General features: G+C 40.2%; 1 protein-coding gene and 1 long non-coding RNA gene across 4 annotated transcripts; one reads left to right on the forward strand and one right to left on the reverse strand.

Moving 5' to 3' along the window:
- Positions 1-17,257: 17,257 nt before the first annotated feature.
- On the forward strand, positions 17,258-27,781 carry LOC140116638 (tetraspanin-18-like). Its single transcript, XM_072133109.1, has 7 exons — positions 17,258-17,314; positions 19,862-20,056; positions 23,684-23,758; positions 23,888-23,986; positions 24,402-24,581; positions 26,159-26,242; positions 27,660-27,781. The coding sequence occupies exons 1-7, from the start codon at positions 17,258-17,260 to the stop codon at positions 27,705-27,707; spliced, it is 738 nt and encodes a 245-aa protein (XP_071989210.1). The 3' UTR covers positions 27,708-27,781.
- Positions 27,644-210,293, reverse strand: LOC140116639 (uncharacterized). Of its 3 annotated transcripts, XR_011852875.1 has the most exons (5): positions 163,850-163,931; positions 125,455-125,615; positions 92,913-93,051; positions 30,984-31,025; positions 27,644-27,712 (listed from the first exon to the last, which is right to left on the reverse strand). It is a non-coding gene; the product is annotated as an uncharacterized lncRNA (long non-coding RNA). The 3 variants fall into 3 exon arrangements; XR_011852876.1 differs by lacking the exons at positions 27,644-27,712; positions 163,850-163,931 and adding an exon at positions 210,170-210,293 and having other exon boundaries at positions 30,934-31,025; XR_011852874.1 differs by lacking the exon at positions 27,644-27,712 and having other exon boundaries at positions 30,934-31,025.
- Positions 210,294-288,358: the final 78,065 nt, after the last annotated feature.

Consider the following 288,358-nt stretch of genomic DNA (forward strand, 5'->3'; position numbering starts at 1 on the left):
AGGATGATGAGGTGACAGACCCAAGCTGGGTTGAGAGGCCGGGTGAACACAGTGCTTCTGAGACGGAGGAGAGTCCTCGACCAGAACAGGTTGGAAGAGGCAGTGGTGGGGCCAGACGGAGAGGCAGGGCCAGAGCTGGTGCATCAGCGCCAAATGTGTCAACTAGTGAAGCTCCCGTGGCGAGGGCTCCTGCGGCGAGGGCTAGATCTTCAGAAGTCTGGAGGTTCTTTAAGGAAACACCGGATGACCGACGGACTGTGGTGTGCAACATTTGCCAAACCAGGCTCAGCAGGGGTTCCACCACTACTAGCTTAACTACCACCAGTATGCGCAGGCATATGAATGCTAAACACCCCACTCAGTGGCAACAAGCCCGTTCACCTCCGGCCGTGCACACCACTGCTCCTTCCCCTGTGTCAGCTGCTAGTCAGCCCCCTGCCCAGGACCCTGCCACAAAAACCCCATCGTCGCCTCCACGATCCTCCACAGCATCCACCAGCGTTCAGCTCTCCATACCCCAGACGCTGGAGCGGAAACGCAAATATAGTGCAACCCACCCGCACGCCCAAGCCCTTAATGTGCACATCTCCAGATTGCTTAGCCTGGAGATGCTGCCCTATAGGCTAGTAGAGACCGAGGCCTTTCGCAACCTCATGGCGGCGGCCGCCCCTCGGTATTCGGTCCCCAGCCGCCACTACTTTTCCCGATGTGCCGTCCCAGCCCTGCACCAGCACGTGTCAGACAACATCATCCGTGCCCTGACCAACGCCGTTTCTGACAAGGTCCACCTGACCACGGACACGTGGACGAGTGCTGCCGGGCAGGGCCACTATATATCGCTGACGGCACATTGGGTTAACTTGGTGGAGGCTGGGACCGAGTCTGACACTGGGGCTGCTCATATACTGCCGACGCCGAGGATTGCGGGGCCTACCTCGGTCCAGGTGTTTCAGGCCTACTATGCCTCCTCCTCCTCCCACCCCTCCTCCACCTCCTCCTCCGAACTACCATCCGTGGGCACGGCGCCATCAGTCGGTAGCTCTAGGCACAGCAGCAGTGCCGTCGCTAAGCGACAGCAGGCGGTGCTCAAACTGCTGAGCCTAGGCGACAAAAGGCACACCGCCCAAGAGCTATTACAGGGCATCACGGCGCAGACTGATCTGTGGCTGGCACCGCTGAACCTCAAGCCGGGAATGGTTGTGTGTGACAACGGCCGTAACCTGGTGGCGGCTCTGCAACTCGGCAGACTGACACATGTGCCATGCCTGGCCCATGTGTTAAATCTGATAGTTCAGCGTTTCCTCAAGACATACCCCAATCTGTCTGATTTGCTCACGAAGGTGCGCCGCATCTGTGCGCATTTCAGGAAGTCCAGCCCAGATGCTGCCACTCTCAGGGCAGCGCAGCGCCGCCTCCAACTGCCCGCTCACCGACTGTTGTGCGACGTGCCCACGAGGTGGAATTCAACACTGACCATGTTATCCAGAGTTTACCAGCAGCGCAGAGCGATTGTAGACTGCCAGATGTCAACTTCCACCAGAACTGGTAGTCAGGTCAGTCAGCTTCCTCAAGTCTACAATGAGGAGTGGACGTGGATGTCTGATATCTGTCAGGTGCTGAGTAACTTTGAGGAGTCAACACAGATGGTCAGTGGCGATGCCGCCATCATCAGCCTCACCATCCCGCTGCTTGGCCTGTTGAAAAACTCTCTGGTCAGCATGAAGTCGGAAGCTTTGCGCTCGTCACAAGAGACAGGGGAAGAATATTCCCTTGTTGATAGCCAAAGCACCCTCAGGTCTGTTTCTCAGCGCATATCGGAGGAGGTGGAGGTGGAGGAGGATGAGGAGGAAGAGGAGGAGAATGTTGGTGAGACACAAGAGGGGACCATTGTTGAGTCCTTTACTGTTCAGCGTGTATGGGCAGAAGAAGAGGAGTTGGAGGAGTTGGAGGAGGAGGAAATGGACAGTCAGGCCAGTGAGGGGAGTGAATTCTTACGCGTTGGTACTCTGGCGCATATGGCAGATTTCATGCTAGGCTGCCTATCCCGTGACCCTCGCGTTCAAAGAATTTATTCCAGCACCGATTACTGGGTGTTCACTCTCCTGGACCCACGGTACAAGCAAAATCTTTCCACTCTCATCCCTGCAGAGGAAAGGAGTGTGAGAATGCATGAATACCAGCAGGCCCTGGTGCACAAGCTGAAACAGTATTTCCCTTCTGACAGCGCTAGCGGCAGAGTGCGTAGTTCTGCGGGACAAGTAGCGAGGGAGAGTAGGCGAGCAGGCAGCTTGTCCAGCACTGGCAAGGGTACGCTTTACAAGGCTTTTGCCAGCTTTATGTCACCCCAGCAAGACACTGTCACCTGTCCCCAGTCTCGGCAGAGTAGGGCTGATCTTTACAGAAAGATGGTGAGGGAGTACGTAGCTGACCATACCATCGTCCTAAATGATCACACAGCTCCCTACAACTACTGGGTTTCAAAGCTGGACATGTGGCACGAACTGGCGCTGTACGCCTTGGAGGTTCTTGCCTGCCCTGCCGCTAGCGTCTTGTCCGAGCGGGTTTTCAGTGCAGCTGGTGGCATCATCACCGATAAGCGTACACGCCTGTCGACTGACAGCGCTGACAGGCTGACGCTTATTAAAATGAATAAAGGCTGGATTTCTCAGAATTTCCAATCTCCACCAGGTGAAGGAAGCTCAACCTGAATAATTGATCCACTCCTCCTCCTCCTCATTTTCCTCCTTCTCCTCCTCTTTGTACAGTAAAGCAGAGGAAAATGGCTATTTTTTGACAGGGCCCACTGGCTCTTGCTATAGTACTTCATGCATTTAATTTTTCTGGAGGGCCACCTACCCGGTCCTCTGTTTGAAACAATTTTTGTGAGTGCCACATACAGGCACTCAATCTATTCCATTTTACTGCAGGGCCACCTACCTGCTCCTCTGGTTTGAAACATTTTTGGGACTGCCACATACAGGCACTCAATCTATTCCATTTTACTGGAGGGCCACCTACCTGCTCCTCTGGTTTGAAAAATTTTTGGGACTGCCACATACAGGCACTCAATCTATTCCATTTTACTGCAGGGCCACCTACCTGCTCCTCTGGTTTGAAACATTTTTGGGACTGCCACATACAGGCACTCAATCTATTCCATTTTACTGGAGGGCCACCTACCTGCTCCTCTGGTTTGAAAAATGTTTGGGACTGCCACATACAGGCACTATCCAAATTAAATTGTCTCCATAGCAGCCTCCACACGTTGTCTCCATTGCTACCTCCAAAAGTCGTCCATATAGCTGCCTCCATACATCGTCCCTTTATCAAACGAGGTGTGTCAGGCAGAAATTTGGGTTGTTTTCATGGATTCCACATCAAAGTTGTTAACTTTGTCGCCACCCTGCTGTGTTATCCACAAAATATACTGGCAAACTTTTACCATTTAGGGATATTATTTCAGCGCTTCTTGCGCATCTGTTTACATTCCCCTCACCCGGCATATCCTAAACTTATAAGAACGCTACTACACTTGATCTTATACAAAAGGTTCTTAGAAGTGCTGTTTGGGGAGTAGCCTAGAGACAGGGGCTTGAATTGGCGAAAGCTCGCCTGGCAGCGGAGCGCCAGCTCCATGCGCATCATGCGCTTCTTGCGCATCTGTTTACATTCCCCTCACCCGGCATATCCTAAACTTATAAGAACGCTACTACACTTGATCTTATACAAAAGGTTCTTAGAAGTGCTGTTTGGGGAGTAGCCTAGAGACAGGGGCTTGAATTGGCGAAAGCTCGCCTGGCAGCGGAGCGCCAGCTCCATGCGCATCATGCGCTTCTTGCGCATCTGTTTACATTCCCCTCACCCGGCATATCCTAAACTTATAAGAACGCTACTACACTTGATCTTATACAAAAGGTTCTTAGAAGTGCTGTTTGGGGAGTAGCCTAGAGACAGGGGCTTGAATTGGCGAAAGCTCGCCTGGCAGCGGAGCGCCAGCTCCATGCGCATCATGCGCTTCTTGCGCATCTGTTTACATTCCCCTCACCCGCCATATCCCAAACTTATAAGAACGCTACTACACTTAACTTGGTGCAGGCTGGGACCGAGTCTGACCCTGGGGCTGGTCATATACTGCCGACGCAGAGAATTGCGGGGCCTACCTCGGTCCAGGTCTCAAAGGCCTACTATACCTCCTCCCACCCCTCCTCCACCTCCTCCTCCTCCGAATTACCATCCGTGGGCATGGCGCCATCAGTCGGTAGCTCTAGGCACAGCAGCAGTGCCGTCGCTAAGCGACAGCAGGCGGTGCTGAAACTGCTGAGCCTAGGCGATAAAAGGCACACCGCCCAAGAGCTATTACAGGGCATTCCACATCAAAGTTGTTAACTTTGTCGCCACCCTGCTGTGTAATCCACAAAATATACTTGCAAACTTTTACCATTTAGGGATATTATTTCAGCGCTTCTTGCGCATCTGTTTACATTCCCCTCACCCGCCATATCCTAAACTTATAAGAACGCTACTACACTTGATCTTATACAAAAGGTTCTTAGAAGTGCTGTTTGGGGAGTAGCCTAGAGACAGGGGCTTGGATTGGCAAAAGCTCGCCTGGCTGCAGAGCGCCAGCTCCATCCCAAGATCCAACTAACATAGTTGCAGCACCTTTAATCTACTACTAGTTCACTGCCTCCATAATAATAATAATAATAATCTTTATTTATATAGCGTCATCATATTCTGTAGCGCTTTACAAATCATAGGAAACAAATACAAATGTAATGTAACAGAGCACAACATTTGTATGGAACAACAGGAGTGAGGTCCCTGCTCGCCAGAGCTTACGGTTTATGAAGATGATGGGGTAACACGAGGTAAAAGAATATTTAATGGTCAAGCCATTCTTCTTAGGGAATAGAAAAAAATATAATAAATGGAATTGCTGTCGCTTGAACCACTCAGCCGTCATCTTATATACCAGGTCCAGGGTGAATGGGACTGCAGAGAAGTCTGGTGCCTGTTGGTTGCTGGATAACAGATGGGAGGACGACACAGGACGGGTTAGTAGAAGAGTTAAAACTTCATGCAGTTAATGAGTGTTATAGGCTTGCCTAAAGAAATGGGTTTTAAGAGCACGTTTGAAACTTTGGAGGTTAGGTATTAGTCTGATAGTCCAGGGCAGAGCATTCCATAGAATTGGTGCAGCTCTAGAGAAGTCTTGGAGACGCGAGTGGGAGGTCCGCACTAGGGTAGAGGTTAATCTAAGATCACTGGCGGATCTAAGAGCACGGGTTGGGCGATAGACTGAGATAAGAGAGGAGAGGTAGGGGGGTGCAGCATTATACAGAGCTTTATGGATGAGGGTTATTATTATTTTAAACTGTATTCGAAAGGAGACTGGCAGCCAGTGCAGCGACTGGCATGAACTGTAAGCATACATGGTCCCCTTATCAAACGAGCTGTGTCAGGCAGAATTTTGGGTTGTTTTCATGGCTTCCATGTTAACTTTGTCGCCACCCTGCTGTGTAATCCACAAAATATACTGGCAAACTTTTATCATGTACCGATATTATTTGAGCGCTTCTTGCTCACCTCCTTTGGTTCCTCTCTGACACCCATTGGTTTGAAGCCTGAGTCCAATTAGGGTATGTCGCCATGCCACTCTCTAGCCTGCTGCCGCTGCCTCTGCCTCTGCATGCCGTCCCCTATAGTGTCAGGGTCAATTATTGGATGTTTTACATGCTATCTAGCTTCATTCTGTCACTCTGTCATGGCCATGCTGTTGCCCATAATTTCGGCATAATGGTGCGATTAAGCAGCCTCAGAGGCATCCATGCATGCTGCCCCTGCTGTTTCCTGTCCATTTCCGTGGTGTTTCCATCCTTTTCTGAGGTTCCCAGGTGTTTGGCCAAGCTTCCCTGTGCAGAGCCTTGGTCCCCTTGAAAAATGCTCGAGTCTCCCATTGACTTCAATGGGGTTCGTTATTCGAGACGAGCACTCGAGCATCGGGAAAAGTTCGTCTCGAATAACGAGTACCCGAGCATTTTAGTGTTCGCTCATCTCTATTTACAATCCTTTATCCTGGTAGATGTCCTTTAACTCTTGTTTAAGCTCTTATTCACTTAACACAGTGTAATACAATTGTATTACACTGTGTTATTAAATACACTGAGCAGGCCATGCATGGTCAGTGTGTTACAGCCTGGTCCTGCCTGGAGGCAGGACCCAGCTCCTGGTGACAAAACGCAGCCTCAGGGAAGTGGACAGACCCTGGGCTGCCTGGTAAACGGTGTGGGAAGGTCCATATCACAATCCGCTTACATGCCCTGCAATCGAAAGGAATCTCCAATCGCGAGGGTTAGAGGTGGTGGGTGTCAGCTGTAATATACAGCTGACACCCGCAACTTCTGGTACTGGCTCCATTCTGCCAACCCTGACGTACTACTTCATCCAAACCTGTTGCCATGTTGTCAGAATTCTCAAATATTACAAATAAGGGTGTGCCTAGTTGGGTAATAATTTAATTAGGGGCATTTGGGGCATTTGCCACATTTTCAGTTGTAAAATAATTTTGGATTTAATTTGGATATAATTTGGCAATAATTTCCACAGTTTTTTTAAATTTCCCATTTATTTTTTGTACTTTTATTTTTGAGGACATTGTTCCACATTATATGTTTGTAATCTTCTTTTCTGCTGAAAACCCTTATGCCACAATACTTGCAGTATTGGCCACAATCTGAGTTTGGCTGTCCAAAAGACTAGGATATGGAGCGAAATGGTGCAGTAGGAGAAGTCTGACAGTTGCTGCTTCATGTCTTGCTGAATGGTTTATAGTACAGGCGGCCCCCTACTTAAAGGACACCTGTCATCATTTCTGTGTCACTTGTCCTGTCACCTCTACCTGTTGTAGCAGCTCACAAGGATCCCACCCCAGCCTTTATCTATTTATTTCATACATTAATCATTGTAAAATCATCTATTCTTTATTATGTAAATGAGGCTGGTCACATGGTCAGAGGCAGTGATGTCACCCCTGTCCCCCCTCCCCTCTCCTCCCCCTGCTCATGTCTGTGTGTAATGTATAGTAAAGCATGGCCAGTGTGTGTGCTGCATCTGCTGACATGCTGCATCCTCCTAATATACAGGTGGGAGACACAGACATCAGCTACACATGAATCTGACATGTTCTGCTGTAACATGGCTGCAGCCTGGAGCTGCTGTATCTCTCCTAAACACACACACACATGCACACACAGGCTGCAGGGGGTGTGGCCTCCAGCACCAGGAAGCACATCATTATACAGCCTCACATCATTATACAGGCTGTCAGTCATGCACTGGGGGTGTGGCTGTGCCTCCCACTCATGAATAGAGTGGACAGCTTGAATATGCTAATGCTTCATTGGACATTTCACAGGTCATTTGCATACAGCTTTGGACCTCAATGCTTAGGTTTACAGGCATGTAGAGGGACAATGAAGGGATAGAGGCAATGCTCTCTAATGGCAGTTTATGAAAATATATTTAGTTTAGGGGGGTTATTTTGCATGACGGGTTCTCTTTAAGAACACTCGACTTACATACGACCCCTAGTTACAAACGGACCTCTGGATATTGGTAATTTATTGTACTTTAGTCCTAGACTACAATAATCAGCTGAAACAGTTATGAAATGTAATGAAGCTTTAGTGTTAATATTGATTCTTATGACAACCCAACAATTTTAAAATCCAATTGTCACAGAGACCGAAAAAGTTCTGGCTGGGATTACAATGATAAAGTATACAGTTCCAACTTACATACAAATTCAACTTAAGAACAAACCTACAGACCCTATCTTGCATGTAACCCGGGCACTGCCTGTACTAGTCTTCTTATATGGGAAAGTAACACCTTATGGACCCCTTAGCCTCTTGGATGAAACTGTACCCTCTGTACCCTTTCAAGTTACGCCTCTGCTGACGGACACTTCCTTCACTCACATTACTCCCTTGCTTTTCTGTCTTGCCTGGATTTCCGAGTTCTGCTACAATCACTCCTTGGGGCTGTGACTCTGACATCACATTAGAGGGTGGGGAACTTAAAAAAATATCATGATAATCTGACTGGAAAAGAAAGTGTAACTTTAGACATATTGAAAAGCCATAAGGATATAGTGATCCATTCAGCTGACAAGGGGGGTCTGTAGTTATTATGGATGCCCTGGTGTATAGTAAACTTAACAATGAAATTTTAAGTGACACAACTTCATAAGCTACAATCCAACTGTGGAATGTCAGAATTTTCTAACAAAAATTTTGTAAGAATGTCTCAGCCTTGGTGTGCTAAGTGAAAAAATAAAAGATTTTCTATATGTGGAGTTTCCCACAGTACCGTTTTTCATTCAACCCAAAGGTACACAAGAAAGAATCCCCCCATGCGCCCTATCATGGCAGGAATAGGGAGTCTGGGTGAATGTTTAGGGGAATGGCTTAACTCCTTTCTCCAAGCATCATCACACCTAGCTATTTAAGGGATACAAAGCTAGCATCTTCTTTCTAGGGAGACATTTAGATATGTACAGTACTTATAGCACAACCCTTAAAGAATACATACTTTCAGATAACAGGAAATACAGAGGTGGGTATGATACTTTTTAAATGAAGTGTAAAGCTATTAGTATTAGTTCAAAACTAAAGCCTTTAATGGCTGAACACCAGCATGGGCTTCATAATTGGGATTTGTCTGTTTTACAGGTCATTTCTATAAAACGGGTTCCCCTGCCCACGGAGGGGCAGAGACTGGCTAGGAGTCTACGTATGCGTGAAGCATAGAGGATTCTAATGCTAGGTACATGCTTTCCCTGCAGTATGAATTTTAAAAGTGACCTGCTGTATTTATATTAACAATTTAAATCAATAGTGCAGATGACAGTAAATTTTGGAACATCCTTCAATATACTCTTTTTTCCTCCCTTTTAACCAGCTTTTAGCAGGTTCATGTGACAAAGATACTTTTTTCCTCAATAAAGTATACTGCAAAGTTGAAACAACCCCTGCACTATTAATTTTTCAAATAAAAAATAAACAGTTTAGGGGTTAGTTACACTTTTAGGGTACATCCATATAGCCGTGCAGCCAGGCAGGCATACCGCTGTGCGCTGGAGAGGAGGAGGTCACCCCTCCATTGAGAACAGAGGCGCACGGCCGCACATGTGGAAAGATAGAGCATGGTCTATTTATCAAGCTGCCTAAGAGTAAGACTTTGCTTAGTTGCCCATGGCAACCAATTAGAGCTCAGCTAACCAGTGATCATGAATATTTTAAAGGAGAGCTGGTATTGGTTAGTGAGAAAGGGGCTGAAATCCAGCTCACCTGTCAGCAACTGAGCGTGCTCAAGTTCACCTCTCTGCCAAGGCTTAGTAGACATAGAAGTAAGTTTCCGATCCAGCCGCGTCAGGACCAACTTTATTCTTTATTCAGGCAAATTATTATAATCCATGGTGTGAATCTGGCCAACGCGTTTGGAATGGCTTAAGTAGATATCCATGTTACAAACATTTATACAAAGTTTTAAAAGTAGACACTCCCAATTGTGACATAATTGGAACACGGATTTCTCGGAGTTCCCCGTGGGGAGGGGAAAACAGCGGAAATCGTCTCCATAATTAACAAACATTCATATAGTATCCATCTCTACTATTAATGTACATTGTTCAATCGAGCTGTAATTGGTTGCCTTGGGCAACTAAGCACATTCTTACTCTTGGACAGCTTGATAAATCTACCACTCAGAGTGCTTGAATACCCCTTGCTTGAATACCTTAAGGCTGTACTCTGCTGACCTCAAGAAGTGTCCAACCATTAGATGATACTGTTCATGAGCATGTGCAGTATGGACCAACTGGCTTGAACTAATAAGACTGAAGCTTATAGAGATGCATGTGTGACTTGGCATGTATTGCCATAAAACCATAAAATGTATGGGCCTAGTTCTGTAAATAAGCAGTCAGACACCAGTCTCATGGGAATTTGGTTGAGTGCCAGAACCACTTGTCTGGTTCTCATTTGTTCTACTGCTACAATGTAACCTACTTGCAACAATTGGCTTGATTATATCATGGCAGTCAATCAGTTTGTTACAGATGTACATCAGTAATTGAAACACCATGTTCTAGAACCTAAGAATGTGAATAAGCTTCTTGACATGAGTGATATACCCATTGTCTTCTTCAAAAGGTCTTTTCCTGGCCGCGTATGAAATAAATAATCAAACGTGGGGTCACCTGACAAAAAAAACTTGGTTGCAGAAAGAAAAGTCAGGGAAATGCATTATAAAAGTTGAAGTTCATAGGTGAAGGTTAGGCCATTGGAAGGATGCTTGAGTGAGTGCATGACCAGGAAATTGACTACACCACTAGGCTTCAAGTATTTTTTCAGAGTTACAGGGCAGTGTAAATAAAAGTGAAATTACTTTGCTTCTTGTGCAAAATTCCAATGTTTTAATATTGTTTAGTTCAGCTGGGAGTGCTGGCTGATGAAACAAACTGCCAATCAGTGGCTTCAACAGGCATCAGTAATGTAGAAATAGTGACAATGATTCCAAGAAAAATCATTTGATTGTCAAAATATTTAATTACATTGTATGAGAAAGTTATTAGTTAGTAAGCCGTCATTTGCACAGCTCTGGGCTTTACTGTACACCCTCTATAATGGAATGAACTACAAGATAGCAGATGATGTCAGCCTCAGGCGTGATAATTACAACATAGAACTGAGCTTGAAGTAGTTCATCTTTCTCTTTGTAGTGGTTTGCCACAGGAACTGCAGCTTGGAACCAATGAACTTCTTTGTCATCAGAGGTTATGTTCATTGAATTTGAAGAATGTTCTATGGCTGCTTAATTATTATAACCCCAAACTATATCAATACTACTTCGTCCAAGTTTTTTCTTTTATCCAAACTTACTGTACCGCACTTGGAACCATTTTGATGGCAATTCAATCTTATACAGCATTATTCCTTTACCTATCCTTCATTGGTATGGATTTAAGTATTCTTCTGAATGTATATGGTAAGTGAGTTAATGATTTCTAATTTTGGAACTTCATTGTAATTTTGTCATCAACAAATTGTAAGTATCAATATTTAAACAGAAGGCCATTGAATATTGATTAGAGCGTCATTGTTACACTGGGGACACCTGTTATGTTGAAGTCAAGCTGTGAAGGACTGTACAATTAATTAAAATACAACCTGTAACAATGAGGTCAGATTCTACTTCTGTTCAAGTATTTTATTATTTAATGACGTCTTGCATTGTGAACCTCTAGCCAGACCAGACTTCCAGCTGTTTTCCAGAAGCCTATTAATATCTGTAAAAGCAAGATCTTGTTCCTGAATAATTAGGTGGTTGTTATTCATGAGATCACTAACATCTTCCAGTCTTTGAGGATGGTCACCTTGACATCATGTCTTAGATGTACACAAGAGAAACTGAGCATAAACTAGTATTTGGCTGTCCTAAAGAAGTTCTATCAACCATACAAAGTCAGGTGTACCTCATACATTTCCTGTAGTATTGACAGCAGTTGTGGACTTCTACCTCGGATGAGCCAGGTGAGTAAGGATAATGTAATGTCATGTGCCATAAGAAAAATTGAGTAATATCTTACAGTAAATGCTTCTATCTAAAAATTGTTATTAGCAGGTTCATAATTGTAGTTTTAAGACTTCATAGAATTCAAACCTTGCAAGTTACAGAATGGTAGCTTTGATTGACTACATTTGAATCAATGGAGGTCTATGGGATGGTGCCCCATGTTATTGGTATAAAAGGTTCCATGCAAATTTTCTGTACATTATAACTATTTAGCCAAAATATTTTTACATGTGTCAGTGAGATGCCATAAACTCTAAGGATATCTGCACACTTGAAAATCCCCATCCATTAAGCACGGCTTTTGTGTGCGTTTTTTATGCATATTTGTATATTTGGTGTTATGTTTTTTGTCTGTTTTTTAATGCAGATTTTCCCAAGCCCTTTCTCTTTTTTTATATTCCCTTAAGGCTGGGGGAATTCTGCATGAGAACCACTCGTTGATGCAGATTTTTACTCTCCCATAGACTGCATTGTAAGAAAACACATGCAAAAATCTGGGAGAACACACAAAAAAATGAACATGAACATTATTTTATTTTCTGCACTAAGCAACAATTTCTGCGTGGAACAGCTTTGTCTACATTACTTTTTCCAAATCATATTCACCTTAATGCTATAGTATTACACTGAAAATTTTCCACACCAAAATCCACATGGAATTTGTAAAGTGTGCAAATAGCCTAAAGGGAAGCATTCACTGCCTTTATTTATGCATTCATTTATTGTTTGCTATTTTGGGAAGTATTGATTGAGCTATTGCACCAGTGGGAGGGGGGGGGGGTGGCGATTGGTTGCCATGACAGCCTCGGTCTTCGTCAGACCCGAGGCTGAATGGTTTCTGCAGATTCGTTACAATGAGCCAGTGGCATTGTAATGAATCCTATGCAGTAGTATTGCAGTATATGGTAGAACGATCTGACCATCTAGGGTTAATGTACCCTAAAGGGTCTAAGAAATAGTGAAAAAAAAAAGAAAAAAAAAAAGTTTAAAAATTAATAAAATATAAAAATTTCAAATCACCCCCCTTTCCCTAGAACTGATTTAAAACATAATAAACAGTAAAAATCACAAACACATTAGGTATTGCCGCGTCCAAAATGCCTGATCTATCAAAATATAAAAACGGTTATTGCCGGCTGTGGCCTCCATAACGGGAAATGGCGCCCAAATGTCCAAAATGCGACTTTTACACCATTTTACATCACATAGAAAATGGAATAAAAAGTGATCAAAATGTCGCACAGACCTTAAAATGGTAGCAATGAAAATGTTGTCTCATTTCGCAAAAAATGACATGCCACACAGCTCTGTACCCTAAAGTATGAAAAAGTAATTAGCGTCAGAAAATGGAAAAAAAATTTTTTTCTTTTTTGTACACATTCGTTTAATTTTTGAAAATGTGTTAAAACGCAATAAAACCTGTATAAAATTGGTATCACAGTGATCATACCAAACCAAAGAATAAAGCAGAGGTGTTATTTGGAGCGCACAGTCAAAGCCGTAAAAACTGAACCCACAAGAACGTGACGCACATGCGGTTTTTTTTTTCAATTTTTCCACATTTGGAATTTTTTCCAGCTTCCCAGTACACAGCATGTTAAAATAAATAACATTACAAGAAAGTAAAATTTGTTACGCACAAAATCAGATTTTGGTCCATCGGCGATGGTTCGCGACAGAAATCGGGGGCGTGGCCGTCGGACAACCCGACGGATTCGGACAAACTGCAGAATTTAAAAAAGGTTTTGTGTCGCAAGATCAAGCACTCACATGCACCAAGAAGAAGAAGGTGAACTTCGGCGGACCTCAGCAAAGCAGCGACACAGGAAGGAACTCGGACACGCAATCTTAGTGAATCACGCCAGACCAAATCCTCGTCGGACAACGCACTGCGGGATCATGACGGGACCGGGTAAGTAAATCTGCCCCATTGTCATGGTCACAGCTGCATCACAATGTAAACGCAACATGAAAGTTTAGAGAAGTTCACATAGTTTTTATCCCTACATGCTGCAGGACATCAACAAGTTTTCTGATATTTGCATTATGGCTTTTTATTTTTTGTTTTTCAGGTTTTTTTTATGGTGCAAAGTTCTGATGCCTTTTGTAGCAATGATGCCGTTAGTTTTCTGATATATTTTGAGGAAAGGGTAAGGTTTGTTACGATACAAGTCATGTTATTATTTTCTCTCTATTTCAATGCTCAATTCTGTGGAAGTCAAATTGTGAGGCAATGGCATAGTGAACCAACTGTTTATAGATATTCAGTACAACATTCCATAGGAGATAAATTCTATATGTTATCTACATGTTTAATTGGTGTGTATTTACCACCGGTAGCCTGCACCGTTAAATTTGGATATTTTCTGCTATGTGTTCATGTTTTTGTAAACTCCTTTTACATGAATTGCAATCTCCATGAAACTGAATGAATTACATGTGCATTCGCTGTAGACTTTCATTCAGAAACTGTTAGTAACTTTGTAATCTCATTGATTACTATGATACTGCAATATGCAGGAAGGCATTGTTTGCATTGCATTCTGTTGTAATGTGTTGGGCCTTTAAAGGAGTTGGCCACTTTTCAATAAATCTGCTCTATAAGAACAGATATATAAGAGGCGGTTCAATAAGTACCTGTGTTAGAAGTGAAGACACCATTTTTTCAAAATTTTTCAACATAGTCCCCTTTTAGAAAGATACACTTCTCCCAATGTTCCTGCCATTTTTTAACTCCAAAAAATAGTATTTGATGAACTCTCCAAAATACACCTTTGTCTCGTTTCAAAAGGAAGAAAAAGAAAAATTTGGCACTCACCACGTAGTAAAATACATCTTCTTTATTTCTTACATCGTAGACGGGTAACACATTAACAGGGAGAGGAACGTGATAGCGCGGGAGCGCTTGTTAACGGACGACTCGTTTCGCGCATCAGCGCTTCATCTTGCCTACCTTTGTCTCAGTAGTGACTTCCTCGTTTGAGCTAAAAATAATTTCCCACAAGCCATTTCTTCATCTTAGGGAACAAGAAAAAGTCGCAGGGAGCCTGATAGGGTGAATACGGGGGGTGCGGCAGCAATTCATAACACAATCCATGCAGTTTGGCGGCGACAACTACGGATAAATGTGCTGGTGCGTTATCGTGTTGAAACAGCACCTTCTTTTTCGCCGAATGCGGCCGTGTCTCCTTAATTTTTTTGTTGAAGCAGTCCAATAACTCACTTTAGTATTGTCCAGTGATCGTTCTTCCTTTTTCTAAAAAATCCATAAGGATGCACCCCCTGTCGGCCATGACCTTTTCGGCTGATGGGACTATCTTCGCCTTCTTTGGAGCAGATTCATTGGGTGAAATCCATTGTTTTGATTGTTGCTCAGTTTCTGGTGTGTAGTGATGAATTCAGGTTTCATCGACGTTGACAACTTGACGCAAAAACTCCTTCGGATCTTGTTTATATTGGTCCAAACACTGCTTCGAAGTTAACAGCCGCAGCCGCTTGTTGTCCACTGTGAGCAATCACGGCATCCATCAGGATGATAATTTTTTCATTGCCAACTTGTCATGTAAAATATTGCCGTTCCACACCTATGGCCTCTGCTATTTTGCGCACTTTCGTTTGTTGATCAGCGAGTATCGTGTTGTGGACTTTTTGAATGATTTCCTCGGTAACCAAGTTTGCTGGGTGTCCTGGTCGCTCCTCATCAAAAACGGATGTTTGCCCACGTTTGAAATTCTTTGAACCAATATCTAACTGTGGCCATAGATGGCGAAGTGTCCCCATAAACAGCATCCAACTTTACTTTTATCTCCTCACATTTTTTCCCATCCAAAAACAAAAAGCGAATTACCAACCATACTTCTCTTTTTCCATCTTAGCGAAAATCACGAAAAATGTCTTACTCAAATGGCTGCTAAATCCAAACTAACCTATCAATAAGTCTGCAATTTGTTTTGCCGCCGCTTGATAGATGGCAGCATAGGATGATAACACCAACTTCCCTCAGGAACCCCTCTGTCGTCAAACATGGGTACTTATTGAACCGCCCTCATATGTACATATATATGCATATACATACCTGAAACCTCCTTTGAGAGCTTCAGCCTTTCCCTGTTCTCACCATCCTGCCTTCTGAATATATACAGAACTCTTTCTCTCTCTATCTCGCAGTCCATCTTCACTGACCGACACAGTAAGGAGGGGGGAGGGAGTTATAACTGTAAACAAAGAATCATAGATATTCTGCAGACAACACTAAAGTAAGCAGCAGAATTGATGAACATATAGCTCATGTCACATTCATGCTTGGTCCGTGGAAAATGGACACGTCTGCTGGTTGGATCCCTTGAAACAAGCACAGTGCTGAGGGTCGGAATCTTTGTAACATAAAGAAATATGATGCATCCCTGATGGCTGAACAGCCACACTGTATATGTATCTGTTTTGATTTTCAAATGTTTTTTGACCACAATATGAAAATTAATGTTTTCACCAAATCTGAAAATGAAAAATATGTCTCCATCAATTTTTGTTTTGACATTAGTCTATTTCAAATGTACCAGTCTTAAGAGGGTAGTCTTAAGAGGTAGTCCAACTAATTTAAAATCTTGCTAAAGGCTGGAGACATACAAGCAGTTGATATTGCCTCATTTTTGCTGTAGAATTTGCTAGTCTTTTGAGCTAGTATGCCCACCCCAATGGGCATTTTGAGGGCTAATTTAGAATAGCCCTTGCAATTGGAGTAGATACTGCATAATAAAGAGAACATGTAATTTATGCAAACATGGTAAAATATAACATAAATATAAATTTGGAAAAATAAAAAAGTTTGGGCTGTTACAGCTGAACAAGTAAAGTAAACAAGTGTCTTGAAGGCAAAAACTGGCCTAAAAGATTTAAAGCAAGGTTTTATGCTGCCCCTTTCACTCAATTATTCGTCTCAAAATCTTCATCCATAAAAGAAATAAAAATGCCACAACAAAGAAAAAACTTACCTTTGTATTTCAATTCCATACATGAGGAGATCCCATGCTGAGTGTTTTCCCTTAAACATGTTTACATGTTGACAGGTTCCAACAGCCTTTGGCATGTGGATTTCAAATATGCATGGCATTGTTATGCATCTAAATAGTTCCATTTATATTTAATTTTTAATTGTTTCTTTAACATTTCCTGGCTCCTTGTAATATGTGGTGAGTCTCGGGGTGGTGAGTATTGGGGAGTTGGATGGGAAGTTCATATGGCACAGGTCTTATTCTACTCAATTTCTACTCTCTTTCTCCTCACTCATTGCCCTCCCCCTCTCTCAACCTCTCCACTATTACCCCTCTGCCCACTTATGTCAAATCCATACAACAAGCAATTCTCATTTGAACTGCCTGCCCTCCCCAGGACTCGTGTTGTAACGTTGTTACTGACGTTTTGTTTAATGTACATTATTTGTAGGATTATTAGATAAAATGTTGTACTAAAAAATTAATAACACCAAATTGAAATAGGAACATATAATTATTTTGTTTTTGTAAAATATGTGTGTCATTTGTCATGTATATATATTCTAATTGAATCAAAGCAGGCCCATATCACATCTCTTTTTATAGATTAATCCTGAAAAATCAAAATGGGCATTTTAATGTTCATGAAGTATATGATGTTTCTCTTCAATGTACTCATATTTGTAAGTACTTCATTTCTCACTGACATGATTTTTAAACTGTATATTTAGTAAATAGAATGTGTACAAATTAAAGGAACTAAAATATAGTTACATATGTATTTCAAAATATCTACAATATTTGTATCTTCCTTCAAATGTTTTTATCGTAAGGTGATTTTTGTTATCACATAGTGGAAATATAACTATATACAGTAATGTACTTTTCTTTATATTATCATGTGCGTTAACAATATTATTAACTCGGTAATGCCTGCAGACCCTTTCTTTTGTGTGTAATTCTTTAGTGGTGGAATCGACACCTCCAAATTACAAGTCCTCTATAATATTTGGGTCAGTTCAATACTGAAAGTACTATAATTCAATTTGTTATTAAATTATTTCATTTGTTCTTTGTTATGTATTTTAATAACTTTGGTATTTATAGATCTTTGGAGAAACATCTGTATCTGTAACTTTTTGGACTTGGAAGGGAATAGAGGAGTTGTAAAATGAGCTACAGTTTTTATTGATACTGACCCTAATAGTAATTGACTTAAAAGCATGCTAATAGGATTTCATGGAAATTGTCCATTACGGTGTTATGAAGGATAATGGAATTCAATTAGCCATAACTGTAATGAAGTTATCTTCCATATTAGGATTTTTTAAGAAGGTGGCATTTTCTTTTTGCTGATGACATGTTTGTCCCTTGAACCTCTTTATCTCATATGCTCTCATATGGGCTCAACAGGACCTGTTGGACATCTGTGGTGGTGGGCATCCTTTAAGATGTCAAAAAGTTCAGAATCTTTAGTTTGCATGTCATTTCTGCCATACATAGGTCTTCAGAATTGGCACTGAAGATCTGTGCTATGTGCAGAAAGTGCGTTAAGTCTTGCATCTCTTCAGCACAGTGTAGGAAACTGGTTTTGCTAAGTGAGAGGATGGAGATTAGATCATGGAAGTAAGAAGACCCCTTATGGAGATTTTGCTATTAAAGGCTGCTTCTGCAGTTTTGTGAAGACTTAGTCACAGACACTTTGCAATGCTCCACTGGAGGATTCTGGAAAAAAAATTTAAATATATTTTCCAGGATAGGATAAGTAAAGCATTGCCTCTTAGCATCCCTCTTAATATCAAGCACTTTTTCAGAAAGCCTGAGACGGAGAGCTCCCCTTTATTGGATCGATATAATTATGCAGATACCAAATTAATATACCTTTTGGATGTTTTAATACTTTAAAAAAAATTGAAACCTTTAGAAATTTTTTTTTTTGATGAATCACCATATTCTGAGGCCAAAACTTTGGTGTATAGAGCTGTATAAGGTGTCTTATGTTTTCAAAATGAGCGGATAACTTGGGCCCCTTTCACACTTGCATTGCAGATCACATCACAGTCTGATCAGGGTGCGATCAAGGTTTGGTCAGTGAAAAACTGACATTTTTTCATAGAGTTCAATCAGTTTTCAGTCTCAGCTTTAATGTTTTTTTTTCATTCGCAGATAAAGCGCATGAAAAGGACTCAGGACTGAGCTGTATCTTTTCTATGGCAATTAATCAGTACAAAATGCACTTGCATTGCACTTGCATGTGTCTCAGAGTGCAATGCGTTTTTGATGCATCTCCATAGACTTGTATGGTGCGTTTTTCCCGCGAGTGATTTGCAAAAGTAGGGCATGCTGAAGTTTAAAAACGCGTTACAAAAAACGTGCGTGTGTGAAAAATAAATTCTGAAAAAACCCATTGACTAGAATGGATCAGAGTGCAATGCAAGTTCTGCACAACAAAAGCATGCTCAGAAAAAGGCTTGTGAAAACGCAAGTGTGAAAGGGCCTTAATTACTCCCATTTTATGGACTGTGCAACCTTTTGATAACTTTTTATAAACATTTTTTATGTGTGGCAAAATTACAAAAAAGTGCCAATTTAGAAACTGGGACTTTTTGGGGGTTCACTGCAAGGTATAATTTAAGTGCCATGAGCAAATGAATGGGGGCATTGAGGACTTGCTCTTTATTGCTTTTACACCTCCCGAGCCCATGTATAAAAAATGTTTAAATTAGAGCAACCCCTTTGATTAGTGCTGAACCAATTGCGGGAGTTCGAGGTGGTTGCTTGTAGCATAATGCAGCAAACATCTGCCCTGTATAGAAAACTTAATTCAGGTCCCAAAATGGCATCAATCAAATAGTCAATTGGTCCCACTAAAAGCACACTATACAAATAAAAAAACGCAAAAGAAAAACTATTGGAAATGACACTACTGTTTTTTTATCAATTGTATTACACTTGGAATTTTTTTCAGCTTCACAGTAAATTGAATGAAATATAAATGCCACTAGAAAGTACTTTTTATCCTTCAGATAACAAGCATTTATAAATGGAAAAATAAAAAAGTATTGGCTTTTGGAATGTGAATAGTAAAATAAGGGTTTCTTTAACACTGTCAAACTAATATATTCATTTTTATAAATAATTGACAAATATTGTGTGTAAGAAAATAATGCCACTGCTTTGTTGCTATTTTTTTTTGTCATTCCCTGATATAATATTGCACTTTTTTGCAGTTAGGAGGCGTTTGCCTATTAGCAATAGGTATATGGATTGTGGCCGATCCTGATGGATTTCAGAGTCTTATAACTTCTAACCCATTATTAAACACTGGTGGCTACATTCTGCTTATTGTTGGGCTGGCACTTGTACTACTTGGTTTCCTGGGATGTTTTGGGGCAATTCGAGAGAATAAGCCACTGCTTTTAGTGGTGAGTATATTCTTAAACTTTATCAAGGTGTGGTACCTTTGTTTAGAAACCGCTTTGGACAAAAATGTTAATTACATCACTATGGTTGTTGACTCCTTGTGATAGGCTGACTATTTAAACCAAGAAAATGTTTTCCTCTGATTTTAATCATATTTGTAGATATCGTATCGCAGAATTATCTAGAGGGCAGCAAAAGAGAAGCTAGTGCCTAGGAGCTACATCAAGCACAAAAACACACCCATAATGCATAGCTAATTATAATTGTATTGATACAATCTGGAATCTGCCTGACCAACAGCTTCTTGATATTCATACTATCTTATTATTTTGGGGACAAATGTTTGCCAAATAATTGTCAAGATGGTTGACATTTATCATTTGTAAACCATTGGTAAACTACAGGCAGATAAGTTATCCGGGAGGAGGGGAGGCAGGCACATATCTTTGAGAACAGATATGTAGCAGAGCTGGCAGTGTAAAAGTCTGTCATGCATCTCATCATCTCTCATCTCTCTATGTGTCAATATGTTAGTACAATGTCAGAAGCCAGATGAAAGTATATATACACCTGTACTCAGATAAACCTTGCGCTGACTATCACTAAGTGATAGGAGCTAAACCTGCAAATAAAACTGAGTAAAATTGTAAAGTAAAGGGTTAAAAATTATCTTTATTGTGTAAACATCACTAGAGAATTGAGATTTGAGAATTTTTTTCCCTGTAAACCCCTTTAACTGTAGACCTCCTACATAGTTCAAGAGACTTTTTTTGTGACTTTTTTAAAAAGTCACAAAAAGCATGGCATAGCAGAAGAACACTGCTAAAGGACCAAAAACACTTTAATGAATCTTATATGCAGCGAATCTCTGAAGACAACCTCTTAATAAATATACACAATGTATTTAAAAAAATGGCAACAGCTGTTTAAAATGTTAAAATGCTGTTAAAATTACTCAATGTTTACTTCTTTATGATCTGGGGTTATCCTTGAAATACAATTATAGTAAGAAAGACAAATAGACACTTCAGGCCAGTGGAAAACTGATTAGTTAAGCCAGTAATATAGAAGTTCCACTTTTTGGAGTAATAATAAACCTATCCTTAATGTAAAACTGTAGGGAGATTAAACAATGTGGGAGATTTATTAAGCTGCCTAAGAATGCTTACAATGTCTAAGCTGCCTAAGAATGAGCTTAGTTGTCCATGGCAACCAATTACAGCTCAGTTTTCATTTTGCCAGTGCTCATGAATATTTTAAAGGGGAGCTGTAGTTGGTTGCTATGGGCAACTAAGCTCATTCTTGCTCTTAGGTAGCTTGACAAATGTTTTTAATTCCATCCATGTTGTTTTTTAACCCCTTAACGCTCTGCGCCGTAGCTCTACGGCGCAGAGGTATAAGGGATGTATGAAGAGGGCTCACGGGCTGAGTCCTCTTCATACAGAGGTGGGGGTTTTTGCATTTTGCACAAAACCCCCACCGCTAATAACCGCGGTCGGTGCTTGCACCGATCGCGGCTATTAACCCTCTAAACGCCGCCCGCAAAGTCGCGGGCGGCGTTTAAAAGACGGCGGCGCGCGGGCGCCGCCATCTTTTTTCCGATCGCCACGCCCCCGAACGTCATCGGGGGGCGGCGATCGGTTACCATGGTAGCCTCGGGTCTTCTCTTGACACGAGGCTACATGGTTTATGCAGGTTCGTTACAATGAGCCAGTGGCTCATTGTAATGTAAGACCTGCAAAAACGCCATATATTGCAATACTGTAGTATTGCAGTATATGGTAGGAGCAATCTGATCATCTAGGGTTAATGTACCCTAGATGGTCTAAAAAATAGTGAAAAAAAAAGAAAAAAAAAAGTTTAAAAAATAAAAAAAATCAATAAAATATTAAAAGTTCAAATCACCCCCCTTTCCCTAGAACGGATATAAAACATAACAAACAGTAAAAATCACAGACATATTAGGTATCGCCGCGTCCCAAAATGCCCGATCTATCAAAATATAAAAACGGTTATGGCCGGCGGTGACCTCCGAGGCGGGAAATGGCGCCCAAATGTCCGAAATGCGACTTTTACACCTTTTTACATAACATAAAAAATAAAATAAAAAATGATCAAAATGTCGCACAGACCTCAAAATGGTAGCAATGAAAACGTCGCCTCATTTCGCAAAAAATGACCCCTCACACATCTCCGTGCGCCAAAGTATGAAAAAGTTATTAGCGTCAGAAGATGGCAAAAAAATTTTTTTCTTTTTTGTACACATTCGTTTAATTTTTGAAAATGTATTAAAACACAATAAAACCTATATAAATTTGGTATCACCGCGATCGCACCGAACCAAAGAATAAAGTAGGCGTGTTATTTGGAGCGAAGAGTGAAAGTCGTAAAAACTGAGCCCACAAGAACGTGACGCACGTGCGTTTTTTTTTCAATTTTTCCACATTTGGAATTTTTTTTCAGCTTCGCAGTACACGGCATGTTAAAATAAATAACATTACGGGAAAGTAAAATTTGTTACGCACAAAATAAGCCCTCACACAGGTCTGTACACGTAAAAATGAAAAAGTTATGGATTTTTGAAGTTGGAGAGCGAGAAATTAGCCGAAAAACCCTCCGTCCTTAAGGGGTTAAAGCGTAACTGTAAAGCTATAGTGATTTTACCAAATTATTATATGTGATTCCCTATTTGAAAAGAAAAGGACGAGCAGCACAAAGTAGGCATCGTTCTGTTTTTTTTTTTAAAGTTATGGCATTTTCTGTTCTGAAAGATCTCTCTCAGGGGGTGAAGTGGACGGAGACTAATATCTGTCAGTTTATGCCCTCAGGCTGAGGCAAGCTAGCTTGCCCACAGATCCCATGATGCCTTGTGTTCTCTTTCAAAGTAATTTAGTATTAAATCCATTTTGTTTCCCACAAGTAAATCCACTGAACACTGTACAGTGCACATACAGTATGTATATGGTGACAGCCTGGCAGCTTCCATCACATGGAGGAGTAGGGAACATGTAATAAGTGATAGAAATCATAAGTAAACCAGTGTATAGTCTGTGTGAGCACTAAGGGTTAATAGCTTATCTGGATAGAGCTGATACTGCTGATGACAAGGTGGGGAAGTGAGCAGCAATAAGTAGAGACAGACAAATAAAGTTCTGTAGAATCACAGACTGGGATGGAGCGACTTAGGGAGATCTTGTACCTCACTATTCTGTGTAGGAGACATCTGCATTCATGGTTCTGCACACTTCCAGCTCTCCTACATTCACTGAGACATGACCTCCTCCTCTGTGAGCTGGGAACAGCAGCTCCACCCCTCCCATGAAACCGTCTGAGAAACATAGTGTAAACAAGATACGGTCTCATACGGCTTATCAGCACATGGAGAGGAGACAGCCATTGCAGCAATCTTAGATGGATAACAAAGAACCTACTGAATATAGGTATCAAAGATAATAGGCAAAGTTGTTTTACATCCCAAGAGCTATTGATTTGTAAAAAATAAAAAACCTTTACATTGACACTTTTAATTATTGGTCAATTAACTATATTGCTTTTTACCATAAAACAGTGGTTTACAATTTAATTTCTTCTCTTACTGATTAATTTTATTCTTTTATTCTCTTAAACAGTTCTTTATACTTATTTTACTCTTCTTTACTGTGGAACTTGTGGGTGTCATTCTCTCGTTGACCTATCAGAAACTGGTAAGTGTTCAACAAAGGTTTTAGAGGTCTGCAATAGAATTCAAAGTGTTTTCTGTTTGTCACATATTATAAATATGTACAATACAATTCCTGAATACACAACTATAATTCTGGTTACTTCCTTTTCAGATTAAGGAAGAACATTTCCTGCTTGAGTTGCAAAAATATTACAAAGGAGATAATTCGTCTGAAGTTTTCAGTCAGTCCTGGAACTCCATTATGATTGCTGTAAGATTTAGTGGGCCTATTTTTGAAAATAAGTACCTACAAAAAAGGACCAAATTCACTTATATAAGTCACTTACCATAATAAGAAAACTTTTACAAATGTCCAACATTGTGGAAAACCGATAGTTTGATGATAGTAATTGTTATTTGGTAGTTTATAGTCATGACCACCTTTGGGTGATAAGTACAAGATATAAAAAGCAGCACAGTTTTGCAAGAGGTATAATTTGCCATACATAAAGCATCAAATGTGTAATAGAAGATTACATAGAAATCTAACTAAGCAAAATGGTTATTCAGATACAGAAATTATGCAAAAAAGTTATTTTATGAAAAAGTTGTTGATTCAACAAAATTATAATTGTATTTGTTAATGTTTTGTGTTTATGATGTCTTCTGTATTTTACCTGGTTTAGCTGTCCTGTTGCGGCATATCTGGATTAAACGACTTTGATAACAGATCCCATTTTCACGACCTGTATCCTTCTGCACCATGGCCAGAAGCATGCTGCAAGCGTGATAACCCTCTATTATCTGGAGCCATAAAGGACAAACAGAAGTGCATGGAGAACACTCCAGACTACACAAATAATCAGGTAATATACATATCTACTGAGTGAAAAAGTCAACCGTCAATGTATGTGTTTTCCAACTTGAGATGAGTGGGTTTGTTGAAATTAGGGTTTGATGGGTTTGTTTGAATTTCGCGCCAAAATTTAGTTTGGAACCCAGACTTCAGTCCGAACTTTAACCTGAACATGGCACAAATTTTACCACCCAAAAATGGCTGGGAAATGGGGCTAATAAGGGCTAGAGGGCTTAAAAAAGGTGAATCCCTGTCCACAAAGAGCTATGGAAAGTACTTACAATAATAACATAACATAAAAAAACTAAACAAAGAGGAAATCATTAAAAAAATTAATTGAAAAAAAAAGCGCTGTCCTAGCATGTCCTCTGCTGACCATATGGGTTGCATATTGGAAGCAGTGCAGCACCAAACATATGTCCCTTATCAAGGCCCAGTCATTGGTGAAGTGCTGATGCTCACTACTTTGACTCACCTGGGCATTCTGGAGCTAGAATTCTACAATTGCCCGCTACAGCTTTTACACCCTTCACAAAATTTGTACATGTCCAGCCCAGCCAATCAGAGGCATGCCTAAAGAGGACATGCCTGTGGTTTGTAAATATCTGCAATCAAGCAGCTTGATGTTTCAGCAGTCAATTACGCAGCTTGATTCTTTTTCTTGAAAATGGACCCGCATCCCCAACATTTTTGTTTTTCTGGGTCTGTGGGTGCCGAACACTTGAAATTTGTTATGGATCCGGTATGAGCACTATTTGTAACTTATACATACAGCATATTAATACATGTTATTCTGAAAAGGGTGTCATGAAAATTCACTCACCAAAATTTTCATTTCCTGGCGTCCACATGTAACACATATGCATATAAATAGAGAAAGATTGATTAGCAATGTATCAATTAAATAATCATTCATAGCAACCAATTATGTTATAATCAACTGACTTTGAAAAAGCAGCACTGGAAAGCCCTCTCTGCAGTATCACACTTGCATGGTATGTTAGGTAGCCTTGGGCACAGGCAGCCAACCAATGTTGTAATTTGCTATTATGGGTAGTTTAACCAATAGCAATGAAAGCCTGCCCATCAGAGCTTTCTATAAATGAAATAAAAAAAGGAAATAGATTTTAACTTCATTCAGTAATCTTAAATGGTCACTAAGTTATCAACAATTTTTGTATAAATCCACAGTGTAAGTGAACATATGAAAACATAGTCAAATATTCTTTCTTTCCTAACCTGCTTTTCACTCTGAGATATACTACCATTAGACTAGCAAGGTGGACATAAATTCACTGAGCTATCAGGGTACAAGAAGCTCAAGGCAGCGGGGGAGAAGAGTCTCTGGGGAGAGTTGTCCCAGTAGCTCTGAGATGCAAACAAATTCACTCATAGACACTGCAGATATAATAAAAAAAATACCAGAAAATGAAGGTGACACGTAACATAAAGACCAGAAACAGTGTTTTTCCTTATGTACACCCAATTGACTGCTGATTCCTGCAAAGTTTGGTAAAAGGTAAAATACACTCAATTTAATGTTTTACTTTAACAATATGCCACACTTTTTCCCTTTTAATGCACTAGGGCTGTTTCATTACCATTGCTAAAAGTTTGAAGAAATATATTTCCTTATCGGGGGCAATAGGCCTAGGAGTACTTGGAATAGAGGTGAGATATATAATTTTTTTTTATCAACATCAAATCCTTATCTAATGCATCATGTTACAGACAATGATTTAGTTTTATATATACAAATGTCATATTTCATTTCTATTGTTTTTTTGTAGTGAAAATAAACACCAGATAAATAAATATTAAATAAGCATGATGAAAATCATACCAAAGAACTTTGACCTAGTTAAGGAAATCAACCACTAGCAGAATACTGTTTTAAGCTTACATACTATAGTCTTCATTCTGAAATCTTCTTTTATCATCAAATATAGCCATTGCAAAAACAAAAATGTTTAAAAAATATTAAAATTAGGTTCTGGCGCTCCCGGCTGGCTGTGTTTGGACATTGTGTGCATAATGCCGCACCCATAATGTAGATAGCCGGCTCTCAGCTAGGAAAAATGAGAGAGGAGTGTATAATTATGTGCGGAAGCACCGGCGATGTGCGGATTAACACCCGCGATCGGTGCTGGCACTGATCATGGGTGTTACAGTTAAGTCTTTGCTGTGATATGCAGCAAAGACTTACTGGCTATGGAGATGGCTCAGCCAGTGAGCCCTCTCCATTCACCCGCAGCCAAGCCGTGACGTGCTATTACATCACGGGTTGTGAAAGGGTTAAAGTCAAAAGTTCAAAGCATTGTTATTATGTTGATTTTCAGTGTAGTTCAATTTTTTCATTCAGATTACAAGCCCTCATATGGCTTTGTAAATGGAAAAATACTAAAAAGTACAACAGTAAAAGGGGTAAGTGCTAAAATGCACTATTTTATAAAGTATGCCTAATGTAGTAGGTACAGAGCATTTACTATTGGGTAAGGAGCCTGTAGTAGTAAGTACAGTACATTTTAACATGTTTTATAGTCTGAATAGCTACAAAGGTTGCATATATAAAACATGTATTGTAGTACTAAGAGTTATGAAAGCTACACATATTAAACATATACTGTAGTATTAAGAGCGCTTAAGTAGTATGTGCAATAAAATGTTCTGTAAAATAGGGAGTAAATAAAGTAATATGTACAAAAGAACATCTGCTGTAGTATGAGGGGTGCCAAAAGTTGCAATGAATATGTATTAGAGTTTGCAGTGACATTTGAAAAATGTAACCAACTAAAAGGGTTGGTAACAAAATTAGAAAAACATACTCTAAATAAGTAACTGTGGACTATGTCTGTTATTTTACCACAAGTGCATTTTACTCAGTGGTCCTCAGATGCAGTACCACACACATAACCCGTGGGGATGTTGTTATTGGAAAAGAGGATATACAGTATGTTTCTCTTATCTTGGTACAGAAACATATTAGAATGTAAAAATATCATAAGACATATTTAAATGGAGAAACTAGTAATGTTTTTATCGGAAACTTGTGAAATATTTGAATCTATGTACCATCTTTTCTCCACAGATGTTCGCCATGTTCTTTTCTCTTTGCCTCTATTATAACTTTGACTAGAAGATCTGAAAAGATTAAGAATTGTGGACATTCACTGAAATAATTTTTGTATGGAGAACAAGAGATGAAAAAAGAAAATACATACATTTTTTAAAATAACTGAAACATTTTAATAGAATTTTTTTCCCAATGGGAATAGTATAGATTATAGCATATGTGCAGTTCCCTGACTGTCATCCTCTCAGCTTTAAAAAAAACCAAACTTAAATATGTATGTTTGCTGTCAATTGAAATATTTGTTGTTTATATCCAGAGGGAAAATTAAGTATCCTGATCATGCCCAATGAGCACAACAGTTGCAAGAGGAGACTTTGCACCTATACATCTTTTTTGCATGTACCTATGTCAATATGATATGCTCTTGGTTAACTGTAAAAAAAACTATATCCCATTCTCTAAATCAGGTAGGAATCTTAATAATTTAGAGAAAATAAAATACATGGCATACACATAAATTTAAATGCATAACATTTGTTATACATTGAATAAGTTGGATTCACTTTTAATCGAAACACATGGAAAATGTATGTTTCATATAATTTTTTAATACTGTTTGATGGCCCCATGGAAGTGAAAAAACAGACCACACACGCAAGCTGATTTTCAACCATAAACCATGATCAATTGTATGTAGCTTAAATGAACAATTAGGTATTACTGATACAGTTCAGAGTAAACTGATTAAAGTCAAAAGCTGTCATAATTTGTATCTATTGACAAAATCTGGCTGTGAACTATAGCCCCAAAAAGGTATGGCAATGTGCGTTATACAGATACCCTACAACTGACACCCAGTGAAAGGTCCACAAATTAATACAGCAGCTGCATAAAGAAATCGCTACTGCAGATGCATTAAAAGTCAAGTATATTTGTTCCTATTCGATTTTGTCACTAAATAGAACTGCTATTTGGGGTATACAGATCTCCCACAACTGACAGTGTAATATCTGTGAAAATCACTGTATAAAGTACGTGGATTTGACGAGTAAATCTGGCTGTAAACTATAGCCCAAAAAGGTATGGCAATGTGCGTTATACAGATACCCCACAACTGACAGTATAATTTCAGCGAAAATCACTGTATAAATTACGTGGATTTGACACGTAAATATGGCTGTAAACTATAGGCCCAAAAAGGTATAGCAATGTTATACAGATACCCCACAACTGACACCCAGTGAGAGGTCCACAAATCACTACAGCATCTGCATAAAGAAATCGCTACTGCAGATGAATGAAAGTCAAGCAGATTTGTTCCTATTCGATTTTGTCACTAAGTAGAACTGCTATTTTGGGTATACAGATCCCCCTAAAAGAGCAACCAGGGATTGGTCTGTCAATAGCTACTGCAGTGCATGAAAGTCAAACAGATTTCTTCCTATTCGATTTTGTCACTAAATAGAACTGCTATTTGTGGTATACAGATACCCCTTAAAGAAGTAAGTAGCAGCAACTAGACACTACAGGCAGCACATGAAGTGTGAAGTGCAAGATGTAAAATGGCTGGTTTTATAGGGCTGTGTGACATCACATAAGCCTGCCGGTCGCTGATTGGCTTACAGGTCTACAGATGTCATTGGGGGTGTTCCTTTCTCCTTCCCAGAGTTCTCTGCCCCATGTAACACGTTGTTCTTGCGCCCCTTTAGCTGAAAAAAGAGGGGGAAAAACAACTTTGTTCCCATGAATCAGCATAAACTTCGGCTTTGTGACGAATCTAATTTTTCCTGAAATTCTAACCGAAGTTAGAATCTTTAGAATCGATTCGCCCATCTCTAATGGATAATGGAGCTTCACTGGGAATCTCCGTCTTCAGTGTCCATTTTCAATGGAAATTAAATTTATTAACCAATGGAGGCGTGGATTTTGAGTCACCCACAAAATTAAAGAAAAACACACCACAGGCTGCTCCAATCGTGTGTGTCCTCCCCGTGCCTGTATAACTTCTCTACAATACCTTGGCATGTTCCTGATTAGGATGTGGATGGTCTCCTGTGGGATTTCCACTCATATATGGACTAAAGCATCCACCAACTCCTTTACAGTCTGTGAAGCAATGTGACATTTTGGATAGAGTGAGACGTGATGTTCCAGATGTGCACAATCAGATTCTGGTCTGGGGAATGAGCGGGTCACTCCATAGCTTCAATGCCTTCATCTTGCAGGAACTGCTGACACACGAAAGCTACATTAGGTCTACCATTGTCCTGCATTAGGAAGAACCCAGGCCCAACCGTATCAGTATATGGTCTCACGAAGGGTCTGAAGATTTCATCTTGGTACCTAATGACAGTCAGGCTACTTCTGGTGAGCACATGGAGTGTTGTACGGCCCTCCAAATAAATGCCACCCCACCACACCATTACTGACATACTGCCAAACTGGTCATGTTGAAGGATGTTGCAGGCAGCAGATCGCTCTCCACAGCGTCTCCGGACTCTTTAACTCTTTAACGTCATATGTGCTCAACGTGAACCTGCTTTTATCTGTGAAGAGCAAAGGGTGCAGTGGTGAATTTGCCAATCATTTCTCTGACAAATACCAAGCGTCCTGCACAGTATTGGGCTGTGAGCACAACCCTCATCTGTGGATGTTGGGCCCTCATACCATACTCCTGGAGTTGGCTTCTAACCTTTTGTGCAGACACATGCACCTTTGTGGCCTGTTGGAGATCATTTTCCAGGGCTCTGGCAGTGCTCCTCCTGTTCTTGTAGTGGCCTGTCTCCTAGTTGCGCCTCCAGCCTCTGGACACTACCAAACAGACACAGCAGACCTACTTGCCATAGCACTCACTGATGTTCCATCCTGAATGAGCTGCACTGGGTTGTAGAGTCTGTCTCACGCTACCACAAGTCTGAAAGCACCACCAACATTCAAAATTGACCAAAACATCAGCCATAAAGCATTGGTACTGAGAAGTGGCCTGTGGTCCCCACCTACACAACCACTCCTTTGTGTCATGCTAACTGCCAGTGAAATTGATTGTTAATCAGTGTTGCTTCCTAAGTGGACAGTTTAATTTAACAGAAGTGCAGTGTATATAAACAGTACATATCAAAATATATAGTGAGGAGCTGCTTGGTAGCGGCAGCAAAATAAAAAACAAATCTGAAATGAAGTCTGAGACACTGACACAGTGTTAATAAACAGTGGTTAATAAACAGTGCTTTGTCTGTTTTTTATTGCAGGAAACATAAAAAATAAAACAAAGACTTATAATTCAGGCAAAACACAAAATAAAACCTTCTCGGCTGAGCACTAACTTTACAGAGGTTTTACCTGACAACTGAGGCTGCTTACAATCTTGCTTACTACTTCCACCTGAAACAAATGAAAAACAAATGATAGTTGTGGGTTTTACATGTCGTAACATGGTTGTTTTGGCAATAAAGACTCCTTCTAAGCCTACAAGCATAAGCATATGGGTGGTACTCCTATAGTGCCAGTTTTCCAGTGGAAGGCCACATAGTGAATGTGGATACAGTGATCTGACCCCACTATTATATTCAACAGTTAAAAATGTGCATGAACCATACATTTCTCAGTGTGCTGGGACAGTACATACAATTTAAGACTGTGTTACTGCATCTGGAATTGTTCGTGAATGGTAGACAGCCTACGTTCAGGCTGACAGAAATGCAATTTGTGTTTAGTACAGTAGGTGTATATCGGGCATGATGTAGGTGTCCTAAAATATAAACAACCTTAAGACACATTCTTTATCCTTTGGAGCATTTGGACACAAATACATTAGTAAATATCAATTTGATTTGCCACATTGTAAATTGTCAGCTGTGCCATAAGGTTACCACTAGATGGCACCATTGATACATCGTTCTGTATGCACAGTGTAATTTGACAAAATTGTGCTTGTATTCATCATTTTGAAAATGAAATGAAGCAAATTCATCAACCACCTATCCTCTTGCATTTAGTACAGTCCCTAGCATTGTGCAATCCCAGTGAATTGCATGAAATTGCTATTTGATGAATCCCAAGCACTACATATTAGTCATAAAAGCCAAAGAGGTTGCTAATTATGTTTTTTCAATTCAATAAAATGTAGTTATAACCATAAAAGTTGTGTATCTTTAAATAACAGTTTTTACAATAATACCCATATCTTTGAGAACCCCTATACATTGTAAAGTTTTTAATGAATTGGTATAGTTTTCCTGACGCCATGAGTTTATTTTCTTTCTGCTCAGCACCATGTATGTTGTAAATAAATAATATTAAGTACCAAAAAAATATTGTGTTAACTCCTTAGTACCACAGTGCTGTTTTGTTTCTGCACTTCTGTTTTTTCCCTGCCACAATTTCAAAAACCATGCCATTTTGTTCCACAGTTTGCAGGGCCGTAAGATGGCTTGTTATCTGCAGGTCAAATTGTACTGCCCAGTGTCACTATTTATATTCTGTGCAATGTACTTGGAAGTCACTGAGAAAAATTACAAATGCCGTAGAATTGGCAAAAAAAAAAATAGCAATTGTGTCTTTTTGTAGTGGACTTTGTTTTTATGGCTTCCACCAATGAGACCAAAAAGACACATATAATCTTATGTAATCTTATTTATAGTCTGGTAGGATTGACGGTAATAAACAGCAGACAAGACTTTTTGTTAGGAGTTGGAGGGCATATATTTTATAGCTCTTTGCTGATGAGGAAACAGAACACCATGGACCACATTTATCAGAACTAGTGCAGTCTGTACTATGTGCAGTTTGTCTGTGAAGTGTGCAGGGTGCTTCAGATTAAAACTGTGTGCACTTTTGGTGCACTTTGTTGATGCTGCAGAATTGTGAAGCAGACAGAATTGTGGCACATGTCAGTATTAAACGTGACCAAGTACTAATATACTCCTTTTGGTGCACATTGTTTCTGCCTTGTCAGACACAGGGCAGCCGCAATACAAAACTGGTGCACACACTTTATACACATAAATACATGTGTAAGCAGTTTACACATTCTTTTCAGTGCAATGTCAGGCAGAAATCTGGCACAAACACTTCAATAAATGTGTCCCCTTATGTTAAAATTTCCATCCAAATATTTTCCATTTAACACCTTGGAAAACTTATTTGCAATCCAAATATACCGGATACATGCTGTTTCAATGGCTAACACCCGTCCTCATTACTTTCTATTAGCTTATGCCATGGTCTGTACATGCACTGGGCTATGGGTGAGCCGAATGCTTATGCCACAAATTATACAGCAGTTCCTATTCCTTTTCAGCCTGGACAGCCATTCCCTATTGTCACATGCCAACAAGGGACCACATAGGAATCAAAATTATGTTTACTCAAATGTGTTATTTATAATAATAATAATCTTTATTTATATAGCGCCATCAAATTCCGTAGCGCTTTACAAATCATTTGATTATTTATGTATTGGTTGTCATTAATACTGTATGGGCAAATGTTTAACCCTATTAATTGTTCTTCCTGTGTTCCTGCAGATGCCTAAATTCCTATATTCGGTAGATAGAGGGGGGTATTTGTTACGGTTGGCGCACACAGGTAATTCACATAGCTGATAAATATATTGTGAAAGAATGTTTTACTCGGTATTATTGGAACACAACGCGTTTCGGAGTCTAATATGACTCATTTATCAATTGGAAAGAGACTGCAGTGCGGGTGAGGGGTTAATTACTTGGAGCAAAACTTAACTCCTGCAAAACCTCCTCATACACACCTCAGCTGCAGCAAAACCTCATAATGCAAAACTTAGCTGCTGCAGAACCTCATTATTCACACCGAAACTGCCACAGAATCTTACAATATACTCTACAACTGGTGTAGAACCTCATAATATGCGCTGCATATCCCCTGCTTGCACAAAAGGGCACTGTTCATATTTCTATAGTCCTGGCAATGCTTGGTGGAAGATTTTCTCCCTCACCCATAAGGATCCTACCACCCAGCAATGAAGCTCCTCCTCGTCTCCTCAGGTTATTGATATTTCTGATAATAAAGCAGGATTTGGAGCAAGGAGGATTATAGGGGTCCCCTCCTCCCTGCATTTAAGTATATAGTTCTGTCTTTTGTACTAATATGTTATTGTCTCAATGTAATATATGTGAACCCCTGATAGAATGTACAGCACCATGGAATTAATGGTGCTCTACAAACAATAATGATTAAAATAATAAGGTTCAGGTATTTGCATTTTAAGCTAAATCTAGGTAGAGAGAGAAAAATGTTGAGAAGTAGCTTTTGTTTCTTAATTATTTACTCCACTTACTGTATGATCCACTTGGTTATGGTTATGTAGAATTCTCATTATAAATAAAACAGATAAATATATGAACATTGTGATATCTTTCATTACCAAGGAAAGTGCCTCATTCTCCTGTTATTGGTCCTTTAAATAAAATGGCCCAGGCATATTAATGTGCCTAAGCCAGTTTTGTCTAAGTTTTCATTAAAAAAAGCTTGCATATGTATTAATAAAGAGTTTGCTCCACTTTTTATCTCAATTGCATTTTGTCCAACACTGTACACCTAAAGGGATGTGGTAGTGCTTAGTCGGAGTTCGCACCACATTTACTAAAGTGCTTTGTTGTTGCAACAACAAGAAGCAAAGTGCATCAAGAAAAAAAAGTGCAAGTGTGTGCACATCCTGCAAACTGAGCAGATTAACTAAAAGTGTTCTTCACTATTGGATTATATGGCACAAACCTCACATTAGTGAGGCAAATTGCACTAAGGCAATTTGTACCAGTTTTCAAATATCTGGGCCAATATGTTTGTAGTCAAGAAGGACCATATTATGTCTTGGAATAAGCAGATTGTTTCTTAAATTCTACAATAGTAAAACATGAGTTCATATTTGCCTTATATTATCTGTAAGGGGGAGATTTATCATTGGTTTTGCTGGGCTTTTTTGATGTAAAAAAGTTGCATAGATGTTTTTTTCGACTTTTCATTGATTAAAAGTTGCACAGGTCTATTCCTGCCACTTCACTATACTGGTGTAAACATAGAACTACAGCGAGTGCAACGCTGTGCAAAGCCAAAATCATGATCTTCTGCTGCAACTTTTGGTACATTTTGTGCCTTTTTTATTGACTTTTTGAAAGAAAAATCCGAAACACAAGTAGAACATTTAGAACATTTATTAAAGGGCCAAAGCCACCTTAATGACGGGCAGCTGAGCTCCAAAGCCAGACATAGAACTGTCCCAAGGAGCCGGTCTAATGAGAAATCTCCTCCTAAGACTTTATTATTAGAAACTTAAAAAAACAAAGACAACAGTTTCAACTATTGTTGCATTATATTAATCAAACGTTTGTACCATTGGTGACGCACGCTATTATAAAACATACTAGAAATAGCTTCATTCACTTATGGTCAGACAACAGGCACAATGTGCAATACATTTGCTTCCACAGTAAATTTGAGGGAGGTTTTATTGCTTTGACAATGAGCCTAGATCAGAATTACTACCAATGTCAGAAATCAGACTTTTTACAAGCTATTGTGGAAAATTTAATGAACAGCTGCTGCTTACAATGTATCTGGGCACACTACTATTTTAGATCTTATTGAATTGTTTCAAGGAGATACAGGTTGTCAAATTGTAAATCATAAAACCTTTACCCTGATAAAACTTCCATCAGTTAACAGAAGCTAAATAGGTGACAGCACCTACAATTTTAATCTGAAAGATGACCAGCCTTTTAGACATTTATCTTAATCTAATTTACATACATGATTATTTGGAAAGAATACCAGTTATCTCTCCTAATATATATGAAATAAAAGATTCATTATCCAAAAGATAAGAAATCTGTATATTTTTTATGACTCTTGTCTGTACCATTCTTGTCAGAGGGAAGGGTTCAGCATTGGACTGGCTCTCCAAAGAAAATGAACTTAGGAACCCACCCTCAACCCCTATTAGCCTTCAAACTGAGCAACTTTGGGGGCTTATTATTGCATTAAATCCTGGGGCTCTGGTGGGCCAGTCTACCCATGGGTGTGTTCATACACATTTTGACACTATCGGCAATGAATGGTCAATGTTAGACAGTGACTAACTATACTACATTGATAGCCCCGGTGGGTGATGTATCCAAGATATTCCAGATAAAATAAAAAATAATAGCACAATACTAAAAAAAAGAAGATTTTTGAACTAGGCATACATGTAGGGTAGCCTATCCAGAGGATAAAGTATTGGTTTAAGAGAAAACTGTATTCTACTCTTGGTCTCTTCATTGCACATCATGTGAGTGCTGTAACGGGTGCCCATTAAATTAGAGCAATATTCAACCTACTATCCAGACTTCACACAATTTTCCTTTTGGCCTTTCTATATTTTTTAGGTTTATTTTATTGTTTGTGTTTATTTTAATGTCTTTAATATTATTATTATTGTTATTATGTTATATTTTTATCCCTCGTTAATACATATACATGAGATCATTTTATTCTTATTATTTTTGTCTTTATTTGTCTATATAATATGTTTTTCAGCAATAAAATTATTATTTTCTTTTACATACGATGATATAACATTTGCAAAAGCCATTATCTAAAATTATTTTTGCTCTTTATTGTTACATGTGTTCACCTGATACACAATTTAAAGTATATCTATGTGAAATAGAAAGAAATAGATGCATATCTGTTCTATGCTATGTGTGGCACAGTGTATGTGAGATAATTTCTCCTAGAAATAATTCTGCTGCATGAAGCACAACATAAACTTGACACAATTGAAAGAAGTCCAATTGAAACAAATTCTTTATATCTATGCTTTTATATAGTTTGAAAACAGAGCAATAGGACGGTCATTTGTATGCAGCTTTGAAATTTATAATAGCTTTTAGTATTCACTTTCTAGTTGGGATTTGGCAGATAGACATTACTTCTCTTCGAATATTCAGGTCCCATAATATAGGCAGGGAAGTAAAGCTTTTATGAAAAGTTTGTCCAGGATTAAGATTATTTTGTCATTAGCTAATAGGCGCTGATACAAAATAAGATAAGTTTTACATACCTGTCTCTTCCACTTTAGCCAAGCACAGCACATCCTGTCGCGATTGTTTTATTTTAGGGTGCAGTCACATGTCCCGTTTAACGCATGCGTTTAAAAATGCATTGCAACACCTGAAGAGAGATTTGCCTAATTAAACAGTTGTTAACTAGAGATGAGCGAGCACTAAAATGCTCGGGTACTCGTTATTCGAGACGAACTTTTCCCGATGCTCGAGTGCTCGTTTCGAGTAACGAGCCCCATTGAAGTCAATGGGAGACTCGAGCATTTTTCAAGGGGACCAAGGCTCTGCACAGGGAAGCTTGGCCAAACACCTGGGAACCTCAGAAAAGGATGGAAACACCACGGAAATGGACAGGAAACAGCAGGGGCAGCATGCATGGATGCCTCTGAGGCTGCTTAATCGCACCATTATGCCAAAATTATGGGCAACAGCATGGCCATGACAGAGTGACAGAATGAAGCTAGATAGCATGTAAAACATCCAATAATTGACCCTGACACTATAGGGGACGGCATGCAGAGGCAGCGGCAGCAGCGGCAGGCTAGAGAGTGGCATGGCGACATACCCTAAATGGACTCAGGCTTCAAACCAATGGGTGGCAGAGAGGAACCAAAGGAGGTGAGCAAGAAGCGCTCAAATAATATCGGTACATGATAAAAGTTTGCCAGTATATTTTGTGGATTACACAGCAGGGTGGCGACAAAGTTAACATGGAAGCCATGAAAACAACCCAAAATTCTGCCTGACACAGCTCGTTTGATAAGGGGACGATGTATGGAGGCAGTGAACTAGTAGTAGATTAAAGGTGCTGCAGTTAAAACTATGTTAGTTGGATCTTGGCATGGAGCTGGCGCTCCGCTGCCAGGCGAGCTTTCGCCAATCCAAGCCCCTGTCTCTAGGCTACTCCCCAAACAGCACTTCTAAGAACCTTTTGTATAAGATCAAGTGTAGTAGCGTTCTTATAAGTTTGGGATATGGCGGGTGAGGGGAATGTAAACATCTGCGCAAGAAGCGCTGAAATAATATCCGTAAATGAAAAAAGTTTGCCAATATATTTTGTGGCTTACACAGCATGGTGGCGACAAAGTTAACAAGTTTGATGTGAAATGCCCTGTAATAGCTCTTGGGCGGTGTGCCTTTTATCACCTAGGCTCAGCAGTTTGAGCACCGCCTGCTGTCGCTTAGCGACGGCACTGCTGCTGTGCCTAGAGCTACCGACTGATGGCGCCATACCCACGGATGGTAATTCGGAGGAGGAGGAGGTGGAGGAGGGGTGGGAGGAGGAGGAGGCATAGTAGGCCTGAAACACCTGGACCGAGGTAGGCCCCGCAATCCTCTGCGTCGGCAGTATATGACCAGCCCCAGGGTCAGACTCGGTCCCAGCCTGCACCAAGTTAAGTGTAGTAGCGTTCTTATAAGTTTGAAATATGGCAGGTGAGGGGAATGTAAACAGATGCGCAAGAAGCGCTGAAATAATATCCGTAAATGGTAAAAGTTTGCCAGTATATTTTGAGGATTACACAGCAGGGTGGCGACAAAGTTAACAAGTTTGTTGTGGAAGCCATGAAAAAAACCCAAAATTCTGCCTGACACAGCACGTTTGATAAGGCGGCCATGTATGGAGGCAGTGAACTAGTAGTAGATTAAAGGTGCTGCAGTTAAAACTATGTTAGTTGGTTCTTGGCATGGAGCTGGCGCTCCGCTGCCAGGCGAGCTTTCGCCAATCCAAGCCCCTGTCTCTAGGCTACTCCCCAAACAGCACTTCTAAGAACCTTTTGTATAAGATCAAGTGTAGTAGCGTTCTTATAAGTTTAGGATATGGCGGGTGAGGGGAATGTAAACAGATGCGCAAGAAGCGCTGAAATAATATCCGTAAATGGTAAAAGTTTGCCAGTGTATTTTGTGGATAACACAGCAGGGTGGCGACAAAGTTAACAACTTTGATGTGGAATCCATGAAAACAACCCAAATTTCGGCCTGACACACCTCGTTTGATAAAGGGACGATGTATGGAGGCAGCTATATGGACGACTTTTGGAGGTAGCAATGGAGACAACGTGTGGAGGCTGCTATGGAGACAATTCAATTTGGATAGTGCCTGTATGTGGCAGTCCAAAAAAGTTTTCAAACCAGAGGAGCAGGTAGGTGGCCCTCCAGAAAAATGGAATAGATTGAGTGCCTGTATGTGGCAGTCCAAAAAAGTTTTCAAACCAGAGGAGCAGGTAGGTGGCCCTCCAGAAAAATGGAATAGATTGAGTGCCTGTATGTGGCAGTCCAAAAAAGTTTTCAAACCAGAGGAGCAGGTAGGTGGCCCTCCAGAAAAATGGAATAGATTGAGTGCCTGTATGTGGCACTCCCAAAAATTGTTTAAAACAGAGGACCGGGTCGGTGGCCCTCCAGAAAAATTAAATGCATAAAGTACTATAGCTAGAGCCAGTGGGCCCTGTCAAAAAATAGCCAGTTTCCTCTGCTTTACTGTACAAAGAGGAGGAGAAGGAGGAACATGAGGAGGAGGAGGAGTGGATAAATTATTCAGGTTGAGCTTCCTTCACCTGGTGGAGATTGGAAATTAGGAGAAATCCAGGCTTTATTCATCTTGATAAGCGTCAGCCTGTCAGCGCTGTCAGTCGACAGGCGTGTACGCTTATCGGTGATGATGCCACCAGCTGCACTGAAAACCCGCTCGGACAAGACGCTAGCGGCAGGGCAGGCAAGATCCTCCAAGGCGTAAAGCGCCAGTTCGTGCCACATGTCCAGCTTTGAAACCCAGTAGTTGTAGGGAGCTGTGTGATCATTTAGGACGATGGTATGGTCAGCTACGTACTCCCTCACCATCTTTCTGTAAAGATCAGCCCTACTCTGCCGAGACTGGGGACAGGTGACAGTGTCTTGCTGGGGTGACATAAAGCTGGCAAAAGCCTTGTAAAGCGTACCCTTGCCAGTGCTGGACAAGCTGCCTGCTCGCCTACTCTCCCTCGCTACTTGTCCCGCAGAACTACGCACTCTGCCGCTAGCGCTGTCAGAAGGGAAATACTGTTTCAGCTTGTGCACCAGGGCCTGCTGGTATTCATGCATTCTCACACTCCTTTCCTCTCCAGGGATGAGAGTGGAAAGATTTTGCTTGTACCGTGGGTCCAGGAGAGTGAACACCCAGTAATCGGTGCTGGAATAAATTCTTTGAACGCGAGGGTCACGGGATAGGCAGCCTAGCATGAAATCTGCCATATGCGCCAGAGTACCAACGCGTAAGAATTCACTCCCCTCACTGGCCTGACTGTCCATTTCCTCCTCCTCCAACTCCTCTTCTTCTGCCCATACACGCTCAACAGTGAAGGACTCAACAATGGTCCCCTCTTGTGTCTCGCCAACATTCTCCTCCTCTTCCTCCTCATCCTCCTCCACCTCCTCCGATATGCGCTGAGAAACAGACCTAAGGGTGCTTTGGCTATCAACAAGGGAATCTTCTTCCCCCGTCTCTTGTGAGGAGCGCAAAGCTTCCGACTTCATGCTGACCAGAGAGTTTTTCAACAGGCCAAGCAGCGGGATGGTGAGGCTGATGATGGCGGCATCGCCACTGACCATCTGTGTTGACTCCTCAAAGTTACTCAGCACCTGACAGATATCAGACATCCACGTCCACTCCTCATTGTAGACTTGAGGAAGCTGACTGACCTGACTACCAGTTCTGGTGGAAGTTGACATCTGGCAGTCTACAATCGCTCGGGGCTGCTGGTAAACTCTGGATAACATGGTCAGTGTTGAATTCCACCTCGTGGGCACGTCGCACAACAGTCGGTGAGCGGGCAGTTGGAGGCGGCGCTGCGCTGCCCTGAGAGTGGCAGCATCTGTGCTGGACTTCCTGAAATGCGCACAGATGGAGGAGGGGTGGGAGGAGGAGGAGGCATAGTAGGCCTGAAACACCTGGACCGAGGTAGGCCCCGCAATCCTCGGCGTCGGCAGTATATGACCAGCCGCAGGGTCAGACTCGGTCCCAGCCTCCACCAAGTTAACCCAATGTGCCGTCAGCGATATATAGTGGCCCTGCCCGGCAGCACTCGTCCACGTGTCCGTGGTCAGGTGGACCTTGTCAGAAACGGCGTTGGTCAGGGCACGGATTATGTTGTCTGACACGTGCTGGTGCAGGGCTGGGACGGCACATCGGGAAAAGTACCGAGGGGCGGCCGCCGCCATGAGGCTGCGAAAGGCCTCGGTCTCTACTAGCCTATAGGGCAGCATCTCCAGGCTTAGCAATCTGGAGATGTGCACATTAAGGGCTTGGGCGTGCGGGTGGGTTGCACTATATTTGCGTTTCCGCTCCAGCGTCTGGGGTATGGAGAGCTGAACGCTGGTGGATGCTGTGGAGGATCGTGGAGGCGACGATGGGTTTTTGTGGCAGGGTCCTGGGCAGGGGGCTGACTATCAGCTGACACAGGGGAAGGAGCAGTGGTGTGCACGGCCGGAGGTGAACGCGCTTGTTGCCACTGAGTGGGGTGTTTAGCATTCATATGCCTGCGCATACTGGTGGTAGTTAAGCTATTAGTGGTGGAACCCCTGCTGATCCTGGTTTGGCAAATGTTGCACACCACAGTCCGTCGGTCATCCGGTGTTTCCTTAAAGAACCTCCAGACTTCTGAAAATCTAGCCCTCGCCGCAGGAGCCCTCGCCACGGGAGCTTCACTAGTTGACACATTTGGCGCTGATGCACCAGTTCTGGCCCTGCCTCTCCGTCTGGCCCCACCACTGCCTCTTCCAACCTGTTCTGGTCGAGGACTCTCCTCCGTCTCAGAAGCACTGTGTTCACCCGGCCTCTCAACCCAGCTTGGGTCTGTCACCTCATCATCCTCCGATCCCTCAGTCTGCTCCCCCCTCGGACTTCCTGCCCTGACAACAACTTCACCACTGTCTGACAACCGTGTCTCCTCATCGTCGGACACCTCTTTACACACTTCTTCCAGTACGTCAACAAGGTCATCATCACCCACAGACTGCGACTGGTGGAAAACCTGGGCATCGGAAAATTGCTCATCAGCAACCGGACAAGTGGTTTGTGACTGTGGGAACGGTCCAGAAAACAGTTCCTCAGAGTATGCCGGTTCAAATGGCAAATTTTGCTGGGAGGGGGCAGACTGGGGGGGGAGGAGGCTGAGGTGCAGGAGCTGGAGGAGTGCCGATTTCGGTGACATGGGTGGACTGCGTGGAAGACTGACTGGTGGACAAATTGCTCGAAGCATTGTCGGCAATCCACGACATCACCTGTTCGCACTGTTCTGGCCTCAACAGTGCTCTACCACGAGTCCCAGTAACTTCAGACATGAACCTAGGGAGTGTAGCTCTGCGGCGTTCCCCTGCTCCCTCATAAGCAGGTGGTGTCTCACCCCACCCAGGACCACGGCCTCTGACCCCTGCAGTAGTTGGACGCCCACGTCCCCGCCCTCGTCCTCTACCCCTAGCCCTCGGGTTAAACATTTTGAAAATGAGAGTTATAACTTTAATTTTTTTTAAACTTTTTTTTGTGTTTTTTTTTTTTTTTTGTGTGTTTTTTAGTTTTTAAAACCAAACGATGCTATCCTATTGCTATGGCTATTTTCTAGCCAAGTATTAAAGCACACTACTATGCCAGATGAGATGACGCTGAGTTATGAAAAAAATAAACGTAAAATAAAAAAGGAAATGGCAGACTGTGCCTAATTGAAATCCAACCCCGGGCCCTAATAAATTTTCCCACTTCGGTCTTTGCGATGGATATGTGCGTCACTAAGCGCAAAACACAGTGGTCGCAAGTCTCACTCCAAATTGCTGACAATTTGCTAGTAGATGCACTGCAGCAACTACAGCCACCAGCAGATCAACCAGAAATCAAATATATATAACGCTACTGTAGGCGTAAGTAAGCCGTTTGGATTCTCCTATGGCTATTTTCTTGCCAAGTATTAAAGCACACTACTATGCCAGATGAGATGAAGCTGAGTTATGAAAAAAATAAACGTAAAATAAAAAAGGAAATGGCAGACTGTGCCTAATTGAAATCCAACCCCGGGCCCTAATAAATTTTCCCACTTCGGTCTTTGCGATGGATATGTGCGTCACTAAGCGCAAAACACAGTGGTCGCAAGTCTCACTCCAAATTGCTGACAATTTGCTAGTAGATGCACTGCAGCAACTACAGCCACCAGCAGATCAACCAGAAATCAAGTATATATAACGCTACTGTAGGCGTAAGTAAGCCGTTTGGATTCTCCTATGGCTATTTTCTAGCCAAGTATTAAAGCACACTACTATGCAAGATGAGATGACACTGAGTTATTAAAAAAATAAACGTAAAATAAAAAGAAACTTGCAGACTGTGCCTAATTGAAATCAAACCCCTAATAAATTTTCCCACTTTGGTGTTTGAGGTGGATATGCGTGTCACTAAGAGCTAAACACAACGGTAGCAAGTCCCCCTGCTAATTCCTCACAATATGGTACTAGCTGCACTACTAGTGCCAGCAAGCCCAGCCACAAGCAAATAAAAAAAAAAAATATAACGTTATTGTAGCCCTAAGAAGGGCTGTTGGGTTGTTGTAGAATCACTCCTGCCTAACAGTAAGCTAATAGAACACCCTAACGCTTTCCCTGACCAGCAGCAGCTCTCTCCCTAGCGGCATCCAGACAGAGAATGATCCGAGCAGCGCGGGCAGCGGCTAGTCTATCCCAGGGTCACCTGATCTGGCCAGCCAACCACTGCTATCGACGTGTAAGGGTACCACGTCATGCTGGGTGGAGTGCAGAGTCTCCTGGCTTGTGATTGGCTCTGTTTCTGGCCGCCAAAAAGCAAAACGGCGGGAGCTGCCATTTTCTCGAGCGGGCGAAATACTCGTCCGAGCAACGAGCAGTTACGAGTACGCTAATGCTCGATCGAGCATCAAGCTCGGACGAGTATGTTCGCTCATCTCTATTGTTAACACTTGTGTTTATAAGATGCATGTGTTATGGCAAGTGTTAACATTTGCGTTTTGTAAAAGCAAGTGTTAACAGCTGTTTAATTAGGCAAATCTCTCTTCAGCTGTTGCAATGCCTTAGTAAAACGTGGCTACAGAGGGGATATCACATTGATAAAGCACACCTGCTGCAACCAAATATTGGCCTCAGCAAAACATTAATGAGGCAAGCGATACATTGCAGTGGCCATGTGGCATCTGTTTGACGTCACCACTGCAGCCTCTGTTTTCCAAAATAAATGAGCTGTAATAGAAGGCACTGAACCTGAATCAAGTAGAGAGGTAAGCATTACTTTATTTCAGCCCCTACCAATAGTAAAAAGAACAGAAATTAAAGCCATTGACACAGCCTATTCATTCCAAACTGCATCTTCTAGTAGTCTGTCCTACATAAAAAGCTATTTTGCGCTCATTATGTTTTTCCAAATAATTAATCTAATGTATAATTAATAAACTGCAGGAGTGAAACCGCCTTAGAAATTCTGTAGCTAGCCTTAATAAATATCATAAAAATCAGCCATAGATTCCATGTCGGCCATAGTTCAAGGTCAAATGCAGCAAGCAAAGGACACATTAAAAAGTCTACGTCATGAATTACGAAAAGACTGTTTTGGGGCATAGCTGTCAGCACATGGATAAGTTACTGGTCAGGAATTCAATCAAAAAGAATGCCTAGCAAAAGACTTATTCAGCAAAAAATTCTATTATGAATGTTCTGAAATCATTGCTCTACTGCACACGGACATACATGCTCCAACTTGCATTCACATATTTGCAGTAAGCGTTAAAAAACAGGTATTATTTTTATATTCATGAACTCATTGATTCAAAAACATGAGCACCAGCCACCTGCACACAGTAAGCATGAATGCTCTAACAGACCAACAGACAGATTACATACAGAACAAGACTACAACACTTTTAAATCAATTCAGAAATTAATATGCCATATGGCCGGAATGAGTTATCTTCCATGGCACAAACCGAAGAATGTATACTGTTAATTTCTTCATAAGATCAAGAGAGTAGCGTATGACACGTTACAAGATGTAATAGATTCAAATAAATGTTTACATAGACTTCTAACAACTGTTCTGCTCTATTTCAACAATGACTGTTTATAGGGGGAACAGTTCAGATTTAGACCACATTTGGTACAGATTTATCATGATTTTTTTAGTGCAATATTGCAAAAAAACACTAAAAAATGAATATTTTTTTTTGTCACACAATGTTGTAAAATTGTGTTCAGTTTAACAATACCAGCAAAGCTTTAATCGGGCATTAGCTTTAAATTTATTTTAAATTTGAAGATATAATTATATAAACATGGATTGGTCATAATGGAGCCAAAAACGGTGGTTCAGTGTTCTGTATAATGGCACCTGCAGATACTTCTCCCATGTACTTCAATGGAAACTATAAGCTGATCATATACTGTAATTTTTCAGTATGAACCTGAGCTGAACCTATGGCTCTTTTATGGTGGTCCAGCTGAATATAGCATTTATGTTCAAAGCAGCTACTATAATGGATGACTAGAGATAAGAAGGTTTGTTGAAAATACGGGTTTGACAGGTTGGTACGAATTTTTCAACAGTTCAGGACCCAGACTTTGGACAGAACTTTGACCTGAACACAAACCCCTTTAAAGTCAATGGGGATCCGGATTTTAACACCCAGAGATGGCTATGAAATGCGGCTAGTAAGGGCTAGAGGGCTGAAAATGCCGGGGGTAACAGGGCAGTTCTTGAAATAATAACATGACATTAAAATAAATAAAATAATAGAAAAATATAATTAATAAAAATCATATAAATCATGTCACAACAGTTAAAGGCACCCTAACTGTTCAGACCCAGTTAGTCATTTTCATAGTGGTACAAGAAGCAATGGGAAAACCACACACACTTTCTCTCACTGTGGTTAAAGGCGCTCTGGGTATCCAAACTCAGTTATTTGTATGTGGAATTGAAACATTTCTGAATTTGAAATTCCATTAATGCGGAATTGAAAAATTTTAAAGTTGATGTACCGGGAACGCGGAACTTATTCAAACACTCGCAAAACAAAGTTACTAAGATTCATTCTTTCATAATGAAGAGAGACGGATCCTCTTGTCGGTGATGATTCCATCGACAGTGCTGAACACATCCTCTTACAACATACTAGCCGCTGGACAGGCAAGCACCTGCAAGGCATAGAGGGCAAGCTCTGGCCACATTTCGACTTTTCCCACCCAGAAATTGAATAGGAAGGACCTATCCCTAGTATCAGGAGATGTGTGGATAAATAAACCTCCGCCTTCTGAGTCACATTATATCTCCTGGTACTATGTGCCTCATCTGAGGGTGAGGGTGATGGAGATTGAGGAAAAGTGAACATGGCATTTCACATTGTGGCCATGCTCACTTTGCTAGTGTTCCAGCTGCGACTTCCTCCTCCTTGTGTTGCCACTCAACTCTCAATGTCGTATTGGAACTATGCCAGTAGTGCCTGAACCAAAGTGTATCATTTAGTATTGTAATGAAGGATCCTATTCTATACTTGTAGCATGGATCCAGCAGGCCGGTCATTCATTATATGCCACTACTGAGTATCTGGACAAGTCGTGTGTTAGTGAGCAGGCATTAAAGTATATTGAGACTTATGTGGCCCAGGCTGCCCCGATGCAAGGACAATTTTTTGTGGAAGGTGTTTTCTCCTCTGCATCTCTCTAGCCACACTTCAGTGACGCTTGTTCTGGATGTCACTCAAGTCCTCCTTCTCATTTTCCTGCTCTAAAACGGTAACCTGACTGGTGTAAACAAACACTGGGTAAAGTGGTTGATGGAAGATATCTCCCACTATGGCATCTGGTTTCAGTTATGTAGGTTCCATGTTCCTTTTAAGTGGAATCCTAGAGTTCTGTCCCTCCCAGGCTCCACTCCACATTATTTTACCTGAGCGTGAGAGAGAGACTAATGAGAAGCACATGACTAGCAGGTAGTTTGTGTGCTTGCACTGGTCTGAGAATAGCTCCTATTGCTTCTGTTATTGGACTTTCTTTAAATAAACCCTGGACAAATCTGAGTTTTACCACTGCCTGCATTTGACTGTTTGCTGGACTAAAAGTCTACTGAAGGGTCACATGGGACAGAGCAGTAGCAGACCACTAGACTGAGGACTGGCCTGGTACCTGTTCCTTCTTTTCTTCCTTGTCTGCCACCATAACATCCTCCTTCATGGCGTGAAGAGTTTTTTTCTAGCAGGCAAAAGATAGGGATGGCAGAGTTGGCCTTTTGTCGCACTGACAATATTTGTGGCATATTGGAAGTAGTGCAGCACTGAACAAATGTTCATCATGAAGGCCTAGTCATTGGTGGTAAGGTGGTGTCTTGGGAGGCCAAAGTTCCCCTGCTGTGCAGATAGGCAAGCAGCAGCAGGGTGTGAATGCCAAAAATGCAAACAAACGGCACGCAATTCAAGCAGCAGCTCTGATCTGTATAGTTGGCCAGGAACAATTGTACCACTAAGTTGGGTGGTGTTTGGTCTTTTGTCCAGACAGATGAGTTTTATCATGGCCATCTGTTGTTTCCTAATGGCTTTGCTAAAAGTGCTTCTGTGTGTGCTGTGCTGACTGGATGAGGAAAGAAAGAAATGAATTATAAAACGGCAATTGAAGGCAAGAAGTGATGTCCAGCAACCCTGGGTGGGGGTAGATTGTGAACCATAGCTGCTCCTACCTGGGGACCAACCGCCACTACATTAACCCAGTGCGTAATTAAGGAGATGTAATGTCCCTGCCTGTGCTTACTGGTCCATGTATCAGTTGTGAAGTACACCTTGGAACTAATAACATTGTGCATATCTTTAATGCTACCTGTCTCCACCAGCCTCAATGAGAGAATTTCAAAGCCAGCTCTTTGGAAATGCACCTATTCTGGACCATATCTTGTGTGTGATGGGCTAAACTTTCACCTTCTCTCTATGATTTGGGGGATGGACAGCTGAACAAATGTGGAAAGGCTAGGTGATTGTCGTACTGCAGGTGGTGGTGGCAGCTTCACATCCTCCCTTAGTGAGGAGGCAGTGGAATGCTACTTTTTAGATGCACATAATAGTGTGTGCTATTCCGTGACAACACTACTTTTCTGATGCATGTATTCATGTCTGCTATTCTGTGACCACACTACTTTTCTTATGTATCTATTTGTGTGCACTATTCAATGCTTCCCTACTACTTTTCTGAGGCGCATCATAGTGTGCAGTATTCCCAGACAGCACTACTTTTCTGATGGAAGGGGGGGGGGGATGTTCTGTAACAGCCTGTGAATCTGCAGCATGGAAGGGCTCTGAGAACTAATCCGTAGCCATTCAGGAGTCATTAGCATAATGTTAAAAGTTTATTTTAGAAGGAAGGAGGCCATGGATAACAAATACAAGATTACCACAGTCATAGTGTTTGGATCTATGAGTATATGTATTTAATGTATTTGCATAGTCCGTGTACAATCATTGTTTACTTTTTTCCTTGTGTCTCCAATGCAGAGGAAAGTCTAATAGATTGTGTTTCTAAATTTAAGATGGACGAATGCATTGGCACAGATATATTGTTTAAACACCTGCAACAAACAAGGATTCCTTGATGGCATGTGTTTCTGTCTTCTGTAATTGCATGTGTTGCAAAAAGCATGCGCAATGAATGCATGCAGCAAACCCATGCATCTGAGACTCAACCAAACTATGTGAACATGCCCAAAGGGCGCTGTCCCACCAGGGCGGGCGGGCGGGCGGCCCGATCACATCGGCTTTCTATGGAAATGCCTGCGATCGGAAACAAGCCGCTGGTGTTTTGCGTTACTAAAAAGAAAGAAAGAATTGATAAGTAAAACATTATGAAGGGAGGTAAATAAGTAGCTGAAAAGTTGGTGTAGGAAGAAGGGTTTTGGATTCATGGAGAACGGGGATGACTATGCTGTCGGCTACAGGCTTTACAGTAGGGATGGGCGGGATCTCAAAGGGAAGGGTGCACCTGTTTTGTGGGGAATAATGGCTCGAAGGTGTTTAAACTGGAGACCTGGGGGAAGGGCAAAAACACTTCTACAGGGTAAGAAAACTGGGAAACTGGAAAGAGTCATAGTCCATGATGGAGGAAGGGACTGGGAGAAGATCAGGGAATAAGAACCAAAGGAATATGGATAGGAAAAACCATATAAAGTGTATGTTCACTAATGTCTGAAGCCTCACAAACATATTGCTAGGGTTAAAAATCTTCCTAAAAGCAGTTTTATGTAGTTTGAGGGGAGTACTTTTAAAATGGGGTGTTCATAAGGGGATTCTTACAAATTTTTAAAACTCATTTAAAAAAAATAAAGAACGAAAAAATTTCAGTTTAGAAATTATGGGAAAGAAATGAAAATCTCTGTTCAATTTGTAAGCTCTCTACTGTCATATATGAATAAAAGGACTTTTAAAAATGATGAAAACATGAAGTTGTGATATGGGAAATGCTAGTGACTAATTTATATGGTAAAACCATCAGTATCAAAAGCAGATAATTTTAAATTTTAAAAAAGTTACATTTCTCAAAAAATTGGCAAATTTTAGTTTTTTTTAATAAATAAATGCCAAACATATGAACCACAATTTAGCACAAACATGAAGTACAATTTGTCACAAAGAACACTCAAAATCATTTTGGTAAGTTGAAGTGTCCAAAAGTTATAACTGCTGTATATAAAGTGACACATGCCAGATTACAAAAAAAGGCTGAGCCTTAATGGGAGTTATTCATATATTTGAAAAGGTCACATGTTTCCCAAGGGTGGGGGGGAACTGCTCCTTTCCAGCCCCTCCCTTTTGGCAACTGCCTAGTCACACAACAGATGCTAATGAAAGGGACAATATAACATATCTTTTTTTCTGTAAAACCTATTTTTTTATACAAAAACACTTTGGCAGTGTATGTACTATGCTCTGTGGGGACTGGGGGAGTGCTAAAAATTGCTCTCCTGGTGACAGGCTCCCTTTAAAGGGAACCCTTTACCAGAAGGACATATTTCAGTGGGGACAGATTCCCATAGACCCTCTAACATGGACAGAAGACATGCTTGTATCATACCTAAGTGGTCTATAGTTGTTGTAATATTCACACATAAAGTTTAACAGGCACCCTGACAGCAGGTCCTTAAGAAGTCCTGCAGGAAGGTGCATTTCAAAAGCTAACATGCACTTCCTAATTAGCATATCTCTCTGCATCCCATCCACTCATGATGTCTGGCGGCTCATTGCTCTATCCCTTCGTTCACTGCGCATGCATCCCATCCCTACTTGGCAGAGCGAAGGTAGGCAAACTGCGTAGTTACACTGTAAAATATGACTAGCACTAGTCCTTATTGGTTTGTTGTGTGCAGGTAGCCTTAGGCCTCTTTCACACTTGCATTACAGATCACATCATAGTGCAATTACGTGCGGGAGACACATTCATGTAGACTGCATCTTGGTCTTCATGAAAGTGGCACACGCTGCAAGCGCCCGAAGTTTATGGACCGTGTGCTCCAGATTTTTGCTTGACTTGCTGACATAAATGTGGTGGCTGGTTTGTAAACATAGCAGAATGCCCCTTTCTGTGCATGGCATTGTTTCGCGGCCCAGTTTGCATATATATTTATATGCAATCTACGATAGCTTAATAAACCTGGGCCAATGTGTGTGCATAGCCTAACATCCCATTCACATAGTGTTTATGCAAACGCAGTGTAAACATAATGTTCAAATTGTGTGTACGTAAACACTGTGTAATTATTGCCTTGATGTAAACTCAGGCTGACATTGTAAACATGTTCAATTTGCATTTACATAAACACAGTTTACATTAATGTGATGTTACTACATGGTAAACGTAATGTAAAAGTGTGTGAATGCAGGCTAATATTGCGTCCACATAGCCCCTAAGTAAATGTGTTATAAACATTGTGTTCACTTTATTTAAATCAATACAAAGCTAATGCAATGTAAACATGATGTGTAAACACAAACTAACATCAAATTCACATTGCTTTTATGTAAACACGCTTTAAACATCTTGTTTACATGACCAGGGGAAGTGCCTGACAGGTTTGAAGATGGAAAGGGGTGAGTTCTCCTCACCCTCCCACCTTCATAATAAGGCATGACTTCAAGGCTTGGTCATGGTGTAGTAAAACATTGGGGCTTATTTACTAAGGGTCGCGCATGCACTTTTGTCAAACTGTGCACCATTTTCAGGGCTAAAACGGCTTGCACAGGTATTTAATATGTGTGTGCGCAGGGATTGTGGCGCACGCAACCCTTTTTAGTGGCGCAGCTGTGCTTGCTTCCATGCGACATAAATTAGCGGACGGACCGACTGATTCGGGCTGAGAGCAGGATTTAACTTTCAAGATTGCAAGCCCAAGAACTTAGATGCACCACTAAGTAACACATTTATGACTTTGGCGCATGATCTTAGTGAATCGCGGCACGGTGCATTATAGTCAGAACAATGCATTTTCTGTGAACTCCGGTGACCCTGTAAGTAAATGTGCCCCATTGTGTCCTCAACGAACTTAAGCCGTGCATTATGCTAGTCAATGGAGGCCGTGAGCAGTTTGTGTGGCCACTTCACTGCCACCCAAAACGGTCGTATGCATGAGTTAAGAAAACCAGTGAAGTGAAAACATTATGCCCTGGATACATTGGCCCACATTTATTAAAACTTTGCAGTCTGTACTATGTCCAGTTTGCCAGTGGAGTATGCAGAGTGTGCCTGATTAGTCAAAACTGGTGCACGGTCTTCTTTATTCTGGTGCACCCTGCTCTGCTCGGAAAGTACGGACCATTTTTTTTTGGTGCACTTTATTCATGCTGCAGAATTGTGGCGCACGTCAGTAATAAATGTGCCACAAACTCCGACTTAGCACTAACACGCCACTTTAGGTGCACATTTTTTCTGTCTTGTTGGGACACAGTGCAGCTGCGACACAAAACTGGTACTTTATAAATACATGCGCAAGCAGTTTGCATGTTATTGACGTGGCCTGAAAAGGCTCTAGTGCATTTTTAGCAAATTTTTGTAAGTGCTGGTTTAAGGGCCATAACTTTGTTTTTGTGGTGTTTTTTTCGGAACACATAGAGCTAGTTAAAAAGGTAATAAAAGTTTCAACATTTTTTTCATCTTGTAATTTTTATTTGGGGTTAAAAGATGAAAAAAAGTCTTTTTGTCATTTATAGTACTTAAAAAAAAATTCAAATTAACTCAAAATGAACATTATAAATGAATTCCCTATTTTGTTTCTGTCGTTTTGATATATATGTTTAGCCTCATGCAAATGGGGCGACTATGGCAATGCTTTTTGTAGTGTAGCAGGGGATTTTTTTTATTTTATGGGGAATTGTATTTTTATGAATATTTAATAATTTTTTTTGCGTGTGTTTTTACTTTATACCTTCCCCATGAGGTCATTAGAGATCCCTGGGGGACATTTTCACTTTTTTCTTTTTAATTACATTTTTTCTTTTGCAAGTTTTCCTCTGTAACTGAGGCATCTATAAGAGCCTTAGCTACAGGGAGAAACCACCACCTGTGACTGGTGGTGTTGATCAGAGCTGTACTGGGTCTAATTAGATGTTAACTATACACTCACAGGCCACTTTATTAGGTACACCATGCTAGTAACGGGTTGGACCCCCTTTTGCCTTCAGAACTGCCTCAAATCTTCATGGCATAGCTTCAACAAGGTGCATTCCTCAGAGATTTTGGTCCATATTGACATGATGGCATCATAGAGTTGCCGCAGATTTGTCGGCTGCACATCCATGATGCGAAACTCCCGTTCCACCACATCCCAAAGATGCACTATTGGATTGAGATCTGGTGACTGTGGAGGCCATTTGAGTACAGTGAACTCATTGTCATGTTCAAGAAACCAGTCTGAGATGATTCCAGCTATATGACATGGCGCATTATCCTGCTGAAAGTAGCCATCAGATGTTGGGTACATTGTGGTTATAAAGGGATGGACATTGTCCGCAACAATACTCAGGTAGGCTGTGACGTTGCAACGATGCTCAATTGGTACCAAGGGGCCCAAAGAGTGCCAAGAAAATATTCCCCACACCATGACACCACCACCACCAGCCTGAACCGTTGATACAAGGCAGGATGGATCCATGCTTTCATGTTGTTGACGCCAAATTTTGACCCTACCATCCGAATGTCGCAGCAGAAATCGACTCAGGCAACGTTTTTCCAATCTTCTACTGTCCAATTTCTATGAGCTTGTGCAAACTTTAGCCTCAGTTTCCTGTTCTTAGCTGAAAAGAGTGGCACCCGGTGTGGTCTTCTGCTGCTGTAGCCCATCTGCCTCAAAGTTCGACGTACTGTGCGTTCAGAGATGCTCTTCTGCCTACCTTGGTTGTAATGGGTGGCGATTTGAGTCACTGTTGCCTTTCTATCAGCTCGAACCAGTCTGCCCATTCTCCTCTGACGTCTGGTATCAACAAGGCATTTCCGCCCACAGAACTGCCGCTCACTGGATGTTTTTTCCTTTTTGGACCATTCTCTGTAAACCCTAGAGATGGTTGTGCGTGAAAATCCCAGTAGATCAGCAGTTTCTGAAATACTCAGACCAGCCCTTCTGGCACCAACAACCATGCCACGTTCAAAGGCACTCAAATCACCTTTCTTCCCCATACTGATGCTCGGTTTGAACTGTAGGAGATTGTCTTGACCATATCTGCATGCCTAAATGCACTGAGTTGCCGCCATGTGATTGGCTGATTAGAAATTAAGTGTTAACGAGCAGTTGGACAGGTGTACCTAATAAAGTGGCCGGTGAGTGTATATCCAGTTTTTTCTTTGCTATACCCCTCAGATTATCTAAGTGCTGCAGTGGCTGCTTCCTCTCCCTGTGTTCCCTAAGCCCTGGAGTCCGTGGTATAAACAAACGTTACAAACTCTATGGACTGCTTCTCCTCACAGAGGAGGAGGTCATGTGACAGTGCTCTTTCTGTGTATGTAGCAAAGCAGGATTTTACAGAACTTTCTCCGTCTCTCTCTGCACCTCATGCTTCTCCCTTTCCTACACCTTGCAGTCTGCACTCTGTGCACTGTGCAGATAAGCTATTAACCCTTATTGCTCACAGAGCACAGGCTAAAGACTTCATGTCACTGGTTTACTTATGATTTATTTCGCTTATTACATGTTCCATGCTTCTGAATGTGATTGAAGCTGCCAGGCTAGTCACCATATACATTCTGTTGGTGCACTGTGCAGTGTTCAGTGGATTTACTTGTGAAAACTAAATGGATTTAATGCTTAATTACTTTGAGAGAGAACACAAGGCAACATGGGATCTGGGGGCAAGCTAACTGAACTCAGCTTGAGCCTGACAGACAATAGTCTCCGCCCACTTCAACTCTGGTAAGAAAGATTTTTGTCAAATACTTTCACAACAGAAAATGCTATAAGTTTGGAAAGAAAACGGTGAGCAGCACAAAATAGGCAATGTTCTGTTTGTGAAGTTATGAAGATTTTACCAAATTATTATATGTGATTCTTCTTTTAAAAACAGTTACGTTTTAAACTTCTATGTAACATTCACCAATATTTTTGTATTTATTGTGGTTAGTTCTGAATTATCTTTTCATTTATGTTGTAAAAAGCATACAAACTGAAGGTCCTGTATGATGTTTAGTCCCTATCAGTACACCAGGGTCACTAAATTTAAACTCAAACAAATACAAATAGCAGTATGTGCATAAAACTAAAATATAACTTTTAATAGTAACCACTTAAAATCACAGAAACTGTCCAGCAAACCAATACAAATTTTTTTCCTTAAAAAGATACTTAAATATCCAAACCCCTTGCCTCAGGGTCAACAATCAGTATTTCGTTTACAGATAACTGTACAATGAAATAAAATAATATAGAGAGGCTTAGATCTCACCGGTCTTCTTTTTGTTAAGTATTCACAAAGGATGCCGGATCCTATTATGACAGTGACTCCTGTTCTTATTGTCATACAAGTCCGCTTCACTGACTCCTTTGCTCATCACCTTTCTTTGATGATGTCACCCACCCCGCCCCTGTCACATCCTGCCTCATCTCCTGGATCCATGAGCAAAATGTCCCAGTGTCTTGCAAGGATCTTCTTAGCATCCTCTGCAACGTTATCATCAGTCGTAATGAGTCTTACATTTTTTTTGTCTGTACTGACCAATTTCGTCTTGTTACGTATTTCAGTCTGAGTAGTCTGAAGGACATCCATGATATCCTTTATATCTTAAAAATTTATACCATAATTATTTAGCCTGTCTAATGAAGGTGCTCTCGTAAGAACAGTTTCTTCTAAGGCGTAGGTACGGTCCTTTCAGTATGCCACATTTCAGGGGTAGGGAATGCCAACCCGGCCCCTAAAAATGTGGACATGAAGGAATGGTAAGCTTTCATAAGAGGTTTCAGATGTGATGCTAAAGCCTATGTAATTGATATTTAACTCCTGTACAAATTTAGTGAAGGCTCTATGTGTGTCAATGCAGATGACAAACACATCATCTATAAATCTGTGCCAGGCTTCAATGCTACAAGTATTTGTCACAGAACCTTATTGTTTCCTACCACCAGCCCAGGAGCAAGTTGGCGTAGGTTGGCGCACAGGGCCAGCCAATTGCCGTGCCCCTGAGCTGGTGGTAGAATCTGCCATCAAACACAAAAAAGTTTCTCGTCAGGCAGAATTTTAAAGATTTGAGAATGCACAGATTATGTTTCTCATATTGTCTCCCTCTAGATTTCAGGAAATAGACCACTGCCTGTAATCCTTTCTTGTGGGGTATTGAAGAATAGAGAGCTTTAATATCTATACTCATCTAATAGATGATTTTTCTCCAAGCTAATGCCCTCTAGTTTAGATAGTAGATCCACGGTGTCCCTGGTGTATGACGGGAGTGCCAATACAAATTCTCTAAGGACCTTATCTAGGTATTTATCTAAGTTCTGTGTTAATTTATCTATCCCGAAGAATATGGGATGTTCCCTCAGGGGGTTTGGTCCCTTATACACTTTTGGTAAATACTAAAATGTTGCAGTCACTGGATTTATTGTTAAAAGAAACTTGTATTCAGAATCAATCAGGTCATCATCTTTTGCTTGCCTTAGTATCATGCAATTCATCCAGGTGTACCTTATTGGGATTCTCTGTGAGCATTTTGTATGCACTCCTATCCCTCAACAGATCCAAACACATATTTTAGTACTGCTGTATATCAATTACCACCACATCCCTACCCCTTGTCCGATGGTTTTATTATGTGTTCATTGTCTTTGAGGGATTTAAGAGCCTTTAACTCGTCTATACTGTAATTAAAGGGCTTATATGTATTGGTCAGACATCTCTTATCCTGTGTAACCCTATTTAAAAACACATCTATTGGCAATATGTCCATGCTAGGGGAAAGCCATGTACTTTTCAATTTACAGTCTGTATGAGGTCCTTTACCACTTAGAGGGGGATTATTTTAATTTAATAGACTAGTAAAGAGTCTGATATCTGGAAGGATGTCCTCTGCAACACCCAGATCAGAGCTTATTTTTTTTTAAATCTTGTTTAACAAAGTGTTTATGCCATTTCAGTTTTCGAGCGAAGAGGTTTAAATCCTTTACCATGCCAAATAGGTCAAAATCTGAGCTTAGTACAAATGAAAGTCCTATTTTTAAAATAAGTTCCAATACGGTTAACTTGTGCAAGAACAAATTCATCATGTATGTAGAGCTGGAAAAGATTTGTGGAAATAAGTCATCCAGGGTGGAATAAGGTGAACCTACCCTGGAAATGCATATATCTTTCCCAAAATCCCTAGCAGACTGGCCTTTTAGTCTCTGTATGTCTGTTAAAGCGTCCTGCAAAAGCAAAATCTCCCTTGCCTCCATTAATGGCCTCTCACCAAGCCAGCACTGTCCACAGTTGTACACTTGAAATAAGTACTTGTTTAGCAATTATCTCGCATTATATCATGAGGCTTCCTGAAAGTCATACATTGGCTTATTTAAGGTAGCACTGAGCCATAGTTTCCTTATCCTACCATGGGAATTTTATTTGCATGTGTCCATCCCAGAATTCTTGCCAAACTATGCATGTTTTTAAGTCTCTATATACCTATCTCCCTGCATAGTTTAATTTCTTTCTGTAGCTTCTGTAACACTTCGCAAATCACAATATTGGACAAACACTTTAAAAAATTGGGATGTTCATAGTTTGAATTGTTTGTTTGATGGGTTTGAAGGATTTTACTTCATAATAGTAAAAGGAGAGTAAGGTTTATATATTTAAATAAAATCAATGTTCATTTAAGGTTTTAGTTGGTTTGTCAACAAAACACACAAAAAATATATTTAATAGACTAGCCAGATTGTAGACTAATCTTTTGCATAAAAGATTAAACAGCGGAAATGTATTTCAGTTGGAGATGACAGGCATGTATTTTAGAGCTGGGTAAAATGTCTTGACAAAATTGTTTATTGTTAACAGATATTGATATTTTGTATATGGAATTTCATTGAGATTTCAGAAAGTAGGAAGATAAGAAGAAGGATGGCTGGTCCGGTGTTCAGTAAGATCAGTAAAATTTACTTGGGTATTGTTGCTGAAATATAAAGCTTACCTAAAACACATGTGACACATATTGTGATAATTTACTATTACTGTCTATTTGATTGCATTTGAGGAATTGTGCTAATGATTTCCAATGCTTATCAAAATTACTAATGATTTGCAGTTGGAATTTAACTATTATTATTTGCTCAAAAGAGCAAGCAACCCAACCCAGGGTTTCATGGACTTCGGCTTCTTCAAGGGGATGAAACCACACTGCAATACAAAATAGAACTGTAGAAGAGAACCAAAAATCAACAAGTAATCGCCATTTTCTTCACATATTTATGTACAACACAGAATAAAAAGCTTTTTATGTCAGTCCTACTACATCTACCTTTAAAACTCTATTAAATGTACCTATTAATTGCAAGAAGAAAACATTTTCAAGTATTTATTTGTTCCAGGTATTCATGTTCTTTTTTACATAGATCATAGATCAGTGATGAGCTTTCAACTCTTGTCCCTAGGACCTTAGAGCCGTGCTCTAGTCTCTATGGTAACGCATGTGTGTCGGGTCCTGACACAGATGTATTTTTACTGACCTTCCAGGACCTGTGACAGTTCTCCAAAGGTTCCTTTTGGTAAGCACAGAGAGCACAAAGAAGTATGTATTTCTATAGAACATATTCCAGCCCATTATTTTTAATTTGTGACGTTCAGAGAGATCAAGATAATCCTGATCCGTATGTGTTTCATGTGAGTTTCTGTGTTTTCTTCTTCGTAATTCTTTTCCTCCTTTGGACATAGCACATCACTACTACACCTATTTTACATTAGGCTATTGCACAGTACTACTACCCCTATCCTGCATTTATGGGCAAGGCACAGTACTACTGCTCCTATCTTGTGTGTATATGGGCACATCACAGTACTACTGCTCATATCCTATATGTAGAGCCGGTTTGAGACAAGTGGGGGTCAAAACTAAAAGTGAGGCCCCAAAATAAAACTATTTCATGAGCCAGCACAATCAGGAAACCTGTCACAAGGACTGCTTTTTATCCTCCTTCATGTCTCCATAGGGACTTGAATGCACATTCCTTAACAGGTTTATAAATACTGTGGCTTTTTTAGTTATAGTGATAACAACATACACTCACCGGCCATTTTATTAGGTACACCATGCTAGTAACGGGTTGGACCCCCTTTTGCCTTCAGAACTGCCTCAATTCTTCGTGGCATAGATTCAACAAAGTGCATTCCTCAGAGATTTTGGTCCATATTGACATGATGGCATCACACAGTTGCCGCAGATTTGTCAGCTGCACATCCATGATGCGAATCTCCCGTTCCACCACATCCCAAAGATGCTCTATTGGATTGAGATCTGGTGACTGTGGAGGCCATTTGAGTACAGTGAACTCATTGTCATGTTCAAGAAACCAGTCTGAGATGATTCCAGCTTTATGACATGGCGCATTATCCTGCTGAAAGTAGCCATCAGATGTTGGGAACATTGTGGTCATAAAGGGATGGACATGGTCAGCAACAATACTCAGGTAGGCTGTGGCATTGCAACGATGCTCAATTGGTACCAAGGGGCCCAAAGAGTGCCAAGAAAATATTCCCCACACCATGACACCACCACCACCAGTCTGAACCGTTGATACAAGGCAGGATGGATCCATGCTTTCATGTTGTTGACGCCAAATTCCGCAGCAGAAATCGAGACTCATCAGACCAGGCAACGTTTTTCCAATCTTCTACTGTCCAATGAGCTTGTGCAAACTGTAGCCTCAGTTTCCTGTTCTTAGCTGAAAGCAGTGGCACCCAGTGTGGTCTTCTGCTGCGGTAGCCCATCTGCCTCAAAGTTCGACGTACTGTGCGTTCAGAGATGCTCTTCTGCCTACCTTGGTTGCAATGGGTGGCGATTTGAGTCACTGTTGCTTTTCTATCAGCTCGAACCAGTCTGCCCATTCTCCTCTGACCTCTGGCATCAACAAGGCATTTCCGCCCACAGAACTGCCGCTCACTGGATGTTTTTCTTTTTCGGACCATTCTCTGTAAACCCTAGAGATGGTTGTGCGTGAAAATCCTAGTAGATCAACAGTTTCTGAAATACTCAGACCAGCCCTTATGGCACCAACAACCATGCCGCGTTCAAAGGCACTCAAATCACCTTTCTTCCCCATACTGATGCTCGGTTTGAACTGCAGGAGATTGTCTTGACCATGTCTACATGCCTAAATGCACTGAGTTGCCGCCATGTGATTGGCTGATTAGAAATTAAGTGTTAACGAGCAGTTGGACAGGTGTACCTACTAAAGTGGCCGGTGAGTGTATATCAAAGAATACCTGTGTCTCTTTGGTTTGTGTACTGAGGAGCCGGGGGTGATTGTAGCCTCTTTGCTGCCTGAGGTGAAACTTAAAAATGTTCCCCCCGCCCCTTCACGTGCTCAATGATGCAAACTTACACACTAGTAGTCAGTCATTAGACAAAGACATTAGTGACATTTTGTACCTTACAGGTGATAACTTCTTTACGATTTCTCCTGGCCATGGATTATCTCTGCTAAATTAACAATCAAATGTCTTAAGCTCCATGCAGCATTGTGCCCTTAAAATATCAGTCACTTACATTATAACTGAGCATGTTTCGAATATATATTATCCTCACAACATGACTGAAAAAACTAATCCCTAGTCACAAGTCACCAAAATTATAGTATGCACAGCACCTACAATTCTTTAGGTGTCCTAAAATAACCTCCCCCAACAACAATAGACTCTCCTTCCTCCCAGTAATGAACAGGCTCTTACAACCATATTTACACAGCCTCTCCTTCCCCGCTGTACACACAGCCTCTCCTTCCCCTTCTGTACAAACAGCCTCTCCTTCCCCCCTGTACACACAGCCTCTCTTTTCCCCCATATACACAACCTTTCCAACACACCCTGTATACAGCCTCTCCTCCCCCTTGTTTATACAGCCTCTCCAACCCCCCAGTATACACAGCTTCTCCTACCCCCCTCTTCTCCCTCCACTATACACAGCCTCTCCAACCCCCCTGTACATATAGCTTTTCCAATCCCCCCTGTATACACAGCCTCTCCAACCCCCCCAGTATACACAGCCTCTCCAACCCCCCTGTATACACATTCTCTCCAACCCCCCTGTATATACAGCTTTTCCAATCTCCCCCGTATACAGAGCCTCTCCAACCACCCCCTCTATGCACAGCCTCTCCATCCCCCCTCTATTCACAGCCTCTCCGTCCCCCAGTATACACAGCCTCTCCTTAACCCCCCCGTATACATAGCCTCTCCAACCCCCAAAGTAAACACAGCTTCTCCAACCCCCCTGTATACACAGCCTATCCCCCCCCCTCTATACACAACTTCTCCTGTCCCCCAATATACACAGCCTCTCTCCCCCTGTATACAGAGCCTCTCCAACCCTCTCTGTAAATACAGCTTTTCCAATCCCCCTGTATACACAGCCTCTCCAACCCCCCACCAAATACACAGCCTCTCCAACTTCCCCCTTGTATATGAAGCCTGTCCAACCCCCCCCCCACCCAGTACACACAGCCTCTCCAACCCCCCTGTATACACAGCCTCTCCTCCCCCTGTATACACAGCCTCTCCCTCCCCCTGTATACACAGCCTCTCCAACCCCCCAAGATTCACAGCCTCTCCTCCTTCACCCCTGTTTACATAGCCTCTCCAACCCCCCCCAGTATACACAGCTTCTCCAACCCCCCTCTTCTTCCTCCACCATACACAGCCTCTTCAAGCCCCCTGTATACACAGCCTTTCCACCCCCCCTGTATACACAGCCTCTCCAACCCCCCCAGTATACACAGCCTCTCAACCCCCCCTGTATACAAAGCCTCTCCAACCCCCCTGTATACACAGCTTTTCCAATCCCCCCGTATACAGAGCCTCTCCAACCACCCCCTCTATTCACAGCCTCTCCATCCCCCCTCTATTCACAGCCACTCCATCCCCCTTCTATACACAGCCTCTCCGTCCCCCAGTATACACAGCCTCGCCTTCACCCCCCCTATACACAGTCTCTCCAACCCCCAAAGTATACACGGCTTCTCCAACCCCCCTGCATAAACAGCCTCTTCTCCCCCCTCTATACACAACTTCTCCTGTCCCCCAATATACACAGCCTCTCTCCCCCTGTATACAGAGCCTCTCCAACCCTCCCTGTATATACAGCTTTTCCAATCCCCCTGTATGCACAGCCTCTCCAACTTCCCCCCTTGTATATGAAGCCTCTCAAGCCCCCCCACCCAGTACACACAGACTCTCCAACCCCCCTTTATACACAGCCTCTCCTACCCCCTGTATACACAGCCTCTCCTTCACCCCCTGTATACACAGCCTCTCCAACCCTGCCTGTATATACAGCTTTTCCAATCCCCCCTCTATACACAGCCTCTCCCTCTCCAACCCCCAGTATACAAAGCCTCTCTGTCCACCAGTATACACAGCCTCTCCTCCCCCCTGTATACACAGCCTCTCTAACAACCCCCACTCTATACACAGCCTCTCCTTCCCCCCAGTATACATAGCCTCTCTACCCCTTTAGTATAAACACCCTTTCCACCCCTATACACAGCCTCCCCAACCCCCCTTTATACACAGCCTCTCCAACCCCCCAGTATACAAAGCCTCTCTGTCCGCTAGTATACACAGCCTCTCTTTACCCCTGTATACACAGCCTCTCCTTACCCCCGTATACACAGCCTCTCCTTCACCCCCTGCATACACAGCCTCTCCTTCCCCCCAGTATACATAGCCTCTTTACCCCTTTAGTATAAACACCCTTTCCACCCCTTCTGTATACACAGCCTCTCCGACCCCTCCTGTATATACAGCCTCTCCTCGCCCCTGTATATACAGTCTCTCCTTGCCCCTGTATACACAGCCTCTCCTTGCCCCTGCATACACAGCCTCTCCAACCCCTTCTGTATACACAGCCTCTCCAACCCCTCCTGCATACACAGCCTTCCTTTCCCCCTATGTACACAGCCTCTCCTTCCCCCCTTGTATACACAGCTTTTCCAAGCCCCCATGTGTACAAAGCCTCTCCTCCCCCTGTATAGACAGCCTCCCTACCCCCCCCCACTAAATACATAGCCTCTCCAACCCCTCCCGTATACACAGCTTCCCTTGCCCCTGTATACACAGCCTTTCCATCTCCCCCCTGCACACACAGCCTCTCCAAACCACCCCCGTCTGTGTACACAGCTTTTCCAACTCCCCCCAGTCTCTTCTTCCCCCCAGTATATGTAGCTTCCCCTTCCCCCCGTATACACAGCTTCCCCCGCCCCCGTATACACAGCCTTTCCATCCCTCCCACTCCTGTATACACAGCCTTTCCAACCCCCCCCCCCGTATACACAGCCTCTCCAGCACCCCCCCCACCCGTATACACAGCTTTTCCAACTCCCCTGGATACACAGCCTCTCCAACCCCCCTGGATACACAGCCTCTCCAACCCCCCCTGGATACACAGCCTCTCCAACCCCCCCTGGATACACAGCCTCTCCAACCCCCCCCTGGATACACAGCCGCTCCTTCACTCCTGTATACACAGCTTATCCTCCCCCGGTGTACACAGGTTTTCCAACCCACCTGTATACACAGCAACTCCACCCCTCCTTTATACACAGCTTCTTCAACACCCCCCTGAATATACACAGCCTCCCCCACTTCCCTCTTCCCCGTATACACAGCCTCTCTAACCTCCCTCCCGTATACATAGCCTCTCCAACCTACCTCCCCCCTGCATACACAGCCTCTTCAACCTCCCCACTGCATACACAGCCTCTTCAACCTTCCCCCCCCTGCATACACAGCTTCCCTTCCTCCTGTATATACTGCCTATCCAACCCCCCAGTATACAGTGTCTCCAACCCCACCCCGCCTGTATACACAGCCTCTCCAGCCCCACCCCTCCTGTATTCACAGCCTCTCCAACCCCACACCTCCTGTATTCACAGCCTCTCCAACCCCTCCCCTCCTGTATACACAGCTTCTCCAACCGCACCCCTTCTGTATATACAGCCTCTCCAACCCCTCCCCCTGCATACACAGCCTTTCCAACCTACCCCCCACTGCATACACAGCCTCTCCAACCTACCTCCCCCCTGAATACACAGCCTCTCCAACCTCCTCCCTGCATACACAGCCTCTCCAACCTCCACCCCTGCTGCATACACAGCTTCTTCAATCTCCCCCCCCGTAAACACAGCCTCTCCACCCCCCCCCCAGTATACACAGTCTCTTGACCTACCACAGCTCCTTCATCTTCTTCAGCCACGATGTTGGTAAAGACACACAGGTCGGCACGCATGATTGCGTCATCATGAATGCCGGCCTGTGTCCCACAGAGCGGTTCCCGCAGGAGAGTTGTGCTGCAAAAGGCACCCCTTAAATGCGCCAATGTAATTTATTTTTCAGGTAGCATGGAGGGGGGGACTTCTCCCCGCCTCATGGCAGATGCAGCCCTGTGAGGAGCGGTCTCACCCCCACCCCCTTAGAACTATTCCATTTACCCCACGATATTTCTAGATAGACAGACAGATTTGAGATACATTATAGACATCATCATACATGCCGCCTGCTCTCCACAGGTATACTAAGCTGCTTGAAGCAGGAGACATCAATGTGTCTAATGGTCTCTGTGGTAGAGCACAGAGCTCCATGCTCTATTACAAGAGAAGCCCTGGACATCAGGGCAGGGGACATTGACTACTTCGGCTTAACCCATGCATTACAATGTGATCAAAAGGTCGCATAGTCCTAAAAATTATAACATTGTAAACGTCATGAAATATCCACAAAAAATGACACCACCCACAGCTCCATACACCAAAGTATAAAAAAGTTATTAGCGCCAGAAGATGGCAAAATCCCCCCCAAAAATTTTTGTACAGGAAGTTTTAATTTTTTTGTTTTTTAATGTATGAGAACATTATAAAACCTAAACAAATTTGGTATCCTCGTAATCGTACCGACCCAAAGAATAAAGTAGACATGTCATTTGGGGCGCACAGTGAAAGCTGTAAAATCCAAGCCCACAAGAATACGGCACAAATGCATTTTTTTTTACCAATTTCACTGCATTTAGAATTTTTTTCCCAGTACATGGCATGGAATATTAAATACCACCATTTTGAAGTATAATTCGTTACGCAGAAAATAAGCCATCACACAGCTCTCTATATATATAAAAAAAAAAAAGTTATAGATTTTTGAAGGTGGGGAGTGAAAAATTAAAACGCAAAAACAAAAAAGGGCTGCGGTGTTAAGGGTTTAAGGAAAGTGCTATTGCTAAACATGAGAGATTGGGGTTAATGATTCCAATAAAAATGGAGAAGTAAATCTGAATTCTTGTTCATGGAAAAATAAGACATCCCCGGAAAATAAGGACTAGTGCCTCTGTAGGAGCAAAACTTAATTAAGACTTATTTTCGGGGAAAAATGGTATTAATATGATCCATTGAGCTCTTAGTAGAACCAGTATCTACCACTGTGTAATTAATTTATAGTGCTAATAATAGCTAATAATATACCTGAGTTGGGGGACCACTTGGTGGGTTTTGCCCCCCCCCTCCATGCTGAACCCTTAGCTACTGAGTTCAAGTTATACATGGTTTAATACCAAAACTGTGAGAGATATCCATATACAAAACACAGAGATTATTTTATGGCTTTCATATGACTTTTCAAAATGAACTCAGTAGCATATCCAAAAATGGGTAAAAATACTATCTGAGTCAAGTTAGGTGAAAATCAATTACATTTAATTAGATTATTTTTCTATACCAGGGGAATCTCTATATAAAATCACAATATGAAAAGACCAAGATTAGACTGTAGAAAACATGCGTCTGATTAAGAGACTGTGGCCAGTAAACCATGACAGTTCCATCACTGCTGTCAGGATGCAGAGTAAAAAAAATTGCAAGCAGAGCAGAAGGTTTTACTGCTGTTCCTCCTCAATGAAAAATAGTCTAGACAGCAAAACATTGTGGCTGCAAACCAACAATCACAGTGAGTAGTGTGAAATTATTTTGCCTTATGCTTACAGAATACTGTGTTCCTAATGTCACCATTTTACATAACAATCTCTACTATGCTGCATAGCCAGGGAAAACGAATGCGAGCAGAGTATTATGTAGCACTTTAATGTGTTATTTACTAAGGCTTTTAAAATGCATGTGAGAAATGAATGTAATTTTCATCACATCTATACATTCCTAGAATTTCAGGGAAGTAATTAACTTTAGGGCATATTCTAAATGGGTTTGATCTACTCTCACTGCTACTGAAATTTCCTAAATGACAATACAAATTATAATATTTGTTTTTATATTTTATCTGTCACAGTTTTTTGTATGTAAACTGTTTTTTATTGATTATCATTAAAATATTATATTGTTTAGACTATATCTAACATTGTAAACATTTGATCTTTTACATTCAATAAATTAAATGTAAAGGGAAAAAAAACTTTTCTCACTTATTCAGCCATTGACTTTATTGGCTTCAAGGTCACATGGGTTTAGTATATTTTTCAGCAAGTTTGACCCTTTGACCTTGAAAGTGAACTTATAATATAGACATCTGTACACATGACTTGCTAAAATTAATTGCAAGCTTAATTATGAACACCCTTTTTCCTTTTAGCTTTAGGCAGGAGCGGTTCATTGGGCACCTACCCCCTTCTAACAAGCAGTTATTGAACATGCTAACAACAATCAGACTTAATTATATAATGAGCTATTGAGGGAAGACAATATTCATCAAAAATGCAAGAGAGGGATGGATCTTTTGTTTTCTATAATTAGTTGACAGACACCTCCAGGCAATGTTTGGCAATTGAACTTAGGGCTGTGTGTTTATTCTTCTGTACATGAACAAGAGAGTAACTGTTTTCAATTGTTTTTACTATTAACTATTCTATATATAATACAAAGGTCATCATTAATGTGCCAATAAATGTGCAATATTGTTACAAAAGACATCAAAGGGATAAAACAAATAATACATTGGTTTCAATTGTGTAGTACATTTTTCCACCATTCTTATCTCAAACACTTTAAATATTTCCGCAGGCAGCCCCCAGCAAAGCCAGGGGTAAAACTTGAATTTAGCTCTGATAATCCGCGATTTACTTGGACTGTATACTATTTATGTTATATGTTTTATTCTCTATTCAACTATTAATTGTATAGCACTTAAATTTCATATGTTAATAAAGATAATATGCATTCTATAGAAGACTGTCTTTGAAGTTTTTGTGTTAGGTGTCACAAATGTTGAGAATCAATATTTTAAAAGCTATGAATAGCTATCAAACAGTCATACAGGTTAGAGGGGAGTTAAAACTGTAATCATCTACACTAAGATCCTTCTAGCCAATCTTTTATAACTGTTTGATATGGCTGTTCTATGGCAAGAAGTTCATTTGGAACAAGTTACCTAAGATACAAAATAATATGCCTGGACTTTCTCAGTCTATATTTGAAAAAGGTTGAACTTAACAGAGTTAAATAAGTGAATGACCTGTCCAATCCATTGTGGGTTATCAGCGTTCCTTAAATGGGTATTCCCAAAAAGGAGTAAATATACTCAGGAAAACTAAATAACAATTCAATGTTATTAACAATAACAATAGAGCATTCCAACAGGTCTCTATCAGTCCTGATAATTTGGTTGTCCCTGGATACGACCATAAACTTCTGACTATGGTCGACAGGTTCCTCTGGCATGAATAGCTTATCTTGTACTGCAGGGGAAGGGGCAGGAGGCTGATAGTACTACAGACAGAGGCACTTCGTGTCCAGCAACACCTCTACACACAAACAATGCTCTTGATCTGAGGGAGGGGGCATGCAGTGCTGACTGTCTGTTTCATTGATTAGGTGAGGTAGAAGAGCTGAGTGTGTCATTGTGTCTTATATCGATCTCATGACTCTGTCTGATCTTTCTCTCATCTCTTTTTCTATGTCTTAGATATTAGTAGAATCTTCAGAAAGTGAAGCCTAAACCTGAACCCTGATAATCTAAGCACATTGTCAGTAGCCAGCATCTCATAGCACAGATGGATTATGAAGTGGCTGCTCAGCTAGTGCCCGTCCACACTATGTAATCTTACACTGATTAAAATTGCAAAGATAAGGGGTTAAAATTTTCTTTATTGAGTAAACATCACTAGGGGATTAAAATTGGAGAACTTTCTTTTATGAGCAAACCGTCACAGCAGAAGTCGCTTGCTATATTACTGGCATTATATTTTTAAAAATGTTTTCCAGTTCCTGGGTACCATTATGTGCACCATTTTCTGTTATGGAAACTTGCAGTTGATGGAATTTAACCATTTAATTTCCTAGATTTTAATGACAGCAATCTGCATAAAAGTACCATATTAATCAGTGTTACTGTGTTACTAATATTAAACATTATCAAAGTAACATACATTTAAATCTCTAACTAGTTTTTAACAAGCTTTAAATAAACCAAAAATTACAAGTAAATGCGAGTCATTTTTAAATATATCTTGCTGGAGAGTCTCTGCTAGGACTCTCTGAATGGGTTCTGGTTACAGGCTTCTAAACTTGCGAGCCACACCATGTTTACTCAGGGCTGGTACTTCTGTCTGTTTGTATTTTGCCGGGCGTGAAACCCTGTACCTGTACCTGAGCCTGGATCCTGCCTGATCCAGAACCCTATATCCCAGCGTGATCAAGAACCCCGCACCTAAACCTGGGTCCTGCCTGATCTGGAAGCCTTTATCCTGCCTGATCTGTAGCCTTGTACCTGCACCTTTTATCCTGCCTGATCATGAACCCTGAACTTTGTTTTCTGCCTTATCTGGAACCCAGAACCCACACCTGATCCAGAATCCCAAACCTGTATTTGAACTTGTTCCCTGTACCATGTTCTAAACCCTGTCTGATTCCCATTCTTGAGCTTGTACCCCAATCTCTTGCGGCATATTTATCTGTGATTCTTCACATATGTCTTCACCTTTCTGATGCAATTATTTTCTCTTTAAAATTTCTGATGAATTCTTTTTTTGCTAGTAAGATGGTCCGAAGTGTGGGGGAAGAAGTAAGGGCAGCTGTGTTTCTACCCTGCTGCTCAGGCAGTACAATTATACAGAGCTTGGAGAGCGTAGACTGCTCACAATCTGTAATTATTTTCTAATCCTTTTTAAGGGTGTATTCCCATCTTAAGTATCTATGACATGTCCAACAAATAAGTCATAAAAACATTTATCATTTTATTGGAATTTGTACTACCAAGCTTTCATTGAAAAAACAGTGATTATAAAGGACAGCACATGGACTTAATACTGACACATTAACTGAATTGACTGAATGCAGCCTAAGAAATTGAAGTAGAATTGAACAAAATTAAGCCACATACAGGAAATAACATATTGAACTGTTACTTTTTTTTATTTTAGTACAGAAAAACTGCATTTGTAATCTTTTCAGTTTAGAAATAGTAATTTTAATACTGTGATTATTTTGTTAATGAAATCATGCTCATAACAGCATGCACGTTGCTTTCTTTGATGCAAAATTTATATATACAGTAAAGAAATGACAATAAAAGGAAATTAATTCAAAATCTCAAATGATACAAGGAAAATGCTCATTGTGTTGTATAATCCACTTTGAAAGCTTTTGTGGTTGCCATGGTATTGTTCTGCTTCCATTTCTGAAATCCACCCCTCCATCGGGCCTACCCTGATTGACCTTTCCAAATTACCAAGCTGAAAGTGTTCAGAATGTGACCTGTGTGTTTCTATTCAGCAATAAGTGAGCTTTGCAAGCACATTTTGTCATATAATTATGAAAATCCCATGATAATTTCCACAGAAATAGCTGGAGACTGATAATTGCATCAGCATTTATCAATGTTTTTATTTATAAGTACATAAGTTTCTCTTCATACAGAAGGACACATGTATAAAACATTATAAATATAAGTCTGCAAAAATTGCATAAAATTCAGCAGACAATAGAAAATAATGTGCACACAAGTATGAGAATATGGTACAGATATTATGGTGCTATATGTAAGCATGAACTCCAATAAAGTGTACATGTACTCATCCATGGGCACCTCTGGAAAAAAAAAACGGAAGCACAGTGAACCTTTAGTTAACAACTGCAGGACATGTTGCGTCTTTAAACTAGGCCTCGGAAGGCTCCCATTATAATATTGCCAAAGACTGTGATTCACACCAACAACATAAAAAGGATAACAATGTTTTGATAACAATGTTTTGAAGATTTAAGGCATTGTATCTCACCATCCACTATAGCCTTGAATGTGAGACTACATTAATTTTATACAAAATGATCTTAGCTATTTCATACAAAAATTTGACTTTAGCAACTATTTAGCATATCCTTAATAATGCAGATTCTTGTCATGTAATTTCTTGTATTCCTCCTTGTGGTGGTCACTATTTTTCTTCTTGAATATTACATGTAACAACTGTAGAACTGCATCACGTGATTGTCATGACAGTTGAAATACAAAATTATGTGAGTCCATACATTCCAAAGCCAAAATACTGGAGTTGGATCACAGCAAGGTCTATCAGTTCTGACACTACAAACACTGCAGTGGAGGTGGCTTGTATACTTTGTAATAGTGAGATATGAGATGTTCATGGATCACTGAGGGATAAATCTAGAAAGGTGACTGAAAAAAATTAAGAAGCCTTAACTTAAATATTGTCCTAGGAAGTATTGACTCCATGAAACAGTGTTGCACCAGGACAATGACCCAAAGCATGCATCCAGACTGGTGAAGAAATGGTTCACTGACCTTGAACTAGAGTTGCTGGATTTGCCCCCACAGTCATCAAACCTCAACTCAATGAAACACATGTGGGTAGAGTTGAAGTGAAAACTGTGTTTGACCAGTGAACACCAACATTAGGAATGTTAGACATTTAAAATATGAAGAGACCTAGCATCAGATTTCAGTCAGGTCCTACTTAAGAAGGCCAAAACATTGTTACCTTGTTGCTTGGCAGTGTAGTTGTATTGCAGTCCAGGGTATAAGCAATCTGACAACTGCAAATTCACCCCTTTCCCCCTGAGAAGGTACGATTGGGAGTTAAAAAACAAAAGCAAATAGAAAGTTTCTGAAGATGCACCCCTGAGGATGTCACACTCGGTGGGGGCTACATTAGGTTTTATCATCAAGAGAGAACCTGTCCATATAGTAAGCTTGCACACCTTCCTCACCCTTTTATTAGCAGCAGGGAAGGTATTAAGAACCAGACAGGCCAAACTACTAGTGAACAATACTTTTCATGGGAAAATGAAAGTTACCTTTTATCATTTAGTTAATTGTTCCAGAGGGCACTTTGGTAGGACATTTGTTTATACAAATTGTTATATTTAATAAATACATTGTAATCAGTGCACACCCTCAGTGATAAAAGGCACTCTCTTCCATTGGGAGATGCCTGATCATTATGGTTACTAATGTCTTGAGCAAACCCATGAGTAGCTGCTACTGTTTGCTTTCCCATGTTTCTGAATCGGCTTGTACAACAACGCATCACACAGAACCACCTGGGTCAGGTGTCACCTACACCAACTGACTGTGGCCTTGTGGCCTTGTCATATTCAAGTCCAGATCCCTGTATAGGGGTCAAAGTTTCAAAACTGGAAGGGACACTTGGATAATGCCCTTTGGAGTAGCGTAAAGAGGTCCGCTTTCATTCTGGCACTCAATTTTTATATTCTTGAAAAAGATTCACCCCCCCCCCCATCCCCTTTGCGGCCTTCAGGTTTCCCTTCTCTTCCTGGGCCTAGAACACCTGAATAAGGAAGATAATCTGCTGACTTTTCACATTTTGGGTGCACATAACCAAAAAGTAGAAATATAGCTCCCTTCCATCGTTCCTGGATATTGTGCAAGGGTTACATTTTAATGCAGTTATGGAAAAACTCATTGCTTCACTGTCAACCCACCTTAGAAGTTTAGACCACCTTATGCTTATACTATTACAACTATGATTCACTAGAGAAGGTGCTCTTCATACAATTTTTAAGCAGCTATATGTCCGCTTAAAACCAACAATCAGTCTGCTTAACTGTTCTAATGGTGGGCGCACTCACGCAGGATGTGTTACGGTTATTGTTGTTATGTTATTGTTACTGCATTTTGATGCCCCTCGGGTATTTACATCTCCCTTATTTTCCCTCTACTTACCCTACTTAACTTCCATACCTTCCCCCATCCCTCCAACACCTTTCCCTCCCAGTAATATTAAAGATGGGTCTGTTGATCATTATCTCCCTTCTACTCTGGCCTGTAAAATATGTCTGCTGCCTGCCTTCAGAAGTCCTCTACTTGTCTCAATATGCAACCATGGATATTTTGGAGTCGTCTTCTGACGAATCTTAGGCTTAAATTATACTGCTCTTCAGTTTTGGGTTTATGGTGTTCATGGCAGGGGAAGTGATGGCTGTACAATAAATAATGTATAAAGGATATTTTTGCAGATGTACAATAAAGTAAATCCTATGTATCAGAATAATGGTTCAGATACAGGATTTAGAATGTATGACATAGTTATGACATTTTAGAATGTACAGGACATGGTACTCCATCTAATTCTTAAATGTAAATGTGTTTATATCATAAAGCACTAAAACCTGTGTGCTGGTTTGTGAAGTATTAAATTACTGTAGTACAAAATGTATTTGTACTATGCAATAAACAAGCAGGAATCTTTTTTCATGATTGTGCTTGTGGCGAAAAGCTTGAGAAGACCAATAGATGGCAGTATGAACTTTCTGACAAGTCATTGGGATTCCAAGCAGTTTTCAATTATTCTCCTCTCCTTCCAAACCTAATAAATAGAAATGGCACTGCAGCTAGATATGATCCTTGCTCTGCTATCAGCGAGAGACTGAACTTCAGCACCACATTTCCTTCTACCTTTGTTGTCATTTTTGATGAGATGAATTGCAATGTAACAATAGCATAATAAATAGACAGCAGCAATAATATAACTAATGACAACACCACCACCACAGTAGTTACATTAATCAGGGTGACATTGTATCATGTCATGTAAAACAACCCTTACACTATATGTTTTTCTACACACTTATTTTTAATTACTATCAATTTTTTTTATCACTGTCTAAATAATATGTTCACACATCAAATGTAAATTACATGTCCGAATTCCCAATCTTAAGGTACAGTTTCCTATGGTCTTTATTTTAACATTCACTTTGTTACTCTAAAACAGGATTGATCACGATCATAATATAATGTCATAACCTTATCTATAAGGCAGAATCAATACAATACAAGGTTCTTTTTACTTTGTGTCCCTGCTGCTTCTGGCAGATGCCCTATTGAAAAACTAATTTAATTCTGATCTTTAATTCTGAACCACATCAAATTTTGAATCCTCTTTTTAGGATTATTTCTAGTAAAGAAAGGAGCGCATAGGGTGCCAGATTCAGGATTTCTGGCGCACGTTCTTCATGAATCTGGTGCCCTCTGCACAGTTCTGACAAAGGCGCAGCAAAAAAAAAAATGGTGCGCTCTAACATGGGCCGTGCGGCACATTTCTGTTGGACTTTGCATGTTAAATCTGGTGCACAGACCGACTGAGAACCGGAACGCCCCCTGCAGTGCAGAAATTTGTTTCGCATGATGACCTGTAAATCCTCATCCTACATAGTGTATACTGATAAACATTCCAGTTACTTTTGCCACTATTTGTAAATATAAGAAAAATATTTCTATCATCATATAAACAATCTATCATCGTATAACCCTTTTTAATGTACAGTAAGGCTGTTTTCAGACAAGCATTTGTTTTTGCTATAAAGGCGCTGTTAAAAAGGCTAGAAAGGTTATATAATAATAAAGTATAAATAACTTTTTTTCAGATGCTTTCTATAGATTTCACTGCCCGAAACAATCAGTGTTCTTAAAAAATAACAAGTTGAAAAAGGTCCAAAAAGCTCCACAAAAGATGTTAAACAAGAAAAAAAGTGTTGTGAGGAAAGCCAAAGGCAGTTTCCTGTAGGTAGGATATAATACACTATTTTCTAGAAACCTCTCCATGACACCACACCTTTGATTGTTTGTATACCTGAGTGTTACAAGTTAAAGATGTCTGTATACTAAAATCAGAGAGTCAGAGTGGTTCAATAAGCTTTCAAAAGTAGGGCTAAATCTAAAGCATTTAAAGGTGCACTTATTCGTTCTTTAGTTGGAGATTCCATTCAACCTCCAATTGGCTGCTGTACCTTCAGATATGGGGACACATTAATAAGGGCTTGTGCACTAGGATTCTGGTTTACAAGCCCTGAAATAAGCACACTTTCTGGCATATGGCCAGGAATTGTACCCATTTCACCCCTTATTCCAGCTCCACGCCAAATGGGTGTGGAGGGGCATGAAGAAGGTGCGGTAAGTGCTGTGCCATTTCAGGTGCAGGCTAGAACGAAATGCTATAGCGGGTCACACCTGGCATAGAAGTGCCCTGCAGCTGCAGCACATTGCAGCTGCCGCAACATTTATCAGGAGGCCACAGTTGGGGGCACTTAAGGTCAGCAAATAAATATTAACCATGGACTTTAGCTCAGGAGTACCAAACTTAATAGTGGAGATGGCTCATGGACCTCAGTTCTTATAATTGCATGCTAGGGGATAACATGCTGATCGATGGGCTCCTGACCACGGGAACCCCAATGATTCACTGACTATGAGACTGTACTTGATTTTCTTTGGCATAAAAAGTGATTTGAAAGGCTTTTTTTTAAAGAATTGTCTTATTTATCTTATCCCTAAGCTTTTGGACTGTAATAATGACAGCAGTAGCTAGGGGGATTTGAAAACATTCTTTTGAGGCAAAGCTGAAAAGATTTGCATTTGCTACAGTACCTGAAAAATCTACAAACTATGAAATAGATATATGATTGGGGTCTCAGTGGACAGATGAGCATCAGCACCATCAAAATCAAGCATGATCAACCAGGGGCACTTACTCATGGATCCAGGCACCGTAACTGTGGTAACCTTGGGCTCCTTCCTTCTAAAATCAACCTGTAAAAGTATGCTAATGAGATTGAAAGGCTCTGAGGGGTGTTACCAGAGCCCCTTTGTGCACTGGCTTCACAGGCTGTTTCACTGTCTTTCTCTCCTCCTCTACTCCCTCAGCATTTCCCGCTCGCTCTGACTGATGTAATCTCACTGTAGCAGAGGAGGTTTCAACACACAGTGGGAGGAGGAAAGTGCTCCTTTAACAGCTGGTGTAGCTACAGCACAGAGGCTATTTGGTATCTAGTAGCATCAAACTTAACCCCTTGACACCTATGGACTTTTTCAATTTTATGTTTGTTTTTCGTTCCCCGCCTTCAAACATCCATAACTCTTGACATTTCATTTATTCTTTGGAGTAGTATGATCATAAGGATACCACATTTATATAGGTTTTAATAAATTCTAAAAAATTAACACCTTTTGTGTGAACTTTTAATTTTTTAAAATCTATTAAAACCTAATAATACCTATATTGAATTTGATATCACTATGATTGTAGTGACCCGAGGAATAAAGAGAAAGTATCATTTGAAGCACAGAATAAAACCCGTAAAAACAGAGCCCACAAAAACACGTGTTTTTTTTTGGTCAATTTTCCTGCACTTCGAATTTTTTCCAGCTTTCCAGTACATTGCATGTAATATTAAATGGCACCACTAAAAATTATCATCTGTCCCGCAGATAACAAGCCCTAACACATCTCTGTAAACATAAAAATAAAAAGGTTATTGCTTTTGGAATGAGGGGAGTAAAAAGCAGAAATGCAAAAACAAAAAAGGGCTGAGTCCTGTAAGGGTTAACTGTTAGCAACAGCTAAAAGGAGACACATGCGTTCCTGAATCAACATGTTTTGTTTTACGGTAGAATGTGTCACCAAAAAGACACATTTTTAACTATGCTTTAATTATTTCTTGTTGATTTATATAATGAAAATCCATGTCACCATCCATATTTATTAAAAAGTATAATATTTATCAATATTCATTCGGGCCACTGGGCTTAATAATAAATTCTTTCTATGCTTTCTATGCAGCAGTCATCTCGCTTACCTTAGAGGCAGGATTCCAGTACAGACAGGCCCTGTGTTACGTACAAGATAGGTTCTGTAGGTTTGTTCTTAAGTTGAATTTGTATGTGAGTCAAAACTGTATATTTTATAATTGTAACCCCAGCCAAAATTTTTTGGTCTCTTTGACATTTGTATTTTAAAAATGTTGGATTGTCATTAAGAACCAGGATTAACAATAAATCTTAATTGCAGACAGCTTTGATAACTGTTATAGCTGTTTATTGTAGCCTAATGATAAAGAACAGTAAATTACCAATTACCAGAGGTCCGTTTGTAATAAGGAGTAGTCTGTAAGTCGGGTGTTCTTAAGTAGGGGATCGCCTGTATATGATAATAACTCTGCAGAAAACATCATCATTGCACCCACCACTGATAATAGAATGCTATCACAGCTTATCTACAGCCCTTATCTGCACAGAGAATGTCTAGAAAAATCTCAGTAGACCTCCGCCTGTCCAATAAATCGCTAATCTCTGTCACTAGACCTCAGGCAAGAAAGACAGCAAAATAAAATAAAAAAAATGGTAATGTTTACTTATAACTAATAATGAGTCATTATTACAGAAAAATATACTGTAGAGAAGGCGATAGATCAATGTCCACATTGTGGTCAGGGTTAAGTGAAACTAAAGAATGGAAATGGGAACAAACCGGGGTAAACAAAATGAACAGATGAGACCTCTGTTGAAGTGATGATTTGAGATGAGTGTTTTATCAGGTGGTATTTTACACAGGATGATTCAGGTTATGTCCTTGAAGTAGGAGTTTCCAAGCCAGACATGGAGTTCTGGAGGGCCAGAAAATGTTTAGTAAAAAGGGAAAAAAAAGAAGCCTGCAAACACTCAAAACAGAATGCCAAAAAAGAGGAGGAAAAGGGAAGAGAAATGCTGGCAGCTCAGTAAACAACATAGAAAGGGAGAAGTAAGATGGAGGCATAAGGGAGTGCAGTGCAAAGCTATCAGGGAATTTCAAACCTTTTCAATATAAGCTTTTTAGTTGACAAATGTACCATTGCTTTTGGAATAGTTTGAAATGAAGTATTTTCTGCTTTAGTGGCAATTTTTTAATGCAGTTTTTTAATCACAACAAAAAGTTCATTAAAAATAGAAAATACAAAGTAATGACTTCTTTTTTACTGCAGTTAAGAAAATTCTGCAGTAGTGTGTGAAAACTTTTGTGAGAAACACTGTATACAATATGCAATATACAATATTTACTATTTAAAAACATATATAGTTTGCAACAGAGTATGATTACCATATATACCCGAGTATAAGCTGATCCGGGGCCCCTAATTTCACCACAAAAAAAGGGAAAACCTATTGACTCAGATATAAGCCGAGGGTGGGAAATGTATTAGTAGTATCTAGCCACCCAGCCCCTGCCCCTCAGTATATAGCCAGCCAGCCCCTACCCCAGTACATAGCCATCCAGCCCCTGCCGCAATAAATAGCCGGCCAGCCCCCTGTAGTATATAGCCAGCCTTCCCCCATTAGTATATAGCCAGTACATAGCCAGCCAGCCCCTGCCCCAGTATATAGCCTGCCAGCCCCTGCTCCAGTATATAGCCAGCAGCCCCTGTGCCCAAGGATACAGGCAACCCTCTCTACCCCATTATGTAGGCAGCCCCCCACCCCATTATGCAGGCAGCCCCCCACCCCATTATGCAGGCAGCCCCCACCCCATTTATGGGGCAGGCCCCTGCCCTGTTATGCAGACAGTTGATTAAAAAAAAAAATCAAAACTCACCGTGCTGGGGCCCCCGCAGGTCCTTGCGGTGCACAACTGACGTCAGCCACAGCCGTGATGTTTCACAGACCTGCTGCTGACCGATGGATCCCACAGAAGACCTTAGGGGGTGTAGGAAAGGTGAGTTATTGTTTTTTTTTTAAACTCGAGCATAAGCCCAGTTTGTGTTATTTAGCACATTTTTTGTGCTGAAAAACTCCATTTATACTCGAGTATATATGGTATTTATTTAGAAGTACTTTTAAAAGAATTATACATTTTTTCTAAACTATAATTTTATAGCAGTATTTTAGTTGTAATAAAATAAGATGTCAACCTCAGTCCTATTCCTTATGGACTAGAGGACTAAGGGTTTATTTCTTCTGCAGATATGTATTTTGATGAAGTTACCAAATAAAAACACAGACCCAAGCTTATCTTTTTACTAAACACTACTCTATTTTGTGTCTGAAATAAAATATGAACTTTTTAATCTAATTATCAAATTATTAATACTCAAAGTAGCATGTCTACGCATCATCAGCTGCCACGATAAGAGTTTGTGCGCCACACTCGACCCTCCTGTGGAGAGCTTGTGTAGTATACCACTTGCTAATGTATCATCCAGAATGCCTGGTGCCTGAGTTGGGACCCCCAGGAGACAAAAGGCAATCACCACATGGTCACAATGAGATCACATGACCCAAGGAAATAGCAGATGCATTATATATCGGGGGGTGAATATTATAATAAAAATTATAATAATTATTATATTATATAATATAATTTTTAAAAATAACTTTAATAAGTAAAAAAGTTCAGTTGGCATGAATTATCCATGAAGGTGAAACCAGTTAAAGGATTCTATCATGAATCCCTTTTTATTATTGTTTTTTTTCTCTAATCCTTGCTTCTTCTATTATTATTGGCATATTCAAGCTCAAGGAACTTAAAATCATCCAGATCCCTAATATAAACTGTGTATAATAATATGCGAAATACAATGACCTATGTCAAATTACAGTATATGACCTATGTTTTGTGGCACACCATCTAAGCCAGGGTTGTTCCATCCCCCGCAGCTCTGATCATTGTGGGGATAGTGGGCATGTGGCTTGTGTGCTGCTGCAGTTTACTGTAGCCTGTGCAATGGCAGAGCAGGGAGTAATACACTTCTGGTGCTGCCACTATTCACAGCAGGGTACATAGGTGGCAGCACAATGATGTCACTACATCGCCAGCAGTGGGATCTGTATAGCAGGTAAGAAGACAGCTGCCACTAGAGACACAAGGAGATGGGGAGACCTTTTTTATGTTCTTAAATCCTGCACTGCCATAAAAAGTGAAGGATACAATGCGGGGCAAAAAATTGAGGGCATACAGTAAGGGGGCATTATAAAAAGTGGCATAAGGATAGAGGGCATGAAGAAGGGGGATATAAAGAGAGGGGGCATTAGGTATTGGGTAGAAATGAGTTAAGTATATTAGTCTGTCCCTCTAAAACCATTCCAATGTTTGGTGTGGCCCCATTGTAAAATGAATTACCCATTCCTGATCTAAGTCTTTGGCTAGCATTTGTACTTTCATAGTAGATAAGCTTAGTAGAATAGGATGCAGGTCCATCAAGTCCAACCTTTAAAGTCATGTAATGATCAGGAAGAAGGCAAATAGTCAATTTCTTAAAAAATGATAGTGACTAAATTATTATACAATATAACAAGTGTTGCTCTCTTTTCTTGTTTACCTGCTTGTGCTAAAACAGAATGTTGTAGTTCTGATTAAACTGTGTTTGAATCCATTGGCCTATTAATGTATTAAAGCCACTGCATCATTTTTTTGTCTGACTTGACACATTCATTTTAGTGAAAACTGCTTGCACATGTATTTATAATACACAAGGCTCTATACCTAAATCAACACAAAATTCAGCCATAAAAGGGGCGTTCCGGTACACAGTCGGACTGGTCACAACATGTATCATGCAGTGTCCGACAGAATTGTGCACACCCTATGTTTAAGGTGCACCAAAAAAAGTTGATGCACTCTGATTCAGGAAGTATGCGTGCCACATTTCATGAATCTGACGCACCCCAAACACTCCACAGGCAAACTGCACCTACTTTTTGATAAAAAAAAAAAAAAAAAAGCTCACTTGTTGATTTGGTGATTTGTTGTTTTCTGCAATTATTTACACTATTATTCATATAGCCTTCCACATCTTACTGATACTTCTTTTTCTTTGTCAGCATGATAATTGCTTCTATTTTTGACAGATTACTTTAACTTTTCTTTGCATGTTTTCAAAGTCCATCAGCTTCTTTGTGATGTTTGCATATTTTGCATCTTTGTTTTTATTCACATTATTTCCTTCCTTCATAAACCATGATTAATTCCATCAGTTCTGTAGTGCAATTAGAAAGTTGTTCCACTGTATTGAGAAACTGTTGAATATATCATGGTGAGAATCTTTTTGATCCTTAAGCCTTGGGGGTCATTTCCCATTAAAAAAACATTTTAACTAAAAGTTTTGTGATCCTACCAAAACAGAATCAGACTGTCTCTAGTTCATTAACCACTTAACACCTAAAAAAATAAGCCTGATGCCTGCCCCCAAAGCCAAACAGTTAATGTGCTAAACAATAAAGCTTGCAGCAGAATACAGGAGGAATTTTAACTCATTAATTGCCTCTGATATAATCCAAATGTGGTTTTCTGATATGTCCTCTAATATCATTACCATATTTTTTCCTTCCTAACATAATGAGGATTGAACCAATCACTTCTGTATACAAATACATGTATAATACAGTATATCATAAATTAAAATAAGAAATCATTTGGGTTGCAAGAGTATTCATACCCCTAGAATTTTTCTCAATTCTACACAGTGGCTTGCATATTAATTCATCCCCCAGTAACCTAACACCTCTAAATATAATACAGTTTAACCAATATGGTAGTCAACTGATTAAGTAGAATACATTGGTGGCAACAGTTTGTAAGGTGTATGACACAACCGACTAAACCAAATACCCAGACAAAGAGAACACTAATTAGTGACTCTGGGACAGAAGTCCCAATAAAAAGAGGTTTGAAAAGAAAAGAAAGAGGGTCTGCTCTGGTAAGGTGAGACCAAAATGGGAATTTCTGACCTAAATCACCTGTAACACTCCATACACACCATTACTAGCAGAGAAGATTGGGAGATTGGGTTAATGGAGCTAAATACAGGGCAATACTGGAGGTCAACCTGTTAGAGGCTGCAAAAGACTTGAGACTGGGTTCTCCTTCTGGCCATAAGCATTCAGCCAATGGTACAAATAAATAGTTTAATTTAAATCATATTCATGTCTCCAGACTTAAACTTCTCTATAGCACTACCATAGAGATATAATATAGCTGTGAGTGTGAAGAAAGTGATAAGAACTCCCTGGTGCAAAAATTATCCTTGGGTGTAGAATAGATTAACAACAGGTAATTGCTTACCTTTTGGAGTTGTGCTGTAGACAGATCTCTATTTTTAGCATATAAAGTTTGCTTCTGTCCTATCTATAGGAGGATTCCCTAGGGCAGTGATGGTGAACCTATGGCACTGGTGCCAGAGGTGGCACTCAGAGCCCTCTCTATGGGCACCCTCGACATCACCCCAGCACAGAGTTCGCCAGACAGGACTAAAGGCCTCTTGTAGTCCCAGACAGCCCAGAACCCTAGAAGGCAGGTATAATTATTATCTAAACTTCTTCTTATTTCTATTTATTATTTCTTATTTATATTTATTCTTATTTCTATTTATTGGTGTCCTCAGGTGCCTATACAATTTAAACCTGTGACAGAGCAGGGAGACATAAGTAACTGCTTAAGTTGTCGCATCGGCACTTTGCTAAAAATATGTGAGTTTTGGTTGTACTTTGGGCACTCAGTGTCTAAAAGGTTTGCCTTCACTGCCCTAGGGTTTTATTGTGATAACGATAACATGGTCATCCAGCAGACAAAAAAATCTTCTTTTATTGTATAAAAGTCAGTTTAAAAATAAAAAGTATAAAATAACAGACAAGGGAGATCTAGAATTTTCTCCCTTTGTCTCTCTTATTTTTGCAACTTCTTTTGACACATTTGATATATTTGCTCTTAAAGAGAGCCCATCAATCAAATTAACCATCTAAACTAAATATGTTTTCATAAACTGTCATTAGAAAGCATTGCCTCTATCCCTTCATTGTCCCTCTACATGCCTGTAAACTTAAGCAATAAGGTCCTAAAGCTGTATGCAAATGACCCGAGGAGGTCCAATGAGTCATTATCATATTCAGCTGTCCAGCTTATTCATAAGTGGGAAGTACAGCTACACCCCCCAGTGCTTGACTGACAGCCGGTACAATGGTGTAAGGGCTCCTCCATGTGCTTCCTGGTGCTGGCGGCCACGCCCCCTGCAGCCTGTGTGTATGTGTGTGTGTATATATAGGAGATATGCAACAGCTCCAGGCAACCATGTTATAGCAGAACATGTCAGGTACTTGTGTAGCTGATGTTTGTGTCATAGATGTGTATTAGGAGGGAGAGCATTTCAACAGATAAAGCACAGACACTAGCAATGCTTTACTATACATTACACACAGACATGATCAGGGGGAGGAGAAACGGGTGACATCACTGCCTCTGACCATGTGACCAACCTCATTTACATAATAAAGAAAAGATGATTTTACAATGATTAATGTATGAATTGACTAGATAAAGGCTGGGATGGATCCTTGTGAGCTGCTCCAACAGGTAGTGGTGACAGGACTAGTGACAGAGACCTGATGACAGTGGTGTCTTTACATTTGTGACTTTTCCACAAATTAGCCACGCAAGAATTTTTCAATGTTGCGCCTCATACATCCTTAAAATCCAGATGCGAATGTATGAAAAAGTCGCAATTTGGCCAAATCATGGTTAAAAAGTCAAAATTAAACTTCTGTCCTGAACAGAGGTAAGAAAAACTTTAGAAGAAGCTGCAGAAGGGTTTAGGACTTTTCTGAGACATTTTAAAAAAACCCCCATAGTCTCAGATTACAGATATATCAACCTCTAAGATACATCAAAAAGCCCATAAAAACAAAAAAAAAGAAAAAAACACACACAAATGTCCCAACTAAAGATAAATGGCCTCCGAGTTGTTTTACATCTCAAATGAGATTCTTCCTCAGATCAATCTGAGTGCCCAAAAATAATTCTTTTTTTTCTATTGGACCTCATCTAGTGTTCTGTGTTGATAGAGACAGCAAGCTGATCCCCATCCAAAATTGGCCACTTAATGCCAAAAAACAAAAAGCATTTTCTCTTTATATTCTATTTTGCTATTTACATGACTCCGGAAATTAATTACAATAAAAATACTTTATGTTGTAACTTACCATATATACTCGAGTATAAGCCGACCCGAGTATAAGTTGAGGCACCTAATTTTAGCATCAAAACTAGGAAAACCTATTTATCAAATATAAGCCGAGGGTGGGAAATGCATTGGTCACAGCCTCTCAGTATATAGCCAGCAAGCCCCCTGTAGTATTTAGCTAGACCCCTGTAGTATACAGCCAGCCCCGTGTAGTATATAATGAGCCCTCTGTAGTATATAGACATCAAGCCCCCTTTAGTATATAGCCTGCCAGTCCTCTTTAGTATATAGTCTGCTGTGAAGTATGTAGCTAGCCCTGTGTAGTATATAGCTAGCCAGCCCCCAGTTTGCGCAGCACTAAAAAAAACTAATAAACTATATGAGTATATTAGTTTATAACATCTTTATTTAATCTCCCAATAACATAATAACCTTACCTTAACCTTAAATGCAAATAATCAAATCCTCCTCTTTGTCCGTATTACTTTAAATTAAATCTACAGTGCTGTGCAAAATAATTGGGACAAAGTAAAATCTTAAATTGGTTACCAATCAGTGATTCAAACTAGCTTTGAACAGGTGTGAGTGTACAACCTTGAGTAACAAAATGTGGTTTGACTGGTGTTAGTCAGAAAATAACAGCCGCTGCCCCCTCAGCTTCAATTGAGAGCTTGTTTCTGTGAGGAGTGGTTAAGTGTACTTGCTTTCAGTGTGATTCGTTCCTGTAAAAGTGGATGTTACTCCACGGAAGAGGTCTAGAATTATTACTCTTAATGAACATACAAGTCTGAATGTAAGAGAAGTCACTTCAACCATTAGTATTGGAAAATCTACTGTTTCAAGAATAATTCACACACAATGAAACTGGATAATTTTTTCCAAAATGAAAAGAGAAATGTGGAAGAAAAGGGAAAACGACACCAAGAACTGATAAAACACTTATCAGAAATAGTAAAATTAATGCACGAAAAGCAAGTAAAGACTTCCAAAGCGACTTGTTTGCTGAAGGTATTGATAATAGCAATTCAACCGTACAGCACAAGCTTCTGGACATTGGTCTGAGGGCAACAAAGCCAGTAAAGAAACAACTTCTGACATCTTCAATTAAGGCAAAACGACTTGCATGGGCAAAAAAAAAATATAAATCTTGGACAAAAAAAGGTCATTTTCAGTGATGAAGCCATCTTTTTGTTCAAGGGCACAGAGCAAGTGTTAGAAGAAGCAAATATGAACCATTGTGATCTGATCATATTCAACTAACTTTAAAACATCCTCCAAAACAGATGTTTTGGGGCATTTTTACAGCTGATGATACTTATTTCCTGGTGATGGTCCAAATACATAGACATTTTTTTATTGTGCCATTCATGCGTAAATTTGAAGGGACATTCCAACAAGATTTGGCTCCATGCCACAATTCCAAGTATGTGAAGAAATTCCTGCAAAAGTGGAGGACTGGCCTGGCACTTCACCAGACTTACATACTACAGTATATTGTGGAGCACTGTGAAGAAATCTCTTGGCAAAATGGACTGTACAACCAAAGAAAACATGATAAATGTTGCCATACAAGTGTGGTTCCATGATGAAGATTTGGAGAATTTATGCAAAAACTTGGTAGAATCAATGTTAAAATGCATTGAAAATCTCATATCTTCTAAAGGAGGACATATTTGTGTTTTTTTTTATTTGTCCCACAGCACTGTACCATCAAAATCAAGTATGGTAAACCCAAGACACTTACTTTTAGATCCAGTCACAGTGACTCAGTGATCTTCATATATTTTAAATGCATGGCCTCATTCCTCCTAAAATGAAATTTTGAAATTATGCTAAAGAATCTTAAGGGCTCCTGGGGGTGTCACCCAAGCCCCTCCATGCTGCAGATTCACAGGCTGTTACAGTGTGCATTGAGCACTTCATCCCTCCCACTGTGTGCTGAAACTTCCTCTGCTGCTGTCAGATCACGAAGGGAAGATGATAGGTTCTGAGGGAGCAAAGAAGGTGATACAGTGTAACTGCCTGAGACTCCAGAGCACGGAGCAGCTCTGGTAAAACCCCTAGAAGCCCTTCTGGCTATTTAGAATTATTTTAAAGTTGATAAAAGAAGGAATGAGGCCAGGGATAACAATTATAAGAAGACCAAAGTCATTTGGCCTGGATCTATGAGTAAGCTTTATCATGCTTGATTTTGATGGCAGTACATAATAAATGCTTTTGATTATGTAGCCCTTTTACCTAGGGTTCCTACTTAAAATATAAAAGGAACATAGTGCTACGGTCTACATAGCAAGATTTTTTAATTACAAAAATGTTAAAAAAGCAAAACTTTAAGTATGTTTAAGTATGTTTCACATATTTTTTTTCTATACAGGCGGTCCCCTACTTAAGAACACATGACTTACATACAACCCCTAGTTACAAACGGACCTCTGGATTTTGGTAATTTACGGTACTTTAGTTCTAGGCTACAATAAACAGCTATAACAGTTATCACAGGTGTCTGTAATGAAGCTTTATTGTTAATCCTGGTTCTTATGACAATCCAAAATTTTTTAAATCCAATTGTCACAGAGGCCAAAAAAATTTTAGCTGGGGTTACAATAATAAAGTATACAGTTCAGACTTACATACAAACTCAACTTAAGAACAAACCTACAGAACCTATCTTGTATGTAACCCGGGGACTGCCTGTACTTAAGTTTCAAGACATTTATATCCTTATTGGCATCTTATGTGATTTATGATATGAAGAAATAGAACAAAATACCCACAATAATGCAAATGGAAAATATCATATATAAGGTAAGAAAATTAACAGTAAACCAATTTTATTTTGCAACCTTTACTGAATGTCTGTAAAAATGATCATTTATAATATTGATTTAAAATCCTTTGTATGAATCCAAAAAGAAATAAAACAATATATTTACATTGTGTCTTACGTCTTTAAAGTTTAGCTGCTTGCTTCATTTATCATAGTAGGTATTTAAACAAAACATTGCTGGTTAGTCTATGTATTTTTAAAATGGTGGTAAACATTTTCTGTGGGCATTCAACTGAAATCAGCCATTTTACATGCTTTATTTTTATTTCCCTTGTGTTTCCAGTGCAGCTTTTGGGAGAGTCCCCAGCTAAAACTCAAATTTGCATTTAAATTGAGATTTTTGTTTTAATGAGCAAGACTCATGGGGGACTAAGACTATTATGTATCCTTATGAGAGAGCCTAGTATTGTATCACCTTTTAGTGTTTGAATCAGACCTTAAACATGAAAAAAAAAATTAATCCCTTCGGTTTCTCTACGCTTTTTATGCATTGCAAAACTAAAGCACCATAGGAAGCAATATCAATGAAGGGTTTAAGACACAAATAATAACTTATACATGTGGTTGTCCTATCAGCAGAACTAATATTCATTTCTGTGAACTGTGATAAAGGTGTGTAACCTCAACCATCCATGCTTTTGGTAATGTTTTTCAAATCTATTATTTCTTATGGGAGAAAAAGCAGACTCTTCTAATCCTGAGCAACCTATTTTATGGCACATGTTTCACAATGCTACTGGTCAGGGTACACAGACACAAAAATAGTATATTAAAGAATCATAATATCTTAAATTGTTTCAAAATGCACATTTATTTATTTTTTTAAAGCATCAGAAAGTAAAATATTTTGTAGGAACATGTCAATAGTCAGTACTGGTAATAATAACTGTACCATGTGCCGTTCAAAATACAGACTTCCTTCAAAGAATTCTATTTTCCTTTTTTTTTAACTTGAAAATGTTTATTTTATTTTCATTCAACACAAAGTATACATACAATGAAACCTTGCCATTCCAATAGAGTTTGACTTCGCAGAGTCAGTGTCACATATATCGATACATAAGTGCATTTTTGAGCATTTCACTATGAAGCATAACTTCTTGAGTGGTTTCAATGACGCCCCTACTCCATTGATACCCCACCAGCCAAGAAATATAAGCTTATATGGCAATGATTGTATTGGCACATTTACCTTACAACCACAATAATAACAATTTACCCCCCCCCCCCTCCGCTGATCTATTTTACTTTTTAATGCAACAGTATTTCAAGAAACAGTTTACCCTTGTGTTTGCAAATATATATATATACACAAAACATTAAATAAACATATCAAAAATATACAAATGCCAATAATGGTGCAATTTAATTCATTTTTGTGCTTTTTTAAGGTACATTTCCTTTCAGACTATATCTTTTAGACTTCCTTTAAGAACCATAGAACCATGATATTATCGTAAAAGGGACGGGACTTCACAGGAAAGGGCATGGCCCTTTAGCTAACTAATAAGTGGTATAAAGATGCACCAGATTTTTCACCCAGCATGAGCCATTGAGATAATGCTGGTATTGTTTTTGTGTAAGTGTCAGAACAGTCATTAAAGCTGTCTGGTTTTACTTTTAGCAAGCCCTCTCACTGACCCTGAATCAGCCGATAAGCCAAGGTGCTGGATGTTATACCTACAATGATCTCATATTGATTACCTATCAATATAAATAGGTTATCAATATGTTAAGGCTAAAAAAAAACCCTGTAAGTCCTTTGACTTACTTTGCTAATTAATGTATTAATAAATGGCTTATTTTAGGTGTGGTCATAAATTCTTAATTAGATAAGTTTTGGACTCTAGGTTCCATGCCATGTACTGGGAAGCAGGAAAAAAAATCCAAATGCAGTGAAATTGGTTAAAAAAACGCATTTGTGGCATCTTCTTTATGGATTTTATGGCTTTCACTGTGCACCACAAATGACATGTCTACTTTATACTTTGGGTTTGCGGGGATACCAAATTTGTATAGGTTTTATAATGTTTTCATACATTAACAAAAATTAAAACATCCTGTATAAAAAAAAATTATTTTGCCATCTTCTGGCGCTAATAACTTTTTTATACTTCGGTGTACGGATCTGTGGGTGGTGTCACTTTTTGTGACTTTTATTGATGTTTTCATTGCTATCATTTTTAGGACTGTACAACCTTTTGATCACTTTTTATTGATTTTTTTTATATTTCTCAACATGTCAAAAAAGTGCAATTTTGGGCGCTATTCTCCATCACGGAATTAAACGCAGTGAAAGACCGTTGTATTTTTGATTGGGCATTTTCAGACGTGGCGATACCTAATTTGTTTATTGTTTTCACTGTTTATTTATATTTATATAAGTTCTAGGGAAAGGGCATTGATTGGAATTTTTAGGTTTTTTTAATATAATTTTTTTAAACAGTTTTTTATTTTTACTATTTGTACGACAACTTAGAGTACTTTAACCCTAGGTTGTCTGATAGATCCTACCATATACTGCCATACTACAGTATGGCAGTATATGGGGATTTTCCTCCTTATTCATTACAATGTACTAATCACACATTGTAATTAACGGGTTAAAACAAGACAGCCTTGGGTTTTTGGAAGACCCGAGGCTGTCATGTCAACCGATCTCCACCCTATGATGACGTCACGGGGAGCAGTGATCCTCGCCAAGATGGCGGCGCCCATATGCAGCCATTTTTAGCTAGCTAGCACCAATCGCGGGTGTTACCAGTAAGTGTTGTTGTAACTGCATATGCAGCAAAGACTTACCGGCTGTGGAGAGGGCTCAGCCCGTGAGCTCTCTCCATACGCCCCCGCACCCGTCATGTAACGTACTATTACGCCACATGTCGGGAAGGGGTTAAGTGTTCATGTAGCTTGGAAGGTTCCAAAAGATAATTACAGGGATGTCAAGTGCTCCAACAAAAAAAAGCCAAGGAGCGTAATGAGTAGGATCAAGGAACTCCTTTATTTAGGCATTGTGTTGCATAACGCCTGTAATTGTCTTCTGGAACCTTGCAAACTATTTGTATCATCCTATACACTCTGCAGTGTAGGCTGGATCAAAAGGAGAATACCGGATGCCATTTTAACTACTTGAGCAATAAATAAGCATTCGAAGGTGAGAGCAATAACCACCTTGCTATTCAACATTTTTGGAGTTTTAAACTAACTGCACAAGGGTCTTTCACAACTCTGTGACCCAAAGGTCTGTTTCTGCTCAGAATCAGTACTGTAGCTTTTTCCCAAGTCTTCCTCTCATATTTAAGTGTTCATTACAATTTTACAAATTGTAGCCAAGAACTCATTGTCATTTTTTTGAACATTGGCTTTTTCTAGATTAATTGCACACACAAAAATAAAGGTTGAAACAACTGGTATATTTGTAATTTAAAAAAAAATACAATAATAGGTTTCTTGGTTACACCCCTAACAAAATCTAGATCAAGGTTGAGATTTTAGTGGACAGCCTTCTTTTCACAGAATTACAGCATATTTTTGCTCTTTTAGCATTTAACTGATGTAAATTTCGATTATGAAATTTGGGAAAATCATTTTATCTTTATAGATGAAAAGTAACTGGCTGTTGGTAATGATTTATGTACAATGATGATATATGGTAGATGCAAACTGTACTGTTGATCTCTTTGTAATATTTTTCTACTTCATGACCATGACGTGGTTTCCACTGCCTCCAATTCCTTCATTACAGTCTTTTCAGCTGTTATTAATGTGTGAGCAGACTTCACATGCCACGGACACCTGGGCAGACAACAAATATATTCATTGTGTGACATGAACCTGTTGGTGAGCAAGGAGCCTAAGGATGCGGACACAGAGAGAAATTGAGGCGGGTTTGTTCCTGCTGACTCCTCAGTGGCTAACCCAAAGTGATTCACATGAGGTTCATACATTGCTCATCCACATGCTGCAAAACCCCCACATTGCAGGTTTTGGATCTTCAGCAGGTCAATTAGTGCTATGGATTTGTGGGTAAAGAATTTAAACCTTGTGATGCAAACATTGAGGTCTGCCCCCTGTATCTGGCAAATTACATATGAAGGCTCCATCAGAAAACATTTTCTGCTACCATCAGAAACATTGTAAAATGCCTAAAAAGACTGCCAGTTTTGTCCCCAGCCTTTTATGGCCTACTGAAGAAATGATATCTTCCTCACTATACTGCAGCCTGTAGCTACTTTATTGGTAGGCCTTAGATGGCAGGAGTAGTTTATGGGCCACTTGGGCCCTCTTATGTTAAAATACCATCCTTATGTCTTTGTAACAATCTATAAGTTCAGCTAGCTATAAAATGTGTCAGCTCAGTCATTCCTGTCAAATTTAATTGACAGTAGAAAGCAGCTTTAGGGTGACAACAGGCCCACTAACCTACTTGCCCCAAGTTTGCACATTTGTACAATATGTTGCACATTTGTACAATATGTTCACCAATGGGCTATCCTTACTGTTCATGCTGTTACATTTTTATTATAGTGAACCACCAGATTTTCCATTACTTAAATCCATGTGCCTTTTAAATAAATGTAAACCTTTACCAAAATTTCATAAATCAATAGAGCAGTTTAATTAATTGTAGTATTATATTCTAATATAAAATTGTAATATAAAAGTCAAGGCAAGATAAATACATCAGCCTTTTGTGCCTGTACTCCATTAACAGAGATAAAGGAACCTGATAATGTTTTCAACAACTTAACTCTTTACAGACACTTAAAAGCGCTGAATCTTGAAGTGAAATTTTCTCTAGGTATGGAAAGAGATAGTCATTAGCCTCCTGTCTTTACCAACTCTCCAGCTCACTGCAGGAGAAAGAAGAGCAGGAAAAAGATACAGAGAAGCGGTTTCTCTTCATGAAATACATTACAAAGTTTACTGTTATCACCTAATCTATTCCCTGCTGAAATCAAAGAACGCTTCAAAGGTAATTTATTATTTTACCATTAATGTTGTTTTTCTTTATTGTGGCTTATTAATATGAAAGTTACAATTATTCTATCCATGCTGCATCAACTACCTGTTAAGCCAGTAAAACACCTCTTAATACACAGCCACCAATCTGAAGATGCAAAACTGCAAAATAAAGAGAGATTGCAGCAGCCTGAATGAGTAAGAAGGTGTGTTTCAGACTACTATAGACTATGTTTAGGTACTTTAGCTAAATTGTAGTTACAACTCATGGTCTATCCTAATAGAGTGCAGATAAAAATATGTACACATTAAAATAAATAGAAGCAATTATCCTCTGTGCTAAATGTACTGACTGATGAGTTTGAATACAACTATTGGCAACATCTGCATGGGGTTTGCTTCTTGTCCATGTGTTTAGTTTGTACCAATCTCTAGGGATCTACTTAGAATTTAGATTGCTATCCAATCCTGGGGACTGTACATAACGACAAGATCTGTAAAGTGGCAAATAGAAAAAAATTGCATAATATATTCTGCAGAAATATCACAATAAAAAACATGATTGTACATTTTTAAAATAGCTTTAAATGACTTCCTGAAATCCTATATTTCAGGATTTATTCTCTTAAAGACATTAAAATATAAAATAAAGTACAACTATATTATACCATTTAAAAAATAAATAGTAAAAATATGCTATAATATTCCTGGGCTGAGAATGAATTAGAAGAATAATAGTAGAGCATATTCATGAATGCAAAATCGAAATACACACATATAGGAGAGAGAAATCATTAAAAAGGGCCAGAAAATGCCTTTCTGAGTTGCCTGCTCAACAGTGGGATAATAGAGATGCCGTCAAAAAGATCCCTGTGGTAAAAACTATTAGAGGCGGTGAATTATAAAACTATTAACCCAAATGTACTGTAACTCACAATTAAAATATGATTTAAAAGTGGAATCAGATGTATGAATTTTGATTAAATAGAGTGCTATTAAGAGCCCTGGGAAAATAACTTATTCTGGCCCTTCTAAAAGTTAAAAGGCAGTTTAACATAGAAAATATATGAATTAAGGTTAATAACTATACAATATGCTTGTTAGAAGTAACACAATGTGAACTTTTTCCCATTAAATAGTATAGAGTCTTTACTTGCATACATAGAAAATCAAACTAGAAAATATATTTATAATTGCTATAATTCAATTTAACAGAATCCAGATAGAATTCAGACAGAATTCTAAAAAGTTGCAAATCTTTTATTTTTATTTTAGAATTACTGTTTGACTAAAAATTAAAGTTAAAGTACAGAAAAGATGGGATTCTACCATAAATCTACATACCTCTAATTTATTGTATTTTATTCTTTGGGGGGGACTTTTTTTCTATCTAGTTAAAATGTTTGAAGGTTTTTATAGATTGAACATAAAGTGTAGCTGCCTAAAGGTAGTACTATTAAGAGTCTGGGAAGTGTCCACAGTGTCACTGCCTTTGTGTAAATGGGTGATGATTCAATTAAGGGCCTCCTCATTGATGGAGATGCAGACTAATTATTTTAATGTCAATATAGCTTGTCATATACTTTGATTAGAATCCACTGAATTCCAGAAATGGATTCCTGACTGTAGACAGCACTGTTTCAACGTGGTTGCGTATAGCGTAGAGTAGTGGTTTGGATTTGTGAGAGGCTATTGACTAGTGTCAGGAAGTAAGAGTTCTGCTTATGGAGACTTTGCCAATTAACACAAAATGTAAGCATGTGGAGACTTATTTCCCATTTTGGGAAATATACAAATAAGTTTTCCAGGAAGGTACAAGAAAAACAACTCCTCTTTTGCTATCTTGTAAGGCAACATCCTTACCATTAAGCATAACTTTCGGGAAGCCTAATGACATGATGTGGAATTAAAGCCAAACCAGTATATCTATGCCTGAAGGAATTGTCCTTTAGCCTTTTAAAGAAATAAGCTTTTCAAAATCTTCTACTATTGATCGATCCAATCAAAATTGGGACTCCATAACTAACTCAATATTTGGGGCTCTATGGTTCTTGTGTCTCAATAGTTACAAAATTACTTTGTAAGTTAGAATTTTATTCCTATAAAAGGTATGGCAGCTGCATTTTTCTATTATATATCATGTACACGGTCTCATTTTTTTAATTTATTTTTTCAGCAACTATATGTAATACTAGAAAAAGTGTTTTTCCTACTAGTTAAAATTTAGTTTAATTTATTCTTTCTTGTTAGTTTCCATACCTCATCTTGATTTTCTAAATGTGAAACAGTAAAACTCAGAGTTTGCATTTGCATTTAAAACATGTAGCAATAGAAAAGCATCAAAGGCTCAGGGAGAGAATGAATCAGTTGGATCCAGTGGATATGTAAGCCATAGCAATATAGAAAAGTCATCTTATGCATAGTAGTCCACTAGAGCAAATGTATATGAGACACTCATTGCTATTAAAAAATGTCCAGGCTCCACCCTTGGATCTTGCTCACTGATCACTTACTTATTGACTTGAATTGTTGGTATAATATTACACGCATTTATACCATGTTCTATTATATACTGTACTTTCGTTCTGGCTGCATGCTAGCAGGTACACAAAAAATGTAAATGATTATATAAGGCTTCTTGGATAGCAGGCACTGAAATGTAATGGAAAAAACATGAATATATGATATTATGGATATATGAATTATGAATATGCAAATATGAATTAAAATGCAACATTTTCTTTGTAAAGTATCTTATTGTTTTAATGTTTTAATTCTATTCTTCACTTTGCAGATGTGCGCACGTATCTCCGAAGAGAGAAGACACGCGTGCACACCTGCAATATGAAGAATAGAATTAAAACATTAAAAACATTAAATACAGGACCATTTAAGTGCAGAACACATTGAAAGAACAATATTCTTCACATTCCAGATGTTCGTGCGCATCTCCTAACTTAGCGGGAGACACGCGCAAACACCTGCAAAGTGAAGAATAGTGTTATTTCAATGTGTTCTTACAAGGAAAACATCTGGAATAATTTTTTTTTGCACTGTTCTTTTAATGTTCTGTTTTATTAAAAAAATGCTCGGGTCTCCCATTGACTTCAATGGGGCTCGTTATTCGAGACGAGCACTCGAGCATTTTAGTGCTCGCTCATCTCTATTAGCTACCAATCACCACTCTTATAAATTTGCACACTAATATTTTTTGTGCTTGTGCTGTAGATTTTGGGCATTTTATATGTTATTGTTATCTCTCACAATGATCTCGAAAGCATCAATTTGACTCTTTCTCCAACATGAAGTTTATTTTTATTTGTATCATCACCAGTAAAAAGTAAATTAGATATAAGACTTAACCGAAGACAATAGCAAAATCAGGATCTAATTTCCTAGTAAAGATTTGTATTACAATCATTTTGCTCACGTCACACACAAGACAAAACAAATACGGCTACATGTCACAGTCCATTTGTCAACATAATCACTAATTGTCAATTGTGAATCTCTACTAAATGATCTGTCACACTCAGGTGGCTATATGGAACCATAGTGGTACTTACAGCATCAGAATCTTCAATCTTGTCAGTCCATTTAAGCATACCATGGTAAAATAAGGATCTATTGTTATCTCTTTTTTTAAGATGAAGATTTGATTGATATCAACAGGTCAAGGCAGATGCTAATGTAACTATGTTGTATAAAGTTAAATGAAGAAAAAAATCTAAATATTATAATAGATTTGATATTTAGGAACGCTACTAACTTAAGGAACAGTGGCAACTATTTAAAGTTTGGCTAGCTATAACTGAAGCTATAATGTTTAACTACTTCACACGCTATGTAAAATAAATCATAGGGAGACACAAGGCTATTGCAAAGTGTAATTCTTCTACCGCTGAAAGAAAAAAGGTCCAGTCACAGAGTTACATGATCTAAATTCTAATCAAACATAATTTAAAGCATGTTTTATTTTGGCCTCTGGAGAAATTGTTCCCCCCTACACTTCACCATGGCAACCAGTGTCTCATTTCAGAGATGTCATGCCACATTATCATCAGGCCAGCTCACACACTCTCGCCTGACAAGTTCTCTTTTTCCCTTGCGACAACCTTTCCAGGCTTATGCTGTTTATTTTCAGTGTCAGATCGAGCACAGCAGATTGAAAGGAAAGCTCGACTGCTGAATAAGAAGCATCACAACCCATTTGGTAATAAGAGATAATTTGAGAAGATATTTGCTTACATGTGTATCATCATTTTTCTCTAGGATACATCCCCTGCATGTCATAGTAGGGAAAAGTCTAGATACAGCCTATCAGTAAATTTGACATTGCATGCTATTATTTTTTTATATAATAAAATAAATGGCTGGAGAGTACAGATTTGTGGAAATGCAATTCAGACACTATTTTGCAGCGTAAATAAAATTCAGTATAAATACAGCTTTTTTTTAAAAAAAGTAAAAAAGCATTTTGTATGTGAAATTTGCAATAATTAATACAGATAAGCAGAGTTTGGAATATTATGTTTTCTGTTTTATACAGCATTGCACAATGTACAGTATAAACCTCCCCTGAGCCAATGACTGTGCCATAGATGTACATTTATGGCTTCCCACCATCTTACTGATACTAATGTATGGTGGGTGTTATGCAAAAGTTATTAATTCGTGATATAAGTCTTCATTTATTGTAGGTAGGCAGCCAGTATAGGTTATATGCTTGGTGTTTTGAATTTCTATGAGTGAATAGAATCTAATAAGAAATTGGTATCTGTATTGCTATATGTTTTCTAATGTTTCCACTTATAGGCTGCTATAGAGCAGGGTCAGTCTTAGTACCATTTGCATTTACAGCATCATTTGGCAATAACTTACAGGACCAGTCTTGGTACTATTTACATTTACAGCATCCTACAATAATACCATAAAGGACCAGTCTTAGTAATATATGCATCAACAGCATTGGACAGTAATATGATAAAGGACAGGTCTTTATACTAATTGCATTTACAGCATCATACAGTGTTTTTTTACATGCCAATCATACAGTGTTCCATTACACTACCAGTTTTAGTACTATTTGCATTTACAGCTTCATACAACAATCTGTTACAGTACCAGTCTTATTTCTATTTGCATCATACAGTGTTCTGTTACAGTACCAGTCTTCGTACTAGGTTAATTAACAACATAATGCAGTAATACCTTACCGTGTTAGTCCTAGTACTATTTGCAGTACTAGTTTCCTTTACATTGCCAGTCTTAGTACTATTTGCATCGTAATGTGTTTTGGTACGGGACCAGTCTTGTTATTTGCATTTGCATTATCTGCAAATCATTTGCATTTGAATATCATACTGTAATACCTTACAGTACCAGTCATAGTATTATTTGCATTTACAGCATCATATCATGTTTTGTTATAATAATAGTTTTCATACTATTGTTTTGTTACAGTATCGGTCTTAGTGCTATTTGCTTTAACAGCATCATACAGTAATGCCTTACATTACCAGTCTTGGTAATATTTACAGCATCATACAGTGTTCAATTACAGTACTAGTTTTTGTACTATTTGTAGTATACAATGTTCTGTTACAGTACCAGTCTTAGTACTATTTGCATCCACAGAATCATACAGTGTTCTGATGTGCAGATGGAGAAGGAGGGCAGCAGTGAGAGCTCAGTGGTAGTAGATGTGAGGAGTGCATGATGACATCCTAGACCCAACATGGATAGAAGGCAATGATCAGCAAAGAGGTGCCAGTTAGGAAGCCCCAGTTAGCCAGCAAAAAATGCAAGAGGATGGCAAGGTGCAGCAGTCAGCCCATAACCATGACTTTGCCTTCTACTGCCAAGCACACCCAGTAACTCAGCACACAAAAGCCTGTCCACAGGGTATTTTTGGCATGGCATTTTTTCACCCAGAGTGCAGAAGACAGAATATGTGTGATTTGCATGTTTTACCACCTTTCTATAAAGCTCTGCCAAAGTCTCTGAGCATCTTGTGTATGATCAGGTACCTGCAAAGTAAACATGAGCTGCAGTGGATAAGACCCTGGAAACACATGAGGCTCCCTCTGCTGCTTCTGTAGTCTCAACCTGTGACACTGCTTCACAAGTGTCAAGGCCACCTGCCTCCCTGCAAAGGAGGATGTGACTCCACCACCATCCTTACTGGTTAAAGGAAGGTACTGTGATGGAAGGGGTATTGGAGAGGTTTGCAAAGACTGCTGAAAAAATAATTATTTCAAAGCTTAGCATAATTTTACGGGTTGTAAAACACTGTCTAATACAGTAACAGCTGGATTTTAACCACAGCAAGGGTTTGTAGTTTTCCTATTGCTTCTTTTAATGCTATGAGAATAACTGTGTCTGAATACCTAGAGAGCCTTTAAGCACAGTGAGTGGAATAGTTTATGGTTTTCCCATTGCCTTTCTTACCTTTATGAGAATAACTGGATCCAATCACCCAGAATGCCTTTAACCTCATTGACATTTACATTTTTATAAATTTATTTTATTATATCCTTGTTTATTTTTTATGTTTTAATTTGAGTGCTTTTCTTAGTCCATTTTGGTCAGAAAAACTGCCTGTTATTATCAAGCCTTGTTGGTCCTCTACCCCTTACAGACACAGAATGTTAAAATTTGATTCCCCATTGACTTCAGTGGGGATATTATTTGGGGTCAACTTCATGGTCCGTTTCCCTCTCCCTCTCTCTGCAGATAAAGGCTGCTGTATAGTCACCCCCAAACAAACTGACTTCTATAGAGAATCTTTGAAACTACTGTCAGACTCTCAGACCTATAAAGTACTTAAAACTTATCCAACTGCCAAATACAAAAAGGATTTAAGTGAATGGGAGCGCTTCTGGCAGTTTTGTGACGCTCTCACCGCATGTTCTGCTCCCCGACCTATTTATTAGCTGGTGGCGTCAGAAAATATTACTTTTTCTGCCTGCCCCAACTCTTTTCTCGAAAGTACCTTTTATATGTTTTTTCTGGTATAGATTATCTAGCCTCTTTTTGCTGGAAGACAGCAGCTGCAACACACCAGTGAGGGCACCAAAAAGGTCACAACACAGTCACAACCTCTGCCCCAGTCAACGCATTGTGCATTGTCTAACAATATCTTTGCATGTTGCTTAGGTAAAGTTGTGATTACATGTTAGTATTTTTGAAAAAATGCATAACTTTTTTTTTATAAATGTATAGTTATTTTTTAACTTTAGGCTCTCTATTGTGTTTGAAAACAATATTCTGCAATAGCTTTGTATTCAAGTATATTGTGAATATACAGCAATCCTATTCCTTTTCCTACATGACATGGCCCACCTAAATGAATTATAATATATAACTGACCCCAATGCCTCCTTACATTAAATTATATTATATATTGTGTGCCCACCTGAATGAGCTAAGTTGTATAAGTCTCCTTTTTTACTTTAATGTTTATGGGAAAGATTAAAGTTTAACATTTATGAAATACTTGTTAGAAAATAGATACAGGCAGACGAATGTGACTACCATACTATTGTAACTTGCGGTGGTCATGGTGTCTTTCCTGTTGCATATAGCTCTGTCCTGTAGCTGTTTGACTTTACTCTAGGCATTACCTTGTTTGAGCAAAGTTAGGACTTTTGCTCCTATGTTTTTGTTCATCGTGTCCTCTCCAGTAGTAGGCGTCTATAGCAACAGCATTGCATTCAAATATGTTAGCGGAGGTCACACTTTGAAAGCCTGAGTCAAGTTTAAACTGAACGGCTATTTTTAAGCCCATTTTTAACATTTGATATAAATAAAGATTTGTTATTTCAAACGTTCTAATCAGGCAGAGATTTCTAGAAAATGGTGTCTTTACAACATCACAAACTCATTCAAGAACCACAAGAAGGCTGATCGCCCCCTAGAAAGACAAATGCAAGAGATAGCAGGACAATACAGTCAGTCAATCTTCATGGTTAATGGGTAACATGGCAGCAAGAATTGCTTGTCAGTTCAACATTGAACAGGCGAGGGTTTGTCTTGTCATACAGTCTCATAATGATTAAGAGCATTAGGCTGAAAGCCCACTCTACAGTGGCCAAACTCATTATCAGAAATATTCAGAAGGCTAAACTTACCTTTGCTGCAGAGCATGTTGTTTGGACAGAGTTTTAGAGTAAGTTTCATTTATTTAGGTCTGATTGGAAACATTATATTTGTTGACAAAACGGGGAAAGACTCAACCCAAAGCGTGTAAAGTAGTCAGTAAAAGGGGGTGAATGAAGAATCATGGTTTGTAGAATGTTTTCTGCAGCAGGAGTTGGACCTCTAATAATAAGGTGTTGAGGGCTGCAAATGGGTCTAACAGTGCAATTGCTCTGCCAAAAATAGGGTAGGGAAAGTACTTAAAATAATAATATAAAAGAAAAAGAAATAATAAAAGAAAATAAATAACTAAAAAATATATTAAAACCAAATAAAATGATGTCATAAATAAAAAAAATAAAATAAACCAAATGTCACTGTGCTCTAAGGAAGAACTGTATGTGTATTCCCTTACTGTCTTATAGTGCAGTGAGAAGACCTGTGAGGGTGGTAGTGCTGCTGGTGGTGGTGATGGAACTGGTTCTACAGGGAAAGGACATGTCACACCTGTGCCTGCTGCAACTTCCCCTGGTGCATCCAGGTGCCAGTGTTTTCAGCGTATACCTGTAGGCCACAATAGCGCTGTCAGAATGGTGAGGAGAAACATAGTAGAGGCATTGGTAGATTACATCGCAAACAAGGCCTCAAGTTTCATCAGTTCCATCTTGAACCAGCTCCACTTCTGCTGAATGTGCAGAGCCTTCCGCATCACCCTGTTTCAAAATAGGAAGCCCATCTCAGAAACAAATCATGCAGCATACAGTGATGCCATATGTTATTTAGCTCAAGGTCAGTTAACTACTTATTTCAAAGACACCGTAGTTAGAATTATCCAAAAACCCCTATGTTATGGCAATCACTTACCCACAAACCTGAAATGATGGAAAACCCTTTTTTACTAGCTGTGGTGAAACAGGGCTCTTACAGCATTTAACCTGACACCATCTTTTGTTAGATATTAGCTTGGTCCAGTATATAATCAAGGACACGGACATGCAGAAGGGGTGCCCAATCGGCATATTGGTATATTGATGCACCATTAATATATAGGTAGCCCCCACATATGCCCAGCAGTATATAGGTAGCCGTGGCAGTTGCCTGCGCTCCCTGCAGCCAGCTCCTCCATGCTTCTGAGACCTTCTGCTCCAGGCACTGACATCATTGCTTAGGTGACGGTGCCTGGGTCGGACAATGGGCGCAGGCAGCTGTAGTATTGCTGTCTGTGTCCAGTAATCAGCGATATGTGCTTTTAAAGACACGCGCATCACTGATCACTATTTAGGGCTTGGACAGCCAGAGTGGAAGGCGGGGGTGGCATCCTAGACAATCTCAATCTGAGCCTTCCTGTGTAACTTATAGCGTCTAGTGGTGGTATCTAGTGTTATTTTTAGTATACTGAAATTCCTGTACTGTATCATTACTGAGGAGATTGTACTGTCACATTACTGTTCTCATTATTATTATATAACATATATATTATATACACTGCTCAAAAAAATAAAGGGAAGAATCAAATAACACATCCTAGATCTTAGCAAATGAAATATTCTCATTGAATACTTTGTTCTGTACAAAGTTGAATGTGCTGACCCCAAAATCACAAAAATTAATCAATGGAAATCAAATATATTAACCAATGGAGGCCCGGAGGAAAAACACACTACAGGCTTATGCAACTTTGATGAAATGTCCAAAGCAAATCCTAAATAATATCCAAATCCTAATTAGTGACCACCCATATGGGTTTCTACGCAAGGCACTAAGGTTTCTCCATAGACCTAACCCAAGTTCTGCATGGGGGAAGAGCAGTGTCAGGCCCCTGCTTAACCCCTTAGATCCCATGGTCAATGCTGTGACCGGGGGATCTCCGTACCTGCAGAGGGAGGGGGCTACCTCCCTCTCCTTCCGGCACCCCACCATGCGATTATGGGGTGCCATGTTCATTACCAGACACCCGAGGACTTAAAGGGGTATTCTCGTCTGGGCATTCACATTCAGTTTCATTAATCTGCCATATATAAACATTTCTTCAATTAGATGTTATTAAAAAAAATGTTCCTGTGTGAAGATAATTTCTCATAAATGTAGTCATTTTGTCCCTTAGAAACAAGATAGCTTCCGTGGATATGGCCACCTCTGCCTGAGAGATTGCACAAATAAACAAAAAGGTTTTGTATATGAAATGTCCAGGAGTTACTGCAAGTCCCACAGCCGTCCTGTGGTAATGATTGCTTAATCCAGGAGGTCAGGCAGGACTCTATAGCGCAAGTCTGGCCACCGCTGCCAGAGTGTGACGTGGTCGTATCCGAGGAAGCCATCTCGTTTCTAAGGGACAAAATGACTACATTTATGAGAAATTATCTTCACACAGGAACATTTTTTTTAATAACATCTAATTGAAGAAATGTTTATACATGGAAGATTAGTGAAACTGAATGTGAGTGCCCAGACGAGAATACCCCTTTAATGAAGGTGCCAGAGTCTGTCTGAGGCAGAGCCTGCTCGATCTAGCCTCTGGCTGGACAGAGTAGTCTGCCTTTTAGCCTGTGCAAGTTCATAGATAAACACTTCTAATAAACTTCAATACATGGTGATCACATGATCACTAGTTCATATGCTAGTAATGTAAAGGAAAAAATAAATAAAAATTAAAAATACAATTTATTAAAATGTCCCAAAATCCATATAAAACAATATATAGTTGAACAATATAGTGGAAAAAAGTGGAAAAAAGTAAGAAAAAGGCATCATAGTATCATATCATCATAGTATGTAAGGCTGGAAGGAGACACAAGTCCATCAAGTCCAACTTTTAAGAATTAAATAAATGTTTTATCCCCATAGCCCATGATATTTTTTCTCTCCAGAAAGTCATCCAGGCCTCTCTTGAACATGTACATAGAGTCCGCCATAACAACCTCCTGCGGCAGAGAGTTCCACAGTCTCACTGCTCTTACAGTAAAGAACCTTTGTCTATGTTGATGGTAAAATCGCCTCTCCTCTAGGCGCAGAGGATGCCCCCTTGTCCTGGTCACAGGCCTAGGTATAAAAAGATCTTTCGAGAGATCCTTGTACTGTCCGTTCAGGTATTTGTACATTGTAATGAGGTCTCCCCTCAGTCGTCTTTTTTCTAAACTGAATAATCCCAATTTTTTTAATCTGTCAGTGTATTCTAATCCACCCATTCCCCTAATAATCCTGGTTGCTCTCCTCTGCACCCGTTCCAGCTCTACTATATCCTTTTTATACACTGGTGCCCAAAACTGTACACAATATTCCATGTGTGGTCTGACCAGGGATTTGTCTAAGGGCAAAACTATGTCTTTATCATGAGAATCTATTCCTCTCTTGATACATCCCATTATTTTATTTGCTTTAGCAGCAGCCGCCTGGCTCTGGTCACTAAAATTAAGTTTACCATCCACCAATACCCCCAAGTCCTTTTCAGCTTCAGTTTTACTAAGTAATTGACCGTTTAGAACATAATTATACTTTTTGTTTCCATGGCCCAAGTGCATAACTTTACATTTATCTACATTAAACCTCATCAACCATTTCTCTGCCCATCCCTCAAGCTTCCACAAATCCCTCTGTAATGCTAAACTATCGACCTCAGTATTTATTACTTTACACAGCTTAGTATCATCTGCAAATATTGAAACTTGACTGTGTAAACCCACTACAAGGTCATTAATAAAAATATTAAAAAGAAGTGGCCCCAATACTGACCCCTGTGGCACTCCACTGGTAACATCAACCCAATCTGAGAATGTGCCATTAATGACCACCCTCTGTTTTCTATCACTAAGCCAATTACTTACCCAAATACACAGATTTTCTCCTATTCCCAGCAGTCTCATTTTATATACCAACCTTTTATGTGGCACGGTGTCAAATGCCTTTGAGAAGTCCAGATATACAACATCCACAGCGTCCCCCAGATCCAGTCTTGAACTTACCTCCTCGTAGAAACCAATCAGATTAGTCTGACAGGACCGATCTCTCATAAACCCATGCTGACGCTGGGTTATAAGGTTGTGCACAGTGAGATACTCCAGGATAGCATCTCTAATAAACCCCTCAAATATTTTCCCCACCACAGCAGTTAGACTCACGGGTCTGTAGTTTCCAGGATCGCTATTTGATCCTTTTTTGTATATTGGTACCACATTTGCGCCACATATGCGCCATTCCTGTGGAACATAACCAGTCCTCAGTGAATCTTCAAATATTAAAAATAACGGTCTGTCTATCACCATACATAATTCATGCAGAACCCAGGGGTGTATGCCATCTGGCCCCGGTGATTTATCTATCTTAGTGGTTGCGAGGCGGCGCCGTACCTCTTCCTGGGTTAAACTGTTGACATTATAAAAAGAATTAACATTATTCCTCATTGTGTCTTCCACCAGGGGATTTTCCTGGGTAAAGACAGTTGAGAAGGCGACATTCAGTAGATTGGCCCTTTCCTCATCTCCTTCCACCATGACCCCCATGTTATTTCTCAGGGGACCCACACTCTCTGTTTTTAGTTTCTTATCATTTATATACTTGAAAAATAATTTGGGATTATTTTTGCTCTCCCTGGTGATATTTCTCTCAGTCTCTATTTTTGCGGCCTTTATCTGCTTTTTACAGGATTTATTTTTCTCTCTATAATCCAGTAATGCCTCATCACTACCTTCACGTTTTAGCACCTTAAACGCTTTATCTTTCTCGCTTATTGCTTTCCTTACAAGACTAGTTAGCCAAATAGGGTTTTTCTTGTTCCTTTTATGCATATAAGACACATATAAAACATATATATATATAAACTTTAAAATAGTGGGAAAAAAACACAACATGTAAGGTCTCACCATGTACCAGAAAAATGCACCACAATTATCAACACTTTTCTTCAATTTTGCCACACATAAAAAATGTTATAAAAAGTGATCAAAAGTTCGCACAGTCCCCAAAATGGTAACAATGAAAATGTCAGCCCTTCATGGAAAAAAAAAATCACACTTTAGCCAACTCTGTACTTTTAAGTATGAAAAAATTACACCTAATAAAACCTAGATAAATTAGGTATCCCTGTGATCGTACCAAACCAAAGAATATAGTAGAGATGTCATTTGGAGTACAAAGTGAAAGACATAAAAACAGAGCCCATTTTGAATTTTATTTCCACTTACCAGTACACGGCATGGAATATAAAATACCATCATTGGGAAGTACAATTTGTTATGCAGAAAATAAGACCTCACACAGCTCTGTACAATGAAAAATAAAAAAGTTATTTTTGTGGGGAGTGATAAACACAAAGTAAAATGGAAAAAGACCATCAGTGGCAAGGGGTTAAAATGCCCCCTATACCACATGATAAAAATTTTACAGATTCTCTGGAATTCTCTGGGCATTTTGAAAGCAATCCAAAGGCTCCACTCATGATCACATGTTTTGACTAAGTGTGTTTCCAACACGTTAACTAAATGTGACGGAAATACAATCTTTCCTCAACATGGAATCGCAGGTGGAGCCTTTGGATTGGGGTTCAAAACGCAACCAAAATGCCACTTGTAAACGCGGCTTCAGGGGTCTCTGCAAAAACGTCATGGTACCTGAAACTATTCTATTAAAATCTGCCCTAAAAAAGCTCAATGGATCCTTCCCTTCCATGCCCCGCAATGTGCCCAGACAGTAGGTTACATCCATATATGGGGTGTCCTCTTACTTGGAAGAAACTGCACAATATATTCCTTTCCTACTTTTATTCAGTTTATGTGGGTAAATTTAAGGGCTAAATGAATGTATTAATGATAAATATTAGAGAATTCCAAATTAAATGTTCATTGCTTGAAATTCGGTAAAATACTTAAAGGGTTAACAAACTTCCTATGTGCTGTTTTGAATAGTTTGATGGGTGATATTAATAGTACGGGGTGATAGGTGGGGGGATTTCTATTAAAAACAGAACTTCCAAAACCGCTATAGAAATAAAATGGTCCCTAAAATAATTGATTCTAAAATTTGCTTGAAAATTTCAGAGAATGCTGTTCGAATTGTGATGTTTCTAGCGTCTTAATAAATAAAAAGGATGCTTCTAAAATGACGCCAATATAAAGCTGAGATATGGTAAATGTTAGTTAGTAATTAATTTGGGTATTAAGACTATCAGTTTGAAAAACAGAACATTTTGAAGTTTGAAAATAGCTAATTTTTCAAAATGTTTTCCAAATTCACCTTTTTTCATAAATAAATATATCAACTAAAATTTCCAACTAACTTGATGTACAAAATTTCATGAAAAAACAGGTTTGGGTAAGTTAAAGTGTTCTGAAGAGATTACCCAGTAAAGTGACATATGCTGGTTATAAAAAATAGGCTTTGGTCATCAAGGCACAAATAAGCTTGGTCACTAAAGGGTTAAAACAAGTCAAAACGAGGCTCAATATTGTGTGTGGCATCCACATGCCTGTATGACCTCCCTCCAATGCCACGGCATGCTCTTGATGAGGTTGTGGATAGTTTCCTCCCAGACCGGGACTAAAGCATCCACCAACTCCTGGACAGTCTGTGGTGGATGGAGCAAGACATGATGTCCAAGATGTGCTCAATCGGGGCCAGTCGATTGAGCACATCTTGGACATCATGTCTTGCTCCACCACTACAGACTGTCCAGGAGTTGGGCCAATCTGTCCAGGAGGTCGGGCCAGTCCATAACTACCAGCATATGGTTTCACAAGGAGATGTCAACTCAGTGCCTAATGGCAGTCAGGATTCCTCTGGCGAGCACATGGAGGGCTGTGCGGCCCTCCAAATCAATGTCACCCCACACCATTAGTGATCCACTGTCAAACTGATCATGCTGAAGGATTTTGCAGGCAGTAGATCGCTCTACACAGGGTCTGCAGACTGTGTCACATCTTCTCAATGTGAACCTGCTCTTATCTGTAAAGAGCAAAGGGCACCAGTGGCGAATTAGCCAATCCTGATATTCTCTGGCAAATACCAAGCTTCCTGTATGGTGTTGGGCTGTGAGCACAACCCCCATATGTGGACGTCGGGCCCTCATGAAGTCAGTTTCTAACCGTTTGTGCAGACACATGCATATTTGTGGCCTTCTGGAGGTCATTTTGCAGAGCTCTGGCAGTGCTTCTCCTGTTCTACCTTGCACAAAGGCAGAGGTAGCAGTCCTGCTGCTAGGTTGTTGCTCTCCTACGGACACAGCAAACCTTCTTGCCACAACTCTCATTGATGTGCCATCCTAGATTAACTGTACTACCTTAGTTGTAGAGTAGTGGGTAGTGGGTTGTAGAGTCCATCTCATGCTACCATGAGTGTAAAAGCACCACCAATATTCACAATTGATCAAAACATCAACACTGAGACGTGGTCTGTGGTCCCCACTGGCAGAACAACTCCTTTTATTGTGTGTGTCTTGCTAATTGCCAATAATTTCCACCTGTTGTCTATTCCATTTGCACAACAGCATGTGAAATTGATTGTTAATCAGTGTTGCTTCCTAAGTGGACAGTTTGAGTTCACAGAACTCACTGCCTTTTCACTTACAGACAACATGCATAAAACACGCATGAAAATGACTCATGACTGGGGTCTATATTTTCTATTGCAATTTATTAGTGAAAAAGAACTTACGCATGAGTGAAAAAATCTAGGGTGAAAAGGGCCTCATAAATACAATTTTTCAAGGATATTTGGTCAAAATATTTAAAATCATAGCTAGTTTTTTTGTCATGAACAATTGGACTCACTCAGGTTCATATTGTCAACTGTATCTTATTGTCAAGAGTATCTTTTAAAAAGAGTACTATTCTTTCAAGGGGGAAAATAAAGATTTGCATGAATATTTCATTTGACATTCCATTTATTTTAACATCTATCTATCTTTTAGATGCTTTGATAAATAATAATCCACTCTTTGAATACTATTTGTTAAGACAGCATACATGAGCCTTTAATATAAAAATTATCTTCCACTAGATTAATTGCAGTTATTTTTCATGTATAAGTGGAATTGTTTGCTACAAATTGTCTAGTGTAGTTCACTGTAACACACCTATTATATTTTTCCATGAAAGACCAGGGGTTTATCGAGCTAATAAAATTGATGAAAATTCTATGTTTTGTTAGAAGAATTTGAAAAAATACACTGTGACTTTCATCACCTAGCAGAGACCAAATTTTCACTTGCCTGCGTGTCGGTTCTCCTGGCATGCTAAGACCTGTTACCATTCCGGCTCTCACCAGGACAGTGTGACTTTGATTTTTGACTGCTGGGCAATCTTTTTCACTAGATAGAGTGGATCCAAAGGTGGGAATTAGGTGTCCTTACATCTTCCCCTCTTTTAGCAATAAGAAATACATTGCTTTGGGGATTTGTATTGAATGCTTATTACTAATGGCATTCTTATGATCAATTATGTATATTAATTAAACTAAGAACTTTATTACAGCATAAATATTTACTAAGCCACTACAATGATAGATGAATTGCTAAACTGTATATGAATTTAGTGCAATAGCAGACTTGTTTGTATTGTATGTTGTTTCTGTGATGAAACATGTAAAGAAACAAAACCCTGTCTTAGTTTTATCATTTAAATCAAGGAGGATATAGCTCTAAATGTTGTCATTTTGCATCAATTTACATTTTACCATTTTGAGTACTTTGTGATGCATTATAATGTATATGATCTTTATTTCAATGTTTAAATTCAGTATTCAATTAAATTACCCAAACATGATAACATTCGGCCCTGTTGATGTTCGCTGATGTCACAGTATTATTTGCGGTCCTGAGAATAAGACCTAGAAGCTCCGTTTATGTCCCTTTAAATTTATTGCCTGATATGGCTCATTAATCAAAAATCAATAGGATCATCAATTACTATACCTGAAATGATGAGCAAAAGATCATATGCCATATTGGAAGGTGGAAATAAATCTGACCTTGATGCACTGAGGGTTTTCTTTTGATTTGGTAACCCAAATTAAATGCTAAATGTGCAATTTGAGCTCAGAGCTGCAAGACAAAAGATGAGTATGTCTGTACACAGATCATACAGGAGAATCTGCCACTGGATCTAGCTGAATTCTCATATAAACCACTCAGTTTAAAGGAACATGTTACCACAGTGGTATTATTATTAAGACAAAGTACTGCATACGCCAAATATGTTTTTAAAGAAATTCTGTGTTATTAGTTGTTTGAAATAAAGTATGTGAAACTTTACCTGGCTCCTAGCCTCTTCGTCCTAGAGAGGAAAATTTCAAATGATAACTTCTGTCTGCTGTATAATATATTCACCGCTCTCCTGGTCACTCCTGGTTCCTGCCCCTTCTCTCCCTGATGACGTGTCAGCTTACTGTAGGCAATCTCTCCCTCCATGAAAGGAGAGGATTAGAGATCAGCGAACACACTCGTCCGAGCTTGATGCTCGTTCGAGCATTAGCGTACTCGTAACTGCTCGTTGCTCGGACGAATACTTCGCCAGCTCGAGAAAATGGCATCTCCTGCGAGAAACAGAGCCAATCACAAGCCAGGAGCCTCTGCACTCCACCCAGCATGACGTGGTACCCTTACACGTCGATAGCAGTGGTTGGCTGGCCTGATCAGGTGACCCTGGAATAGACAAGCCCCTGCCCGCGCTGCTCGCATCATTCCCTGTCTGGATGCCGTTAGGGAGAGATCTGCTGCTGCTGCTGCAGGGATAGCGTTAGGGTGTTATATTAGCTTAGTGTTAGGCAGGAGTGAGTCTACAAGAACCCAACAGCCCTTCTTAGGGCTAGAATAGCGTTATATTTTATTTTTTTTTATTTGCTTGTGGCTGGGCTTGCTGGCACTAGTAGTGCAGCTAGTACCATATCGTGAGGAATTTGCAGGGAGACTTGGGAACATTCTATTTAGCTCTTAGTGACACCCATATCCATCTCAAACACCTAAGTGGGACAATTTATTAGTTGTTTGATTGAATTAGGCACAGTCTACTGCTTTTTTTGTTTGACTTTAATTTTTTTTTCAAAACTAAAAGTCATCACAGGCAAAGCACAAAATCCAGTTGTGTGCTGTCAGTGTAGGTTACAAACTAGCCTTAGCAATCATCATCATCTTCTGTGGTTGCTGTGGGATTTCTTCTGATCGTTTTGTTAAAAAAATAAAAATACAAAAACATTAAAAACTACTACTGCAGGGGTCAGAGGCCATGGTCCTTGGCGGGGTGAGACACCACCTGATGATGAGGGAGCAGGGGAACGCCGCAGAGCTACACTCCCTAGGTTCATGTCTCAAGTTACTGGGACTCGTGGTAGAGCACTGTTGAGGCCAGAGCAGTGCGAAGAGGTGATGTCGTGGATTGCGGACAATGCTTCTAGCCATTTGTCCACCAGTCAGTCTTCCATGCACTCCACCCATGTCACCGAAATCAGCACTCCTCCAGCTCCTCCACCTCAGCCTCTTTCCCCCCCAGTCTGCCCCCTCCCAGGAAAATTTGGCATTTGAACCGGCATACTCTGAGGAACTGCTTTCTGGACCCTTCCCAGAGTCACAAACCACTTGTCCGGTTGCTGCTGAGCTCTTTTCCGATGCCCAGGTTTTTCACCGGTCGCAGTCTGTGGGTGATGATGACATTGTTGACGTAGTGGAAGAACACCACTGCTCCTTCCCCTGTGTCATCTGCTGCCTCTGCTATATGGCCCCCGGCCCAAACACCTCCCGAGCAAAAACCACACCTTTGCCTCCACTATCCTCCACAGCATCCACCAACGTCTCCATGGGCAGCGTTCAGCTCTCCTTACCCCAGACGCTGGAGTGCAAGAGGAAGTACAGTGCAACCCACCCACACGCCCAAGCCCTCAACGTCCACATCTCCAAATTACTTAGCCTGGAGATGCTGCCCTATAGGCTGGTAGAGACCGAGGCCTTTCGCAACCTCATGGTGGCGGCCGCCCCTCGGTATTCGGTCCCCAGCCGCCACTACTTTTCCCGATGTGCCTTCCCAGCCCTGCACCAGCACGTGTCAGACAACATCATCCGTGCCCTGACCAACGCCGTTTCTGACAAGGTCCACCTGACCACGGACATGTGGACGAGTGCTGCCGGGCAGGGCCACTATATATCGCTGACGGCACATTGGGTTAACTTGGTGGAGGCTGGGACCGAGTCTGACCCTGGGGCTGGTCATATACTGCTGACGCCGAGGATTGTGGGGCCTACCTCGGTCCAGGTCTCTCAGGCCTACTATGCATCCTCCTCCTCCGAATTACCATCCGTGGGCATGGCGCCATCAGTCGGTAGCTCTAGGCACAGCAGCAGTGCCATCGCTAAGCGACAGCAGGCGGTGCTCAAACTGCTGAGCCTAGGCGATAAAAGGCACACCAATCAAGAGCTATTAGAGGGCATCACGGCGCAGACTGATCTGTGGCTGGCACCGCTGACCCTGTGGTAATGATTTCTGAATCCTGGTGGTCCGGCAGGACTCTTTAGCGCAAGTCTGGCCACCGCTGCCAGAGTGTGATGTGGTGGTATCCGAGGAAGCTATCTGGTTTCTAAGGGACAACATGGCTACATTTATGAGAAATTATCTTCACACAGGAACATTTTTTTATTAATATCCAATTGAAGAAATGTTTACGTATGGCAAATAAATTTAATTAAATGTAAATGCCCAGATGGGAAAACCCCTTTAACTCAAGCATCAGAAAATGCTTAACATATGCAAGGGGCAACTTTGTTCTTCTCAAAGTGACATTATCACTTTTGATTGACTAGTTGCTTGAAAAGGGCCTTAACGTTCTTGTCCCCTTTGCTTTTTCATTTGGGTGCCTCATAAGCTCTTGCAATATTTGATGAGCTTGCAAAACTAATAAGCTGAGAATGTGATCAAAAAATATTTTCCCCCATATCAATTTGAATATACTGGTTCTGGAGCCAATAAAGAAGGCAACAAAAGTGATGTTTGCTTTCTCCATGGGAAGACAGCCTTAAAACACTTTTCGTAGGCAGTGCCACACTCAACATATGTTATTTAGCCTTTGCTTCTGTTTTATGTCATAGATATTTTAGACCTGTAAACTACAAACCAAAACCCTGATTGCTATAATAGCACATTGATGATTTGAAACCCCAATGAATGCAAATAATAAACTCACTGGCACAATTCCCTTATAGGAAGCATGTTTGCATCAGAAGGGGAAGGGGGAAGAGGCGGGGCATAGAAAAAGTTGTGAGTGTGTGAAAGAATAAAATATAGCTTTTAATTCATTTTTTTAAAAAAAACCATGTGTGTGATTTTATGATAATTAATAATTTTATTAGTATGACATTTTTTATTGTCACACTTAATCCAGGCCAAGTCAGATGTGTAATAACATCCGGGGAAGTATTAATGGGTAGGGGTCCCCTATTTTTGTAACAATTGCCCCCCTGTTATTTTTAGAAAAGATTCCACCATTCATTCTGGTAGGAACAAACAGTGGGACATGCTGTGCGTCACTAGAGTCCTCACTCTGATCCGCACTCGCATTTCTCGAATGGTTTTCCCTATATAAAGTAATTTGCACGGGCATTGTAGGACATAAACCACCCCTGATGAGGATCAGAGAACATCTAACCTCAATCAAGAATTATGATAAAATGCAAGCAGAGGCTCTGAAGCGTAACAAACCCTTCCAGCCCACACCGATTGCAGAACATTTCTAAAAACATCACAATTGCAATCCGAGAGGCCTCAAGGGTTGGGCCATCACTCAAGTAACATTGGGGATTAGAGGTGGAGATCTGGATACACTACTCCTCCAAACAGAGAGTCGTTGGATTTACAGAATAGGGAGCTTGAAACCAAGAGGCCTAAAGGACAATTTTGGCTTTGGTTGCTTTCTGTAAACCTATTCTCTACCCCATAACCAAAAATTGTTCATAATAAATCGCCACTTTAAATCTATTCTACACCTGAACATCAGATATTTAGACGTTTTGATGTCAAGTATATTTGATAAAATTAAGCTACATATAGACCTCTCAAAGATCACTCTAATCTCCGCTCTCCGCTCTCCAAGTTCAGTAGTAATATACAAAAAGAGTGATAATCTACAAATACAACTGCCGATTCTTATTTTGCCAATGCACATATGGATAATAATCACTGATATAATTATAGGATGACTTCAAATAAAAATAGGAACAACCAGGTTTTTTGCCTGGTTGGAAATAGAATTCAATTAAGTAAAAAGAGAATTATAAACATCCACAACTTGTAAAACGTCATCTGATTGATATTTATACAGAACAAAAGAGTGTTGTTACATTTGCCAGCCATTTAAAACTGTGACTAAAAAACTGGAGCAGTAACTCGCTCCATTTTACACAAAAAATATAACATACCATATAAACATACCACTTGTGTAAATACTTAATGAGTATATCAATAATAATTCACAACAAATAAACTCTCGCTATTTTGTTTCATATATGGAATTAACATTCAAACCTAACTGGTCAATAAAGCTGTCAATCACGGACTTCAATATAAAAGGCGCCCGAACCCGGCCGCCCCCGCCCCTAGAAGAAGCCGGGTAATCCCGGTGAAACACGTGTTGGGACATACGTTTAGCATCCATGGCCATAGCATAGGGATATAACATCAGAGGGACAGCTGGGTTCAGAGCAGGATCAAAGAGACAGCGCGACGAGAGGTTATCTCAGCTGGCAGCCTCAGTCGCAAAGCGACACACGACCCGAGATTCACCTGACAGCGTAGTTGCAGTCAGTAGTGATGCGGCGGGTCGCGTCTCTGACTACGATCCCCTCTGTCAATTACAATCGGTGTATGTGCAGTGCAGTGCCGCGAATCACAGCGGTACTGCTGGTGTCCTCCGTGGTCGGCAAATGTCCTACAATGCCCGTGAAAATTACTCTATATAGGGAAAACCATTCGAGAAATGCGAGTGCGGATCAGAGTGAGGACTCTAGTGACGCACAGCATGTCCCACTGTTTGTTCCTACCAGAATTAATGGTGGAATCTTTTCCAAAAATAATGGGGGGGCAATTGTTACAAAAATAGGGGACCCCTACCCATTAATACATCCCCGGATGTTATTACACATCCGACTTGGCCTGGATTAAGTGTGACAATAAAAAATGTCATACTAGTAAAATTATTAATTATCATAAAATCACACACATGGTTTTTAAAAAAAAATGAATTAAAAGCTATATTTTATTCTTTAGAAAAGCACGAGGAACATATGTCAAGCAGCCAAAAGAAATATAATTAACAATATTTTATTGGAGTACAAATACAAACGGAAAACTCAAAAGGACAAAAATTATAAAAACATTTAAAACACGAAAATGCAGGTCAACTGCCTTCGTGACTGAACATAGCAGGTGATGCCATGCGATAGTGTCAAACCACCTGCAACAGGGCCCCCCAGAACACACCAAATGATGAACCAAACTAATACCACATACTGCACTCAAGCTATAACAAGGAATGTACTACACAGTGTAGAGGTCTAAGCAGGAGAGGACCAGGTGTGAGTCAACTCCATATAACGCCACCAGGGCAAAAAAACGGTCGGCCCTGACGGTGTAATGTATGGTCCGCAGAGTGAAAAATCACTCAAAATAACCAAATCCAATAAAAGACCCAGATGGCTATGGATAAAGCTGAGGCAGAATATTACCAAGTGTGTGGAGGTGGTCCAAGGGGGCCTAGGCAATGCCCCATGCGTATCGCCGCGAATCGCGGCTTCCTCAGGGGTGCCCAAATGAGGTGGCGTCTGTGTTTAAATACCTGGTGTAACGATGACATCCCGCACTGCCGGTGTGTGGCCCGAGCGTCATGGCGGCGCCCATGCGGTCACGTGATCGGCAATTTCACGTGACCCAGTGACGTCACTTCCGGTGACGTCACTTCCGGTGACGTAAATCTCCGTGTCCGCGCATGCGCACTCGCATTACGCGGCCGGTCACGGGGGTGAAAGGATACATGACATGAAATGCAATATGTATGTTTTCAAAAGGATTTCCATCCATGGGGTGCATGACTACATAAAGTGCATAAATGATTATGTAATAAGGTGCATAAGTAATTAAAGTGCATAGGTGATTATATAATAAGGTACGTGGATAATTTCATGGTAGAGTACCTGGGTAAAGTGACCGTGCAACAACATAGTTAGAAAACAATAGAGACATGAATTTACAAAAATCCATATAAATGCGCATGAAATCTTATAAACAAATAAACAAATACATGTATTATGCTTTGCTGTAAACTCCAATGTGATACATACATACTCATACATCCACCACATGCATGCATGGGCCCATTCTCAGACACACCAACCAAACACACAAAACAGACCAGGATGTGGAAAAGTGCCATATAGTAACTATGGAAACAGACGCCAAGATCCCGTTAGGAATAATAGATACAGTATTTATCGGCGACCAGGACCTGCACCCGCTGACGTCTAAAGTCAGCGGGCAGACGGAGAAGAGTTAGAGACCATCATATCAACAAGTTCTCAGACTTACTTATAGCTCTCCAAACTGTGAATTTCACAGGGCTCCATTTCTAGTGGAATCATTGGCCCCAATCTCTCATGTTTAGCAATAGGGCTTTTCTTAAATGACCCCTTCTTGCCCAGGTAGCTGCTTGTAGCACATTTGCACCGCCAAAGTCAGTGATTCTATCCAATGACTGCCACTAGGTCTTATTTTCAGAGAAGGCCTTATATTTTTAAGATTTAAAAAAATTGCACTGGTTCTTGTTTTCAGGGGGTATCTTATTTTCAAGGAAACAGGGTAGTATATTTTTTTAAATTCACACATTTTTGAGCAATGACAAATCTGTAATTTTTTTTTTTTTTGTGGCTTTCCTGTATTTGAACTTTACTTATGCACAGATCCAAGCTGGACTCTCTTTAGTAATCTTTTCATCCAGTTTTTTTGGTATATACTAGTCTCATTAAAGATCTGCAATTTTTTAAACAGTGACAAGAAAGAGTGCAAAAGCTTGCTTGGTCACAGGTTTAATGTAACACAAGGAAAAAACACCTATAACAAATTAGACTCAGGCCGCGTTCACACAGTGCGTTTTAATTGTGTTTTGAGTCACAAGCCAAAGGCTCCAACCATGATAACATGCTGAGGTAACATTGCGTTTCCATCATGTTTGCGAAATGTGATGCAAACACAATGTTACCTCAACATGTGATCACAGTGGAAGCCTTTGGGTTGCGTGTCAAAATGCAATCAAAACTCCCTGATAAGGCTTAAGAAAGAAACTTAGACTGACAGGAAAACTAGAAAGAAAATGTAAAAGGGTACAAATTGATGTTGCGGCCATGATACATTTGTGATGCTGCCGCCTGCATCAACTATAGAATTGTGATGATAATTTAAATCAAAATTATTATTATATATATATTAGTCAGTAAATAATTAATTTGATTTAAATTATCATCACAACTCCGGGCAGCATCAAAATGCATTAAGCCTGCATCCCTGGGCGTTTTCACTGAGTTTGTAAACTCAATAGAACCCTCATGTGTGACTGCACCCATCGTTTTCAGCAAATGTGCCACTGATTAGAAAGCATAAGTTGCAATTTTGGAAGTACAGTCCTGCTAAGGAGAGTGAGAAACCCCACACACAGTACTCATTCCTAATGAGAAGCCTCATGGTAGGCAGGATTGAGTGCTGTCAATAAGGGCCAGCAATGTCTGTTGGGCTCCGTCTCTTTTACACTCTTGAAATCAGTTGTGGGTAACAAGTTGATCCTACCCAACACTTCTCTCACCTGCACAACCACACGGCTAATGCACTCAGTCCCATGCAAGGACATGACCCCTTCCAGCAATGGGTGGTAAGCAACAAGGGGTGAAATCAAGGATGTTGAGTAAGAAGGCTGGGTAGGAACACACCCCAATTCTCTATTAATGGCAGTAGTCTTCTAAGAACCGTTGTAGTGGTAGGTAAAGGAAACTTGCAGGAACAGTAGTCAAGATGCATGTAATAGCCAATTTAGTTTGTATAGCATTTTCATATTTCCAAAGGTCAGTTATATTAATTTTGCTGAGTACTTCGAATACGGAAAAATTATAATTATAATCTTATTTTAGTAAATATTATTCATAAAGGGAAGTGATTTTTGAACATTTCATTATGTGGGGTAAGCTGCTTTACCAATTCCTTGTATTGTCTATTCTAAACAACAGCTAAATATATTTGGACAATGCCAAGTAAAACATCCCATACAAATAAATGATTCATTAAGAAAGTCTGAAGGACCTACTAATGAATAATTACAATGGTCAATCTAATTAAAGGTCAATCCAGTGAGGCAATAGCTTTTGTTTTGATTATTGCAATTAATGAAATACCAATAAAATATTTACCTCCACAATATCATTTCTTTCTTTCTTTCTAAGGGGTTATTAGGAGATGGCAGAGGGTTAGCAAAAATATTCTCTACCTGGTTTGTTATAAAATAAAAAAATGGCTATAGCATCAACACTGCCAGAAATCCTGTTTAATATGCAATTTGGAATATACATATATATTTTTACTCTTCAATATTGACCCAATTATTAAAAATTATAATCTTTATAATTACAAAATGTTCCAAAAAATATTTTTTAATTTCTTTTATTTCTGAAGCATTTAGTGACAGTATAAGCTATGGTTCGTAAATGCCTAATCAGTGTTTAGAAATGTGGTGCTTAGATTATTGCTATCTTTATGTGAATATTACTGTAAAATAAATGAATTCATGGAAAATATTAAATTAAGGCCAATGTGGTGGCTCAGTGACACTATTGTCATATTGCATTGGGTTCAAGTCTGCCAGTTTCCTCCCACACTCCAAAACATACTGGTAGGTTGATTAAATTGTGAGCCAGAGGGACAGAGACCGATTTGGCACGCTTTTTGCATCGCTGCGTAATCTTTAGGTGCTATATTAATACAGAATTATTATTATTATTATTATTATTATTATTATTGGCATCATAATAATGGGGTTTGTATGTTCTCCCTAGGTTTTCCTGGGTTTCCTGCAGGTACTCTGGTTTCCTCCAACATTATAAAGACACACATTAAAGATACACAAGGGACATTAGTAATGACACTATTTGCAAAGTGGTTTTTAGGCATTTCCATTTTTCTTTACACTGGTACAGGATTATAGGAAGAAAACTAAATTCTGTTAAAAATAGATAAAGGCAGCAAAAATAGAGACTGAAAAAAATCTTTCCAGTGAAAGTAAAAATTATTTTTCAAGTATATAAATTGCAAGAAACAAAAAAAACAGAGTATGGGCCCTCTGGGGCATAAACTGGGGGTCATGGTGGAGGGAGATGAGGAGAGGGCCAATCGATTCTCGATTGTCATCTTCTTAACTGTGTTTACCCAGGAAAATCCCATGGAGGAACAATGTAAATTCTCTTTTGAATGTCAACAGTTGAACCCAGGAAGAGGTGTCGCCTCAAAACCACTAAAATAGACATATTACCGGGCAGATGGTATACACCCCCAGGTACTATAGATGGTATACACTGTGGTACACCCCTCTTCTATACTCTATATTCTGTATTCCTTTTCAGGGCTTTGCTAGAGTTGTATGAACATGACGTTTTGTCCTTATGATTTGTTTTTAACAATGTGTATTCTATGTATTATGTCCTATTATTTCATTGACACTTTGTATACTGTTGTAATTTTATTGAGAGGACGCCTGTACACCTTGTTTTGTTACGACAACATCACTTCATTCTTGACCTCCTGGGGTAATGACGAGAAAGCGCATATTTGAGTGAAACGGCTTGTTGCCAGCTCATGGTGAGGGGTCCTCCCACACTGCCGGTCTATTCGCTACATTATGCCTTCTGGTGAGTGCTGCTACTTTTTCTTTGGAATTATAACTGCATGAATTATGTAGTGTGATAAACCATTATTTTTAATATTTTAAGATTCATTATATACAGGTTCTGTTCCACAAGGCTGGCACATAGCAAATGTGATGCCAATATACAAAAAGAGATCCTGGAAAATACAGACCTGTGAGTTTAACTTCAGTTGTGTGAAAATATTTGAGCGGTTAGATGCTATCCTGGAGTATCTCACTGTACATAATTTATCAGATAAATAGGGGAGGCTGTGGTTGTTGCGTATCTGGACTTTTCCAAGGCATTTGATACAGTGCCGCATAAAAGGTTGGTACTAGGATGAAATCTGTGAATTTTAACATTTTAATTATTGACCTTAAATAGTGTATACACAGTACACATGATACTAAGCTTTGTAATGTATGCCAAGTCTGAAAGTATAACATTACAGAGGGATTTAGATGATGTTTATTCAGGGCCGGCTGTAGGCTGCAGTAGGCCCCTGGGTGGCAAAACCTCAGTGGTCCTCTTTGCAGTGAGCTCACATGGCACCATTACCAATTTTCATATGAAAACAGTCCCCTGTTACCTAAAATATTCCCCAGTTTATCATACCAAACAGCCCTGTCATGGTCAGGGCAGTTATGAGGTCATTTAACCAACAGGGCGAACCTAAAAATTTGCGCCCTGCCCTATTCCCTCCAACAAGTAATAGAACTGAAGCTTCAACTTAGCTGCTGCTGAACATCATAATACACAACACTGCTGCTATAGAACATAATACTCACCTCCGCTGTGGCAGAACCTCATAATTCATAACTTTGTTGCAGCAGAACCTCATAATACACATCCCATCTGCAACAGGACCTCATACTACACATTTTACCATTTGCAGAACATCAAAATACACAGCTCAGCAGCTGAAGAACCTCATAATACACAAATTAGCTGCTGCAGAATTTCATGATACACACCTCATATGCTGTGGAACCTCATAATACACATATCAGCTGCCAAAGAACCTTATAATACACAATAGAATTGTCAAAAAAACTTTGCTTATTATCTTTGTTGTAAGGAATATTGGAAAAAGGATCCAGCACTTGATTCATATCCACCCAGAAAACAGGTTATTTTCTTATTGAGTTAAAAACACAGAATTTATTTCCATCTGATTAAAAACATGGCTTCAATTAGAGAGAAGAAGTGGTTAATGACCCACAAGGATACTCACCAGGTCTTGTTTCGTTATGATGTCACAACCTCCACATAGCTATTTAAGTTTGTTTGCTACAGGCACTATTCAGACTATGATTTAGAATCAGAAGATTTGAAATGCGTCACTTTTTTTTCTATTAGTGTCATGACTAACTGAAGCTATGTTTTTAATCAGATGGAAAAAAATTAGATGCTTTTAACTTAATAAGAAAATAACCTTTTTTCTGGATGGATATGAATTAAGTGCTGGATCCTTTTTTCAATATTCCTTACTGCGGATTCAGAATCTGATATTACACACACTGATACAGCGGGACAGCAAAGAGAGGTGAGCTGACAAAAGAACTGTGTTTTTCTTTTTCCCTTGTATATTTGTTACCTATATCCGGTAGTTTCTTTGCTATACCCCTCAGATTACCTCATTGATGGAGTAGCTGCTTCTTCTGCCCGTGCTGATAAGCTCTGGAGTCCTTAGTGTGTTTAACTGATGTTTTCATGGGAGGGGCTGCTGCTCTCTGCTCAAAGGGGAGGAGATCATGTGACAGAGCTCTCTCTGTGTATGAAGCAGAGCTGGATGTTTTCAAGACTGTGGATACAGATGTATCCTTCACAGAATAGTGAGGTACAAGATCTCCCCTGTTCCCTATCAGTCCCTCCATCCCAGTCTGTGATTCTACAGAACTTACTCTGCCTTTCTCTTCACCTCATGCTGCAGCCCTTTCCCCATTTTGTGCACTGTGCCGATAAGCTATTTACCCTTAGTGCTCACACTGTGCAGGCTATAGACTTCATGTAACTTGTTTACTTATGATTTGATGCATTATAAAGCAAACATACCTTGAGAATGCTGTAGCTACACTGATACAGGATCATATCTTGTTTAATCCCTGTGCTGAGTGGTTTTGCTGGAAAAACAATTATACCATTCAGGTCCTTGGGAAAGTTGGGGCAGACTGACTGGGAGAGACACTGGAGCTTGGAATTAAATGGTAGCTAAATAAAGCACGACTAGTCAGGCACTAATCAACCTGAGCTGAATGACTCATACACAGCAGCTGGGGGATGGTGCAGCAATTTATTATTCTGTCTGCCAGGAAGTAAACTACAGGAGATGATGATGCAATCAGTGAGAAACTCTCTGCTATAAGAAGTGGCAAAGCAAGCGCTGAAGCAGATATAGAAGCCACAGAGCTTCATTATAATAATGTTATATCTGTTTTATCAGCAAAACCACTCAGCACAGGGATTTACCAAGATATGATCCTGCATCAGTGTAGCTACAGCATTATCAAGGTATGTTTGCTTCATAATGCATCAAATCAAATAGTATGTTTCCTTTAATATATGTTCCCTGCTGCCAGACTAGTTATCATATACATCCTGCATTTGCACTGTTAAGTGAATTTACTTGTGGGAAACAAAATGCATTTAATGCTAAATTACTTTGGGAGAGAACACAAGGCATCATGGGCAGGGTCGGACTGGGGTGCCTGGGGCCCACCAGAGAAATTGATTCTGGGGGCCCACCATACCGCTGCCAAGAAATATTCGTTATTTCACAGGAGTTCACGGCGGCTGCAGTTTGCTTAGCACCAACTTCCCAATAAAAATAACTAACTATAACACTTCAACTCCTTTGTATGTTTTCTGCAGCACATAAGAAGACTAGGCACTGATATTATACAATTAGTCTAGGTAGTTAGTCAGTAATTACAGTTATCAGACTCAAAAGTGGGATTCTGAACCTCAAGACGCAAGATAACTTCTCCCTTTTTTTCCTTATCACTGGAGAATTTTCCACCAGATATCTTCATCTCTCTGTGGCACATCTCCACACTATGCAACTAAAGATTTCACTGTCACTACAGCATAATGTCACCTGGATAACAATGTCCCACTCTGTGCTCCTAAATAATATTTACTACTCACAAAACAACAGACCACACTGTGCCCCCCCCCACCAATACCAAATATACCCCCATAACAAAAAACATACTGTGCCCTCTCCATAAATGAAATATTACATTGAGCTCCTTAGTGTATTACAATCCCACCCCGAGTAAATAATATGATAAACCTAATAAAATAAACTGGACATCATTCCCTTTAATTAATTACATAATATATCATTTCCAATGCTCTCCTTATATTTACTGCTCTGCTTATCAAATATTTTATATAAAAGTCCTAATAAATACTCCTATTCAGGTATTTATTGGCACAGCACAGTACTACTACTCCTATCCTGTATATATGGGCACAGCACATTACTACTACTCCTATCCGGTATATATGGGCACAACACAGTACTACTACTCCTATCCTGTATATATGGGCACAGCACAGTACTACTACTCCTATCCTGTATATATGGGCACAGCACAGTACTACTACTCCTATCCTGTATATATTAGCACAGTACTACTACTCCTATCCTGTGTATATTAGCACAGTACTACTACTCCTATCCTGTGTATATTAGCACAGTACTACTACTCATATCCTGTGTATATTAGCACAGTACTACTACTCCTTTACTGTATATATTATTACAGTACTACCACTCCGATCCTGTATATATGGACACAGCACAGTACTACTACTCCTATCCTGTGTATATTAGCACAGTACTACTACTCCTATCCTGTGTATATTAGCACAGTACTACTACTCCTATCCTGTGTATATTAGCACAGTACTACTACTCCTATCCTGTATATATTAGCACAGTACTACCACTCCTTTACTGTATATATTAGCACAGTACTACCACTCCTTTACTGTATATATTAGCACAGTACTACCACTCCTATCCTGTATATATGGACACAGCACACTACTACTCCTATCCTGTATATATTAGCACAGTACTACTACTCCTATCCTGTATATATTAGCACAGTACTACCACTCCTATCCTGTATATATGGAAACAGCACACTACTATTCCTTTCCTGTATATATTATCACAGTACTACTACTCCTATCCTGTATGTATGGACACAGCACAGTACTACTACTCCTATCCTATCCTGCACACTTATTAGTGGTAATTTAGGTAATTTAGTGGTAGTTTGCGTATAGCCCCTATTCATTAATAGCTTTAGGAAGCCCCAGACCCCATACACACACAAGTTATAATTGAAAAAAAATAAACTGCAATACTCACTGCACGCGATCATCCTCTTTCCATCCTTCCTCCCGGCTTCTTCTCTGCACGGAGGAAGGCGCCCAGCGCAGGCAGCATAGTGACGTCACACGCTGGCAGCGCTGGGACGCCTTCTTCACGTCACTTCCTGCTCTGTCCCGGCTCGTAGCGATGCGTGCCTGCAACAGGGTGCCGGAAGTAGACGGCTGCCTCAGATTGCGGGCATTCTACTCTGCGGCATATTTATGACAGGGGGCCCGGACCGAGACATTCATTATATTACTGTCCCGGTCCGGGCCCATACCTGCCAATGTGCCCGATCGCAGTCGCGACCCCTGCGACCGCGATCGTTACGCCACTGAGTGCGACCCTGCTGTCAGGGCCCTCAGATGGGGATGGAGGGCCCTGCTGTAGTAGAGGTATCGGGGGCCCACCGGAGGATTCACCGGTGCTCCGGTGGGCCAGTCCGAGCCTGATCATGGGATATTTGGGCAAGCTAACTGGCTTCAGCTTGAGGGCATAGACAGACATTAGGCTCTGCCCACTTAATCTCTGGTGAGAAACATTTTTGTTAAACACTTTCAGAACAGAAAATGCCACATATACCTTATATTCTCGAAAATAAGACGAGTTTTTCAGCACAAAACGTGCTGAAAAACCCTAACTCAGCTTATACTCGAGTCAAGAAAAAAACCCAAAGTGTACTCACCTTACGTTACACCCACCCCCCGACAGGTCCTCTTTAATCCATTGCATTGGAAGGTGAGTACACTTTTTGTTTTTATATTACAGGGATTATATTGGGATATTGGGGGCAGGGCTGTCCTCTATATACTAGAGGGGTCTGGCAGGCTTTATACTACAGGTGGCTGTCAGGCTATATACTACAGGTGGCTGTCAGGCTATATACTACTGGGGCTGTCAGGCTATATACTACTGGGGCTGTCAGGCTATATACTACTGGGGCTGGCGGGCTATATACTACAGGGGATGGCAGGCTATATACTACTGAGGCTGGCTGGCTATATACTGGGAGGCTGTGACCAATGCATTTCCCACCCTCGGCTTATACTCAAGTGAATAGGTTTTTCCAGTTTTTTGTGTTAAAATTAGGGGTCTCGGCTTATACTTGGGTTGGCTAATACTTGATTATATATGGTAATTGATGTCCTGTAGGTAAATGATAGCATATGATTCAGCTCGCCCACTCTGTCAGTTATTGAGGTAATGTCAGTGTACATAGTGGCAAGTTCCTGTCTACACTACAGAGCCAGTATTTGGGAGGAAAAGCACAACATTTCCCCTATAGTGGATTTCCCAGTGATGTGCATCCAGTTTAATGCTACTAGGGGGATTGATGTAGGAGAGGCAGCCATTGGTGTTGAAACATAATGGTGTCAATTCTGTACCTCGGCGCTGGTACTCACTGCGAACTCTTGCAGCAGCCTTGCGTCCAGGGAGCTGTCGGCAGGCATGAGAGACAGCTTGGCAGTGGATGGGGCCAAAGCTAAGCTCCAAAGTTGTGCTGATTCTCTGGCAGAGGAAGGAGTATTGCTGGGTCTACAGAGGTAGGCTCTGATAGAGTATCTGCCATGTGGTGGGAGACACTCTGGACTAAGAAATTGCTGTCGCTGGATGATGGGAGGAGAAGGATTTTGGGGACATGCTCCTGGGTGAGGAATGGTCTCAGGGCTTCTGTAAAGGAGGCATACTGTCCTTGTGCAAAGCCATAATAGATTTGACCTGCCTGAATTAGCCTTCTTACCCTCAAGTGAGGGGAGGAGAAGAAGGTTTTCTTGGCTGCTTGATTGCCCAGGTAAAAACTGCCCAGCAGTTGCTTTTTGGCAGGTGTAAGGGGTTGAGGAGCCTTGGTGGGTGCCTTTTTCAGAAATGTTGCCATAATTGAAAAAGGGAAACCCATGGATTTGATGGGGTAGTCAGAAGAGCTCAATTCAGCATGTCTTCTCATGCTCTCGGTCAGGCCAGGCCAGGCACCCCTAAGTTGCCCCTTTTTTCTAGTTTTGTGTTCTTGTAATTTTCACGTTCCAGTTTTTTTCCTTGTACTAAAGTCCATTGAAGAGGAATTGTCACCTACTGTGCAAGTTCTTTGTTTGAAGTTGAGCTCACTTACCAATAGGGTTTGTCTTGCACAGCCGGGTCGTGTCTCAGGCATGCACGGTCATGATTCTCTATGCACTGTGCAGGATTATGCAGAGAGTGGCAGTCATCAGCAGCTCTCAGCCAGAGAAAGGAGGAGGGCATAATATCATTAAGAGGTGTGTATAATTATCAATAGTTGGAGCAACCAGCGCGATAGTAGTTACACCCCAGAGCGCCAGAACCTCATTTGAATATTTTTATAAAGCATTTTTCTTTTTCTTTTTTTTTAACTACAGGTTCCAGGAAGAAGAAAAGAAGTTCAAGTATCCCCATGAAAATGGCTATTGGTAACAGAGTTTAGCTCCAAACTAAGTTTTCATACTGGTAGAAAAGGTTTTGAGGGGCCTTGATCTGTTTCATTATTACTGATACAGTTGGTTTAATCCTATAGTTATTCAGATCAGTTATCCCATATGAGAGGTATAGCCACAGTATACGAGCTTATATGTCAGTGGTTTAGTTATTAGTACTTGTGTATTATTCAGCTATTCGAAGTACAGAAAATGACCAGGTAAACACCATTTTTTTTTTAGGAAACTTATTTGATTATCAGACTTTTCTTGAATCCATACAGGATCTCTTTATTGGAACGCTATACAGATTTTTCAATGTTACTTATTGTACCACTGTGTTAAAAGACTATCTTGTGATGTCCTGCGTCACCTTACAATGAGAGACCACTTTGTCTCATTCTCCCACTACTATTTGTATTATATGGTGAAACAAATAAAATCTAAGTTGAAAAAAAAATTATTTTTAAAAATAATTATTCCTTAACCATCTGATTGTGCCCATGAATGGGTTAGAAGTAGAATGCAACCAATGTGTGTGCAGTTCAGTTGCATTAATGCCTTTGTTATTACAATATAAATTATTAGAGTTTCAGATGATACTACTGTGCTAATACTTATGCTTTGAAAACTGTTGAATTATATGATATCAGATACTAAAACATGTGGTAATAACAAGGAACATCTCACTCTATGCAAGATCTCCAATGTAATATACTCAATCAGTGGAAATCTTCTCTGGTAAAAACTGGTCATTTGCCATACAGTAAGTCAATGCAAGTGCAAGGTGACAGAGACATATTGGGAAAGCTTTTATTATGAAGAGGAGGAGGGGAAGAGGGAAAAATCTGAAGCATAAATCATTATTGGCGAACATCTCAGCCGAGAGCAGGAGTGTCGCTTGCTGCTGCTTGTAGTGCAGCCCAGACATAAATCATAATTCCCCTACAATAGATCCCTTGTAACCGCCATCAGGAAAAGAGTTTGGTTTTATTGATTTTTTGACACCAGGGCCCTGGCAAGGGCTGCTGTGAATCATTATGAAATGAAACTGATTAGGAATTCATGGAATACTAAATAAATTTTACGAGCACGTTGTAAGTTTTTGATGCATGGGGAGCGGAAAATGAAGACTAATGATATAAAAATTATAAAGCATGCTGAGTATTATTATACTACTATTGATTTGCTTCAGACTGTACCTTAGAATCGAAGCCTGTCTTGCACAAAGTTACACACACAGAGGTTTTTCTTCTTGTTCATTGCTGGTCTCTGCATCTTTCCTTTTATAAGCAGGGCCACCAAAGGTAAATAATTAAAAGTGGGACTTGAGCTCAGTTTCCTCTTTAATACTGTGTAGTCACTGAAAGGCGAAATGAATAATTAGTCTGTGAGCTGAATAATTTAGAGCAGATGCTTGTGAGGGTAACCTTGTAGCAGGATTTTCTTATCGCCTATTGTAGTTTTTAAATAAAGTCTAATCTAATCATTTTAATGGTAGCAGTAACTGTAAATGTAGAAATTATTACTATCTCACTATTAGATAAAATATAATTTGTGATCTTCTTTTTTTATTTTCTGTACCAATCTAAAAATGGAAGTATATGATGAACATAAAAATACATTTGCACATTTTTAGACATTGATTTCTTGTTAATGATATAGTAATCATATTACATTATATTGTATTTTAGTACGGTATATGATTACACTATGTAATGCAATTAATGCATTACATGTATCTTATATGTTAGATATTTAAATCTAATCTAGTAAATTTTTACTAAAAGCTGGTTTACTTTCATGTATAACTAAAATTGTTTGTCTTTTAAATACTTAGATTTTATTGGATTCTATTTAGACTGGGAAGTAATCTTATTTCTTCTAATTCAATCTTGTCATACACCGCGGGTGTCAGCTGCTTTGTGCAAGGCTGACACCAGTTCCTTCACCATTCGTGGGTGTTGATGTCACATGGTCGCTGCCATCTTTGATCCAGGCAGCACCCCCATGATGTCATCTTAGGGTGCCTTGACAGCCAGGGCTTCAATTCTGGTTGGATGTGTGGTTCAACAATCTAAGGCTGTATTCACACACACGTATAGGGGACATACATACACCGCAATGGCCTCATGGTGCCTTATGCTGTACTGTTCTGTAGCCCGTAGAAAGATAGGACATGCCGTGTGCTGTGTATTTCTATGGAGAGGGGCAGGTGTGAGCAGCGCTGTGGGGGCAGGGAGGGGAGGCAAGGACGTGGCAGTGGCCGCGGGTGGGAGGTAGCTGTGTTGTTGGGTTGGCAGTGTCAGGCTGGATACGGGAAGCAGGTGGGCATGGGAGCAGGAGGAGGTGCGTAGGAGGGCCAGGAGAGCAGCGTAGATAATTTTGACTCTGACATCCATCCCGGGCCCTTAAGCAACATGGGCCCTGTTGTTACATCACAGCATTTGCATTACCCCACATGCAGACCACATTCAGCCTGGGTCACAAGCGTCGGATAATACTTTCTACAAAATGATCTACACTCGCTTCTCTTCAATCCGGTAAGCTACTACTAAACATGCATTTGCACATAACCTTAGGACCTTGAGATGAATCTGATATATACCCTTAACGTGATTATAAACATAGTATCCCTTAGGCTGCACCTCTCCCACATGCTATGTTACTATGTGCTATTATGCTTGAGTGCTTTTATGCTACATTCTTCTGTAATATGATGTATTTTACAATATGTTATACCCATCTATATACCTATTCTATTTCAGCTTTTTCCTCTATCTCATCGCAATCTCTATTGTGGTACAACAATATGTAATGCTTTCTGTATCTTCCTTTTAAAAAAAAAAAGATTACAATAATCTCTGTCATCATAACTTATGGATTTTTTTGTATTCTCTGTATGTTTTGTATATAGGCATTGAGATCACTATCTAATTTATATATTCCACCCTCCACCACTACTATTGATTTCACTTTACATGTTATTCACAGCATCTTAGGAAGGTCACATTTTGACCGAAACGTCATATGAGTTTGAGTGGATTGTTATGAGAATTAAAGCATCTATAAAAATACATCAAACTAAATGCCATCTTCTCTAATCTATTGACTACAAGGGGCTCTTTGACTATTGTTTTTTGGGGTCTCTTTAACTATGTGACCATTAGAAACAAAGGGGCTCATGAATATTGGCTACTGGGGACTTCATAACTATTGCCTATTGTAGACTCAACTATTGCCAACTTGAGACACCATAAATACTGGTTGTGTGACCATTGGTGAGCCCATGACTATTGGCCACCGGGGGCTGTGTGACAATTGTAAATGGAAGCTCTGTGATTAGCATCCAATTCGCTTGACATCATGAGAAAATAGTGGTGTTTGTTCTTTGGCGATGATCTGATATTCGTAGCATATAATTTCATAAAATTCATAGATTTATTAAAGTTGGTCATAAATAAAAAAAACTGGACATCGCATTTTGCGCCCACAAACGTAATGCTTCATCAGCTCAATACAGATGGCAATTAACACGGAAGTGTTACATTTAATTCCGGAACTAAGCGTTACATGGTATCAATAATGCAACATTGTAGTACAGTGGTGGGAACCCGTTTGGCTCCAGGATATGCCATCCTATTTATGGGTCTTTTCAAAACCCATTACATATTATCCAATCATGTTTACAAACCTTATATTCATTTTTATCATCGTTATTATGGCGATCTGTTCTTAATCTGGACAGGTTCGTCAACAGAGGCCGTTGAATTTTTTGGATATCTAAACAAAAATGATAGGGGGTATCTCTTAGACCATCAAGAAAAAACAATCACGTCTTTAGATTTGGAATTGAACATTGGACATTGTGGCTGATGGCTCTAAAAAGACATCCATTTTCTTAAAAAAAGTTTAAATGAATAGCTATTTAAACTATAAAAGCTCACATCTGAAGAAGTGGAAAGACAATATGCCATAAAGTCAGTATAAAAGAGTGGGAAAAATTGTACTGACCCTAACACTTTTAAAAGCCAAGCATTGGTTTCAAAGAAACATTTCTTAGATGGATATCCATTATGAATTTTAAAAGAGGGCTACCCCAAAACCAAGGATTTAACACAACAGGATTGTTTGATATAAAAAAAATAATAAGATACCCCAAACAGAAAAGGGAGAATACATTGTCATTTATTATGTGGTACAATAACAAACATAGAGATTGAAAAGATTTTAAAAATACATTGATATCTGTTGGAAAAAGATGAAATTTTGAAAACAATTATTCCAGATAATACTCTTACCTTTATGCTGTTTTAAGAAAAAAGATAAGGCACTATCCCCTGAGAATATTCCAAAAATTAAAAAATGCAAGTTAATTAAACTTTGTTAATGCTGTCTAAATATTTATAATAATGCAACCCATTTTAAATCCTTTGTCACTCAAGAAATCTTTCCAATTAAGACTAGGGTATCAATCTAATTATGTGATGTACCTTATTGAGAGTCCATCCGGTCTCCAATATGTGGGTGAGAACAACACAGATGTTGCCATGTCTTAATGGACACAAGGGTAATATAAAAAAGGGTTACATGCATTATGGCCTATCAAAACATGTTTTATTTAAACACCAACAAAAATTAGAAACTCCAATTGATTACATTCCTGGAGATATACATATAGTTCTGTCATGTAGTTTATTTACAACTTCTAGCTCAACATGCCACCGTAGTTCTGAATGCGTTCCATTGCCGATCAAGTTTTGTATGTGGGTCAGTAGATTATCTTTGCGTGCGCTCCACACATAGAGTGAGTTCCATATTAATTTATAATTTCTAAAAGTTTTTACTGACAAGCATATATTAACTATATAATATATAGACCAGTAATGGCAAACCTTTTAGAGTCAGAGTGCCCAAACGACAACCCAAACCCACTCATTTATCACAAAGTGCCAACATGACGGTTTTAATCACTGACCCTGCTCTCTTATAGTTTTCAATCATATCAGTGTCCTGAGGTAACCAATATAGTAGCTTGAAGGAGGACAAATTCAAGCTTTAAAATAGCATTGAGTGGAACAAGTCCAGGGCCAAGTAGATACTTTGAGTCCTCTTTGATAGCCTGGGTGCCCACAGAGATGGCTCTGAGTACCACCTGTGGCACCCGTGTCTTAGGTTTGCTACCACTCATATAGACAATCGTTAAGTAGTTTTTTTCTGAATAGCTTTGATAACATTTGCATTATTGATGCCTTGTAACTATTAGTTCCGGAATTAAATGTAACACTTACGTATTTCCTATTTATAAATGAAAGTGATAATTTTCATATGTACTGACCGGATGAAGTGTCTGGTTTGTGGATGCAAAACGCATTTCCAGATTTTTATTTATGACCAATTTTAATAAATCTATGAATTTTATGAAATTATATGCTACAAATATCAGATCAGCGCCATAGAGCAATGTCTCTTTTTCTTGTGGTGTCAAGCGAATGGCATGCTCAGTCTCAACCTAAACATATTTTGGGCTTGTAAAAACTGGAGGTGACATTAGGTGGATGAGGCACCAATCCAAACAATTGGACAGTGTTCTGCCTGCCCGCACAACCTTCGAAGGTGAGCTCGATAGGTGTGGTGCTATTTTTAACAGAGAAATGCATTTATTTTACACTAGGGTGCCCCCCTGTTTTCCTTTAATCATTCACAGAAAAGTAACATCTGAGATGGGCAGCCAGGAATAACTAGGTTCTTCAGACATGACACCTACTTGGTATGGCCCAGATAAAGGTTCTGTTCCTTTATCTGTCTTCCAACTGAGTCTTTCTTATGCTGCACTTTCTGTCAAGTAATGGCTCCTGCTGACTTTCTTCTGCTTTACTGTGATGATGTGTGGATAAATGTCAGCAGGCCACCCCAGCGAGAGGTCAGTTGCGTTATCTTTTAGGGCAGATACTACTGTCAGTCACATTAGAACAGACATTCAGGGACAGTGCTGCCAGACTTACAAGGGTGACATAACTGACAACCAGACATTTGTGGATAATTAATTATGCTGCCTATCCCATGTGATAGCTGGGGCAAGGTGTGTCATAATTATCCTCATGGGGTGAGAGTGGCAGCATACCGGTAATCCAGCAGAATTGGAGTAAAATGTGCCTCTTCTACACAGGTGCCTGTCAGTCTTCAAACAGATAGCATTGTGAGAGTTCACCAAGACAACAGTAAGTCATTAAAGAGTGTTGCATGAAAAATTCCTTACTTTTCAGTCTAATTATTTTGTCAAGTCAACATAGTCAGGGTGTTAACATTGTTACCACAGCCCAGCTTCAACATATACTGCAACACCATCAAGGCTCTAAGAGTCAAGTTTAGGGAACTCCAACCAACACCTTAGTCTGCCTTCGGAGGTCCATCTGCACTAATGTATGTCAGCTTTTATAAATACTTGACAAGATGTGTTGACCCAATCGATGTCACAAATAAGTTTAATGTACACATGGCCAAGTTGCTGATCCTGTATTTGCCCCCTTTCCTTTTTGGTTGGGGCACACAAAGATTGGAAGGAAGTCTGTTTGTGTAACATGTGTGAGCATTCATACCTCTGCCAGCTCATGTCTTGAGAAGAGGAGATCAAAGAAGCAGAGAACCTGTGTGTTGCTTTCCTGCTAAAATGCCAGGACAGACAATAGAGATATCATAGTTGTCCATAATTGGGACATAATTCATAATAAGATAACCACATGGCCTTTGTATCAAATGCCTGGCTGCATGTACACCCAGTCCAATTGCAGAACACCCCTAATGTTAAGCCTAGACACCCCAAGTTTGGTATGGGGTGAGAGGTACTCTGATGATTGGAAGCAATAGCAAGGTTGTGCTATCTTCCAATAAAAAGTTATGGAATTTTAATAAAAATCCTGTCTGGAGTGAGGAGGAAAAGCAAACCTCTCCCTCTCAGTGACATCACAGCAGGGGGGTGTGGGTCAAAAATCTGGAAAACGTCTTGTCAATCTAGATTCTCTATTTATTTAGAAGGCTGTCCGTTCCCCTTCATGCAGTGTTCCTCAGCCAAGATGACTCTCTATCTCATATTAAGTGTAATTTGTTTCCTTATCCAATAACTGTTTGTATGTATATTGTTTCGTTTTCTTTTAATCTGACAAGTTTATGTTTTGAGTGTATTGTACTTCTATGTATTTTAAATTGTTAACTTTAATAAGCCTCTGCGAATAGCCTTTAAGAATCTTAAGTTTCTGAAGGGATTACGTTACCAGGTTAACACAGAATATGTAGTGACTGCATACAGGGGTGTACCAAGCCTGTCTGCTGCCTGAGGCGAGCCATAGAGAGACGCCCCCCCCCCCCCCCCGCCCATTTATGTAATATATAAGGAAATGTCAGGACCAGATCCATCATATTGGTTTGGTGTTAAATTAATCAATGCAAAATACATACAGAGTACCACCATGTAGTATAAAATGCATACAGCATATCACCATGTAGTGCAAGATAGATACAGTGTACAGCAATGTAGTATAAAATTCATAGAATACCGTCATTTAGCAGTAAACATATACAGCCAGGGCCCCCATTGAATGTAGTCCAGACAGGGAACAGTAGTATACCCCCCAAGCCAGCAATGACTGTATACAGCTCCCCCCAAAGCAAGCAATCACTGTATACATATATATTACACACACATATCACAAATTTCACACATATATATATACAAACCTATTTCATGTTATACCTGTATATACAGTATATACGCATTACACCTATATCTACACCCTTTACATGGTATACCTGCATATACACATACATGGCACCTATATATACACACCTATTACATGTTATACAACTATATACACACATATATAATACATTACACCTATATATACAGCTATTACAAGTCATACCTCTATATACACACGCATTACACCTATATATATATACAGCTATTTCATGTCAAACCTCTATATACACACAAATTACACCTATATATACTGCTATTACAAGTCATACCTCTATATACACACGCATTACACCTATATATACAGCTATTACACGTCATACCTCTATATACACACGCAGTACGCACACATATATATACACTCACTGGCCACTTTATTAGGTACACCATGCTAGTAACGGGTTGGACCCCCTTTTGCCTTCAGAACTGCCTCATTTCTTCGTGGCATAGATTCAACAAGGTGCTGGAAGCATTCCTCAGAGATTTTGGTCCATATTGACATGATGGCATCGCACAGTTGCCGCAGATTTGTCGGCTGCACATCCATGATACGAATCTCCCGTTCCACCACATCCCAAAGATGCTCTATTGGATTGAGATCTGGTGACTGTGGACGCCATTTGAGTACAGTGACCTCATTGTCATGTTCAAGAAACCAGTCTGAGATGATTCCAGCATTATGACATGGCGCATTATCCTGCTGAAAGTAGCCATCAGATGTTGGGTACATTGTGGTCATAAAGGGATGGACATGGTCAGCAACAATACTCAGCTAGGCTGTGGCGTTGCAACGATGCTCAATGGGTACCAAGGGGCCCAAAGAGTGCCAAGAAAATATTCCCCACACCATGACACCACCAGCCTGAACCGCTGATACAAGGCAGGATGGATCCATGCTTTCATGTTGTGGACGCCAAATTCTGACCCTACCATCCGAATGTCGCAGCAGAAATCGAGACTCATCAGACCAGGCAGCGTTTTTCCAATCTTCTACTGTCCAATTTCGATGAGCTTGTGCAAATTGTAGCCTCATTTTTCTGTTCTTAGCTGAAAGGAGTGGCACCCGGTGGGGTCTTCTGCTGCTGTAGCCCATCTGCCTCAAAGTTCGATGTACTGTGCGTTCAGAGATGCTCTTCTGCCTACCTTGGTTGCAACGGGTGGCGATTTGAGTCACTGTTGCCTTTCTATCAGCTCGAACCAGTCTGCCCATTCTCCTCTGACCTCTGGCATCAACAAGGCATTTCCGCTCACAGAACTGCCGCTCACTGGATGTTTTTTCTTTTTCGGACCATTCTCTGTAAACCCTAGAGATGGTTGTGTGTGAAAATCCCAGTAGATCAGCAGTTTCTGAAATAATCAGACCAGCCCTTCTGGCACCAACAACCATGCCACGTTCAAAGGCACTCAAATCACCTTTCTTCCCCATACTGATGCTCGGTTTGAACTACAGGAGATTGTCTTGACCATGTCTACATGCCTAAATGCACTGAGTTGCCGCCATGTGATTGGCTGATTAGAAATTAAGTGTTAACGAGCAGTTGGACCGGTGTACCTAATAAAGTGGCCGGTGAGTGTGTGTATATATATATATATATATATATATATATATATATATATATATATATATACATATATATACAGCTATTTCATGTCATGTCTCTATATATACACGGATGACACCTATATATATGTGTATGTGTGTGTGTGTGTATATATATATATATATATATATATATATATATATATATATATATACACAGCTATCAGCTATTACATGTCATACCTCTATATACACACACATGACATGTTTTACACACATATACACATGACAAAACACATATAAACAGGGAACACACACACAAATATACACATGACAAGACACACACATGTATATACACAGGGAAGACACACACACAGGTATATACACAGGGAAGACACACACACACGGGTATATACACAGGGAAGACACACACACATGTATATAGACAGGGAAGACACACACACAGGTATATACACAGGGAAGACACACACACAGGTATATACACAGGGAAGACACACACATATACACATTACACTTACCTGATATCCAGCAGGAGGTCCAGGTCAGGCAGGGGAGACATCATGGCAGTGGATGGAGCTGTCTCCTCTGTGCTGCAGGCCCGGGCTGGTGGGCGGGGCTTCCCCTGTCAGCTCTGCCCGGGCTGCACCTCCAGGGAGACCAGCCACAGGTTTGAATGTGGCGCTCCCACTCCTCCTCCTCGCTCCTCCAGGCTGCTTCTGCACTAGTGACACAGAAAGCGCTAGTAAGCACTTCCTATGTCACAGCAGCGCCGCACAGGACGTCCTGCGCGGTGCTGTCAGCAATGGTACTTGCATCTGAATGATGCAAGTACTATTGTAAGTAGTAGTGGAGCAGCCAGGCAGCCTGCAAAATGCCGCCCCTCCACCAGCAGGAGGCGTGCCGCCCTGAGGCGAAAGTCTCAACTCGCCTCATGGCAGGTGCGCCCCTGACTACATATTCTGTGAGAATCATCAGTGGGCATTGTCTGTGTGGTTGAGGTGTCTACAGTCTTCTTACTTAATAAGTAATTTGTGGGTGGTGGCAGTGAGTTGGTTTGGGTGCTGAGTGTTTGGGGGGTATATTTAGCATAAAGACACCATTTTGTCCAAGTGGGTGGAGCTTAAAGGCTAAATTCTGAGACTCCATAGAGTAGATGCACCCTGTGGTTGGACGCCAGAATGGTAGTTCATCACATTAATGATGCATGTATACAGGACTTCTCGTCTGTTTAAATCTGACGTAATCCAACTCCAGGCCTGAGGACTTAGGACAAGAACAATGAGGATAAAAAGAAGGACTTGAACACTCTGGAATCTGGCAAATAAATGGGTATTTTATTAACCCAAGTGTCTGGAGAGCAGATGGACCTAAAAAGAGCTGCCTCTGTGTATACTTTAACTTGTCTTGTGCCAGTTTGGTGCCAGTACCCTAATTTCAATTCCCCAAATACATGAGATATTTTAGGATGTTGAGATATTCCTGGTTTATCATATGTAAACAAGCACATCACCAGCTTGCTAAGGGTCTTCAAGTTCAGCTTCTCTGGTTTAGCATTTGGAAGATCCATAAGCCTCTTAATTTTCAAGGTTTTAAAATTGAAATTACTATTCTGATCGAACATCCCGAGATGCACTGCAGCTCAGGTAAGCCAACATGTAGGCCTGAAGCTGGTTAAATCTATCCAAAAACAACAGATGCTGCAGTTTATTACCCACTAACTTAAGGGAGATTTGGTCCCCAACATGTATCCATCAAAAAGCAATTGTAATCAGACTCCGTAGAGTCCGTAGAGTGGAAGTTGATCCATTAAATTATTATACCACAGTGATTGCACTTAGGTACATATGTTATAGTTATTACTAATGTGGAAAGTGACTTCAAAAATATTTTTCAATGACCAATTATACCCAGAAAGAATGTGAAATATATTTTATAGTAATAAAAGGGAAGGTTACTGCAATATACAATACATATAAAATACAATATAAAATACAATATTCCACAAGCAATTGTAGCTAGTTAGATAATATAATGGATTTCCAGCTGACTAAAGTGTGACCCCAATATAATATTATTCCACAAGCAATTGTACCCAGTCAGATAATGCAATGTAGTTCACACTTACTAAAGAAGAAGGTGAGTCAAGAGATATTTTTCAATAACCACTTAAAACAGGGCAGATAATGCAGTGTATATCACACTAACTAAAGGGGCAGGTGAAGAGAATATAATATTATTCCACAAGCAATTATAGTCAGCAGGGTATCTACAACCCATAGATCATGGGAAGCAGCTTCTGCAGCAGAAATAAACAGCCTGTTTTGTCATTTTTCTTGTAGATAATATGAATTCATATTTTACTTCATTATGAGCAATTCTACAGATCATGCAGTAAGTTCCATTTTTTAAATTGTGTAGATTACAACTTTTTATTGAAAGTCCTGCCAACAGCCCAATACTGTCAGCCACAAGACTATCACTTCCTATCCCTCCCACTGTCCTTACAATCTGCTTTGTGCTTGCACACAATGTTTCCCCTTATGTTCATTCAATAAGTAAATGACAAAGATCGCATGGTGTCAGGCATTTATAGTGGCTGTGAAAGTCTATGACATCACACTGAGTGGGTGTCTGCTGATTGGCTATCTGCAAGAGTGAGGTTATCATTATCAGATGACTGGCAACTAAAATGAAAATGAAGCCAAGTCACTTAAATTTATGTCACTGCCTGCGCTATAGTGGGAGGGGGATGCTGTTCCTGAAGCTATACACTTTCAGCCAGGTTTTGAAACATCTGAACCACACTCTGCATTTAACTGACCACAACATCCATGGCCTCCATACTAGAGTAGGAGTTTTTATCGGACTGTAATTCTGACAAAACAGGGAAGAATTCTGAACCTCTGTGCCTGTCTACATACCAGATTTGCGCAAGGTTGCAAGACACAACTGGATTGCAGTCTCTCCATTGGATAAGCGCACAGTACAAATAAAAAGCAGACGCCCACAAAACAGACAAGGTAAGGTCAAACAAACTGGGTGTTACATGAAGTAATATGATGTCAGTAGACTGCTGTAATGTTCATTAATTAAAGGGGTTGTATGTAAAAAAAAACCTTGGTGGCTGTAAGTTGGCTGCTTAAAAAATAAATAATTACTTACTTTCCGGCTATGCCATCTCTACCATCAGTGCCCCATGTAAACAGAGGCACGGAAGCCAGACGAGGTGGCCGACAACGCCCACCCGTCCCGCATATACAGTGACAGGGAATAGGGACAGATGGGTGCAGGACACCAGGAGGTAAGTGAATGTGTTTTTTTTTAAGCGGCCCCCTCCCGGCCACCAAGGTTTTTTCTTAGTCTCGAACAACCCATTTAATAATGATAGTGCTATACTGCATAATAATTACTTTGGAGGGGGTGCTGCTGTGCTGGCCTGTCTTTGAGACAGATCTGTAATGGTCTGTCTGTGCAGTAGTATTCCATTATTCGGTCAGTGTAATCAATCACCCCCAAGGTTCAAGTACCCTAGAAGGTCAAAAAGTACAGTAAAAATTTTATTTGATTAGGAATTTTTTGTCCAGCTTTCCAGTACATGGCATGGAATATGAAAGGGTGTCACAAAGGAGGACAATTTATTAAGCAGAAAACAAGCCATCGTTCTGCTTTGTACAGAAAAATGAAAATGAAAAACCTATGAAGGGTTAGAATTCATTACCACATTGTAATTATCATTGCCATTAAAAAAGTGGATTCAGATGTATAGAAGAGGTTTTGTGTTGGTTGATATGTTTGGATATTTTATGTTTATAAAAAAAATAAAACATTTTAAAAATTAAAAAAACTAAATGGACTAGCTAGTGTGAATTAAAATCTATGAAAATATATTACTTAGGAAGGCAGGATGGAATCTGGACTAAAAAAAAGATGTTCTAATACAAGGTTGACAGAAAGAAAATGAAATTTACTCACTTTTTACAGTGAGCCTATCACCTGGTACCTGATTTCGACACCTTGTTATCTCATGTTACTAACTATCTGTTAGCTGTTTCTGTTTTTACTCACTCACTTCTGTAAACTTCCTCATAGACACAACATAAGCTTGTCATTTTCCTTCCATCAAAATCCAATCCTACAATCCTTAAGTAGCAATTTTGGTAGCACCTTACTAAACCTTTCAGCCACCAGCTGATGCTGTTGAGCAGAACCAAACTACAAAATTCAGAAAACCATGGCAAGAGAGTTGATTGACTGCTGAACAGCCAATCAATCAGCTTTCAGCCCCTTAGCAACCACAATCATTACCATACAGTGCATGGCTGTGATTGTTCAGGTAGGACATGTGACCATGCTGTATAAGAGCCAGTGTGTCACATGTCCTGGTACCATTACAGACAGTAGACAGAGCTAGGGGTTGTGTTGACCCTTTTCAGGGCAGATAGAATAGGGAGAGGTAGAAAGCTGAAGTACTGGATGTTGCTACTCATAGGTTCTATAGTGCAGGCCCACTGTTAGTACTACTCATATCATACAGTGCCACTCTTAGTCCTAATTGCATTTACAACATCTTACACTACTACCTTACAGTAACTATCTTAGTATTATTTGCATCATACAGTACTACATTATAGTACCAGTCTTTGTGCTATTTGCATCATATAGTACTATGTTATTGTAGCAGTCTTGGTGATATTTTCATGCAGTACTACATTATAGTACCAGTCTTTGTGCTATTTGCATCATTTAGTACTATGTTATTGTAGCAGTCTTGATGAAATCTTTATACAGTACTACATTATAGTACCAGCGTTAGTAATATCTGCATCTTACAGTAGTATGTTACTATACCAGTCTTAGTACTATTTGCTTCATACAGTACTGTGTTACAGTACTACTGTTAGTGATATCTGCATCATACAATACTACATTACATTACCAGTCTTAGTAACATTGCAATCAAAGGTGGTGGCTAGGGAGCTCCAGGCAGCCAGCAGAAGATCAGAAAGGTTGCCAATGCGCAGCAGGCAGCCCATAGCCATAATGTTGCCTGCTTCTGCCCACCTTCTCCAAGGACTTAGCACACAAAGGTCAGGCCACAGGGTGTCTCCAGCGTGGCATTTTTCTCCCTAGGTGCAGAAGACAGAATGTGTGTCATTTGCACGCTGTGCCAACAGTCCTTAAAGATTGGACAAATATCAGCACTTTGAGCATCTCATGTTTGACCAGGCACCTGAAAAGTAAACATGAGATGCAGTTGATAAGATATAATAAAATAGCTTGGAAACACCGAAGGCCACCCCCACTACCACCAGCAGTGCTACCATCACCATGACCAATCTTTCAGTCCCTCAAATGGAAGTTTGGCCATCTCACACATGACCTCTGGTCCTGAATAGGAGCATTTCCAAATTGCTGGCGTTTAAAATGCTACCATTCAGGTTGGTGGAGATGGACAGCTTTAAAGATATTCTGGCTAAAGCTGCCCCACAGTATGTAATTCCTATCCCCCATTACGTTTCTTGGAATGCCATCTTCACCATACACCAACAGGTAGTGGACAAAATCAGGTGTGCACTGCAAGATTCTATTTGTCCCAAGGTGCATGTCACAATTGACACATGGACGTGTAAACATAGGCAGGGGACTTGACATCTCCTTAACTGCCAACTGGGTTAATGTAATATTACTAGGTTGATGGAAAAAAATATTATTTTGTAAAATATTTATTCCCTTTATCTCTGGTACCTGATTTTGACACCTTGTTATCTTATATTACTTACTTTTAATGCATTATTTTATTGCATTTCCACTTCTGCAAACTAACTGATAGACACAAGATAACTTGTCATTTTTCTTCCAACAAAATCCATCCTACTAAAGTAAAAATGTCTGTAGCATATTACTAAACCTTTCAGTTACCATTTAATATTTGTCTGTTTTCCATTCATGACATAAAATATTTGTCAATTTTCCACTCATGATATAAAATGTCAGTCCATCAATATAACTATCCAGATGCTAGTTTTTGTTTATTTATTAGCATCTCTAAGTTTATATTTTTTGGAAGAAACCTTTAACCCCTTAGTGCTACTGTGCGGGCTCCTGCGATTAGCGCTCAGAGCCATATGGCTACGGCGTGGAGGCGATGGCGTGGAGGCGATGCCATTTCGGCTCTGCACCGGAGCCAAGCTGGGATCGGTGGTTGCGACATTTAACTTGCCTTTGGGGGGTCTTTCCCTCACGATCAGCCCCCCGGCGCCGTTTTTGGGGGGCACAGACTGTTGCTATGGCAACCCTGGGCTCCTATTAGGACCCCAGAGCTGCCTGCTGGCAGTGCCTGAAAGATGGCATCTATGACATCATTCTAAAGACACAGTGTCAGCCTATTTATATGCATAGGCTGACACTGCTAATACCCTGCAATATATCACTATTGCAGAGTATTATCATGAACAAGCAACCAGATGATTGGTTAAAAAAAAGTCTAAATCATAACACAAACCCCACACATATATGGTATCACCGAGTCCATAACATTCCATAGAATAAAATTAAAGGGGTATTCCGGGAATATGAACGTCTGACACAAAAACCCATGATGATATAAATAAATGAATACAACAATACTCAATGTCATTAGTCACAAAATGGAGCTTAAATAATTTGATTTTATGATTTACAAAATTTATGGCCTCTCTAAAGTAGGTGGAGTTATCACTAAGATGGCTGCCACTGGAAACTACAAGTTCCATGATCCTTTAGTTCTCAATAACTCCTCCTACCACTTATGCTCTGTTCCCAGTGATGATATAACAGACTTTCTTGCTCTGTTACCATAGTAATGATGTGTAACTGCCATCACAACAACACTGGCCATACTGGATGCACTGCAACCAACTGACTGCAGCCAAACATAGTGGTGATCACATGACCTGCCCAGGCAGGTGCAGGACATGTGATGTGGACATGTGACCAGCGGCCACCTTCTGTCCTGCAACGGACCACGCAGAGGAAATTAACGTACTGATTAAAGGGCCAGTAGCATTTTAATTCTTCATTACAGTCTATGTCAGCAGCATTTTCTGCTAAGGGGAGCAAAATTTTAAATAACAACTAATTACATATTAGCTCATATTTTGAGTGCCCATTTGTATATGAATTATGCTGATTCCTGGAATACCCCTTTAAATATTTATTGAACCAGTACAATGAACGCCATAAAATAAAAACCTTTAAAAACCTGCCAAAAATTATGACTTTTATCAATTGAATGCCACAAAAAAATGCAATAAAAGTCATCAACAAAACATATGTACTCCAGAATCATAATGTTGCAAAGTACAACATGTCCTGCAAAAAACAAGCCATCAACCAGCCAAAAAAGTAAAATGTTATGCCACTTGCAAGATGACGAAGCAAAAATGATACAATTTTCCCCAGGTTAGGGTTTTATTTGGCAAATTTACTATAAGAATCCCTTTGGGTTAAGTTCAGTATAAATATATCTACCACAATGAGTAGACCCAATTCATGTAAAGTAATATTTTTGTTATTATCAAATAAAACATTTTTTTTATCTAAAGATTGTGTCTGTAAGTATAACTTAGCATCAATCCTTTTTAATTAATTCACTGATTTCTTGTATTCATTAGAAATGTTCTTAAAGCTGTTTATATACGTTTTGTCCCATACTGCATAAGTAATTTACAGTCCAGCTATTAAACGTATCTTGGCTGATAACAGAATGTGTGACCACAATATAAATTCCTATAATTTTCTCTCCTATATAGTCACATAAAATGTATTTCTTCTAATTGGCTGCATGTTTTATTGATGTCAAAGAATGTGCGAACATATTTTTTCTTTTAGATGAATGCATTACTTACATCCAGAATTCACCATTGTTAATTGTAATAAGTTAAAGGTGGCATTAGGTAGTCAGGCTGGCTGAGTCCTGGGTACTGTACAAGTGATATACCGAGCAGTATATTAATGCTGAATAAAGTTTCCTTTTCAAGCTGAAACAGATTACTTTGTACTTGACACATCATGTCTCTGGGATTCTTGCTGAATTTTAAATAAGACAAGAGCAATAAAACGTTAAACTATTGGATATAGGATTCACCTATTCAATTACTCTCAACACTGTCATTTCACTTCAGTGAAACAAGGAGGAAGGGTTGAATTAATTGGTCCGTACTTTACTACAGGTCCAATTATAGAAACCTATTGGTACCCAGGACTAATATATATATACTGCTGTGAAGGAAATTGTGTGAAATTGTAACAGGTTTCAAATATAATAACGTAGAGCATGAATCAAGGTCGATAGAGCAGCCTAAAGAGAGATATTGTCTTTTCGAAAGACATTTTCTGTTTCCTAGCTCAAAATATATATGTAATCTTCAAATTTTATTTTTCTCTATGTTACTTTAGACATAAAATTAAAATAACTAGCATTAATGGAATAAATTAATTTGTGAAAAAAGAGATGTAGAATGGCTGTATACTGCTATATATAGTTACTGTACCCTTTTGGTGACTTCAGGAAAGAAAAGTAACATTCAAATATACAACTGAGTAAAAGGACGAATCAAATATAGAGCAATGCATATATATTTTATAACATTTTACAATATGTCTTCACTTAATGTATCTTTAATAAATACTATAAACTGAAATGTGTTATCCAGCGCAAAACATGATATACTGTAAGTTCATACTAAATTCTCCATGGGATAATCTTTATGCATACTTATATATTGGTTCTATATAAGTGGAATCAAGGGTTGATAGCTTATTAGTAGCAACACCTTGTTGATTATTAGTAATGAGCGGGTTTGAAGCACTAAATTTGGGTATGTATCAAATGGTGGTACGGACCCAATTTATTTACAGCTTAGCAGTCAATTTAGCCCAACCACAGCTAAGCCCTATCAGCATGGTTGTGATTGGCCAGGCGGGACATCCAAACCTGCTGTTTAACAAGTAGAGTCACATGTCCCAGCGTCATTACAGAGAGGGGAAGGCTGCACTGTAGGGACAGTGAGGGAAAGAATAGAGCATCCTGTATCTCAGGGCAGATAGGGAGGGAGAGATAGCTGTGAGGCACAAAAAGAAATTTGGTACCTGTTCTGACTTACTTAAAATTTAACTTTAAGAATAAACCTATAGAATCTTGTACGTAACCCTGGGGACTACCTATACGTTTTTTCAAAGTAGCAGTGTAAGTTTTCTGCATCCATAATCAACAACCTACACATACATTCTCACTGGAAGCACATGTGTCAGTTTTCTGCTCCACAAACCAGCACACATGTGCTCCATGAAAACGTATATTTTTGCAAAGAAGCAGTATTGGTTTTCTGTTTCCGAAGGCACAAGCCGTGTCACTTTTCTGCATAGGTATACATCACAAAATTGCACATATGTGATCAATGTGTTCAATGCAAGCATGTTATTTTTGCTAAGTAGCAATTTCATTGTCAGGATTAGGATGGCAGTACCGATGATGGCATCATCAGCGCTGATCATATTGGTAGCATATTGGAAGCAGTGCAGCACAAGACATATGTCCTTCATTGAGGCCCACTCATTGATGGTGAAGCACTTTGAATTACCCCGCCATGCTGCAGCTGGAACTCAACAATTGCCTTCTGCTGCTCATACACCCTTTACAGTAGATGTAAAGCGAAATTTCAACTGTTTGGGACATCACATATCAGGCGGGGGGGGGGGGGGGGAGCCAAAGTTCCTCTGCATTGCAGAAAGGTGAGCAGAAGCAAGGTGAGAATGGAGAAAGTGCATACACAGGGCACACACTTTATGCAGAATGCCTGTATAATTGACCAGGAAGCTTTGCACCACCAAGTTAACCCCTTCATAACCAGGCCCTTTTTTGTTTTTGTATTTCCATATTTTATTCCCCACCTTCAAAAATCTACAACTTTTTTATTTTTCCATGTAAAGAGCTGTGTGAGAGCTTGTTTTCTATGTAACAAATTGTACTTCATAGTGATGGTATTTAGTACTCCATGTCATGTACTGGGAAGTAGGGAAAAAATTCCAAATGCAGTGAAATTGGTGAAAAACCGCATTTGCATCGTTTTCCTGTGGGCTTGCATTTTACTGCTTTTCCTAGCGCCCCGAAGGACATGTCTACTTTATTCTTTGGGTTGGTACGATCACGGGGATAACAAATTTGTATAGGTTTTATAATGTTTTAAAACATTTAACAATGAAAACCTCCTGTTTTGCCATCTTCTAGCGCTAATAACTTTTTCATACTTCACTGTACGGAGCTGTGGTTGCTGTCATTTTTTGCGAAGTTGTTGAAGTTTTCAATGCTACCATTTTTAGGACTGTATGATCTTTTGATCACTTTTTATTGAATTTTTAATTTTTTTTCAAAATGGCAAAAAAGTGCCACTTTTGACTTTGAGTGCTATTTTCCGTTACAGGGTTAAACACCATAAAAAAAGTTGTTATATTTTGATTGTGCGTTTTCAGATGCAGCGATACTTAATGTGTTTGAGGTTTACTGTTTATTTATATTTATGACTTAAGAGAGGTGATTGGTACTTTAACCCTACGTTATCTACACTACAGTATGGCAGTATATGGGGATTTTCATACTCATTCATTACAATGTGCAAATCGCAAATTGTAATGAATGGGTTTAAACGAGACAGCCTTGAGTTTTTGTAAGGCCGAAGCTCTCATGTCAACCGATCGCCACTCCCCAATGATGTTAAGTGTGACGATCTTCACCGATCTTTAGCTTTGCTTGTGATGATGGACAGGTTAACAGCGATCGCGGGTGTTACCGGTAAGTGTTTGCAATATGTGTTGTCAAGGGGGATCTGTCTCATTTTTCTTTCCAAGTGTCAAATACAATGTTCAGAAGCTGAATAAAAGTGTATGTAAATCTGTATCCTGTTAATCTAACCACACTGTCACCCCACAGAACTAGATGGATCATAATATGTATGCCTAGATAGTCCCCGCCCACACTCTGGGATTTTGCACCGAATCTTTACTCAGTGATAGGAACTAAAACAGCAATAAAACTAAGTACAGTTGTAAAGTAAAGGGTTAAAATGATCTTTATTGTGTTAACATCACTAGGGAATTGAAATTTGAGAATTTTCTTTAAATGTGTTGTATGTAGTCTGTTTTTAGTTGTCAATGTATGGTTTCTTAATTATTGTTAAATGTCATTATGTGTGTAATATATTTTTATGTTGTAATATGTACAGTGTTACCGCTTGTAATCAGACCCCTTAGAGTTCAAGTACCCTAGGGGGGCTGAACGGGACATCATTATTGTTCATTCTCAATTGGGGCTGAATTTATAATATAATATAGGTGTCACGGCGAGGACGCCGCCGCCTCGTCACGTGACGTGGGGTGCAACTGTACGGGTTAATTTAGCCTACTCAAACTTGCGCTCACCTTTCACTCAGGACACAAATTGAGCATAAATCACACCTCATACAGCTCCAGCACCAGACCAGACCCGCTGCCACCACTTATTGCATTTATACCGGGACCAATAAGTATCCCACTCTACATCAACTCTTGCTCTCAAGCAGTCAGCTTGTCACACTCAGCACTTTAGCAGTCACACAGCTAAGCACACTTCACAAGGCTATGAGTTCGCAGAGCATACAGGGACCAAAATTAAAGTGAAAAGCTTTAATTACAAAAAGTTGATCAGTGCATAAAAAGATATTAAAAACAAAAGAATTACAAAATAAAATGACACACAACACGGCAAAACAGTTATAAAATAAAAAGGGAGAAAAATAACAGAAACTTACAAACTTATAGTAAATCCTGATCCCTGGAGGTGGGAGAAATAAGGGACACACTCAGCTTGTCAAGCAGCCCCCAAAATGTGAACACCAATTCTTGGATTTCATATTGTTTTATATCTTTTCAGTTTGGTTCAGGTTTCAGAACCTCCCATTCATTAATTAGTCCAGAGGGTCATTCACGATTGGGCAAAGTGTTAATGAGGGGGGAGAGTCCAGGAATATTTAACAGTTCTTTGTTTCCAAATTCCTAGATGCAGGGGTGGGAGTAGGTGCAGAGGAGAGGTGACCATATGGCTTTTGAGGTCACCAGAGAACATTCTGCAGGTCAGAGTTTATCAGGTTGTAAGGATCTCCAGGATGTTGTAAACGAAGCCTGGACTCTTCAATGGATGCCATATATTCCCACAAAGTATGCAATTGCCCTGTAGTTAAACCCATCTTATACATTTACAATTAATATCTCCTTGACACCTCCCCCTTTCAAGATTGGGCAAATTTGAAATGACCTACGCCATTTTAAATTTTCCCAAGCCAATTACCAATAACACATAGCAGAAGTTCAGTACCGTAAAAATCATTGCCATAAGATGTGATTACCTGGGCACATCAACCATCTGGCCCTTTGTCCTGTGTATAAGGCCAAGTACTATCTCCCCTGGTCACTTGTACACTGCTGTGCTGGGACCCCCTGCTGACTTTATGGCTTTGTGCTGCAGAAACACTGAGTTCTGTGTCCCCTCTCCCAAGTGTGAAATGGTTAACCCTCTGCCTGCTGGATGAAATGCCAATGGAGTTAAGTGTAGGACAACTGTACCCAGTTACATTGTGTTTTGGTTTTCCCGCTGTACAGCTATTAGAGTCCCTCTCTTTATCATTTATACTACATGGCTTAGGTTGGACCACTGACTGAACACTCTCCTGAGAGTCCCTATGCCCCCCTGCTCCACTTCCTGATCGCTCCCCAAAACTGCACTGGCAACACTCATCACTGGGAACCCGACCTCACTGTGGACCCCAATCTCCTCTATCAGCACTGGTTCTAGTGTACACGCTGTCTTTGGCTCATAGACACACTGCATCTCCCCAGTCTGAGTAGAGGCATCTTTGTGGCTCATGCTCTGAGCCTTACTCATCTTGACACCTCTGGTCTGCTCTAGGACCTCTCCTTGAGTAATGGCCTCCACCAGATCCACACTCAGGACCTTAGAGCTTCGAGGTGCAGATTCAGAGACTCCATCTTGGCAGCCTCTTACACCCTTCACCATATCTGCTGACTGCAGGGTTATCTCTGGGGGCCCGTTCACCACCCCCTACCCCGTAGCTTCCTCATACTGGGACACCTCTGGTTCTGGAGCAGGCATAGCCTTGCTCTTGCTATCCTGTCCTCCTTCCCAGACCAGTCCCCTTGGGCTTCTGCCCATTTTCTCATATGATTGTTGTACATCAGGCACATACACAGTTGTCATTTTTCCCAAATCATTTCCCAACAATACATCCACAGGCAATTCTTGTGACACTCCCACTTGTCTGATACCTCTACCAGAACCCCAGTCCATAAAAACCTTGGCAACGGGCACTCCTGGATGGCATCCGGTTATCCCCTGCACAGGCAAAGTCTTTTCTGGAATGATGTCCTTAGGGTTTATAACCTCAGGGCGAACTAAAGAATAACTTGCCCCCGAGTCTCTTAATCCCTGGGTGACTCTATCACCCACTATCACAGTCTGCATGTGGTGCTGTAATTTCTCCATATCACCAGAAAGCAGCATGACTACTGGTACTGTAGAGTAGACAGTTGCCCCTCTCTCTGGGCACGCAGACCTCAGATGACCCACTTTGTTACAATTAAAACATTTTATGAATAGAGATGAGTACCCTGTATTAATCACTGGATTGGGGTGATACGTATATTACAGGTACCTGACCATAGGCATAAAATCGTAATAAATTCTAGCAGTATGCCAACATTAATAAAATATAACTTTTAATATAGATGAATAAAAAGGACCACCTGTAACGCTGCGGTCCAGATAATAACACGGTTACAATTACAGACAAGACCTAGTGAAACATAAACACCAAACGAGACGGGTACTGACCCCGTATCACACAAAATAAAGTATTTACAATTGCAGCATTAGATAGGGCTACTTGAAAAGTGCAGAGGTACCAGTGCTAGGGTAGGAAAAAGGTTGGATCTCACCCATCTCCATCCGGGTTCTGCCGTGGTAGGGACCGTTTTGTGCAGTGAAGACCTATTATGCCCTATTCACACTATTGTCCTGATCCCCTTTTTCATTTGCTCCCAGCCCTTACAAGGGCGGTCCCACACTTTCCCTGCACAGGCTGTTATGCCCTTGCTCTATGCTGTTCTTCTGTATTGGTTCCCTACGCGTTTCGTGCAACGATCCATGTGCACTCCTCAGGGGAAACTAAAGATCGTAGTATTGGTGCTCGTATACTTGCTGCGCCGCGGTGGGCAATCGACTTCGCTAACGCTAAATAGTCTGCAAAAAGCGGGCAGTGGCCCGTCCTGTGCTTTTAAGAGAGCTGCAGGTATACACCTAGACACTAGGTAAAGAAGCACGGCGTCGGCGCGAATCTGCTGCGCCTGCGTCCATTTAAAGCCGGTTCCGGATCCGCCCATGCCACGCCCCCTGTGACGTGTATCGGGGTTAGTGTCATGGCGTGGGAGGGATCTATGTACGGTGGCACGCAGGGTGATCCGCCTGCCTCTCGTACATGATTGTCGACATCCTCCTTGACTTGCAACCCTGGTGATAACGAGATGCAGGTACACATGGAGGAAGATGAGAGTCTCCTATCATTTGGGAGTTCCGGCCATTGTACTTTGACCGGGATGCAAAGGTAATTTTATAAGTTTACATGAAGGTTTACATGACCTGATTTACCTATACAAAGTCCTTTAAGATGGAGACAATTAGGTCTAAAAGGAAATTTGGTTTTATATGGCAGAGAAAAATGTATAGAGTGGCAACAATTACAACTCTAGGAGTATTCAGTTGGTCCTCTTGTCTGAGGCAGTATGGGCTAGGAGGTAATTAACATACAAAGGAATAAGCTAGAAATGATGGTATGGAGGTAATCCGCATCAAGGACGGTAGGAGAGGGATGGAAAGGTTAGAGGAAGCAGGCATAACTAAGGGTTTCATTTAGACCCCTAGGGGCCACTGTGTCCAGGAGAAATATCCATCTTGCTTCGCATCGCAAGACGGATCTGTCCCAGTTTCCTCCCCTAATTGGTCTCGGGATAGCCTCTATCCCATGGAACCTAAGTTTAGTTGCGTCACCATTATGAACCAGATTGATGTGACGGGCTAAAGGTGTATCCCTTTTGTGTAGGATATCACCCAGGTGCGCTCCTATCCTCCTTCTCAATTGGCATATGGTCTTGCCAATGTATTCAAGTTTACATTCACATACCGCCCTGTACACTACTCCTTCTGTCCTGCAATTGATGAATTGTTTAATTGTGAAGGTTCTACCCGTTACTGTAGATGTGAAGGTTTTGACTCTTGCCATGTAGGGACAAGCGATGCATCCACTACAGCCAAAGTTACCAGTAACAGGAGTTTTGTCAAGCCAGGTGGTTTGCTGCTCTTGTGTAAAGTGACTATGAACTAGTCTATCTTTTAGTGAGCGGCCTTTCCTATATGTCACAGTTGGGTGGGTGCTGATTACATCTCTCACATCAGGGTCCATCAGTAAGATGTCCCAGTGCTTTTCTAGAATTTTACGAGCACTCTGTGCCCCGTTATCGTATGTGGTGATCAGCCTGATCATTTTGTCCTCATTAGTTTTCTCTTGTTTTCGGAGAAGGTCGTTCCTATTTCTACTTAGAGCATCCCTAAAGGCTGTCCTCAGCAGTCCATCCGGATAGCCCTTGTCCTGGAATCTCCTGCGAAGGTCCTTGGCTTGTTTAATGAATTTTTTTGTCCCTGAGCAGTTCCTCCTTAGGCGGAGGTATTGCCCTTTAGGGATACCTCGTTTGAGGGGGATGGGGTGGCAGCTTTCCCATCTGAGAAGTGAGTTGGTTGAGGTTGCTTTTCGATACACCTCAGTAGCAAGGCCACCCTGTTCATCCTTTGTAATTAGGACATCCAAGAAAGGTAGTTTAGTTCCTGAGCTCTCATAAGTAAAACGTAGCCCTATTGGGTTACTGTTAAGTTTTTGGACGAAGATGGCAAACTCCGAGGCCGGGCCTCTCCAGATGACTAGCACGTCATCTATGTATCTGTGCCATGCCTCTATTTTGTCTGTATCCAATGTGCTGTCATCATTGAACACCAGGGATTCCTCCCACCAGCCCAGGAGCAGATTGGCATAGGTTGGCGCACAGGGCCAACCCATTGCCGTGCCCCTGAGCTGGTGGTAGAATTTGCCATCAAAGAGGAAAAAGTTTTTGGTTAGACAGAATTCCAAGGCTTTCAGAAGGAACCTGTTGTGTGTCTCATGCTGCCTCTCCTTGCCCACCGCGGCGCAGCAAGTATACGAGCACCAATACTACGATCTTTAGTTTCCCCTGAGGAGTGCACATGGATCGTTGCACGAAACGCGTAGGGAACCAATACAGAAGAACAGCATAGAGCAAGGGCATAACAGCCTGTGCAGGGAAAGTGTGGGACCGCCCTTGTAAGGGCTGGGAGCAAATGAAAAAGGGGATCAGGACAATAGTGTGAATAGGGCATAATAGGTCTTCACTGCACAAAACGGTCCCTACCACGGCAGAACCCGGATGGAGATGGGTGAGATCCAACCTTTTTCCTACCCTAGCACTGGTACCTCTGCACTTTTCAAGTAGCCCTATCTAATGCTGCAATTGTAAATACTTTATTTTGTGTGATACGGGGTCAGTACCCGTCTCGTTTGGTGTTTATGTTTCACTAGGTCTTGTCTGTAATTGTAACCGTGTTATTATCTGGACCGCAGCGTTACAGGTGGTCCTTTTTATTCATCTATATTAAAAGTTATATTTTATTAATGTTGGCATACTGCTAGAATTTATTACGATTTTATGCCTATGGTCAGGTACCTGTAATATACGTATCACCCCAATCCAGTGATTAATACAGGGTACTCATCTCTATTCATAGTACGATTAATTTTTGGTATGGCAGGATTTTTGGCAACTGGATTAGACACGCAGAATTGGTTGGTCGAGGCTAAGGAGGTTTTCTCAGAGAAGGAATTTATACAAAAAAAATATACCCCTACATTCACAGCAGCCTTTAAAGAACTCACAAAAATATATAAGGAAAGAATCACATCTTGGTGGGAGGTACAGTCATTGGAGAGCTACATAAAAAACTCCATTGTCCCGAGGGGTCTTAGAATTACCCTAACTCCAGCACAAAGATGCCGGTCTGCCACGCTAATCCAAAAATGGGAGCGTGAAGCAACGAATAGCTCACTGAGATTGATGCAGCTTCTATTGGAGGAAGAAAAAAAGATACTAACCAGCCTTGAAGCTCGTCTACAGGAACAGATTGAGCTCACTAAAAAATTCGAGGGAGAACCAGAATTTAAAAATAAGGAAAGTGCTCTACAGTCCGTGATAGAGAAATTTCAGTTCCATGTTAAGGAACGTAAACACCGCCAGTTTACACGTGACTTACAGGATTTCAAAGACAACAGGGTGTACACCACGATACCAACGAAAAGACTGACGGCACCTGAGACTGACCTCTCCTCGACCGAGACAGATAACTCTGACACAGACTCCTCACAGAAAAAACAGAGATCAAGAACTAGAGGAAGAGGGAGAGGAAGAGGAGGTAATAGAAATAATAGGGGAGCTGGGGCAGGCAACCGTGATTTTTTAGACTACCCCTACCAGTTACGAGAACGAGGGGCCCAGAATATTCATCAGAGAGGCACCTTAAAGTAGCTAAAGATATAGGGAGAAATAGTATCTCACAAATGGAGACACAGATAATTAATTTAACCCCACTAACTCTGACTCAACACCAAATGGAAATATTGTCAAAAGGTCTGTCGTTTGTACCCAGCTCCGATTTTGATCTGTTCAATATGGTTAAGGATCTTAACCTTTTCGTACGAAAGCTAAAATGGCACAAATTTATTACAAAACAAGATCGGAAAATTAGCTCGGAACTGGGAGTACCTGAGGACATCCTATCAGACATAAGACTTCTCAATAGCTTAGCCAACGAGAATAACCCCTGTCAAACTGGAAAAGGTCCCTTCACCGACTGTAAATTGAAAAGCACTCGACTTCCACCCCCCATGGATGCCTCCCCGATCGATGTTTTCCTAAATAGAGTAACCGGGGATCTTAAACGGATGGAAAAAACACCCTCCTGCTTCAATTGTACAAAAGAGGAAATAGAGGCTCTGAACATCCTCCAAAAAGATAAAACAATAACCATCAAGCAATCAGACAAAGGAGGCAACGTAGTCCTCCTTGAAACCAGGCAATATAAAGAGATGTGCCTTAACCTACTTGATGACAAAGAGACATACGAAGTACTACCTCAAAACCCCACCAAGAAATATCTCCAAGAGCTTGACCTATTACTTCAGCAGGCAAAAACTGACGGCATTATTGACGACGCCGAATTTAACTTTCTTAAACCCAGAAACCCGGTAACAGCAACCTTTTACAGCCTCCCCAAGGTGCACAAGGGGCTCTCCCCCTTGAAAGGGCGCCCTATTGTATCTGGGGTTGACAATATTACACAAAACTTGGGGATATACCTTGACAAGGTGTTAAGAGAGTTTGTTATAGCACTCCCCTCTTATACAAGAGATACTCTAGACCTCTTGTCGAAACTAGAAGGTATAACTCTCGACAACGACCATATCATAGGAAGTGTGGATGTAGAGGCGTTATATTCATCTATACCCCATAATATGGGCCTAAAGGCAGTGGCACATTTCCTGAGGTCGAGGGGGAGGCAGCATGAGACACACAACAGGTTCCTTCTGAAAGCCTTGGAATTCTGTCTAACCAAAAACTTTTTCCTCTTTGATGGCAAATTCTACCACTAGCTCAGGGGCACGGCAATGGGTTGGCCCTGTGCGCCAACCTATGCCAATCTGCTCCTGGGCTGGTGGGAGGAATCCCTGGTGTTCAATGATGACAGCACATTGGATACAGACAAAATAGAGGCATGGCACAGATACATAGATGACGTGCTAGTCATCTGGAGAGGCCCGGCCTCGGAGTTTGCCATCTTCGTCCAAAAACTTAACAGTAACCCAATAGGGCTACGTTTTACTTATGAGAGCTCAGGAACTAAACTACCTTTCTTGGATGTCCTAATTACAAAGGATGAACAGGGTGGCCTTGCTACTGAGGTGTATCGAAAAGCAACCTCAACCAACTCACTTCTCAGATGGGAAAGCTGCCACCCCATCCCCCTCAAACGAGGTATCCCTAAAGGGCAATACCTCCGCCTAAGGAGGAACTGCTCAGGGACAAAAAAATTCATTAAACAAGCCAAGGACCTTCGCAGGAGATTCCAGGACAAGGGCTATCCGGATGGACTGCTGAGGACAGCCTTTAGGGATGCTCTAAGTAGAAATAGGAACGACCTTCTCCGAAAACAAGAGAAAACTAATGAGGACAAAATGATCAGGCTGATCACCACATACGATAACGGGGCACCGAGTGCTCGTAAAATTCTAGAAAAGCACTGGGACATCTTACTGATGGACCCTGATGTGAGAGATGTAATCAGCACCCACCCAACTGTGACATATAGGAAAGGCCGCTCACTAAAAGATAGACTAGTTCATAGTCACTTTACACAAGAGCAGCAAACCACCTGGCTTGACAAAACTCCTGTTACTGGTAACTTTGGCTGTAGTGGATGCATCGCTTGTCCCTACATGGCAAGAGTCAAAACCTTCACATCTACAGTAACGGGTAGAACCTTCACAATTAAACAATTCATCAATTGCAGGACAGAAGGAGTAGTGTACAGGGCGGTATGTGAATGTAAACTTGAATACATTGGCAAGACCATATGCCAATTGAGAAGGAGGATAGGAGCGCACCTGGGTGATATCCTACACAAAAGGGATACACCTTTAGCCCGTCACATCAATCTGGTTCATAATGGTGACGCAACTAAACTTAGGTTCCATGGGATAGAGGCTATCCCGAGACCAATTAGGGGAGGAAACTGGGACAGATCCGTCTTGCGATGCGAAGCAAGATGGATATTTCTCCTGGACACAGTGGCCCCTAGGGGTCTAAATGAAACCCTTAGTTATGCCTGCTTCCTCTAACCTTTCCATCCCTCTCCTACCGTCCTTGATGCGGATTACCTCCATACCATCATTTCTAGCTTATTCCTTTGTATGTTAATTACCTCCTAGCCCATACTGCCTCAGACAAGAGGACCAACTGAATACTCCTAGAGTTGTAATTGTTGCCACTCTATACATTTTTCTCTGCCATATAAAACCAAATTTCCTTTTAGACCTAATTGTCTCCATCTTAAAGGACTTTGTATAGGTAAATCAGGTCATGTAAACCTTCATGTAAACTTATAAAATTACCTTTGCATCCCGGTCAAAGTACAATGGCCGGAACTCCCAAATGATAGGAGACTCTCATCTTCCTCCATGTGTACCTGCATCTCGTTATCACCAGGGTTGCAAGTCAAGGAGGATGTCGACAATCATGTACGAGAGGCAGGCGGATCACCCTGCGTGCCACCGTACATAGATCCCTCCCACGCCATGACACTAACCCCGATACACGTCACAGGGGGCGTGGCATGGGCGGATCCGGAACCGGCTTTAAATGGACGCAGGCGCAGCAGATTCGCGCCGACGCCGTGCTTCTTTACCTAGTGTCTAGGTGTATACCTGCAGCTCTCTTAAAAGCACAGGACGGGCCACTGCCCGCTTTTTGCAGACTATTTAGCGTTAGCGAAGTCGATTGCCCACCGCGGCGCAGCAAGTATACGAGCACCAATACTACGATCTTTAGTTTCCCCTGAGGAGTGCACATGGATCGTTGCACGAAACGCGTAGGGAACCAATACAGAAGAACAGCATAGAGCAAGGGCATAACAGCCTGTGCAGGGAAAGTGTGGGACCGCCCTTGTAAGGGCTGGGAGCAAATGAAAAAGGGGATCAGGACAATAGTGTGAATAGGGCATAATAGGTCTTCACTGCACAAAACGGTCCCTACCACGGCAGAACCCGGATGGAGATGGGTGAGATCCAACCTTTTTCCTACCCTAGCACTGGTACCTCTGCACTTTTCAAGTAGCCCTATCTAATGCTGCAATTGTAAATACTTTATTTTGTGTGATACGGGGTCAGTACCCGTCTCGTTTGGTGTTTATGTTTCACTAGGTCTTGTCTGTAATTGTAACCGTGTTATTATCTGGACCGCAGCGTTACAGGTGGTCCTTTTTATTCATCTATATTAAAAGTTATATTTTATTAATGTTGGCATACTGCTAGAATTTATTACGATTTTATGCCTATGGTCAGGTACCTGTAATATACGTATCACCCCAATCCAGTGATTAATACAGGGTACTCATCTCTATTCATAGTACGATTAATTTTTGGTATGGCAGGATTTTTGGCAACTGGATTAGACACGCAGAATTGGTTGGTCGAGGCTAAGGAGGTTTTCTCAGAGAAGGAATTTATACAAAAAAAATATACCCCTACATTCACAGCAGCCTTTAAAGAACTCACAAAAATATATAAGGAAAGAATCACATCTTGGTGGGAGGTACAGTCATTGGAGAGCTACATAAAAAACTCCATTGTCCCGAGGGGTCTTAGAATTACCCTAACTCCAGCACAAAGATGCCGGTCTGCCACGCTAATCCAAAAATGGGAGCGTGAAGCAACGAATAGCTCACTGAGATTGATGCAGCTTCTATTGGAGGAAGAAAAAAAGATACTAACCAGCCTTGAAGCTCGTCTACAGGAACAGATTGAGCTCACTAAAAAATTCGAGGGAGAACCAGAATTTAAAAATAAGGAAAGTGCTCTACAGTCCGTGATAGAGAAATTTCAGTTCCATGTTAAGGAACGTAAACACCGCCAGTTTACACGTGACTTACAGGATTTCAAAGACAACAGGGTGTACACCACGATACCAACGAAAAGACTGACGGCACCTGAGACTGACCTCTCCTCGACCGAGACAGATAACTCTGACACAGACTCCTCACAGAAAAAACAGAGATCAAGAACTAGAGGAAGAGGGAGAGGAAGAGGAGGTAATAGAAATAATAGGGGAGCTGGGGCAGGCAACCGTGATTTTTTAGACTACCCCTACCAGTTACGAGAACGAGGGGCCCAGAATATTCATCAGAGAGGCACCTTAAAGTAGCTAAAGATATAGGGAGAAATAGTATCTCACAAATGGAGACACAGATAATTAATTTAACCCCACTAACTCTGACTCAACACCAAATGGAAATATTGTCAAAAGGTCTGTCGTTTGTACCCAGCTCCGATTTTGATCTGTTCAATATGGTTAAGGATCTTAACCTTTTCGTACGAAAGCTAAAATGGCACAAATTTATTACAAAACAAGATCGGAAAATTAGCTCGGAACTGGGAGTACCTGAGGACATCCTTTCAGACATAAGACTTCTCAATAGCTTAGCCAACGAGAATAACCCCTGTCAAACTGGAAAAGGTCCCTTCACCGACTGTAAATTGAAAAGCACTCGACTTCCACCCCCCATGGATGCCTCCCCGATCGATGTTTTCCTAAATAGAGTAACCGGGGATCTTAAACGGATGGAAAAAACACCCTCCTGCTTCAATTGTACAAAAGAGGAAATAGAGGCTCTGAACATCCTCCAAAAAGATAAAACAATAACCATCAAGCAATCAGACAAAGGAGGCAACGTAGTCCTCCTTGAAACCAGGCAATATAAAGAGATGTGCCTTAACCTACTTGATGACAAAGAGACATACGAAGTACTACCTCAAAACCCCACCAAGAAATATCTCCAAGAGCTTGACCTATTACTTCAGCAGGCAAAAACTGACGGCATTATTGACGACGCCGAATTTAACTTTCTTAAACCCAGAAACCCGGTAACAGCAACCTTTTACAGCCTCCCCAAGGTGCACAAGGGGCTCTCCCCCTTGAAAGGGCGCCCTATTGTATCTGGGGTTGACAATATTACACAAAACTTGGGGATATACCTTGACAAGGTGTTAAGAGAGTTTGTTATAGCACTCCCCTCTTATACAAGAGATACTCTAGACCTCTTGTCGAAACTAGAAGGTATAACTCTCGACAACGACCATATCATAGGAAGTGTGGATGTAGAGGCGTTATATTCATCTATACCCCATAATATGGGCCTAAAGGCAGTGGCACATTTCCTGAGGTCGAGGGGGAGGCAGCATGAGACACACAACAGGTTCCTTCTGAAAGCCTTGGAATTCTGTCTAACCAAAAACTTTTTCCTCTTTGATGGCAAATTCTACCACCAGCTCAGGGGCACGGCAATGGGTTGGCCCTGTGCGCCAACCTATGCCAATCTGCTCCTGGGCTGGTGGGAGGAATCCCTGGTGTTCAATGATGACAGCACATTGGATACAGACAAAATAGAGGCATGGCACAGATACATAGATGACGTGCTAGTCATCTGGAGAGGCCCGGCCTCGGAGTTTGCCATCTTCGTCCAAAAACTTAACAGTAACCCAATAGGGCTACGTTTTACTTATGAGAGCTCAGGAACTAAACTACCTTTCTTGGATGTCCTAATTACAAAGGATGAACAGGGTGGCCTTGCTACTGAGGTGTATCGAAAAGCAACCTCAACCAACTCACTTCTCAGATGGGAAAGCTGCCACCCCATCCCCCTCAAACGAGGTATCCCTAAAGGGCAATACCTCCGCCTAAGGAGGAACTGCTCAGGGACAAAAAAATTCATTAAACAAGCCAAGGACCTTCGCAGGAGATTCCAGGACAAGGGCTATCCGGATGGACTGCTGAGGACAGCCTTTAGGGATGCTCTAAGTAGAAATAGGAACGACCTTCTCCGAAAACAAGAGAAAACTAATGAGGACAAAATGATCAGGCTGATCACCACATACGATAACGGGGCACCGAGTGCTCGTAAAATTCTAGAAAAGCACTGGGACATCTTACTGATGGACCCTGATGTGAGAGATGTAATCAGCACCCACCCAACTGTGACATATAGGAAAGGCCGCTCACTAAAAGATAGACTAGTTCATAGTCACTTTACACAAGAGCAGCAAACCACCTGGCTTGACAAAACTCCTGTTACTGGTAACTTTGGCTGTAGTGGATGCATCGCTTGTCCCTACATGGCAAGAGTCAAAACCTTCACATCTACAGTAACGGGTAGAACCTTCACAATTAAACAATTCATCAATTGCAGGACAGAAGGAGTAGTGTACAGGGCGGTATGTGAATGTAAACTTGAATACATTGGCAAGACCATATGCCAATTGAGAAGGAGGATAGGAGCGCACCTGGGTGATATCCTACACAAAAGGGATACACCTTTAGCCCGTCACATCAATCTGGTTCATAATGGTGACGCAACTAAACTTAGGTTCCATGGGATAGAGGCTATCCCGAGACCAATTAGGGGAGGAAACTGGGACAGATCCGTCTTGCGATGCGAAGCAAGATGGATATTTCTCCTGGACACAGTGGCCCCTAGGGGTCTAAATGAAACCCTTAGTTATGCCTGCTTCCTCTAACCTTTCCATCCCTCTCCTACCGTCCTTGATGCGGATTACCTCCATACCATCATTTCTAGCTTATTCCTTTGTATGTTAATTACCTCCTAGCCCATACTGCCTCAGACAAGAGGACCAACTGAATACTCCTAGAGTTGTAATTGTTGCCACTCTATACATTTTTCTCTGCCATATAAAACCAAATTTCCTTTTAGACCTAATTGTCTCCATCTTAAAGGACTTTGTATAGGTAAATCAGGTCATGTAAACCTTCATGTAAACTTATAAAATTACCTTTGCATCCCGGTCAAAGTACAATGGCCGGAACTCCCAAATGATAGGAGACTCTCATCTTCCTCCATGTGTACCTGCATCTCGTCATCACCAGGGTTGCAAGTCAAGGAGGATGTCGACAATCATGTACGAGAGGCAGGCGGATCACCCTGCGTGCCACCGTACATAGATCCCTCCCACGCCATGACACTAACCCCGATACACGTCACAGGGGGCGTGGCATGGGCGGATCCGGAACCGGCTTTAAATGGACGCAGGCGCAGCAGATTCGCGCCGACGCCGTGCTTCTTTACCTAGTGTCTAGGTGTATACCTGCAGCTCTCTTAAAAGCACAGGACGGGCCACTGCCCGCTTTTTGCAGACTATTTAGCGTTAGCGAAGTCGATTGCCCACCGCGGCGCAGCAAGTATACGAGCACCAATACTACGATCTTTAGTTTCCCCTGAGGAGTGCACATGGATCGTTGCACGAAACGCGTAGGGAACCAATACAGAAGAACAGCATAGAGCAAGGGCATAACAGCCTGTGCAGGGAAAGTGTGGGACCGCCCTTGTAAGGGCTGGGAGCAAATGAAAAAGGGGATCAGGACAATAGTGTGAATAGGGCATAATAGGTCTTCACTGCACAAAACGGTCCCTACCACGGCAGAACCCGGATGGAGATGGGTGAGATCCAACCTTTTTCCTACCCTAGCACTGGTACCTCTGCACTTTTCAAGTAGCCCTATCTAATGCTGCAATTGTAAATACTTTATTTTGTGTGATACGGGGTCAGTACCCGTCTCGTTTGGTGTTTATGTTTCACTAGGTCTAGTCTGTAATTGTAACCGTGTTATTATCTGGACCGCAGCGTTACAGGTGGTCCTTTTTATTCATCTATATTAAAAGTTATATTTTATTAATGTTGGCATACTGCTAGAATCAATTAAAACATTTGCACATATCCCCCTGATTTATAGACTCCCTCAGTGTAAGGTTCTCACCCACTTTGGAGACAGAAGGTTGTGATGTTGTCCTGGCTTGTTTCTCCTTCCAGCTGGTGGACCTTTGGGGGGATGTTTCCCTCTTGGCTTCAGGCATCCGGTTGGCGGTGTAGGAGTCTGCAATCTGCGCAGCTTCATCCGCAGTTTTAGGCTCCCTGTCACAAACAAACTGTCGTACATCCACAGGACAAATGTGCAGAAACTGATCTTTTATCATGAGATCCTCCAGGTCCTCACGGCTGTTGACAGAAAGTCCTCGGGTCCATTGTAGAAAGGTAGTCCGTAAGTTGCCTACTGTATCAGCGTAGCTCTCAGTTGTTTCTCGCTTTACACTCCGGAATTTCTTGCGATACACCTCTGGAGTTAAGTTGTACTTTTTAATCAAAGCTGCTTTTATAGCATCATAGTCCTCATCAAGCTCAAGAGGAAGGTCAGCAAATACTTCCAGGGCTTTGCCTCTTAGCCCTGGGCTCAAATACTGTGCCCACTGCTCACGGGGCAGATGGTATTGTCTGCAGGTCTTCTCAAAAGATCGCAGAAAAATGTCCAAGTCCCCATCCTTGTCCAGTACTGGAAAACGTTCTTGACGAGGTCTTTTGGGGTTTACATCTTGGGATTGGGGTTGCACAGAATTGATACCCCTTTCAATACGCGCCATTTCCAGCCTGAATTCTCTATCAGCCTGGCGCTCTGCGGCTGCTCTCTCCTCTCTCTCTGCTGCTGCTCTCTCCTTCTCTCGCTCTGCGGCCGCTCTCTCCTTCTCTCGCGCTGCTCTCTCCTCTCGCGCTGCGGCCGCCTGATTAAATTGAAGGATAGCTTCAACCTAGCTGCTGTAGGGCCATTTGTAGAGACACATCCATGCCTTCCTGAGGGCTCCTGCTGTGGGTAGCCTCAGGGGAAACTCTTCCAGGATTAATGTCCATATCTTGGCTCCCTTGAGCCGTGCCAGATCCTTGCTCTGCATCTTGCTCCATCAAAGCACAAACCAGCAGCTCTTTGGACTTGTCAGCCGGGTCGATACCTCTCTGCTCACAGAGGTGGACTAGAGCCTCCTTGCTCTGTCTCTTGTAGATGGTTGCCATCACTGAGTGCAACCTTTGCCAAATAAAAGATAGAAAAGAAAAACGGGGAAGGGAAACTGTTTGCACGTGTGTCTTAGAACAGCACTGATTTGGTCCGTGTAAAACTAGGGTACTCCTCGCAAGGATTCCACTAGTCCTTAAGTGCAGGGGTTAGTTACTTAATCCCAACACTTAATGCTCTGACAAAAATGAATCTATCCCACCGCTGCCACCAATTTGTCACGGCGAGGACGCCGCCGCCTCGTCACGTGACGTGGGGTGCAACTGTACGGGTTAATTTAGCCTACTCAAACTTGCGCTCACCTTTCACTCAGGACACAAATTGAGCATAAATCACACCTCATACAGCTCCAGCACCAGACCAGACCCGCTGCCACCACTTATTGCATTTATACCGGGACCAATAAGTATCCCACTCTACATCAACTCTTGCTCTCAAGCAGTCAGCTTGTCACACTCAGCACTTTAGCAGTCACACAGCTAAGCACACTTCACAAGGCTATGAGTTCGCAGAGCATACAGGGACCAAAATTAAAGTGAAAAGCTTTAATTACAAAAAGTTGATCAGTGCATAAAAAGATATTAAAAACAAAAGAATTACAAAATAAAATGACACACAACACGGCAAAACAGTTATAAAATAAAAAGGGAGAAAAATAACAGAAACTTACAAACTTATAGTAAATCCTGATCCCTGGAGGTGGGAGAAATAAGGGACACACTCAGCTTGTCAAGCAGCCCCCAAAATGTGAACACCAATTCTTGGATTTCATATTGTTTTATATCTTTTCAGTTTGGTTCAGGTTTCAGAACCTCCCATTCATTAATTAGTCCAGAGGGTCATTCACGATTGGGCAAAGTGTTAATGAGGGGGGAGAGTCCAGGAATATTTAACAGTTCTTTGTTTCCAAATTCCTAGATGCAGGGGTGGGGGTAGGTGCAGAGGAGAGGTGACCATATGGCTTTTGAGGTCACCAGAGAACATTCTGCAGGTCAGAGTTTATCAGGTTGTAAGGATCTCCAGGATGTTGTAATCGAAGCCTGGACTCTTCAATGGATGCCATATATTCCCGCAAAGTATGCAATTGCCATGTAGTTAAACCCATCTTATACATTCACAATTAATATCTCCTTGACAATAGGATAGAAGTTATAATGTAGGATCACATAATATTACAAAGGGATTTGTGGAGGCCTGGGCTGACAAATGGCTAATGAGGTTTATTTGTAGATAAATGTAAGGTAATGTAATGGTAAATTTAAAAAAGTAAACTTAAAATGATGGGATATATCAAGAGAGACAACGATTGTCATGATAAGGACATAGTTTTTTGCCTTGATACAAATTACTGGTCAAATAAAAGATGCATTTTTAAACAAGGTGAGTGCAACCTTCTTTGTCGTTATATAAATTTTGATTCCAGAGGCCAAAGGACACAATTTCATTTCACATGGATTCTGTATAGAATTTAGGGGCTCAAAATCTATATAGTACATTTCAATAGTTATTTCTGCTGCATAGACATAGATTTTGGAATACCTTGTTCTCAACTATGGAACCTTAGCAAAGATCTCTGTGTCAAATATTCTTTGTTGGACCCACAGCATGCAATAGCCCACTAATGGGGTAGAAAAGGAGGCACCCTCTCTCAATAAATTAGCACTAAAGGTTTACATATAATTGTTACACTGCATGGCTCCCTGTAGCCACCTTTGGCACTGATAGTTTAGTTTTTTAATAGTTTGCCTTTGTCTTAAATCTTCTATTGCACAGCCCAAACTATTTCAGGCTGCTGTCCACTTACTTTATTATACCATTTATAATATCATATAATTTATGTATGTATTATTGTCGAATGTATTTTGTTGCTGAAGATTTTAGATTGCATGTTCTGATGGTCCCCCCTGGCTAGGAAGCCTATATGTTATCTAAGCTTGTGGCACACATCATATTTTGTTTCTGTTCGGTGTGCAGAAAATGAAAAACAATATTTCTACCTTTTCATGGTACACTGACTTCCATTAGGGACACCTGAGAATCTGAGTCAATAAATGTGCAAGTCAATGTATGTATGCGTTTCCACTGAAACTTTCCTTACATGATGATCAAATAGAAATCGGTATCATTTATATAATTTTATGATTCCATCAGAATAGAAAAGCTAAAGATAGGAAACAGGTATGACTTTATTGTTATAACTTTACATACAAGGTAATATAAGTAGTCAGGAAATGTTTATATGTTAAATAGTTTGGTATTGTACAATCTAGATGATCTTATTACACGCTAAGACATTTATGTATGTGATCAAATAGTGTAGCAATTGACAGCATAGCACCTTAGCAGCCTAGAAACCTGATCCAGAGTCGATTGCATGCTACAGCCCAATTCAGAGGAAGCCACCCAGCCCTTAGTCGTGGACTACAATCAGCTAGTTCTACCTCAGCCAGCCTGCTACCAGGGACAGACCCTGAGCTATCAGTTTTGCTGATTTTTCATTCTGTTTTGTGATATAAAGAAATGTGAGTTGGATTCTACTGTCTCCATATGTGTCTCTGGCATGGCCATTGCCATTACCATCATCCCAGGACCATTACCAGACCAGAGTGCCCCAGAAGGATCTTAACAACAATGTGCCCACATTCTAACAATGTCTCTGGCAGCTCAGACGGGTGTGGGAGGATTACCATCAGCCAGGAGAGACACTGGGGCAGATTTATCGAGCTGTCTTAAAGAATATTCCTAGCTGCCATAGCAGCCAATCACAGCTCTCCTTTAAAATATTCATGAGCACTCGTAAAATAAAAGCTGAGCTGTGATTGGTTGCCTTGGGCAACTAGAAATATTCTGACTTTTAGACAACTTGATAAATCTGCCCCACTATGTCCATCTGGTGGTGATTTGAGCTGTAGCCTTCTCTGATTTTACAGTGGAAATTAAATAGATAAATAAGGGGCTCTTCTCCTTCCCCATCACACCCACTTTTGCACTTCCTGGCCCAGAAAACTGGCATTATTAATATCCCCCATTGTACACAGTATTTTAAAGAATTCATAATCTAATTGAATGTTGTTTGTAGCAATGATAATCCAACAAACAAATGGATGCATTCACAGTGATAACCCATAGCCCATTAAAGTTTACACTGGTTTCACACTGAGTGAGTAAAATAAATTTAGAATCTATATTATTAATTATATGTATAATTTGACTGTTTTAGTGTCATTTTCTGCTATTTTGGTTGGTGGTGTGCCCCAGGATTTTCTAAGTATAAAAAGTGTGCCGCGGCTCAAAAAAGGTTGAAAATCACTGCTCTAAAGTATGCAGAGTTATGACCAAGATGGATGCCACTGGAAACTACAAGTCCCAAAATCCTTTAGTTCTCAGTAACTCCTCCTACCTCTTATGCTCTGCTCTCAGTGATGATCTAACAGGTTTTCTTGCTCTGTTACTATAGTAATGATGTATAACTGCCATCACCACAACACTGGCCATACTGGATGCACTGCAACCAACCGACTACAGCCAAAGTTAGTGTGATCACAAGACTTTCCCAGGCAGGTGCAGGACATGTGATATGGACATGTGACCAGCGGCCATCTTCTTTCCTGTGTCTTCTCCGCGAGGAGGAGATTAACGGATTGATTAAAGGGCCAGCAGCATTTTAATCCTCCATTACAGTGTATGAGAGCAGCATTTTTCTGCTAAGGGAATCAAAATATTAGTTTATATTTTAAAGACCCACTTATATATGAATTATGCTGATTCCTGGAATACCCCTTTAAGGGTTGATGTTTGTTTTAATTCTTTGACCCCTCATATTGGAAATGAAACATTCTTCAGGATGCCTTTTAAAATGTGATTATGTTACATATGTTTTTAGATCATGACTAAAGCTGATTAGGCAAAAAGCGTCTATCTGTATTGCTGCCATGTATTCATGCATATGATGTGCCGAGTTAATGAAATGGATAACAGTTTGTATACTGGCTTTTTCCTCTGGATTTCCTTTTAACCCACTGAGCCTACAGGTTATTTCTGTGCACAGGATCAAGCGCCTTCAAGTGATGGTGAGCTGGAATATAGGCATTTTGGCCAATGTTAAACCTTTATGTTTATTTTATGGTTGTGGAAACAATATGGAAGCAAAACAGACACAAAACAGAGATGAAGCGCAAATGACGTGCAGCACCAATGCCAACGTGAAACCACCCAATGATAGCTCATATCCATTTACAATATTATTTTGAGAAAATCTTGAAGTGAGGAGGGGTGATTTTTAACAGAGATGCTACTTGCTGACCCACTTTATTGCTCCGAGAATAAAATAAAGCTTTAGTTTTTCTCTCTGTGATTGTAAGAGTGAAAGGAAAAAAAACGCAATTGCTTCCTCAAAGGTGTTCCGTGTAAGTTTAAGATGGCTGACTTTTGTTTAACATCACTGCTACTTGCAGTTTCTATTTTGCTTCCTGAATTAGTGCAAACTGTTATTTTTTTAATCCAACAACCAACTTTGATTAGAGCCGCTTTGATAAGAATTTTACAAGCTGTCCACAAAAGACTTGAATCGGTGCAAAAGAGGTGATGTTGTTGCAAAGTATACCAAATATGTCAAGGGGGCTTGGAGATGCTGAAGGGGGGCATGGCTTACCCGGGCGCAGACGGCGGGCAGTGGTGTGTTCCTGTCCCTGCGGCTGTGTGCTTGCTTTTATTTCTACTCCAGGTAGGGCGAAGCATACACCAAGAGGCCAAATGCACATAAAAACCAGAGGGCAACAGATCATGAAAAAATATAATATATGTGTCATTCTCAAAACTTTTGGCCATGACTGTATTTATATAGTGTGCTTCCTGCTCTAATAAGTTTTTGATATATAGTGGCCACTACAATGAAACATCCTCTATATCAGGGGGTCCCCCAGATTAATTATGTTCTTTATTTTTACCATCATATTAAATTATTTTCCAGTTACCTTCCAACCTCTTTGGATGAAGCATTTTATACACGAATATTGATTATTATTTGTGATGAGCAGGTTTGTTGAAATTCAGGTTCAACGAGTTTGCCTTGGTACCTGAACCTGATCCCAAGCTTAAACCCAAACATAAACCCCATTGAAATTAATGGGGACCCAAATTTAAACACCCAAAAATGACTGTAAAATGGGACAATTTCAGGACAGTGCCAAAAATGGGCCAGGGAAAGTACTTCAAATAATAACATAACATAAAAAATGAAATAAACATAGAAATATAAATTAAAAAAATAAAACCAAAGGAAATGCTCTTAATGTCACTGCACTTGAAGATGATATTTGACCCATACCGCACTCTTGTGTTAAAATGAAGAAAGCAGGAAATAGGGGATGGGGACATGGCAGTGGTGCTGCTGCTGGTGGTGATGTAGCTGGTGCTGTCGAGGAAGCATGTTACATATTTGCCTGCAGATGGCATGGTTTGCAGCATATTCATGCAGGCCACAGTAGCACTTTCAGAATGGAAGTTGAGGCATTGGTGAATTACATCACAAAGAGTGCTTTAATTTCCATCGGATTGTCTTTAACACACTCCCCCTCTTGTGATAGTAAAGTCGTCCACCACATTCAAAATAACAAGGTCATCTCATCCACTAATGCTCTATAATATCTCTCCTACCTAGGATTCCACAAGCCATTTACCTGCGCCTGCACAAGTTGCATGCATAGAGTTCTCAGATGCCCAACAACTTATCTTGGAGGATGAGGATGTGGACCATCTCAGGACATGTACCACGATGAGGATGAAACCCAAATGTCAACTGTTGCGGCTTTATGTAATGTGGGACTGACAAGGAGGACAGTGATTATTTATGGAATAAGATCTGAGGGGTGATGACAATGTCCTGTAGACCCAACATGAATCAAAGCCAATCATATTTTGAGGAAAATGTGGTGGTCATAAAGTCCTAGGTAGCCATCACATAAAGAAGGGTAAAAAGGTGCATCAGGCACTAAATTGCCATAATACCCAGGGACTATGCACAGAGCATCACCATTATGTGGCATTTTTTTCAAGCAAAAAACAAAGAAAACAAAACACATCTTTTTTTCATGCTGTGCCACCAGTCCCAAAAGCAAACAACAATCTGAAGGCCAAATATTTGAACAGGCCCCAGGTGAACAAAATATGAGCTAGAATGTATGACACGGAAACATCTGAGGCATCTGAGGGAAGCATTCAGCTTTCTAATCTCCAAACAATGAAGAAAAAGCTGAAATTCGGCCCATCTCCCCAACAACCCCTGGTTCTGACTAGAAGGATTTCTAGTACAGCTACCATTCTGGATAGCTTTAAAAATCTTGTGGCAGAGGCGGTCCCACAATATGTAATATGTAATAATAAATGTAATAAACAATATGTAATTCCTAGCCACCATTACTTTTCTGAGTAGGCCACCCCTGCCCTGGAGCATCATGTTATGGAAAATAAACTCTGCAGTGTGAAATACAATTAGTTGAAGGAGCCCATCACAGCTAAGACATGAACAAGCAAGCATGGGCATGGATGTTAAATCCCTTTAACTTCCCACTGGATTAGTGTAGTGGCAGCTGGGCACATGGCAGAAATTGCTGTGGCGCATTTACTTCCATAACCAAGAATTGCGGGAAAGTACTCTTTGCCTTAAGCTGTCTCCTCCACTTCCTATTCTTATGCCTCTTGATCCAGTCAGTGCTGGGCCAGCACCACCAGTTTCAAAACAGCCTTGGGAAAATGAACTTTCCGGGCGAAAGACCACACACACTCCCTAAATTAGGGAAAATTCCCTCCCAACCGCTACAATAACTCACTGGATCAACAGAAACCATTTACAAAAGCTTGTTAGAAAAGAAAACATTTAAAAAAAGAAGCCCGCTTGGCGGGCGATACGCGTGGGGCACATGTGTTCTACCAGTCCTTCCAGCCTTGCACCTTATTTTTTGGTAATGTAATAACTTGTATTTCTGTCTTTATTCCCACTAGGGGACTCATTTATTGCAGCACTTTGTATTATATTTGCTGTATTATATTTGCTGTATTTTACAGTGCCTGTAAAATCCTGTCTATGACAAGATATTAAAGGCACAAGGTTAGCCTATACATGTGCATAGGTTGAGCTAATACCCTGCAATGCTGATGTATTGCAGGGTATTATCATAAACAACCAATGAGATGATTGCTTGTTTATGTCCCATGGTAGAAGAAATAAAAAAAGTAAAAAAGGTTCTTAAACAAAAAGAAATTAATAAATTTGCCCATAAGCCCGATAAACATATAAAGAGACATATAATGCGAAAAAAGTAAAAATGATAACAACCCACATATATAGCCTTACTTAGTCTGTAACGACCCATAGAATTAATAAAGAATTGATACTTTTATATCCCTGCCCTCAAAAAAAGGTACCATATATACTCAAGTATAAGCCTTGTTTTTCAGCACAAAAAAATGTGCTGAAAACCCAAACTCGACTTATACTCGAGTAAAAAAAAAAAAATCAAAACTCACCTTTCTGGCTTCCACCGTTGCTGGCTATATACTGGGGCAGGGGGCTGGCTATATACTGGTGATATGGGATGGCAGGCTATATACTGGGGGGCAGGTGCTGGCTATATACTGGGGGACAGGTGCTGGCTATATACTGGGGATATGGGATGGCAGGCTATATACTGGGGGACAGGTGCTGGCTATATACTATGGGGAAGGGTCTGGCAGGCTATATACTGGGGAGGCTGTGATCAATGCATTTCCCACCCTCGGCTTATACTCAAGTCAATATGTTTTCCCAGGTTATGTTAAAATTCTGGGCCTCGGCTTATACTTGGGTCGGCTTATACTCGAGTATATACGGTAATAAAATTTCAACAATAGGGGACATCAACCCCAAAATGGTAACACTGGAAATGCATCTCATCCCGCAAACATGCCATCACATAGCACCAATAAAGAAAAAACTAAAATTTTATAGCAAAACCAATGAGGAAACTGGCAGCAACAGGATGCTCCTTCCCTTCTGCGCCTCGTTGTGCGCCCATAAAACAAATAACTGCCACATGTCAGATGTCTCCATACTCAAATTTTAAGATACTTCTGGATTATTATTATTATTATTATTATTTATTATTATTATTATTATTATTACCAGCAAAATTGGACCATTATAAATTTCACCTACATTTTGATTTAATTACTATGAAGATCTCAAGGGGTTAAAAATCTTCCTAAAAGCTGTTTCTAATAGTTTGAGGGGTTCATATTTGAAAATTGGTTAGATATATAGGGTGTTTCTAATGTTCTATCTTTAAAATTTTAAAAACAGTAATTATCTCAAAAAAGTCAATTCTGAAATCTCTTTAAAAATACAGAAAACTGATGTTCGATTTGTAAGCCACACGACAGAAAAATAAATTATCCAGAAATTTCAAAAATTATGAAAACGTAAAGCAGAAATATTTCAAATTTTGAAAATGGCAAATCTTTCAAACAATTCATCAGTTTTAATTTTTTTTTATAAATAAACGCAAAACTTATCAGCCAAAATTTACCACTAAAATGAAGTAACGAATGTGACAAAAAAACAACCCCATAATTAAGTGTTCAAAAGTTATAACCATATAAAGCGACACAAGTCAGAATACAAAAAATGAGGCTGCGCCTTAAGCTATAAACTGGCTGTGTCCTGAAAGGGTTAACCCTTTCTGTGCAGCATATTTAAAAAAGAAAACAAATCTTTTATTTTTTTACAAAAAAAAAAATTCTTCCTTTATCGTTGAACCTAAATAACTTTTTTTCCGGGGCAATATGTATACAGCGATACTAAATGTATAGTTTTTTTTTTTTTATCTCTATTGTTGTCTAAATCTGGGATGGGTCTTAAAATAAGGTGCATCTTAGTGTCTGAAAAATATGTTTTTTAAGATTACAAAGGTACTGAAGAGTATAAAGGCCCTTGCAGAGGGAAAGGACCGTCATTGGGTCACAACAGCTCAGTGACCACCCAGCAGCTCTCAGTCCCCTGCAAATTACATATGAAGGTTTCAGAGGAGATAGAAAATCAAGATTACAAGTCAAAATATGATTCGAAATAATGTAATTCCCCATCCAAGAAAACTGTACTAATGAATTATATGTTTAATAATGTTTGTCGGAAGGTTAAGTACAATTTAAGTATTTATTGAGAAGTCCTATAAATAATTAAATATTCTTTTTTTAACACAGAACTACCGTATATACTCGAGTATAAGCCGACCCGAGTATAAGCCGAGGCCCCTAATTTTACCACAAAATACTGGGAAAAACTATTGACTCGAGTATAAGCCGAGGGTGGGAAATGCATTGGTCACAGCCGCCCCAGTGTATATAGCCTGCCAGCCCCTGCCCCAGTGTATATAGCCTGCCAGCCCCTGCCCCAGTGTATATAGCCTGCCAGCCCCTGCCGGACAGATCGCACAGAAGATATACAGGGGTCGCCGGAAAGGCGAGTTTAGATATATTTATTTTTTTGACTCGAGTATAAGCCGAGTTTGGGTTTTTCAGCACATTTTTTGTGCTGAAAAACTAGGCTTATACTCGAGTATATAAGGTATTTAGTTGATGCACTGTGGTTGTGATCTTTTATGTAGTTCTGTTGAGAGTGCATGGTCACTACAGTTAAGGTTTCAGCAAGACAGAGGTTAATACCTTGTTGACCTGCGCCTTTCATGTATTTTTGACATCTTATGTATGTGTCATATACATACAAGTTGAATTTAATTTGTTTTAAGATTACTATGTAGGTAGCTATGTTTTAGGCTGAAAGGCTGATACTTGATGCAAAAACTGACTGCAACTTAAAATGATGACTTCTATCTCTTCCCATTCCAGACTGCAGAGTAAATTCTAACAACTGCATACACTACTAATTGTTAAACCAGACATTCAATTCTTCCAGAATGACACACTTAAGCAGATTGTGTGTTGTTTAGCGTGCCAAGTCTGCTAGGTGTCTGGCATATACAGATTTACATTGAGCCACAGTCAACATTCATATGCAAAATATCTTTAATACTTTGGTTGTAAAATGACAAGCTGTGTAAAACAGATGGTTGTGCACAAAATCAATAACATTGACTTTGTAATCAATAGATCCTAATGTAGTCATTAGGAATAAATAAGGATAGGAATGAAACAATGTTTAAAGCCAATATAAATTGAAATGATCCAAGAACATTGGTTATTCTTATGCAAAATCTCTTTATCTTATGTATTTGTTATATATCTTTTTTTTTGTTAAAGGGGTTATACAAGGAAACAAATGATTTCAAAAACCTCCCAAAGAGGTTAAAATATTTAAAAAAGCTATCCATAATGGTAACCTGGAATTAAAGGTACCTTTTTATTTTGTATTGTGATTCGTGTTTAGCATCTATTCTGTTCCACACAGAAGCAGATGTGGGAGGGGCCTAGCATGCACATGCGCAGAACTGACAGGGGCAGTTATTCCACATCACTGACTTTAGAGTCTCCTTCCACCTGTGGTGTTGAAATAGTCCCTGCACTTACTGATCCCCAGCACAGCAGGATGCTGCGTGTTACCTTCCAAGGTCCTGACATTGCTATTACTTTTTGTTTTAATCCTTGTCACTATATAATTGAAAAAGAAAATAAATTCATATTATAAACACACCTATATATTTAATAATATTTACATCCTGAAACTTTCATATAAGTCTCATTTATAAAAACTGGAAAACAGTCTAAGGCTAGATTCACACGAACATATGCAGCACGATGGAGAGGAGGAGGGTTGCCCCCCCCCCCCCCAACCCCATGGAAATGCATGGCGTACGGGCCGTGCACACAGGTAAAGATAGGACATGTCGCAAACTTGCGGCTGTACATACGTTCCCCATGTCCCCCACAGTCGTGTGAATATGGCCTAAGTTGTTCATAGCAACCAGTCACAGCTCAGCTATAAATTATTTAAATCTGTTTCAAATATAAAGGTGAGCTAGTAATGGCTGCTGGAGGCACCATAGAATGTCTATCCGTAAGGGTTGTTATAAATGAGATTATTTTGCACATAAAATGTAACATGTATACTATACCAAGGACAATATGATATATGTGTATTCATATATATATATATATATATATATATATATATATATATATATATATATATATATATATACATACATATATATATATACATACAAACTATACTGAGGAATGATAGATCATATACCATATACACTCATCAATAAGCCAAAGTTTTTCAGCAAAAAAAAAATGTGCTGAAAAAACCCAGCAACCCCAAAATACATACATAGATACTTTCCAATGCTCTGTGTTTCTACTCTTTCTTCCCATCTTCACTGGTGAAAGGGCGGGCATGACGCATCCATGCAGAAGGCGAGTACGTAAGTTTATTTTTTTATTCAGCAATGGGGATGCAGGACATTACAATACTAGGGATGCTGCATCAAGCACATTAATTAGTAGGGAGGCTGCATCATACACATTATTACTAGGGATGCAGTATCGGGCACATTATTACTAAGGATGCTGCATCGGACACATTATTACTAGGGATTCTGTATCGGGCACATTATTACTAAGGATGCTGCATCGAGCACATTATTACTATGGATGCTGCATCAGGCACATTATTACTAGAGACACTGCATCGAGCACATTATTACTATGGATGCTGCATCAGGCACATTATTACTAGAGACACTGCATCGAGCACATTATTAGCAGGGGCGCTGCATCAGGCACACAATTAGTATGGACAATAGCATCAGGCACATTATTACTAGGGACGCTGCATCGAGCACATTATTACTATATTACTAGGAGGTCTGTGTATATATATATATATATATATATATATATATATATATATATACACACACTCACCGGCCACTTTATTAGGTACACCTGTCCAACTGCTCATTAACACTTAATTTCTAATCAGCCAATCACATGGCGGCAACTCAGTGCATTTAGGCATATAGACATGGTGAAGACAATCTCCTGCAGTTCAAACCGAACATCAGTATGGGGAAGAAAGGTGATTTGAGTGCCTTTGAACATGGCATGGTTGTAGGTGCCAGAAGGGCTGGTCTGAGTATTTCAGAAACTGCTGATCTACTGGGATTTTCACACCAACCATCTCTAGGGTTTACAGAGAATGGTCCGAAAAAGAAAAAACAACCAGTGAGCGGCGGTTTTGTGGGCGGAAATGCCTTGTTGATGCCAGAGGTCAGAGGAGAATGGGCAGACTGGTTCGAGCTGATAGAAAGGCAACAGTGACTCAAATCGCCACCCGTTACAACCAAGGTAGGCAGAAGAACATCTCTGAACGCACAGTACGTCGAACTTTGAGGCAGATGGGCTACAGCAGCAGAAGACCACACCGGGTGCCACTCCTTTCAGCTAAGAACAGGAAACTGAGGCTACAATTTGCACAAGCTCATCGAAATTGGACAGTAGAAGATTGGAAAAACGTTGCCTGGTCTGATGAGTCTCGATTTCTGCTGCGACATTCGGATGGTAGGGTCAGAATTTGGCATCAACAACATGAAAGCATGGATCCATCCTGCCTTGTATCAACGGTTCAGGCTGGTGGTGTCAAGGTGTGGGGAATATTTTCTTGGCACTCTTTGGGCCCCTTGGTACCAATTGAGCATCGTTGCAACACCACAGCCTACCTGAGTATTGTTGCTGACCATGGCTACTTTCAGCAGGATAATGCGCCATGTCATAAAGCTGGAATCATCTCAGACTGGTTTCTTGAACATGACAATGAGTTCACTGTACTCAAATGGCCTCCACAGTCACCAGATCTCAATCCAATAGAGCATCTTTGGGATGTGGTGGAACGGGAGATTCGCATCATGGATGTGCAGCCGACAAATCTGCGTCAACTGTGTGATGCCATCAGTGAGTATATATATATATATTACACATAATACACACATATATATTAACAGTCCCCAATATGTTATATATACCTATCAATCCTCAGTATAGTTTGTGTATATATATATATATATATATATATATATAGTAGTTGAAAATAGGTAGCACTCCAGGGTATTCAGTTAGAAAAATGGGTGTTCTTTATTCCATGTTAAAGTACATTAAAGTACAGAAGCGAGGTTTCGGCTCCAAGGAGCCTTTTTCAAGCCAAGTGAAGACAGTGGAGCTCATATATATACCAAACATAGTGGTCACATGATTAGGTAGCACCCACCCCCTAATTTGCATATTGCGTCAACATTCACAAACATAATATGCATTAAATGTCCACAAAACCATAAATAAATATATACATAATAAAAGTGCATGTGCTATGGTACAATTCATACAGTTAGGTTACAATATCATCTAGATTGTGTAGTTTAAAGTGCTAAGTGCAGTGTTACAGAATAAATAAGTTACAATCAAAGGTAATGACAAAAAGTTACGGGTTCTCACCATCACTTCCACACGCTGCAAAAAATAAACAACAAGCCTGCAAGCACGCCGATATCCTCTGTGCGTGGTACGCATATGTGGAACGCAAGCCATAGGAGGCATAGTGCGCATGACCGGAAGAGCTGCTACACTGTTGTCTAGGAGACCAGATGTCGACAACGCCGTCACTTATATTCCTAGGACCAGTCGGTGTAATCGAAACGGCACATTAAATGTTATATGCGTGTGTCACGCTTAGTAGATAGGGGTCAATGGCACAACAGAGGGCATGTATAATTATATCGAATCGGTTTAGTGTCAGGGGGGCCAACAATAGCAGATGGAGGAGTACACAGGGACTTGACCCTCTCCAGACAGAGATTACAGGAGGACTGCAGGACAGCAGTGTAGCATATGGGGACAGTCAGTAGTGGAGACTGCAGGACAGCAGTGTACAGTCATGGCCAAAAGTTTTGAGAATGATACAAATGTTAATTTTTTAGTCTACTGCATCAGGTTTTACAATGGCAATTTGCATATACTCCCGAATGGAGTGATCAGCTTAACAGCAATTAATTGCAAAGTCAATATTTGCCAAGAAAATGAACTTTTCCCCTAAACACATATCAACTTCATCGCAGGCCTTCCTTAAAAGGAGCAGCTAACATTGTTTCAGTGATTGCTCCATTAACACACGTGTGGGTGTTGATGAGGACAGGGCTGGTTATCAATCTGTCATGGTGAAGTAAGAATCACACCACTGGACATTTTAAAAGGAGGCTGGTGCTTGGCATCATTGTTTCTCTTCTGTTAACCATGGTTATCTCTAAAGAAACACATGCAGTCATCATTGCACTGCACAAAACTGGCCTAACAGGAAAGAGTATCGCAGCTAGAAAGATTGCACCTCAGTCAACAATCTATCACATCATCAAGGAATTCAAGGAGAGAGGTTCCATTGTGGCCAAAAATGCTCCAGGGCGCCCAAGAAGGACCAGCAAGCACCAGGACCGTCTCTTAAAAGTGTTTCAGCTTCTGGATCAGCCTACTAGCAGTGCAAAGCTTGCTCAGGAATGGCAGCAGGTAGGTGTGAGTGCATCTGCATGCACTGTGAGGTGGAAACTCTTGGAGCAAGGTCTGGTATCAAGGAGGGCAGCAAAGAAGCCACTTCTCTCCAGAAAAAACATCAGAGACAGACTGATATTCTGCAAAAGGTACAGGGAGTGGACTGCTGAAGACTGGGGTAAAGTCATTTTTTCTGATGAATCCCCTTTCCGATTGTTTGGAACATCCGGAAAACAGCTCGTTTGGAGAAGACAAGGTGAGCAATACCACCAGTCTTGTCTCATGCCAACTGTAAAGCATCCTGCAACCATTCATGTGTGGGGTTGCTTCTCAGCAAAGGGAATCGGCTCTCTCACAGTCTTGCCTAAAAACACATCCATGAATAAAGAATGGTATCAGAATGTCCTCCAAGAGCAACTTCTCCCAACCGTCCAAGAGAACTTTGGTGATCAACAGCATGATGGAGCACCTTGTCATAAAGAAAAGGTGATAACAAAATGGCTCAGGGAACAAAACATAGAGATTTTGGGTCCATAGCCTAGAAACTCCCCAGATCTTAATCCCATTGAGAACTTGTGGTCAATCATCAGGAGACGGGTGGACAAACAAAAACCAACAAATTGTGACAAAATGTAAGCATTGATTGTGCAAGAATGGACTGCTATCAGTCCAGATTTGGTCCAGAAGTTGATTGAGAGCTGCCAGGGAGAATTGCCGAGGACCTGAAGAAGAAGGGTCAACACTGCAAATATTGACTTGCTGCAGTAACTCATTCTAACTGTCAATAAAAGCTTTTGTTACTCATAATATGATTGCACTGTATTTCTGTATGTGATAAAAACATCTGACAAACACACATAAAGGTTAACAGATCATGTGAAATTATAATATTTGTGTCATTCTCAAAACTTTTGGTCATGACTGTAGCATAGGGGGGCAGTCAGTAGTGGAGATTACAGGAGGAGGACTGAATGAAGTTTTGTAACTCAGAGGTCACAGTTCAGCCTAATGCTTTTTTTTTTTTAATCTCTAATGGTGGATACTTAGGGGCTGCTACACAGCAATGTGGTGTTAAGGAGATTGCACTGGTTTCGGACGCCATCTTGACTACTGTCTGCCATCTTAGATACAGCGGCCATGTTCCCTGACCATTGTCAAGTTAATGTCATGATTCAAACTTCATTTTATGTAACCTGTTTGCTCGCCTGTCAGCTAATACCCTTTGACATTTAATGAGAAGCCAGTCTGTCCTTGATTATATTATGATTCTGGAGTCCACTTATCTTCTTCTTAGTATAAACAATATCTGTGTACAAGGTCTCTGAGAACTGAGCACAATTAATTAACTTTTTTCCCAGAATGTGCTGATGTCCAATGGAATCGAAGTGCCTTATCTCCTTTCAAACAACACCCAAAATGCTGATTTCTCTGTATTAAAATACAGCTGGGGTTTTTTGAAATAAACAGTTGGATTTGAGTGCATCGGAAGACCGGATTGTGTCTTTCTTTTACTCTGTCATCTCGCTGCCGGCAGCTATCTCATCCTCCCTCAAAGGGTTAATTAGGACTCACCTTACAAAAGTCAAGAGGGCTGTTGGGGCCCTGCATAAAAATTCCTTATCAGTGGTTACAGCCATGTTGTTAGGGGAGGACTGCCCTCTGTATAGGCTACAGTTACCTTGGATGTGCACAGTAAGAACATGTGAGGCTTGCAGTAAGCAGTGGAGATCACAGGCATCACTAGTGTATATAGCTAAGCTTTCTGCCCCTCCTCCTCCCTCACTTCCTATTGGCTGCACTGTATCAGCTGATCTCTCAGTGTGGAGAGGAGGACTATGCAACAGCTGGCTGAATGCTTGTGCGCAGACTCGGCCAGATCAGCTGTAGTTCAGGAGAGACACAGCTATCAGCAGGGGACGCCAGCATGGTGCTATGGTGGCATAACCCATTTAAGAAATGTTTTATATTTATGCAATATGTATTCATAAAATAATCGCTGGATAATTGAATGGAATTCTATGTTACAATTTCCTTATGTTTTTCTTAAGAAACAATTATATATTTATTACTTATTCCTTAACAGAGTTGAGTTTACCCCTGTCAAAACTTTTAGAGGTGTATTCTCAGCATAGCAGGGATGGCATATAGTAAACTCTGTAAACATAAATCTTTTGCAACAATATCCATTTAGAGCTGTCAGACTAGAGGGATCCTTAGTCACTTTGGATGGAACTGGATTTGAAGCTAGGTCTTGTAGGTGAAAGGTCGATACATCAACCCAGTAAATCAAGTTTTCAGCCAACCCCCTGTAATGAATGATGTGCCATTTCATACAATACCTAACTTAAGATTTTATTGATTAAGTTTCATGTTGGTGTTCCACGTAAATCCAAGATGCATTGCCTTCTGTAATTTTTACATTAACTGTCAAATTCATCTTGTCTTTTCAGTGTTATGATGTGTACAGTGTAGACAATAAACAACATCACATTTTGAACATTAATCTAATGAATATACACAGGGCAAAAAGATTAATAATGATTCAATTGATAGAGCAGAGAAGCAGGAAATATTCACATTCAGTTGAAACAATGGATCATTACTTGCTATAAACACTACTGCCAGAAGAGTGAAGTCATTTTTTATGTCAGCTCCTGTCGAAAAACATTGCAATACCAATATTTTTGTTTATATAGTTATGATCTTATCACTTCAGTGTATATTTTGGCAAGCATGGCCAAATAGAGGTATCAACACTAAATGAAGTTATATTAGCAATTACCTGCAATTTAACCTGTTGTGGTTATAAGATTTTAATAATCTAGCACATTTATAAGATGTTAAAATGCAAAAATCTGCAATTTTCTACTCAGAGAGTAAAAAGGAAGAGTAAAGTCAAGTAAAAAGCCATGTCATACAATCCATATCCTGGGCAGTTAACATCAAATACTTCTCTTTCTGAATTCATTTTTATTTTATGTATGTATATTTTATTTTATATTATATTATTTATATATCAATCTAAACATTTTGTACATTTAGAACAGTGTCTGGCTGTGGCTCCTTAGTCCCAACACATAAGATGATTCTTAAAGAAAATCTTTTATCAAAATCCATCATAGTAAACCAGGGACACTTACCCATGGCCACCTTCCTGGTCAATGCGCAAGTGCTGAGGGAGCAAGGGGGAGGGTGAGACAGAGTGTAAGGATTCAGGATCAGTGGATCCTCTGGACCACTGCGGGAGGTTGTGCTAGCCGACACCTGGGTCTTGCTGGGGCGGGATGCCACCAGGGCGTTCCACGGCGCGCTGGCCCTTTAATTATAGTTAAGCCGGTGTGCACGCGCACATGGCTGAGGAAGAAGATGCAGGGGGCGGGTAAGGCGACCGGTTAAGGCGTGAGGGCAACATGCTGACATGGCAGAGGGGCAAAGGTGAGCCCGCGACCTCCGATATGGGTCACAGGACCACCCGTGACACATTGTAAGCCTACAAAGCCAGATCACAGAGGGGCTAGGGAGGCCCCTCAGGCTCATTACCATAATTTTCGATATTAGCAGGAAGGAGGTCATGGATAAGAAATATAAGAAGATTACCACAGTCACACAGTCAAATGCTTGGATCTATGAGTATGTGTCCCTTGTTTATCATGCTTTATTTTGATGGTAGATATCCCTTAAGCCCCAACTTAAATGGGTAATCCCACAAAGACAAGATTCTTAAATAAACTCAGGATAGCAAAAAAACACATTCTCTAATGTTATTAACAAAAATACAGCATTTCACAGATTTCCAACCTGTCTCTATCAGTCCTGGTGTATACAATTTCAGTTGCCCTAGGTTCTGATTGTAAATCTTCTGATTATGGTCAGGGATGGCAGATTCTTCTAACGAATAGCTTCTCCTATCTGCTTCTCCTCTCTACCCCCAGCCCATCCTCCCTCCAGCTCAAACATAGACACTTCCTGCCGGCAAGCAGCGTTGTGCAAAGACTTACTCTACAAGCTAGAGATAAGATAAGGTCTTTTTTCCAGAGGGAACTCTGTGTGTGTTATTGCTCAAATGTAGCAATGCTAACAGTGTTTGTTTTAGCTCAGATGTAGCAGAGCTGAAGTGTGTCATTGTGTGTTATATGCATCTATCATCTTTCATCTTTGATCTGTCTTATCCCTCTTTTTCTCTGTGTCAGATACTAGTACAATGTTCAGAAGCTAAATAAAAGTGTAGATAAACCTGTACCCTAATAATCTAAGCAAATTGTCAGAACACAGCATTTCACAGCACTAGAGGAATCATAATGTGTCTGCTTACAGGAGTCCCACACTTTGAAGTTTTACACTGACTATCACTGAGTTATAGGAGCTGAAACAGAAATATAACTAAGTAAAATTTGAAAGTAAGGGGTTTAAAATTAGCTTCATTGTGTAAACATCACTAGGAGGTTAAAATTTGATAACTTTCTTTCATGGGAAAACCCCTTTAACCCTGCCTGGACAGAAGCATGCCGAGGTAGCCTATCCAGAGGGAATGTGGGTGCAGAGAGTCATCACAGCTACTTGTCCACCCAGCAGCTCTTAAACAACACATTTAATACTTCCAGTCAAAAAATAGTGTTTTCTTGTAATCAAACTGTACAAGTGAATTATACTTTCATAATCACTTTTGTGTTATGTACTGTTTGTTGGAAGGGGAGGAAGGATTTAAATATTTATTGTGCTGTCATGTGGGCAACTGTAAGCACAGAAATATCTAGCTGGTGACCCGGGTTTGCATTATTTTTCAAGCCCATCTTCTTTCAACAAGAGGCCAAGGTCCATACACCTCTGTTCACTAAATAGGTCTGACATAAAAAGCTTTGTAGCTTCAAAAATGCTCTGTCTCCTGGTGGACCTCTGGGGCCCATTATTATGTCAAAGGCTGTACACACTGGACTATTTTCTGGGGGGTGTGATGAATGACAGAGAGATTCAGATGTATGTTTCCTTCACAGAGTAGCTTTTTTCATTTAAAAAAAAAGTTTCATGTTTTTTAACACTTTTTTTCTATATTGCATAACTTGAAACAGATGTATCTCATAAAGAAGTATACACAGCAGTAATCACTGGCTAAATGCAGTTACCAAATGTGATAAATCAGTCTATAGTGTTTGGTAATACAGGGAGCTACTCCTTTGTGCATTGACTAAATAACACACTTTTGGTCAGTGATATATATTTGTATTTATATGTTTATAAGTTGAACTTTATAATACAATTTTATATTTTTATATTCCTTTGATGTTTTATGAAATGTTTATGATGTCTTAAATTAATACTTTATCATTTCTTGTGCAGTTTCCAGATGTAAAAGCCATGAAAAAGTAGCAACTCCTCATATACCACCTTCATGCCAAGTGGGTGTAGAAGAGTGTGATTGCCCCTGCCTGGTGCATTAACTTTAGCCTGGCGCAGGTTATAACTCTTTTTCTTGATCAGGCAGGACCTGGTGTAGAATTAAGCCAGAGCCTCTTAGTATATCCAGCGATGCACTAGCTCTTGATAAGTACCACCAATGTGTCTGTACTAATGAAGTTTCAATAATGTACAAAGTAATTTTGTTTGGGATAAATAAGTTTAATTGTAATATATTGGATTTTATATGGGTAAACATACCTTAAAGTACTACATCTGAGCATATTTGTCTTTGCAAACAACAAACACACTAAATCGAACTGAAAATTGTTTTTGGATGTATTATACAGTAAACTTGCATAAAATGGCAAAAAAAAAATGCTGGTCCAGATAGCAAGAATTTGGTGATGGCTTCTCATACTGTTTTTCCACTGAAAAATGCAGTTGAAGGTTTTGTACCAAGTTCATAGGATAGGGATAACAATCTAACCTCATTTTTACTAATTGATGAAGTGTCAGGTCGAGCACGCTCGTTGCTGCTCCATTCAATGCTATGGTGGTATAGGAAATTGTAGAGTACTTGAGTATCTCTTCCACTCTCATTCACTGTCTATGAAAGAGTTAGAGATAGCTGAGCTTGAAAACTTCTATAGACAGTGTATGGAGCAGCAAAACGAATGCTCTTCCTTCCTCTCCAATAATTAGTAGAAACTTGTGATCAAAGAGGCCCCAGTGCTTGGACCTGTGAGAGATTATTCAATAAGAAAATAAGAACTGTACTTTTTCTCACCAATGAAATGCAGCATGCCCTGGCTTTTATATGTTAACCCCTTTCTGCACCTCGACGTGATAGGATGCGGGTCGTTCAGGCACCTTGACGTAGTATCACGTCATGGCGATCACCCGGGGTCAGAAACTGAGTTTGTGCGATCGCCGTGGAATCCCTGCGGTACGTGGTAGCCGGGATCCCGCAGTAACAGCCGGGATCGTGACTATCGCGATCGCGGCTGTTTAACCCTATAGACGCCATGGTCATTGTGACCGCAGCGTCTATGGTGAATCGCCGTGATGATCGGCACCCTCCGTGCATGGCACGGAGATGTTGATCATTGCCATGGCAACCCTGAGGTCCGATAAGGACCCCAGGGCTGCCTTCACTAGAAGCCTGCTAGGATCGTGCTTACAGCACGATCTAACAGTGCTGATGTCAGCCTATGCAGAATGCATAGGCTGACTGTAGTATGCTGCAATACATTAGTATTGCAGTATATTACAATGAACAAGTAATCAAATGATCATTTGTTCATGTCCCACCCTGGGACAAAATAAAACAGTAAAATAAAGTAAAAAAAAAAAAAAAAGTGCAATTAAAAAAATTATTAAAAAAGAATAAAAGTCCCATCCCATGCAATAATCCAATAAAACATAAAAAAGTGAAAATCACCAAAAAAACCACAACATATTGGGAATCACAACGTCTGTTACAACCTGTACAATAAAATAAAATTGTCACTGAACCCCTTGCGGTGAACGGCGTAAAAAAACACAAAAAAACTTTAAAAAATTATGAAATTTTCACATCTGACCTCATAAAAAGCGCAAAAAAGTAATCAAAAAGTAACATTTATCCCGACATGATACCAAGAAAAAGTACAGCTTGTCCCTCAAAAAATAAGCTCTAAACCAACTCTGTAAACAAAAAATATAAATGTTCTTCCCATTGTTACATGGCGATGCAAAAACAAGCAAATTTCTCACAAAATGAGTTCTATATTCTGCAAAACAAGTTAACCATAAAAAAGCCATATAAATCGTGATGATCCATAGAATAAAGATAACACATTATTTTTATGGTATGGTGAACATCCGGCGAAAAAAATGCTAAAAACCATAACAAGAATTAATGATTTTTTTAACCACCACCAAGAAAGAGGTAATAAAATCTGATTTTTGGCTATTGAGTCCCCCCTGTAAATGATGTCCCTAAAAAGTGGATCTCATCCACAAAAAAAGTAATCCCCCATATGTCCAAATTATAAAAAATAAACATTTTACAGCCTGTAAAATGTGGCATTGCAGATCTGCTCTGAATGGCGCAGCTTCCCTTCTATGCCTGGTCGTGTGTCCATACAGCAGTCACCACCACATATGGGGCATCCTCATACTTGGGAGGAATTGGGTATCAAGCTTTGTGGAGTTTTTTGTCATTTAATACTTTGTAACGGTTTAATTTTTGGCCAAAATTTTGTTTTAACCCCTGTGTAGCATCTAAAGGGTTAACACACTTCTTAAAGTTGATTTTTTTTACACATTGAGGGTGTAGTTTCTAAAATGGCGTGATTTATGGGGTTTTACTGCTGTTTAGGCCTCTCAAAGTCAGTTAAAGCTGAGCAGGTGCCTCTAAGTAAGGGTTTTGGCGATTTTCATAAAAATGAGAAAAATTGCACCCAAAATTCTGAACCTCCTAACAACCTAGAAAAGAGAGAGGATGCATAAAACCCTACGCCAACATAAAGCAGGCATTGCGGAAATGTTAGTTATAAAGTTACTTGGGTGCTATGACTATCTGCCTGAAAAGCAGAAAATTTTGAACTTTGAAAATGACTAATTTTAAGAAATTTTTTTCTATTACTTTGAAGTACAATGTATGGCAGGAAAACAATCTCAAAATCCCCTGGTTAAGTTAAAGCGTCACAAAGTTATAACCTCCTATAATGACACAGGGAAAATTTTAAAAATCAGGCCTGGTCCTAAAGGTCTAAAATGGCTTGGACACAAAGGGGTTTACAGCTTTTCTACAGACCTCTGTGGAAGGTCAAAATGAACATGCTATAAAAATGTGCCTAAAAACAACACAATCATAAAAACCCTTATTAAATGTTTATTGTATTTTTTGTAGCTTTCTTGAAAAACCTAGAAATCTGCATCCACAACCAGCAGAACAATCATTCTTTTCCTTTGTCTCCTTAGTGATCATTGAAAAAAAATAATCAGCTAAACAATTTCAACGCCTCTTTGGAATCCAACACTTTTCTTATGCTTCTAATTTATTGACACCTGTATTAGGGCAATTTTTGGCACACACTGCAAAAAGCTGGTCTATTTCACCTCCATGAATGTGGAGACAGTTCTAAACCTTTTCATTCATGCATCAATTCATTAACCCCTAACATCCCAGTTTAAATGATCGCATAATTTGTGGGCGAAAAACACAGACCCTGCACCATTGATATAATTGATATATGCCCCAAAGAGAATCTACATTGTAAATGAAAGAGCTCTAACAGTCAGGTTACACATCTAGGGAAATCCATATAGAAAAGAGTGAAAATGTTCTCCTTTAGAGTAACCTAGACTCGCGATAGGAAAATATTGAGCATTTTGTGAACACAACATGTCTCAACCCGTGCAAATAATATGGAAGTAAACAATTAATTCATTTAGAAAATTCTTTCTTTCTGAAGCATTTTGACACAGCATTAACTATGTTACCAGCTAACTTCCATCTACCTTTGTAAAAAGTGATGCTCTTATTTTAACCCTTTTATATAGAGTGCATACACACTTTAAATTGTTCCCTAACAAGTGCTCTGTAACATTTTAACACCTTGTAACAGATGATACTAGGGTCTAATTCATGTGAGCTTTTACTGACCATTTCTTAGTAATATCAGAAAATCCTCTTTTATTTGATTGTCATGATTTGTTTGTAATTTGTTTGTTAGTGCTCTCAATGAGGACACTGAGTTGTGTTGCACCCTTGCCTTATATTTAGCAAAATATAATTTTCTATATTGCGTTGTACATGAAAGATTCTGGCTAGCTGACAAAGGCATGACCAATCCCTGTGAGCCAATACCACAGCAGTGCACAACTCCTGGCCATGTTACTAGCACCTGGGAAACGTTTTGTGCAATTGCCATACCAAGAAGTTAACTCATTGCTCCTCCATGGTAATATGTCAATGAGTAAAATTATAAACAATCAGCCTGAAGTTCCTTAATGGACCGATTTGGTGATGTAAATAAAGGAATTATTATTATTAATAACCAGGCCCTTTTTCATCTTTGTGTTTTTAATTTTTACTTCGCACCTTCAAAAATCCTTAATTTTTTTATTTTTCCATGTAAAGAGCTATGTGGTGGCTTGTTTTCTGCATAACAAATTGCACTTCATAGTGACAGTATTTAATATTTCATGCCATGTAAGTGGGAAATAATTCCAAATGCAGGGAAATTGATGAAAAAACGAATTGCACCGTTTTTTTGAGGGCTTCCATTTTGCACCACAAATGACATGTTTACTTTAGTCTTTTGGTTGGTATGATCACGGGGATACCAATTTAATGTAGGTTTTATAATGTTTTCATACATAAATTAAAACCTCCCATACAAAGAAAATTCTTCATTTTGCCATGTTCTGGCGCTAATAACTTTTTCATACAAAGCTTTTTTTTTTGTATGGAGCTGTGTGAGTGTCATTTTTTGCAACTTTCAAAGACATTTTCAATGCTACCATTTTGAGGACTGTACAGCCATTTAATTACTTTTTATATTTTGTAAATATATTGGCAAAAAGTGGCATTTTCGATTTTGGACGCTATTTCTGGTATGGGGTTAAACATCCGGAATAACCATTATTATATTTTGATGAAGACATTTCATGATCTGAAAGGGTTGTGTTTTGAATTTTAATGTTTTTTTATTTAATTTTTTTAATTTATTTAAGTTTTTTAAATTACTTTTCAGATGCCCTAGGTTACTTTAACCATAGGTTGTCTGATTGATCCTACCAAATGCTTCCATGCTACAGTATGGCAATATATCGGGATTTACCACATCATCTATTACAATGTGCAAATTGCACAATGTAATATATGTGTTAAAATGAGACAGCCTCAGGTCTTTGTATAACCCGAGGCTGTCATAGCAACGTATCACCACTCCCCAATGACGTCATCTATTCAAGCGAAGTTTAAAATCTTTTGCTTTTATATAGGTAGTCACACGTGATGGTAATCAACTTATCAAGGACACGTGACTAGCCAGCACTTAGTGTACACTGCTATCAACTGATACAAATTGCATACATAGGAAACTTTGCTTTTCAGAATTATGGAGAATACTAAGGGTACACAATTTGGCTATGACAAAGGGCACACAATTTAATTGCCAGTATGGATGGCAATATCAACTTGAACATTTCATTGGGCAATTAGTGAATTGTACAAGAAAGAAAATAATCACTTTACAGATATTACATTCCAATAATTTCAGTTAACGTTTTTCCACTTCGAATATCATGTCTTGGTGAATGTCCTCACCTATCTCCAACATTTTCTCTTTTCCCTCCTGAACAGTAAACATTTTTGTTGCAACAAGCACAAGTTTGGATATTTATATCTATACAGTGTATAGCATCATATCCTGTATTAAATAAATGGAGAAACTTTTAACTGTGTTGCTATGGCCCATCTCCATTTTTTAATACACATTCAAGGTTTGCTTTAATGTGCCTTGCTTGAAGAGAATGGAGGTAGCTGCTGCCATACACCTCTGCAGGTGTCTCATCTTTAAACAAAAGGGTTGGCCAACTAAAAGCCAACATCTTCTTAGCTATCAATGATCTAATGTGTACAGCTAGATTTAGAATTAGTCACTCTATATCTCCTTATCTTCAAATTAAGATCATAGTATCATAGTTTATACGGTTGGAAAAAGACACTTGTCCATCAAGTTCAACCAAGGAAGGGAAGGGATTGCATGAGGAAGGGATTCTATATAACACAACCATCAATGTTATTTAGGTGTAAAAAGGTGCAATATCTATAATATGCATGATGTCTGAATTAAAAATTGCTAAAAAGCTGTATGTGGAAACATTGCATGAAATAAACACAGTTTTTCATTTATGGTAACTATTTGTGTGGTTTGATGCTATTTTTCTTTTCTCCCTATCGATATAGCTGGAATTCAAATCTGCCATTTTTGGGGTTTTTTTTAATGGTACTTACTGTACAGTAAAGGGTAAACATTTTCAATGTCCCTAAATGATTATAAAGATATCAAATTTAAGGAGAAAACATCACCATTTTTTTGCCATAGTGCATCTGTCTAAAAATACTGTGCTCTGGTATATTGTATCTATGGGGGAGATTTATCATTAGGCAGTATTTTGCTCAGATGTCTGTTTGTTAGACTTGCCGGTGTATGTGCTGTGTGTGCTCTATGCGAAAAGACTACACCAGTTGCACGTATGTCTAACATCTGTTCACTTTCTGCCTTTTTGTGATGTTTTTGCACAGGAAATTCTCAGATACCTCAAAACATAAAATTGAGCAAAACCTTCCCCCTGTAGTAGCAATGGACAAATTGGCAATTATAATGGTGTTGCAAGGTGTTGGGGTGTATTTTTTACGCCATTGTGTGACTTTAGAGTTGCGTTTTTTTTTCACAAAAAGCCCCAGCAAAAACGAGGTTTGCACAAAAATTTGCGACAAGAAGCTACATAGGACTAATGATAACTCTCCCCCTATCTATTGTGCGAGGTAGAATAAAATACCCTTGTTTTTCACTTCAACGGGCAGTGCTTTTGCACATATCTATCTGTAAGGATCAAAGCATACCAAACAATTAATAAAGATCAATAAACTTTAATCCATTTCAGGGGACCACAGGGCTAATGTAAAAGGTGGGTGCTCTCCTTAGACAAGATCCAGAAAGTAAAAGTAAAAAAAAGCCAGCACTTTGATTAAAGTGAAAAAAAACTGTGTTGGTTTATTCACCCATCCAATTTCAGCTGAACAATCAACCTTTCTCATGCCTTGGGAAAGCTATCTATCTATCTATCTATCTATCTATCTATCTATCTATCTATTTATCTTTGATTGATTGATAAAGGTGGCAACATTGCATCATGGAATAAAGAATTACCACTTGTTTAACCTTAATCTTGGAGAGCTGCCTCATCCTGGAATTTATACAGCCCCTGCCAGGGACTATATGGCTTAGCACCCACCTTAGTGCAGTGCTGTTCTGGACTTTCCTTTTTCGTATCTATCTATTTATTCATCTATCCATCTATCTATCTCATATCCATCTTAAATTATCATGGGTTAGTCTGCATGTGTAAAACTAAATATTTGAAATTTTGTTTCTGAACAGAACTCACATTTACAGAGCATAAATATTCAGGAATAAACTATTTGTCCACTAGGTGCCAGAATTGTTCCATATGGTGGAGGCTCCATTAATGTTGTGATTGTAATACCAGCTCTTGGTAGCATGTGCCCTTAGCTGTAATGCTAGGTCACCTGATGTACGGCTCAGACAGGAGCCACTGTGGATTGAATAGAGAGAAACAGCTGGTGTTAGGTATCTGATCATGGCTAGTTCCTTTCAGTCACTCACGTGGAAATATTTGATACTGTAAGTTAAATCTACTGCAATCAGAGCATGTTCTGCTAGACAGAATGTAGAGCTATATTCAATGGAAAATTGGTATTCTCTTAACATTACTAGAGACATTTTTTACACTGTAGTAAATATTCTGCTTTCAAATAAATATCAATATTAATGAAAAATTGGAAAATATGAATGCATATTATGTATATGGATAGAATTAAACACAAACTTCTTTTAATGTCCCTTTTCTCCAAAATCCAGAGCTATGTTCTTCCATTTTCTGTTGACTATGGAAACTCTTTAACATCATTTTATTGGTTCATATTTATGAATAGGAATATAATATATATAATAATATGAAAAAAAAAGAATTCAGAAGATCTGATTTGCTGTTAAGCAAATCTGTGATATGTGTACCAGTGTAACATCATGGGAAATTGTTGATAAGCATGCAGCAAAGCTGAAGCATTTTTTCTGAGCTGAATTCTGTTGCTACCATGACTTGACTTGCAATATGTTTTCTATATTGCACCAATACCATTTTCTGTTATATTGTGACAATTCTTTTTAAGTAATGATTCCTTACATACTAGAGACTTCAAAACCCCAGAGTAGAGAGAACAGTAGGAAAGATAGAATTCAGGTTGTACATTGACCAATAGCATTTGTGTATTTCTGTCGACTTTATTTAGTATATGTACAATATCTTAAATATCCCTCTCTACCTGATAGTAGAGCAGATGGTGAATCAGAACGTGACTGAGGGTACAATTCTGCACTGACACACTCATTTACACGTACAGATGCCCACATTTATTAAATTGTATGCACCATTTTTCTGTCTGACTTTGCGTTGAAAAGAATGTGAAAACTGCTTGCACATGTATGTTTATAACGTGCCTGCGCCATTTTTGTGTCATGGCTGCACTGTGTTCGACAAGACATAAAAAATGTGCACCTGAAGGTGCGTTTTAGTACTTAGTCACAATTCTGCAGCTTGATCAAAGATCACTAAAAGAAAAAAAAATGGAGCACACTTCTAGTGCAGTCCAGGGGGCACCAAATTAAAGAATACCAATTTGGCACACCCTGCAGACTCCACAGGCAAACTGCACATAGGGCAATTAACACAAGTTTTGATAATTGTACTTTTGAGTGGTGCTATTTAATAATCCATGCAATGTACTGGAAAGCTGAAATAAAATTCCAAGTACGGTGAAATTGACAAAAAAAAACCCATTTTCAGCATTTTCTATTGGGCTCTGTCTTTACAGATTTCATTCTGGGATTCAATTGGCAATTCCTCTTTATTCTTTGGTTTTAGTAGATTAAAAGATGTTTTAATCTTTTGTACAAAAATCTATTTGCCAGTTCTGAAGCCAATAACTTTTCACACTTTGGTGTACAGACCTGTATAATTTCTCATTTTTTGTTGTACATACTGGTGTCTTAATTTATAACTGTATAACTATAAATTTGGGATCTAAATGATCGTTTTATAATTTTTTATTCAAATATTCATGGATGGAAAAATAGTGAAAAGTGGAGATTCGGACATTTGAGCGCTATTTTCTGTTATGTTGTTCATGGCTGAGAATAATCTTTTTTATATTGTGATAGAATGGGCATTTTGGAATGTGGAGATACCTAACATGGTTATTATTTTCAATGTTTATAATGTTCTATGGGAGGAGGGTGATTTAAACTATTACAGTTTTATATATAATATAAATAAATATATATTAAAAAATATATATATTTTTAAATGTTTTACTATTATTTCAGATCCTCTAGGATACTTTAATGCTACAGGGTCTGATTGCTCATACTGATGATACTAATTTTACTGATGATCTCTAATAGCCTGTCATTTGCAGGCTATTGGAATTCGTTATACATGGAAAGCCTATGAGTCTCTATGAGACTATGAGCTGCCATGGCAATTGATCGCCACCCTCCAGTGACATCACGGGGGCAGTGATGTTAGGTGCTCTGGTCGGGTTCATCCATAGCACTTCACAGGTTCACTGCTGGTCCCTGTCCCCATGGGGCTCACAATCTAAACAAACTAGGGTTTGAACCCAGGTCTCCAGCACTGCAAGGCAGAAGTCCTACCCACTCAGCCACCATGCTGCCACCTGATTTGAAAGTAACTACAGAATAGTTGAAGATGCTTCCCCCAATAAGAAAAACTTTCAATTGTATGTATGCCTTGTAAATCAAAGTGTAACATGATTGCAATTCGTTTTTTTAACATCTCAGCATTCAGCATTACCACAAGTCAGCTGTTTTCTACAGCTGATAAACAAAGAATCAAGTTGGAGACTGATAGCTTTGTTTTCTGTGTAGTAGTTTAACCAAGGTACAGCAGCTTAGCTCCCACAGTCAACTGATCTGCACTTATATGGTCTGACCACTGCACTGAGAATGGAGCTTCCTGCTTCCCAGTGGCGTGACTAGAAGTTGATGGTCCCCAGTACATTTTTTCTGAGTAGTTTATCAAACATTTTTGGTAATGAGGGAGAATTTCGACCAAACTTTGGGTAAGGCACAGCAAGAAGGTTCAAACCCCAATCAGTTGTCTCACAACCTACCATAGAATAACATAACCACTATAGTAATAATTAAAATGTAAAAAGCTTAACCCTTTAAGACACATCCAATTTCACATGTTTTTTTTTCTTTTTTCCTCCTTGTAAGTAACACATACAATCTGAACATTTTTAGGAACAATTTAATGTTGCATATAAAATATGATACATTATGAGAAAGTGTAAAATAATAAGTGTGTGGGTAGAGTGGAAGAAATGTATTGATACCGTCTTTTTTATGGTTCTTAGGTTTCAAATGATAATGTAGATAAAAATCATATTTTCTGTATTTAAAAAATCAAAAAGCTGTTTTAAAACATTCATGTGCCATAGTTTAACAACCAAATTTTTTTCCAGGTTTTTAAAAAAAAATTTGCTGGGTGACCATGACTACCACCATTTTGATGATTTCGTATTCATTTATTTAATGCATTTTACTATGTTAAAAAAAAAAAGTTTTAAAACATTCAGGTACCATAGTTTAGCAACCAAATTTATTTTCAGGTATTTTTTATTTTTCTTTTGCTGGGTGACCATGACTGCCACTATTTTGTTAGGTACTTTTCAGAAGCTTGCCATCTACATGCAAATACTTTTACAAAAAGGTCTGAAACAATGGTGTAATGTCACTAAAAAGTAAATGTATTTTCCATGCTTACATACGCGGTCGCTCTCTATTAATCCTCTCTGTGCTTCCAATGATGGTATAATGCATGCTCTCTGACTGTTGAAAAATGACATATCCATCTACTGCTAAGCCCCAGCTAGCTGCTTGTATTTTAACAATGTAGAATAGCGCTGCAAGTGTAAAATGCATTAGTTGTGCCATTTACTATGACTTAAATTGCATGCTCAGTTTTCATATTCGTAGGAACTGAGCCTCACACAGAACAGAGATGTCCATAGGCTACCATTTCCATTAAGATTGAATATATAAACTGAATGTCCAGTTTAATAAATATATTAGCCAACTATGTATAATGGTTGTCAGCTGTAGACTGTTTGAGTATTAAGGCATATCCCCGAAAGCAGCAACACCTCAAACAGTTATTGTGATTGTAGAGCCATAGTAAGGAGATGCTCACAAAGCTGATGTTCAATACAGATTGTACTATGTTTTCAACTGCAAATCAGCATAAAACACATTTATTCCTCATTTTCTTTTTCAAAATTGTAATAATGGCTGTAGGTCGTACAGTGCACATTTTCCCGTGTGAATTCTTATAATATTTGGAACAGAAGAAAAAAAAACGATCTGTCAACTATTAAGCGAGTGTGATGTGCCCAACTCATAGCATGTGCTGGCTGAAATGTCAATCCAACCCAAAAGCTGAGCAACCGGAACCGAACTCAGCATGTCAGTTCAGTTTCATTAGTCAGCATACAAGCTATGTTTTAAATTGTACAAAAGAGCATGTGCATCAGTACAATATACCAATGTTCACTATTGGATATTTATCTGAACATGCATTGAAAGATTTTAGACAGTGGTTACTTTTAATCTTTTATCTTGCATGTCTCGCTTCCCCATTCAGGTTCGCCGGGGTTCATCTTCTTCCCGGTGTATGTAAGTGCATGTCTTGCGACACAATTTTAAAGTTAAATCCCGCGCTCAGTCGGAATCCATTGGATTGCCCGCCCCCCGATTTTGGTCGCATGAAAGCAGACGTGATTGCGGCAAAATCTGATCCCCTTCTAAATACCTGTCCCAGCCGCGCAATCCCTGAAAACATCAGGAAGTCAGACAGAAATGCAATCCATGGACCCTTAATAAATAAGCCCCTGTGTGTTTGTGTGTATATTTATATAAAATTAAAGAGAACCTATCACCTGAGACCCTTTTTTAGCCTCCCCATGCCACCACAGGCAATGAATAGCGTATCCGTGGACTGTTTTTTTAATCAAAATTCTGTATTTTGTGAATCAAATGATAATTTATATTAAGCTTTACCTGGCTCCCTGCCAGCTGTGTCCCCTGGGCTTGTTTATTACAGACCCCAATTCCTCCTCCTTCTGTGGCAAATTCTCCTTTTCCTTCATTTTGAAAAAAAAATTAGTCTGCCAGATCGAAGGGCACAGGTTGGGCAATTAGGAAAGATTAGGAGTTCAGTCTTAGAAATATTAAGTTTCAGGAAGAGAGAGGACACAATGTTAGAGACAGCAGAGAGACATTCACTATTATTCTGGAGTAAGGCAGGGGTGATGTTAAGTGAAAAAGTATATATATCATCAGCATAGAGATGAGACTGGAAACCAAATCTGCTGATGGTTTGTCCAATGGGGGCAGTATAGAGGGAGAAGAGAAGAGGACCTAGGACTGAGCCCTGAGGGTCCCTGGCACTGAGAGGAAGATGAGAAGAGAAAGATCCAGAAAAGGAAACACTGAAAGTGCGATCAGAGAGACAGGAAGAAATGAGAGCACAGTGTCCTTTAGGCCAATGGAGCAAAGCATCCTGAGGAGAAGTTGGTGATCCACAGTATTGCATGCAAATCCAAAAGAATCCAAAAGATCCAAAAGAATGAGGAGCAAATAGTTACCTTTGGATTTAGCAGTAAGGAGATTATTGGATACTTTAGTAAGAGCAGTTTCAGTGGAGTGCCTAGAGCAGAAACCAGTGTGTAGTGGATCAAGAAAGGAGTTAGCTGAGAGATAGCAGGTATGTCGAGAAAGGACCAGGAGTTTGGAGATGAAAGGGAGATTAGAAACTGGTCTGTAGTTAGTAGCAATGCATAGGTCAAGGAAAGGTTTCTTTAGTAATGGGGTAACAACCGCATGCTTGAAAGAAGAATGTCAGGCTCCAGGGGTAGTGGACCCACTGCACAACCATGAATGATAATGTAAGCAGAACCTCGGACCGAAATTTAAGTGGCACGTGGTTTTAACCAGAGCTCGCCACAAAGCAGGTTGGACATGCTGCAGCGTGGTACCACCAGGTCGTTCCATAAGTCTGACTTTGTGCACGGTGGCAGCCAAGGTGAGGTACACAGACATTAAGCAGGATGATAGCTGGTGACAGGCAGGAGGTCAGGAAGGGCAGCATGGGATCGGAGACGAAGCAACAGGTCAAGTCAGAAGGAACTTAACCAAAGTCAAATACAGAATCGGGGTCACAATGGAAAAATGATCCCACCATAGGAGGAGCTGGCAAGGCTCCAGGGGCACAGGTGAGCATGCCACCCATGTCACAGGAGCACCCATGACAGTACTCCCCCTTTGGCCTCCCTCCCCCTCTTCCTGGGCAGGAGAAATCTCTGCAGGAGATTATATTTTCTCCAGAGTCTGGTTAACTCTCTCTACTTGTCCATTGGACTCAGTATGGTACGCAGCAGAGAAATCCAGCTTAACTTGCAGTTGACTACAGAGAGAACACCAGAAGCAGGAAACAATCTGGACCCCCCGGTCAGAGACAATGTGCTCAGGAAGTCCATGTAGCTGGAAGATGTGGGTGAAGAACAGGCTGGCAAGGTGAGGGGCAGACGGCAGACCAGGCAGAGGTACAAAACGGAACATCTTGGAGAACCAGTCAGTTACCACCCAGATGATGGTATTCCCAGAGGAGGATGGAAAATCCGTGATGAAATCCATTTAAACATGAGACCACGGCGGGTGGGTATCAGTAATGGCAGTAGTAGACCAGCTGGTTTAAGGCAAGATGGTTTATTACGAGCACAGGAAGTGCAGGAACCCACAAAATCCTTTGCATCTTTAACCAGATTAGGCCACCAATAGAAACGGGAAATTAGGCAAACGAGAGCAATGTCCCCAAGCTAATAACCTCTTTCGAAGTGCAGGTCTGACATAAGTCCTGCCAGGAGAAATCTACCGAAGATATGTTGGAGCAGCAACAACAACTAGTTGCTTGGGAGAAATCATATGCCGAGGAGCTGGTTCTTCCCCAATGACATCAGAGGCACGGGACAGAGGGCATCAGTCTTGACATTCTTCTCAGCAGGACGGAAGTGAATCAAGAGGTTAAAATGTGAAAAGAAGAATGACCAGCGGGCTTGCCTTGGATTCAGGCTTGGAGCAGTCTAGAGATAAAGGAGATTCTTATGATCTGTATACATGCAGACTGAATGGTGAGCTCCATCCAGAAAATAACATCATTCTTCTAGGGCAAGTTTAATGGCCAGTAGTTTAATGGAGTAATTACTCTCTGTGGAGCAGAATGTCTTAGAAAAAAACCCACAAGTAAGAGTTCGGCCTTTGGGTCCTTTCTGGGTGAGCACTGCCCCAGCTCCAACTGAGGAGGCATCGACTTACAGATGGAAAGACTTCTCTGTATCAGGTCGAGTGAGAATAGGGCCTGAGACAAAGGCAGACTTTAATCTTGAGAAGGCTTCTTCAGCTACTGGAGGCCAGAGACGGGGATTGGCGCCCTTCTTGGTGAGCGCCACAATAGGAGACACAAGAGAGGAGAAATGTGGGATAAACTACCAGTAATAGTTTCCAAAGCCCAGGAACCTCTGTATAGCACATAGTCCTACTAGACATGGCCATTGAAGAAAAGCAGACAACTTCACAGGATCCATCTGACCCCTGTCAGAGATAATGTAGCCAAGGAAGAGAAGACTCTTCTGATGGAACTGGCACTTTTCCAGTTTGGCGTAGAGGCAATTGGCTCAGAAAACACCAGTATATCATCAAGATAAACCATAGACAGGTATATCCATGAAGATGTTATTGACGAACTCCTGAAAGACAGCTGGTTTGTTAGTCCGAATGGCATAACCAGGTCCTCAAAGTGCCCATCACGAGTGTTAAAGGCGGTCTTCCACTCATCACCCTTACGGATGAGGTTTTAGGCCCCAAAAAGGTCTAGTTTGGAGAAGACCTAAGCTCCACGTAGGTGGTCAATAGGCTCGGTGATCAATGGCAAAGGATAGCGGTTCTAAATGGTGAACTTGTTAAGACCGCAGTAGTCAATACATTGATGGAGTGACCCATCCTTTTTGGTCGCAAAGAAGAAGACTGCACCAGCCGGAGAAGAGGATTTATGTATGAACCTCCTCTGCAGGTTCTCTTTGATGTAGTCCGACATTGCTGAAGTCTCAGGCACAGAGAGTGGGTACACCCGACCCCGAGAAGGAGAAGTACCCGGCAGCAGATCAACAGGGCACTTTTGCTTCTTCAAAAAGAAGTCAACAAAGGCCTGATAGCAAGCTGGGAGACCCAGCTTGGGATCCACAGAAGAGACCATGACGGGTACTGGATGAGGAACCACCATACAGCGAGAATGTCAATCTGGTCCCCAATAAAGAATTTCCCCCATCTTCCAATTAAGCAGTAGCAAGCGCTCAGTGTGGTACCGGACCGGGTCGGAGAGGATTTGGCCACTGACAGACAGAGGAGAGGGCCAGAGGCTTCTCGAGGCGAACCACAGGAAAGTGATGCCAGAAGACCAGAGAGGCATCCACAAAGTTTCCTGCAGAGCCGGAATCTAGGAAGGCAGAAATCTGGAATTGAGCACCTGTTCCTGAGCTGAGCAGAATGGGAAGATTCAGACATGGAGAAGCTTTGTTCTCACCTACAGACCCAAGAACCCTAGGTGCAAGCATTTCCCGGGTGCTGAGGACAGAGTGGACAGGTCTGAAGAAAATGTTCCGGCTGGCACAGCAGAGACAGAGGTTCTCCTGATGTCAGTGTTAGCTCGTAGCCCTGATGAAGCCAGTCATACTGGTGAAACATGTCGGGGAGCTAATGTTAGGCTTTTAATGAGCAGTGTGAATGTGTTCTTAAGTCAGTCAGCGCAAATGTTGATCTAATGAGACATAGTCTATATAGCAGCGATGGCGAACCTATGGCACGCGTGCCAGAGAGGGCACGCAGAGCCCTCACTGCTGGCACGCGCCCCATCCTCCTAACCACTGCCAGGTGCGGACAACCACTGTCCACACCTGGTTGTCATGGCTGTGCTGACACTTCCTGCTCTGTCACTACGATCACAGCAGCGCACAGGACGGTAAGCGTCCCAGCGCTGGCAGCGAAATGATGTCATTACGCTGCCAGCGCTGGGCACCTTACTCCGTTTGCGCTGCAGTGATCAGCCGGAGGAACGAGGTGAGGTTTTTTTTTTTTTTAACTCGCGCATCCACGGGGCATAGATCAGCAGGAGGCTGATTTCCTGCCCACTCCCGCCCCTCCCCTCCCCTAAGCAACCGGCCCGAAACTTACTGCGCCGCTACCACAAGCCCCTGTGCCCGAACCCCAGCCGCTATCGCACCCCTACCCCCCCGCCCAAACTCCGCCCACTACTGCAATTTGCCTGCACGAACTCCGGCCGCTCTCACTACCCCCCCCCCCTCAACTCCGGTCACTGCCCTGCATCACCCCCTCCCCTGGAACTCATGCCTCATAACCCCACTGCCCCGAACTCCAGATGCTGCATTACCCCCCCCCCCCTGCCCTAACTCTGGTCGCCCACCCTCTGCCCATCTACCCTACTGACCCCCCGGAACAACAGACACCTGAACTTCTGCCTGCCAGCATGGCCGCCACCTTGGACAACCAAAGAGTAAGTAACATATGTATTTATATGTATGTATTTATGTATATGCATATTATATTATATATTTATACCTGTGTGAGGGCTTATTTTTTGCGTAACATATTTTACTTCTCATTTATTATTCCATGTCGTGTACTGGGAAGCTGGATTTTAATACTTTCGCTGTGCGCTCCAAATCATTTATCTCATTTATTCTTTGGTTCGGTAAACTCACAGAAAATACCCGATTTGTAGGTTTTATTGTGTTTTAATACTTTTTCAAAAATTAAAACAGTATATGAAAAAGAAAATAGTTTCGCCATCTTGTGACGCTGATAACTTTAGTGCACGGAGCTGGGGAGGTTTGGGTTTTTTTGCTTAATGAGCCGGTGTTTCATTGCTACCATTTTGAGGACTGCGTGACCTTTTGATAACTTTTTATTACTCTTTTATGTGATGTAAAATGGTGTAAAAGTGGCGTTTCAGTGTGTATAGGACTGCTGGAATCCGAGCTCAGACAGTCCTGTGTAAATTGATTCTAAACTAAACCGTCAGTTTTCAGGTTAATTTGCCGTACTGGCACTTTGCGATAAGTAATTAGGTTTTGGGTTGCAGTTTGGGCACTCGGTCTCTAAAAGGTTCGCCATCACTGCTATATAGGGTCAATCAGAGTGTCCTACATGCTATGATAAAGAGGGATATGTCAGTCTTGATATCACTTTGAGCATAGGGCCAGTGTGTTCATGCTATGTGATAAATATCAGCAGTCAATCTACTCTGTTTACACAGAGACGATCAGAGTTTGATTCTAGTCACCTGACACATAGGACCATTACAGTACTAATATCACCTTGAACATATTGCAAGGACATATGTGAAACATTATACACTTTAGTAGCGGACATATATTGAGCACACAGGGACGGTCAGAGTGTGTCATCTGTTACTTTATGTATAGGTGTATGACAGTGGTTATCACCTTGAGCATAGTACTACTGTAGTGTGTAATTGCAACATGATACATTTCAGCAGTCTAGCTGCGGCATCATTTCTTGCACAGTATTGACCAGTACTATTAGTATCTTGACTATAGTTGGCGTAACAAGCACAACGGCCCCAGTCTGGACAACTGCATTTGCAGCCTGGTTCACACTTTATATGGCCTACAGGCTATACAACATGATACATGTTGCATGCCACTTACGGCCCTATAGCCTAAGTGTGGTGATCTAGCCCCAGATTTATACTGTTACAAACATACTGGTAGCTCTGTAAAAATTCTTGACATCGTTTGGCACGTTCCTGCGAAGACAGTCAAGCTCTAACCACCTGCATTGGTTCCTCAGTAGCTGTCACGGCAGCTGACTGAAGCAATCTGTGGAAGCCTGGAGCCAAGCAAGGCAAACATCAAACCCGGAACTGTGCTTGTTCGAGACATTGCTCCTCAGAGCGCTCCATAAACAGGATATCAATCCGAGTGGCCAGCGAGATGAGTTCACTCAGAGTAGTTGGCAGGTCACGAGCAGACAACCCGTCTTTAAAAAAGGACTTTCAGGACAAGTTAAAGGTTGCATTCAGGGCTGCATTGTTCCAAGTAAGCTCAGAGGCCAGGGTACGGAATTGAGCCGCATAGTCACCAACAGGTGAGTCCCCTTGATGCAGGTTCAGCAGACTGGAACTCAGTGAAGAAGGAGATGATTTCAGCTGTAACCAGGTCTTTTCTATCTCAGAGAGGAGTAGCCCATGCCGGGACCTTTCTGGAGAGGAGGCAGATGATAAAGCCCCTGCACAACTTGGGGTCCCCGTCATACTTTGTAGGCATGGAAAGTCTCAGCCTAGGTTCAGCGGCAGGCAGTCAGAGATGAAGCAACAGGTCAGGGCAGACGGAACAGGATCAAAGTCAAATACAGAATCAGGGTCTCAACGGAAAAACCATACACATGCACAAGGCAGGGACATTAGATTTCTCAACGGCATAGAGCACAAGGTTCTGGCAGGGAATGCTAGAAGAGGCCGGCTTTTAATTATATCCTGGAATGTCCAGCACCAATTAGCGGTGTGCTGGCCCTTTAAATCTTTGCGACCTGGCGTGCGTGCCCTAGGAGTTGGGGACGCGCGCACAGCCATCGAAGCTAGAAGAGGAACGAGGACAGGTAAGTGGCATGGGCACTAGCTGGCAGGGCGTGAGGAGCACTGGTGAGCACGCGACTGGCGATATAGGCCGCGGAAGACCCATGACAGAGAGGGGGCGGTACCAAAAGAAAGAGAGAGGTTCAAGATTTTAGTTAGCAGAGAAGTGACTGCTGGGGAGAGAGACTGTACCAGAGGGGAAGGGATTACTGATGCAGGTAGTGGGTCGAGCAGCGGAAAGGAGCCTGAAACTTAGTGGATTAGTGGAGTGAGTGGATTGATAAATTATTTCATGGCGAATGCAATCAATTTTATCTTTAAAGTAGGTGGCCAGATCTTCAGCCCCAAGGTCTGTGACAGGTGACTGCACCTTTTGGTGTTAGTAAGGAGTAAAGAATAGCAAAGAGCCTTTTGGGATTGTTAGAGAGAGAGAGAGGATATAAGATTAGTAAAATAGACCTGTTTAGCAAAGGGAAGTGTAGCGTTATAGGTTTTTAGCATAAATTTGAATGCAGAAAGTCTGCAGATATGCACAATTTTCTATACAGACTTTCAGCACTCCTGGAGGGCTGCCGAAGGAAACAGGTTTTTTTTAATGTGTCAAGGTTGCCTGCTTCTTTGTTTAAAATTTCGGAAAGAGAATGGTGCCATCTCATCTAGGACGCTTCTTACAGTGTGATTATAGTGGTTGGGGGACATTGCAGACTGTAAGGTTTCTGTGAGTTGGTGAGTATTAAGAGGAAAAGTGGTCAAGGAACTGATAGGTTGAGCCAGGAGGATGGTATACTACAGCCACATAAAGAGAGACTTGGTGGAAAAGTCTGATGGTATGGACCTCAAAAGATAGATTTTTATGTAAATTTTGCATTTAATCACAGTTTGCTGCAGTTGGTTTCATGCAGGTGGTTGTGCGTATTAATTAAAAAGCTATTTTTTTTATATAAATGGTAGTTGGTGTTTTGTGAAAAAAAAAAAGATTTTGACGGGATAGTTTTTTTCTTTATGAATTGCTCACTTTGAGTTATTTTTACATTTCTATTTGTGCAGCAACTTCCTCTTTGATGCGAGTTTGACGTAAAAATGTATTTTTTCATAAATTTTTTTTATAATTTGTATTTGTCACAAAGTTGCGTAAGGTCGGTATGGACCGTCAACTGTTAATTCTGGCCACACAAAATATTGATGCTTTGGTTTTTCACTTAGGGATGTACTCATTTATGGCACCAGCGGTTTATGTCTGTGGTCTGTGTGTTGATTTATTTATAGGGAACAAATTTACATAGTTACACTTTTTTCCATTGTGTTGTATCTTTAGTGATGCCTCATCAAAAGATATAAACAAAACTTCCAAAAATGTGAGATATTGTATTTAGAGAGAGAGAGAGAGAGAGAGAGAGAGAGACTTTTGCCACAATGTTTATGGTAAAAGGATGGAAAATATTGAGTGGGAAAACTTTCAGAGAATTTTCTAACTGCAGAGAAAATAATTCATTCATTGCCAATGCCATTATATTACCAACTATGCAGACCTTTATTTCCTTGTGATTGAAAGGATTTCCTCTGGGTGCACTGCTTTCTTCTACTTTCACTACCACTGATAGCCTAACTGATCAAATTGACCTTTGTATGTGCCTGGGGTAAGAAATGTAACTGTATCTCCATTAGGGAAAAGGCTCATATGAAAATTTGTGTTGAAAAATAATTAAAATATTAGTAATTTTATAACAGCTCAAAAATAACTTATACTAAAGTGTATAATTTAACATAAATTTATTTAGAGTAAAAAAACATCATTCTTACCCAAATATTTAGACCAGTCATTAACCCCTAGGCGCACCACGACGTTAAACTACGTCCCCGGGGCTAGATGCTTAGCGCACCGGGACGTAGTATAACGTCCAGCTTCTGGGACCGGCTCACGAACGGAGCCGGTACCAGAAGCAGCGGCTGTCAGCTGTCTAGTACAGCTGACACAGCACTCTAACACCTGCGATCGGTGCATGACCGCGGCGTGTAAGGGTCTTCCCCCTATGGATCGGATCCCCCGTGCCGCTTACCGGGGGATCCGATCCTCTTCTGAGCAGCTCCGAGGACTGGCATGTGCCCCGGAGCTGCCCGGTCTCCATGGCAGTCAGACCCCTTCCGGGTCTTACTGTAAACTGTCGAGCATGCCAGACAGATTACACTGCTCTACAATAAAATAGTATTGTAGAGCAGTGTATTGAACTTAAACCAGCGATCAGAGCATTACTGGTTTAAGTTCAAGTATGTATAAGTAAAAATATGCAAAAACACTTAACACTACACATTATAATAAATAAAAAATAAATACATAAAAATATAAGCCCCTAAAATGTCACTTTCCCATAAAAAAACTTAATAAAGTATAAAAAACATAAAAACCCGCATATTTGATATTGCCGCGTCCCTAACAATCTGCATAATAAAACAGAATCCGCACAGTAAACGCCGGAGGAAAAAAACGCAAAAAACCTTCCAAAAAAAAGATAATTTTTAATTAATACCCTATATAAAATGCTCTAAAAAGTGATTTAAAAATTTTATGCACTCTAAAATAAGCCCACTAAAAAGAACAACTGTTCTTGCAAAAAATAAGCCCCTATCCAGATTTCTCAGCCAAAAAATAAAAAAGTTATGCATATGAAAAGATAGTGATGCTAAAATGAATAAGATTTTCTCCAGATTAGTTTTTATTCAGTACAATTGAATGAAATACACAAAACCCCCACATATTTGGTATCCCTGCGTCCGTAACAATCTGCATAATAAAACAGAATCGATATTACATCCGCAAAGTGAACCCCGTAAAAAACAACCTCAATAAACTCTCTCTGAAAAAAAGATGATTTTTTTATTAATGCCCTTTAAAAATGCTCTAAAAAGTGATTTAAAAAAGTTACGCAATCTAAAATAAGACCACTAAAAAGAGCTAACATTCTCGCAAAAAATAAGCCCTTAAACAGATTTGTGAGGTGAAAAATAAAAAAGTTATGCATATGAAAGACGGTGATGCTAAAATGAACAACAATTTTGCCAAATTTTTATTCAGTAAAAATGGAAAAAAATAAAAAATATATATAAATAAAGTATTTTCGTAATCGTGGCGACCCATAGAATAAAAATAATATACTATTTTCATGGTATGGTTAACGGCCAAAAAAAAAAAACACAGAAAAATTTTCCTAAAAATTGATGATTTTCATTTCCTCCACCAACAAAGAGTTAATTAAATCTCACCAATTACCTATAGATGCCCCAAAATTACGTACCAGAAAAGTGCATCTCATGTGGCAAAAGAAATAAGCCCCTATAGGTCCACAATAAAAAAAAGAAAATAATTATAGCCTGTACAATGTGACATAGCAAATCTGATATGGATGGTGCCTCCTTCCCTTCTATGACCGGCCGTGCGCCCATACAGCAGGTCACCACCACACATGGGGTATCGGTGTACTCGGGAGAAATTGGGTATCAAACGTTGTGGAGCCTTTTTTCATTTAATCCATTGTAAATGTTTAATTTTCCACCCAAAATGAGTGTATTGTGAAAAAATATTACAATTTGCAGACTGCACCTCTATTTTGTCTTAACCCCTATAAAACACGTAAACGGTTAACAAACTTCTTAAAAGTGGTTTTTCATACGTTGAGGTGTGTAGTTTCCACAATGGGGTAATTTACGAGTCTCGCTATTATTTAGGCCTCTAAGTGTCAATTAGAAGTTGAGCAGGTCCATCTAAATACGGGTTCTGGTGATTTTACAAAAAATGTGAAAAATGGCACCCAAATTCTGAGCCTCATAACATTCTAGTAAAATATGTGGAATCTTAAAAAACCATGGCAACATAAAGCAGACATTTAACCCGTAGGGGTTAAGTAGATCAGTTTTTATAAACTGGGTTCCATTGAATTCTTGCATATGGGATTATGTTATTTGGAAACTGCTTTTTTACATATATCACAGAAATATACTATTTATTATCCCTATTTATTAATATTTGTCTTTCTATAGGCATATCATTTTATTCTTCAAACCAATGTCTAGTACAATTCACTTCAAGTATGTTGTATGTTGTTATAACCAGTAAGTTTAATTCATTACAAAGTCTGTTTGATTAATGTGCATTTAAATGCATTTTTATACGTGTTATTTATTGAAGTCTTATCAACATTTTAACAACAAAACAGAAAAACAAGGAAATGAGGTGAACACCTGAGGTCTGGATGGCTAGCTTTAACAGCAAATAAAGCATAACTGAAGCTGTACATACAGTATGTAAGACAGAAGTTAGTTGCGCAGCATTAGTTTGTCATAATATATTTTTTGAGAGTTACAGAAAACTGATAGAATAGATGTATCAAGCCATTTCCTCAACTACCAACCTACTGGGAAGGGACAGGATTACAGACAGGTTAGGATGAAAATAACTCTTTAAAGGGGTATTTCCACAAATATATACTCAGGACAACAAAATAACACATTCTCTAAATTCATTGAGTTATTAACAAAATTTTAAACTTGTCTATATCAGCCCTGGAGTACACAATTTTGGTTGTCCCTGAATACAACCGTAAATCTTCAAACAATGATCTGGTTCTTTTAATGAAAAGCTCCTCTTGTCTGCACATTGCAGTGATCTCTGCCTCCTGCCCCTGTCCCCCTGCATTACAAGACCAGCTCAGATAAAGGCACTTCCTGCCAGCAGGCAGCAGTGTGCAGAAATTTACTCCACAAACTATAGACAGATAAGGTCTTTATAGCAGAGCAGGCTGTGTTTTTTTATTGATTAGGTGAGTGAGCAGAGTGGAGAGTGTTATTATTTTATGATGCCGCCAGTAGCCAATATTTACAGTAATGCCCTCAGAAGTTAAGGGAATGCTGCCAGTCATCACAGTGCCTTCTCCCATTAGTTAGCAGTCACAGTGAAACCCCCAGTAACTGGTAGTCAAAGTGCTTTCTCCTAGTTGCAAGCAGTCACAGTAATGCCAACAATAGCCAGCAGTCACATTGATGCCCCTAGTAGCCAGCAGTCACAGCAATGCCCCATAGCCAGCTGTAACATTAATTCCACCAGCAGTCACAGTGATACCCCCAGTAACCAGAAGTCAAAGTGTCTGCCGCCAGTAGCCGGTAGTCAGTGATGCACCCAGTTGTCACATGAATACTGCCAGAAATACCCCCAATAGCTAGCACTCACAGTGAAGCTCCCAGTAGTCAGCAGTCACAGCGATGCACCTGCCCCTAGTAGCCAGTAGTCACAGTGATACTGCTAGTAGTCAGCAGTTATAGCACATGCCCCCAGTAGCTAGTATTCACAGTGACACCCTCTGTAGTCAAAAGAAATGCTGCCAGTAGTTACAGTGCCATATCCCAGTAGTAGTCAGTAGTCACAGTTATGCCCAAAGTAGCCAAGTGATGATATCACATCACAGTGATGATCCCAGTAGCCAGCAGTCACAGTGCTTATACCCCAGTATCCAGTAGTCACAGTGATGCACTCAGTAAACACAGGAATTCTGCCAGTAGTTACAGTGAAGCCCCCAGTAGCCAGCAGTCAGTGATGCCTCCAGTAGCTACAGTGATGCTCTCCGTAGTTACAGGAATGCTGTCAATAGCCACAGTGCCTTCTCTCAGTAGCCAGCAGCCCCAGTGATAGACTCAGTAGCCATTGAAATTCTGCCTGTAATTACAGTGATACCCCCCTAGAAGCAATCAGACACAGTGATGTTCCCAGTAGCAAGTAGTCATGGAACATTCCCCTAGTAGTCACAATGAAGCTCTCAATAGTCACAGGAATCCTGCCAGTAGTCACAATGCCTTCTCCCAGTAGCCAGCAATCACACGAATTCCATAATATTTTACTAACCACAAGTAATACAAGAATTACTAGTAATGATATATGATATATGATATACAACTAATTTAGTATTAAATGCTTTACATGTTCACAAGTATGTGATATATTCAAGGCAAAATAACACAGTGCCATTTATAATCACTGTAGCTTCAATCTTAGAAGGAAATGTCGTGGCAAGACATAGCAGTTCACTACAGGAAATCACAGCAGTGTACCATGCTTGCAATGGAGCAATTTAAAAATGCTTAAATGCTTATCATTTTATCTTTTATTTCTGGATAACAAAGCAGATTTGTTAATACTTGTACATCTAACACAAAAAAGGATTTATGATTTGCAAATTTGGTAAGACTAATCTCAACAATATGCTTATTAGTAGTCAACGGAAGTATATTTTATACATCAAAGCCGTATTAAATGTAGGCAGTGTGTTTTAGATTTGCGATTTAATATTTGGAAAGGAATTAACTTAGGTATGTAATATATACAAATTATGTACGATGGCAATTATGTGACATGTGTATTATGTATTGTGGAGGAGAAGAAATATAGATTGTGGAAAATCCCTCTTTGATCATAGGTTACAGATTTGTTCTCTGTTGCCAGTGGGTGACACTGCTTGATCGTTTCTTGAATATTCAATCAGTTTATTTTTGGATATATGATTAACAAACACGTGTAAAGGTTAGAGTCAGGTTCAAACTAATCAAAGGAGGAGGATGCTTGAAAATTCAACTAAAGAATCTGTGTTATCAACAAATGTTAAAAAAGATCTATGGTAATAAGTGGATTGATATGAAGATGAAATTTGAGTGATAGTTTTGGCCACAGTGAAAACTTAGGAATTTAAACAATCTTTTATTATTTTATTTTGATCCTATTAATTCCTTATGTTCAATACTTTTTGTCTTCAGACAATGGACTGTGAAAATGTGGATGTATTAAGGTCCCAATTTAAACAAGAAGATTGTCCAGCTCCCCCATTCAGTAGTCGGTTCACTAGGGGCATGGAGAAGTAAATCGGAAGCGACTCGACTTGGCAGCAATGTAGGAAAGCACATCCACAGGAATCGTTTAAAGCTGTAGTTTATTTCATAAGCATATGATAAAAAAATCTTCACATCACTTACATGGACAAAAAAAAAAACTTCGTCCTGAAGTTACGTGGTTATGTGTTTGGGAAAACGCCAAGCATTCTTATACCGGATGTGTTCAACTAAATTGTAAGCACTTGAGAAATAACACTAGAAACCACCTTCCATCTGGAGAGGTAAGGCTTGGCAATGCAGTACAATTGCATAAAATCTACGATAATAAAAACAATCACTGCAAAAGACATTTGGTACAGTTATTATAAGCTAACACCTGGAGCTCCTTAGGCTCGTTTGCATAATTTTAAAAGCTTTTTTTGTAAAAACCAGGGAATAAGAAGATAAAAGAAGAGCAGATCCTGCCTTAGGGGACATGTCAGTTTCCTTGGTTTACAATCCTTCATCCTGGTGGTAGATGTCCTTTAAAGAAATACATTATAGTGGTACTGAATATAGATTTAATCTGTGTGCGCTATATAAATAAAGAATTATTATTATTTGTGGGTGCTTGATATAAGTTCATTAGAGGGACCCTGGTTATAAATTTATTGTTGATTAGCTGTATATTAATTATTAGGATGGTCAGTGGTGGTGTGGGGTCTGAGATACAGATGCAGCACTAGTAATCATGACTGGCTTGACTGGCTTAACTGGCTTATAGCCTCATTGATAAAAAAAAGTAAAACTGGACTTTATGCATGTAAAACAAATAGTGTATCAGAGGGACGCTGAATATAAATTTATGTGGTAGCAGTAAATGAATTTGGGTTGTCAGCGATGGTGCAGGCTATGATTTAGAGATGTAACTCCTGTAATCATTACAGCCTTAGGCTACATTCACATGAACGTATGGAGGACGTATATACGGCACCGTACCGTTCCATAGCCCGTAGATAGATATGACATGTCCTATCTTTTGACGGAATACGGTGTCGTGCGCTGTGTATTCCTATAGAGAGGGGCAGGGGTGATCAGCACTCATCCCCTGCTCCTCTCCTCGGCGCCGATGTATACCCGCCGTACTACGGTACAGTGGGCAAACATCGTGTGAATGTAGCCTTAGCTTGTTGTCAGCGATGGTGCAGGGTATGATTTAGAGATGTAACTCCTGTAATCATTACAGCCTTAGGCTACATTCACACAAACGTATGGGGGACGTAGCCGTTCCGTAGCCCGTAGATAGATAGGACATGTCCTATCTTTTGACGGAATACGGTGTTGTGCGCTGTGTATTCCTATAGAGAGGGGCAGGGGTGATCAGCACTCATCCCCTGCTCCTCTCCTCGGCGCCGATGTATACCCGCCGTACTACGGTACAGTGGGCAAACATCGTGTGAATGTAGCCTTAGCTTGTGAACTAAATTGTGAATTTATATGCAGTGTTTGGTAATACAGGACACCACCCCTTTTGTGTGTTAACTAAATAATATATATATATATCATTTGCACAGCTCTCAGCATTTATTACCTTGTATATTTCTACATTAACTAAATCTGTTTTTCGCCTTTTTATTAGCATACTCTTTCGTGATTCAGCCTTACAACTACCTATCACTTACCTTGTGCCTTTGACACTCGGTTTGTACCTTAATAACCCTTATGGCTCAATTTTTGATACACTGTTTTATTTACGCATGCGCATTGATATGAAGCGAATGAGTTGTACTATAAGTGTGTGACGAGCCACTGCGTGGCCGTCACCCCATCTGCGCATGCGCTATACTCCGTAGGGAATGGCTTTTAGACAGCGTTGTTGCTGTTAATTCCGGTCACGCACATGGTTGTTAGACTTCCGGTATTTGGAACGCACGCTGCACTCCTGAACCGCATTTCGCGGCTGTTCCGTGTGGGATGCTGGGGGTAGGTGCACTATAAATTGCTCACAATCTATGTACTTCACTACCCTTGAGGCGAAACGCGTGGGGATCTTCCTAGTCCCCGGTGCCCAGGTTTAATATCCATGTCACACAGGTAATTATGGATTCAATTGTTAACTTTTTGCACAGTAACTTTATTTGTATCACACTTGTGGATCTGATACATACTATCTCATGCGTTGTTTATTACTGTTGCACTTTATTTATAGTTACTATGTACCATATTTCAGGCACTGGGTCTATTGGTTTGTTTCATGCACTGATAGTGCTTTTAAATGTTTTTAAATGTGTGTTTTGAAACTTATCAACAATAAAATTTCATGATGATATATCATGGACATCCCTGTTTATTTGTATAGTCTAAGCCATTTATTTGGATGTCAATAAGTTGTTATTTTTGGACCCTAATCTATATATTTAAAATAAATAATTTAATGCATCTCAAGAAAGTTGCATCTGTAGGCATAGTCAGTTGGTACATAGTTGTGAAGGACAGACATAGTTGTTAGCCAGCTAAATAGTTCAGTATGGAGATGTGCTGCATGACATTGAAGACACCAGGGAAGCAGTCATAGCTGAGAAGAGTTATCATGATATTTTGTGTCTGGCGGTGATGAATAATCACTAGACTTAAAGAGGTACCATGATTTACCATACTATAGGGGGCTCTATAAAGTGGTGGAGTGATTTTATTCTTTAGATAGAAGATTTTTGTTTTTGATGGTACAAACCTGCCTTTTTTCATTGATCCCCATGATTTGTGTGTGCACTTTTGCATGAAACCACATACCCGTATTTTTCGGACTATAAGACGCTTCTTACTATAGGACGCACCCCAGATTTAGGCTTCCAAAAAAAGGAAAAATATATTTTATGCCAATTAAAATATCCCTGTTGGTCGCACTAAAGCACAGCACACACAGACATACATTTAAACACTCAGCTCTGCATCATCTTTCCACATACACACTCATCTCTGCATCATCCATCCACATACACACACAGCTCTGCATCATCCATCCACATACACACACAGCTCTGCATCATCCATCCACATACACACACAGCTCTGCATCATCCATCCACATACACACACAGCTCACCTATACACACAAACACACACAGATCACCTATACACACACACACAGCTCACCTATACACACACACACAGCTCACCTATACACACTCACTCAGCTCACCTCTACACACACACACACACTTCCCCCATTCCTCTTCTTCTCACCCTGTCCCAGCGCAGCATGACAGTATGAGACCTGCGGTGATGTAAGAAGCATGTGATCAGTCACATGATTCTGACATCACCGCAGGTCCTGTACCAGTAGGACCTCGGGGAGAGGTGAGAGTGGTACGGAGGCTCCTCTCTGGGAGATTGGGTGCAGCTCTGTATCAGGGCATCACCCGATCTCCCTTACAGCGGTCAGGAGGGTCTGGCAGTGCTGGATCCTCCTGACCTTCGGACTATAAGACGCAGGGACTTTTTAGCAAGATTTTTTCTTGCTAAAAAGTGCGTCTTATAGTCCAGAAAATACGGTAGTTAGGACAGGAAATTAATAATGATGACTACCGGAAATAACACAAAATTTCAGTGAGCAGCAATCGCCTACATCTACAACTGTTGGACTATCTTAGAATATTAATAAGCATCATTTAAGGAAATAGACATTTCAGACCAATACATTTTTATGTCAAGACACCTTGTCACCTGTACCATGACACATTAGCAAAATTTAATTAGTCTTTTTATTTTCTCATCATAATTAGCTAGCTAAAATAATTTTCAGGTCATATTAATAACCTAATTTAAAATATATTACCTCTCATGAGATGTTTCTCAGTCTTTCATAAGAGTGGGTTATATTTTCCCTGATGGATATAGATATTTTGATTTAAGCAGTTATCTATGTATAGACATCAATTGTACAGTAAAAAATGTTAGTAATAATTTTAGGATTTTTAGTCATCAAGTTTAACCAATTAGTTAAATTACAAGTGGTATGTTTCTTATTGCTTGAAGCAACCATTCAGTAAAGGACAGTATTTTTTATTTAATTGAATATGACCCTCACATGTAAATTAGATGGTTGTAGCAATGAAATGTCCACCTCCCGCATGCAGTAAATCTTTGGCCCCAGTCATATTATACAAGAGAAAACTGAGGCAAGGATACAAATTGTTTGTCCTAAACACTGTCACCACAGCCACATATTTGGCCCTCTGTGCACTAGAAAGATGAATCTATATCAAGTAAGAGTTCTGGTAGATATGAGCTACCACAGTTTATGGCATATGTAACAGTAAGTGGCTTTTACTATGGAAAATCTTACCCTCTCTCCGGAGCTCAAGACAACAAGATTATCAAATACCTATCTTTTACTGCCACTAAGGGCTCCATCACATTGGCATTGGTGTTTAGCTTCGGTTGCGCATCCATTGCTTTTTGTCTCCCTTGTATCTGTTTTTCTTTCATTTTGTCTTCATGTCTGCAAAAAAAACCTGGAGGTTTAACATTGGTTTGAAAACATCACATCTGGTTTTTCAGTCCCATCAGTGAAAAAAATTTATGTTTCATCAGTTTGTTTGCGGACCCATAGAATTCTATTGCCTTCCCTGATCCGTATCACTGAAAAAAATAACACGTTTCATAATTTTTTCCACGCATAACAGATCATTGAAAATACAAGCCAATGTGAAAACACCCATAAAAATGAATGGCTTTGTGAGGCATCCATGGAAATCACTGAGCTACGGAATGAAAAAAAAAAAGACTTTGGGGGTCGTTTACTAAGGGCCCGTATCGCGTTTTTACGGCGGGTTACCCGAATATTTCCGATTTGCGGCGATTTTCCCTGAATTGCCCGGGGTTTTTGGCGCACGCGATCGAAATCGGGGGGCATTGCGGAAGAAAAATCTGACGGATTCGGAGAAAACGCTGCATAAAAAAAAAAGGGTCCCTGACACGTGCTTACCTGCACCCAGCAACGGATCGTGGACCTCGACGGACTTCAATACAGCAGAGACACCTGGTGGACGTCGGAGGAACTGCCTTAGTGAATCACCGGAAGACCCGAATCCACCGCAGAGAACGCGCCGCTGGATCGCGAATAGACCGAGTAAGTAAATCTGCCCCAATGTGAAAAAGCCCCAAAGAGAAGAGAAGCTTAATATTACCCACAGACCTTTAGCAGATTATAGAGTACCAAAAAAGCAAATAGTAATTGCTGTACATAAACCACTAGGTTAGAAAACTTTCACTCGATAAGTAGTTCTAGCTAAATAATAAAAAAGGGCAATAGTAAGACTTTTAGAAGCCAAAATTTTAGCCAAGAAATAGTAAAAATTTTAGAAAGCCAGTGTGAATTATTATCTCTACCACTAAGTAGCAAAAGGCTTAGTTAATATAATGAAAAAGAACTGAGTAAAATAATATCTGTGCCGCTCATCTTGCTGCTGCTAGAGTTTTAGTTTTTTGGTGCATTTGTTCCTGATTATTGCCCACTATCTTGCTGTTGTATAGGGATAAACAAATATTTGTCTCCATAAAGTTTGCATTTCAGTTGCACATCAGTTGTTTGTCATTGTACTGTTCATGTAAAGATGCACTGCCCCTACAAGGTTTTCCTCAATTGTTGGTGAAAGCTGATGGGTCCTGAATCCAACAGGAAATCTACCAATTCAGAAGTTTCCTAGATTCCCTTCCCTCCTGCACATCACCCTGTTTGGTTTCTTCCTTTGAGCTAGTCATGGAAGAAGTGTCCAACCTCATTTTCTCTACTCTCCACCCTACCTGCAGCAGTGACCGTATGCCCTTGTACAGTTCTTTTCCCCAGCAGTCTTTTGTCACCTAACTAAAATTTTTAACCTCTCTCTTTCTGCTGGTTGTTTTCCCTCCTCTTTTGAACATGCTGTTGTGACCCAATACTCAAAAGACACCCTCCCTATACCCATCCAACACTTTTAACTCCCTCTTTGACCCCTTACAATGTGTTTTCCACTTTATGCACTAACCCAAAACTGCTCTTTTTAAATAACTCCCCAATGATCTCTCATTACAAAAATCCAGAAGTGAATATCTCTTTTCATTCTTTTGAATCTCTTAGCAGCGTTTGATACTGTGGCCCACCAGTTCCTTCTCAGAAACCTTCACTCCATTGACCCGAAGGATGCTGTGTACTCTTGGTTTTCTTCCTATTTCTTAAAAATATTAATATTATTTTCTTCATTCATTCAAACTTCCTACTTATGCTCCAGGACTTCTCCAGAGGTGCATCAATTCTCTGGAATACCCCACCTCAGACTAATAAGCATCAAAGTAGCAAATGTGCCCTAAAATCCTGAAAGGCAAATCAAATAATAACTTATGCCTCATGAAAAAGATGTCCCGATGTTCTGTGCTATGCTACTTATGTATCACTTTTTTTGCTTAATTTATCGACTTTTCAGGCGCAAATCCGCACCTGGTCCAGGGGATTTTTTTTCATGGACCCTATTTTAACATGTAAATTGGAATTATTTCACATGCTTTAAATGTTTAACATTTTGCACAGTAACCTGTTTTTTGAAAATTCAGAAATTTTCGCATTTACAAAAAGTCTCAAAATTTGCCTGCCAGGATAAGAAAAACTGAACATGTATCACAAGTAAAAAGACATGATCATACATAAGGCGCAAAAAAGAGCCGCCAAATGTCTCAAAAATTCACCACAGAGAAACAAAACTATTTGTCCCCCATTGTGTCACACTGTGCCCTCACATACAGAAAATTATAATGTGCCCCCTGCATATATCAAAAGTACAGGCAGTCCCCGGGTTACATACAAGATAGAGTCTGTAGGTTTGTTCTTAAGTTGAATTTGTATGTAAGTCGGAAATGTATATTTTATCATTGTAACCCCAGCCAAATTTTTTTTGGTCTCTGTGACAATTGGATTTAAAAAACGTTGGATTGTCATATGAACCAGGATTAACAATAAATCTTCATTGTAGACATCAGTGATAACTGTTATAGCTGTTTATTGTAGCCTAAGGCTAAAGTACAGTAAATTGCCAACATCCAGAGGTCTGCTTGTAACTAGGGGTAGTATGCAAGTCAGGTGTTCTAAAGTAGGGGATCGCCTGTACACTGTGTCCCCCCTGAAAACATGTCTTGAACATTTGAAGCTCCATATCTTAGCATATAGTCTCACACTAAAAGCTGTAGGGGTATCTGAATTTTATAGACTTTAGATGTGTTATACATAAATTTGACTTTCAACTACTTAACCAGTTCACGTCCGCTGCATGGAGAGGGCTCACGGTCTGAGCCCTCTCCATAGCCGGTAAGTCTTTGCTGCATATTGCAGCTCCGTACACCAAAGTATAAAAAAGTTATTAGTGCCAGAATTTGGCAAAATCAAAAAAATAATTTTTGTACAGGTTTTAATTTTTGTAAATATATGAAAACATTATAAAACCTATACAAACCCTTAATCGTACCGACCCAAAGAATAAAGTAGACATGTCATTTGGGGCGCTCAGTGAAAGACGTAATATCCAAGCTCACAAGAAAATGGCACAAATGCGTTTTTTCACCATTTTCACTGCATTCGGAATTTTTTTCCTGCTTCCGAGTACATGGCATGTAATATTTAATACCATCACTATGAAGTGCAATTTGTTTAGGAGAAAACAAGCTGTCACACAGCTCTTTACGTGTAAAAATAAAAAAGTTATAGATTTTTGAAGGTGGGGAGTGAAAAATGGACATGATAAAACAGGAAAGGGCCCGGTCCTTAACCGGTTAACATATGCTTAGTTTAGCTGATTATTGTCATGTAACTGCATTGTCAGACTGTGGTGCAGACGGCCCATCAAACAAAATGATGCATCTTCACTTATTTTTGCCGGTAAGGCTGGGTTCACCTGCTGCTTTTGAATGTATTTAGAAATGCAGTTTTTCCCAGTTGCAGATGCTTGCTATTGGGAAGGAGAACAATGTGTTTTGCATTATTTACATACACTACATATGGAGCTCATTGCCAATTGCAAGCATTTCTGTGTAAACACATATGTTATTAGGAGACACTCCTCTGTGCTGCGATTGAATCGAAGTGCAGCATGTGAACACAGCCTAAAGTGTATTTTCTTCTTGTGCCACTCCATAAGGGAAGACTATAATATACATTATGTATACACATCAGAGACAACATGTATACAGATTGCACTGGTACAGCATTTAGACAGGTGAGCAAATTCTGCTAAGTTTGTAAAAAAAAAAGCAAGTTACTCAGGGGGAGGCGCATCTCCTGCCGCACATGGAGGCAGATGTGTAAACCGCTGGTAAACAGTGGCAAGTAGCAAACAGTACAATGATGGGGAACTCACCCAGATCTTTCCGAAGAAGTGAGGAACAAAGGGGCAGATTTATCAAGCAGTCTGAAAGTCAGAATATTTCCAGTTGCCCATGGCAACCAATCACAGCTCAGCTTTCATTTCACCAGTGCTCATGAATATTTTAAAGGGGAGCTGTGATTGGTTGCCATGGGCAATTGGAAATATTCTGACTTTCAGACTGCTGGTTAAATCTGCCCCAAAGTGACCATGGTGAAAAGCTGCAGAAAGAAGAGCCCACTGAAGCTTGCTAAGTTCTTCGAAGAGGCCAAGCTCCCCAATATTTCGCTGTGGCATCTGCGGTAGCAACAAAGCAAGGTAACAGCTTTCCAGCTTCTGAAATCATGCAGTTGCCTGCTACCCCAGATTATGTATCTAGAAAGGCAGCAATCACCATGGACTCCATGAACCAACTGCTGGCTGAATTACAAGCCAACATTACACAACATTACTAAAGTATTGCACCCCACTATCCAGGCCCTCAAATCAATATGAATTCTCTGGTACTCATATATATGTTGTGGATGTTGTGGAAGTTACATCCACCATGCAAAAAGAATTGGCAGCCTTAAGGGCAAAATTAGTGGACATAGAGGACTGTTCAAGCAGGAACAATCTTCACTTATGGGGTATCCCTGAAGCAGTTAAGCCAGAGGAGCTTGTGGAACTTCTCACTGATTTTTTCACTTGGCTCCTTTTGAAGGCTTCTCAGGTGGGTCTTACAATTGATAAGGTTTCCAAAGGCAAAGCACCTACCCTCAACAGCACCAAGGGATGTAATTGCCAGCATCCACTTTTTTCACAATGACCTTTCTCCCCCCACCTGACCTTCCTCCAAGATTCACAGGCATTTCTGTGTACACAGATCTATCAGCGGCCACATTGGCAAAAAGGAGAGCATTCTCAGGCTGCAACAGCATACATGTTTATAACATTCTGTATTGCTGGGGACTCCCAGTAAAGTTTATAATATCGGTCACAGAAGATGGTGCACAACAACAAAAAGCGCACCATGTAAGGATTATTGTTTGCCCACTGGGGTTGTACAGTTATTAAACACAGATGTTGGGACGCCTATATGGTGACCAGATCCCAATATGGCAGACTATTCTACAATTTTTAAATGTTGTTTACTTTTGTTCTCCCCTGTTCTGATCTTATCGATCAATGTGAAGACTCTCAACTCCCCCGGCCGGGAGTGGGTCGGCCTTGGGCGTTACTGCCCCTGTGCCGGAGCACTCGCTGCTGCCAATGACTTCACATGTGAAATTTATATACCAGGCAGGGCCTGGGGTAGAAAAAATGCTGCACAGCACCCTTCCCGAAGTCTCCTGATTTATTGCGCTGCAAAAATGTAGCGGTGGGACTATCATACAATAAATATCCCCCTATGTGTCTACAGAAAACCAGGTTGAACCAGCCAGGCTGCCCAAGGTTAACAAACAATATGTTCCCCCATATACACTCACCGGCCACTTTATTAGGTACACCATGCTAGTAACGGGTTGGACCCCCTTTTGCCTTCAGAACTGCCTCAATTCTTCGTGGCATAGATTCAACAAGGTGCTGGAAGCATTCCTCAGAGATTTTGGTCCATATTGACATGATGGCATCACACAGTTGCCGCAGATTTGTCGGCTGCACATCCATGATGCGAATCTCCCGTTCCACCACATCCCAAAGATGCTCTATTGGATTGAGATCTGGTGACTGTGGAGGCCATTTGAGTACAGTGAACTCATTGTCATGTTCAAGAAACCAGTCTGAGATGATTCCAGCTTCATGACATGGCGCATTATCCTGCTGAAAGTAGCCATCAGATGTTGGGTACATTGTGGTCATAAAGGGATGGACATGGTCAGCAACAATACTCAGGTAGGCTGTGGCGTTGCAACAATGCTCAATTGGTACCAAGGGGCCCAAAGAGTGCCAAGAAAATATTCCCCACACCATAACACAACCACCACCAGCCTGAACCGTTGATACAAGGCAGGATGGATCCATGCTTTCATGTTGTTGATGCCAAATTCTGACCCTACCATCCGAATGTCGCAGCAGAAATCGAGACTCATCAGACCAGGCAACGTTTTTCCAATCTTCTACTGTCCAATTTCGATGAGTTTGTGCAAATTGTAACCTCAGTTTCCTGTTCTTAGCTGAAAGGAGTGGCACCCGGTGTGGTCTTCTGCTGCTGTAGCCCATCTGCCTCAAAGTTCGACACACTGTGCGTTCAGAAATGCTTCTTCCTACCTTTGTTGTAACGGGTGGCGATTTAAGTCACTGTTGCCTTTCTATCAGCTCGAACCAGACTGCCCATTCTCCTCTGACCTCTGGCATCAACAAGGCATTTCTTCCCACAGAACTGCCGCTCACTGGATGTTTTTTCTTTTACGGACCATTCTCTGTAAACCCTAGAGATGGTTGTGCATGAAAATCCCAGTAGATCAGCAGTTTCTGAAATACTCAGACCAGCCCTTCTGGCACCAACAACCATGCCACGTTCAAAGGCACTCAAATCACCTTTCTTCCCCATACTGATGCTCGGTTTGAACTGCAGGAGATTGTCTTGACCATGTCTACATGCCTAAATGAGTCATGTGATTGGCTGATTAGCAATTAAGTGTTAACGAGCAGTTGGACAGGTGTAAGAATAAAGTGGCCGGTGAGTGTATATTCTTACATATACATTGCAGTGGTCATAGCCAGTCGCTCTGTAGAAGCTCTGATCTGGTGGGATTAAATCATGATTCAAGCATGTTTTAAAAGATGGCTAATCTCAGTCTCTTCTATTTGTTCCCAATGTTGGTTCATACAGAAACAACTCTACGTCATTGTCATTGAACCATTTCTTTGCCAATTTATGCTTTAGGTCGTGGGCCACCATTCCAAACTTGTAGAATGTTGTAGAATGCATGGATGTCTTATTACGAAGCAGAAGTAGAAGTCATCTCTACTACTATGTTTGTGTTGCAAGAACTGGTACACTTTGCCATGACTCGTTGACTCGTATATTGACTTGATATTGTTGAACATCCAACTGTATGTATTATTTTATATACAGTATTGTAGGCCCCAATAGGCCATACAAAGTTGAGGCATTGATGAATTACATGGCAAACAGTGCTTCAACTTTCATCAAATTCTCTTCACCATGCTCAACCTCTATTGTGCAGAGCCCTCCACCTCACCCTCCTCATTGACCATGTAGACTACACTGCTGCATTAATCAATTTTCTTTAGCCTATCATAAATTTTAGGATGTGCAACATCAGCCAAGGCTTTTCAAATAGTGCTCTTTTGGGGGACTCAATCATCCAAATATTACTTGAATAAGCACCACGTAGTAAGTGTTGCTTATTGTTGTAACATTATGCTGAGAACTTCTTTATTTTGTAATCAGTATTGTTATATATTTAGTATTTTTTATTAAAAAAATATACACATGAAACAACATTTTTTTATAAGCTGTATTTTCTTTATTCTTCTTTCTTTAATTAGCTAAAATTTTTATATAAAATCATGAAACCAATTCTGATTTATTTAGAAATATATGAAGCATGTAACCTTATTCTGCGATGAAGTTTTGGAAAATTGCAACTGCTGACGCCTAGGGATTTATAACCCTTATTGTTAAGGTTGATGATAAAAAGAGTTGCCGAGACGAATGTTTAACCAGACATCATGAGAAGTCTATGATCCTCAGGTGTGACACTTGGGGCTCCATTGAAATGAGATGCACAGTCATGCTCTCTCTCAGATGCCAGGTTAAAGATTTGCTTGGGGGCAGTCAATAACAGAGACTAAAGAATGTCTGCTCTTTTCCCGCTTCCAAGTAGTAGCACTTAAGTCCCAGCCCCATACTTGAATCACTGCACTATCTCCACTTCATCAAAACCAGGGAGTTTAGTCTTTGATTATTGTTGTGACTCACAATGTCAGAGAACTACTTACCCTGTGATTTCTACTTTAATCACAGATCCACTGTCACCAGAGCTGCGAAACAGTTCAAATTGTAATTATAGGAAGCCCATCTGCTAGAAACCACAAATCAGGCTTTACCATATGCTTTTAAAGGTGAACTAATGCCATGATGTAATAACTGTATTTTTCTGCAGATTGAAACCGTTGTCTCTGAAGTTAACACACTGGATAAAAGCTCTCTGAACCCTGACCTGTCTTAGCTTTTTTATCCTTGTGATCTCATATTAACCTGTGAGCTTGTGCAGCTGTTCTCCAGGTATTATTGTGGGCAACAGTATATTTGCTGCTGAAAATATCATTTAAGCATTTGGTTTAATGTGTCACAGCAGAAGTATTGAAACAGCAAAATCGATATTACAGAGTATCAAGAACATGGGTTATCTTGCAATAATTGGCATTTAGGTATACTTTTAATAGTTATAAGAACAATTTGGACTTTTGCTATTACTTTAACCCCTTAACGACCTGACCCTTTTTTATTTTTACATGTAAAGAGCTCTGTGATGGCTTGTTTTCTGTGTAACAAATTGCACTTCATAGTTACTGTGAAAAAATGCATTTGCGCCATTTTCTTGGGGGCTTGGATTTTACGCCCTTCACTGTGCGCCCCAAATGACATGTCTACTTTATTCTTTGGGTTGGTGCGTACATGGGGATACCAAATTTGTATAGGTTTTATAATGTTTTCATACATATACAAAAATTTTGAGCCCTCTCCAAGCACCCGCAGCTGACGCATGAGATTCTATTATGGGGTTAACGTTTTGCTATTCTTACTACTTTATCATGTTACAGATTTGACCATACAAAGCTGCAGACAGTGTTAGGTAGCATTTCCTGTACATCTGTGTAACCATCTTGGTGTGTGTTGTTAGAATTAGTTTGACTGTGAAAAATGCATTTATATTCCATAATTGTAGCTGGGCTTATGTCCAGTGCTGTGCATTACAATGTTAAGTCATTGAGGGCCTCTATTTGTTCATACCTCTGGCATGGCCTAATATTATACAACAGGTAGCTCAGGGGGCTGCCATTGGCCCTGAGTGCGGAGTGTAAAGCGTGGACTATACACTTCATATAACTTTTTAATTATGATTTCTACCACTAGTTGCATGTTCCATGTTCCCCCATGTGATGAAAGCTGTCAGGGTAGTCACTATAGTATGCACGATAAAAAAAAATGGAGATCCACGGAGCGCTCTTGTGTCGATGGAATCCCCTGATTATCAATATAAGGTGTCCAAAGAAATTATCTGGTTCTTCTTTTATTTCTGCAAGTGATGTTCACAATCATCTAAAACATATTAAATCAATAAAAATTCCTGCAGATATAAAATCTTAGGGCTATCCGTTTCATGGATAGAATTGCCTCATTTTGGAGCCATTAACAGATAAAAGGTATACATCTTTCCCTTTGTTAGGTTGTGTTTGTTAAAGGGTGGATTGGCGTCAAAAAATGAGTGGAGGAGAAGGAGGTGCATCCTTACTGTGTGTGACGTTATCGTTTTGTTATGTGTTGATGTTAGTATTCATTCATAATTAGTAGGAAACCTTTTGTTTAAGCTGAAAGAATAGTAATCGGATTCTAAGGTAATTTTTAGGGGATAGCTTGGAAAATTATTGTTATTGTCTCTGTATTTCTGATTTATTTAGGGGTTTGTATTAAATTTGTTCAAAATATATGCTTAGTATGGTTAAGGAGGTATTATGGTGCTTGTTAATTTCTTTTAGGAAAAACATATTCATCTATGTATTATTTGAGGATTATTTGTTTTCCAGTGTTTGGGTGTACAGGTTAGGTTCTCTTGTACATATACTGTATACAGGCAGTCCCCGGGTTACATACAAGATAGGGTCTGGAGGTTTGTTCTTAAGTTGAATTTGTATGTAAGTCGAAACTGTATATTTTATAATGGAAGTTCTAGACAATTTTTTTTCTTTTGCCCCAGTGACAATTGGAGTTTCAAAATTTTTGGTGTAATTGGACCAAGAATTATCAATAAAGCTTCATTACAGGCATCTTACAGCTGATCATTGCAGTCCGGGACTATAGTAAAGCATCCAGAGAGCTTCACCAGAGGTCACAGTGGGCAGAGGGGTCCGTCTGTAACTATGGGTTGTCTGTAAGTCGGGTGTCCTTAAGTAGGGGACCGCCTGTATAGTTAATTCTTTTCTTGTCTCAACCATCGGTATTTGATATATCTCCATCTTGTGGCAAAGGGTGTTCTAACAAGTGAAACTCGACTTGACGTTTTACCCTTTGAGCGGGTTTTAGTTCTATCTTCTGCAGGCTAGTCACCATATACATTCTATATGTACAACATGCAGTGGATGAACATGTAGGAATCTCACTGGATTTGCTGCTAGATTACTGAATGAGAGAACACAATGGGGCAGATTTATCAGGTGTCTGAAAGGTGTCAGACACTTGATAAATCTGCTCCAATGTATAATGGGAAATGTGGATATAGTGAATTTGACTCAGGTTTAAGACAAATACAGGAAGAGGTTAGTTTCTGCCTACATCACTGTTGAGATTTTTGTCAAACACTATCACAACAGAAAATGACAATTTTGGAAATAAAAGAGAGAGGTGTGTTTGTTTTTAATGGGAGAATCACATACATCAATTTGGTAAAATCTTCATAACTTCAGAGCTATGCTCTAAGACAATGATGTTGCTGATGATATCTACTATTTAGAAATCTAGTGCAAGAGGCAAGGTGTGCTGGTTGTTCCCCTGCATTCCTAAACTAAACAGCTTATCACCAGCTTTCCCCTTTAGCTGTTTCTATATGAAACTCTCTGGTTTGTAACAAACACTTTCTGCTGCATAGAAGGACATAATTTATTACTACATAGAAGGTTGGATGTCTAGCAATGGGAAGGTTCATTGTGCTGGATCTTATTTGTTAATAATACCAAAAGTGACCCTTGTGTACAACAGTATTACAGTAAATGTGATTGATAGCTGTCTCATATCAGCAATAGAAATATGAATTATAATTTGAGTATCTAACCACATCAAGTGTTTACAACAAAGAGATTCCCTATTGCTGTAAAAGTAAGTCAAGAGGAAAGTCAAGATGTATTTCTACATCCTGCCAACGTGTGTCCAAGGAGAGATGGGATAGGGGCGATTAAGGCCAAAAAATTGTCTGGCATTCCTTCTAAATGTGTCTAGTTACTGATCTCTGCATAGGAATGAGTAGCAAGACTGCATAATGGCTTACACTAGCAAATCCATGTCTAATTGCATGATCAGGAGTATTTTCTCTCCTGACCTGAATGATCTTCTAACTTGATTTCCGGACCAAAAAAAAGTTGAACTGATGCCTTTCTTTAAAGGAGAATGGGGAGCTGCGAAACAAGATATTGGATATATGGTTCCCCATTTATTTGCAACAAGTTATACATGCATGTGCAGATGAAGAAAAAGTATGGTTGAATAACAAATTATATTCCATAATATTATTCTCTTTTTTTCTTCAAGACTTTACACTTATCCAACATATTGAAAATTTTCCATGTAGACAGAGCACAGAAGTGTGACGATAAGAAACTGAAAAATAAGATGCTTATCTTTGAGCAAGCAAGCATTAGAAACACTGTGTGTCACAGAACTGGAGCTATTATAAATCACAATGGATCCAGCAGTCAAGAAACACAATACATACTGGAACTGCGAAGAAGAAATGGAAAATGTTTGAGGCCAAAGGTATTTACAGTCCTTTATGGACATAAAGTTGTACAAAAAGTCTGAAAGGAAAAGTATTGATGTTTTTGAATATAAGTGCTTGCAAAGACATTCAAGACAAGGAAAACAAACAAAGGATTCTTTGAAAAGATCAAGTCTAACCACCTTTTCAGTACTAGTGACCAGACCGATAGGTATTTTTTTTACACTTGAGTCAAATTTTCTTTACTAGTGAAATTTATCTAAATTGGTTGCAAAACTGATTTAGATACAGTTGCAAACTATTTGCATTCTTCCACTGCTGAGCTAGATGATTTAAATACATAGAATAATGACAACTTAACCCTTTAAGGACCAGGCCTCTTTCGTTTTCTGAGTTTCCATTTTTCAATCCCTGTCTTTAAAAAAAAAAACATTACTTTTTTTATTTTTTCATTTACAGGCTTGTTATCTGTGTAACAAATTATTCTTTATAGTTACAGCATTTCATATGTCATGCTGGCTACTGGGAAGCTATAAAAAAATTCCAAAGGCATGAAAATGTAAAAAAACACATCTGCACTCAGTGTCAGCACCAATTATGGATGTCAGTGGTGAGTGTGGGCTGAAGTGCAGTAAACAGCCCGTCAACGCTCTTCATTCATATTTAATGACATTACGATGTACATTTACGTCAAAAAGTTTTAAGAGGTAAAATTTCACTGGCAAAAATAACATGCACTGTCACCCTGAACAGTTCAGTCCGGGCCGTCACGTTTATGGAAACCGAAGAAAAATACATCGGTTTTCACATATTTAAATACCTAGTAACTTGTAGATATTTCAGCACCATCACTCTGAACAGCTCCGGACCATCCCGTTTATAGAAGTTAAAGCAGTGCGTTCAGCGCACACCAAAGCCAGCAGATGGCAATTCTACACAGCGATCCCCTCCACCCACTGCGTCTGGGCAGGAGGTACAATGAAGCCGACAGCTCCTCAGATCGTCCCCCTACAGCGCCTGCACCAAAAGAAAGGAAGTGCCCATCTCTCCTCCCACTAACCATTTAAATACCCTGGAGCTGAGAGTAAATGTTGCATGTCCAAGCCGGCAAAAGCGCTCCAGCTCCCAAAAGGGTGAGTCAACCATTTAATGAAATACTCATTTCATCTTTTATTACCAGGGAACTTCAGGGAATTGAATGACTCTAGCTCAGTCCATATGAGCTTATAACTTAATCACCATTAACTTAGACCTCTTTATTCATTCATTCATTCATTCATTCATTTATTCATTCATCATTAAAGGACACCTGTCATCAGGTCTCTGCCACTAGTCCTGTCACCTCTACCTGTTGGAGCAGCTCACAAGGATCCATCACAGCCTTTATCTAGTTATTTCATACATTAATCATTGTAAAATCATCTATTTTTTATCATGTAAATGAGGCTGGTCACATGGTCAGAGGCAGTGATGTCACTCCTGTTCCCCCTCCCCTCTCCTCCCCTGCTCATGTCTGTGTGTAATGTATAGTAAAGCATGGCTAGTGTGTGTGCTGCTCTGCTGACATGCTGCATCCTCCTAATACACATGTGTGATACACAGACATCAGCTACACATGAATCTGTGGTAACATGGCTGCCTGGAGCTGCTGTATCTCTCCTAAACACACACACACATGGACACACAGGCTGCAGGGGGCGCGGCCACCAGCACCAGGAAGCACATCATTATACAGCCTCACACCATTATACAGGCTGTCAGTCAAGCACTGGGGGTATGGCTGTGCCTCCCACTCATGAATAGAGTGGACAGCTTGAATATGCTAATGCTTCATTGGACATTTCACAGGTCATTTGCATACAGCTTTAGGACCTCATTGCTTAGGATTACAGGCATGTAGAGGGACAATAAAGGGATAGAGGTAATGCTCTCTAATGGCAGTTTATGAAAATATATTTAGTTTAGGGAGGTTATTTTGCATGACGGGTTCTCTTTAAATTATTCATCATATATATATATATATATATATATTTTTTTTTATAACCCTGCTAATTAATCTATTTGTTTATTGGCTTGCAAACTTAATATATCAATTACTAATAAGATTATAAATACCAGTTATTGCTTCCATCTAGTGTCCAATAGAGGCAATTAACCCTATGTTTGCCAATTTTTTTTTTTTAATTTTGTGTGAACCCTAATAATAATAATAATAATAATTATATGGAGTTTTATACTATGTTCTTTGATCTGATGAAGGAGGTAGTCCAACTCCGAAACATGTCATCAAAATCAATAAAATAAGCAACAAAATAACTGTGTGGAACTTCCTTACCATCCACACCATTCACTATCACTTGGCACCATTTCCGATTAATACTTTCTGGCAATATCCAAATAACATACAAAAGCTCATTCAACAGGTTCTACTAACAGCTGCAATCTCTGGTGGCCATGATAATGATTATTGTTACTTGCAGTTTATAACAATAACTTATGGACGCCACCATATTGGTGCCAAAGGCCATCCCTTTGAATGTAATAAAGGGTTGTCAATCTATTTCTATGACTGCCAGAAGCTTCTAAATGGCTCCAAGTTTTTCATCCTTCAAGATCAGTTCAATTCCATCCTACAGGATATGTCATAAATACTTGATAGATGCACCTTTGAGAACTGAAAAATAAAAAAGTAATGGCTACTATAATCAAATAAAACAATACATCCATAAAATTCACCTAGCAAAGGAGATTACTGTTTTGTAAGAATCATGAAGAGCTGTGGAGAACAAGGACTAGACCTATGTGAAATAGGTAGATCAGGAATGCAGTTCATCTGAAGGAAGAAGAGTCTCATAATATGATGCAAATACAGTTAGGGCCAGAAATATTTGGACAGTGACACAATTTTCGCGAGTTGGGCTCTGCATGCCACCACATTGGATTTTAAATGAAACCTCTACAACAGAATTCAAGTGCAGATTGTAACATTTAATTTGAAGGGTTGAACAAAAATATCTGATAGAAAATGTAGGAATTGTACACATTTCTTTACAAACACTCCACATTTTAGGAGCTCAAAAGTAATTGGACAAATAAACATAACCCAAACGAAATATTTTTATTTTCAATATTTTGTTGCAAATCCTTTGGAGGCAATCACTGCCTTAAGTCTGGAACCCATGGACATCACCAAACGCTGGGTTTCCTCCTTCTTAATGCTTTGCCAGGCCTTTACAGCCGCAGCCTTCAGGTCTTGCTTGTTTGTGGGTCTTTCCGTCTTAAGTCTGGATTTGAGCAAGTGAAATGCATGCTCAATTGGGTTAAGATCTGGTGATTGACTTGGCCATTGCAGAATGTTCCACTTTTTTGCACTCATGAACTCCTGGGTAGCTTTGGCTGTATGCTTGGGGTCATTGTCCATCTGTACTATGAAGCGCCGTCCGATCAACTTTGCAGCATTTGGCTGAATCTGGGCTGAAAGTATATCCCGGTACACTTCAGAATTCATCCGGCTACTCTTGTCTGCTGTTATGTCATCAATAAACACAAGTGACCCAGTGCCATTGAAAGCCATGCATGCCCATGCCATCACGTTGCCTCCACCATGTTTTACAGAGGATGTGGTGTGCCTTGGATCATGTGCCGTTCCCTTTCTTCTCCAAACTTTTTTCTTCCCACCATTCTGGTACAGGTTGATCTTTGTCTCATCTGTCCAAAGAATACTTTTCCAGAACTGAGCTGGCTTCTTGAGGTGTTTTTTGGCAAATTTAACTCTGGCCTGTCTATTTTTGGAATTGATGAATGGTTTGCATCTAGATGTGAACCCTTTGTATTTACTTTCATGGAGTCTTCTCTTTACTGCTGACTTAGAGACAGATACACCTACTTCACTGAGAGTGTTCTGGACTTAAGTTGATGTTTTGAGCGGGTTCTTCTTCACCAAAGAAAGTATGCGGCGATCATCCACCACTGTTGTCATCCGTGGACGCCCAGGCCTTTTTGAGTTCTCAAGCTCACCAGTCAATTCCTTTTTTCTCAGAATGTACCCGACTGTTGATTTTGCTACTCCAAGCATGTCTGCTCTCTGATGGATTTTTTTCTTTTTTTCAGCCTCAGGATGTTCTGCTTCACCTCAATTGAGAGTTCCTTTGACCGCATGTTGTCTGGTCACAGAAACAGCTTCCAAATGCAAAACCACACACCTGGAATCAACCCCAGACCTTTTAACTACTTCATTGATTACAGGTTAACGAGGGAGACGCCTTCAGAGCTAATTGCAGCCCTTAGAGTCCATTGTCCAATTACTTTTGGTCCCTTGAAAAAGAGGAGGCTATGCATTACAGAGCTATGATTCCTAAACCCTTTCTCCGATTTGGATGTGGAAACTCTCATATTGCAGCTGGGAGTGTGCACTTTCAGCCCATATTATATATAAAAATGTATTTCTGAACATGTTTTTGTAAACAGCTAAAATAACAAAACTTGTGTCACTGTCCAAATATTTCTGGCCCTAACTGTATGAGTGCCCAGGTAAGTCCTAAGCCCAGAAACTAGGAGTCTCCTTGTGGGGCAAAACCTGGCTGTGAAAATTGAGGGTTATGGTGTCAGATGTTGAGACAAAGATAAACAATTCTGCAATCTTTCCTAGAGTTGCAGAAACCATTGAAAAAGCCATGTTAACTGGTTAGCGACCAGTATTCATGGCGGGCGGCGGGTCCCGCTGCAAGGAGAGGGCTCACGGGCTGAGCCCTCTCCATAGCCAGTAAGTCTTTGCTGAATATTGCGATCGCTGCTGGCAAAGCAGCCGGCAGCTTCAAAAAGATGGCGGCGCATGGGCATCTCCATCTTGCCTAGGATCGTCGCTCCCCATGACATCATCCATCGCCATGACAGCCTCGGGTCTTCCAAGCCACGTCCGAAAATGCCCGCTCTATCAAAATATAATAACGGGTTTTCACTGCGTTTAACCCTGTAACGGAAAATAGCGCCCAAAGTTGAAAATGGCACTTTTTTGCCATTTTGAATAATATAAAAAAAATCTATAAAAAGTGATCAAAAGGACGAACAGTCCTAAAAATGTTATAATTGAAAATATTATCAAATGTCGCAAAAAATTATACCACCCACAGCTCCGTACAACAAAGTGTAAAAAAGTTATTAGCGCCAGAAGATGGCAAAAGCAAAAAATATATATTTGTACAGGAGGTTTTAGTTTTTGTAAATGTATGAAAACATTATAAAACCTATACAAATTTGGTATCCCTGTAATCGTACTAACCCAAAGAATAAAGTAGAAATGTCATTTGGGGCGAACAGTGAAAGTTGTAATATCCAAGCCCACAAGAAAACGGTGCAAGTACGTTTTTTCACCATTTTCACTGCATTTGGAATTTTTTTCCCGCTTCCCTGTACATGGCATGGAATATTCAATACTATGAAGTGCAATTTGATACGCAGAAAACAAGCCGACACAGCTCTTTACGTGTAAAAATAAAAAAGTTATAGATTTTTGAAGGTGGGGAGTGAAAAATGGAAATGAAAAAACAGGAAAGGGCCCGGTTAATATAGGTTGTATATTACATCAATAGGTCAGAAAAACCTACCAACCCCTTTGGCATATTATATTAAACCTAGATACTCCAATCCACCAAGCAATTCAGAGAATTTTTTTGTGACACATGGTATTTCATGTTGAGACAAAAGACGAGAGTGTGGAGCAGCACCTTGTAATAAATGTCGGGTGCAGGTCTTCAAAGAGGTCAGACTAAAACCACAGCGATCTTCAATAAGAAACAATGAAACAGTGAAAAAACTCAAGTTTCTTTATTCTACCATTAAAAAGCAATGTTTCGCCTTCTCAGTGAAGACATTATCAAGCCTTCAAATCTGCCTCTAATTGTGTTATATCCTCCTCTGACAGAGATGGTAGACCATGAGTAGCAATATATGCTTTCATTTTAGCCAACCTGTCGCTGTCCGATGATCCTGCAAATTTAGGTTGTATATTGTACAGCGAGGAGTAATATTTCTGGAACTCTGCTAGGATTTGCTGAGTTGTGTGGAGTTTTCTGCCTTCGCTGGAGTTAAGGGATGTAATATATGAGGTTCTGGGGTGTAGCGCACGGGACAACCACCGGCCACACTTAACAGCATGTTCATATTATTCCCGGTATAACTTTTCCCTCGCACAGAAGGATCGCTTGTCTAGTAGGCTAAGCAGTTCCTGGCGTGTATTTGAAATTTCTACCTGGGTAGAGTTAGAGTTCTTTTTATTGCGCGCTTCAAGCTCAGATAAATGTGTTAGAAGAGCAGAAATTTTAGCTGAGTTTGAAACGTGAGCCATGGGACATAAAGACCACTCTAATCTCACATTTTAAGCCTTCCCATGATGTGGGGGAAATCAAAGGGGCTTCCTTATAGTCTTGCAAATATCTAGTCGGGTGGTGCTTGACCTCCTCTACACATCATTTAACAGATTTTATTTGAGCCACCAAGTCAATGGTTTATGGAGAGTGGGGAATAGTGAGAGGGTAAGGAACACTGACTATATAATCGACCCTATATTTGCTTTGGTGGCCAATTCCAGAAATGGATGGCTGATGAATATCATATGTATTCTGGTATACGACTTATGAGCCGCAGAGTAGAAAAAGTAATCCCTCATATGGGGGTTAAGAATTATCCAAGAGTCCACTAAGAGTCATTTCCCGGAGTTCTTTACTGAGTCTACGCACTGCTGCCAATGAAAGGAACGACTTACCAGAGGAAGTGTCCACCCGCCAATCCCAGGCCTAATTGAAAGGCCTAAATGCAAGGCCTCCAGTGCAAAGGCTACTTGACCTGAATTAGTAAAATACATGTAAGGGTGCATTTACACACAAATTTGCGGCGGCATATACATTTGTGACATCGTTCCACGCTGTACACCGGGAAAAGATAGATCACGCTCTATTTTTTTTCCCAGTGTGAGGCCGTGCATGCTGTTTCCTATGGAGGGGTCATCTCCCCCTCCTCTCCAGCATACAGTGGTATGCCCGCCCAGTGGGCATACCACCGTGTGAATACACCCTTAACTACATTATGACATTATCTCCATTTTTACAAATAAATAGCGTCCCTCAGGATCAATAAGAGATTCCTTTACTGTTGGAGAGAAGGAATAATGAAATCCAACGAAGACCCCCCTGGAGCGGCCGTCAAAACCTGGGGAATGATGCCAGGTAGTATAATAACGTTCTCTGAAGTGTGGAGCTTTGTTCTGCTCAAAGTGAGTCTCCTGTAACATAACGATCTTGCCATGGTTCTTATGTAGAAAGTGGAGTATCTGACCTAGTTTTCTGGGGATACTAAATTCCTTCACATTCCTGCTCTCGTAATCTGTTCTTTCATTTGAAAAAGTGAACTCTGCAGACTACGTCTCTGCGACGCTGGTTGTGTGCTGGTTTAGGGCCCAATGTGCAGGGAATCCTGTCCAGCTCAATTGGAGGTAGCCCTGGGTCAACCACTAAATGAGCGAACTACAGTTGAGCTAGTCTAACTCCTTGGCCTCCACCCATTCAGGCAGATCCCTAATACGAATATTGTTCCATTGATGACGGTTTTCTAGGTCTTCCTGGGCTGAGAAAATGTCCTGTATGGACAGAGAATGGGCCTGTATCACCCTGAGAGTGTCCCACATAACGGTCTCCACATCAGCAATTCTATGGCCCAATTGTATCACCTCCTGTTTCCTCCACCTCCTTCTTATAAGAAGCCTCCAGATGACTCACCAGAACCTCCAGGTCTTTTGTGGAATTTTTATTAATGTGTGTAACACCCCTTCAGGCCTACCTCTGCAGGAAGGGTGTATGGTGACTTCAAACTCAATATGGCGCAGTGCCTCCACCCGAATCTTGCTTGAAGCGCTCTAGGTAAGCAGGAGGGCTTTCCTCTTCTGCCAGCGGTTGACTCGGGAAACCCCTGCCTAAGCTTAACACACACTCACAATAGGTAAGGGTAAAACAACTTGTGAGGGAAGGAATTAGGGATGAGCCAGGAATAAACAGGAATAAAATATTTACAGAGGCAGATTTTCTACTAAAATGTACTGCTAGTGGCAATAAAGGGTAACTGCACTCCCCAGGCCTGGCTGGGATAAGGGTGCAGGGGGGTCCCTGTAAATAATGAGCTCTGTGAGCAACAGAGGGGATAAATCAGAACACAACACAAATGACACCTGTCACTATCACACACTCTGCAGGTGACAACACACTCTCTCTACCTGCACAGGATTACACTATTATGCTGCAGCTATGCATATTACACAGTCCAATCGTTGGGGCCCTGTTGCCGCGGACAATGGCGCGCTTTCTGTAACGTTGGTGCACTTAATACTTTCAGTACTCTTGGAAATTATTTTCCTGCAAACTCCTTACTAACAATAAAGTCTACTCACAACTCTGAGTAACTGCACCCAGGCTTCTGCTTGTAGCTGGGACCAGGCACCTGGATGGTAATGGGGGGGGGAGGCAGGAACCTCCTGTGTGGTGGATGTAGAGACCTCCTGGGGATCAGACTGTGGTGCAAAGGTGGAGCTTCTCCAGCAGGTCCTCTTCTCCTCTGGGGCTGAGCTGCTGGGCTGTTTCTAGTCCTCTGCTGTGTCACTCTCAGTGCAGGACTCTCTACACTCTGCCATGTGCTGTCAGTCCTCTCTGCTGCACATGCGGTCTCTCTCCCTTCTCTTCCCCACAATCCCTTGTTTTTCCCATCAGCCCTTTCTCCAGCAACTCCTCCTATCAGTGTCAGTGGCACAGAGCAGCAGTGATTTCTGGGAGATGTAGTCCAGTCTGCTCCTGAGGAGTAGGTGCTGGTAGCTGCTGGTCTTAACCCCTGCTGCCCAGCAATTACATTGTCCTGTTCACATGTTGTACTCTTAGCAGGGGTTACATGTGTTAATTTTTTTCATTTTAAAACATTTTTATTAGCTTTTTTTAAAAACTCGTTAAAAAGCCCCATCCTCTGATTGCTTGTTCATTATACCATGCAATACATCAGCATTGCAGGGCATTATCACTGTCAGCCTATGCCTATGCATAGGCTGACACAATGCTTGTAAGAATGCTGCAGGGGGCCGAACATGGGGGATGATTAGCCGAGCTGGCATTGGGACAGTACCATAGATGTAAGGTGTGGAATGCTATTTAACAGATTTGAATTAGTATAAACTTTTTTCTATTTAAGTCTGTGCTCAAATAAACAGCTTCTCATAAAGCTTCATGTGGTAAGTTTGTACACACTCTTATTCATAATTCTCTGTAATGCCACAAAAGACATATTGTATTAATTTATTTTGTCAGTCTTGATTCAATGTAGGCAGTAGTCTTCTTTTATGATTTCTTTCTTGCAGCTATATGTTTTCACTTTCATATTATTAAATCATATAATGAATAAAGTGTAATTTTTCAGTGGCATTTTATACTTAGTCACACCTTGTACCATTTTGCTTTTAGAAAGTATTTCTGTCCATGTATGTCAGCTTTCAAATGTTAACTGTATAAAATGTAATTTACTGAATTTGGGTGCTTGTTCTGCAGAATTAATTTAACTTATTCCTTTTGACTGTTCCTATCTCCAGGCCAATATTATGCTATTAATTCTTGAAGAGTAATATTTAATGAATAAGACTATTAATAATGTCAAGGTCCATAGGGGTCTGTTGGGCATAATATAGGCGTTCTCCAAGTCACCTGATTCAAGTTAATGTTCCATGACAATAGCAGGCTGTACAATGTAATTATGAAGCAGTGCTCAGTAAAGGGGAAGGAAAACTGATCTAGGAAAAAGGATTCCTTTGTTCATTCAAGCACTAGAAATCAATCTATCTATCACAACAGGCTTGACAAAGGTGTAGCACACACCGAAACATCACCTTTTGGATTATATATATATATATATATATATATATTGTAGGGGTTCAGCTCAAACGTGGGGGTCGGCAATGACAAAGCTCTCTTGGACAGCAGGATTAAAGTTGAAACTGTGCATTTATTCCAGCAAAAACAGCAGTAACAAACAAAACATCAAATAAAAATCCTTGCCTGTCCGGCTCTAACTAAACACTTGGCGGCCCTCACTAACCACTGGAGGGCTTCTCCCTGCCAGCATGGAACATACATTCAGTAACCCAGTGTCACTCACGTGTGGCTCTCACACAGTCCAGCCTCTGTGTCTCCAGGTAGAGAGCAACTTCTGGCTGCTCCACACCCTTCTTTAAGGGATTGCACACCTGGTGCATTGTTAGACTCATTAGAACCTGGAAGCTTTGGTCTGGAGCAGGGATCACACTTGTCTCCACTCCTGCAATTAGAGTCCTGTACCAGGTCTTCCAAGAGACCAACACATGGAAAACAGCTTCCAGTTTGACCCCATTCACACTGTGGTCGCTGTAATACACATAAACCTTCATTTTCTCGCCAATTCAATAGTGACTTTGTCACAATATATATATATATATATATATATATATATATATATTGAAATAGGGGAAAACAGAGATACAGGATATTACAGCAAAAACTTACCGGTAACACCCGCTGCACTGCTAGCAATGATCGCGGGTGTTATGCCCACAATCGCCGCCGGCAAACGTCATTGCGTCATCGGAGGGGCTGTCTCGTTTTAACCCATTCATTACATTTTAATGAATGAGGTGGAAAATCCCCACATATATATTGTAGTATGGCAGTATATAGTAGGATTGATCAGACATCCTAGTGTTAAAGTACCCTAGGGAGTCTGAAAAATAGTAAAAATTTAAAAAAGTTAAAAAAAAAATTATAATAAAAATAACATAATAATTCAAAACATCCCCCTTTCCCTAAAACTGATATAAAAATAAACAGTAAAAATCATAAACACATTAGGTATTGCCGTATCTGAAAATGCCCGATCTATCAAAATATAATAATAATTTTCACTGCAATTAAACCCATAATGGAAAATAGCCATTTTTTTGCCATTTTGAAAAATATAAAAAAATTCTTTAAAGAGTGATCAAAGGTTGTACAGTCCTAAAAATGGTAGTATTTAAAATTTTTTCAAAAGTTCCATTCACTGAAGTATGGAATAGTTATTATTGCCAGAATTAGTGCAAAATCTATTTTTTTTTTTGTACAGGAGGCTTCATTTTTGTAAATGTATGAAAACATTATAAAACCTATACAAATGTGGTATCCCCGTGAGCGTACTTCCCCAAAGAATAAAGTCGACATGTCATTTGCGGGGCACAGTGAAAGCCGTAAAATCCAAGCCCACAAGAAAACGATGCAAATGCGTTTATTCACCATTTTCACTGCACTTGCAATTTTTCCCTGCTTTCCAGTACACGGCATGCTCAATACTCAATGCCATCACTATGAAGTGGCATTTGTTACGCAGAAAACAAGCCATCACAGAGCTCTATATGTGTAAAATAAAAGAGTTATAGATTTTTGAGGGTGGGGAGTGAAAAATGGAAATGAATAAACAAAAAAGGGCCAGGTCATTGAGGGGTTAACAAACATAAAAAAATTATTATATAAAATCTGGACAACATGCTCACAGGAATGAAGGCATACCCTTAGGTCAGCAGATTGATAGGCCTATTGCCCAGATGCTTTGTGTGCTTTCTGGAACATTCAGAAACAAGCCTGAACATTCAAAAACAGAAACTAAACTGACATGCTGAGTTCAGTCCCAGTTGCTAAGTGTTCAAGCTGGATGTTAGAGCGAGCACACAATATGATGTGATTTGGATGCATGAAACTCACTGGTGTGCAATAGGTCTAACATTAGGGAGAGGCCTAGAGAAATAGAGGAACACAATATATATTTATATATATTGTCCACAGGACAAAAAACCTTCTCAACATCCCATTGGCTATAACAATGCATTTGTGCTCCTGATTATCTCCTTATCTAGTGCTATATTTTAAAATTTCCCCATAAATAGTAACTTTTTCAACTATCTATAGAAAGCAATAAGATTTTTGCTGTTCAAACTATTTTTTAAAAGGTAAAATTATAAAATGTTACAATTGTACAAATAATTAAAATAAATAATTTTATGTATTAAAAGTGCTTGACATAAACAGTTCTTTACATTTCAATTTAAATGATGTAAAATTGGAGTGTATTTTTAAGCTCAGACCAGTGCTAGCTGTTCTCTTTAAGAATGAAGGACATTGGTGTAGTGTAGGACACGAGTGTTTAGCTATCCTTCCATCATCTTTATAAAAGGCAAATATGCAGTCAGCAAATAAAAAGTGATAATGCCTGCCAATTAATAATTATCCTGAAGGTTTCAGCAAGATTCAGAGCTAGTCAGGTCATCAAGGACAACTGTATGCCCTCTTCATCCTTCACCCTATGGTGTACTGCTGTCTCTGGATGCTTTTGCCAGCCTTTTTTTACGAGGCATCCAGAGTGTAAAAAATATGGCCTGCCTTTATGGTGCTCTACCACGAATGAAGCTATAAAATTATGAACAGTTTTTATGATGGCTATTCAGGGGATGCTTCTGTATTGATGGTGTACACGCTGTATCTATCTTTTGCATGTGTCCCCTTCCTTGAAAAGATCACGGTGCAGGGAGTGGACCCTGTGTAACTATTTTTCATGCATTTAATATATTAATTATCCAGTAAATGCTCCCTTGGCTGCACTTGGGATGGTAAAGAGTGACAGCTTTTCAACAGAGCTCCAAAGGCAGCCTATCAGCCCACAGTGTATTATGTTGGAGAGGTCAGGGTGGGGTTAATGTAACTTTTTATTTGCTGATTTTTCATAGGCTTGCAAATGGTGGATAGAAGAAATATAAGAGGCAGAAAATAAGGAGGTATGTGAAGTAGATGAAAAGGGCTGACAATATCTCCCAGGCAATAAACGATAAATTGATATGCATCCTGAAACACTGAATATCTTCTAGCGCATATTTAAAATATGATATTTTAGGTACAGACTGTAGAAATCATGACAGCTGCAATGACTAAAGGACCAGGTTTGACAGTGCACAATGCAATTCTTAAAGCATTTGTATTATTTATCTAATCATTTGTATGATTTCTATTGTCTTTGTTAGCCTTTCACTTAAAAATTATTAGGGGTTTACCAGAACTAACGATGAAGTAAACCATACATGAAACAACAGCACATGTCTGTGTATATGACAAGAATGTATTTTTGTGCTTTAAATAATATATAATACATTTTATTTTGTACATTACAGATAATCTTTCCCAGTTTTATGAAAAAAATCTATAGGTGCTCATAATATTTCAGTAGCAGAATTATGTATAGAGCATTCTCTTTAGAAATCCCCTCTCTAAATGCTGAATAGAACAGCAACTAAATGATGCCGCTGAGCTGATTAGTATTGGGAATTTGAAGATAAATAAATCAACCAGTTGCCCATACAAGAGAATTTTTGGCATTTAGCACATCCCCTTGAAATAATTTGCACACTATGTTAGTAGTTCAGTGTGTCATGGGTGCCGCTACGACCCAAGTCTTGGAGCACAGGGGCTCCTCTGTGTGCCCCTCCACGCCAGCAGATTTAAAGGCCAGCGCAATGCTAAATGGCGCTGGCCACCTGGTAACTTAATAAATAGCCAGCCTCTTCCCTTATGCCCCAGATCTTTGTGCCTCTTGCCATTGAGAAAGTGTGTTCCTGTATGCTCCTTGCTAGTATTGAGATTTTCTGTTGTTACCCCATTTCCGTTCCTGCCATGACCTCCTGCTCTGCCTCTGACCTCAATACTGTGCTGCCTGTCTCGACCTCCTGCCTCACAACTCTGTGTCTTGTCTTGGCCACCACCGCGGACAAAGTGGCGCCTGTGGAGTGACCTGGTTGTACCACTCTGAAGCAAGTCCAACCCGCTTTGCGGCGGGCTTTGGTGAAACCGGCTACCACTTAGACTCCACTCCCAGGTGTTGGCTTATGTCATTGTCTGCGGTCGTTCTGTGGGTCCACTACCCCTGAATCCTGACACAGTGTAGGTTTCCATTTCTTAGCCTATATAATTATGGTAGATTTTTAACTGGAGGTCCATAACAAGATATAAATAGAAACAATAATTGAAACTAGACAGCATTATTAGGTTGTTCTTCATGTAATCGGTTAGTTACTGTGAAGATCAATAATAAATATGAAAACATTCATATATAAGTCCTTAAAATTATACGCCAATCACAGTTGCATGTTTGGAGATATATACACTCCAGAAATATGACCAGCATACTTTAGATACTTTGCTACAGATCTAAGATGCTCTATTAGATTTTGCAGCCAGGAATTATTATGCAAGGAAATTGTCAGTGAACATAAATATTCTGACAAACAAGTATAATAATATATAAAACATATATTCAACTGTATAACAAAAGTCACATGAACACTTTGACAAATGTTCAGCTTGGGTACATTCCCCACAACTTCTCTTCATGCCTGCCATCAATGCATAACTAACAGCTGGATTTATTTCTAAGGTTTAAAAAACTAACAGTACAAGCCCCAAGATTTAAGATTTTCCTAGTATTTCCCCACAACCCCCTTCCAAACCATAACATTTTTTAATTATGGCAGGTAAGAAATGATAGCTGCATGTGTGTATGCTTTGGGAGATACAATGGAAGGTATTTGTTTCTTGAGCTTGCTAAAATTGTTCATAATTGAATGTGTCCGATTCTTAATGTTATCCTGTCTTGTATAATAAATGTTAGTCCACCTTCTTTCTTTAACCACTTAATGGCCACGCCCCCTAATTAGTGTTGCATGGAAGCCAACGTAGCCTTGCCACAAATGGGTTGGGTGTGACTCAATACATCCCCTTGTGGATTGCTCATCCCTGTGATCTTACCGGGGGTGATCTGATCCTTCCTGTTTCCCAAGGCTGCATCAGCATGCTCAGTTTGTGACATAATACACTGTATTAAATGTCTATTATACTGTGTATGGGCTTGAACAAGCTAATAGATGAACACTTTTCAAGCCATAGCCTGAAAACATTTTAAAAAGTTAAAAACAAAGTTAAAGCATTTTTATAATAAAAAAAACTAATGAATAAATAAAACAGTTGATAACACATTAAATGTCCATTTAAAAATCAAATGAAGTATAATATGAAAAATACCCTACCTATTTGGTATTATCATGTCTGTAAAAATCTTTACAGTAAATCTAAAGCAGAATTGAACCTGCACAGTCTATGCCAAAAAAATGTGAAAAAACTCTCATTATATATGATTTTTCATCAAATTAACTCACAAAAAACTTTCTAGAAAATGATAAAAAATTAACTTGTCCCAAAAATATACTACTGAAAATAACAATTCTTTTTGCAAAAGAAAGCCTTCAACCAGCTCTGTCAACAGAGAAATACAGAAGTTGCTGAAAAGTTGGTGATAATAAAACAAATACGATATTCTCCAATATTGGCCCAAATTTATCTCCAATAAATTATTGAAGACTGTCGCCACAGGTGCAGATGGTGCTTAAACTGACTGTACCACATTTTTTTTTGGTGTGCTCAGTTGAACGGGCGTGAGACACAATTATGTTGAGACTTCTGACATAATTGTGGTCGCGGATGCGAATGCAAATGGAAGCGCCCCTTTAGGTGAAGGGTTTTGTTTCACTGCAACCGTGACACAAAACTGGCGCAAGCACTTCATAAATACATATGCAAGCAGTTTGCTCATATATTTATATGCATGGTGCCCCAGAAAATTGGCACAGCCAATTTGATAAATCTGGGCCATTGTTTTTGTTCAGTAAAATTATGCAAATATAAGATATAGTATACAAATGAGGTATTGCCGTATGCAATGAGAAAATACAGTTAATATTATTTTTATGGTACGGTGAGCAGCCAAAAAAAGTGCTAAAATTCAAAAATAAAAAAATTGATGATTGTCCACATTAAAATATTTCATAAAATCTCATTAATAAGCTATAAACCCCTCAAAAAGTATGTGTACATTGTACCTCATTTGTTAAATAAGCCTTCATATGTCCACATTACAAAAAAAAATTGTCATTTTATAGCCGGTACAATGTGATATCACACTTTGTAGTACATTCCATCAAAATAAAAGGAAAGCAGAACATATCAAACTTTGAAAATGGAGGATTTTTTGGAATATTTGTCAAATTTCCAATTTTGCGGAATGAAAACACAAAATCACTGGGGCAAGTTAACAAAAGTCTTTGCGACAGTTTTCTGTCGGACTTTGTACGTTTTTTTATGTCCCAGCTGCTTGCACATGTATTTAAGTGCCTGCACCACATATCTGTTGTGTGACCCTTTTGTGTTGCTACTGTACAAATTTCGTCACTGAATTTGGCAGTGGACAGTTGGACCTTGCACCACATTTATCATGCAAAGTCTGACAGAAGTGTGTTGTACACTCTGGGGCACATTTACTAAGGGTCCGAATCGCGTTTTTCCGCCGGGTTTCGCCGCAATCGGATTTTGGCGCAATCGCGTCAGCTTTCACGTGACAGAAATCGGGGGCATAGCCGTCGGAAAACCCTACGGATTCGGAAAAACCGTGGAATTTAAAAAACAAATTGTGTCGCAAAATCAATCACTCACATGCACCAGGAATAGGTTGGCGAACTCCAGCGGACCTCGGCGCAGCAGCGACACCTGGTGGACATCAGGCACACGACCTTAGTGAATCGCCGGAAGACCACGCCACTGGATCGCGACAAGCCAGGGTAAGCAAATGACCCCCTCTATGTTAAAGGTGCACCAAAAAGAAGCTAGTGTACTCTGTCAGGGCAGTGCAGTGAGCACCAGATTCATGAAGAAAAGAAACTATCATCAGAAAAGTTTATTGCACAGCATATTCCACACTGTACTGTGAAATAAAAAATAGACAAAGACCATCTGAGCTGTAGATTTTTAAATTAGTACTTTATTGATAGGAATATATTTTAGTAATATATAGTAATAAAGGTTATGTTTTAGACCAATGGGTTTCATTGAGGTTCCTTGTTCATAGAATGTAAGCTCTTGCGAGCAGGGCCCTCACTCCTATTATTGAATGTTTGTACTCTATAATGTAATATTATATCTGTATATGTCCCATATGATTTGTAAAGTGCTACGGAACCTGATGGCACTATATAAATAAAGATTTTTATGATTATTATTATTATTTGGATCTTTTTTGTACATATATGACGCTGTTCTACATCACTAGTGGCAGGCATTAATCTGCCTGGTAGTTAATCTGTTTGTATGCACATATAGCAGTATTGACTCTGTCTGCTTAGTTTAGGCAACTTGAGTATCAATGAACTAATAAAATAAACTTTTTCTTATGTCCAATCTACATACCTATGTGGATAACCCTGAGTAGCGGTGCATACTGTGTATGCCACAATTATAGTATATTTTGCTATTGGGGAACTGAATTACCTTTTATGTTACAGGCTTTCTCAAGAACACGAATTGTTGGGCATATTGTTTTATCATACCCTAAGAACCAAGTACAGTCGTGCCCTTCTTTAATTATAGTCAGTAGTCATTGCCTTCTTTTGACTATTGAGCAATCAACTGCTACTTTTGCCATTATGAGCTTATTTATCTATTGACATGATTACACACCCAATGCTAAATTAGCAAGTGCAATCTAATAGTACAATTGCCCTGTCCATTTAGTATTGTTTGTTAGATGACTGTGCATTTACAAATGTGAGCTCCACTGTATTATTCCTCTCTCTCTCTCTATATATATATATATATACATATATATATACATATATATATATCAAGCATTTTTAAATTCTGAAACAGCTAAGTGAACAATCGGTCCTCAGCCCACTAGTATGGCTCTTCCTGTATTTCATCTTTTCATGGTTCCTTGTGTCTCTAGTGTATGGTGTTAATGTATTGTGTTTACCGTATATACCGGCGTATAAGACGACTTTTGAAGACTGAAAAATCTTCAGTCTGGTCTGGGGTCGTCTTTACGCCGGTAATGTTTCTTCTCACCTTTTCCGCGATCCACCGAAGCTCCGCTGCTACGCTCCGGCCGCCGGTGACAGCTACGTGGGTGCCGGCGTCGCAGAGAATATGACGTCGGCACGCGGCTGACGTCATATTCTGTGAGCCGCCAGCGCTCAATGAGCTGTCACCGCCGGCCGGAGTGTAGCAGCGGAGCTTCGGTGGATTGCGGGAAAGGTGAGAAGCTGTTTTATTATTAGTGTGTCCAGCAGGCTGGCTATATAGAGGGGGAGGCGGCAGGATGCAAACAATTGCAAATAATTCCAGTAAACATCAGCTAATTTCTTGTATTCAATGTTCTGGTTGCTCCCTCTTTTCTATTCGCTAAGTAACAAAAACTAAAGCCTGTTCTCATAATACAAGCTCAAAATATTCCACATCGCTTCATGTAGAATGAGTAGTTGGATTGTGATTTCTTAAGTCTGGATATTGATCATTAGCGATGGTAGAATTTATTTGCCAGGCCTAAGATTCTCAGTGAACTGTGTCAATTCACATTCCAGGAAATCAATGGAGAAGAGATTTATCAAATATTAGCACATCTGTAAAAACTGAAAAAATGTTTTGACAAGATTTAGATTTAAAGCAAATGATGCTGAATCCCCTCCTTTAGGAGTATGGAGAAAATTGGATTTGGGCAAGTTGGTTACTACTATAACTTGCTGTAAATCCTTTATGTTTATGATAAACATTTGCCTCAAATGACGTGCAGGCATGTTCTGTTAGGGATTTGTTGGAGGCCATGACATGGCAAATCCATTGTTTATATATGTTTCCTTAAGAAAACAAAAAAAGGAGGAATGGAGGATATATTAACTTAACCTGAAACTTATTTTTCACTTGATTCCATGATGTAAATTGCTAACTACTGTTGACTGTGGACCAGAGCTTCTCAGCATAGTTCTTCTGAGGCTTTTGTCAAAATAAAAACATGTCATAATCACTTCTCTAAATTGAGTCATGAGTCCACAAAAATGTTGTTACATATCATTGCTCTTTTCAAAACACAATGGGACACATTTACTAAGGGTCCGAACACCACATTTTGATCAGGGTTTCCCGTTTTTTTTCCCGTTTTGACCTGAATTACTCTGGGTTTTTGGCGCTCGTGAGCGGATTGTGTAGCATCGGCTTGCATGCGACGCAAATTGGGGGGGGCGTGGTCGTCGGACAACCCGACTGATTCGGACAAAGCGTGGAATTTAAGAAGCAAATTGTGTCGCAAGATCAGCACACCCATACACTGGGAAGAAGAAGGTGAACTCCGCCAGACCTCAGCAGGGAAGCGACAGATGCAGACCCGAATCCTCATCGGACAACGCATGGCGGGGATCGCGACAGGACAGGTAAGTAAATGTGCCCCATTCTATAGCAGACCCTCAATTGGAGATTGTTCTACTAATGCAATATCTAATGATATCATCAACAACTAGGTTATATTGTGCATCAAACCCCATCTGGGTAACAAGCAGATTCTGCTCTTTGTAGTATGGTAGACAGAGCAATGATCAGTGTCCTGTGGCTGTCCCTGGCCTTATACCTATAGGAGCTCAATGACTGTGGATGGGGACACTTCAGATAAAAATTGATTCAATAAACAAAGATTTTCCCACAGGATAGGTGATAAGTGTCTGACTGCTCAGAATTTATTTCCCTTTCTAATTTGAATTGTTTCATTGTTTAACTCTTGTGTGTACCCCTCTCTTATATATGTTAATGTATATGTATATATCTTATATACACTTATGTATACCTGTTTTTAAAAATTTTTGAGCATTCAGTTAGCTTTATTACTTGCTATGTCATAGTCACTACTCCTAAACTAGGGAACCAAAGGAAGCCTAAGGAGTGTTGGGATTTTGAGGTTAAAGAAAGTTTTTTTTACCCATTTTTAATAACCTACATTTATAGTGGCTGTTCATTTATAATAATAATAATCTTTATTTATATAGCACCATCATATTCCATAGCATTTTACAAACCACAGGGGACATGTACAAATATAATATTACATTACAGAGTACAAACAGTCATATGGAACAATAGGAGTGAGGGCCCTGCTCGCAAGAGCTTACATTCTATGAGGATGAAGGGGGGACAAAAGAGGTATAAGAGCTTGTATAATGGTCCAGCCATTCTTTATAAGAGACCAGAATTTAAAAAAAAATGAATAAATAAAAATGCTGCTGCTTGAACCGGTCATCAACCACCAACTTGTACAGTATAAAAAGTCCAAGGTCGAAAGGACTGCAGAGAAGCCTGGTATCTGGTGTATGCCTGATAACAGACGGGAGATTGGACATAGGTTGGATTAGTAAAGCGAGAGTTGTAATTACATGCAGTAAGTGAGTGTGATAGGCTTTCCTAAAGAGATTGGTTTTAAGAGCATGTTTAAAACTTTGGAGGTTAAATATAATTCTGATAGTCAGGGGTAGGACATTCCAGAGAATTGCTGCAGTTTGGGAGAAGTCCCGGAGACATGAATGAGAGATTCCAATTAAGGTAGAGATTGTCTAAGATCACTGGAAGATTGAAAAGCACAAGATAAGAGAGGAGAGGTTGGGAGGTGCAGCAGCTTTGTGTATGAGGGTAATTATGTAAAAATGTATTCGGTAGGAGACGGGCAAACAATGAAGTGATTGTCACAAACTGGAGGCATCTGTGTAGCGTTTGGCATGAAAGATGAGCCTGCTAAGAATATATTATAGAGGAGTGAGTTTAGTGAGTGGGAGATCGATTAATAGGGAGTTACAGTAGTCTAGTAGAAAGTTAATCAGAGCGACAATTTAGAGGCTTAAATTCTTAGAAATGGGCAAATTCTAGAGATGTTTTTGAGATGCATTCTGCTAAAGCAAGCAAGAGATTGAATATGCAGTGCGAAAAAAAGGTCGGAGTCCAGCACAACCCCAAGAGAGCGGACCTGCTGCCTCTGTGTTATAGTGATCCCATAGACCGAGATGGAAAGGCTAGGGTTCGGTTGGTAGTAGATGGTAGAAAAACAAAAACTTCAGTCTTAGAAAGAGTAAGAAGAGAGAGGACATGATGTTAGAGATAGTAGAGAGAATATTTCCGATGTTCTGAAGTAAGACAGGGGTGATATTATGTGCAGAAGTATATAGCTGGGTATCACCTGCATAAAGTTGATACTGGAAACCAAATCTGCTGAAGGTTTGCCCAATTGGAGCAGAATAGAGGGAGAAGAGAAGAGGACCTAGGACTGAGCCCTGAGGAAAATGAGAACACTTCATGATTTCTCACCTAATCCACTTGTCATATAAACTGTATTAATTTCCTTACAGGGGTATGATGTTTCTTGTGCATATGTTGTTTTTAAATTTGCATTTTCAATAAAGATTTGTTTTCAGGACTTCTAGAACCTCTAATTTTTTCTTTAATTAAATGTGATTTAGATCTGTAGTCTAAGTATGGGTTTATTTTGACCCATCTTTTTTTCCTCCTGTATAATCCTTCTAAAATCAACTATTTAATATACAATTATGCTAATGACAGAAGGACTCTGGAGGCCCCTCTTCGCTCTGGCTTCAGACACTCTTACAAGTTGTATGACAAAGACCAGTGGCTTCTTGGTATGTGGGTGTATGCTATGTGGCCGCTGAAGTTTGATACATTGAAGCACTTGTACGCCTCATAAAGAAGCCTCCCGTCAAACTGTGCAATACCCACAGATGGACCCATCTATTATGTCCCTGCATGTGGCCTATAAACAAATAATGCCACAATAAAGTCACAACATGTTCCCTGGACATGTGCTTAAAATACATTAAACTGTACATAAAATATAGTCAACTGTGCTTTTTTAAAACTGTTGGCAAAGATATACTAATGTATACTATGTATATGTTCAATTCTAGCATATACCTTGTAGAACATATATATTTCAGAATTTCAATGGATGGCACTGGGGTTCAAAAATCTTCTTCAAAAATACATACATTTGTGAGTGTATTGTATGCTACATTTGGACAGTTGGATTTATTGGAGCCATAACCATCTGATTTTTTCCATTATTGAGGTATAGTTGTACAGATGGTTGATGAAACAAATTTTCAGCTTGATTGCAGTTTAACAGTCCTAAACAACCCAGATGTACCACAAGACATTCCGCCTTCTTAGTGTTTATATTTTTTAAAAAAGACTGTGTAATCCAAAAAATTGCAATTAAATTTTAATATACAGTTCCAGAAGATAACTTTATAATCACTATCATGTTAATATAATTTAATACGTGTCTAATAGATGTAATACAATTCAATATAAGCTTGCTCTGAAGCAAAAGAATGGTATTCAAGTGGTTAAGTAATGTAGCTGACAACATCATGGCTATTACACCAGTTCCATACAACTTTCAAAACATGCCTAGAAATAGGAAGAGATAGTAAATTATAGGCTTTACAAAAGAGGAAAGTAAAAGTGAAAGCTCTATAAAAGAAAGAGGAACTATTATAGAGCAAAATGCCAACTCATTTCAAAACAGCCAAATATGAGAGAAATACAGCTTTGCTTGTAATAGCAGTTTACAACGGAACATTGTATTGCAACATAACGGTGGTGCTATAATTTGCTCTAACAACTCCAATTATGCCTTTTATTGATTTGGCAACACATTTAATAGGAATAGCCACACCTCTTGTGTTACAAATCATTAAAGGTGTTGAACGGTGTAATTTTAAAATCGTCCGTCTTCAGATGTCAGTGTGACAGCATAATTTCCTCCGATTTTTGCTATGTAAACAGCGTGTTACAGTAATTTCTCTCTTACAAGTCTTAAAATGTCCTCAGCGCTGTTTTTCTTTACTGAAACATGGGTCGGATTATTTAATTTTTTTTAACTTCACTCTATTCTCCTAATTGATCTTTCTTGTTGTTTCTTTTTTTCCCCAACTGTGGAAATAAACATGCTGTTTTCCCATCTTCTTCTGGAACCTTAATTGCTACTTAAATCTTCAATATGCACTTAACGTGGAAAGTAAAGCCTTTTGGTTTAATTTTGCTCTTTTAAAATATAGTGGAAATACAGCTCAAGTAAATGGCTACTAGCTGTGTTTATCATTTTGTGTCTGTTCGTCTTGGTTTTTCCCCAAAAAATGTTTATGATTACCATTATCTGGGTGGTTTTATTCTTAATATTACTGTTGTTGTTGTTGTTGTTGTTATTATTATTACTATTATTAGAAATAATGGTTGATCAAACTGCTATTATTATTATTCTTGCCATTTAGCTGTAAGTTCACCTTTGAAGAAGCGGATTATACTTTAGGGAATTATATGTACATATAAAATCTGTTTCTGATCAGAATCAGTCAATCTGAGCCACATTTCAACCTTGAGAATAAATAATGAATGAGAAAAATACATCTATTATACAAGTTTAACACATTCAATGATAATATAAGTTCTGTTGGGCACATCCACATTTTCGAAGGATGTAAGTTAATGCAGTTAACACTTAGCACACTTAATGCAGTTTACACACTTTGGCTCCTAGAAATGTTGTAAAAAAGTTCATTAATGGACAAAAAAATATTGGTCTCTAACTCAATAATCAATCAAATAACATTGCAATTTGCAATCATATAGCAAACAAATTATATAATACAATTCTTTGCTTGTACGTATTCCCTCATAAAAAGTTCTTCCCATTAATGTCTTTTCTTTTTAAGTAAAAGATAAAGTGATTGAGTAAATTAATACTTTAAATATATTTTCATAAACTGCCATTAGAAAGCATTGCTCTATCCCTACATTGTCCCTCTACATGCTTCTAATTTTAAACAATTAGGTCCTAAAGCTGTATAAAAATGATGGGTCCAATAAGCCATTTTAATATTCAGCAGTCAAGCTTATTCATGAATGTCAGGCACAGCCACACCACCAGTGCTTGACTGACAGCCTGTATAATGATGTGACACTCCTGATGCTGCCCCCTCTCGATATTTATGGGTGCTGGTGGCTGGTCCTCCTGCAGCCAGTGTTTGTAAGACAGATACAACTGCTACAGGATGCAGCCTGTGCATGGGATGTGTATGGGAGAACAGATGTCAGGTTCTTGTGTAACTGATGACAGCATCTCTCACATGTGTATAGGAGAGCAGAGCATGTCATTTACATGTTTAACAAATGTCTGTGTCTCACAAATGTGTATAGGAGGAGATAGTGTGTCAGGTACATGTATAGCTGATGTGTGTGTCTCTCACATGTGTATGGGAGAAGAGAGTGTCAGGTACATGTTTAGCTAATGTTTGTGTCTCTCACATGTGTATATGAGAATATAGCATGCCAGGTATATGTTTATTTGATGTCTATGTCTCTCACATGTGTATGGGAGGAGATAGCATGTCAGGTACATGTATAGCTAATGTCCGTGTCTCTCACATTCACATATATATGGGAGGAGAGAGCATGTCAGGTACATGTTAATTTGATGTCTATTTCTCTCACATGTGTATGGGTGGAGATAGCATCTCAGGTACATGTTTAGCTGATGTCTATGTCTCTCACATGTGTATGAGATGTGTGTGGGAGGATAGCGTATGCCAGGTACATGTTTGATGACATGTACCATATACATGTGAGACATAGACATGTTAGGTACATGTATAGATGATGTCTGTGTCTGTAATATGTGCATGGGAGGTACATGTATAGCTGATGTCTGTGTCTCTCACATGTGTATGGGAGGAGAAAGCATGTCAGGTACATTTATAGCTGATATCGGTGTCTCTCACATGTTTATGGGAGAAGAGAGCATGTCAGGTTCATATTTTGCTGATGTCTGTGTCTCTAACATGTGTAGAGGAGAAAAGAGCATGCCAGGTATATGTTTATTCCCCGGCAAATTCCATGCGTATCCTCACTTCGAAGTGACTTCCTCAGGGGTAAGTGCCACTTTGGAGTGACGATACACGTGGGGTTTGCCTCCCCTGCACCCACCTAGACTTCTGCCATGCATGTCAGCCTGACCAACCATGATGCTGTGAGAATACATAGATGCACATTTACTAAAAACAGTGCAGTGTGCACTATGTGCAGTGACCTGTGTAGTGTGCAGGGGGCGCCAGATTCAGGATTTTTGGCGCACGTTCTTCATGAATCTGTGCCCCCTGCACTGCCTCGACAGAGTGCACCAACTTTTTTGCACTTTTAACATGGGGCAAGTAACACATTTCTATTGGACTTTGCATGTTAAATCTGGCGCACGGTCAGACTGAGCACCGGAATGCCTCCTAATTTGTCATGTATTTTCTTATTCAAGTATATATTGACAATGATTAAAAGGAGAGGAAGCAGTGTCAGGGCTTTGGTAGGTGACACACAGCACCAATAGCAGATTCCTGCTGTGCTGGGGATCAGTAACTGCAGGGACTATTTGAGCACAGCAGGTGGAAGGAGACTCTGAAGGCTGATTGCTAGGCCCCTCCCACATCTGCTTCTGTGTGGAGCAGAATAGAGGCTGAACAAGCACCATACAAACAAATAGAAAGGTATTTTTACTTCAAGGTAACCATTACAAATAGATTTTTGAAATATTTTAAGTTTTTAACCTCTTTGACAGCTTTTTGTAGTAAATAGTTTCGTGGCATAACCCCTTTAATAATATATTAAGAAATTATCATTCCTTTTACCAAAAAACAGGATTTGCCAACATATAGCTATAGGGTCTTTTTGATAACTCAAAGAAATGTCTCAAAGAATTTATCTAGGGTTGCTATGGGCGTTTTGACCCCCGAGGTGCTGGCCCTAATTTAATACAGTGAATGTTGCAGAGTAAAAATAGCATTTTTTTCTCAAATATGCCATTTTATTGCCAAATATATTTGCCAAACTCATGCCACTGGGGACAAACACATCAAAAATCATTATGCAGGTTATCCCGGGTTGGTAATACCCCATATGTGGAAATAATCTACAGGCTAGGTATATGGCAGGGCTCAGAAGGAAAGGAGCAAAATGTAGCTTTTGGAGCTCCATTCTCACCAGATTGATATTGGGGTGCCATGTTGTGTTAGCAGAGCCTCTGAGGTGCCAGTACACTAGAAATCCCAGACAAGTGACGCCATTTTGGAATCGCCATCTAGGGTTGTAATAATCTACTGACTGGGCACACAGCAGGGCTCATAAAGGAAGAACTGGCTTTGGAGTACACATATTTTCCTTTTTTATTTTGTTCTGGCATCATGAAGCATTTGCAGATGCCCTAAGGGACCAGTGCAGTAGAAACTCCTGAGAACTCACCCTATTTTGGAAACTGCCACCCTCATTAATGAATTTAGAGGTGTAGTGAGCAGTGAGCATTTTAACCGCACAGGTAGACCCCAAAGAGAATGCATAATGGATAGTGCATGGTAAAAAATATCTATTTTGGCATCTTGTGCCCAGCTCTTGCCACTGCAGACACACCCCCCCAAAAATCATTATGTGGGTTCTCCTGGGTATGGCAAAAATATATCTATATGTATCAGCTGTGCAGGGTACATCAGGGTAAATGAAAAAAAGGGTTCAAGTATAAATAAAGTATAAAGTCAATGTAAAATAATATCCAGGGGGAGGTGATAAATTAGAAAACTTTCCTTTATTCATAGTTGAGGTTTATTGGGGCATGCGTCAGAAGTGGTGTCCTTACTAATTCCCCTTTTACAAAACTCCTTACACCTTTTTTGTTTCCTTCCCTTGTTTGCAATTTGGGGAACTTCTCCTAGAGAGTGCTGCCCTAGTACAATATGGCACTCTTTCCCTTCAAGATCTTCAAATATCAATTGTTTAATTACCACCTCTTGAAACTCCAGAAAAGGTCCCCTTTGGCCTGCACATTAATGTAACAAGTATGAATTACATAGTGCCATTTGATGTGCACATCCAACTTATTGTACCAAACCATAGATTTCCGTATGGCGCTGTAGGGCTGAAGGATCTGGTCTAACAAATTAACCCCTCCCATGTACTTTGTTATAATCCAATAGGCAGTTAGGTTTAGGGATTTTTCTACTGGTACCTCATACTGGGACAGGGGTGCTGGTGTGCCCATGTTTTGTTGTTAATACAAGGACATCTCTCTTGTCCTAAGTTTTTCCCCAAGGAGCAACTTCAGTTAGAGGCAGTAGTCCTTGTCCAATAGAGGGTGAACCAAATACCAAACTATTTTACCAGTAATTCCGAGGAAGGTAAGGTGGGGTGGGAAGGGGCACATTCTGGGGGCTCTATCCTGGAGTTCTTCCCTTCATAAATCCTGAACCTGTAGGTGTACCCTGATGTACTCTCGCATAGCTTATATTCTCTTACTAGATAGGAATTGAAGTCTCCCTTTAAAATGTACCAGAGACTCGTCAATAGATAGGTGCTTGTCTGGAAGAATATAGACTAGGATGGTCTTATAAGCAATCATATCTGGGGTTATCTCTGGGTTGCGCGCTGTGTGTTATTGGCATAATGCAAAAACTTATGGATGGCTTCAAAGTGCATCCTACTTAAAGCCATACGGAACATCGGGATGGAGTACAAAATATTTGTGCTCCAATAGTCCATGATCGTTGGCTGTAAGGTCAGAGGTCTCAGCCACTTCTTCAACCAAAGTCCAAGGGAGCCTTCTCGGAGGTTCTTCCATGTCACATCATAAAGGTTTTATGGGCCGTACTGAGGTAACAACTGGTTACTATCACATGCAGGATATAATATAACAGTAGCAAAAGCGCAGCAAAAACTATTGTGCTGGTCAGGATATAATATGACATTTGGCACAAAGAATGCCAAAAATTAGCATGTGAACTGTGTACTGCTCAGGATATAATATGACACTGGGTACATAGCTCTATATTTGCATTCATATGTTAGCACATACCCATATAAACTCCTTAGAAACACAGAGCTCACAGTCACAAACTGATCCTTCAGTTTAAGCTTGCCAGAAATACAAAAAATGTAAAGCTGAAGCTCAACATATAAGGTGTCAGCTCCTTTCAGGTTTAATTATATACTTCCATGAGGACGCTAGGACTTCATCCAGGAATAGGCTTCAAACTTCAGGCATCATCTGCAGTATTTCCCTCCAACTGGTCAATGGATTATTGACTGCTTTTTACACACTAGGGAATAATGCACACACATAGAAAAGCCTGTAACAGTTTAAAATCTTCTTTTAATGGTCAAATATTCACATTCATTAAAACTAAATCCAGCATGACTAAAACCACATCAATGTGTTTACCAGTCAATCACACCCAACTCTGGGTTTCGCCAATAGGGCTCCTTCTGGGGAACTAGTTGCCATAAAACCGTCCCTTATTTATACAAATCTTCTCCCTTGTTGAAACAAAGCGCACCAAAAATTATCACATGAACTTTGTGCTAGTTAGGATATAATATGACACTGGGAAAAAAGCACACCAAAAATTATGATGTGCACAATGTACTAAGGCACATGAAAGTGTGTTAAAAGAGTGTTATTTATGCACAAAGAATCTAATGCAACACTACTACACACTGCATTTGGAAGTGTGTTTGGGGGGCAGTGGATGATGGGGGTAATCACACAGGAAAGAGGATAGAAGATATTAGGCATATAGGAAGGATCACGGAGGATGGGTGTATTAATCTGAGATGTGTGTAGTGCTGCTGTGATACTCTGCTCCTCTCTCCAGCTACTCAAGATGCAGAGTGGAGCCTCTGGAAAGAAGGAACACAGTTAAAACAACCAATTTTAGCTATATAACACTGTAATTGGTCAGTCAAACTTGACTGACCAATCACAGCGATTGCCGGGGCAAATCACTCTGATTGGTCTGGTGACATAGGCAGGATATTCTCTGTCCCCCAAATTCAAGCCCCTTGTCACCATGTCAGGGGACGAGGTGATGAATTATGTGTACAGCGCCAGTGTGACATACTATTACTACATGGAGTGCTAAGTGACAGTGCTCCATTCAGTAACAGTACATCTAGGAGAGCAGAGAGAGAGGAGATGTTTATCTCGAGCATGCATTTCCAGCCATGTCTTTAACTGCCTCTGTATCTGGTTCTGTCGTTCACAGAACCACAAACTTGATGTGATCCGAAAGATTATATTTTTGTATTTAATATGACATGAAAAGTCCAATACAGCTAAAGATAGGAGTGTCTGAATTGACACTTCCCTTTTAGTTTCTCAGGGTAGTATCAGGCAAAATATGCCTCTTCTCTGCTTATTTTCACATGTGATTTTAGCACTGATTCTCTATTGGTAAATGAGTGAGATTTCACATAAAAGGGTAATTCTAGAATTCTAGATATTTCATACCCTACATGTAGGTACTAGCAATTCAATTGTGTAAAATCAGGTGCATTTAGGTTTTGGACACTTATAGTGACTGACACATATATTCAGGGCTAAAAATACTATACTATTTACTTATATTCAAATAAAAAATATGCTCTCTTTCAAATCAAAGATTTTATAATTCAATTGGAATCCAGAATATATCAATTAAGCAGACTTCATATGAAATGTATACAGGGCTGGACTGGCCCACTGGAGTCCCAGGAGATCCTCCGGTGGGTCCTGCCTCCTGATACTTCTATACTCGTAGCAGTAAAATGTGCACAGAGTCCTAGGTCATGGGCAGACCATACTGTTGTTAATGTGATTCCTTGCATCATATCAATCTGTGATGCAGAGAGTCTGTGTGTCTCCACTAAACAGCAGTAACGACACTAAGTGATTGGTGGCTATGACAGAGTCAAAATGAACTTTTCTTGTTTTATCACGGTACAAAATCCTAAACCCATTGATTTTGTTTCTTGTTTTACCATTATGAATAATCCAGTCTCAGCCTGTGCAATGGTATATATTTCCGATTGTTGAATGAATCTTTCTCCCATGTTCTCTGCCTTTTAATCCAGCATCAGCTTTTGAAATGGTGTATATCTAATTTAACCTGTTAACACTCAGCGTCCGATATATCGGACACTGAGCACGGTGATATATCGGACGCTGAGCCGATGCCGGTTCAGCTCAAGATCTGAGCCGAACCGTAATCGGGAAACACGGGGTGCCAGCTGTAACATATAGCAGGCACCCCAGTGTAACACCCGCGATCAGGTGTTTAACCCGTTAAATGCCGCGGTCAGCGCGACCGCGGCATCTAACATGCCTTCTGGGGGTCTTTCCCCCACGATCGACCCCCCGAACCGGTTTCGGGGGGCGTCGATCATTGCTATGGCATCTCTGAGGTCCGATCGGGACCCCAGAGATGCCTGAAGGCATGTGCATAGGCTGACACTGCTAATACACTGCAATACATGAGTATTGCAGGGTATTATCATGAACAAGCAATCAGATGATTGCTTGTTCATGTCCCATGATGGAAGTAGTAAAAAAAAATGTTTTTCAATTAAAAAATAAAGTAATAAATCACTAAAAATGCCCATAAGCCCCATAACATCTAAAGAGACATATAACGCTAAAAAAAGTCTAAATCATAACACAAACCCCACATAAATAGTATCACCACGTCCAAAACAATCCGTAGAATAAAACTAAATAATTATTGAACCTGAACGATGAACGCCGTTAAAAACCCGCCAAAAATTATGATTTTTACCTATTGAATCCCACAAAAATGCAATAAAAAGTGTTAAAAAAAACATATGTACTCCAGAATGATACTGGTGCAAATTTCAACATGTCCCGCAAAAAAACAAGCCATCAACCAGCTTTGTAGCCAAAAAACTAAAAATGTTATGCCACTTGGAAGATGGCAATGCAAAAATGATAGATTTTTCCCACATTAGGGTTTTATTTAGCAAATTTAGTAAAACGTAAGAAAAAATATTCATGTATGGTATCCCTGTAATCGTATCAACCCATAGAATAAAGATAACATAATTATTAGGCTAAACGATGCACACAAAATAAAAAAAAAGTAAAATATCCATTACAGAATTGATTATTTTTTACTCCTGCCCTCAAAAAAAAGTTCTAAATTTTCAACAGTAGGGGAAACCAACCCCAAAATGGTAACACTGGAGAAAGCATCTCATCCCGCAAAAAAAAAAAAAATGTCACATGGCCCCAATAAGAAAAAGCGAAAATTTTATAGCCTACAAAAGGCTACAAATGAGGAAACTAAAATCCTGGCAGCTGCAGGGCGCTCCTTCCCTTCTGTGCCTCGCTGTGCACCCATAAAACAAGTAAAGGCCACATGTGGGGGGGTCTCTACACTGGAGAAATTGCAGAACAAATTTTATGGTGGATTTTATCTTTTTATCTTTTGGAAATGTTTTTAGGGCTAAATAAAAGTATAACCGGCACAATTTGATCATTCTAAATTTCACTCCATTTTGATTTCATTACTATGAAGATCTCAAGGGGTTAACAATCTTCCTAAAAGCTGTTTCTGATAGCTTGAGGGTGCAGATTTGAAAATGGGTTGACACATAGGGGGTTTTTGATGCTAAATATGTAAAATTTCATTCAAAACGGGATTTATCCCCAAAATAGTCAATTCTGAAAATATGGAAAATCGATGTTTGATTTGTAAGCCGCGTGATGTCAAAATATATTATCCAGACATTTCAAAAATTATGAAAATGTAAAGTAGACATTTGGGAAATGTTATTCAGCAACTTATTTAGGTGGTAAAGCTATCTGCCTGAAAACACAATGATTTCAAATTTCGACAATGGCAAATTTTTCAAAAAAAGCATCAGATTTTTTTTTGTAAATAAACGCGAAACTTACCAGCCAAAATTTACCACTAAAATGAAGTACAACATGTGAGGAAAAAGCAATCTCAGAATCGTTTTGATAACTAACAGTGTTCAAAAGTTATAACCAAATAAAGTGATCCAAAAAAATCGGGCTGAGCCTTAAGCTACAAAATGGCTGCGTCCTTAAGGGGTTAATGTCCATCTATGTCCCTCAATGAGTTTGTTTTTGTCTCTGTTTAGAACTTGACCCACATGTATTAAGTTTCCTAGAGTAATTATTTTACAAGCTAAATGAGGGCCTGGTCTTTTGTCTTCTCTGGGTATACATTTAGTGGTAGTGTAGGATGCTTGTATTCTTTGAATGTTTGCTTAGCATAATTTCTGTTAAGTATAATATTCTGACAAGTATGCAGCATTCATAGATTGCAGGGCAGGCGAAAGGTTAGATGGGAGAGAAAAAATAACAATTATGCTAAAAACCTTTTCTGTTTTCTCTCTGTTTGCTATGGTTGTGTTACATACTGTCCATCTTTTCCACCAGAACCAACTATCCACATCAATGCATGACCACTTTGCCTCTTGGCTCCCTCACTTTCCACCCATCATCATGGGATACTTTAACATCCCTTGTACCTTCCAGGTCATTCCTCTTGTAGCCGCGTTCAATTTCCCATTTCTTGAAGTCCACAATCTCAGACTTTTCCACCCATTCTCTCTACATGTGGCTATAGTATAACATCCTCACCCTACCAGTTCCTTGACTACTTTGCCTCTTGGCTCCCTCACTTTCCACCCATCATCATGGGATACTTTAACATCCTTGTTAACACTCATGTTTTCCCACCCGCCTATCAACTTTTAGCGCTAACTTTTTCTCTAGATCTTTCACAAGTCTCTGATTTCCCCACTCATAATGAGGGAAACATCCTTGACTTGGTGTTCTCCTCACTTTATTCAATATCAAGTTTTACTAATTTTTCCTTTCCACCATACTTTAAATAGTCTTTCACCTTCTCAGAGACCTTCCACTGGTTTATGCCCACTTGCCATTGATACTCACCAACTCACAGAAACCTTACTGTCTGCACTGTTCCCCATCTCCTCTTCCACCTGTCCAAACCTGGCTACTAAGTACTATAATCATACTGTCAGAAGCGCCCTAGAAGATATGCCACCACTCTCCATCCAAAATTTTCAACACAGACGCAGGCAACCTTGGCACATGGAGAAAACTCATTTCCTTCAGCAGACTTTTAACACTTCAAGTTTTTGCTCAAAACCTATAACTCTGCACTTCAACTTGGTAAACAGGTCTATTTTACTGATCTAATATCCTCCCAAAAAGCTCTTTGATGCTCTACCCTCTTCACTTACTAACACCAAGGTGAAGCCACCTGTCACAGACCTTGAAGCTGAAGATCTGGCCACCTACTTTAAGGATAAAATTGATTGCATTCGCAATCTAAGCTCCTTGCTTCTGCTTGACCCACTACCTGTATCAGTGACCCCATCACCTCACATCTGGTACACTCTCTCTCCTCAGCAGTCCCTTCTCACCTCACTGAAATCTCCAACCTCTCTCTTCTGGTGTTGTCCCCTCTTCTTGTCACCCAATTACTAAATAAAAATTCACTGGATCCATCCAGTGCTACTTAACTACTGACCAGTTTGTAATCTCCCTTTCATCTCCAAACTCCTGAAACGGCTGGTTTTCTCGACATACCCGCTATCTCTTAGCTAACTCCCTCTTGGACCCCCTACAATCTGGTTTTTGTACTATGCACTCCACTGAAACTAGTCTTACTAAAGTCTCCCATGATCTCCTCACTGCTAAATCCAAAGGTGACTAATCGAACCGCATTCTTCTGGATCTCTTGGCTTCGCTCCATTGGCCTAAAGGACACTGTGCTCTCTTTTCTTCCTATCCCTCTGACCTCACTTTCAGTGTCTCCTTTCCTGGATCTTTCTCTTCTCATCTTTCTCTCAGTGTCGGGGTTCCTCGGGTTTCAGTCCCAAGTCCTCTTCTCTTTTCCCTCTATACTACCCCATCGGACAAACCATCAGCAGATTTGTTTTCTCGTATCATCTCTATACTAATACCCAGCTATATACTTTTGCATGTAACATCACCCCTGCTCTAAACCAGTGTATGTCTCTCTAACATCATGTCCTCTCTCTCCTTATAACTTAATCTATTTAAGACTGAACCTCTTATCTTTCCACCATCTACTAACTGACCCAACCTTGAGTTCTCCATCTCGGTCTGTGGGATCACTATAGGACTGAGACAGCAGGCCTGCTGTCTTGGTGTTGTGCTGGACTCAGACCTCTCCTTTGCACTGTAAAGTCAATCTCTTGCTCGGTCTTGACGCATGCATCTCCAGAATCTGCCCATTACTGACAATTGAAACCTCCAAAATGCTGATTGTTGCTCTGATTCACTCTCGACTAGACTACTGTAACTCCCTACTAATCACTTCCATTCACTAAACTCTTTCCTCTACAATCTATTCTTAATGCAGCAGCTAGGCTCGTCTTTCAGACCAAAGGCCACACGGATGCCTCCAGTTTGTGCCAATCACTGCACTGGCTGCCCATCTCCTTCGGTATTCAAGTTCGTTTTTAAAAATAATAACCCTCACCTGCAAACCTCTGCATAATGCTGCACCCCCCTACCTCTGTTCTCTCATCTCAGTCTATTGCCCAACCCTGGATATGCCAGAGATATTAGATTAATCTCTACCTTAATTTGAATCTCTTATGCGTGTCTCCAGGACTTCTCCCAAGTTGCACCAATTCTCAGTAATGCCTTTCCCTCGGACTAATCCCTAATCTCCAAATTTTTAGATGTGCTCCTAAAACCCATCTTTTTAGGCAATCGCATTTGCTAACCCCATGAAATGTCAACTATCTCTTTACTAATCCATCCTATGTTCTCCTCCCGTTGGTTATCCGGCAAAACACAGATATATACCAAGCTCCAGGCTTCTCTGCAGTCACTTTCACCATGGACTTTTTATATAAAATTGCAGCTGATGGCTGGTTCAAGCAGCAGAATTTTGATTTAATTATTTTATAATAGTTTTTTAAAAAAATTTCCCTTATAATGAATGGCTGGACCATTATATCTCTTGTGTCATCCCCTTCATCCTAGTAGAATGTAAGCTCTTGCGAGTAGGGCCCTTACTGCTATTTTTCCATATTGTTCCATAATATTATTTGTATATGTCCCCTATGATTTGTAAAGTGCTATGGAATTTGATGGCACTATATAAATAAAGATTATTATTTTATTATTATTATGCAATAAAGCAAGAAGTGTTGGTGATGGATAGTATCCTGTTTTCTGCAGTGTATACTTGAGTCCTCTGCACACATCAAAGGCCATAGTGGTAAATTATGCACTGATTTTTTTTTTCTTTTGTGTATATGGCACAGGTAGCTGTTTTATTTAAAGGTGGGTTGTAGATCATTAGACCAGCTAGGAATAAGATATTGACAGAGAGGCAGCAGAGCTTTCTCTGAAGCATGAAGCACAAAGATTCAGTGGAGATTGATGGGAACAGCCGGCCTTTAAAGAAAACCTGGTAGTGACCCGCGCCAATAAGCATTGCAATGGCCCTTTAAACCTCTGAGTGCCAGCCCTGGGGAGGTACGCTCGTGTGGCCTAGCCGGGACAGGAGCAGAAGAGGTGAGTGTGGGCCAGGGATGGGCAGCACCACCATGGATAGGGGCACAGGTGTGCCTACGATCCGAGGCATTGATTGCAGGGATACACGTGACACAGACATTCCATACATTGCAGATGAGACATTTCATACTACATTCAGAATTCATATGGAATACACTTTTATGTGCTGCTTGAAGAAGGATTCAGTGAAAGAGAAGGTGTCTTCATTAGAAACAAAGAACCCAGACTTGTGCCACTGCTAATAACAGGACCCTCTGTTCTAAATGCAGTGGGATTACTTCACACAGCAGGAAGGAGGGCAGGAATCAACACAGCAACTTAGTTCCGGTGCTAGTTAGTATCCCTAACTTGGTGTTCACCAAAGGCACACTATGGGCAGAGGGTCTGTGTAGGGAAGGGGGCCTGGGGTGATTGCCCAGTTATTACACCCCTAAAAATGGCCCTGATCAGTAGGTGGATATGATAAGTTGCTGAAGCTGTAAAGGTCCAGAAGACAACATTGAAGACAAAATGGAACACACAAGAACTGTGTTGAAATAAGAAAGGAGGAAGTAATTTAGTGCTGCTGGCGCAAAACGGAAATATTTGGGAAACCCGACTAAAGTGCAGCATTCGGACCCTTAGTAAATGAACCCCACTGTGTTATCCCTGACAGGCAGAAGTAATCAATCGCTGCAACCATCCCCCAGCTGCGGTGTATGAGTCATCCAGCTCAGGTTGATTACTCCTGTGTGGATAGTGCAGGCAGCTCAGTGTATGTGGAGGTAATGGGGGTCATTTACTAAGGGCCCGATTCGCATTTTCCCGACGTGTTACCCGAATATTTCCGATTTGCGCCGATTTTACCTGAATTGCCCAGGGATTTTGGCGCACGCGATCGGATTGTGGCGCATCGGCGCCGGCATGCGCGCGATGGAAATCGGGGGGCGTGGCCGAACGAAAACCCGACGTATTCGGAAAAATCGCCGCATTTAAAAACCGAAAAAGTGTCGCTTGGGAAGCGCTTACCTTCACCTGGTCCGAGGTGGTGCATTCCGGCGCGTTGAGATGATTTTCAGCGCAGCAGCGCCACCTGGTGGACGGCGGAGGAACTACATTCATAAATCCCGGCCGGACCCGAATCCTGTGCAGAGAACGCGCCGCTGGATCGCGAATGGGGCGGGTAAGTAAATCTGCCCCAATGCGTTCATGTACAGCAGCCAGCCTGCACCTAGATTTCCCAAGTTCCTGAATGACATTGCAGCATAATGATCTGCAGGATACTGGGAAAACTGGATGACGTCACAGTCTCTTGGGAAGGCTTAAAGGGGTTGTGTCACCATAGCAAATGGCTATTATTGGGTCCAATGCATTGTGACAAGTACTTTCACCATTTACACTTATTACAAAATCTGCAGCCTTACTGAGATAACTCCATTTGTCCTGGTTGCTGGCGCCCTCTTGTGGTAGCTGTGTCCCGTCCTGAGCTACAGCTGATCTGGCCGAGTCTGCGCACAAACATTCCACCAGCTGCTTTGCACTACAGATCACTCCACACAGAGAGATCACCTGACACACTGCAGCCAATAGGAAGTGAGAGAGGGGGCAGAGAGCTCAGCCGTCTACACCAGTGAATGAGGTGATTTCCACTGCTCCACAGTTGCTTCCAGCAGCAGATACAAGGTAACTGCAGATATACATGACTATCTGCTGCCCAGAGGAGTCCCCCCTAACATGGATCATAGCAATGTAGCAGCCCTCTCCTCCCTCCACCATTAGTCAGGTCACACAGGAGGCTGCAGAGATAACACAAGTAACAGGCTGAGCTCTGATCTCTCCTGATGCAGTCCTCCTCCTGTACTCTCCTCCATTCACTGTCCCTCCATGTTACACTGCTGTCCTGCAGTCCTCCTCCTGTACACTCCACCATTCACTGTCCCTCCATGCTACCCTGCTGTCCTGCAGTCCTCCTCCTGTACTCTCCACCATGCACTGTCCCTCCATGCTACCCTGCTGTCCTGCAGTCCTCCTCCTGTACACTCCACCATTCACTGTCCCTCCATGTTACCCTGCTGTCCTGCAGTCATCCTCCTGTACTCTCCACCATTCACTGTCCCTCCATGTTACACTGCTGTCCTGCAGTCCTCCTCCTGTACACTCCACCATTCACTGTCCCTCCATGTTACACTGCTGTCCTGCAGTCCTCCTCCTGTACTCTCCACCATTCACTGTCCCTCCATGTTACACTGCTGTCCTGCAAAGGGGCCCCTGTCCCTGACTAGCAGGGAAGTAGCTAAAGATCAGTAACATGTGAGAAGCTGTCACCTATCTATCTATGCATCCATGCATGTCAGCCTGACCGACCATGATGCTGTGAGAATACATAGTACATGTGTACTATGTGCAGTGTCCTGTGTAGTGTGCAGGGGGCGCCAGATTCAGGATTTCTGGCGCACGTTCTTCATGAATCTGGTGCCCCCTGCACTGCTTTGACAGAGTGCACCAACTTTTTTTGGTGCACTTTTAACATTGGGCGTATGACACATTTCAATTGGACTTCTATTGGATCAGTAAATGCAGGGACTATTTGAGCACAGCAGGTGGAAGGAGACTCTGAAGGCTGAGCGCTCTGTAGTACTGAGTTGTGGAATAACTGCCGCTGTCCGTGCTGTGCATGTGCCTGGCTAGGCCCCTCCCACATCTGCTTCTGTGTGGAGCAGAATAGAGGCTGAACAAGCATCATAATAACACATAGAAAGGTACTTTTACTTCCAGGTAACCATTACAAATAGATTTTTGAAATATTTTAACCTCTTTGACAACTTTTTGCAGTCAATTGTTTCGTGGCATAACCCCTTTAAAATATGTTTCTGAATCAACATAAAAACAAATTGTAGATTTCCTGGACTAGCATTTTATTTATCAATTTCAGCACATTATCATTTTTTTCTCTGTTCAGAACTTTGAACGGTGCCACTAGGAAATTTAAAATTAAACGAAAATTAAAAAGTTCCAGCTTTTGGTAGGTGGGGAGTAAAAACCACAAAAGCAAGAAAGGGTATCAGTTTTAAAAGGATAAAAGCAAACAGCCGAAGTAATAGTACTTGCAATGGATTTACAATCTATTTCTACACAGAATAAAAACATTATCTGCTTAAATTCCTGTGTACTCATTTTCCCACTAATTGTTTTCTTTTTGTCTGACAATTGGCCATGTGTGTATATGAAATACTGGCAATGTGTAAATGAACTTGACGAGTTATTTCCAAACAAACATAGGCCACCTACCAAGCATTGGCAAGCTAATCTTCCACATGTTTACACCAGAGGTGCCACATTGGTCTCTGTCCCTGCTATTTTTCTCAAAGCCTGAAGCAGTACTGTCTGTGTGCATTTGTTTGGCTGCAGCAAACCATCTCATTAACAGCTGTGTGAAAAACCAACAAGGGTGACATTTTTCACGCTAGAGTGATCAACACTATAGAGTGTGAGCCTGCCAAAGCTGACCCTACTCCACCTCCCATCTGGTTGCTTTAGAACAAAGGAGATCAAATAGACCTACCTGACCTGACACCAAACACAGAACCAATATGGCCCTGCTGTGAAGTTTATTTAGAAAATATCCTCCATCTTTCACAACTGACAAAATTAGTGTTGTAGAGCTTACAGGAGTGGAGATGGATAAATACATGTTTATCAATTTTCCTTATCTTTTCTCTATAGACTATAGAAGAAGATTTCTCTACTTTTAACATTTTTGTGGTCAGATAAAACCCATTAGACTGGAGCCACATCTAAAAATCTGCCTGAAATAGACTAACCTGCAGCATTAGTTGAATCATCTCATTTACATTCTACCTAATAAAAATCAGTGATGGACATCAATATATGCTAAAAATTACTATTGCAAATTAACCTTTCAATCTAAACTTTGTAGAAAGCTCAAAATACAGATTTGTCGGTGGAATTTTGTGTGTATTGTATCTGATATATGTAAATATAATTTCCTTCCTATAAGTATATTCTAACGACAGACCAAGATTCTTCCAGTCTTTTTCATGTGTCTCATTTAATATGCTCCCATTGAGAGCAGCATATCTCCTCATTGCTGCCCCCATACCAGAAATCTACCTGATATCTCACTATGGTGTCCCATAATTTTATAATTGACATAATTCTATAATTGACATATGAAGTGGCCAAATATCCTTTTGTTGTTCTGGAGAAAATACTATGAAGATTATTGGTGTAAATGTGTCTGCTTAAGGGTACATTCACACAGCGGTATGCCCGCATGCTCTATCTTTTTGCGGTGTGCGGCCCGGATCGGTGCCACACTTGTGTGGCACCATAACTGCGCCGCGCCGCTATTGCCGTCTATGGGGACGTACATGCGGCCGTCCCCGCAGACGGCCATGTGAATGTGCCCTAAGGTGTGGTGGATTTATTTAGCCTTTCCCGCTTGTCTTCAAGATAAGGCCAGGAGAGGTGAAAGGCAGCTCTGTTCTAGTGATCTTAGATTAATCTCTACCCTAATTCAAACCTCTCACTCACATCTCCAGGATATTTCCCAAGCTGGACCAAATCTCTGGAATGCCCTTCCCCGAACTATCAAACTAAGAGTACATTCACAAAAACGTGTGCCCGTCCGACCCTGCTCACCCCTCCCCTCTCCATAGTGCAGCTCATGAACGGCGCCATAACACAGGAAAATATTTCGCCGTGCAAGATCACGGTATGGTGATAAGTGTGCTCACCGCACAGTGACCGGATGGCATAGGCAGCAATGAGGACCAATATCTAGACACTAATGGTGCGGCCTGATATCGGTCCCCATTACGTTTGTGTGAATGTACCCTAATACCCAAACTCCAAAGCTTCAAACATGCTCTTAAAACCCATTTCTTTAGGCAAGCCTATTACACTCGCTAATTGCATGAAATTTCAACTCTCTCTCTACTAACCTAGTCTGTGTCCTCCTGTCTGTTATCCGGCAAACACCAGATGCGAAGCTCCAGGTTTCTCTGCAGTCCCACTGACTTTGGAGTTTGTAAATAAGATGGAAGCTGATGGATGTTTCAAGTTGCAGCATTTTTAATTATCAAGTTATTTTACTCTGTTGCTTTATTTTACTCTGTACTAGCTCTGATAACTCTTGTGCCACCCCCTCATCAGCTCTTGCAAGCAGGGCCCTTGCTTCTGTTGTTCCATATGAATGTTTGTACTCTGTAATGTCTTATTTTATTTATATATGTCCCATATGATTTGTAAAGCACCACAGAATATTCATCACTTTCCCCTAGATATTACCTAGATTGCCAATGTAACATAAAAAAGCCCAATAGTAGCCCAACATAGTAATATTTCCCCAACATTAGCCACTATAGAAATAGTGCCCCAACAGGAGCCAATATGGCAACAATTTCTAACAGTAGTATATAACAGTATATATAGCAATAGTGACCCCAGAGTAGCCATCATAGCATTGTTGCTCCACCAAAGTAAATATAGTAATGGTGCCTTCACATTTTATACACATTTTTTAATAATATTTTAATATTTCCCCTTACTACAATACTAAGAATTATATAGATAACCCTTCAAATTATATGTACTACCACCAGAATTTTCATTAAATAACTTTAGTCTACCTTCGGGATATGAGGATGTTTTAATTGATAATGTTTTGAAAACTGTGGCATTTTGATCACTTTTTATTCAAATTTCTCTTAATATTCCCTGAAGTCGGGCTGGATGGCTGCAGACTTACATTTTTTTTAAAAAGTAGATTTTTCTGTAATATGGCCCTTTCTGGAATAAAAAATTACCTTCCACTAGATAAGATAATGAGCAGCAACTGTGGGGAGTCTACCATCAGTAAAATGATGGTAGATGTCCTTTGACCCCTTCACTACTAGGCCTTTTTTGTTTTTGCAGTTCCATTTTTCACTCTCCACCTTCAAAAATCTATAACTTTTTTATTTTACCATGTGAAGAGCTGTGTGAGGGCTTGATTTCTGCGTAACAAATTGCATCTTGTAGTGACAGTATTTAGTATTCCATGTTGTGTACTGGGAAGCAGAAAAAAAAATTCCAAAAGCATTTGCGGGCTTGCATTTTTACGGCTTTCACTGTGCACCCCAAATGACATGTCTACTTTATTCTTTGGGTTGGTACAATCACAGGGATAGTACATTTGGATTAGTTTTATAATGTTTTCATACATTTACAAAAATTAAAACCTCCTGTAAAAAAAATAATTATTATTTTGCCCTCTTCTGACGCTAATAACTTTTTGATACTTCGGTGTACAGAGCTGTGGGTGGTATCATTTTTTTGTAACTTTTGATGATGTTTTCAATGTTTCTATTTTTAGGCCTTTTGATCACTTCACCTGTGAACCCTCTCCATTCATCCGCAGCCGACGCGTGATGTACTATTACGTCAGGCATCATCAAGGGGTTAAGAAAACATACAAAAAGGCTGCATCCTTAAAGGGGTTGTGTCACCATAGCAAATGGCTGTAATTGGGTCCAATGCATTGTGACAAGTACTTTCACCATTTACACTTATTAAAAAATATTCAGGCTTACTGAGATAGCTCCTTTTGTCCTGGTTGCTGGGGCCCCCTGGTGGTATCTGTGTCCCGTCCTGAGCTACAGCTGATCTGGCCGAGTCTGCGCACAAACATTCCCCCAGCTGCTCTGCACTACAGATCACTCCATGGGCTCACAGCTCCTCTCCACACTGAGAGATCACCTGACACACTGCAGCCAATAGGAAGTGAGACAGGGGGCAGAGAGCTCAGCTGTCTACACCAGTGAATGAGGTGATTTCCACTGCTCCACAGTTGCTTCCAGCAGCAGATACAAGGAAACTGCAGCCAGACAGACATGGCTGCACAGAGGAGTCCTCCCCTAACATGGATCATAGCAATGTAGCAGCCTTTCCTCCCTCCACCATTAGTCAGGTCACACAGGAGCCTACAGCAGCAGATACAAGGTAACTGCAGACATACATGGCTATCTGCTGCACAGAGGAGTCCTCCCCTAACATGGATCATAGCAATGTAGCAGCCCTCTCCTCCCTCCACCATTAGTCAGGTCACACAGGAGGCTGCAGAGATAACACAAGTAACAGGCTGAGCTCTGACCTCTCCTGATGCAGTCCTCCTCCTGTACTCTCCTCCATGCACTGTCCATCCATGTTACACTGCTCTCCTGCAGTCCTCCTCCTGTACTCTCCACCATGCACTGTCCCTCCATGCTACCCTGCTGTCCTGCAAAGGGGCCCCTGTCCCTGACTAGCAGGGAAGTAGCTAAAGATCAGCAACATGTGAGAAGCTGTCACCTATTTATCTATCCAAGTCTTGTTATCTATCACTTGTCATCTTTCTATCCATCTCATATCTATCTGTCTCATAAATATCTATCTAGTGATTTAGTTGCAATTCCTTACAAAATACACAGAATTAACGGCCCCAAAGTAACATACAAAAATACAAAAGTTTATTAGTAAAAGTCATAAAAACAACTAAAAAGGTCCATGTTATTGCACCTAATTTTGTACAATCAATGCATACAAGAAGAGCAAAACAATGTATTCTCACAGCATCATGGTCGGTCAGGCAGACAGTAAAGTGTAAATATGTCGGAGGTCTAGAAAAATGTAGGGACGGCAAACTCCATGCGTATCCTCTCTTCAAAGTGACTTCCTCAGGGGTAAGTGGCACTTTGGAGTGACGATACACGTGGGGTTTGCCTCCCCTGCACCCACCTAGACTTCCGCCATGCATGTCAGCCTGACCAACCATGATGCTGTGAGAATACATAGCACATGTGTACTATGTGCAGTGTCCTGTGTAGTGTGTAGGGGGTGCCAGATTCAGGATTTTTGGCGCACGTTCTTCATGAATCTGGTGCCCCCTCCACTGCTTTGGCAGACTGCACCAACTTTTTTTGGTGCACATTTAACATGGGGCGTATGACACATTTCTATTGGACTTCTATTGGATCAGTAAATGCAGGGACTATTTGAGCACAGCAGGTGGAAGGAGACTCTGAAGGCTGATTGCTAGGCCCCTCCCACATCTGCTTCTGTGTGGAGCAGAATAGAGGCTGAACAAGCATCATAATAACAAATAGAAAGGTATTTTTACTTCCAGGTAACCATTTCAAATATATTTTTGAAATATTTTAACCTCTTTGACAGCTTTTTGCAGTCAATTGTTTCGTGGCATAACCTCTTTAAGTGAAGCTCCTACTGCCATTACAGATGAGTCTACCTGCTCCTCAGCTTCATTCAAGGAGTCAGCAAGAATTCCTCATACAGTCAAAGCTGTGGAAACTTTTTTGGTGTGAACCTTTTAATGGTCCTCCAGGAGTGGGGAGAACTTAAAACATTGTACTTTCCATCCATTCAATCACACAACCCATGTAGTGACTGCTGTCTGGCTTGCCCAGTTTGTTGGTGGTCAGGAAGTAAAGATTCACCAATGGAGGTTTCTGATTCTGGACTACAGCACTTAAAGTGGGTAGGGGGCTCAGGAGTGACTCATCAGACCGCATTTGAAATTGTTTCTAGTCAAATATAGTGAGAAAGTGACTGTTTTTACTTGTCTGACATACATCAAACCAGCCCAGCATGTGCCACTTGGATAAATCTGGCACATCATCTGTTGTAAATTTGCCCTGTTTTGTATATTTAAATGGTTCCTGTAAGTGCTTTCATCCTGGCAGGTATGTATGCGAACATAAATTTTAAATAAGAGCATAGTGTCATATTGAAGAACTCATTTTACATATTTCACATCCACATTATAAACAAAACGTTATTTTACTTTTCACTTTTAAAGCCCATGCATTCAATGTTAATGGCCCCAAATTTCCTTTAAAATGTATACTTCATCTCTTAAATGATCTAAAAACAGGGCTATTCTAAACAATGTTTGATGCTATTGTATTTTATATTCAAAATGAAAATAAATACTGTTTATACCATAAAACTGGATAGACAATGTTGTACTGCACTGTTATGTAAACAAAATGATCCTTGGCCATACAGCCAACTGCACCATGGTTCATCCATCACTTGAGAACTGCCACGGATATAGTTACCATGCTTGTCACAGTGATGAATAGTTGTTTTTGTATTGAAAATTAACTATATATTGTATGGCCACAATGTACCTAGAAAAGCAGATAATCATAAAAACGGCCAAGTGATCTCACAAACATAGCCTAGTCGTTAGGTATATTTTATGGAAATTACATTTTTTCTTCAATATTAATACATACACACATATTTCATATATATTGTGTTTTAAGCATAAAATTATAATTTAAACGTTATGGTAATAGAAAAAATTGTTTAATATTTACAAATACAAGCAAAAAATCACAGACAAAGTGGGTAAATAAAAGATAGCATTTGAAAGAAATAAAGCATAAGAAAGAAAGACTTATCTTACACTCTGAAGAAAGTGTAAAATACATATGTAGTCTGTGAGGGCTGGATAAGTGTTAATAGGATACAAGCTGGAAATGAGGGCTCCATCAGGAAAACCTAAAGTATCACCTGATCATCTGAAAAGATAAACAGAATAGTGTCGTAGAAGCCCTGAAATAATCACCAATGCATATCACAAGCTCCACGCCAGAGGAGGTGCAAAAACGTGAAGGGGGCACAGTTGCCGGGGGAGCGGTCAGGTGAAGGGACATTGAGATTGCTCCTATGAGATTACATCAGGCACAACCTGTGAAGCTACAGCACCGCAGAAGACTGTTTGCTGATTAGCAAAATTTTAAAAGTTAATTTTAGAAGGAAGGTGGCCATGGAAACCATATGTATTAGAATATCACAGTCACAATGCCTCCATTTATGAGTTATTGCCTGGCTTTTCATGCTTGATTTTGATTTCATGGTAAATTTTCAGGGTAAAAGCATAAGTCAATCTATGTACTAATGCCGGCATAAATAAACACAAAAAGTTAAATACCCCTGGAGACTGGTACACTCAACACTAGAAGACAGAAACCAGATGCAGTCATGAATCGGAATCTCATGGCCAGTGACCAGGACTTGTTACAGAAACTAAGTGAGATGAATAATTGTTTGTAACTGAAACATGTAGTAATGATCGGGTTTGTCGAACATTGGGAAAAAATTAGGTTCAGACCCGAAATTGATCCCAAGCACAAATCCCATTAAACAGGTAGTATAAACAAAAAATGTTGGAGCAATAATAAAAATGAGATGGGGTATAATAAAAAAGTCCAGGTGTTTTCTAAAAGGAGAATCGTTCTTAGTGACCCTAAATTTTTAGTCGCTGCTGGAAATAAATGAGCCGCCCTTGCTCATAAAGATTTGTGAAACGACAAAAATACTAAGCATATAATTACCTGCGCTGACTGTAATAGATAAAGTCAAAGTCAAGAAAAGGTTTGCTAGGCTTAGAAATATAGGGGTTAAATGACTAACTTTACTTCTTTGTGGTTCCGATATGGATAGTGAGACGTCCGAGTCTTATCCACTGTAAGGTAGGTATATCTGTATAAGTGGAGCCCCCTGCGGCGATGCATTATTCCAGCTTGCCATCACTTGAGAAGACTCGTTTTGGTGTGGGAGCCCCGGCCGGCGACTCTACCACACACTGAGTTAGAAGTTGGTAGTGACGACACTATAGATTACGGATTGGGCATTCCCTTTTTTTGCCAATGTTGCTAATTCTTTTGTATATTGATTAGTAGGATTTGACATCAATTTTTTGTATGTTTGTATATCCCCCAATATACTTAAAGGGGTATTCCGGGAATAAGCATAATTCATATACAAATGGGTTATCAAAATATAAGCTAATGTGTAATTAGTTATTATTTAAAATTTTGCTCCCGTTAGCAGAAAATGCTGGGCACATAGACTGTAATGAGGAATTAAAATGCTACTGGCCCTTTAATCAGTCCGTTAATTTCCTCCGCGCGGTCCGTTGTGGATGAGACACAGAACAGAAGATGGCCGCTGTCACATGTCCACATCACATGTCCTGCACCTGTCTGGGCAGGTCATGTGATCACCACTATGCTTGGCTGTAGTCGGTTGGTTGCAGTGCATCCTGTATGGCCAGTGTTGTGGTGATGTGCAGTGATGGCAGTTACACATCATTACTATGGTAACAGAACAAGAAAACCTGTTACATCATCACTGGGAGCAGAACATAAGAGGGAGGAGGAGTTACTGAGAACTAAAGGATCATGGAACTTGTAGTTTCCAGTGGCGACCATCTTAGTGATGACTCCACCTACTTTAGAGAGGCCATACATTTTGTAAATCATAAAAGCAAACTATTTAAGCTCCATTTTGTGACTAATGACATTGAGCATTGTTGTATTCATTTATTTATTTTATCATGGGTTTTTGTGTCAGACGTTCATATTCCCGGAATACCCCTTTAACGATTCCTTGTTATAATCATCTTGATTTTGTATCACTATACTGCACCCGTATGTAGGATATAACAATTGTAGCAAAGTTTATTAATTCATTAAGAAACTAAATATGCAGGACAATCAAAGTTAAAAACACTTAAAAATACATCCAGCAAGTGATGCCCAAAACTCCGTCCCAAGCTGGTGAATCAAATATCCGTACACAGGTAATACGTACAATAACAATTCATGTGTAAACAATATGATAACAAAATAAACAAAGTGACCTGTGCAGATAAAGTGCATAAATAATTGTGTCCCTGAAATACAATACCCAAAATAGTCCCAAAGTTGGAGGGTAGAAAGAGAATGCAAGCAGGTTAACAGGGACAGACGGAGGGGGGGGGGAGGGGGGGCTGGGAGTGAGGCTGACCCCACGCGTATCGTCACCCGAACTGGTGACTTCCTCAGGGATAAGTGACTGAGGAAGTCACCAGTTCGGGTGACGATACACGTGGGGTCTGCCTCACTCCCTACCCCCCCTTTAACCTGTTAACCTGGTCGCATTCTCTTTCTACCCTCCAACTTTGGGACTATTTTGGGTATTGTATGACTAGGCTCAGGGACACCATTATTTATGCACTTTATCTCCACAGGTCACTTTCTGTATTTTGTTATCATATTGTTTACACATGAATTGTTATTGTACGTATTACCTGTGTGCGGATATTTGATTGACCAGCTTGGGACAGGGAGTTTTGGGCATCACTTGCCCTTGGTAGCTGTATACATCTGCTGGATGTATTTTTAAGTGTTTTTAACTTTGATTGTCCTGCATATTTAGTTTCTTGATGAATTAATAAACTTTGCTACAATTGTTATATCCTACATACGCATCCACCTTTGTCTTTGTTGTGGTTATATATAGTCTATAGGGATGTGTGGATGTTGTCACACATAACAAATATTATATAGGTAGTGCCTGCTCATTTCTTTGCTTCATTGACTATACTGCACACCCCTTATCAGCGGGGTGATATTCAGATTTTTTTGTAATGATAAAATAGCATTGCTTTCTGATTGTGTTAAGTTGCTGTCATACCGATTTTTAACGCGCCTGTTGTTTTTAATGTTTCTAATATCGCTAATGATGAGATATTGAAAAGTGTTAAACACTTCGGAATACTCATTCATTGGATTAAAAGTAGATTTATTTTTTAAAGATGTGTGTATGTATGCATCCTGATTTGTTCCTGTGTGTTTATTCGGGGGTTTCTTTATAAAATACTTTTTTAGAGCAAGGTTCCTCATAAACTTTTTTATACCTATAAATGTATCAAATTTATTTAAGAGGGTAGTTGGAGCAAATTTGAGACCTTTATGCAATAGGTGTTCTTCTCCCTTTGTTAAAATGTAGTTAATAAAATTGTGAATTTTCTGCACTATATTTCCATCATCTTGGTGTGTGGAATTATAACCAATTAATTTTGCCTTTTTCTTTTTGGAGAGTTTCCCTCCCCTGATCCCTCTTTTGCTCTAACATTTTTTTTCGAAATGGAAAAAAATCCAGCATGTTTTTTCCTTTTTTCTGTTCATCTTTCTCTTTTTCCTTGCTAATGTTGTGTCAATATTTTGGGAGGGTTGTTTGTATAGTTTTTTAATCATTACTATAGCATTTAGTCATAGTTTCGTTTTTAGTTTTAGTGTTCGTAGGTTGATGTTCCTAGTTGTCGCTACGGTTCTCTTTTAGATTTAATTCATTGTTTTCACTGAGTTGTTTGTATATATTTGTTATAGGTTTTGTTATTGATGTATAAGTTGTTGGTTGTTGAATATTTTTGTTTGTAGTAAATGGTTGTTTGTTCTTTTTAATTATTGTGGTTATAGGACTTAGAGGATATTGTCGAGGAATGTCTTGTCATGTTAAGTTAGTTACATTGGGGGTCATTTACTAAGGGCCCGATTCGCGGTTTCCCGACGTGTTACCCGAATATTTCCGATTTGCGCCGATTTTCCCTGAATTGCCCCGGGATTTTGGCGCACGCGATCGGTTTGTGGCGCATCGGCACTGGCATGCACACGACGGAAATCAAGGGGCGTGGCCGAACAAAAACCTGAAGAATTGGGAAAAAAACGCTGCATTAAAAAAAAAAATTGGTCGCACGGGCCATACTCACATGCACCACAATGAAGACGATGAACTCCGGGGCACCTCGGCGGACTTCGGCGCAGCAGCGACACCTGGCGCAGGACCTTCATGAATCGCCGGAAGACCCGAACACTCGTCGGAAAAGCCACCACTGGAACGCGAATGGACCGGGTAAGTAAATGTGCCCCATCGTCCTCCTCTACATCTGTAAGTCTGTAAAATCTTGTGTAGTAGGATGAATGCTTACATCATTAATATCGATGTCTCTAACTGTTAATTCATCTATTATTTGGAATTCATATTTTTGTGATTCATCTTTTTGTGAAGTATTATTTGGATCTTCTTGGTTATATTGGTCTTGACCGTCACTATGACGGACCCAATCTCTTGAGAATTTATTTCTATTTTTGTTCATGATTTCCACCTCCCTTTGTTTCATACGTGTTTTTTATGTGACTGGCCAATATTGCAATGTCTGGGTGATCCTTAAATGGTTTAACTTTATGAAATAGTTTTAATATTTGTTCTTTTTCTCTCATCAATTGTGCGCGTCTTTTTTCAATAATGAAACAAACCATTTGTTTTAAGAATTCATGAAACATATTGTTCCATTCTTGTAATATATTAGTTTCACCCATACCTGATGCTAGTGTTTTGTATACTTTCAATCCCTTTGGTAATAGGATTGAATATATTTTTTAGTAACACACACAATAAATAGAAACAGCTATCTTTTAGGTGTATATTTAAGTATGGACATTATGCACAGTCCGATCTGGTAATGTTACATATATAAGCAGTTCAGTATTTTAAAACAATGAAAGTGTCAGGATTTATACAAACTAAGAGACTGGGACATTTTATGACAATGTTGTATGGTCGTCATTAGCAAATATTAGAGATGAATCCCACCTACCATATCTGGAGGAGCGATCAAGGAAGATCCAAATAGGAGACAGAGATGGAAGTTGATAAATTGCGGTAGTAGCAGGGAAGGAAGAACCTTACCCTGAGGGAGAGAGCCGTTACTCTCAAAAACGCGGTTGGTGCAAGTTCTGCATTGTCCCTTTGCCCCATCTGTAATCTATAGTGACGTCACTACCAACTTCTAACTCAGTGTGTGGTAGAGTCGCCGGCCGGGGCTCCCACACCAAAAAGAGTCTTCTCAAGTGATGGCAAGCTGGAATTATGCATCGCCGCAGGGGGCTCCACTTATACAGATATACCTACCTTACAGTGGATAAGACTCGGACGTCTCACTATCCATATCGGAACCACAAAGAAGTAAGGTTAGCCGTCTGTTTAACCCCTATAATTCTAAGCCTAGCACAGCTTTTCTTGACTTTGACTTTATGTATAACAGTCAGCGCAGGTAATTATTTGCTTAGTAATTTTGTTGTTTCACAAACCCCATTGAAGTCAATGGGGACCTGAATTTTAACACTCAAAAATGGCTATAAAATGGATGTAGTAAGGAGTACAGAGCTGAAAATTGAACGTAAGGACAGGGCAGTTGGCCTGACATAAATGGGATAAGGAAAGTATTTAAAATAATAACATAACATAAAAATTACCCCTTTAAGGACCCGTCCTGATTTTTCGAATCTGCCATGTATCTCTATAAGCTGTTATAATTTTAGAGCACTTTAACTTACTAAAGTGATTTTCCAATTGTTTTTATGTGAAATGTTGTACTTCCCCTATGTGGTATATTTTGGTTGAAGTGTATTTATTCCAAAAAAAATTTTAAAAATTGGTGAAAATGTTGAAAATTTATGATTTTCTGATTTCCAAATGTTATGCTAATCACACCGTTAGTCTAACCTGAAAAATAGGATGCTTACTAACATTAACCAAATATATGCATTACGTTTACTACATTTTTTATTATGTTATTTTATTCTATAACAATGTTAGGAGTTGTAAAAATCAATTTTCTAGAATTTCACAAAAATTTAAGATTCAATTATTTTAGAGGCCTATTCATTTTTACAGGGGTTTCAAAAGTCCTATTTATTAGAAACTACATTTTTTAATTGCAACCATCAAACTATTTAAAACAGCCATTGTTAAGCTTGTTAACTGCTACGGCATCGAACATGAAATGAAACAAAATGGAGGTTCTAAATGGAATTTTCAAATTTTGACAATAAATTTTTATTAAGGTGGAAATCCTACGAAGACAAGATTCTTAAATATACTCAGGATAACAAAATAATACATTCTCTAATTCACTGTTATTAACAAAAATATAGCATTTCACAAGTATAATTCCAACCTGTCTCTATCAGTCCTTACCTGACCCTGGATCCAACCCCCAATCTTCTTCTGACTCGGGTTGGGCATGGCAGATTCTTCTCCTGTCTGCTCCCCTGTTTTATACATACTATAGAATAGAAAACATGTTATGTATGTTCTATAGGTCAATACTAGAGATGAGCGAGCATGAGCGAGCACTAAAATGCTCGAGTGCTCGTTATTCGAGGCGAACTTTTCCTGATGCTCGAGTGCTCATCTCCAATAACGAGCCTTTTTCAAAGGGACCATGGTTCGGGAATAAAATGTGTTATTTTAATTAAAAAAGAATGTCTTCTGATAAGTTAGCAGATGTATGCAAACATCTTCAATCTATTCTTCACTGTTCCGCGCGTATATTATCTCCCGACAAGTTAGCAGATGTGAAGAACAGTGAAGAATAGAATAAAAACAGTGAACACAGGATCATTTAAGTGAAAAACACAGTGAAGAACACAGTGAAGAATAGATTACATCTGCTTACTTGTCGGGAGATACGCACGGAAGGCTGCGAACAAAATAACATGTGAAGAACACTATATATGTGTGTGAAGAACACATTGCAGACGTTTCCATACCTCACCCTCTATGCCCTCCCCCCTCTCCTGGTGAACCCCTCTTATAACTTGTCTTGTCATCTTTTATCTGCAACTTTCTCTCTGAGCTTTCAGCAAGTGCCTGAGACCTCAGGATCTTCTCCTGTGAGACCCCCATTCACACACAGCGGATATACCCAATTGCAGGGTCTGGAGTCTCCCCGATGTCTCTGTCTCTGTCCTTGGTGCTGATCTCCTGGATGCCCTGTCCCGGGATACGCTCCTCTTCTTCCACTCATGTCTCCCCGATCTCTCTGCCCTTTTTATATGTCTCTGTCCTGTTCCCCGATCTCTCTGTGCTTTTGATCACTTTTTATAGCTTTTTTGTTGGATGAGGAAAATCCATCAGTGTAATCCAGGGTTTATAAGTGGTTAAATAAATAAATAATAAAAAAAAAATGAAATAAAAAACAAAATGCTGTTAATGTTATTGTGGTTTAGAGTGCTATGGGCATTCAGAAACAGTTATTTTCTTAGTGATAAAAGAAGAAATGAGAAATCCACAAATTCTTCCTTCCACTGCAGTTCAAATCCAAATTTTAATTTAGCAAATGTGGAATTTAACTATTTCAATTTTGAATCCAGGTAATGCAGAACTTGACAATTAAAATTTTAAATCCACCTTATCTGGAATTTGACAATTTCTATTTTGAATCCAGCGAATGAGGGATGTGACAATTTTGATTATTAATCCATTGAATGCGGAATTTGACAATTTCCATTTTGAATCCAGCGCATGTGAAATTTGTCTTAATTGGACTTTCTAACCACTCACTCATGAACTAGCACAACAAAATCATATGGGATCCATTTCAAAAGAGAGAGAAAAAAAGGGATCCAGTAGCCGGCACTGCTCACACCATAATTAGCAAACACATTTGGCAGACAAATAACAGGAGACTAAGCGTGAGGGAAGTCCAACCGGGGTTGGGATGCACATCCAGTATACACAGTCCAATGAAGCAGAAAAAAAAGAGAAAAATGCAGCACTCCCCCGAGTAATGCAGGACAAATTTCTTTATTGCGGCAGAGGTAACAGGACAGAGTGAGGAGCTGCCTCGCCAAGGCGAGGATCATATGGGATCCATGCCTAATTCATCTTCATGAACATGAAGATGTCCACTTTGGCTGTGAATGGCTGGAAACTCTTGTTGATGATGACACCCTGGCAGCGCGCTGAAAACATGTTCACAGCACACTTGTCGCAGGGCAATACAAAGCGTCAAAGGCATAGAGGGAAAGCTCTGGCCACAAGTCCAATTTTCTCACCTAGAAATTGAATGGACAAGACTTATCCTTCAGTAACAGAAGATATGTTGACAGATAATCTCCCCCCACGCAAGTCACAGTCTGCCTCTTTTTACTACAGATCTGTTGGTGATTGAGAAGAATTGAACATCGCATTGAAACATTGTAGCCTGCTCACTCTCCCTCCAGTGATGGTGTTGGCGCCATTGCTGTGTTGGCGACTTCCCTCCCCTCCTCGTGCTGTCACTGAACCCTCAAAGTTAGATAGGAACTGCACCAGTAGAGCCTCCACCAAGGGGCTTGTACTTCCTCCTTTTTCTCTCACGTTCTACTGGTGAAATGAAAAATTCTTTATTACCCTTGTAGCATGGATCAAGCAAGGTGGCCACTGTTGACTATCCGGGTAACTTGGGTGTGGTTGCGCATCCACTGCAGCATGTAGTAATCATAATAATAATCTTTATTTATATATAGCCATCAAATTATCCAGCACTTTACAGGGAGGTGTGGGAGAGTGCATAATTATCAGCCCTGAGCGCCAGACTTCTTGTCCCTGCTCTCCGCACTGCTAATTGTAACTTTATTTTCTAGTTGATCGCTGTGTGTCAAGTGCCGGGATCAAGGTGAAGAGGAGCGGGGGTGAGTATTAATTTTTTTTTAATGCTTTTCAGGTGGTTGGTTTCCTTTAATTTTAGTGACCAGTCCAAGGCAGCTGCTGCTAAAGCAAATCAAATTCTCATAAATCCCCTTCACTCTGGTACCGCACCCTGTTCACTCTCTTCCTTTGAGCCAGTCACAGAGGGAGAAGTGTCCAGGCTTCTCTCCTCTGCTCGCCCCACTACCTGCATCAGTGACCCCAAACCCTCACATCTGGTGCAGTCTCTCTCCCCAGCAGTCACTTCTCACCTCACTAAAATCTTCAACCTCTCTCCCTCTTCTGGTGTCTTTCCCTCCTCTTTCAAGAATGCTGTTGTTACTCCATTACTAAAGAAACCTTCTCCGGACCCATCCAGTGCTGCTAACTACCGACCAGTTTTTAACCTCCCTTTCATATCCAAACTCCTGGAATGCCTGGTATATTCTCGACTTTCCCGTTTTCTCTCAGGTAACTCGCTCCTTGACCCCCTACAATCTGGTTTTCACTCTATGCATTCTACTGAAACTGCTCTTACTAAAGTCTCCAATGATCTCCTCACTGCTAAATCCAAAGGGGATTATTCTCTCCTCATTCTTCTGGATCTCTCAGCAGCGTTTGATACTGTGGATCACCAGCTCCTCCTCCGGATGCTTCGCTCCATTGGCCTGAAGGACACTGTACTCTCTTGGTTTTCCTCCTCTCTCTATGACGGCACTTTCAGTGTCTCCTTTTCTGGATCTCTCTCTTCTTCTGTTCCTCTCTCTGTCGGGGTCCCTAGGTCCTTTTCTCTTCTCCCTCTTTACTGCTCCCATTGGACAAATCATCAGCAGATTTGGTTTTCAATATCATCTTTATGCTGTTGACACCCAGCTGTATACTTCAGCATGTAACATCAGCCCTGGCCTAATCCAGAACACTAGTGATTGTCCCTCTGCTGTCTCTACCATCATGTCCTCTCTCTTCCTGAAACCTAATCTTTCTAAGACCGAACTTCTTGTCTTTCCACCATCCTCTAACAGAGCCTATCCTAACCTCTCCATATCAGTCTGTGGGGTCACTATAACCCAAAGGCAGCAGGCCCGCTGTCTTGGGTTGTGCTGGAGTCCGACCTCTTCTTTGAGCCATACATTCAATTTCTTGCTCACTCTTGCTGGATGCATCTCAGAAACATCTCCATAATCCGACCGTTTCTCACATTTGAAACCTGTAAAATGCTAACTGTTGCTCTGATTCACTCTCGTCTAGACTACTGTAACTCTCTACTAATCGGTCTTACACTCACCAAACTCTCTCCTCTCCAATCGATTCTTAATGCAGCAGCCAGGCACGTCTTTCAGACTAAACGTTTCACAGATGCCTCCAGTTCATGTCAGTCACTGCACTGGCTGGTAGTCTCCTTTTGAATATAGTTTAAAATAATAACCCTCATCCACAAATCTCTGTATAATGCTGCTCTCCCCTACCTCTTCTCTCTTATCTCAGTCTATCGCCCAACTCGTGCTCTTAGATCCTCCAGTGATCTTTGATTAACCTCTACCCTAGTGCGGACCCAAGACTTCTCTAGAGCTGCACCCATTCTATGGAATGCTCTGCCCCGGACTATCAGACTAACACCTAGCCTCCAAAATTTCAAAATGCTCTTAAAACCCATTTCTTTAGGCAAGCCTATAACACTCATTAACAGCATGAAGTTTTAACTCTTTTTTTTTTTTTACTAACCCGTCCTGTGTCCTCCACCCGTCTGTTATCCAGCAACAACCAGTCACCAAGCTTCTCTGGAGTCCCATTCACCATGGACCTTATATATAAAATGACGGCTGATGACTGGGTCAAGCGACAGCACTTCTATTTATTATATTTTGTTCTATTCCCTTATGAAGAATTGTTAGACTCTTATATATTATTTTACCTCTTGTCTCACCCAACTCTTCCACATAGACTGTAAGCTCTTTCGAGCAGGGACCTCATTCCATTTGTTCCATACAAATGTTTGTGCTCTGTCATGTTGTATTATATTTGTATTTGTCCCCTATGATTTTTAAAGCACTACGGAATATGATGGTGCTATATAAAGATTTTTATTATTATTAAATTATGTGATGTCAAGAAAGGCATAGAAATGCAGGATAAACACACAGGGGGTTATTTATCATTGGAAAAAGTCTCAAGAATGTTGCATTGCATTTTTTGGGGACTTTTTTTGGCCGCTTCACTAATTTAAACCCAGGAGGTTTTTGACCCCCACCTTGGCTGTGATGCCACTGTGATGGGGAGTTCTTTCTATCCCCCTCCTATCAGAGAGCTACCATTGATGCCATTGCTTCCAATCCACTGGGTACCATATTACCATTTACCCCATACCAAACTTGGGATGTCTAAGCCTATTATTAGTGGTATTCTTCAATTGTCTCAGTTCTCCTGCAGCTAGGCTTCCGATACTCTGTCCAGGAGTGTATCTAGATCCTATATCTGTCCTATGTAACTGGGAAACCATAATTATGAATTATGCCCTAGTAATGGACAGCCATGTTATTTCCCTTTGTCTGTTGGTTTTTCGGCGGCAAAACCACACACATGTCCCCTATACCTTTGATCTGTTTGTCCCCAGAGATAATCTAACAGAGGTATGAATTTCTGCACTTACTCTGTGGTCACCGAGAAGTATTCTGTGGTGCTGGCTCCAGCTAGTACAGCTAAAACAGTAATTAACATTTGCTCCTCTAACCAGTCATAAATCTACCAATGTACAGGTGGTGCAATATTATCACAAGTCCCATAAAAAAATCTAGTGCTAGGATTTTTAAAAGAAAAAAACGCTTACTGAAAGTAGACGATAAGAACATTTATTAAGGGCAAAAACCACTTTAATGTATCTGATGGGCAGCAAAGCTCCAAAAATGGACACAGAACTATCCCAAGGAGCCTGCCTATTGATAAATATCCATCATAGTTTTGCCTTTATACAAATGACTGGCTACACAACACATTGAATACCGTGTCTTGATACAGTTTTGTATTGGTACAACTTTTATATCTTTTCAGTCTTCTAGATGACATTTCGATGACATGCATTATTGGCACTGAATGTTTATTTTGATATCATTTTGTCAAAATGATTAATTTTTACTAATTGTTGTCACTTGATTTAAATCTCTCTGCTGCTCATCCTTAGCTCCCAGTGACAAATATTATCAATACTGTAATGATAATACTACTGTATGTTGTAGCAGAACAAAAATGCTCACACAGTGCAGAAATCAATATTTCCTCTGACATCGCTCTGTCTGACTCTTCACAAAGGGGTTGATCATAGTGAGCGTTTGAAAGAATCCTCTCAATAATATCAAGCTTAGTATCAAGACCATTATTTAGTGTGAATGGATTCTTAAAGAAAACGAAACAATTATTATTTTTTTTATCATAAACTGAAATATTCAAATCAACCCAAATGTGAACGTAACCTCATTGTAATGTCCAAAATACACTATGGAGAAGGGTTAAATTCTTTGCAAAAAGTTATCTCCAGCTTTTCATTGCTTTTCCTCTCCATTTGGAAAGAAGGTTGCTGTCTTTATGTTTTAACTGTAGCAAAAAGATTAAATTGTTTACGAGCTCAGAACCCTGGCTGGCTGGATGAGCTGCAAGAGACAAAGATAGACATTCTAATTCTCTGCTGTACTTTGTGCCTCCGTCCTCCTCTGCTAACACTAATTCTTTTATCTGGCCCCAACACTCCAGGCATTATGTGCATTCATAAAAAAAAAAACCTTAACTGAAGCAGGCAAAATTACTGTTCTGTGCCTGTACCACTGATAACAATCTCTTGAATACTGATTACTTTTTTTTCCCCAACACAAAGCGACCAACACAAGTTGGTCTTTAACCCTTTATCTTTAGCAAGCAGAAAGACACAAGGAACATCTTACTCAGTTGGAAAAAAAAATAGCACACACAAGAATTACTGTTATCTCCTAGCCAGAAGAGCAACAGCAGAGATAAGAAAAGCCTGAAGAATTAAAAGGGACATTGCATTTGGGCTGTAAATTCATGCTGGAGCTGGTTCTATTTGTCTGTCACTGTGGTTCATAATTTTTCGAGGTTGTTTTGATAGACTTATTGTGTGGACTGCATAGAAACCTCATCAGCATTTGTTGCCTGTGAGCATTATTGTCAGTGGTAACCGCATGCTTATAGACAGGGGAAGATAATGGTTTAAGTATAAAAGAGATAAAGGCGAAACCTCTTCTCATTAAGGGCTATCTCCACCTCTGCAGACTTTACAGTATTGTGTGACTAGGACTAGAGCATTGAGCATAAATTATAGCTAAAAAAAAAAAGACTGAGGGCAGCATCATTATTTTGAAAAAGTTATAATGACATGCCACAAGCTTAAGACCTATTTACTTCAAAGGCTGACAATAAATATAAAGAAAGCTTATACTGAAGTGACCAACATTGACTGTGTATTGATTGCTCCATTCCCAAGCTTGCCTGTAGAAAATGTCTAAACAAAGAAATATATTTGCACATCCCCTTCTGAGTTGCAATTATTACATTTTGCTTTTGAAAAGTGACTTTATTTAAAAGGAGAACAAGTTTTAACTACTTTTTTTTACTAAAATATCTGGAGTAAACCTTACTCATGATTTGGTACATAAAAAAAAACAAGAAACAAGGATTCACTTGAGCATAGACTAACAGTACAAATGAAAAACATTGATGATTCTAATATTATTCATTCTGAAAATCATATTTAGATTATTATAACATTCAGAAATAAAGCTGTGAGTAGGACCACCAACCCATAAATTCTGGGGACTCAAACCACAAATATTGTTTTAAACAACTGATGTTGAGTACATGGCCATTTGAATACAAGAGTGAGCTGAAGGTGTCCTGTAGAAGCACTGATATATGTGATAAAATGGAGCAGTATAACAACTTCCTCACACTCTATGAGTCTCACAAAACATTAAAAAATATTTATTATAGTATACTTGCTAAACATTTTCCCACAGCCTCTTAGGAAGCATACTCTTCTATTAGTTTTAAACATACTTACGGCTGCAAAATGCCTTATTGCTAAGCATTGGAAAAAGGTCACTCCCCCTTCCCAGTACGAGTTATACGTTCACATAAAGGAAGTCAGGTCTATGGAACATTTATCAACCACCCTCCAAAATAAGGCGGACAAATTCCACCTTGTATGGGACCCCTGGGACTCATACTGGATCAACCAGGATACCCCAAAAGATTGACTTGTGTTCCCCCCTCTCCCTCTTATGCCTCATGTCTTGTCTTTGTCTATTGTGCCTGTCATAATTTTTTATTTTTATAATTAATAAGATTTCATTTATTCTTTTTACTTTTCTTGTTTCTTTTATTTACTTTTTTTCTTTTTCTTACTAATGTTCTTTGTATATTTCCCTCTTGTAGAGGGACCTGTTTATATTCACAGAGTTAGTTATGCACAAACTTCGCATGTGGTAAATGTATATCGGTTCCTTTTTCTTCTTTTTGAATGCCGCACTGTTTTATAAACATGATGTTAACCACTTGGGGCTGACCCCCCCTCCCCCCCTTGATTCATGTGTTGTTACAGCCTCATATATATGCTCTGTGGATGGTTTGTATTACTTTATTGTTGAAAAATTCCTTAAAAATACAATTAAAAAAAAAAAAGTTTATATTTAGTATTTTTTACGAATATATTTTTCCTAAGGGAAGGAGCTAATTGTTGAAAGCAACTTGGTTTTAAGCTGTAATAAGATTTTCTATGGACAACCATATAAAATAAATATAATATTTTTGTTTCCTTGCCCCAAGTGCATAACTTTATCAACATAAAACTTCATTATCAATTTCTCTTCCCAAACCTCCAGCTTCTGCAAATCCTTCAGTAATATTATATTATCCATGTCTATATTAACTACTTTACAGGGTTTATTATGATCTGAAGATAAAAGCTACTGTTTAAACAATATTCACTGTATAGAGATAAGGTATTTGTTCACCTCTCTGAATTAGAGTACATCACTGACGAAGGTTGTTAGAGAGTATCAACTAAACCATATAGACTAAAATATAACTTTTATTTCATAAATTAAGAATAATGAATGTGGAGGGTGTGTAGTACTACACCAAATTCATGTGCATTAAAAACATTCGTACTGGCCCCAGTTCATGGCACTAATCTAGGGCAAACTGAACCAGGGTCAGACAGTATTGCAGGGGTTACAGGCTAATGGATAATAGAGAGCAGGGGGGTAACTACAGGGGTAGCAGCCATAGCAGCTGCTATGGGGCCCACAGTGTCAGGGGGCCCCGACATTAGGGGAATTGGGCGTGAATATGATATATGTGTGTATTTGTGATTTGTATATGTTCCACATGTGTTTGTATATGTTATGTGTATGCTGTATGTCTCTGTATATGATGCATGAGGGTATATGGTAGTGTTTGTATTTGTGTATATGTGTTGTGTATATACTGTATGTATATTTTTAAGGTGTAAGTGGGGCCCCATTCAGAAGTCTGCTATGGGGCCCTGCCTCTCCTAGTTACGCCACTGATAGAGAGCCCTTGTATGTGCCAAAGGCAGGCTGATGCACCTATTATCCGGCCAACACCTCATGCATGAGATGGACAAAAGTTGTTAAAAAGGAAATCAAATCCCCACCACGGTGCAGAGCGGAGTGTACATCCTGCACCAGGAGGGGAGAGAAATACGATGGAGACTATCAGCTGAATTGATGTAGGAGATGGGTCAACTGGTCAGCTAAACTGAAGCCACAGTGGGCTAATATCAGCTGCTAACCTAGTGCAAAGGCTATAAAACCCTAACTCCTCAGCGAGTGCTCCTACAGATACTCAGATCCTACGCGTTTCCTGACAATTCTCATCAGGGATCAGATAAATTTGTCATTATAAGTTAAAGATTGTGACACATTGTGATAGGTGCACATTCGCACAGTGTGTCCCCGTATTGATATCAACGGCCATTAGCCTGTAACCCCTGCAATACTGTCTGACCCTGGTTCAGTTTGCCCTAGATTAGTGCCATGAACTGGGGCCAGTACGAATGTTTTTAATGCACATGAATTTGGTGTAGTACTACACACCCTCCACATTCGTTATTCTTAATTTATGAAATAAAAGTTATATTTTAGTCTATATGGTTTAGTTGATACTCTCTAACAACCTTCGTCAGTGATGTACTGTTTAAACAATCTATGACGTCATTAATAACATGTGTTATACGCTAGACCTGTGGAGTTAAATCTCAGTACTTTTCTATTTTTTGATTTACAGAGAAGCACAAGGGCTTATTTTCTCTGACAAAGTATGTAAATTGTATTTTTTCTGGTACTAAATGACATTATCATATATATGATACCATTCTGAGAACTGTACAATCTATTGATCACTGTTGAGTAATATTGTTGTGGTAGTTAATTAATGAGTATTTTTCTTTTGGCTACAATATTTAGTTTATTTCTCTATTTTTGCATTTTTTTTGGTTTTTCTATTATTTATTTTATTCACTGCAATCCTGCAATATTTAATTACTGTATATTTGTACACGTTGGCCCATATTTATCAAAACATGTGCAGTTTGCCCATGGATTCTGCAGAGTGCATCTGATTAGTCAAAACTGGCGCACCCTGCACTGTTTGGGAAGTGTGCTTTTTTTTTTGGTTGGTTACTGCTGCAGAATTGTGGAGCATGTGAGTCATAAATGTGGCATTTTTTCTATAGAGATGAAGTGATAGGAGCTAAAACAGCAATAAAACTGAGTAAACTTGTAATGTAAGTGGATTAAATATTGTGTTTATTGTGTAGACATCACTGGAGGGATTAAAATTTGATAACTTTCTTTTATGGGAAAACTACTTTATGGTTAGCACAACCCTAATATTAACCTGTAATTTTGACATCCAATCAGGTTTGTTGGTAAAGATTAGATGTTGGAGGACCCCTCCTCTTTGTTGGGTCCTGGACTAGTTGTGTCGGTTGTTTTTACAAAAAAAACCTGCTACCTTTGTTTCACATGTAGGTTTCTGCAACCTCCAGTCTATTTATGAGTGGCTGAAGTCCCACATGATAAGGATTTTGCCATGTTTTGTGGCCACATCTATTTGCCTTATTAGTAAATCTTCAGTTTCATATATAATAGCTTGAGACTTAAACCCCTAGTCCCCGGACTAGCTAGCAGCGAGCAAAGGGTATAAGCAGGGACGTTGCTCTAGGCCCAGGAAGATGGAGGGGCCCACTCATGTTGTTGTTCCTACCATCACACACAGGATGGTGTTGGCCGCATTGCACTGTGATTTTGCTCCTTGCTATTGTAATCTGTCCTGCTGTAGGACTCATCTTCCCTGCTTCTGTGCTCCCTCCCTATAAGCAGAAGAAGAAGCTGCAGGGCCCCTGTGTTTAAGAATACAGAACAGGTCTGTGTATGTGACTGTGGGAGGGAGGTTAGGAGCTACTGAAGCTGGTGCCTGTTAGTGTCTGATACGAGTAGTAGATTCAGAAGAGTGAATTATCTGCCCCTTCCATTTACCCCATGCTCCTACTGCAACCCACACAGCACAACTACTGCCTTCCCTTAAGACCTGCAGAGAATTTGTTTGCCATTGTATGACCTGCAGCCCACTACTTGACCTTCCCTTTGTCACCCACCAAAGTCTAAGAGTCTGCCACTCCATTTGTCACCAAGCCCATCCACTGTCTTCAATTTTATTTTATAAAACTGGCGTAGTGGCTGTAAAAACAAAAAAAGAAGTTATACCTACCTTTCTTCTGCTGAAGCCCTGACAACCTTTTTAAGGTCGAGCAGATACATTAATACAGTACTAAAATTACTTTCAGCTATTCCACAAGGCAACCATGAGGTTTATCTGGCCCCTGGTGCAAATGACTTTTACTTCCCTGCTGTAGACCTGCAGTAATGATCACACTAGACTGCAGACTGACCATAGTCAATGATATCATGAGACTGAGTGGTTGCAGTGATAACACTACAGTGAAGACTGAGTGGTTGCACTAGACTGAGGACTGAGGCCCCTCCCACACTTGCGTTGCAGATCACATCAGAGTTTGATCAGGGTGCAATCAGGGTTTGGTCAGTGAAAAACGCACATTTTTCATCAGAGTGCAATCAGTTTTCAGTAAGAGTTTGTTCAGTGTTCAGTTCAGTGTTCAGTTTTTCATGCGCGTTTTCAATGCAATTTCAATGCGTTTTTCATGCGCAGAAAATGCGCGTTAAATGGACTCAGGGCTGAGCTTTATCTTTTCTATGGCAATTGATGTGTGAAAAACGCATTGCACTTGCAAGTGTCTCAGAGTGCAATGCGTTTTTGATGCATCTCCATAGACTTGCATGGTGCGTTTTTCACGTGCGTGACTAGCAAAAGTAGAGCATGTCGAGATTTAAACGCTGTTAAAAAAACGCACGTGAAAAAAAATGCAAGTCTGAAAAGACCCATTGATTACAATGGGTCAGAGTGCAATGCAAGTTCTGCGCGTCAAATTCACGCGCAGAAAATGTGCATGAAAAACGCAAGTGTGAAAGGGGCCTGAGTGATTGCAGTAGATTGGTGACCGACACTGGATAGTGACTACATTAGACTGTGGACTGACAGGTGGTAGTTACTGCACTAGATTGAGGACTGATATTGGGAATCATTTACATTAAATTGCACACTGATTTAATGTGATCTAAGAGACCCATATAGCAGAATTGCATGGTAAAGCAGGGAGCTATGGGCATCTGGCAATGCATTAACTATGCTGTGCTGTTATCTTCCTCATGTGCCGGCTGTGTAAAACTATCTGTGTGATCCAGTTCAGAACTAAACTCCCCACAACTCTTCCCTTAACTTTTTGAAAAATCTGAAACTATATACTTTCATCCCCATACCAAAAATCCACTTACAATTTCACATTGAGAATGGCATGCAATCTCGAAAATTGTGCTTTTAAATCTAGAATCTGGTCAATAAGATGGGTAATTTTCACACAAACCACACAGCAGAATGCCCCTTTGAATGGTCCCTTGAGGAAAGCATACATGACTTGAGATGTACACCACTTTGCATTGGCACTAGTGGAGATTCTAAAAATACTTTACATCCCAGTGTGATAACATTTTAAAAGAATTTAGGAACTAATGATGTAGAGTTCATATCCTCCTCTGCAGGCTGTTACTATAATTAGCATAAGCTTAACGCATTTAACCAACTTACTGCTGAGACAGGTGACTGTGCCAAAATACGGGCATGAATAGGACCTGCTCTATAAATTGCGGCTCTGCCCCCAGGCCCCACTGCACCATGACTGTCGATGGCGGCCATGTACTAGATGCAATTTGTGTGGCTAGCTCACGGCCACCATATGTTGTCACGCGAATGAGGTCTAAGATTCCAGTGGGTGATTGAGGTGAATACATGACCATATCATGTATATGTATGACCATATCCATAACACTTTATTTTTATTCAAACTAAATAACGTATTCTCCGGAATTCTACCTGTGCCATGCGCTACACAGAGTAGACAGCGTGAGCTCAGGGAGTTAAATGCATGGCTCAGATCCTGGTGTAGAGCAGAGGGATTTGGGTTCCTAGAGCATTGGGCTGACTTTTCACTGGGGTGCAACCTGTTTTCCGCAGATAACTTGCACCTAAATGGAAGGGGGGCTGCTGTGCTGGGGGAGAAGATCCTAGCAGGGGTGGCGGAGTATTTAAACTAGGATCGGGGGAGGAGGAAAAGGAAGACACTGAAGGGGTAGACAGGTCAGAGAGGGGGCAGGTTATGTTGGTGGGTGGTGATGTGGGCGGTGTATGGGGGCCTAAGGCAGTGGATAAGGAGATCCACAAGTTGCAGAACAGTGGTGAGGATACATGTGCCAGTAAAATTACTTTAAATCAGATAAATAACTGTGGAAAATTAAATTGTATGTTCACAAATGCCAGAAGTATCACAGGCAAAATGGGCGAGCTTGAGGCTCTGATATTAGAGGAACAGTTAGATGTTGTTGGTGTAGCAGAGACATGGCTTGATGCATCGCATGATTGAGGTGTTAATATTCAAGGTTTTACACTCTTTCGGAAAGACAGGGCAAATAGGAGGGGAAGTGGTGTATGTCTGTATGTCAGAAGAGACTTAAAAGCGATTGTGAATGAGTCAGTGGTCTCAGAGTGTGAGGAGGCTGAAACTTTGTGGGTTGAAATTCAAAGCCAAGAGAGCTTTGAGAAAATTATTTTTGGTGTAATTTATAGACCCCCTAACATCTCTGAGGAAATAGAGGGTCACCTATATAAACAGATGGAGCGGGCTGCACAGGAGGGGACCGTAGTGATAATGGGAGACTTTAACTTTCCAAATATAAATTGGGGTCAGGGCTCTTCTTCATCTGTGAAGGGGAGACATTTTATGAACATTCTTCAGGATAATTTTATGGTGCAGCTTGTAGAAGATCACACAAGAGGTGACACATTGTTGGACCTTGTGATTTCTAACAATGCGGAGATTGTCCAAAATGTCAGTGTCCGGGAACCCCTTGGGAACAGCGATCATAATATAATTATTTTCCTCTTAAACTTTAAAAAGCAGAAACAGGTGGGAAAATCGAAAACTTTGAATTTTAAGAGGGCTAATTTCCAAAAATTCAGGGCTGCAATACAGGATATAGACTGGGATCAGATACTGTCACATGGTGATACTAATGTTAAATGGGAGAAATTCAAATCTATCCTGGGTTTTTATACTTCTAAATTTATTCCAATAGGTAACAAGTATAGACGGGCTAGATTACACCCCACGTGACTTACAGCTACAGTTAAAAGGGCAATGAATGAGAAAAAGGGCATTTAAAAAATATAAATCTGACGGGTCACCTGAGGCTTTCAATACTTACAAAAAACTTACCAAAATCTGTAAAAAGGAAATCAAATCAGCCAAAATACAAAATGAAAGACAGGTGGCTAAAGATAGCAAAACAAATCCCAAGAAATTTTTAAGGTATATCAATGCAAAAATAAATGGGTCACAACAGGTTGGACCCCTTTATTCTGAAAATGGGGCATCGGTGACTGGAGACCAAGAGAAGGCGGAGATGCTTAATAGGTTTTTTAGCTCCGTTTATACAATAGAAGAGAGAACTTCTGACTTGGGTGGTGCCAGTGCGAGTCATGCACCCTGTAATATACTAGACTGGCTGAATGTAGGCAATATCCAATCTAAGCTCAATAAAATCAATGTGTACAAAGCTCCTGGACCAGATGGGTTACACCCCAGAATTCTTAAAGGACTCAGTTCTGTTATTGCTGTACCACTGTCTAAAATCTTCAGGGATTCCGTAATGTCTGGTGTGGTGCCAAGTGACTGGCGCAAGGCAAATGCAGTGCCAATATATAAAAAGGGCTCTAGAACTTCGCCAGGCAATTACAGGCCTGTAAGCTTAACTTCCATTGTGGGGAAAGTGTTGGAAGGGTTAGTAAAAGACTACATACTGGAGTATGTGACATCAAATAGAATAATAAGTGATAGCCAGCATGGGTTTACTAAGAATAGAAGTTGTCAAACTAACCTTATCTGCTTCTATGAAGAGGTGAGCAGGTGCCTGGATGGAGGAGCAGCTGTAGATATTGTGTTCTTGGACTTTGCAAAGGCATTTGACACTGTCCCTCATAGACGCCTGTTGGGTAAAATTAGGGCTATTGGTTTGGCAGAAATCA

The sequence above is a fragment of the Engystomops pustulosus genome, chromosome 2 (genome assembly GCF_040894005.1).
Source record: "Engystomops pustulosus chromosome 2, aEngPut4.maternal, whole genome shotgun sequence".
NCBI lineage: Eukaryota > Metazoa > Chordata > Amphibia > Anura > Leptodactylidae > Engystomops > Engystomops pustulosus.

Excerpts from the sequence above, each read along its gene's own strand:
- LOC140116638 (XM_072133109.1), top strand. The coding sequence starts at position 17,258 with ATGGGCATTTTAATGTTCATGAAGTATATGATGTTTCTCTTCAATGTA. Across the intron at positions 24,582-26,158 it reads CAGACTACACAAATAATCAG|GGCTGTTTCATTACCATTGC; the intron begins GTAATATACATA and ends TTAATGCACTAG. Across the intron at positions 26,243-27,659 it reads TAGGAGTACTTGGAATAGAG|ATGTTCGCCATGTTCTTTTC; the intron begins GTGAGATATATA and ends TTTTCTCCACAG.